Raw genomic sequence first — 261,905 nt, 5'->3', positions numbered from 1 at the left:
TGCCCTCCCCCGATGCCTGGGATTCTGGTGAGTTAATTTCCTTCTTCTTTTTACATAGAGAGAATATCCTCTTCCTTCCTGGTCCAGCTCCTTCTTGAGATTTCCCTGATGCCTTTTCTCCTCATCCAAGACATTAGTGGCATTCAGGACTCTTCCTTAACCTCAGCTCTCTCACCCTCCACCCACCCCTGACATGGTCCCTTAAATTCTATCATATTTCCTCTGTAATATTTTTCCTCCTTAATTCTCCCCTTTGAACTATGCAGGGTCTGGGCTTTTTCTGAAACTGTCATGACGCACTCCTAAGCGGGCCGGCTTCTCCTCACGCCAAACCTGCCTGGGCATTACCATTGGATTCATCTTCAAGAAGACAGCTTCTGACCATATAAGTCTCCCGCTCAGAAGCCTTCCGTGGCTCCCCCATTGTCCATAGCATCGTAAGTCCAAATTCCTCCACGAGTGGGTCCAAAGCCATCTTTGCACACTTCATCAACCACAACCCTCAAATGATCCCTGAAACTATAGTCTAGGTTCCCTTATCTTCTCACACTTTCTCAGTGCTCTGACTTCACCCCTGCTGGATCTTTACCTCAGCTACCTTTACCCATCATCTCCTACCCTTCTGCCACGTGTCTTCTCAAACAGCAAGTCCATCATGGATCCTTGGCTGATGGCCCCATCTGGAAGGTCCCTCCGTGTTGTCTTTGAACCTTGTAAATACATACCAGCCCTTTTCATTTTTGCCTCGTACTATATTTTTCTAGGGGAATGGGGTATATTCCCCTAGAAATTCCTTTAGGGTAAATTCTGTGTCTGATTCTTCTCTAAATCACCCACATCAACATAGAATCTTTCATAAGAAATATAATCTGATGGAGTGAATCTGTGAGTGAGCTAACTAAAAATAGTTTACTATTTCATAATACTTTCGGGTATATTTTCTCATTTCATCTTTAAAAGAATCTTGCGAGATAAATATTATCCTGAAGGGAATCCTGACAGTCAGAGACACAGTGATTAAGAGGGAAGATGGAAACAAGGTGTATAGAGTACCAAGCCCTGTGCCTGCCACTTTACATGTTGTTTTTAAATCTTTTTCAATCTATTTAATTTTCACACTGATCTTGCAAGGCCAGTAGTCATAGTGCTATTTTGAAGATGAGGATATCGAGTTTCAGAGTGGTTAAGTGTTTTGCCTGCAGTCACACAGCTGGTGAGTCTCAGAGTCATGGATTGATAATGTGTCCAACTTCAAAACCTGAGACCATTTTTGGTCTGGCCACACATATACCAAAGCATATCAAGACAGGGCCTGGGTCTTCTGGCTCTGGGTCCAGTTCTCTGTCCATTATGCCTTAGCTGAGAGAATGAGTATCATTTCCCAGGAACAAAGAAAGCAAAATAGAGTGAATGGAGAGGTAATCACAGAATAGAAGCAAGAGACAAGCTACGTCATATGGGATCATGTCGTGCCCCTGTGACTGTGTGTGTGTGTGTGTGTGTGTGTGTGTGTGTGTTAGACAGGGCCCTCGCCTGCTTTCAGCCAAAATGTCCTAAGGTGAATGGGAAACAGCAAAATATTGTTATATTTGTCTATGTGGATTTCACCTTAATTGTGGCATTCTATTATCAAAGATGGATAGTTATAAAATACCATGCAGCAGAGAAAGCAAGATGGCGATTCATTCTGAAGACACATTGCTTATCTCAGGGAAACACTTTCCACTATCTAAATCAGCCTGTGAGTTACGGCCTCAGAGTGGAACATGTCCTGTTCCCACTGGTTGGCCCAGACTGCCACCACAGGGCAACACCCAGGTCAGTGCTCTCTGAAAAGCTTTAGAAGCTCAGTGCCACATTGCCCCTGTGCTGGGCCTGCGGCTTGCCCAGTGCAGATAGCAGCTCAAAATTCTGTGAATCTCATGCAATTGGAGGCAATTTGCTAGCACAGGAAGAACACAGTTGTAGGTCACAAAGTGCCACTGATTGGTTACTGTCTCCTAGCCTCAGTTTCTTCATCTGTGAAATGGATAAATTAATACTGATCAGGATAGGGTTGGAGAACTGAAGACTAAACCAGGAAATCTAGCCTCGCCTGGGAATTTTGAACAGCTCTGGCTCATGTATTTCAACAGTGCTTCTGCTTCTATTTCTCCTTCGGAGCATCTGTTGGTCTCCTCTCAAAAACATGGAAGGGGAAAGTGGAAGAAAGGAGGGGCCTAGCAAGGAGAATAATGGAGGAGGGTAGAAGGTGGGAGACTCCCATTCAAGTGCCCTGGGCTGATTTTGAGGCCTTCTGGAAGGAGAGCCCAGGTGACAAGGTGGTAGAAAGACCCGCTTTCCCATCTCTGCCCAGGTTCCTATGCCATTCCAGCAGCTCAAAGGCTGAAAACTTGGGGAGCAACTCAGAGTAGCAAGTTTAACTTGGATATGCCCAATCTTGAGATGGCCAGAAGCAAAGGAAGCTTCTCCCAGCATCTTACTGTTTGACAGTCCATATGGATGGCACAGCAGATAGTTTTGTGAGTTTGTGGTGTCTCTTCAGAAGCAAGCGTCTGTGTGTGTGTGTGTGTGTGTGTGCGCGCGCATGTGTCTTTGTATGTGATGATCTTCCCCCTACAAAATGTTCCTACGCCATATGCAGCACAACACAAGGCACAAAGTCCACAGACAGTAAATGAGCCTCCCCAGTCCAGTGCATTGCCCTCCCCTACTTCCTCTCTCAACCTTTTGTCTGTGATGTTGATTTTTCCTACTGATAGCTTCATCAGGCCGGGGCTGCAGCCAGCAGACATTAGTGGTGGGTTTTCAGCTGGAAATGAAGTGGGGCTGGTTTAAGTAATTGATCTCAATCAGAGGCTTTACAACGGATGGGTTAATGCACGCCTACAGCTCCCCGCTTCACGTTGAAGCTCTGCATTTGCATTTAAGGGGTAGGATGGGAGGGAGCCAGCTTCGGGCTCATTAGCATAGAAATGTAAGACCTTTTCTCAAAGAAGGCATCCTGCATTAGAAGCACCTCAGGCCAAATCTGGGTGGTCCTTTGGGAAATTCCTATTAGAATTTGGACCAGGGACCAATAAAGACCAGAGTCCCTGTTACCCCTGAGCAACTTCCCCAGGCTTCTTTGATTGATCCACTGTCCTCTCTCTGATGCCTTCACTCACAGAGTCCCACAGTACCCTGGCCACCTCTCTCTCTCTCTGAAAGACCACCAACTTGGTGGTTGGGGATTTATCCCACTTGTGATTCCTGTGAACTCTGGAAGACAAGGCTGTGTTGGTCCAGAGTCTCTGTGCACCAGATGTAAGAGTCAGTGAGTGGAACTAGCTTTCCACAGCCAGGCCAAGTTCATGTGCCCCATGAGCAGGCAATAAGGGACCGCCCTGTGTGCACACATATTAAAAACGATGCTATTCTCCATTCCCCGACTGCATCACACTGAGATATCTGGATACTGTCTATTCCCCCACTACACTGGGAGCTTCCACGGGGGCAGGGGCCAGTTTTAAGTGACTTGTACTCCAGTGCTGGCACATAGTAGGTGCTTCATACTTGTTTTATCAAGCCCAGTAGGAAAACTGCAGCTTTATATCTATCATACCTAACATACGTATACACATATCATACCTAACAAAGATTTGTTGAATTGGCCTGAATTAACAGGTATTTGCAGGCAGAATCATCATGTGCACTGTTTCTCTTTGTAATCCCCTCACTCCCTGCCCTCTCATGGCCTGTGCTCCACAAACACTCTCCCGTGGCCACTCAGGAGCTTGCTCTCAGCAGGTGGGCATGACCTCATTGAGGAATCAGGAGTGGAGGGAGAGCTTGGAGACTGACTCCCGTGGACTGGAACTCCACGCACCTGACACTCAGGGGAAGTGACTGAGGACAAAAGGGAGCAGTGAGAATTCAGAAGCTCCGGAGTCAGGCCTCTGATTTGTGTGCTGGCCTCTACAGGATCACACCGCACGACCTTGGGACAGTCCCGTGACTTCCCGGGACCTCCGTGTCCAACGCCCGAGGGCCGGCTCATCTCTACTGCCTCCTGCAGGCTGAAATCTTACGCAGGTGTAGTCCTCATCTAAGACACTCCCCCTACAACTGCAGGACTAGGAAACGAATACATATCTGTTTCCAAACCAGTCAAGTCTCTCTTAATACTTGTATTCAGGACTTGTCTTCCCATGAGACACTCCGGGCTGTCAGTCTGTAATTAGACTTTCTCCTGCTCATAAAGCCAGCCTGTGTGGAATGAGAGACAGAGCTGGATTAGCCCACTGTAAACAAATGTGGTCAGTCCCCTTCTCTCCAGTCTCGGTTCCGCTTGAGTGGATTTCAGCAGCTCCTGGGCGAATGTTAATGCCTCCTACGTACACAGTTGCAAGAAAACAATCACGTGTGCCTCCCTTTCTTGAGAACGCTTCTCGAGCATCTCGGTGACATAGCATGGGGCAAAGAAACCAGAAAGAGCCTAAGGCAGGAGATGGGCACCTGGGTTTCAAGGGAAGCTCAGCCACTAATTTTCTTTGTAACCTTGCAAAAGTCACTTCAGCTCTCTGAGCCTCAGGTATCTCAACTGGAAAATGAGGCTGAGAACACCTGCCTCGCAGGCCTGCTGGAAAGAGTAATTGAGATAATGTACATGAGAGCTTTCGGTAAAGCTCTGCAGGCGAGGGGCCAGCGTCAAGGATGACTCTCTCAGCTTTCCGGCGCAAAGGGTCAGGGAATCAGGGTAGGTACAGAACATGCAGGAGAGCCAGGTTCCAAATTCTCATCAGCATCAGAGTCCTAGAGGACAGGGGGGTGGGGGGTGGGGGGTAGACCCAATACCTCCTGAACTGCCCTTTGTTTAAAATTGCCCTGAAATTGGATGTAGGTTTTCACTTTATGTGGGATAGAAGAAAGAGTGCTAATGTTTATGAGCATTTATGCTCTCTTATAATCTTTCCGGTAGCTCATAAACTTGGGGCTGACACCAGAAAAAAGGGATGGGAGGGAGAGAGGACTTGAGGACAAGTTGCTCTGACAGGAAGTCTGCCTAGGCTCCCTGTTTCTAAAACTATAAGCAGCTTAGAGTCAGCTTAAAATGGGGACGGGGGCACCTGGGTGGTTCAGTCGGTTGAGCGTTCAACTTCAGCTCAGGTCACGATCTCACGGTTCATGAGTTCGAGCCCCACATCAGGCTCGCTGCTGTCAGCACGGAACCTGTTTCAGATTCCGTGTCCCCCTATCTCTGCTCCTCCCCTGCTTGTGCTCTCTCAAAAATAAATAAACTTTTTTTTTAAAAAAAATAAGTACATAGAATAAGTAAACATTGTTTAAAAAATAAGGACAGATATGTAGCAGGTTATTAAAAACACAAATGATATATTTGGGGGAGAACCACAAATATTTGGGGGAGTATTTTCACAGGGCATAAAGGAGGATCGGTCCATGTCATGTACCGTAAGCATCATGAAGGCAGAGGCCATACTCACTACAACATCCCAGCACCTGGAATGCTGCCTGGGATGGAACAAGCCCTCTGCAAATACCTATCAAAGGAATGAACCACCCGCATGAGGCTTACTGTCACCCCTTGGCTTTTCTGGCTGATCACAAACAGTAAGAAAGGGAAAGCAAATCCTTCACGGAAATCGTCCAAGGAATTTGCTCACGTTTGTTGTACCGATTGTTTCCAGTTTTCTTTTTCTTTTGCAATTGTTTCCACTTTTATTGCTGTGTATCAAACCACCCCAGAGCTCAGCGGCTGGAAACAACATTGATTTATTATTTTTCAGGATCCTGTGGGAGGTCACTTTTGGGGCTGGAACATGCATGATGGTCTCTGATCTTTCCGGATTTTTCTCTTCATGGCCTCTCATCAGGCAGTAGTCTAGCCTAGGCTTCTTTCCAGCCTATCAGCTAACTTCCCAGAGAGAATGCTTCTGCTTCTGTCACGCTTGCTAACGTCCCATTGGCAAACAAGTCACATGGCCAAGTCCAGATCAGTGCAGGAGGGGACCACACAAGGCTGTGAATACCAGGAAGTGAGGTTCATTGGTCACACCAATCTTCCTGAGCAGCACTTGATAATGAACTTATATATGTAAAGCAGCACTTAGTTTGTACTACTTAAGTATTAGTGATAGCTAATAATTATTAATCTTAATTATAGCATATTGCCATAATTATTATTAAATTCCTTGCTGCCACTACCTTTATTTTTTGGAGAATGAAAAAAGAACCCGGTGCTAGGGACGCTTTGGTATATCCTTCAAACTCCGAGCATATTAACCCTCTGTATTGCTGAAGCTGCACAATCATGTGTGAGTAGTTGAGGCAGAAACAAAACATGAGGATGAAGCCCTCTTTCTCCCCTTCCCCTACTCCTTTCTTTTTTCCATGGTGTCCCTGAACCCAAGTATACTTTGCACTTATTCCTAAAAGCGATGTTGGAATGGAAAGGGGAATAACTCGTCTCTGTAAGAATCCGTTCGCTCAATAAGCATTTTCCTAAGCCCATCACAGCACTCTCCTTCCCTTTCCCAGGGACTCATTTGGAGGTGGACGTGGGACCCAGTTGGGGCAGATGAGATGCCAACGAGCAGCAAATGAGTTGGGTGCCTTCTGAGGAAGACTCTGTACGCTTGATCACAAGAAAAAGGTATGGGGGCGCCTGGGTGGCAGTCGGTTAAGCGTCCGACTTCAGCCAGGTCACGATCTCGCGGTCCGGGAGTTCAAGCCCCGCGTCGGGCTCTGGGCTGATGGCTCAGAGCCTGGAGCCTGTTTCCGATTCTGTGTCTCCCTCTCTCTCTGCTCCTCCCCCGTTCATGCTCTGTCTCTCTCTGTCCCAAAAATAAATAAACGTTGAAAAAAAAAATTAAAAAAAAAAAAAGAAAAAGGTATGCCAGGTTAATCCTTGTTTTCCTTCCTACTTTGGGACGTAGTTGTATGAAGGCATGATACCTGGAGATGCCTTTTACACCTGTGTTGCCATGGCATGACAAGAATATCCGATCAGTAGCCCTCTAGTCCCAGAGGAAAAGAGGCCCATCGACTGAAAAACTCAAGCAGCCTATGGACCTTCAACTTGAAACCGAGTCGTTCGGTCAGATTCAGACTCCCTTTAGCTGCTACAGCTTGAAGCAGAGCTTCTTAGCTGACCTCAGGTCCATGAGAAAACCACTGAGTTTGGGGAATACCTGTTACTCAGCGTCACTTGGCGACAGCTAACCAGTAAGGCATCGTATTCCCCAGTCTGCCGTCACCTGAGCTGCAGAATCTAAAGTCTCAGTCCAGGACCACCCTGATATGGAAGAGAACATAATAAGGAAATTTTTGCCCCTGGTGTTTGGGAACCAGAGTAACCCACATAAGCAAGGTTAAGTAGGGGCCGTGGAGCAGTATGGTTAGGACAAAAAAGTTAAAATTCTGGATCGAGTCTATCCTAATTGCTGAAATGGACCAAAAAGCTATAGACTTACCGATCAATCAGATGCGAGAAACTGTATCTAAGCAGCACTTGGCTGAAGGCAGGGATGGGAAAATAGGTGAAAGTATACCAGGTTTATACCTCAAGTTCCGATTGTTCAATAATTCTGCTCCACTCAATATTTTTCTCCCTTGGGGCGCCTGGGTGGCGCAGTCGGTTAAGCGTCCGGCTTCAGCCAGGTCACGATCTCGCGGTCCGTGAGTTCGAGCCCCGCGTCGGGCTCTGGGCTGATGGCTCGGAGCCTGGAGCCTGTTTCCGATTCTGTGTCTCCCTCTCTCTCTGCCCCTCCCCCGTTCATGCTCTGTCTCTCTCTGTCCCAAAAATAAATAAAAATGTTGAAAAAAAAAATTAAAAAAAAAAAATATTTTTCTCCCTTAAGAAATCAATGTCACCGTCAAAGTGGCAATTTTGTGCCACGCCCTTTCATCTAAACCATATATAAAACTGTAGACAGTGGTCTCACCATGGCTCCCTTTTTGTTTATATTTTATTGTCTTATTTTGTGTCCGTCTATTGTGTATATAGCTGGCTTTCGTGCGAGTAATCTTCCAAAGGATGTCTCAATATATACATAATGTAAACCTGGTCTCCAGGCTTATAGAAACTTTCAAGGAATACTAGGAATTTATTCAAGGGCGATCAACACCGTTATTGCTAACATAGAAATTATTGATGGCTGTGGTAGCACTACCATTTCCTGAGCCCTTTTGCAAGCCTAGCTGTGTGGAGATGTTCTGCACGCACGTTCTCCAATCCTCCTACCAGTTGATTAGGTGGGTACGGTTATCCCGTGTTCTTCCAGTAATGATAAAGCAACATGGTGGGTGCTGCTTCGGGCGTGGAAGTGAGCTCTTCACATGCGTTGCCTCAGTGCCTTCTCACAGCCCTGACAGCGGGAAGGGTTATTTTCCCATGTGTTAGATGAGCAAGCCGAGGATCCAGTGGCTGAAGGGACTTTCTCACATCACACAGTCGAGAAGAAATAGCGTCAGGCCTTGAACCTGGCCTGCCTGGTTGTAAACCCCTGTTTGCTCTGCTTCACGATTGTCTCCCAGAAACAGAAACCATGTTGCCTTTCTACTACTCTGACCCGTCGTCCCCAACCCAGATGGGTTTGCTCATCTACTCCAGAAATCTTTTCCAGCACCAAAATCGGCAATGCCAAGATTTGAGTGGAGTCCCGTGTAGATGGAATCTGGTGACACCAGGGCAAAGGCCAGCACAAAAGGCGAGGAAAAGTCTAACAACTTTTAGCTGCTGTCCGTCCCTCTCCTCGCTTCTGCCTCAGAGACCAAACTGCCACCAGCCTCGAGGCAGAGGGGACCCACCCTGCTGATGGGAGACCTTTGACTGGGAAGCAGCCAATGGGTGCCAACCAAAGAAACAAACACACATTATTCTTTCCTTCACAAAACTTGAGAGTTTACAAGTGCCTTTTATACATTTTGAGTCTTGCATCCACTGTGTGAAATAAATATCATTCTGCCCAAAGTATTTGTCATCTCAGATGTTATATTCTGCTCTCCTTTAGTGGAGACCTAGAATATGCCAGGGACCTTTCTGGGCAGTTTCTCGTACAAGACCTCATTTAAATCCCACAAAGTGCCTCTGAAGTAGAGATCGTTATTTCCACCTTGAAGAAAAGGAAGTTGAGGATCTGGGTGATGGTGTGACACATTCATCCCCACCCAGAAAGTCAGTGTGTTTGAGCCCAGATCATCCTTCATCACACCTGTGCTCAGTCCGCGGCCCGAGGCCACTGTAGGACGTTGCCCACAGGCTCTGACCCAGCAGCCTGGCCTCTGCTGAGCAGTGCCGTGCTGATGGCTTCAGTCTGTCTGTCTCACTCTTGTGCATAGAAGTAGACGACTTGTCTCGTGCAGTTGACACGACTTCTGATCGAGAGGGCGCCGCATCTGAGGAACTGAACCCAAGGAGCTTCACTGACATCTTGGCGGATTAGATGTTAAGGCCCTGAACGTTGAGCCCAAACCTAATGCCACCATGGTGTAAGACATCAGGGGGGTGTCAGGACGTGCTGGGTGAAATTAGTAAATAATTTGTTGCCAGCGGGCAGAGTGTGGCGTGGCTGTTTTTAAACCTAATCCCAATGCTTGTTGAGATTCTTCCCTTAGGAGTGGGTAGAGTCTCTGTCCCCTCCCTTGAATCTGGACTCTGGGACAGCTTGGCCAATAGCCTATAACAGAAGTGGTGCTGTGTTAGTTTCAGGCCCGGGACTTAATGAATGGATGGTTTTCCGTTGCTGTCTCTTGGGTCACCTACCCTTCAAACCTAGCCACCACACTGTGAGGAAACCCAAGCCACACTGCGGGGAGACCCACACGGGGAGGAGCTGATGAGAAGCTTTCTTAGCCATGGGAGCGAGCTGTCTGGGAAGAGGGTCCCCCAGGTGAGCTGGCCCAGGCAGTGCAGCATGGAGCAGGGGGTGAGATGTCTCTGCTGAGCCCTGAGCAAACCACAGATTCATAAGCAAAATAAATGACTGTTGTAGTTTTATACCACTGTGTTTTGGGGTGCTTAGATACACAGCAATGGATAACTGGAAGAGAGGAACCTGGCCTTTCCACCGACAGTCACTTTGAATCGTTACAGCAATCCACTTAAACAGATGGAGAAACCGAGGCTCAGAAGGGATACATAACTCGCTTGAGATCCCATATCTAGTAAGTGGATCAGCATGGATTTGAAGTCATTCTAGATAAATCCTCCAGTCCCCTAAACCATGGGGCGGTGAGATAGAGACAACCAGTCTCCAGATCCTAACCACCTGTTTATCCTAACCTTTTTCTAGCAAGATCCTGCGGGGACTCTGAGTGTAAGACAAGCATACCAGCAAACTCTGCCTTCAGGTTATGCGATGCCTTCTTGGGAATAACAAATGCATCCAGGTTTGAATTCCAGGCACAATTCCAAGGAGCGCCTCCTGGGGTAGCGGATCAGCTGAGCAACTTTCTGCCTGTGTGACCTCAGGGTCGTCACCTAACTTCCGTGATCCTCAGTTTCCTCATCCATAAGAGAAGGACAAAAAATATCAGCCTCACCGAGTTGTTTTAAGGATCAAATGAGTACATATTGGTAAATAACAGTACCCGGCCCAAAATCAGTACTCGATACATCGAGTGTCCCTAACTTTGAGGACTTAGAGAGAAGAATTTTCTTTGCTTATTCCTCCCTGACCCTAAAGAGAGAGCTCCCTGGGGTCACGATGAAACAGATGCATCCCACCCCTGAGCCTCATTTATTTTAACCTCCTCAAAGATTCAGCCCTTGTGCCTCCACTCGGGCATCCCCTGCGGACAAGAATGAAGCTCAAGCCACGGCCAGTAAGCTTTGCTCACAAATTCCTCCTTCACGACTGACTGAGCCCCGAAACTGGAAACAAACATTCTGTTGAATCATGTAAATCCCCGCTCATCTCCAAATTGGGTGCTGGAGTGCCTCGGGGAAGTGATTTTACAACCTCACTGACTTCAACCAAGGTAGACACCAATTGCTTCTGCAAGATAATTCAGCCTGCGCCTGGCAACAAGAGCGCGCAGGGGCTCCCTCCCTTCTCCCCTGGACTGAAGGGGAGCAGTCTCTTCCTTAGGGAGGGAGAGGAGAGAGATCTTAAGCCTCCCACCCCAGGAAGCCTTCCCCCAGACCGCGCAGGTGGAATTCAGAGACTCATCACTTACTCACATTCTCACTTGAAAAAGGATCTCAGATAAGGGGCAGGGTGGGGGAGGGCCATCTTGAGAGATGGCCTCTGCAACATGAGGTCCAGGTCACCTGCGCTTTGCCTCACAACCTCCTGGATTTCAGAGGCAGGGTAATGCTGTAATGGAGCTACCCTTACATCTCCACGCAAGAAAATGCTTTCTAGCCTGTGGGCCCCTGGGGAGAACTGTTATCTTTTCTTGTACCACTGCCTTTTTAAAAAAAAGTTTATTTTCAAATCTAGGCCTCGCAATAGATCATTCAGCCCACAGCCAACAGCCCTGTCTATCCTGAGATGCTGTGGCTGTGTTGTCACAGACGACAATTCCCCATGTTGGTTTGAAAGATTACTTTCCTCCCAGTGGCTCGGGTCCCATCGCAAATGTTAGAAAACAGGTCAGCAGCCCCACCAGTAATCATAATCATAAAAATTACTATCTGTTTTTGAGAGCTTAGTCTCCAAGGACTTAATAACCGCTATATTGTGTATTTGTTGCTTTGGCTCCAAAAGGCAGATCTTATTGTCTGTATGTATTTCGTATATGCAGAAACACGTTCAATAGCCGAGTAAGTTGTCTAAGGCCACGCAGCTAATATGTGGCAGAGTTAGAATTTTTTTTCTGAAGAATAACTTACCTACAACACTGTATTAGTTCCAGGTATACAACATAGCAATTCGATGTTTATATAGCTTGTGAAATGACCACCGCAGGAAGTCTAGTTACCATCTGTCACCTTACAAAGTTGTTACAGTGTTATTGACTGTATTTTCCATGATGTACAGTATATCCCCGTGACTTATTTATTTCATAACTGGAAGCTTGGACCTCTTAATCTCGTTCACCTCTTTCACTCATCCTCTCATCGCCCTGCCCTCCAGCAACCGCCAATCTGTTCTCTGTATCTAGGAGTCTGTTTCTGGGGGTTGGGGGTTTGTTTTATTTTTAGATGCCAGATACAAGTGAAATCATATAATTTTGTCTTTCTCTCTCTGACTTATGTCACTAAGCAGAATACCCTCTATGTCCACATTGTTTCGAATATCAAGCTTTCATTCTTTTTTATGGTTGAGTAATATTCCTGTGTGTGTGTGTGTGTGTGTGTGTGTGTGTGTGTGTGTGTATACCCCTCATCTTCCTTATCCATTCATCTATCAATGGACACTTGGACTGCTTCCTTACCTTGGCTAATGTAAACAATGGTGCCGTGAACAGAGGGGTGCATATGGCTTTTTGAGTTAATGTTTTCATGTTCTTTGGATAAACATCTAGAAGCAGAACTTCTGGCTCCTACGGTAACTCTGTTTTTGATTGTTTGAGGAACCTCCATACTGTTTTCCACACTGGCCTCTCCGGTTTGCCTTCCCACCAACAGTGCACAAAGGTTCCTTTTCCTCCACATCCTCGCCCACACTTGTTTCTCGTGTTGTTGAACAGGTGTGAGGTGGTATTTCATTGTGGCCTTGATTTGCATTTCCCTGATGATGAATGTGGTTGAGCATCTTTTCATGTGTCTGTTGGCCATCTGGATGTCTTCTCTTGGAAAAAGCAGAGTCAGAATTTCAGTCCTGCCATCACTGACCATTGTTCAACTCTTTGGGGAAGGTTCTCAGATGTCTTTCCACACTCTAGAGGAAGATGCTATCCAGACTGGTTAAGCCTTCCCCAGCCATGCTCAGCTGAAGGACCTCCATCCAAGGCTCACTTTCTGCCATGTGCTGAGTCAGTTCAGAGCAGGCCAGAATCCTGCTCTGTCCTCACCAGCAGATGGCGTCCATTATTTTGCAGCCTCCAACTCACTTTCTGGTGTGCTTGGAGACCAACGACCTCACCAAACTCAAATGCCCACTGTTTTGTCCCAGGCTATGTTCCCTCCGCTGTCTGGGTCCTGCACGGAGGCTATAGTAGGTCAGCAGAATTCCTGACAGAGGATTGAGCCATGATAGAGACTCCCAGGGACCTCAAGGGACCGAAATACACAGATGTTCACAAATCATCCACAAGGTCTTTATGAAGAGCAAACACGATTTACAGGATTTTCCTTGTTCACTGTCCTCTTCTAAAGGCAATTGCCCTGCCCACACACACCACAGCCCCTGAGCTAGCATGTGACTCCCTGGGAGCCCCAGATTGTGCTAGGTGTGGACACCTGATCCAAGGCCAGCTATAATGTGGTCCACCATGAATACCTCTGTCCAGAGAAGGGTGAACTGGACAGATTTCCACTCAGGGAACTTGAATTAAAAGATGTAGGAGGGGCACCTGGGTGGCTCCGTCGGTTCAGCATTCAACTCTTGATTTCGGCCCAGGTCATGATCTCACAGTTCATGGGTGAGTTCAAGCCCCACGTTGGGCTCTCTGCTGACAGCACAGAGCCTGCTTTGGATTCTCTCTCTCCCTTTCTGTCTGCCCCTCCCCTGCAAGCTCTCTCTCTCTGTCTCAAAATAAATAAGCCTTAAAAAAGAGATGGAAGGAAAATCCGGTTATTTGTAGCAGAAACTGAAGCTGGTTGGGTGCCCAAAGAAAGGCTTTAAAATAGACTAGAGAGCCTGAATAAATTAATGTGATGTGCAGACAGAAATAATGACCGTATGAAAACCCAAGCAAGCAGAAGTTGCTTCTTAGGGTGACCACATGAAAACCCAAGCAAGGAGGAAGATCAAGGTCATGTGAGGAAACCAGTTGTTGGTGGCAAGAGAGGCAGAAAGAAGGCAGAGCTTGTGTAGAGCTCAGCTGTGCCAGTTCCCGACGCTGGGAAGGAAATCCAGCAAGCCCTTCGGCCCTGGACCCAGCTGCCTTGACTGGGAGGCCCGGCCACGCTCTGGTTCCTGTTCTTGGACTCCTGGGATAGCTCCTTCTTGCTCACTGCCAAGGCCATCCTTATGGTGACACCCTGCCCTCCTCCTTCTTTCCAGTGCTGTTTGCATAAGTCTCCTTTCACCGCAACTAAGTGACTCTCACCACGACTTCATCTGCACCCATTTGTGGTTGTGGGAGGGGGGATGGGCTTATTTGTATTTTATAAACTCTGACCTTCACGGATGCCCTACTGCGTCTGCAGGCATTTGGAAAACAAGGGGCTTACGTGTGTGGCCTGTCAGTCATCAGTTGCAGAGGTTGTGATGCTGTGGAGTTTTCTTAGTTCTATCTTTGATGCCACTGCATATATTTTTGTTCCCGTTTTTGTTTTTGTTTTTCTTAACGTTTATTTATTATTGAGAGACAGAGAGAGATAGAACATGAGCATGGGAGGGGCAGAGAGAGGAGGAGACACAGAATCTGAAGCAGGCTCCAGGCTCTGAGCTGTCAGCACAGAGCCCGGTGCGGTGCTCGAACTCGCAAACCGCGAGATCATGACCGGAGCCGAAGTCGGACGCTCAACCGACTGAGCCGCCCAGGAGCCCCTGTTCCCGTTTTTTAATTCCACTTTTACCTTTGGTGATTTCACATTTGATATATCATGATAAGCTCCTTTCTAAAGAGGATAACGTATACATAAATTTTCACACAGCGATCAGTCAGGGCCCCTTGGGAAACAGAATCCCCCTCAGGTGGATGAAAAGGAGAGAGTTGAGCACAGGACCTCTCATGGAGCTATGGGCGAGGTTGAAGGGACTGACCAGGGATGGTGAGAGGCCCAGAAATGAGCAAGAGCTCATTATCATCCAGATGGTTGGAGGAACAGGGAAGGCAAGATGAAGACTAGAGCCCAGTGGGTATTGGGCCACGAGGGTGACGGGAGCCCGGCGATGGAAGGATACAGGTGCTGCCAGACACGTCACTCCAAAGCAGGGAGAGGGTCAGGGGAGAAGTTCCCCGATCCCTTTTTCACCTCCCCTTGGGACTTCCTGCTGGTGCTTTGCAACCTGAGCCAGGCAGCAAGGAAGTCCCCTGGTACAGCCTGGATTGGTGGTGGAGGGGTTAGGATAGCTGCCTTCCAGGCGGTGAGTGTGTGCGGGGGGCTGCTTCCCAGGGCGCAGAGAAAGGCTGCGAGAGGCGGGGCATGGTGTGTGCAGGCCGGGGACTGAGAAAAGGCAGCAGCGATGAGCACAAGGTTCCGGGCTTGAGCCTGGTCGCTGACAGGGATCAGACCAGCAGTGGCGAGAGGAGACCGTTCAGGCCCAACTTCATAGATGGAGGGCTGACGCTGAGCTCCCCATGTGGCTCAGTGGCAGTCCTGGAGGCAAGAGGCCCGCAGTCCACCCTCCTTGCAAGCCTTCTGCGCTTCCAGTTCCCCAGGTACCGGCCGAGGCCCTCCACTTGATCAGCTTCCGTTGGTGGGCTTTTCACACTCTCAGGGAAGGGTGTGTAAGTGGTCATCGCCGCTGATGGAGAGCTCGGGGGTTTGCGGGTTCTCCTTCCCGCTGCCCCCGGCGTTGTCCCCTGTCGTTGAGAAAACACTTAGCCCGGTGAGGTGCCCAGCTTCTCTGGAGACCACGCACCTCCACAAACAGCCTGCCTGTTTCAGGGCTAAGGGATGCAGTGAGAGAACTCCCGCACCCATGTAGGCTCGCCATCACCCACTCCTCATTCCTGCCGTGGGTGCAGAGTACCTCCTCCTGAATCCAGCCTCGTGGATTCAGAATTTCTGAACGTGTAGACCCAGGCTCAGTTCCAACGCATGTGTGTTGCCATCTTCGGCAAAAGGAGAACTTAACCAAAGAACGAGGCTAGCATTTATTGGCTAGCCGTGATCTGCTAGGTGCTCGTGTATACCATTTCATTTCATCTTGATGTTCCTTCTGTGAGTTGAGGATCGTAGACACCGAATAGCAGAGAGGTTAATCGGCCCACACTCTCACATTTAATGCTTCACAGAGGCAAGATTCGGGCTCTGACTCTCTGGAACCAGGCGCCACGCTTGTCCCATGATACCGTGCTGCTGCTTGGCAAAGAAAGTGCCGCTTGGTGGACCGGTTGGGGAGGGCTGAAGGGCTCTTTTTAAAACCACAGCAACCCCGGCGATGGCAGCCAGGATCTTCTGAGCCCCAATATACTGTATGTCTGTAGAGCTGAAAATAACAAAACTATACTTCCTAAAATAATTTTATAGTGTTCATTATTCAGTTGTTTGTGCCAGATCATTCTGACTGACCGCCCTCGGGCTGGGGAAAGGCACGCACAGGCACACAAGCCCCCTTCTCCAGACACCTCGCAGGAGCCCATTGCATTCCACGGCCTCAGGGCAAGTATCCCATGCCCACCAGAGCCAGAATTCACATCCTCTGATTTGGGTTTTAAAGACAGAGATTTACACAGGATTACAATTTTTTTTTTTTTTTTTTTTTTTTTGGTTGTGGTTGCTTCCAGTTTCCATTGTCTGAATCATAGCCATGGAATAAATTGAATCTTTTTCTAACGTAGAATATATTACTCTTGAAATAGTAGGAAATGTTGATAATTGCCTTTTATTGGACTCACAAATAATTTATAAGTTGGTCCGGTTTGAAAAAAATATATATATCATGGTCTTTTATTTCTTTGGCTCCTTCCTTGAGGCTAGAAGCAGCCTCTAAAAATAGCTGCCTGCGCGGCGATAGGCCTAGCGCTCCCCCTGGTGGCCATGGCGCAGGATTGCGGGCTCAGTAAATGGACCTGAAGCCGCAGACGCGGCATTGGAATAATTCTTTCTCCCCTAAGTACACAGAGAAATTTGATTTATTCTTCACAGTCATGTCTGAATTACAGAGCACTTCTCCTTATAAAGTCCATCTGCTTTGAGGATAAGTGAATGATCAATCCCTCATATACATTATCATGCCGTGAACACGTCTGTGAGTTTGTAAGAGCTTCTGTGGTTCTACCAAATGTCAGGGAGGATGGAGGTTTCTCCCCTCCTTAAGAAGATACTGGGCAAAAAATACAAATTGATCTTTACATAAGCACGGTAGCTACTTACCAAGGGTATTAAAGAAACATGAATGTGTGGAGGGGGAGGGGGAGGGAGAAAGGGGGTGCGGAGCAGGAGAAATAGAAGACCATGGGAATGCAATGCTTAGCTTAGAATCCTGGCTCCGCTTACACGCTGTGTAGGCAGCATCCTCACACGGCCCTCCACAAGGGTGACAGACAGACACTCTCCGTCTTCCCCTGGGTACCAAGGAAGACTGTATTTCCCAGCCGCCCTTGCAGCGGGAAGCCATGTGACCGAGTTCTGCGGGATGGGATGTGGGCCAATGGGATGTGGGCAGAAGTCATGCAGCGCTTCCAGGCCTTGCCCCAGAAGCATCTCTAGTAATTTTTCACACACTCTCTGTTTCTGTATCCGCACCATTGGAAGCAAAGCAATCCAGGACGCCAGAGGCACACCGGGGAAGCGAGCCAAACCCATGCATCATCACTTAAAGGACACTTGCCCAAGAGAGCCACCTGCTTCTCTTCAAACTGTGATGTGAGCAGGAAATAAACTTATACATGCTAAGCCACTGAGATTTGAGGGTTATTTGTTACAGCAACCAGCATTAATTACCCTGACTATTCAAGCAAGTGTTAGTCACAGTTTCCTCAACTCAAAATAGGGATGGTGTGCGAGCTTCAATGCCACAATGTACGTGGAAAACATTTGGCAGCCTCGGGGGTCAATAAATGCTGGATAAAGGCAGTCGTGTCTCTCACAAGCAATATTTTCATTCCAGAAGAATATTTTTGTTGATATCCCACAGGTTCTCAGTGCAAGAAAAAGAAGACCCAACTCCAACTGGCAAGCCAAGTGGAGATTACATTGGCTCCCAGAGCCGGAAACTTCAAGTGCAGATTAAGCCTTTGGGTTGGTTTAAGCCATCCAGTTAGAGGACCCAGGTCCTTTCTGTGGCTCTGTTCTTTCTTCTGCCTGGCAAGCTTCAATCTAAACCTGACTCTTCCAATGGTCAAAGATGGCTGTCAACAGCCCCTCCTACTACACGTTCCTAGCTTACTTTGGGTTTGGGAGCAAGAAGAGATTCATGCCACTATTCTAAGAAAGAATCTTCTGATTCCTCTGCTTGGGCTGGCTTGGATCACATGCTCACCCTGGAACCAATCACTTGATTGAGGTGGCAAACATGTGCGGATGACCTGCCAGTCAGGACCCATACCTAGAGCTCTAGAGCTAGGGGTGGGATCAGCCTTCCTTAAAGCACGTAAGCTGGCGGGGAAAGAATGAAAGCACGTGTATTTTTTTTCTTTTCTTTTCTTTTTTTTTTTAATGTTTATTTATTTTTGAGAGAGGGAGACAGAGCATGAGTGGGGGAGGGGCAGAGGGAGAGAGGGAGACACAGGCTCCAGGCTCTGAGCTGTCCGCACAGAGCCCAACAGGGGTCTCGAACTCACGAACTGGGAGATGGTGACCTGAGCTGAAGTCTGTCGCTTAACCGACTGAGCCACCCAGACGCCCCAAAAAGACCGCCTGTATTTTAAAAGGATTGTTTTTTCAGCAGAGGAAAGAAAGAGAAGGGGGAAATGAATGCTAGACAGGCTTACCAAACGTGTGTGCTACAGTTGGTATGTTTATTACCCTAGAAGCAAAAACCAAGGTGTACTGGTAGGTGCTAAGTGTTATTGTGTGATCACCTTGAGTGATCCAACCTTTCAGAAATCTGTAAGTTAACTGGATATTATGGTTTTCAATTTCCTAACCTCTGACAATGAGTTCCCTAAAATATCCTCAGATATTGACTTCTTGAAATATACTCGGATATTGACTTCCTGTCTTTCTTGACAATGCAGTGTAAAAAAAAAAAAAAAAAGTCTCTTAAGAATAATTTACTTTCTTCCTCTTCTGCTTTCTTTCCCCTTCTTTGTTTCTCTGTATCATCCTTTCACTGTGTGCAAGTGTTTTAGAAAGCCTAAGATGCTATAGAATTGGGAGGAATTGTTCTTTTCATGGACTCTTCATATTAAAGTAAATCATATGATACATGATCATAAAATAATGAAACTGACTTTTCAACTCTGCAGCTACCTGAATGTGTGCTGTTTCTCTCAGCAGTCGCGCATAAAGAGGTGCCGTTCATGTTTCGGTGATGTAGCCACAGTTCAAATTGTATTGATTACACCTCAATTTTAACCAAAAAAGCGCAGCAGCTTGATCGACCATCCTACATATCTGATTTGATTCCCAACCCCTTGTAAGGTCTTCAACAAAATGAATCTATCTGCCGAAGCAAAGATTTGTCTTTTCAAATAGCAGAGCTCGGGATCGGAAGATCATTGCCACTGGAGCATTCCAAAATGGCCTGAATGGGCATTAAAGAGTGAATACTGAGGAGGGCACATGCGATTTACATGTGCTCCAGGGAAGAGAAGGTCACCGGCTAGTCTCCTTTTCCTTCACAAGGAGGATGATCTCTTCATCACCCTTTCAGTCACCCTATGGCAGCATTTTCCCAGACTGCAGGCTAAATCTGAACTCCTCAGCTTGTCATTCTGGCCTTGAGCTGCCCCCTCCGTTCTCCCGTTGCCTCTCTTTGGCTGCTCTCCTGCACACGCGCCCTGCACTCCTGCCAGGCCAGAGCTCTCTCCGCTCGCTGGGGCTGCCGGGCTCTCTCCAGAAGCTGTGGTTCTGCTCAGGCCATTGTTTGTGTCCCCTGACATGCCCTTCTCCCTGCTTTCGTGTCAGACTCTTGCACCTCCCTCAAGACCCAGCTACTCTGTCATCTCCCAAATTTTTTCTAATCTTTTCCCACCACAAAAAAAAAAAAAAAAGAGGACTTTGTTGCTTTCTTTTTTTTATCTTGTAGCTTAAAAAAAATAATCTGTTACAGCACTTACTTTTTCTCTTGTACCATTTTCATTTATTATGTGCTTGGCGGAGGACAGATTGCCCACAGATCTGTTGTTTACCCCAGGCCGGCTCTCTTCTGTGTGGCAGAGCGTCTGACCCCTGCACGCCTCGAGCCTTAGACTCCTCTGTCAGCTGGCTGTGCCTGGGTTTGGCCAATGGGAGGAAATGACAGGAGGCTGAAGGACAGGAGGAAAGGGAGAAGCCTGAATATCTTGTCCCCTCTTTGGAAGCCTCGGGAGCTGTATATGCCAGTGGCCGTTGATCTCCCCCACTGGTTCCAGTCTCCTCTGGGTGATCCCAGCCTGTGGGCTCTGAGGGCTAACACCACCTCTGCTTTGTCCCTAGTGGCTTTCAGTTGCTGCTAATCTCTGCATTTCCTCACAATCCAACTTCCGTCTCATACTCTCCATCCCTGCTGTCACCAAGCCTCTGTACTAAATCCCGTTTCAAATGTTTAAAACTTTTTTTTTAATGTTTTTATTTATTTTTGAGACAGCGAGAGACAGAGCATGAGCGGGGGTGGGGGGGTGGTGGGGGCAAAGAGAGAGGGAGACACAGAATCCGAAGCAGGCTCCAGGCTCTGAGCTGCCAGCATAGAGCCTGACACGGGGCTCGACCTCACGGACTGTGAGATCATGACCTGAGCTGAAGTCGGGCGCTTAACGAACTGAGCCACCCAGGTGCCCCTCAAATGTTTAGAGAGACATCGGTGGTCCTAACTGGACCCTGACTGATGCATCAGCTCATCTCCCCATCTAGCAGTGGAAAATGGTCGGTTTAATGAATGATGTCCATGAATGAGTAGACAACCATGTTTTTTTTGTTCTGCACAGTTTTTGTATGTCCACGTGTAAGATATTTTCTTGGCTCTTCCTGTCAATCTCGTTTTCCTTCGATGGCCAAAACTATCTTTTTTCAAGCTCTAGCCACTTTTCCTAGCTGGCTTTCCCAGTCCCAAACCCCTTGTCCACGTTCACCCGTACTCAGGTCCTGCATGGCATCTACATTGCTGACAGATGGTGAAGATATTGGGTACAGAGTAAGATCATCAAGATTAGAACAGTTGCAGAATCCATAAACCAAGGCTGTTGGCTGCAACGGATAGGACAATGGTGAAGGATTCATTATCTTTCCACTCTTCAGGTCTGATATATGACTCAAGCCAGAGCCAGGCCAATTTACAGTTGCTCCCAGAGCCCAGTGCAATTTGCAAATAAAAGGAAGATGCACATTTGTGGCCAAAGTGGAAGATTTGGGTATTGGGCCGGCTGCTAAAAGTGCTCTCTTGTGCCTGAGGCCAGTCCATGGCTGGCTGCTGGCCTCAGTGCTGCCCAGAGCATTACTTTATTTCCACAACGTGGAAGCCAAGTGAATACAAACCAGGCATTTGGAAGGGATCTGGGAATGGCTGGGGGTTAAAGTTTCTGCTACAGTGAAGAGGGTGGTGCAGCCCACCTTTCTGCCGACTCCTGGCCCATGTCTCTCTCAAATCACCTTGACCCCACTTGGTGGCTTGGCCATGAATGAGGTTGACCAGCTGTTGAGATGTCTAGCACCAAAATGAGAAAAGGAAAATAACACAACTGAATGAAATCTCACCTGAGAGTAACATGTGTAGTGAGGACCTATTTATTGTGGGATTTACACTGAGTTGGATACAGAGGATTGGGATAAGTAAGAGCCAATTCCTGTCGCCAAAGCCCTACTGTCTATAGGGGAGAGACTAACACGGACAGACGGACAAAGGCAGGTTGATGGGCTGAGCCAAAGCCCACAATGCTCTGCGTGTGGCCCACATAAGAATTATGTTCTGAGGGAGGCTAATCCCAACTTGCCCACTTTGCAGCCTGGTGAGCTGGAAAAGTGAGGTATTTAATGGTGGAGAACATGGTCAGATTCGTCTTGGGGAAGATCACTCAGGTAACACTGAGAAGGCTGATTTGGTGTGAGGTGAGAGATTGGAGGCAAGGGCACCACAATCCTAAACTTACAACCCCCCATAGAGGTGATGGAGAGGAGCCAACTGATCAGAGAGAGGGTTCTGAATAGTCTAGTCCTTTCCTGAGGTGAAACTAGACTATAAGCCCCCTTGATGGCGAGGGCTGTACCTCTTCCGGGCCCGAGAAGATCAAGTGCCTAACGAGAATGGGCACAGAGCAAATATTCCCTGAGGGTCATTGACTGAAAGCACAACCAACTGCATTTCGGAGGCGAAGGATCGATGGGAGTCAGGAATGTCCAAGGTTTCTGTTTGGGAAAGTGGATGAGCTTGATGACCCTCGAGTGGGTTTAGGGGATCAAGTCATTGGTTCGGTTATGGCTTTGGTTAAGTTTGAAGTCTCTGTGGAGCACCCTGGTGAGCAGTCCAGCCGGTGGTGTATATGCAAACACCCTCCGAGTCCTCACCACTGAGAACAATCCCCAGCTTGAAGCCCCGGGTAGGGACTCAGTAAATATTTGTTGGTCGAGCGAACGAGTGAATTGGTCTGAAATCCAGGGATGACCTCGACTCCTTGACCACCTTCTGCAAAGCAGGCCCCCTTGTTATTTTACTCCCCCTTATTTTCCTTCATAGCACTTACAGGTATGAGTCATCATATAGTGATGCACCTGTTTAATGCCTGACTCCCTGACTAGAGTACAGTTAGCTATGTCCTGGCCTAACCTAGCCCATGGTAGAGATTAGGTAACTATTTGCGGAATGAATGAAGGGCTAGGGAAGTAGACGTGGACGTGGACAGGATGTAGGTGGAAGCCAAGAGAAACTATGGGTCGTGGCAAGCTGGCGACTAGATCCAGCATGGAGCTTCCACGTCCCAGGTTCTTGTTTGTAACACTGGTCTTCGCACTTTCCACTTCCCTCCACCCCCTCCATGGGCAGCAGCCCCAGAATCCAGCCTCGATGCAATTCTCTCCAGTCCCTCTCCGAGCTGCCGTTCTTCTATCTGCAAAATAGGGGTTTATGATGTGCCCTGCCCGCCCTTCTAGGTGGCCGGGAGCATTCATGAGCTCACTCAGTTCATGTTGTTTATGTAGGTGGTTAAATGCTACAGTGGGAAGTACCTTCGAGTGAAGACACTGACCTCCACGCTCAGTTCCGCGTGGCTTGGAACAGCATTGTCTGCTTGGGGGGGCGGTGGGAAATAAGATCCCTTTGGAGCACACCGCCTCCCTGCACAGGAGGCCCTTCGTTCAATACAAAAGTCTTTTATCTGGCAGCCTGAACAAGGGCCAAATGGCCTATCCAGTCCAACACCCACATTCAGAGCTGACTGAGATGTGGCACACAGAGACCATGCTACATCCTGCCTCCCTGCAAGCTGTCGCCTCAGCTCGTGGCCGCTTGGAGGCTGAGCTGCCGGCCAGTCTGGTAACGGAGGTAGTGAGCAGGGGAAAATAGACATTAAAAGCAGAAAAGGATGCACAGTCCCTACGGCAGCTTTCACGATGACGAAGGATCGGGAACAGACTCCTGCAAACAGAGATTATGGTTTTTACAAATTTTATCTCCCTGAAGGGCCCACTTGGACTTTATTGTTGAAGGCAGGTCTTTGCACAAGATGTTCTCTCCCTCTGGACTACCCAATCCCTGAGGACTTTAGGCCTGAGGACAAGCCTTGTTCCCATGGTGAAGCGTCTCTTCACCCTGTGGGCAGACATAACCTCCTCCTCTGCGGGCAAGAAAGAGGGGAGAGATCCAGCCTTTACTGAGCGCTGGTTAGGTGTTGACTACTCTGTGTGATTCTTCATACACTTTCTACCGTTTCCTACTCAGAACCAGCTGAGGGATTGAGTTTGTTAGCCCCATTTTACAGAGCAGAAAGCCGAGGGCCAAAGACACAAGTCACTGGGTCAGAACTCCAGCTGGTAAATGGCTGAAGCAGGATTGGCCAAAAATCACACACACAGCGTTTACACAGCTCTTTCTCCATATTTCTAATAGGTGCTAATGGTGTGGCTTAGCGAGTATCTCCAGGGCAGAGATCCCCTCTAACTCCCCTCCCAGCCATACACGGAGCAGGTCTAGAGGCCCAGATCTGCTCAGACCCTGAGCACTTCCTAAGCAAGTAGGAGGGATAGTAGGGGGGGCAGACACCCCCTCAGGAACAGGCTAGTGTTGATCTTGCTACCCGGGTCTGGGTTCCACCGCTCTCTGGGGCGCAAGTTCTATTTAGTTAGTTAGTTAGTTTATTTATTTTTGAGAAAGATAGAGGCAATGCAAGTGGGGGAGGGTCAGAGAGAGGGCAAGAGAGAGGATCCCAGCCAGGCTCTGTGCTGCCAGCAAACCCCAACCTGGGGCTTGATCTCACGAAACTGTGAGATCATGAACCTGACCCCAAACCAAAAATTGGACACGTGACCGACTGAGCCTCCCGGTCGCCCCTGGGATGAAGTTTTTATCAGCGCCACTGTGCCTCACCTGTCCACCAGCCCTGGCTGTGTGTGCCCGGCTCCAGTGGCCAACCTCTTCTTTCCCTGTGTGGCCTTCAATCCTAGTCCGTTTGAGTAATGCCCTTATGCTTGGACTAGGCATTGCAGGTCCTTCCTTGGGTGTTGAAATCCATCCTGCAGGTGCTGCCGATAATCCTTCTCTAGCTGACACCATCCATCTCCTAAAATGGCGCCCCTACGACCTTCAGCCTGGCTGCCACCTGTACCACTGCGGTTACCAGCACTTGACTGCGCCTCAAGTCAGACAGACCTGAGATTGAACTGTGTTCTGCCTCGTACGGGCTGTGTGTCTGAGGAAGAAACCCTTCATCTCTTTTCGCCTCAGTTTCTTCATCTATAACATGGGAGTGATGGTGCACACCTCCTAAGATTACTGAGAAGATTGAATGGCATATATATTTGACATATGTAATGACCGTCATGCCTGATACAAAGTAAGCACTCAGTAAATAAAGGATGCCTGTTACTATGCCCAGCAGCACTCAGGCACAGCAATCTGGCCTTCAAGTCAGGCCCTAAGAAGTTCAAGATTAGTTTCCTTGTCTCCAAGCCCATCCCTTCCTATTTCCTCTCCTTTTCCTATGAACCCACTGCTAATGGTTTACTAGAGCCCATAGGTGCATTGTAAGAAAACTGTATTAGTTAGAGCAAAATAGGCCACGCTGCAGTAACAAATAGCCCCAAGATGTGAATAGCTTGACAGAGCAAGAAATGTATTCGTAGCACAATCTGATGACTGTTGGACAGACCCTCGCTCTCTTAGAAGTACGGACTCGGAGCCAGGCCCCCTCTGCTGTGTGATTCTGCTGTCTTAGTCATGTGGCTTCTGAGACTGCTGCCGAAGGAGAAGAGGGCAAGTGGACAGTCGAGCCTGGGAGTAGCATTCATTCCTTCTTCCACAGCCCATTGGCCAGAACCTGGTCACACAGCCAAATCTAGTCACGAGGGAGGTTGGAAAGTACAGTCTGATCATGTACCCAAGAACTGGGACTTGGTGAACACGAAGCATTGTCTCTGCCCATCCCTTGATAAAGTAGCCTCCATAAGCCCCAACGGGTGAGGAGAGGTAGCTGTATCTCAGCCACATGGCTTGCTCATCAGCTCTCATCTATCTCACCAGCCCTGTGGAGTCTCTCAGGAACCAGTGCCATGGACAGGCTGACCTCAGAGGACCCTGCTGTCCCTATCCCTCTATGTAACATTCCACCCCAAATGCGGACCACGCTGCTTCCTTTTCCACTATGCTAGAGCTGAGGTTAAATATCCAACTATCCTAGATTTTACCAAAGATTGGGGAAACGATACATGAGGAATAAACAGAGAGTAAGCGAGAGTTGATAGTTCGCTTATTTTTTTTTTTTAACTGGGTTTATGCGCCCTCAGCCTCGGTCTTCCCTGAGACCACCTGTCTGCCACACTCCTGTCCTTCAGCCACAGGTCAGAGGCCTCTGATCTCTACTATCCGAGAATGCCCACACATGTCTTAAGTCCACAGAACATAGGCACGGTGTTTAAGAGGGAGCGGTTAGAGAACGGGATGCGTACACGGGTGCAGGAGAGAAGCTCTGCCTCCCTACGTCCTTGCAAGGAAAGCAGTTCTCATTCTTAAATAAAGCTTTCAAACACTTGTGAAAACCAGCTCCCCAAATTATGATTCACAGTTCATGTGCCAGTCGGCTTCTTGGGGAGACCTACCTCTCCTCTTTCCTAGTACTCTGAGCCCTCAAGCATTGCAGTCATGTAGTATTTCTGTGCCCTCAAGTCCAGACCAAGAAAACAAGACCCAGGGGGGGGGGGGGGTTCCCTGCCTGAGTTTTCCATCTGAGGACCCACTTTTCTGAATGATGCGACGTGAAAGCCGTTGGTATTGGGAATGATTCCATACTTCCAGGCAAGCCCTGTGTCCTTCCCAGAGGCGAGTGGCCTCCCTTCTATCTCAACAAAGTAAGCATGTCTGAAAACATGTTAATAATTCATCTGAGTGATGCATACATAACGTAACGGCATTAGTGGAGGAAGCCGGTTTCCTTTCAAGAATCTAAAAGGTCGCTACATCCCCAGCTCCAAACACAGCACCTGGCAACAGAGTAGGGGTTCAAATGCTTGGTTACAAGGATAATAAAAGGAAAGCAGTTTGCCTTGGTCATGCTAAGCAATGACCAGGTCAGGCTAAGCAATTAGCCTCCTTTAAGGAAGTTCTTACTAAATCACGATATATTTTTAAGATGAGTATTTAGACGAGCACAGAATTGAGGTGTGAGCTTCCTTCAAGGAAAAAGAGCAACCAGCTGGGCTATGGCTCTCACACTGGTGAAAAGGAAGCAGACCCTTTCGTGAGCCCACCTACCTCCCAAGCTAACTTTAGGCATTTTATCCTGAAATAACGTACCTTCCGATCATTATGTACTTTGCAGTTATCATCCCCCATTTCTGCACCGTTTACCCATCCCTTCGTACCTTTCCATCCCTTCTGTCCTCTGCACGGCTACCATCTTCCCTCATAAACATCCTGTTTTACTGGGCTCTGTGTTGCTCACTCCCTCATGGCCTTCTGGGGGCGGGCAGCATGGAGTGGGGGACAGAGCCATAGGGCTGGGTGGATCCAGAGAAGCAGACCTGTACTCCACATAGCCAGGGCATTTGCCTTCACCCGCCTAAGCTTCGTTTTCTTTACTCATCAACTCAGATAACACCAATGATCTCACCACATTGTCATGAGGAATGGCAGAAAATATATGCGGACTCTGTAGCTTGTGGCACGACAGACTCTCAATAAATTTAAGTTCCTTTCTTCCTCTTTCTCTCCCTTTTGAAAATAGTCGGGATATAAATTATACATAAATAAATTACACTTACACTGGAAATCCTCAGGAATGATTCATGGAACCAATAATAATTTTAATATTAATAATAGGTTGCTTCGGCGGTATCATCCTAATTCTGACAATCAATCTACGTGCTCTGGCTTTGTCATCGTAATAACATAGAGTGCTCAAAGATCACCCTAGAAAGAGCTGGATGTACACGATGTCCCATTTTCAGATATTTTTTAAATCCTCCTTTTTTTTTTTTTACATCAGAGTACTCGGCTACAAAGCATTACTTATGGCACAAAGTATAGGCAGTGTGTTTGCGGAGAAATGAAAGACAGACGTGAATGGAAACGCTGCAAAGCTACAGGCAGTATGTGAGACCGAAAGCAAGCATCAGGAATGTGATGGAGCCTGGGTGGCTCAGGGGGTCTGACTCTTGATTTCGGCTCAGGTCATGATGTCAGGATCAAGGCTTGGAGCCTGCTTGGAATTCTCTGTCTCTCCCTCTCTCTCTGCTCCTCCCCCCACTTTCTCTCTCTCTCCAAAATAAATAAAACTTTTTTCCAAAAAGGAATGTGATGTAAGTACAGATTTCTACTGCTCAGTGTACTAAAAAATGGACCTCGTTGGAGACTTTGGCACATCATCCCCAGTTATCAAGAGGAGCAAACTGAAACTAGAGCCTTGAGAGACAGAAGTGTCTAGAAATATCTGCCAAGAATTTGCCCAAGTATCTGCTAAGCTTTCTGCTGACTTCTTTCAGACTTGGGTTTGGAAACAATCGCTCTGAAGAAACCTTCAAGCTTTCAGATTCTGTGTTTATTTCAGATTCTGTGTTTCTCTAAAATTTAAATGGTAAAAAACCAGAGTGGTGGTGAGTGTGGACTGCCTGGGTTGGAATATCTGTCCTTCCACTTGCCAACTGCATTTCCCCAGATTGGTGTTTAACTCCCACGTGCCTCAGTTTCCTCAGCTGGAAAAACCAGGGTCATGATAAGGACTAAATGAAGTGACGTTTTTAAGGGCTGGGGCACTGTTCCCAGCGGGCAGTAGACCAGGCTGTCAGTTATTTCCTTGTCCATGATGAAGTGGAGATCATGGGGAGAGTCCTGGTCTGAAGCTGGAGGCAGGCCACCCAAGCACCTTGTATGTGTAAGAGGATCTCATTCTTCTTTTTCGATTGAGTTATTCATTCCTAAGTGTAACGAGATCTGGCTAAACTTCGATCAACCCCCTGATTTCACAGCCAGAACCCTCCCCACCACGTCTGTACCTTGTATCTCCCTTTTCTGTCTCTACCCTCCCCCCCCCTCGCCCCCCAGCGTAAGCACATATGAGTTCTGAAGGATCTGCCGCCATGGGATGGGGGCCTATAAGCAAAATGGGATCATTACAGGGAAATCAAACAACGTCACATCATTTGTACACCCACGTATAGCATATGCATGTCGACACTGACACGGCCACCATGAATTGAGGCGGAGAGAGGGTGGTAAAAGGGGAAGGATATCTTTGGTGCTTATGTAATGCTCAGCACGGTAGAGACGTTCACATGGCACGTAAACCCTTGGGCCAGCACTGCCAGTCCTCTTACCTAGTTTTATAGAAAAGGAACACACATCTCAGAGAGGCTGCGTCGTGGACATTCCCGAGGCCAACAGCTAGGGGTAAACTGGGTCTAGGGCCTAGAGGATCATAAGGTAATAACAAGAGATCCTATGGGGTTCCGCAGGTCCTTAGGCCTACTTGCAAAACACTCCTAACAGCTACCAATGATTGATGCCGACTATGTCCTATGGCCTTCCATTGAAACTTGTCCTGAACCAGACTGAAAACCACAGAGCTCCAAGTCCTTCCAAGGGCGGGGAGGGGAGACCCTCGCGACCCACTCCCCGCCCCTTCAACCCCGCCCCCTTCAGCCCCGCCCCCTTCGACCCCCTCCCCCGCTGCCTCCACCATTGCAAGCCAGTCTGAAGCTCCCCCCCCCCTCCCCGGGGGAGTGCTTGCGTTAACAGCAAAGGGAATTTGACAACCCCACTGCCAGCTGTTGTTGGAAGGAGGGCTCCTCATTCTCCAAAGAGCTCCTTCCGTCTTATCATTTACAAATGTATACAAGACTTCATCGCCTTGATCAGAAGGGAGGACAGGGTGAGAGGGAAAGTTACGGTTTTTGGCCTGCGCCCTGTTTCGTTGGAGGAACGGACCTCCAAGCTGGTTGTGAGCAGAGCTGCAGCGTGGATCAAAGTGAGTTAAGAAATCAATGCAGTGAGGTGTGCTGACCACTGATTTTTTAAATTGAACGGCACATCATGGCTCAGAGAAGAATAGAAAGTAACAGCATGATCACGCCCATATAAGAGTGAGTGATTATCATCTTGAGAAGTGTTTATGTTAGTACGTGGGTATGCGTGTGGAGGCTCATGATGTAGAGGACACATCTTATGGCAAATCATTAGTTATTAAAACCCACCTAAAAAGCTTACCTAAAACCCATATTCCCAGAGCCTAGATTAGAGACGATTCGTGTCCGCCTTGGGAACTTGGACCCTGTATTTTTAATAGGTGCCCTGGCGGCTGTGACGATCAGCCAGGTATGAGAACCACGCAGGTGGGCGTTCCTCACCTGCCCTCTCCCTCCTCTTCGCTCTCTCCCCCTCCCCCCCCTCCTCTCTCCTGGACAGCTTCATGCTGCAGCTGAGCCCTAACAAAAGAGAAATCACAGAGACCTGCTTCAAGCAGCAACCCCCCCCCCCCCCCCCCCCCCCCCCCCCCGGGCAGCCCTGAGCTCTTGAGAACTGGGAAATGAGGGTTGGGTTTCCAGCACCAGTAGTCAAAACAACAAAAGCAAAAACCCCTTCCTCCACCCTCCTACTCCACCCCTGACACACACACCAGAAAAACAAAACCACTTTAGCGACAGCCAGGCCCAGGTTCAAACCCTGATCCTTCAACTTACTGCCTATGTGACCACGGTTACAGGGCAGGTTATGGGATTTCTCTAAGCCTCAGTTTCCTGGCCATTTAGGTGAGAATAATTGCCCTTCCCAAGGGTGTGGTAGGATTTAATGTAAGAATGTATCCATATGCGATAATGTCAGCCCCCCAACAGGTGCTCCAGGATAGCAGCTTCCTTTCTGGCCTCCACCACCCCTCCCTGCAAGCTTTGGTACTCTCTGTCCTCTTTGGGAGCCTTAGGTGAAGTTAAGTAGCCATCTCAGGGGCGGGGCTGGGCCAAGGCTGTTAGTAACTTACTAAGGGAGATTACCTCGTCCAGCCCAGCCGGAGCCTTAGGTACTCACAGGCGCCCTGCCACCACCTCCCCTCCCTCCCCCTCCCTGTTCCTCAGCCGCTCCCCCGTGCCTCCTGCCTGGGGCACAAAGTGACCTCCTCTGTAGAGTGATTGTTGGGCCAGCCTGGGGGAGAGCCACTAGCTATGAAGGGCCAGTTGGTGGGTCTTTGGACAGGGAGGACCCCTTCCCTGCGGCAGATGCGGGGTGCCCTGCAAAGCTCGGCGGCGGGTGGAGGCGGGTCTGCGCCCAGCCTGGGGCCGGGAAGCTCCAACCCCTGGAGAGGGAGGAGCTGCTGCCCTGGTGGGGCAGGTGGGGGGAGCCTGGGCCCAGGTGTGTCCGGGGCTCTGGGAAGTGATTGCTCCCTGGCGGACGCAGGCAAATTAAAGCAGTCTTGGCCCCAGGATACCGCTCTGGGAAGCCGCGTTCGTCTCCCAAAGGATCCGTCGGTTCTTCGGGGGAAGGCCATGGAAGGGGTAAGGCTTGCCGGCTTTCTCTGTGTTCTTTCTAGTGCCCGCCAACAGACAGCGGTGGGAAAGGGCTGTTTCTGCCTCCCGGGGAGAACTAAACGTGTGGTGCTAGTGCGGTTCCAGAAGACTCACAGGGGCCCTGCCCCCCGGGCAGGGGGGACAAAAGGAGGGCGTGTACTGGGTGCTCTGCATCGCCTCCCCGACTCTCCGAGGGTGAGGGGACCAGAGGCTCTCCGATGGTGGCACAAGGGTTCCTAGCTCACACCCCGCCAGCTGGGTTTCTCACCTCTTCCCCCAGCCTGGGTGTACCTGCCTGTTGGCCTTTCTCTGTTTGTTTGCCCTTGTGGACCCGGCCGGTCCCCTGATGATTAGTGGGCTTCCTGGTCAGAGAGCAGGACTGCCCGGTGCGCTGCTGTGGCTTGTGGCTTCATTGTGGGCTCTGCTCCTTATTAGCTCTGTGGTCAGGGGCAAGTGAGTTCATCCTCCTGAGCCCCGCGGGTTCCTCGCTCATAAAATAGGATTACTAGGAGAATCACTGGATTGTGAGATGGTTGGAGGTATTTATTAAACTAGAGACGACCTGTGGGCGAGTGCCGAGCCCACAGCCCAGGTGGACTTCCTCTCCTCGCAGGTGCTGTTTGCAGGCCTGCAGAATGGCTCAGCTCACTGACCTGTCTTTCCTTCTCCCATTCTCGACTCCCTTCTTTCCCCTCTTCAAAGTCAGCTTCCTTCCAAGGGGGACAGGGAGCTGTTTTGCTATAGATGTTCCTTAATATACATTTGGAGTCAAGTCGTTTTCTCCTGTGAATCCTGTGGCTTCCTTCCCACGGGTTTGGTTTTAAATGGGGAGAGAGGACCCTTTTCAAAGCTGTCGCCTGTCAGAAAAAGCTCCCTTTTGTCCCGCCCCGGCATGAGGCATGAGACTGTCTCTCTGGCTGAGCACTCCAGCTAGCTGAGTTTGGAACAGAGTGAGCAAGGGCACGCTGGTACTCCATCTCCCTTCTGAATTCTCTCTCCCTCTAACCTGTGGCCCAGCAACTTTCCAGAAGCTCTTCCCTGATGGAAGAAAGTCAGGCTGAATACATGTACTGTGGTCGTAAGAAAAAGAAACGCTCGTCTCTTTTGCCCTCCCTCATCTACCAAGACGTTGCATGGCACCCACTGTTTGAATTTATCTACATGGACAACACCGTGAGGTCGATGCCTTTTACCCCTTTGTTTATACATATACATGTTTATATCCATACATGTATATATATGGACAGAGGGAGAGGGGGGATGAAACTGATGGTCAGAATGTCATTTGCTCAGTATCCTACATCTGGTCAGTAGCAGAGCTGGAGCACGGATACAAATACTAAGTGCCAGCTGTAAGCCAGGTATCGCTAGCAAGGATAACAAGAAAACAAGCAGAACGTTAGGCAATTTAGAAAAAAAAAGCAAACACAAAGGGCACTTTAGCTAATGTGGTTATGCAACTTTTTCTGTTCATGTAAGGGGGAAAAATCAGAGAAATATGGGTCCCTTCTCCTCTTAGAAAGAGGATTTTGGGGGCGCCTGGGTGGCTCAGTCGGTTAGGCCTCCGACTTAAGCTCAGGTCATTGGCTCAAGTCACGATCTCGCGGTCCCTGAGTTCAGGCCCCGCGTTGGGCTCTGTGCTGCCGTCTGAGAGCCTGGAGCCTGTTTCCGATTCTGTGTCTCCCTCTCTCTCTGACCCTCCCCTGTTCATACTCTGTCTCTCTCTGTCTCAAAAATAAATAAACATTTAAAAAAAAAAAGGATTTTGTTTTATTTTTAACAAGTCAACACAATATTCGTCACTTCAGTCTGTTTGTCCTGGGCACCTGTGCTGTGTTTCGAGGGCCCATTTAAGCTGTTGCAGGTGCAGCAATGAGCCAGCCAAAAATGCTGCCTTTATAAAACCTACTCTAGTGGAGAAAACATATACTGTACATTTATGACATTATACAATATATATTATATATAATACTATACCTTATATAGAATGTATAATAAATACTATGTAATAACATCTATAATATACATAGATACGTTAAACGCATATGTTAGGTTGGATCACAGTGGTTCCAATGTAGAAACACAAAGCGGGGAAGAGTGTAGGGATGTCGAGGCAGCAGGTGAGCCTATTTTAAATGGGATAGTTTCAAGAGCAGCTTGCACAGGTGATACTTGAACAGAAACTTGAAGGAAGTGAGGAAGTTGGCCCTGTGGATATCTTAGGGGAAAATATTCCAGAGAGAGAGAATAGTGAATGCAAAGGCCCTGCGGCAGAAGCTTTTCTGGTGTGTTCAGGAGTAGCAAACCGTCCAGAATGGCTGGTGTCGAGAAAGCCGAGCGTGGTCAGATCATTGCAGGGCCCTGGAACTTCAGATTTTCCTCTCAGAGGGAGGGAGATCTGAGTGGCATAATAGAATGATCCAGCTTAAGTTTTGTTTTGTTTTTTTAAATGTTTGTTTATGTTGAGAGAGAGAGAATCCCACGCAGGCTCCAACACGGGGTTCAGTCCTACGGCCCTGGGATTATAACTGAGCCTTGAACAAGAGTAGGAGGCTCAACCGACTGAGCCACCCAGGTGCCCCCAGCCTACATTTTAAAAGGATCACCTGCCTACTGTTTTGAAAATAGATGATGGATCGAGAGTGCAAGCATAGACTCTGGCTCACCAAGCAAGAGGGCATGGTGCCTCAGGCCAGGGTGTTAGTAATGGTGGCTAGAAATGGTCAGATTCTGGATACATCATGAGAGTCAAGTCAGAAGGATTTGTGGAGGGTGAGGGGTGGGAATGAATCATCTGTGACTCCAAGGTGTGAAGCCTGAGCACCTGGGAGAACTTGAATGAGGTGATTTAAGATTAAACAGGTTTTCAAGGAGATCAGGCATCAGTTTTAATCTTTCAGAAGATTGTAGGATGCAGAGAAATAATTTATTGTTTTAGGGCACTCAGTTTTGGAGTGGTTTCTTCTGCATCAATAGATACCTGAACAAGTGGAGGTGCCTGAGTGGCTCAGTTGGTTAAGCGTCTGACTCTGGATCTCAGGTTATCCCACAGTTTGTGGGATTGAGCCCGCAATGGACATCATGCTGACAGCAGGGAACCTGCTTGGGATTCTCTCTCTCCCCCTCTCTCTGCCCCTCCCCCTGCTTCTGTACTGTCTCTCAAAATAAGTAAATAAACATTTTTAAAAAATAGATACCTGAACAATTAGATATCCTTCGCTGTTTTGGCTGTACTAAATGTATCCGCCCCCCCCCCCCCCCCCCAAAGAAGGCTCAAGGGAATTCTATAAGAATATATTTTGTTACATAGTTTAGGCACCCAGACAGAAAGGTTGAGGAGTCTTTTTCCAAACCTATAGTGAGGTTATACCTCCGTGTACTCCCTCAACCAGGTAAGTTTGCATTTAGTCACACAGTTTTGGCAAAAGAGAATCCCAGCATTTTTGAGCTGGGAATGCTTTTCAGTCGGGATGCTTACAAAATAGTATTTGAGCTTTGATGAATGAGCATTGGAGTTGTAATTGACAGACCAGTATTGATGTTTACTTCTGCTTAATAGTCAAGTGATTTGAGCAAGTTCTTGAAACAAAATGTAGGAGTTGGGAGATTGCTCAAAGACCAAGAGGTCAAACAACTCCCATTTTAAAGATGGGGAAACTTGGGGCCCACTGGGGAAAAGTGGCAAGACATTTTTAATTCTCAAGTTAGCTAACATACAGTGTAGTCTTGGCTTCAGGAGTAGATTCCTGTGATTCACCACTAACCAATAACATCCAGTGCTCATCCCAACAAGTGCCTTCTTCAGTGTCCATCACCCATTCTCTGTGTTTAAGAGTTTCTTATGGTTTGCCTCCCTCTCTGTTTTTATCTTATTTTTCCTTCCCTTCCCCTATGATCATCCGTTAAGTTTCTCAAACTGTACATATGAGTGAAGTCATATGGGATTTGCCTTTCTCTGACTGATATATCTTGTTTAACATAATCCCTTCCAGTTCTATCCACGTTGTTGCAAATGGCAAGATTTCATTCTTTTTCATCGCGGGGTAGTATTCATGTGTGTGTGTGTGTGTGTGTGTGTGTGTGTGTACACACACATCTTCTTTATCCATTCATTGGTTGACATTTGGGCTTTTTCCATAATTTGGCTAACAATTTCAAAGGGTTTTTACTTATAGTGCTATAAGCATTGGGGTGCATGTGCCCCTTGGAATCAGCATTTTTGTATCCTTTGAATAAATTGCTAGTAGTGTTATTGCTGGATCATAGGGCAGTTCTATTTTTAATTTTTTTGAGGAACCTCCATACTGTTTTCCAGAGTGGCTGCACCAGTTTGCATTCTTACCAACAGTGCAAAAGGGTTCCCCTTTCTCCGCATCCTTGCCGACATCTGTTGTTTGCTGAGTTGTTAATTTTAGCCACTCTGATAGGTGTGATGTGGTATCTCATCGTGGTTTTGATTTGTATTTCCCTGACGATGAGTGATGTTGAGCATCCTTTCATGGGTCTGTTTGGCAACACGTTTTGTAGCGACTTCCTTACGGTGCCACACATACAGTGGATGCTCCGTGACTGTTCTTGTTAATTTTGATAGTAAACCTGGAGACAGCAGATCACTAGGCCCTACTCTTTGATTATCTGATAGGTAGTTCCCAAACCTCTTCTGTGAGCCAGGTCCTCTCATAGAATTTCTCGCCTGTCTATTCTAGATGCCATCTAGTTACTCGGTCTTGCAGGGGAGAATGTCAAGGAAACAATTTGGGTATTAAATGAAAAACAGAGGGATGAAGAAAGCTCTAAGTTTTGATGGGAAGCACTGAGAATGGGTGCCTAACCCAGGTTGGGGTTCATCCCTGGCTCCTTAGAAGAACTAGTGGGAGAGGGGTGGGGTGGAGAAGGGGAGGGAGGAAGAGACAGGGAGACAGAGAAAGAACATGGCCAGAATCAAATTCCAAGAGGGTCAGATATTGAAGGACTGACTAGCATATGCACTTGATCCTGTTAAGCCAAGAGCACTGCATAGGACTTCACCTCCAAAATGGGGAAAGTGAACTGAATGTCCCCAAAGTCTTGTCATGCTTTGATACTCTTAGACTGCAGGACTTTCCCAAAGTCACAGGTGGCTTATTTTTTTTTTTAATTTTTTAATGTTTATTGATTTTTGAGAGCCATAGAGAGATAGAGAAACTGCGTGCACGAGTGGGAGAGGGTGAGAGAGAGAAGGACACAGAATCCAAAGCAGGCTCCGGGCTCTGAGCTGCCAGTGCAGAGCCTGATGTGGGGCTCTAACTCGTGAATCCTGAGATCATGATCTGAGCTGAAGTTGGATGCTTCAGCAACTGAGCCACCCAGGTGCCCCTACCAGTGGCTTATTTTTGACTGAACTGAGTCTAGAACCCAGGTTCTGAATGCCTTTAAAACCACTTAGCAAGCCCTCAAGGACAATTCCAAAGGGTTTTTATTTTTTTGATGTTTTTTTCCCGAACGATATGATTTTTTAATGAGTAGTAACTCAACAAGACAGGGTACACGTTTAAAAAAAAAAAAAAGTGGACCAGCCAATGGAGGAGGGTGGTATTGGAAAGGACCGGCTGTTGAGAGCTTGTTCCTGGGAGAGCAGTGTGAGCTGAGGATTAAGATCTGATTGCTGGGGTGAGGTTTCTTACGAGTCCCAGAAGAATTTCTGAGGAGGGGGAAAGGGAAGATGACTCAGGTATTGACAGTTCTGAAAGACTGGCCACATCTCTCCTGTCTTTGCAAAGAACTAGTTGTCTTGAACTGTGTTGTCGAGTCCTCGATGGTAAGGAGCTGAGTGACCGGCTCACCTGCAGGGCTGACCTTGTGCTGGCCGGTGTGATCCCATGTCCCAGACCCCAGGAGTTCGTGACCCTCACATCGAGTCCAGTCCTCCCTGCTCCAGAGTGTGTACCCTCAGTTCTCCGCTGGAGATGGTTCTAACAGGCGAATCCGATCACATCCCTCCCCTGCCGAGTCCTCCTCCGGGCTTCCCCACTCTCTGTGAAGTAGAGCCCGAGACCTTGAGCCTGGCTGACAAAGCCGGGGTGTTCCGGTACCTGCCCTGTGAGCTCCATTCCAGCCTCCTGGGGCTCCAGTCTGGTGTTTTCCACGTGCACACTCTTCCTTCCAGAATGCTCATGGCCACATCCTCTTAGACTCAGCTCAGGGGTGCCTGGGTGGCTTGGTCTGTTGAGCGTCCGACTCTTGATTTTGGTTCAGGTCATGATTTCTTTCACGTTGGGCTCTGTGCTGACAGCATGGCGTCTGCTCGTGCTTTTCTCTCTCTCCCTTTCTCTCTGCCCCTCCCCCTCCCTCAAAAGAAATAAAATTAAAAACAAAGCAAACCAAAAGACTCAGCTCAGCTGCCACCTCCCCGAGAAGACTTCCTAGCCTCTTAGTCACAAGTGGTCTCTCCTCACCTTGCAAGACCTCAGCCCTTTGAACAGACCCAGGCCCGGACTGGGAGATCCCGGAGAGACTAGGTGCTGCTCACAGAGGTGACACAGCCTGGTGCCTGAAAGCAGGGACTCTGAGGCAGCCTGACTGGTTCCACTCCACGCTCTATCATTTCCTAACTGTTCAGCCTTGAACCAGTGACTTAATCTCTTTGTGCCCCAGTTACCTCATTTGTAAAGGGACATCATGGTCCCACTGACTTCTTGGCCTCCAGGCGGGGTTTAAATAAGTGAATACACATAAAGAGCTTGAACAGCTCAAAAGGCAGGTAATTCTACACACGAAAGTAGCAACAAGCTGTAATAATACACGAACTGCTCTGCCTTGAATTGTGTGCGATCCTCTCAAAGCCGTATGTGGAAGCCCTAACCCCTACTACCTCGGAAGGTGACCTTATTTTGGAGGTAGGGTCTTTACAGAGGTCAGGTTGTTAGGGCGAGGCCTCATCCAATACAGCCGGTGTCCTGATACATAGGAGGAGTGGAGACAGAGACCCAGAGTGAAGGGAAGCCACGGAGAGAGGCCTGGGACGGGCCCTTCCCTCAGCCCTTACAAGGAACCCTTACAAGGACCCCTGGATCTCAGCCTTCAGTCTCCCAACACAGTGAAGCAATCAGTTTCTGTTGTTCCAGCTGCGTGGTCTGGTGTGCCTTGTATGGCAGCCCCACCAAGCTCCTCCATGGACCTTATCAATAAATTAAGAGAATTAATGTGGATACTGGGTGACCTGCCCCCATCGGTCTGGGCGGTGTCTTTCACCGTGTTGTTATTCTGACCCCTCTAAACACAGCTGTGCCTAGCTCTTCTGAGAAGCGTTCTGAGAAGCCCTTTTTACCACCGGGCATGGGAAATGGACGGAAGTGACCCGGGGACCACGGTCCCTGTTCCTCCCTGACCACTGACTTTGTGGATTTGGTTTTTCTCACCTGTAGAAATCTCAAAGAGCAGTCTCTTGGGGTGATTTATAAAGATAGATCCTAACATTCTTTTGGCACATACCAAATACAAAGAAGTGACAAAGTAAGGTGCTTCAGAAACGATAATTAAGCAATTTTGGACCCTGATACCGGAAAAAGTCAGTTTTATTGCCTGTGCTTCACTATCACTATTTTCATCTTCTCTGTGTCACAGAAAAGGCAGAATCAGAAATCAAACCCCTATTTGACCATTCTTACCCTGGTTCCAGTTTGTCGTGATCACCGTGAGTGGTGTATCAGAGGTTTTTTAAAGATTTTTTAATGAGAAGACTTGAATTGAAGTCTGGTCCTTCCGTCCCCGTGTTAGGTGTCCTTGAACAAGTCCCTGATCTTCTCTAGGGTTCAGCGTTCCTGTTTCTAAATGTGTCCAGTAATATTTATTTGAAATTTTGTCCATGAGAATGACATAGAATAAAATATTTGCTAGTACCATTGAAAATAAAATCCTGTACAGATATTCATAGCTGTTGATTCCAGCAAAATTTCCCAACCCAAAATTCGAGCAGAGAGGACCTGAGAATTCAGACCACTTTTGGAGTCCTGCCTCCCCCACCTTTTGTGAACCAGCCATTACCTCGTCTCAAAGGTCAGCATGTGATCTTAAGAAAATCATAGTTGAGGGGTTTTTGGGGTTTTTTTTTTTAACAATCCGAAGTCCATATGTAAAAACAGAGCAGCATTACTTAAACGTTTAAAGGATCAACACAGAAGTGCCGTCTTCCACGCCCCCAAAAAGGTGCCCATGGGTCTCCTGTCTTTCTCACCGTGCTGTTTCCGAACACACGCACAGGAGCCTTGTCTCCAGGTTATGCTACGCAGGAGAGAGCACTGCATCGGGAGTCTGCAGACCTCCGCCTACATTTAGTCCCTGCCACTCATGCCTGTGTGCCCTTCGGCAAATATTCCATCTCTGAGACTGGGCCTCTATCTCACTTGGCAATTAGGAAGTAATGAATGAGGTGACCTATCGGGAAAAACACCTAGCATCAAACGTGTCCATGCAACCTTGGTCTCGTGTGCCAGGTAGTCCCTTGTGAGCTCAGCAGTGGAGACCTTGAAAGCATTTGGGATGTTTCTGCCTCGTTCTGACTCTGTGTCATGAGCAAAGGACTTTAATCCCTGGCTCTGTAATTCTCCAAAACAAAGAGAGCACACAGGGTTGCTGGAGGGGTGTTGGGTTGGGTGGGGGTGGGGAGAGGGTAGATGGGCTAAATGGGTAATAGGCACGAAGGAGGGCACTTGGTGGCATGAGCACTGGGGGTTATATGGAAATGATGAATCACTGGGTTCTCCTGAAACCATTATTACGCTCTATGTTAACTAACTTGGATTTCATTAAAATGAAACAAACAAAAAACAAAAATAAATTGCTTGTAGACATGTTCACCAACTCTGTGCTCTTAATTCCCCTTGATGCCCACCGCAGTGTCATGCTGAGTGACTGCTTTGTTGAACTAAGGTCCCTAAAAGGAAGAAAGTATCCGTGAAGGACCCACTCTGCCAGTCCCTGCACCTAGATGTGTTGTTTCATTTAAACCTCACAAGTGACCTGCAAGAGAAATTATCCCCGTTTTAGACAAAGAAAGAAGTTCGTTAAGGTTGCATGATCTCCTCATTGTTGTTAACAGCAGCTAACACTGAGCACCTATGTATGTTAGGCATGATTCTAAGTTTTTTATATGTATCAACTTCACAGCTGCTCTAGAGAAAGCACTGCCTTTGAGAGAGAGAGGTTGTGTAACTTGCTGAAGGACACACAGCCAGTTGGTGGTGATGTTAGGAGTCAAACCCAGAGCCGGAGTGTTCAAGGGCACTCTCTGCAAGAGTTTGTCTTCCCCTAGAAACTCCTGGATAGTGGTATCCTCCTACAGAAAGTACAGAGTTAGCATAAAAAGGAGATGCCTTCTTACACACCAAAGCCATGAAATGCAAGGACACCATTTCCCTGAGTTTCTACTTGGAAAACTATGAAAGCACACACAGGTGGAGTGACATAGAACATTTGTACTGTCCCTCAAGCCTCTCCTTCAGAAAAGACCTCCCTTCAAGGTGTGCATTCACAATGAAAACCAGTGATAACTCTCCCAGCAGAAAAGCAGAGCCTGGTAACATCCTTCATCTAAAAGGTCGTTCCAGAGTATAGCTACAACTGTTAGAATACTTCCCAGTTAACTCCTACAGGTCAAGGTGTTTCTCCTTACCTCAGGCGGGGTATAAACCTCCCATAGCTTTAGTAGTGCTGAAGACCTATCTGTTGACTTCTAACTTTGCAAGACTGGCGTGGGAAAGCATATTCAAATTCTAGACTCCCTGTTGGGAAGGTTTACCGGTAAAACCCTGTGATCCACTGCAACCCAGGAATGCAGTGTGGACCTGGGGGCTGTGAGGGCTGAGAAGGAATCTCAGTTACTGCCTTTCTTGGCCACCAGCATGGGGTGAGAGAGAGCCATATCCACACAGGAAACTGCATAGTATAGGTTAGGTGCGTGGATGAGGCTTCCAGAAATTCAAGTTCAAACTCCACCCCCTTCAGGGCATTAACTCTAAACATCAAGTCTCTGGTCTGAAATCTTAGAGTAATAGCATGTGGGGATAACTTATCAAGGTCGTCCAAAGATTTACATGAAATGCCTTTTTCTCATTCACTTCTTCCTCTGAGGCAGGTGGAAGAAGTTCTGTTTCGAGAACCAGTCTTGGCCTTGGCAGTATGTCTATGTGACTTGGGGCAAGTCTTCAGAATCTTCACCTATAAGACGGTGTGTTGAGTCAAAGGTTATCCGTTAATTACCACTCTGAGTGCGTGCACTGAAAAACTTTATCCCTGACAGCAAAGGAGATGTCTGGCTCACAGGGAAGTCAATAAGATGAGTGATGTTTGTTTTATTTATTGGTAAACCCACGGCTTTACTCCAAGTGGAATTTGAAACCACTCCTGGCTTGTCTCCATGTTTCTTGATGCTTCTCTGGCTCAAACTGTGGTAGGATAGTACTGCGTGACTAACACCCTCAAGTCAAACATTTGGTTCACATTCTGACTCCATGACTTGCGGGTTACGTGTTGAGTCACTGGGTGCAGAGCTCCTCCCACTCCTGTTGGGCATGTAGCGTGTGTGTATGCACATGAGAGACTGTTACGTGAAATCACTGAGATTCTGGTATATCTAGCCACTATATACCCCAGAATGTTTTTTTGCAGAGCACGTATGTTCATTTCCTATTGTTGCTGTAGGAAATTACCACAAACTTGGCAGCCCAAAGCACCGCAGTATCATTCTCCCACGGGTCTGGAGGTCAGGAGTCTCACGTCAGTCTGCAGGGTTGCGTTCTTCTAGAGGCTGTAGGGAAGAATGGGTTTCCTCACCTTTTTCACTTCAGAAGCCATCCATAGTCATCGGGCTATGGTCCCTTCCTCCAGCGTCAAAGCCAACAGCGTAGCACCTTCCTTTCTCTCTGACTTCTGCTTCTGTCCTTATTTCTTCTAAGACTCTGACTTTCCTCCCTTCCTCCTATAAGGACCCTTAGAGTTATACTGCACCCACCTACACGCTCCAGGAGAATCTCTTCATGTCAAGAGCTTTAACTCCATCACATTCCTAGATCCCCTTTGACCACGTAAGGTAACCTGTCCCCAGGTTCTGAGGATTGGGACAGGGACAACTTTGGAAGGGGGCATTGTTTAGCCTCCCACAGTCCTAGACTACCATGACCATTATTCACCCCAGTGCTGTCTTGTTTTTCAGAGCATGTGTCCTAGTTGTTTAAAAAAGAAAAGGAAAAGTGTGTAAGTAGCTATTTAATTTCTCCCACTCTGGATCATAAATTCCACAGAAGAGAAAGTGCCTATTTCTTACTCACTGTTCTCTCTCCTGATGGCTTAAATGGTTAAACACAATGATGACAATAGATGATGTTTTTGGGGCTAGGCAATATGCTTAGCCCTTCCTGTGAATAATATACTTTAATCTGTACAACAGCCTGGCAAGAATATGTAACATTACTGTTCCTGTTTTCAGGCAGAGAGACTAAACCTAGTTGGGTGGGTGGGGCCACCCAACTAAGTGATGGGTCCAGTAGCTCTACCCAAGCCTATCTGACCCCAGAGATCTCTTAGTTAACAGACATTGTACCAAGAGCCTATGAAATAAAACCTAATTTAGACCTCCCTCAAACTGCTCAGAGTTTAATAGGAAAGATGTACAAAAGTACTATAATAAATGCCATGTGACAATTATTATGTAATATGGACAGTACCGTATGTTCAACTGACTGAGGGAGCAGACAGGAAGAATGTTTTAAGAATGTCTTCACCTGGGACACCCGGGTGGCTCAGTCGGTTGAGCGTCCGACTTCGGCTTAGGTCATGATCTTGCAGTTTGTGAGTTTGAGCCCCCGCGTCAGACTCTGTGCTGACAGCTCGGAGCCTGGAGTCTGCTTCAGATTCTGTGTGTGTGTGTGTGTGTGTGTGTGTGTGTGTGTCTCACTCTCTTTGTCTCTCTGTCCCTCCCCCACTCACACTCTCTCTCTCTCCTTCAAAAATAAATATTAAATTTTTTTAAGAATGTCTTCACTCAAGTTGGGTGAATCAGAGAAGGCTGTCCCAAGGGAGATAATTTTTTATTCTAGTTTTAAAAGATGAAAAGTGTTCACCAGACAACAAGGGGTAGAGTGGGAAAGGCATTCCAGGCATACAGAACAGTGTATGCAAAGGAACTGAGGCAGGAAACAACATGGCATGTCTGCGGATAAAGGGACAGTGGCAGAAGAGGAACGTGGAGACCCTCGTGTCCCTGCTGAGGACTGTGTCCTCCACACAGCACTGGAGAAGTACAAGGGTCAAGAGTGCATGGTGGCTGGTAGGAAAGATTCCCTGGGGGCTGAGTTAACTAAGCCCTTCTCCTCATGTTGCTTATGAGCCAGAGGGTATGTAGTTAGAGAATTGCTTCATTTCAACGTTTGAGATAGAGGGTCATAGAATCATTACAAAGTCTTGCTTTAAGCCATCCCCCTCCATCCCCCACACACTCCCCATGAGGTTTATTCATCCACTCATTAATTTAGTGTATGTTTTTTGAGTACTCTCCATGTGGTAGGTGCTGTGTGAGACACTGAAATCCTAACTCCTTCTCTTTGGTAAGCCAGTTCCAAGGGTTAACTGAGCTTTTCCATCTGGAAAATTCTTCCCTGTCAGCTCCACAGCATTTATACATACTCAAAGATAATATCTTGAGTCTTTGTTGGATTCCGGTGCGGTTTTTTTTTTTCATTTTTTCTAAAAATTAGACTTAATGTTGAATATTCCAACTGCCTCAAACAGTGTCTTATCCCAAGACACTATTCTTTTTAAAATTTATTTATTTAAATTCAAGTTAGTTACCATACGGTGTAGACTTGGTCTCAGGAGTAGAATCCAGTAATTCATCACTTCCATATAACAGCCAGTGCTCATCCCAAGAAGTGTCCTCCTTAATGCCCATCACCCATTTAGCCCATCCCCCCACCAAACACCCTCCAGCAGCCCTCAGTTTGTTCTCTGTATTTAAGAGCCTCTGTTTTTTTTATTTGTATTCAGAGTATTGTCATATTTCATTTTATTTGATACTCATAAGAAGAACCTCATGAAGTAGACAGGACAAATACAATTATTAGTATTTCAAGTATTACCAAAAATGGGATTTTATATCTTCAGTTGGTCAAGAATTTTAGTTTTCTCGGGTCATGATAAGTTCTGCAAGAAATAATTTCTATACGGTTGTATAAGATTGTGGTTAACAAATTTCATGTATGCATGTTAATTTGGTCAACGTGATTTTGTTGACTGTTTGCTCTGACCAGTACCAAGCCAGACTCGGGGATTTCTAATCCTTACCACAAACTTGCAAAACCATAAGGGATCCTATTTTATAGATGAGCAAATTGAGAGGCTCTACGAAGCTGAGTGACTTCTTCAAGATCAGAGTGACATAACAAGTACTCCAACCCTGGATTGGTTCCAGTATTATTTCTATTTTCATTTTAGCCTCAATGAGTCAGAAGCTTATTCTTCTTGAGTACCCAAGGTGATACATCGTAAAAATCAGAAGGCAAGAGTACCTCCTCCTTTTCATCTTTCTGTTCTCAAACCTAAGTAATTGCCTATGATTGTTTTCTTTCTCCCAGCATCATCTGATATTAAAGCCTTATTATTTCTTCTTGTCAGTTTGCACACACAAAAAATCTCATTTAATGTTCCATGCAGCCATGCATTCTAGTCAGCAGAGCCTGACTGAATCTGCCCTTCAACTATTTTGGCTGTTTACCACAAGCTGGTATCTTTGAGCTGAGTAAAAAAAAGTCTGACCCGGCACCCATAAGATCAATTCAAGACCATATCCATGTAGTTGCTGTCTCAGTTTTTTTTTTTTTCCTTGCTAGGTACCCCAATGTGTTTTCCATATTTAGCTGACCGCAAGCTAAGAGAAACCTCAGCCTCCAGGAGTGAGTAAAAGTGGGCTCATGGATGGAGTTCAAGGAAACCAACGCTAAATGCTTGAAGGGAAGGGCCTGTGTTGCTGTCCATTGTTCTGAACTAGTATTGTTGGCTTGGCTGGGTACAAGGTGGGAGAATGGAGAGAGCAATGAGGGAGAGAGGGCAATTTCATAGGGTCATTTCACAAAGTGAGTAGGACCAAGCAGTAGACTAGAATGAAAGCTCCAAGAAAACCCGTAGATACTGCACCTCAGAAGAAGAGGGAGGCCAACATGGAAGCATTTCTATTATTGGCAACTCAAATGGCCACCTGTCAGAACAGGTGGAATTTTTTCTATCTGAGACCATCAGGCCAATTCTGTGCATGTTTCCTAAGTGTGTACTCATTGTCACGGATAATCATTTCATCATATTCAAAATCACCGTGATCCTCATCAACATCATTATCCCTCTCCTCCTTCTCATCTGTCTCATTATCAATATGCCAACTGTCCTTATCAAAATATCATTGCTGGGGGCCTCCTTTGTGCTAGGCACCGGCCGGCGTTGACGTCTATGGCAGTTCTATGATAGGAATAGTTGTATGCCCATTTTATTTATCAGGAAATAGGGGACAGTGAACTGAAATAGCTTTGTAGAGACAGAGCCTGAATTCATAGAGCTAGGATTCTAATCTAAAATCTTTCAACCCCAAAGCCTACATTCTTTATTGCTGCGGGTGAAGTAGCTCTTAGCATAGGGAAGAAGGGGAAAAATGTGAAAGACAGTAACATTGTTACAAACACTCCAGTTGAGAGAGCACCCGGGTTCCTGGAACACATGGAAATCACCACCTCTTGCTGCATACCTGATGGAAGGCTTCCACAGGGACTTGCAACGGAGCTGAGTGAAGCAAGACAAATATTTTTTGGTCCATAAAAAGGAAGAAGAGCATTTGAGGCAGAGAGTGAAATGTGTGCAAAGGCATGGAGGCATGCAGTCCTCCAACAAATACTTAGTGTCTTCCCTGATCCAGGCACTATGTTAGGAAACCCAAAGGTGAATAGGAGACAGAAGAGTGCATTCGGTGCAGTAGATGAACCTAGGGGAGATAAGAAGGAAAGCTTCTAGAACCATTAGTATTTAGAGGGGAAGGTGAGAGGAAAATAAACTGTTAGTAATATACCTGTATTGTACTTTACAATGTATCTTCACATGCCTGGATCGTGACCTAGTACCTAATAGGCGCTCGATTAATGAATGACTGACTGAACAATCTGTTGACCTTTAAAACAACCCATTTGCTGGTAAGCTCCATGAGGGCAGAGAATACTTGGTCACCACTCTCCCTGCCTGTATCTGCAGTGGGGCCCCTGAGTCACACAAATCCTGGGGGAGCAGTTCACGTGGCAATCTGTGAGAGTGATCTGTGTGATCACACAATGTGTGACTCGTGTCCCTCCAGATGTGCAACATGGTGGGGTGGGTTCGTGTCTGATTTAGGGGATTAACATTTGTTGACCGAATAAGGTAATGAATGAAGAAGAAAGGGAGGAAGGCTAGACAGAGATGACGGTTACTCCTGCAGGAAGCATCCGTTAAGTCTGGGATCCATTATCCCTTCCACAGGGAAGATATCTATAGTGCCTGCCTGCCTCAACACCCATCTAGTGAGTGGAAGAGCCGAAAGTGGATCCCGGGACCCTCCTGGTCAATGCTTTTCTACCACAGCAGACAGTTTCTCTGTAATTTCCATCAGTTCAAGGTTCCCCCCTGCCGAGAGGCCAAGGGTGCTTCTTTCCTAGGAGACAGTCGGGCTGCCAAATGCGGCACTAGCCCCGCACGGCTGCTGCCCTCCCAAGGTAAGGAAACTGGGAGCTGGTGCGATGCCTTTCCCAGGGATGGCTTGCAAGTAATTGCTGCTGTAAGTGTCCCTCACGAGTGGCTCTGGCTTCTCTAGCTCTTTGAGTGAAGAAGATTCCGAGCTTTGGTGAGGGGATTAGCAGAATGCACATGTAGAAAGCACAGACTGTCAGGCATCAATTTTGGCTGAAGAAGTTTTGCCTCAGATAAAAGGACTTGGGAAGGTTCTTCCTTTGCATTCTTGGACTGTTTGCAGGCACCAGTTGAGGCTGTGGTGGTGTGTTGGAGCTGGGGGAGGGAGGGCAGAAGGCCTCGTTGGAAGTTTATCAGCTCTCCAGTTGTGGACCAGTGACTTGGCCCCTGCAGCTGTAGTGTCTTCATCCGTAAGACAAAGCCCATCACTTCTCCGCTGCCCATAGTGAAAGAGGAAGCCAGACGATGTATGAAAAGGGATGAACCCAACGTGGGAGAATGGGAAGAGCTTGAGTTTTGCAGTCAGACCTCATTTTTTATTTTTTTTTAAAGTTTATTTTTATTTATTAGAGTGCGCCAGCCGGGGAGGGACAGAGAGAGAGAGAATCCCAAGCAGATTCTGCACTATCCATGCAGAGCCCCGTGGGGAGCCCAAACTTACGAACTGCGAGATCATGACCTGAGCCGAAACCGAGAGTTGGATGATGAACCGACTGAGACACCTCGGCGCCCCAGGCTTCATTTTTAAATCCAGATTTACCACTTCATATAATGAGGCAACTTCGACTAGCAACTAATGATAATAGTTATCTAGCATTTGTATAAAATCTGTGTAGCAGGCGCTGTGGTTTGCCCAAATTAACGGGCAACAACAGTGTAAACGTGTTAGTGTTTGTTAGTGTTGCCATGTTATTGACAAGAGCCAGGGAATGGAAGTAAGGTTCAGCCCCCCTGGCTGACAGTGAAAAGGCCAGGATCGGAACGCTGACTCTGAAGTCTACGGCATGGTTTTTAATCTCTAAGCTAAACTGCTTGCTCTCCAAGCCTGTTTTCTTAGCTATACAATGAGGATAATAACACCTGCCCTGCCGGGTTGTCAGGACAATCTGCGCTTCGATGTGCAAAGCACCCGTTGCAGTGGTACAAGCTCAGTGAATGGGGTGGCAGGTGGGGGGGTGGGGGAGGATGGCACCACGTGACAAGAGTGACAGTGGCACGCCAGGTCTTAGAGATGATGCCCGTTTCCGTGACTGGTGAAGGAAGGTACTGACCAGACAGAAGACCAGATGGAAGTTGTTTTCTCTTATTTAAAAAACAAAGTGAAACAAAAACATCTATCGCCTGTAAAATCTGTCCCAGTTGCCTTTGGAGTCGTGTCTTTGAGTTCTTTGATGGTTTCTTCCTGCAACTGGGACTCAAACGTGAAGAGCGAACCTAAGAAATGAACATGGCCGTGCTGGCCCAGGAGTTTACATCATAAGCTGGAGGGTGAAGGCAGTGAGGTGCTGAAAGGAGTTATTCAGCCCTTTGCTTTTCAAATTTCAGTAAATCACACTTGAAATAAAACTGTCATAAACCCAAAGGACACTGAGCAACTGTTCTGTTTAGGGCTCAAGAGGGCAGCGGGAGGGCAGGAAGCCTCTTCAAATAAGGACGCCCTGATGTTTCCAACTTGCTGGTAACAAGTTTCTAGGGAAGCCTCCCTGTTCCTGCCCCAAATTGCAGTGCTGAACGAGCAGGGGGAGTGTAATGGGGAGGCTGGATGGGGGGGTAGTTTGGAGACTTTCCTGTGCATACAGATCGTTGGTGCTGACTCTGGGACCTTCTCCTCAGGCTGCTGTGTCCACCTGGTGCCCCTTTGAATTTAGCATCTGAGAATGTGTAACCTAATTTGTCCTCTGAGACCCTCACCTGCACCACATTTCAGTATCTTGGAGCAATATCTGGAACCCAAGTGTTCTTTTGTTTTTGAGGGAGGTTTTGTTTTGTGACCTAAAAGGCATTATGAACCTTGTTGATTTCAAACGAGTAATTATCCACCACCCCCCACCCTCCCGTGCCTGAGGGTTTCATGTCTTGATTGAGGGGATTTCGAGACTGCAAAATACCAATTTCTAATTCACCCTGTGCCTGTATGGTCTGCGAAAGTATTTTGAACCATAAAAGGCAAATGTGTGTTAAGTTTGTTTTTAATGGCTTGCAGGGCCTTTCAGCACACTCAGGCTGGTTTTTCTCCTTCCCCATCTCACATTTCAACCAACTGTGGACCCCACACTTGGCAGGCTCTCTCAGGCCTCCGGTCCCACAAATGTCTCCTCTGTCCCAAGTGCCCCCCAGCCTGTTCTCCACCTGTGACTTTCTCCAGGAAGGTCTTTGTGCTCCCCAAACCCAGTTAGGTGTCCCTCTTCCCACACCTGGTGCTGCCTTGTCACAGCCGTGGCTGTGGGGACCCGTTGTCTGTTTCCTTGTCCGTCTTTTCCGTGAGACTGTGGGCTCCATGACGGCAAGACCTGTGTCTGTCTTCTTCACTTATGTGACCCATCGTAGGCATGCAACAGAGAATTGTTGGATAAATTTGGGAGGAGACCAATGAAAACCTGTCACTGCAGAAAAGGTGTGCTAGAGCAGAGTTAATTTTAACATCACTGACCCCCGTCCTCGGAGCCACACCGAGCAGCTTGTGCATCATGCTAGCTACCAGGATGAGGCCGTGCACGCTCCTCTCTGCCACTTTTCTATAAATGTAAATTCACTCCAAAGTAAAAAGTCTATTCTCTCTGTCTGTCTGTCTCTCTGTCTCTGTCTCTCTCTCTCTCTCTCTCTCTGTCTCTCTCTGTGTCTCTCTCTCTGTCTCTGTCTCTCTTTCTCTGTGTCTCTCTCTCTCTCTCTCTCTCTCTCTCTCTCACACACACACACACACACACACACACACACACACACACACACACCACAAGCTTTGGCATCAGGGCTGAGTTCCTTATGCTTGGCTCACACACTCATTAGCCACATGAAATGTGGATGCAAAATGAACAGATCTTTTTCAAGATGTAACAAGAGGGGCACCTGGGTGGCTCAGTCAGTTAAGCGTCCAACTTTGGCTTAGGTCCTGATCTCGCGGTTTGTGGGTTCGAGCCCCGTGTCGGGCTCTGTGCTGACAGCTCAGAGCCTGGAGCCTGCTTCAGATTCTGTGTCTCCCTCTCGCTCTGCCCCTCTCCTGCTTGTGCTAGCGCCCTCTCAAAAATAAACATCTAAAAATTTTTTTTAAAAATGTTAAAGGTAAAAAAGTTTGAGCCCAAATTAAGATAGCCTGGGATACACAATCCTCACACACAAGAGAGTGCTCAGAAAAAGGAACATTTGGTGCAGGGTTATATATATGTGTTTCTTTTTACATAAAGAGTTACAAATCATCCTGAACAAAGACATTCCAGAAAGTTATGGACTTTATCTTATGCTTTTAGCTTGTGCAAGGCTGTATGACTTTAATCTTATGGGTTTTTTCTTATGTTTATGTTTGGAATGCTCCTTTTTGGTTATCTTTTTTTTTAACAGAGTAGATGTACAATGTGTGTTCAGGGCAGAAATAGAGTCCATGCTTTGAGGTTTTGCTGTGTCATTTTGACCTAGGTAAACGTATAGCTTCCCTAGGAGCCCTTGGAGCAGGGCCCAAACATGAAAAGTTAAAAATTTCCTTTACTTTATCAGACCTAACTAAGGTTCAGAAACCCTGATCCTTGGTTTTTCCTCCTCTGGGGCACAGCTTGGAAGCCCGTTGTAAGGATTACAGTAATTGAGACAAAATGCACATATTGCTATGCTCGGTGCTTAGAACCATACTAACAGAATAAGATGTAACATACACAGAATTCAATGCACTTTTCACATTCTTTTATCTAGAATTCCTCCTAATTTTTCCACAGTCCCTCTGTCCATAAATGCTTTCTAATCAGTTCAGTTAAAAAATATTGTCATCGACACTCTGTGGACCTAGGTGTAGTGACAAATGAGTGGAAGAGAGTACAGTCTGGTCCCATGCCCCGAGGACATCAGTATGAGTGGGGTTCAGGTAAATCAGATACATAGATGAATGCTTTTTAATAAAATTAAATAAATGGAAAGACAGAGGTAAACAGAGAGCGCTATAAAGCAGGGAGCAGGTATTAGCCCAGCCTAAGCGCTGGAAAAGGCTTCTGGGATGGGTTGATTGCTCATCTGAATCTCAGGAGATGAATAGTTTACCTGGGCACTTAAGTACGGAAATGCCATTCCAGGCAGAGGGAACAGCATGAGCAAATGCACGGGAGGCAAGTCCAGTTTTACTGACGGGGTGAGTTAGAGGCAGGAAGTTGTGGAAAATGAAGCTGGGGTTGGAGACAGGAGAAGATCAGGGGGCCTGTGTGTATGGATGGAATGTGTAATTTATCATCAGGAAAATGGGGGCCATTGAAAGATTTTAACAGAGGAGGATGTGATTCAAGCTGCAGTGAAGATGCATTGTTAGCATGGATTTAATTTGTAGGTCTCTAAGAGAGCCCTTTTAAAGAACATTTCCTCTAGGTCATTACCCCAGAAATCCATTCATTTTTTTTTTTTTTTATTCAATACTAGTTTGGCAAATCCTGTGGACTTATTAAGAGTAAAGCATCATACTCAAGCCTGTCACCTCTACCAAGATAAGTTTGTTTTTCTGTCTTCTTTCAGAGAGTTCACAGACTCTTCGGGAAGGTGGGGTATCTACTTGGGTAATTGCAGTAGGACATGGAAAGTAGTGAGAGGCATGAGACTGTAAGAGATATGCAGATGAGATGCTATAAGACATGTTTCCCGGGGCGCCTGGGTGGCGCAGTCGGTTAAGCGTCCGACTTCAGCCAGGTCACCATCTCGCGGTCCGTGAGTTCGAGCCCCGCGTCGGGCTCTGGGCTGATGGCTCGGAGCCTGGAGCCTGTTTCCGATTCTGTGTCTCCCTCTCTATCTGCCCCTCCCCCGTTCATGCTCTGTCTCTCTCTGTCCCAAAAATAAATAAAAAACGTTGAAAAAAATTTTTTTAATAAAAATTAAAAAAAAGACATGTTTCCCAATCTATTCCTTGGCCCAGATGCTGAGCTGACTATACAGTAAACACTCCAAGTGATTCATAAAATATGGGCACCCCCCCCCCCCATAGAGTCTGTGTCAGTGGGGCAGGTTCAGAAGTCCTCAGGACCTTCCCATGCATGGCCAGATCTAAAAACATTGCCAACGAAGGTCTGAGGAAGGAGACATTTTGGGCTACAGGGGAGAGTAGACAGGGAAGAAGTACTGGGGCCCAGGGACTCATATGGTGGAACCAGCAATCTGCTAGAGCTGGGGTACCAGAACAGACAAATGGGTGAGAGGAGAGATGGTGATCTAAGAGGAAGATCCTTGAAACTAATGTGCTGGAGATAGTCCAGCTATTGGTAAAGACGAAGTCTAGAGTGTATCCATCCATGGAGAGTGGTGGCTGAGATAGGGTGGAAGAGATCATCGGGAATGATGTTGGAAGGGCTATCGATAGGGATTCTAAATTTTTTTTTATTATGAAATTTATTGTCAAATTGGTTTCCATACAACACCCAGTGCTCATCCCAACAGGTGCCCTCCTCAATGCCCATCACCCACCCTCCCCTCCCTCCAACCCCCCATCAACCCTCAGTTTATTCTCAGTTTTAAGAGTCTCTTATGGTTTGGCTCCCTCCCTCTCTTTCTTTTTTTTCCCTTCCCCTCCCCCATGGTCTTCTGTTAAGTTTCTCAGGCTCCACACAAGAGTGAAAACATATGGTATCTATCTTTCTCTGTATGACTTATTTCACTTAGCATAACACTCTCCAGTTCCATCCACATTGCTACAAAAGGCCATATTTCATTCTTTCTCATTGCCACATAGTACTCCATTGTGTATATAAACCACAATTTCTTTATCCATTCGTCAGTTGATAGACATTTAGGCTCTTTCCATAATTTGGCTATTGTTGAAAGTGCTGCTATAAACATCCGGGTGCAAGTGCCCCTATGCCTCAGCACTCCTGTATCCCTTGGGTCAATTCCTAGCAGTGCTATTGCTGGGTCATAGGGTAGGTCTATTTTTAATTTTTTGAGGAACCTTCACACTGTTTTCCAGAGTGGCTGCACCAGTTTGCATTCCCACCAACAGTGCAAGAGGGTTCCCATTTCTCCACATCCTCTCCAGCATCTGTAGTCTCCTGATTTGTTCATTTTAAGCACTCTGGCATGAGGTGATATCTCAGTGTGGTTTTGATTTGTATTTCCGTGATGAGGAGTGACATTGAGCATCGTTTCATGTGCCTGTTGGCCATCCGGATGTCTTCTTTTTTTTTTTTTTAAATTTTTTTTTTCAACGTTTTTATTTATTTTTGGGACAGAGAGAGACAGAGCATGAACGGGGGAGGGGCAGAGAGAGAGGGAGACACAGAATCGGAAACAGGCTCCAGGCTCCGAGCCATCAGCCCAGAGCCTGATGCGGGGCTCGAACTCACGGAGTGCGAGATCGTGACCTGGCTGAAGTCGGACACTCAACCGACTGCGCCACCCAGGCGCCCCCGGATGTCTTCTTTAGAGAAGTGTCTATTCATGTCTTCTGCCCATTTCTTCACTGGGTTTTGTTTTTCAGGTATGGAGTTTGGTGAGTTCTTTATAGATTTTGGATACTAGCCCTTTGTCTGATACATCGTTTGCAAATATCTTTTCCCATTTCGTTGGTTGCCTTTTAGTTTTGTTGACTGTTTCCTTTGCTGTGCAGAAGCTTTTTATCTTCATGAGATCCCAATAGTTCATTTTTGCTTTTAATGCCCTTGCCTTTGGGGATGTGTCAAGAAATTGCTGCGGCTGAGGTCAGAGAGGTCTTTTCCTGCTTTCTCCTCTAGTGTTTTGATGGTTTCCTGTCTCACATGCAGGTCCTTTATCCATTTTGAGGTAATTTTTGTGAATGGTGTAAGAAAGTGGTCTAGTTTCATTCTTCTGCATGTTGCTGTCCAGTTCTCCCAGCACCATTTGTTAAAGAGACTGTCTTTTTTCCATTGGAATTAATCACTGGTACCAGAACATAGGGCGCTTTGCCATCGCTACAGTTCTTGTAGTAGTGAAGGTTGGATCGAAGCTCTTTGATTCATGAAGGATGACTCAGATGCTATTTTTAATTGACTTTTCTTTCTTTCCATCTTTGGAAGGGTTTGACAGCTATCACTGCCTCTTTTTCTGGGCTCATAATTTCTTAGCTTCTGCTGCCTTCCTCTGTGCATTGGATTTTGAGTTTGCATTTTCCTTAAGGCTCTCACATTTGCTTATCGGGGAAGAATGTGAAATGTGTGATAAACCCTTGCCATTGTCCCTCCCTCCCGGAAGGCAGTAGTCAGCAATTTGTAGAGATTCAGAAATGCGTTACCTTTTTTCCCTTAAATCAAGAAAATAGGCATCAACACCGTGTCTTCTCCTTGTGGAATTTATTTTATGTCTATTTTTATGATGGCTTTCACTTCTGAGTCACTACTAATTTATGATCCCTGGCAGGGATCCTCGTTCACTGCAGCTTACCATGTGGTGTGAACCATGCCGTCATAGGTGGGAGCCCAGGCAGCTGTGACCTGGGAGAGGGTTCCCGAGCAGACCGGGAGACAGGGAGAACTCCGGCAAGGGTGCAGCAGCTCTCTATATCATATTTTATAAACCAGGAATCCGTGCATGTGATTTGACACAGGACTGATTCTCACTTGCAGAAGGGGTACACTGAATTGTATTTTGTGGTCTGGTTCTGCATTTTCATATCACCTTTAAATTACATCAAGTCAGAGATCAGAACTACCTTGAAAATCCAAGAGACACAGTTACAAAAGCCATGTAATTTATTAAGGCATTTTTAAAAACCCAATTACATTAGATCCAATAGTTTGCTCATCTGTCTAAATAACAGAAAGTCTGAGAGAGTGTTTTAAAGGCAAATGCAAATTGGTTCCTGGAATTATTATTTATTTGTTAAGAAATATGATTAGAGACAGATTTGTCACATAATTTCTAAAGTAAGTGTGACATATGCAAAACTGATGATGAAATGTCTAAGAGATAACAGAAGAATTGTAAATTAGAGCTAAATTTATAAGGAAGGCATTTTAGCAGAATAGGTAAAACCAATCCTAAAGTTAAACAGACTTGGATTCAAATTCCTAATTTCTAACTGTGGAAACTGGGGAAAGTTACTCAGTATCTGTGTATTCACCTACCTATAAAATGTTACACCTACCTGTAACAATACAAAAACATAGTTATCAATTCTCTGAAACTAGCAAAGTATACAAAGACTCCCCAGGAAGCTAATAGTACAGTATTCATGTTGTTTTGGTCAAGTATTAGCTTGTTTCTTTTTTTTTTTTTTAATGTCTATTTTTTTAGAGACAGAGCATGAGCAGGGGAGGGGCAGAGAGAGAGGGAGACACAGGATCCAAAGCAGGCTCCAGGCTCTGAGCTGTCAGCACAGAGCCTGACATGGGGCTCGTACCCACAAACCATGGTATCATAACCTGAGTTGAAGTCCGACACTTTATCGACTAAGCCACCCAGGTGCCCCAAATGTTAACTCGTTCCTAAAAAAATTTTAGCAAAACTAAAAAATTCTAAACCCACCAGTAAATTCTTGGGTTTAAGGAGGGCAGGATAGAGAGCTCCAAATTGTGTGAGTTTGAATCCTGGTTTTGACCATTCCTTGCTGTGACCTTGAATTAGGCTACTTAGACTCTCAATGCCTCAATATTCTGGTCTATATCTTGGGAAAACACCGGGTTAGGCACAAGGCTTAAATGAGTTAAGTGCTTAGAATAGAGCCTGGCACATAGTCATGTCATGTAAAGGTGTGTGTGTGTGTGTGTGCATGTGTGTGCGCACGCGCGCGTGCGCGCGCAAATAAGCATGTAATGCCTACTTTTCTTGTCATTATCATTTTTAGATTCCTATAAAATTTTGAATGAGAGATGTGTATCTGATGGAGTCTTGTCCCCTAGTTGGGCTGAATATATTCATGTAAATATAATAATACTGCATTTATAGAACTGACATTGGGGCTTATCACTGAGTCACTCACGCTGGTCTCCCTGAGCTCTAAAACAGCAAAGTCTTTGTTTCTCTTCGCTGGTTGCTGCCCCCTTGGTCAATTTCCATATCAAAGAGATACACCGTTAGTGTTTAGAGGACACCACTTTCTTTTATCTTAGGTTGTTCCCACAACATCTCTGAAATTGTTTTGGCCTTTGCTTCCCAGCTGAAGCATCTGAAGGGCCCGAGTCCACATCAGAAGTGCCAAGGTCCTCTCCTCGGGCTATTTTCAGGGTTAGCTTCTGACACTACAGCAATTAGATAATTTGTTTCTGTGTGCATTCTAAGCTGCCCTTAGGAAAAAACAAAAAAACAAAATTCTGTACAGTTACAGTTCGTGAATTATGTGAACCTGCTAATTTTTCTAAATGTTCCTTCACCAAGTCATCCTCCAAACACTTTGGAAGCCCCAGCTGTTAATGAGGGTACCAAGATAAATAAGACACTGTCCCTATCTTTTTCTTTTTTTTAAATTTTTTAAGTTCATTTATTGTGAGAGAGACTGAGACGGCTTGAGTGGGGCAGGGGCAGAGAGAGAGAGAGAGAGAGAGAGAGAGAGAGAGAGAGAATCCCAAGCAGGCTCCAACATGCTCCAGCACAGGGCTCAAACACACAAAGCTGTGAGATCATGACCTGAGCTGAAACCAACAGTCAGACGCTTAACCGACTGAGCCCCCGAGGCGTCCCTGTGCTGTCCCTATCTTGAAGGGATGCTGAAAGACTTATAAGTCAAGGGTTCATTCACCCTCCAAATTTTTATTGAGCATCTACTCTGGGACGAATATGCTTCCAGGTACTGAGGTTAAGGCAGTCACCAATCCTGACAGAGCACCTGTCCTCAGGGAGTTTATATCCTGATGGAGGGAGAGAGGTACTGGGGGGGGGAGGGGTGCTCATGGGTGAGAGGAAGAAAAGGAAACTAGAATGTATTGTGTCTGTGTCTGTGGTTGTGGACAACCAGATCTCTTGTTGCCAGTTTGAGCAGGAAGGGACTTACAACATTATCTGAGGAATTTCCAGAGGGGCTGGAGTTGAGCTTGTATGCTACAGATTAGGGAGAAATCCTGCATCCACACGGGATTGTTGCAGTGGGAAGGCATTCATGCTGCTGGCCTCTGCACAGCGCGGGAGCATCTACTACGGCTGCTCCCCGGAGCTCTGTTCCCCACTGAGCAGTGACACCCTCCTGTGCTCATTCCCCATGCCTCCCTGGTTGCCTCTGCTTGGCAGATTTCGAGCTGAAAGAGTTCCTGGGAAGTGTAGTTCTGAGCTTTCCAGGATCTGGGGTAAGGGAAGATTCACTAGACAGAAAAAATAATTAAAGTCTTCTGTTGCCCCTAAATCCCATTCTAATTGCCCTTCCTCCTTCCTTTGTCATGGCCAGCTTCCTCAAACAAACAAAACAAACAGAAACAAAAAGCGAGTCCTTTCTTTCTCTCTCCCCCCGCATTCACTCTGGGGCCCACCACAGTTTTGCTTCTTTGATGACATTTTTTGCCCTCTGCTCTTGTCCCATGGGCTCTGATGCCAACACACGCTCTCCTAAGTGATCCCATCCAGCCCTATGGTCTCGACAACCAACCAGTAATCGCGAGAGCTCCAATTTAGTGGGCATCTCTCATTGCCTTCTAAATGCTTTACATGTACTTACTGATTGAATCCTCACAACAACTGTTCATTTTCGTGTTCTGTTGCACCAGATGACCGCAATTTGAGGAGCTTAAAACAGCACACAGTTACTATCTTACAGTCGAGGAGGTTAGATGTCTAAAACCAAGCTGTTGATAGGACAGCATTCCTTCTGGAGGCTCTAGGGAAGAATCCATTTCCCTGCCTCTTCCAGCTTCTGGAGGCTACCTTCCTGCCTTGGCTCTGGACCCTTTTTCCATCTTCAAAACCAGCATGTAGCATCTTGAGCCCCCATATCCGTCATCTTTGTTACATGATTGCCTCCCCTTTTCTCTTGCATCCCACTTATAAGGACCCTTGTGATTACATTGGGCCCACCAAGCTAATCCAGGATGATCTCCCCATCTGAAGATCCTTAACTTGATTACACCACAGAGTCCCTTTTGGCATGCAAGCTGCTATGAACAGATTTCAGGGATGAAGATGGAGACATTTTGAGGAGCCATTATTCTACCCACCACAACAACCCTATGAGGTACAGTACAATTATTACCCAGACCAGGCGACAAATACAGAGAAGTTAAGTAATTTGCTCAGGGTCATAAAGCCAAGAATGGAGGGGCTGGAATTTGAATGTAGGCAGCTACACTCCAGGGTTCATATTCTTAAGCTCTGTGCTCACCAAGAAACTAATAACTCCCTAATTAAATGTATAACCCCCCAAAGGTTCCCATACCTAACGGCCTATTTGATGGCTCCCCTAAGAAGGTAAAGCATCACATCCAAAACCGGGCCCATGATCTTTCCTCAGTACTTTTATTTCCTGTCCTCAGTCTTAGTTGCAAGGACCAATGTCCGTCCTCTTGCCCAATTTAGAAACCCAGATGTCATCCTGGAGCCCTCCCTCCGCTCTCTAGATCTGGTCCATACCACCCCTGCACTGTCCTCTCTTCCATTCCCATAACACTGCCCGATCCTGCCTTTCGTCCTTTTTACTTGGCCAATTCTAGTAGCCTCCTAATTGGTTCCTGGTCTCTACCCTGCATGAGGTGGAGATCTCAGCCTGTTCTAGCCGTGTATAAAACTCATCAGTAGCTCCCCATTTACTCTGAAGATTAAGCCCAATTACTTTAAGGAGACTTGCCCTCCACTCTCTTCTGCAGACTCCCATACTGACACACTGGGGCTTCAGTAACATGGAATCGCTTATTCCTGTCTACACCATGCAGCTCCCCCCTGCCATGCCTTCTTTGTTCCTGCTCTTGTCGGAGCCACCTGTCCTGCACCTTCATGTGCCTGCCTCTCCCAGCTGAGTCATCTTTAGGGAGCCCTCTTTGCACCCCGGCTGTCATCATGACCCTTTCTCTATGTTCTGATAGACATCATGCCATGTATCTAGAAATTGTCTCTCTTACACTAAAATGATCAGTTTGTGTGTGTTCCCTCATTCCACCAGCTCTGAAAGGTCAGGAATTTTTTTTTTTTTTTAACTAACATCCAAGTTAGTTAGCATATGGTGCAATAATGATTTCAGGAGTAGACTCCTTAATGCCCATTACCCATTTAAGCCATCCCCCCACCCAAAACCCTTCCAGCAACTCTCAGTTCTCTGTATTTAAGAGTCTCTTAGATTTTGTCCCCCTCTCTGTTTTTATATTATTTGAAAGGTCAGGAATTTTTTTTAACTTACATCCAAGTTAGTTAGCATATGGTGCAATAATGATTTCAGGATAGACTCCTTAATACCCATTACCCATTTAAGCCATCCCCCCACCCAAAACCCTTCCAGCAACCCTCAGTTAGTTCTCTGTATTTAAGAGTCTCTTAGATTTTGTCCCTCTCTCTGTTTTTATATTATTTTTATTTTCCTTCCCTTACGTTCATCTGTTTTGTTTCTTAAATTCCACCTGTGAGGGAAGTCATACGATACTTGTCTTTCTCTGACTAATTTTGCTTCGCATAATACACTCTAACTCCATTCATGTTGTTACAAATGGCAGGATTTTATTCTTTTTGATTGCCAAGCAATACTCCATTGTGTATATACATATGAAAGGTCAGGAATTCTCATTCGTCATTGCAACCCTCATGCCTAGCACATGGCAAGAAACCAATGACTATTTTGAGGTGACGTGAGTTGAATTGTGAGCAAACAGGAATTTGCTAGTTCAGGAAATTGGGAGAAACGTGGGTGTTGCAGGCAGAGGAAAAAGCATACTCAAAGGCGCAGAAGCATGATAAAGCAAAACAAGTTTGGGAAGACGTCAGTAATTTAGTGAGGCCAGAGGGAAGAAGGCATGTTGGGCGAAGGGCCCGCTATCAGGTCGAAATATGAACAGAGTTGGAATTGGGGAGGGCCTTTTTGCTACGCAGAAGAGTTCGAGCTTATTTGCAAGCTTTGGGGAAGCCACGCTGAAGAATTCCAAACAGGGGACATACGTGATCACATGTGTGTTTGTCATCAGATTGGTCGAACAGCCAGGTAAGTGGTGGATTAGAGGGGCCTGGAGTAGAAGCAGACAGAGGAAGTCATGGCCACACGCGAGGAGGACTCAGAGGCAGTGGCCGTGCACAAAGAAGGGACAGGCTTGTGGGCTTCTTAAGACTTGACATTGACAGGATGTGGACACTGACCTGCTGTGGGCCCAGGAAAATGAGGCATGGCGTGGCCCCTTGGGCACCTCCCCTCCCATCTTCATGCACCTTGCCTCATGCCCTCTGCCCTGACACCCCCTCTATGGGTGATGAATAATCAGCAACGGAATGTGTCACGTCTCTTTCCCATAACAAGGGAAGTGAAGTCCAAATGTTAGTGCTGGAAGGGACCTTGGAGATCACTAGGGTCAACTGCTACATGTGATAGATGACTAAGCCCAGAGAAGGGAATGACTTCCCTATGGTGGCTCAGGAAGTCGCTGGTGGGAACCGAGCCACTCTTCACTAAACCAGCTATTTAATTCTCCACATGGCATCGGTCTCTAATATTTTCATGTGTATCCACTTATTTTCTGCCCCTCCCTGACATTAGAATGTAATATTTAAGAGCTGAGCCGTGTCTAACACAGTGTTTTGCCCACATCATGGACCTTGAATGAGCATTTGTTTACGAAGGAGTGAACCAGGTTTAAGAAGGCTTGCTTCCTCCTGAACCAACGATCTTTACACAGGACTCTGGTCTGGAGGTTATCGGTCCATAATTTTATTTCCTGCTAGGGTTTATCCTAATCGTTCCTGAGGAAACTAAAATCTACCAACCAATATACTGTAGTTCATGTGGCTTCAGATAGTAAAGAGCCAAAAATAGTCATCATGACATTCGGTTGAAAATATCAACCACTGACTGCCTCACACCTATTGTGATAGCTACTATAAAAATAATATGCATTACAAGAATGTGGAGAAACTGGAATCCTACATACTGTTAGGAGGAATATAAAATGGTATTGCTGTGATGGAAAACAGCATGGTGGTTGCTCAAAAAATCAAAAACCGAGGGCACCCGGGTGGCTCAGTCGGTTAAATGTCCGACTTCGGCTCAGGTCATAATCTCACAGTCGTGAGTTCGAGCCCCACATCAGGCTCTGGGCTGACAGCACAGAGCCTGCTTGGGATTCTCTCCCTCCCTCTCTGTCTCTGCTCCTTCCCCACTTACACACACACACTCTCTCTCTCTCAAAATAAAGAAATAAACTTAAAATTTTTTTTAATATAAAAAAATGAAAAATAGAATTACTCTCTGATTCAGCAATTCCACTTGGGGTCAAACACCCAAAAGAATTGGAAGCACAGTTTCAGATATTTGCATATCCATCTTCTTAGGAGAGTTATTTAAAATATCTAAAAGGTGGAAGGAACCCAGGTGTCCACCCAATAGATGAATGGATAGACAATAAGTGGTACATAAATACAATGATATATTATTCAGCCTTAAAAAGGAGAACGTTTTGTCACATGCTACAGCACGAATGAACTTGGAGGACAGTGTGCTAAGTGCAATGAGCTGGTCACAAAAAGATAAATACTATGGTTCCACTTACGTGAGGTACGTGGAGTTGTCAAAACCAGAGACCAAGTAGCGTGGTGGTTGCCGGGGGCCCGGGGTAGGGAGAGTGGAGAATTATTGTGTAATGGCTACGGATTTCCACTTCTGCACGATTCAAGGGGTTCTGGACATTCACAGCAATGCGAGGGCCCTCAATACCACTAAATTGTACACTTGAAAATGTTTAAGATGGTAAATTTTAAGTTATGTGTATTTTACTATAATTAAAAAAAAGTATTAACCACTGAGGGGCGCCTGGGTGGCTCAGTCGGTTAAGCGTCTGACTTCGGCTCAGGTCACGATCTTGTGGTTGGTGGGTTCAAGCCCTGCATCGGGCTCTGTGCTGACAGCTCAGAGCCTGGAGCCTGTTTCAGATTCTGTGTCTCCCTCTCTCTGCCCCTTGCCTGCTCATACTCTGTCTCTGTCTCTCTCTCTCTCTCTCTCAAAAATAAACATAAAATTTTTTTTTTAAGTTTCTTTAAACATTAACCACTGAGGTATGTGAAGCTATCTCCTTTGATCCTTACAATAACCTTGAACTGTTAGTAGAACCGTCCCATTTTATAGTGAGGAAAATAGGGCTCAAGGAAGTGGAGTGAATTGCCCAAGGCACAGAACTAGAAAATGATGAAGCGGAGCCTCATACTCAGATCTCCTGGTTCCATGCCCAGTGCTGGCTGCTCCTACATCAGGGAGAGGAAGTGTAGTCGAATTAATTTCAGTGCTGGTTGAAATAGAGATAGGAAATCAACAGTTAGCAGTTTGTGGAGAAAGCTTTGTGTGTGTGTGTGCGCGTGCGCGCGCATGCACACACACACACACACACACACACACACAAGGGGTGGGGGGGAAGGAGGGAGATGGAGGGACGGAGAGGTGGGGGAGGGGAGAGAATAGGAGGGAGGGAAGGCTCAAGGGGAGAGCATGCAAGCAAGCTCCCAGACACCTGCTTTACACTTCTTCAACTTCCTTCCCTCCCTGAATCTTTGGAAAGCAGGTGTGAGTCAACTGTAAACACAGAGAAAAAGGTCAGCCGGCATTCCCTCAGATGGCAAAATCAAAAGTGGCTGGCGATGGGATTGTCTGTGTCCGTGCGGCTCCGCCCTTTAAAATGATCAGGAGAAGACAGTGGCTCTTTTTGAAATGGCTCCGTTAGCTGTCCTGGAACTCCATCTCCCACCCCTTACTACCTCCTGGGAAGACGAAGGATGACAATACGCCCTTACAAAAGTAAATTAGATCCAGTGAGAGGAAGGGGGACCGCTGGGAACAGCACTGAGCAGGAGTCCAGCCCAATCCTACCTGCCTAGACCAGCTCCCTGTGTAATGCTGGGCACAGCCTTCCTCAGCCCCAAGGGTCGGGCTGCTATTAATACCATCATTTTCATATACTGAATTTAAACTGAATTGAAAAGGTAGAGCACACTGTCCCAGGGGGAGTCAAAAATACAAAAGGATCAGCTAGCCTCTTCGAAGTAGCTTTTATTTGTCACGGACTTACAAGAATTGTGGGGGACGCTTTACACACAGCAGCCCTAACCCTTCTCGCACTTGACAACTTGTTTTTCTGATGAGACTACACCAATAGGTAATATCCCACTTCCCAGAGTATTTGCCTAGATGATAAAGAACAGAGAATTTGTGTGTTTTTTGTCTGATCTCGTTTCCAATATGATTTTTATTTTATTATATTATTATTTTTTTAATATATGAAATTTATTGTCAAATGGGTTTCCATACAACACTCAGTGCTCATCCCAAAAGGTGCCCTCCTCAATACCCATCACCCACCCTCCTCTCCCTCCCACCCCCCATCAACCCTCAGTTTGTTCTCAGGTTTTAAGAGTCTCTTATGCTTTGGCTCTCTCCCACTCTAACCTCTTTTTTTTTTTTTCTTCCCCTCCCCCATGGGTTTCTGTTAAGTTTCTCAGGATCCACATAAGAGTGAAAACATATGGTATCTTTCTTAAGAGCAGAGAATTTGAACATAACCTGTGTAGTTCCAAAGTTAAGTTCAACAGCCAAGTTGTACAGAGTCTGCAAACACTAGGAGACAGGGAAGAAGTTAGCTCTTGCTATCAGCCCCAGGGAGAATTGTAATGGAGAAAGGTAGGCATTGGAGTTGCAAAAAAAAAAAAACAAAAAACAAAAAATTGGACAGATAGAGGGTGCATTTTGTGAAGCAAGAACACACAAGCAGAGTCAGGGGTGATGGACATTACAGATTCTAGAAAATTATAAATATCCCTGTTTGGTTTAAGGGTGGTTGTGTTGGGTTGTGGCTGGAGACCATAATTCCACCACATCATAAAGGACTTTGAATGCTGTACTAAAGGGTTTAGAACTTAACTTGTATAGGCGGCAAGGAGCCCCCCCAAAATTTGTATCAAGGGACTTATCAGCAACTGTTAGTATTCTCCTTTATAAGTATGCTTTACGTGTTGTGAAGAAATTAAACATATCTGGAGTGTTTCAAAGAGGAGACATTTGTTTTCATTGCGTCTTACGTAGACAATCACATTACCAGCCGACATGGCCCCCTAGGTAAGGAGTGGTGTTGTATCAGCACTGAGAACGCTTTGCATGCACAGTGAAATCAGCTAATCACACTGTTTTTTTCCTGGAATGATAAGACATTGTTTTCTTTTGTGCTTTAGGAAGGGTTAAGAAACTTCAAGGAACTTCGAGCCAAATTTCAAAAGTTTGATGTGCCCTCTCTTCCAAGACCTATATTCCCAGCAAGAATTTGTCAAAAGAGCAATATTGGAAACACACAGTCAACAGGTGTTTTGGCCAATGAGAAACCCCTCTCCTCCAACCACAGTCAGCTCCCACTGTATTGTTCTAGCGGTGAACCCCAGCCTCTTCAACCCCAGGAAACGAAGTCCTCCCAGAGGAGCAAGATTCAGAGATGTTCTGATTCCTCAGAACCTCCAGAAGGGTCTACTGATTCTGCAGTAAAGTCACAGAAGACGTCTCTGCTGTTAGACGTGAATCAGTCAAATGCTGACATAACCCATGAGAGGAATGTCATGGTGACTGACAGCTTCAAAGACAAGCTCTGGAATTGGGAGAAGGTTTCATCTCAGAAAAGTGGGATGTCTTCAGCCTTTGTCCTTGCCAGTCGTGGAAGAAGGGCCTTCCATCTGGAGGAGGAGAAAAGCATAGGGCTTGCTCCACAGGAGCCCAGGGGGAAGCTAGAAACAGGAGGAGCCCAGACCCTTCCTTCCCAGAAGCACTTGATGGCCCCCCAAAATTCACTTGCCTCCTTTCAAGATCCTACTTCTCTACTTTTTCAATGTGGCAGGAAGAGCCTAGAAAGCCCCTATCCTGAGAGGAGCCCCGTGGGGAACACCTGCCAGCCTGTCTATGAGAGTGAACTTGCCATCCAGGTCCCCGGTGAGAAAGTAATGCCTGAGGGAGGGGCCACTGTGTCTTTCTAATTTAGAGCCTCCTAGTGGTCATATGTGACCTGGGTGAGGTTTGCTCCGAACTCTAGAGCAGGTATGCGAGGCCCATCTGCTCACTTGTAATTTCAGGTTTGGGTAAAGTGCCTAATCTCCAGGAATCCTACTTAGCGATGATTTGGTCAAGTTTGGATTTGCCCTCCTAGCTCTACTTCTCACAAGATGCATGAACTTGGACAGTCGACTCAACCTCTTAGAGCCCGGTCTGCTCTCCCGTAAATCAGATCCATCACCAGTCTGCCCCAGCTTGGGAAACAGCACAAACATCCTCCTAGTTGCTCGGGCCAAAAACCTAGGAACTGTGCTCTAGTCCTCTCTCTCTCTCATTCTCTGCATCCACTCCATCAGCAAACTCTTGGTTCCACCATGAAAATATGTTCTGAATCCCTCCACTTCTATCCATTTCTGCCTTCTTATTCACGCCATCATCATCTCTCACCTGGACCACCGCAGTGTTCCAGCTGGGTTCCCTGCTTCCATACTCTCGCCTCCTTTTATCCTATTCTCCTAGTGGGCACGGTGAACTTCTAACACATCAATTAGATCACATCACTCCCCTGCTCAAATTCAGTTCCAGCAGTCTTAAAGTGGCTGATGTGATTTGGCCCTTCCTACCTCTCTTACCCTCTCCTTTTACCACATTGGCCTTCTTGCTTTTCCTTAGATATACTAAGCTAGCTCCACCCCAGGGCCTTTGCACTTGCTGAGCACTCTGCCTGGAACATGCTTCCCCCAGGTCTTTGATGTCTCACTCCCTCCCCTCCACCATGGTCTCTGCTCAGGGTCACCTGTTGTGAGTAGAATTTGTGAATCACCATCTAAAATAACTACCCTACCCCTATAAGTCTCTGTCTTCTTACCTTGATTTGGTTTTCCTCCTGTCCCATCCTTACATGGGATACCTGTTGTATACCTGTTTGCTTACCTCAATAAAATATGAGTTACATGAGGGTAAAAACTGTCTTCTTTACCACCATATCCCCAGCACCTAAAAGAGCAAGGCCAGGTTTGGTAGGTCCTTAAAAAGTATTTATTGGATGCTTGGATGGGTGGATGGGTAGACGGGTGGGTGGAGGGATCTCCTGCATACGACTCTATATGGTGGATACAGACTGTCCAAGTTCATGCATCTTTTAAGAAGTAGAGCTACGAGGGCAAATCCAAGCTTGCCCAAATCATCTCTCAATCGTGGTCTCTGATTTCATGGCTCTGCACCTTCTGGGTCCTGCTGATGAATCTGACGTACTCCTGTTTCTCTCCCCCTGGCTCATAATAGACACTCGATTTCTTGCTGTTCCTCGAAGAGACTTTATTATGCTCAGGACATTGACATTAGCTCTTCCTCTTCCTTCTTGTTTGAGCCTTCCATAGCTGCATTTAGGTCTGAGTTCACATGACACTTTCACAGCTAATCCTTCTCTTTATCTGAAGAAGTTAGTTCAGTTCCCACTCTTGCCTATCAGCCTGGTGGATCTCTTTCATAGAACCCGCAGGTCTCTGTGATTACCTTTATTTGTTTGCGTGTTTATCATCCGTCTCCTCCTGTTAGAATGAAAATTCCTGAGGGCAAGGCTTGATCTGTTCTTGTTCTTAACTCCATACCCAGCTGTTAGAACAGTGCCTGGAATATAGTAGATAATTAGTTATTGGTGAAGGGATGGGGCAGGAGGATGGTTCGTCTACCAGACTGAGCTGTTGAGGACATTAAATGAGAGAACCCATGCCCTTGGCTTAGCACAGCACCTGGTAAAACTTAGGAACCCAGTTGGTAAGTGATCATTCATTTTCACCACATCTCCTTAATTTGATAAAGACTGAAATTTCTGATGTTGCAACTTATCATTACAATTTAATTATAATTATAATCCATAGTGCCTACGAAGGGGTATCTGGGTGGCTCAGTCCGTTGAGTGTCCGACTTCACCTCAGGTCATGATCTCGCGGTTCATGAGTTCAGGCCCCATATCGGGCTCGTTACTGTCAGCCTGTCAGTGCAGAGCCCGCTTTGGATCCTCTGTCCCCCCTGTCTCTGCCCCTCCCCCATTCGCACTCTCCCAAAATAAATAATTTTTTTTTTTTTTTTTAAAAACCTAGGAAGGGAGGAGCTTGGTCCTAACTGATATAACCCCTCCTGGTGGGGCACGAGGGGACCGTCCTCCCCTCCCCTCCCAGATCCCAGAGTGGGCAGCAGGGCTCTGAGGCAGTTGCAATGAGGGATTTGTACACTGGCCCCCATATTTAGTTTTAGCATGGCTAGTCCATGTACTCAACCACTGTATTATGTGAAGCAAAAACAAGGCTCTTGGATCATACAAGATGTTGTGCTGTGAAGCGTTAGAGGCAGATAAGCTTTTCACATATAATATTGGGATTTCTGTTGGAGTTTGGCTTCTGAGTACAGAAGGACAAAATGTAGGCATTCGACACTGTCTCAGAAAATTCCAGGACGCAAAACCATAAAATCCACAGGTGCCCACATACCATAAACTTAGCCTTGAAGCTTGTCCCAGACTGTGAGCCCTGGAAATCAGAGATCAATTCTTACTCCTCTTTATAGCCCCCGTGTTATTTGCATGTCATAAGTGCTTGATGGAACCTTTCAGGGAGTGGTCACCATGCATTTTCTTGCAAGTAGGTTCTCTGCCTGATGCTGGCAGGAGAGCAATATGGCCTTGTCCCTGTGCATGAGGAGCCGACCCTCAATAGTAAGATAGACTGGCGGCCCCTCTAATATGCCACCACACTGGCGGAGAGGTGTTAATGATACGTTGTGGAGATACAAAACAGAGTGGTTAATTCTCACCTCGATTTTGAAATCGATGAAACCTTCCCAGAGGAGGTGTCATTGGAGCAGGGCCTTAAACGAGTCAGAGCTTGCCAAGAAGGAAGTGAGGGAACAGCATTCCAGAACCAGAAATGGCATGAACAAAGTCTTGGGTACAGGATGACTTTGTAAATCAAATTCAGACAACTGAGAAGCCATTGGTATGAGTGAAAGATATTTGGGCTGAGGTCAGAAAAGGATGCTAAAGTGTAATAAGAAAAGAATCTGGAAATGTGGATGGGGGGCCATGTCGTAGGAACATGCCAGAGGATGGACTACATAAATGGATGTCATGCTGATGAAGCCAGGCTTCGTCCTCTGGGCAGCAGGCTAGTGACATGATCAGGTTTGCATTTTGATCAGGGCACCCTGGCCAGTAGGACAGATCTAGACAAGAAGGGAGAGAGACTGTCCAGTTTCACCCAAGAAGCCATGAAATGGAAAATAGTAATAAAATAACTCACTTTTTTTTTTAATCTCTGCTCAGAGAAACAGCCAGATGACAAGCATCACCAACTTCTCAAAACAAAGCCACTGCCTTCCATCAAGTCCCTGGGTCCTCCTCCCCCAAAGCCTCCGAAGCCCCCAGCCGTGAACCTCCAGGCCTTCCAGAGGCAGGCAGCTGTAATTGCTAAGACCCACACGGAAGGTAAGAAAACGCACAGGTCCCCTGCAGGCAGCCAGCCAGGGGCCAGCGGGAGTCATGGCTCCAATGCCCGCATCCCTCCCCACCCCCAGCCCCCCACCGGCCTCCATTGCCTCCCTCTTCCTGTCAGCTCCCAGGTGATAATGCCGAACTGCTTTTCCATGGGGCCGGACGTCCGTCACTGCTTATTTTCACGTGGAGGCCGTGGCAGCTTGCCCGTGAGATACGACAGATCTGCAGGAATTGGCCCCTTATCGCTCCTGGGCCAGCCCGCTTCCCCTGAGAGCATTGCGTTTGATCACCGGGAAGCTGTCCAAGAGGAAGAAAACGAAAAGTAGTCAAGCAGGGAGCAGGGAGCTTTTGTGATTCCTACAAAGCCTGTGTTGTCAACACAATCAGGGCGGTAGGAGGGAGGAGGGAATGAAAAGGGAAGAAAATCAGCGTGAACTTGACGGGTGATCCTAATGTGGGTCCCTCAGGCCTGTGTGATCGGCCTTCTGTAACTAGTCCAAGGGCCCCACCCCTGCCCCCCACCGCTGGCCCTTTGCAGGAACTGAGGAGTCCTCGGAAGCCATTTTTCTGTACTGTTCTGAGTCTTCCTCCTCTGCTTAGAGGAATACCTTCTCATCCCCTCGCGGCCGCCCCGTGGTCTGACCCTGTTGACACTTTAAAGGCCTTTGTTTATGTTTGCTCTAATGAAATACGAGATGTACGCCCTCTTTGGGGTGACACCTAGTGCTGTGCTAACTTTGGTTTTACCGTGGCCGCAAGTGCCAGCAGACCTTGCGCCTTGTTCACATGACGGCTCGGAACACCCTCGGTTAAATTTCTTGAACGCATTGGTTCTCAAACTTCAGCCTCTGCCGGAATCAGCTAGGGAACTTGTCAAAACACCGATCACAGGGCCCCACTCCCAGAGCGTCTGATTTATTTGGTGTGCATTGGGTACCCGAGAATTGGCCTTTGTGACGAGGTCCCCAGGAGATGCTGATGCTTCGGGTCCAGTGACCACATTTTGACAATCCATGCTGCAATCCTCTTCTGTCTGATCCTCAGAGGAAACTCTCTATGAGGATGTAGAGCCCTGGTGCGTGGACCTGATCTCAGCTGGTCGGCCCGAGACACCCCCACCCCTCCCTGCCTCACCGAGCGCGGACCCCAGCCCCCCAGTCCCCGGTCCCATTTCTGCTCCACCAAGATGAAAGAAACCATCACAAACCAGGAGGAACTCGCACTGGCAAGCACAGGTGCACATTGGTGGGAAAGGAACTGCTCCTCGAAAGAAGATGGTTCATAGAACAGCTACAGGAGATGATAAAAAAATGTCAGTTCTCCTTAAAGAAGTGAAGGGTAAACAGTAGCTCTGGTGAGTCGAAGAAGTGACTGTGTTCGCAAACCGAGGAAGGGTGATCCGCTTTTGCGACCCTAGAGTTCGGGCGCCTGGGGCATCGAGCACTTTCACCATCAAGGGCCAAGTGGAGGTAAAGCAGCTGACAGAAAGCCTACCCAGAGGTTTAAACCAGCTTTGTGCAGCAGCTCCTGCCCACGGTCTACCACCCACTACTGGAGAGGAGGAGGAAGAGGAGGAGGAGGAGGAAGTTGCAGGTCGCGTGGAGCGTTTTGATGAAGCTTCCAAGAAGGAAGCAAACTGAATGGAGTCAACTTCTGAAGGAGATAGGACTTGAAGAAGTTACCAGGAGCTGCTCTTTTTTAGATTACGAGTGCTTTTTAAAATTTTGTTCATGGGGGCGCCTGGGTGGCTCAGTCGGTTAAGCGTCCGACTTGGGCTCGGGTCGCGATCTCACGGGTCCGTGAGTTCGAGCCCCATGTTGGGCTCCGTGCTGACAGCTCAGAGCCTGGAGCCTGCTTCGGACTCTGTGTCTCCCTCTCTCTCTGCCCCTCCCCCACTTTCTCTGTCTCTCAAAAAAAATGAATAAACATTAAAAAAATTAACATTCTGTTCATGGATCTGATAAAATCTGGATCTCTAATGTTTTTAAGCCCCAGCCCCTTGGACAATGCAACTCTGTTCAGTATTTGCTTAGACACAATATATTCTTGGCAACTAATGAAGCTGAAGAAGCCCGGGAATGAAGTTTGAAACAAAGTTAATAAAGACCTTTGCCTAGTGAAAAAAAAAAAAAAAAAGAAGAAGAAGAAGAAAGAAACAGAGCTTTTATAAGTAGACGTTAATAACAATTTGGCCACCTCCATAACAGAGAAAGCTAAGTATGATTTTTTAAAGCACAGAATCATTCAGACCTCAAACACTCCCAAAGCGAAGAAGTCTGTCAGAGAACATAGAACAAAGCACCAAGTGTTTTGTAATAAAATGGGCTTTGTGAACCCCAGCTCCCCCAGTCGCTAGCTATTTAGGCCTGGGCATGTTATTCACTGAGCCTCATTGTCCTTATCTATAAAATGGGGATGACAGTAACACTCCTCGCCTGATGTCTGTGAGGATAAGTGAGATGAGTCATGGAAAGAGTGGAAACAATGTTTGGCACACCAGTATGTGCTCAATAAATGCAATGTTATCATTGTTTCAAGTTTGTGTTGAGCAGCTACACTCTCCTTGCCCTGGGCCCTGTGATAGCCGCCAAGAGATAGAGAACCCCACACACAAGTTCTGGTACTCCAGAAGGTCAAAGTCTAATACAGAAGATCAAGAGAAGACTCCTAAAGAAGCACCATAGGTGTGCCCGGGGGGCTCAGTTAAGCATCCAATTCAGCTCAGGTCATGATCTCGCGGTTCCTGAGTTCCAGCCCCTTGTCAGGCTCTGTGCTGACAGCTTGGAGCCTGGAGCCTGCTTTGGATTCTGTGTCTCCCTTCCTTTCTGCCCCTCCCCTGCTCATATCTCTCTATCTCTGTCTCTCTCTGTGTCTCTCTCTCTCTGTGTCTCTCTCTCTCTGTCTCTCTCTCTCTCTCTCTCACACACACACACACACACACACACACACACACACACACACACACACTACCATGAAGTGTAGGTGGATGATGGACTGCAGGACCCAGGGTGCTGGGGAGGGGAGGGGGGAGGCGGTTTGGGGCACCCGTGAGTTGCGGCTCCTCACTTTGTCTCTGGGGTGAGGGCCTTGCACAAAGTTCGCTTTAATCAGGCTGCCACCTATGCGCCTTCTCACTCTACCTCTTGCTCTTACAGCCGCTGTGGAAGAGGGCTGCCTGCCTCCAGAGAGGTGAGTACCTGCTTCTTAATTGGGCAGGAGCACAGCGCATGTCGCCATTGACAAGGCTGCTTAACCTGCCTGAGAGCAGGCAGTAGGTCCACGCCAGGTGTCTCTATTTCTCCGAAGGGTTGCAGGAAGAACAGATTTATAAGCAACAAGCTGCAGCTTTTGTTTTAGAGGAGAGATTAAATAAACTGCATTTAACTGCTGTGCTGACAAGAAGTTGCAAAGATGGTCCTCTGAGGGACTTTTATTTGTGATACAGTTGGGTTCAGTAAATTGAAACATCGGCTTCCATAGTAATAAATTGAATTAGAGGCTCCAGAATGCTGTGGGCAGCTGGCGTGATGTTAGGAATCGGTAATGGGACAGAGGACCTTCTGTTTTTGTTGTACTTGTTCTGAGAACTTTGCCATGGAAGTGTCAGTTCATTAATTCACTCGACCAAATACTATCTGTGCAGCCCTTTGAGGGGTCGTGCGTTGAGCTGGCTACTTTATGCAGATTTTCTCACTTCCTTTTCTCAACGCTGCAAAATGGCTGCTGCTGTCCTCATTGTCTAGCCGAAGACACCTGGGCTCAGAAAGTTTGGCCATTTGCAGAACCATGATTCCAACCCGTAGATGCCCAAACTATTTTTCCTATCGAATATAATGGAAATAGAAGAGGGTGTAAGTCTGAGGTGTGCAAGATGTTAGCATGACACATTTGTAAATTGCAGTATGACTGCTTCAGTAGTTAGCTGGTGCCTTTTTCACCTCGCGTAATTCTCGTTTCTCTTTTGTGTTGAAAACAGTTACGATCTCATCTCTTGGCAACTTTAAAATTTACAATAAAACACTCTTTGCTGTAGTCACTATTTGCACATTAGATCTCTGGAACTTCCTTATCTACTAGTTATAAGTTTGTGCCTTAAATAGCATCTCCCCACCTCACCCACCCCTCAGCCTCTGGTAACCACTCTTTACTCTGTTTTTACAAGTTTCGTTTTTGTTGTTGTTGTTTTTTAGATTTCCCATCTAAGTGATACCATACGATAATTGTTTTTTCTCTGTCTGATTTATCTCACTTTTCCTAATGCCATCAAGGTCCGTCACTGATGGCAGGATTGTCTCCTTTCTTGTGGCTGAATAACATCCTGCCGTACATAGAGGGCACATCTTTATCCATTCATCTTTTGATGGACGCTTAGGTTGTTTCCACATCTTGCCTATTGCGATATTAACAGGAGTGTAGAGGCATCTCTTCAAGATGCTAATGTCATTTCCTTCAGATACATACCCAGGAGTGGGAGTGCTGGATCATATGACAGGTCAATTCTTTTTAAAATTTTTTTTTCAACGTTTTTATTTATTTTTGGGACAGAGAGAGACAGAGCATGAACGGGGGAGGGGCAGAGAGAGAGGGAGACACAGAATCGGAAACAGGCTCCAGGCTCCGAGCCATCAGCCCAGAGCCCGACGTGGGGCTCGAACTCACGGACCGCGAGATCGTGAACAGGTCAATTCTTAATTGAACCCCTATACTCTTTTCCATAATGGCTGTACGAACAGGTGTGCCCAAACTCTTTTGATTGTATCAACCTCACCTCCCTCACAAATAGGTTCCTTTTCTCAAGAAGGTCAGCCTTGGAAGAAGCAGCAAACATAAAAACCAATCCCCACATTATTTACCAAACGTTTATAAGACTAGAATGTGTTAATTTTCCTAATAGAGGAATGTACAAGATTTAGAGGTTGCACAAATATGGGAGTGCTCACTTGTCCTTGGGAGGGGTCAGTGAAGCCTTTATAGAAAACATATCAGTGATCTATTGCTACAGTCATACTCCATAATACACAACAAAGTATCAACAGCATACAGCAAAAGTGTGGGTGAAGCTGATCTGGGCTGGGCTCAGCTGGTGGTGTTAGTATGTTGCAGATTCCCTAGGCAGTTTGCCTGATATTGACTGGGGTTGCTACCCTTGTCTGGGGGTCAGCCTGCAGTTGGCGGATGTAGGATTGCCTTGGCTGGCATGAGTGGGGCAACCTGACTTCACACCATCTGCTTCACCCTCCAGCAAACTGGCTGAGGAACAACCTACAGTCACAGCAGACAAGCAAGACCATCCCAGTTGCACACACACTTTTCAGACTGCTGTATCACATTTGCTCACATCCTATTGGTCAAAGCAAGTCACGTGGCCCAGCTTCAGCATGGGAGGACACCAGAACTTTACCTAAAAAAAAAGGGGGGGGGGCAGGGATCCAAGAAGGAGTGAAGAATAGGGGTGTACATCCAATCAGCCTGTCACTGAAGAGGAAACATTTGCCCTGAGTACTGAGGGTCGACATTGGCTGGATGATGTGGGGAAGGGCACTATAGGCAGAGGCAGGAGCTGTGAGGAAATGGGTATTATCTGTGAAAACTAGAAATAGGTTAGTAGAATTGGTGTGGGAGGGGTAGTTTGGAATGAAAAGAAATGGTATTGTGGAGGTAAACAGGAGCCAAATCTTGGTAAGATGAGACTGTCTTGTTCACCAAGGAATTGACCATCTGGTGTTTGGCATATGGTCCACCTGCTCCAGGAACTCCTAGTTTAGCTGCCCAGTTGAAAGAGTTAAATGACAGCACAGGGAAGGTGAGTGGAGCCACGTTCTATGTGCGTTTTTGTGAAAGAGAAAAAGCAATTTAGACAGCGGAGACAATGAGTTGTACTGTTTATTCAATGAACATGGGCCCCAGGGTGGCCGTGTGAGGGGACAATGTAACTCTGCTGTGCACTGAGTCAGTCTTGGTTCCCTCGTGACTCACCTTCCCTGAGCATCTCAATGTGATGATACGTGTGCTGTGATTGAGGTATGTAACCAGATACGCATTCTTCCTACGGTCTGCCTCCGACCTCAGCTGAGTTCTTCTCTGGCACTTTCATCAAAGGCAGCGGTCTGTTTCAATATGGAGGCTAAACTCGCTTGCTGGCCACGTATTGGGAAGCAGTGGGGAGTCTCTAATGTGACACCTCCTTCCTGAGGGACTCGGAAGGGCAGTTGGACCGTGGGGTCCTTTCACACTGACTTTAGAACCCGACCATCATCAGAAACGAGGTTCACTGTACTGCAGTTACAGTAGGGGCCATGGTGATGCACGAGTACCAAGCAAAAGGGGCAAAGAGGAACCAGCATACTTAGGGGCGGCTTCATGGAGGATGGAAGCTCTTGAGATGGCTACTGCGTGATGGGTCAGGATTAAATAGGTACGTGTATTCCCTCTTGTGAGACTGTACAGTGAGTGAGGGCAGGGTACTGTTCCCAGAAATCACCACATTCCTGACTGGATGCATAGATGGACCCAGGGATGCTCAGGAAAGAGACAGAATGTGACTGAAAACAAGGCAGTAGTACAAAAGTGGGGGATAAACAGACACAGAGTATTCTGACGTGGAAGAATAAGAGCTGAGATCGGATCCTAAAGTTAATTACGTGCCGGGCTGAGAAGTTGGGACTTTAGCTGGTCGGTGATGTGTTTATTTTACAAAAATGTTTAATGTTTATTTTTGAGAGAGAGACAGAGTGCAAGCAGGGGAGGGGCAGAGAGAGAGGGAGACACAGAATCGGAAGCGGGCTCCAGGCTCTGAGCTGTCAGTGCAGTGCCCGACACGGGGCATGAACAGTGAACCGTGAGATCATGACCTGAGCCAAAGTCAGACGCTTAGCCGACTGAGCCACGTAGGCGCCCCAGTGATGTGTTAGCTCAAACATGTAAATGCAATGATGCTGAACAGCGTTAGATCCAACTTCCATGGAAACTGGCACTTGTTTGGAAAGAACGTCTTCCACGTTCATGGTATTGATCTTCAGTACAAATAATAGATTCGAAGCAATACATTGGGTCTCATTACTGGGAGTGGACCTGGCAATTGTTGGATGTAACAGGCCACGTAGCGTAATATTAACAAGTCTGGGGGTTTTAGTCCGAGGCCTACCACTTAACACCTGCATAACCTTGGACAAATGCCTTGACCTCTGCAGACCTTAGTTTCTACTCACATAAAGTGGGAGGCTGATAGGATCTAACTCATACAGGTATGGCAAATGTTAAATAACGATTGTAGGGTGTTGAGTGCAATGCCAAGCATCTAGAGAGTGTTCAATAAAGCTTGCTTGGCTATTGTTGAACCCCCCTCCAAAGGCAAGAATCCATGCTCAGAAACTTAGTCTCTTAAAAAATCCTTTGATGGTGAGCTCATTACCAGAAGAGTCCCGTATTTTTCTTGTTGAGGCACATTTTATTCATTCATCCTATGTTTATTGATTTATATGCCAAGCCCTCTTACATACATTGAGAATATGGAATTGTATAGACAAAGGTTTCCTGCATGCAGGTACATATACATACACACATGTGACACATTTGTCTAATGTATTCAAAAGTCCGAGTTGGGCTGGGGCCACAAATGACCTCCCTATCCCTAGCCATCTGTCCAAGATCTACTCATTGGTACTGTAAACAGGGTCTTGACCCCTTCCTTACATGACTGCTCTTAAGACCTCTAAGGGATACATTGCGTTAAATAAAACTTTCATCGTTTTCAACCATTACTCACAAAACAGGAGTCCGTAGCTGTACTTTTATGGATATATGTTTTAATCGTCTTGTTAGAAACTCAGCGCATTTATAGTAGCCACTGATTTTTGAACCTCTTTATGTTGTGTGTTAAAGATGAGAAGCAGCATTGTGTAATGCAACGTGGTCAAGTCTGGAGTCACATTCCCATAGAGTCAAATGCTTCCTCTCCACCTGTGACAGCTCAGAGCTTTGCTATATGCGTCTGTAAGGTGGACACAATACTTCTTCACTGACTATCACGGAGACTAAATGAAATAACATGTATGAAGCGTGGAGTACACAGAGGATGCTTAGTGAGTCTAGCTTTTTCAACCTTGGCCTTTCCATTCCTTGTTATCTCTGGAATAACTATCTCGTTAGTTCCCAACAGTGGAATGACTCATTGGAGGTTGTTCTTTGTCATCACTCTTTCAGGAGAGCCAAGCTGGCTGGCATCCCTCTTGACTAAGCAGCCCCTATTTGTGTGAGCAAAGCAGGTTAGTCCCAGGGCAGCAATTAGCACTGGGTCTCTGTCAGTACTTAGCAGAGTTGGCTAATATTTTATTCATTAGCTATAAATATGGCTTTGCTCCCATTAAGAAGTGTCAGGGGGTAGTCCTGACTCAGGAAATCTCTGACTCAAACACTAAAAAAGAGAGAGCCTGCTTATTTCAGGAGAGAAGATTCATACAGTATGGTGTTTCGCAGGTGAGGGTCTGTGGGTGGGTCCCAGGAGTCCACCATTTTCTCTCCTGAACTTTTTGATTTTGTGTCTTCATTTTAAGGATAGTCTTTAAAAGATAACATAAGCTTGTTTTGAATATTCCTGATGATCTCTTTCATCCTAATATTTTGGAACATGCTTTTGTATTTGCGTTCTGGTATTTCTACCCCATGTAGACTGAGAAACACAGATGTCTTATAGGGCTGAGCGGATTATGTTGCTACATCTAGGACATGCGTTACATGACGGGGAGGGATAGATCCTGTGGAAATGGGAATAAATGCCTTACCTAAGGCGTTCACGTAAAATACTGATAATAACAGAACAAGCCCACAGTGGTCAAGCAAAATGCGTCTGTAGTCTTTATTTGAATAGTGGTAAGTGCCATAAAGCAAATTAACGAGAGCATTTGAATAGTAACTAGGATATAGGAAGTGTAGGATGATCAGGAGAGGCCAGACATGGTGACATTCAGGATGAGACCTGCATGATGAGGGACGCAGTCATGAAAGGTCTAGGAGATGGACGTGCCAGGAGAGGGAATGGGGTCTCAAGGGAGAACTCCATCTGCACATTGAGAGAACCAGCAAGGAGGGAGCACAGTGGGCTGGTGCAGTGATGGTCTTGAGAGCCATGTAGTGAATTTGGATTTTGCTCTAAATATGCTGGGAAGCCACGGGAGTTTTATGCCAGGGAGTGACATGTGCTGACATTTATTTTGTAAAGATCCCTTGGGATGCTGTATAAATAATAAACTTAGTATGGAGACCGATAGAAACAGAACGACAGCTTCAGAAGCCATTGCAACAACAAAAGAGTGACGATAACAACAAATGCAAGCAATCAGCATTCATATTTTACGTGTTCTAAGTTCTTCACACATATGGTTCCATTTATGACAGTCTGAAGAGGTAGATGATATCCAGTTTTATAGATGAGGAAACTGAGAAGGAGATTAAATGGCTTGATATGGACAAGGTGGTAGAAATGGAGATTTAACAAAATGAAGGGACTCCAGATGTGTTGTGGAGGAAATGCAGTGATTGCAGGATCAGCTGTAGAGAAGGAGATAAGAGGGCAAAAGAGGGATATGAGAGAGTTTCTAGGTGCTTTGCTGTTTCCATCATTGTTGGCATTAACACGTGTGGAGTGCTTGGCACATCCTCAGTGTTCAGTACAAGACTGACCCTTCCTGAAAGCTATTTGGGATTGTTTTTTTACTTAAACAAAACAACATGTCCTTGTGCCTTTGTGCATGTAAGACCAGAACTTCTTAGGACTAGTTTTTATGTTGTTTGCAACTACAGTGCTCTTTCTCGAATGGCTGCATTTCAGGTAGTCCAGACTGGTATAGACCTGCTCTGATTGACCAACAGCAAAACGGGCTCCTCCTGATGGTATCTGGGAGGTGAAGGTGGGCCCTGACATCCCAGTGTGCTTAATTCAATCACCATGGGGCAAGAATGAGGAGAGGGAATTTGTTGAAGCCTGTGCCTTATAAAGTCATAGACCTAGAATGTTCAGGTGGCTTCAGCTCAAGCCACTTCAGGAACTTCTTCTTATCCCTTTTTAATTAGATTTCAGGGACACAGCAAGGCCACTGTTTTGGCCTGTCTTTCCAAGGGCATTGGTGGCAAGAACACATGTTTGGGGGTTTTCTCTATCATAGTTTCAAGTGTTCCTCCTTTAAAGAGAAGTTCACCTGTAGGTTCTGTTTATTGAGCACTTGTCACGGACGGAGGTTTGTGCCCTGTACTTAATGTCTACTCTCTCATTTTAAAGCTTCCAACCATAACTACCCCGTGAAATTGGTGGTTAGTGGGCTCCCTGACCATAGAATCAGGTTAAGGATTTCTAAGATGATACAGCTGGATCATCAGTACCAGGATTTGACCTTGTCTGCATGTTTCAGAGTACCACCTATGAACCAGCCCTCCAGGCTGCCTTACAGAGGATTCACACTAGACCTTCACCTATGACCAAAGAGGGAAACTTTTAAGACTCGTGGTCTGCTCTACACATTAAGCCTTGACATTGTCCACACAGGTATTCTCGAATACCTTTCCTGCCTTAAGATTTCTTTTTCTGTCTGTAGAAAGATCCGTGTGAGGGAGGCTGGCCAGGGTAGAGCTAAAGTATTGAAGTGTTAACAAGTCTCATCTCTCTTGAGTGGCATTCAAATGATAAGCTGGAGGGGCGCCTGGGTGGCACAGTCGGTTAAGCGTCCGACTTCAGCCAGGTCACGATCTCGCGGTCCGTGAGTTCGAGCCCCGCATTGGGCTCTGGGCTGATGGCTCAGAGCCTGGAGCCTGTTTCCGATTCTGTGTCTCCCTCTCTCTCTGCCCCTCCCCCGTTCATGCTCTGTCTCTCTCTGTCCCAAAAATAAATAAACGTTGAAAAAAAAAAATTTAAAAAAAAAAAACAAATGATAAGCTGGAAAAATTCATGATTTAGGAAGAAATTAGACACTAAAGTTGCAGACTTAGAGCCTATTTTTGTACATAGGTTTATTTGAAAAGGTTGAATGGAAACGAATCTTGGACTATGGCCACGTGCTGGGCATTCCTTAGCCCTTTGTATCTTTTAGACTCATTTTAGTTCCATGATCATCTTAGGAGGGCAAAATTCATAATTCTCATTTTGTAGATGAGAAACCAAGGGCTCAGAGACATTTCATGACTTGCTCTAAAGTGTAAGATAATACAGGGGCACCTGGGTGGCTTAGCCGGTTAAGCAGCCGACTTCAGCTCCGGTCATGATCTTGCAGCTTGTGAGTTCGAGCCCCGCATTGGGCTCTGTGCTGACAGCTCGGAGCCTGGAGCCTGCTTTGGATTCTGTGACTCCGTCTCTGTCTTCCCCTACCCAGCTTGTGCTCGCTCTGTCTCTCTCTCTCCCTCTCTCTCAAAAATAAATGAACATTTAAAAAAAAAAAACTTTAAGTATAAGATAATACAGAGCTTATCTGGGATGCAAACTGAGGACTGGGTATTTATAAGGATTTTCAACTACACCACCCTGTCTCAGAATTTTTGTAACATGAGAGATTTTTGGAGATATCTGTTAGATTCTAAATTCCATGATTGTCTCTCTTTCTCGCTTTTGTTTCCCCAGGAAGTAGACATGCAAGTAATAATTACTTAATAACTGAGTAAGTGATGGGCTAATTGAATGACAGGTTGATAAGGAGAAGGATAGACAGATAAACTTTCACCGTCCGTGAACTTTTATATAAACAAAGCATTCTCAGGTTCTGTCATCTGTATATTTTGCATTGATCTGCATGTCCAATATCCTGTCCTGCTAATATTAAAGCTAAATAATTTAAGACAATCTGGGCTCTTTGTTTGTCCTTGTATATCATGGGCGGGCTCCTGCCATGTGAAGATACGGACTCACATGTAATAATCTCTGTCCTCTGCTCCTTCTTACTCTAGCCATCAGCTTCAAGTGACACTACCAAGAAGCTTGTCGTTATTTTTAGCCCTCCCGGGAGGCAGTCCTTTCTTCTTTACCTTCTGTGGGCCTGTTACACTTTGCATTCCATAGTTATTTAACCAAACTAATCACTGAGCACTTTCCCTCCAGTTGACAATTTGGATGAAATTCAAACTCCTTACCAAGGCCAAGAAAGTCCTACGTGTTCTAGCTGCTCTGTACTCTGGAGACTCCCCTCCTAACTCCCTCTCTCCCTTGTTCACTGTCTTCAGCCCACTGACTGGCCTTCTGGCCTCTCCCCAAACACAGCAAGCATGTTCTCACTGAGCACTCATGTTTGCTTCTTCCTGTGTTAAGGAGTGATCTCCAAGATCTTTAGATGGCTCCTTTTCATCGTCCAGGATTCTTTCTGTCCATCAGTCAGTCAGTGAACGTTTTTTGAGCCCCAAGTATGTGCCAGACATGGTTCTAGATGCTGATAATGTCACAGAAAACAAAACAAAGTCTCTGCTCTCAGACGTATACGTTTTACTTGGGAAGAAAGTCAGATAAGCAAATGATGACGAAATGTAAGACAAAATGATAAATACGCGCCCACTTCCCGGACCAGACCTTGTGTCTCCTCTCCCAGTGTGCCATCTGTTCCATACAGAGGCCTGCTAAATTATTCTGTTATTATTTATTAATGCCTCAAATAATAATTATTCTGGTTTATTTTCTTTGTTATTCTAGACGATGAGAGTCTTGAGTTCAAGGACCTTGTCTGTCGTTGGCTTTTGTATTATAGAACAGTGCTTGGCATGGAGGGGGAGCTAAGTGAACATATTCATGATGTGACATCATCTGTCTGTCTTTGTAGGAGTTTTCAGTATTTCTGTGAGCATCGGAGGAGGATCCAGATCATTGGGAGCCTATAACATGCCAGGCATTGTGGGGCACCCGGGCGGCTCAGTCGGTTACGTTGGCCAACTCTTGATGTAGGCTCAGGTCATGAAGTCATGGTCGTGAGATCGTGCCCCATATTCGGCTCCGTTTCACAGTCCTGGGATTGAGACCCGAGTCAGTCTCCATGGTGAGCACGGAGTCTGCTTGGGATTCTCTGTGTCCCTCTCTCTCTTCCCCTCCCCTGCTCATACTCTCTCTTTCTATAAACAAACACTTTTCCAAAAAAATGTGCCAGGCATTGTTTTCGTAACTAGGGACCCAGCAGTGAGTGATACATACAATCACAGAGCAAAAGAGAAAAAAATTAAACTTACAAAAGTAATGAAATGACTTAAAGATTAGGATGACTACTGAGAATTGTATACAGCCGAAGGTTGTGTAGACAGAAATGGGGGGAAGAGGGTTATTTGGAAAAGGAAGGAGAAGGACTTTGTTGAAGGCAATGTGTAAGGGGAGACCTGACACTTGAGAAAGAGCTGGCCATACAGAGGCATTCCAGGTGGCAGGAACGGCATTTGCAAAGCCCTTGAGTTGGGGGAGAGCATGACGTCCTTGGACAACAAAAAGGAGGCCAGCGCGCTTAGAGTGTCATGGGAGAGCAGGAGAATGGTTGAACAGGAGGTTGGAGAAGTTGCTGGAAGTGAGATCATAAAGGGGAGGCGGCTGATGGTTTGTCGTTGTCGCTGTTTTTCATTAAGAGTCACAGGAAGCCTCAGAAGTCTTAAGCAGGTCTGTGACAAGGTTCCAATCCTCTTTTTAGAAGATCATACCGACCACTTTGTGGAGAATAGATGCAGAAGGAACAGAGACCATGACGATTCATATTTTAATCATTTTTTTTTTAACATTTATTTATTTTTGAGACAGAGACAGAGCATGAACGGGGGAGGGTCAGAGAGAGAGGGAGACACAGAATCCGCAACAGGCTCCAGGCTCTGAACGGTCAGCACAGAGCCCGACGCGGGGCTCGAACTCACGGACCGCGAGATCGTGACCTGAGCCGAAGTCGGACACTCAACCGACTGAGCCACCCAGGCGCCCCGACAATTCGTATTTTATTTAAATTTTTTTTTCAACGTTTTTATTTATTTTTGGGACAGAGAGAGACAGAGCATGAACGGGGGAGGGGCAGAGAGAGAGGGAGACACAGAATCGGAAACAGGCTCCAGGCTCTGAGCCATCAGCCCAGAGCCCGACGCGGGGCTCGAACTCCCGGACCACGAGATCGTGACCTGGCTGAAGTCGGATGCTTAACCGACTGCGCCACCGAGGCGCCCCGACAATTCATATTTTAAAGAATAAGTCAGAGTTTGTGAAGCGGCCATTGGGGGTAAGGATATGGCAAGCAGAAGGACCACATATGCAGAAACACTGAGGCAGGAAGTGTCCTTGTGCGTGCAGGAACCACAGGTAATCCGACATTTTAGAACGTATGGTGGCTGGGTGTGTGTGGCACAGTGCGGCACGCAATAGTTGGGCAGATGTTGGCTCAATCGTAGAATGGACTTAGAGGGTGTTCGTTTTGAGACTCATCATATACAGTCTACTTTTGTTGTTTTCCAGACCCTTGGGCGTTTTTCACCTTCCTGTCTAAATTATAAATTATTTGAAAGCAGGAAGAAGATCTGCTACTTCTCATCAGCCGCGTAATTGACGTCTGTTTAAATTGAGTGCTTTTGCAGTACTTGAAAATCAGAAGATCCAGGGAGTATGTTGTGAAGGGTTAAGAGCACAGACTTTGGGTCGGATAACCTCAGATTCCTATTTTGGGTCCCACGCACAAGCTGTGTGATCTTGGAAAAGTAATTTAATATCTCTGGGCCTCCCATTTCCTCACATGGGGGACGGTGAAATCAATAAATCCTCCCTCTTAGGGTGGCTGCGAGGATTGAGATGAATATCTGTAATTCTGCAGAGTGCCCGGCAATGTTGTAAACACTTGATAAATCGCAGCTACTTGTTGTTTGTTGGTAGGAGGGGGCTGTGTAACAGGGTCTAGTGCCGCCGACGGGCTGGAGTCGGGAAACAGGGTTGCTACCGAAAACCCGCCTCTAGCTCTGGGGATGACCCACTCTTGCTTTTTGTAAAACAGCTGGGGTTGGAAGTTCCCGCCACCTGAAAGGGACACCCTGAAATTTGAAATGCAGATACCTTCAAAGTTGCCCTTGCTGATGAAGATGAGGGCTTCAGGTCGTTTTGTTTCACGCAACAGAAGTTGCTGCTGGTTACGGAAGAACCTGCTTTAGCGGTGGCATTGGAAGGCAACGTGCTTTCAGAAAGCCATGCCCAAGTTCACAATGGTTTCATCGATTGCACCGTCACCTCAAAACATAGGTTAAGTAATAGAATACTGTTCTTATTTTTTTTATTATTTTTTTTATTTTTTATTTATTTTTGAGACAGAGACAGAGCATGAACAGGGGAGGGGCAGAGAGAGAGGGAGACACAGAATCGGAAGCAGGCTCCAGGCTCTGAGCCATCAGCCCAGAGCCTGACGGCGGGACTTGAACTCACGGACCGCGAGATCGTGACCTGAGCCGAAGTCGGATGCTCAACCGACTGAGCCACCCAGGCACCCAATACTGTTCTTATTTTATGGGTGATAATGTCAGGCACGGAAAAGTACAGTGATACTCCCAACATATTTTCCCCCATAGAAATGACGCAGAGAAGAATTAATCTGTGAAACTGTTGGATCGGCCTACAAAGTTTTGAAAAATATTCTCCAAAACCCACTCGTAAGCTCCTTGACCTTCACCATCGTGCTATGCTTCATTATTCTCATTTCTCAATTTCTCCTTGATTCTAGAGTGACCTGTAGTCCAGAGGAAAAGAGCAATGAACTAGGGACTATGCCTGGCTCCCGTGGCATATTGTATGAGGTTACACAGCACTTCAATAGCATTTACTTGGTCATTGTATCAGGGTTCTCCGAAGAAACAGGACCAGCGGGAGTTACAGAATATTTGTGTATTCTATATTAGAATTATGCACATTGGGGCACCTGGGTGGCTCAGTCAGTTAAATGTCTGACTCTTGATTTTGGCTTAGATCATGATCTCACGGTTCATGTGTTCAAGCCCCACGTCAGGTTCTGCGCTGACAGCACGGAACCTGCTTGGGAGCCTCTCTCTCCCTCTCTCTGCCCCTTTCCCTCTCGTGCTGTCTCTGCCTCTCTCAAATAAATAAACTTAAAAGAATGAAGCACATAATATCTGGTACATAGATACATTATGTGCATAAATATCAATGTGTACATAATATTTAGTGATTGATAATGAGCAACTTGTTCGCACGCTGGTAATGGAAGCTGAGAAGTCCCGTGATGTGCCATCTGTGGGCTAGAGACCCAGGACTCCTAGCCAGTGTTGTGGTTGCGACTACAGTATTGTGGTTGAGAGCCAGGAGAGCTGGTAGTAAAAATCCCAGTCCAAGGGCAGGAAAAGATGAAATGAGATGTCCCAGCTCAATCAACACAGCTGGAGAAAAAAAGGTGGTGAATTCCTCCTTGCTCCACCTTTTGTCCTATTCAGACCCTCAGTGCATTAAATGATGTCTCCTCACAGGAGGGAGGGTGATCTGTGGTACCGACTCCATGGATTCAAATGCTGATCTCATCCAGAAATAGCCTCATGGACGCTCCCAGAGAGAACGCTTCATTTGCCCAACTGGTGGCCAATCCAGTTAATGCAGAGAATTAACCATCAGTCATCATAGTTTGGTGGCCCTTTATAGGAAGAATTGGGTTATACACCCATTGATGGAAAACACAGAAATATCTAGTGCCCAGCGCTGAGTGATGTTGGGGACGTTGTATTTGCTAGAGTTGTTGTTGAGATCAAAGGCGAATTAGTAAGGTTATGAAATGTGCTGGTAAGGTTGGGCTTACACACCTCCCCACGTGTGTGTGTGTGTGTGTGTGTGTGTGCATGTGTGTATGAACATGTGTATATAAACACACATACCTATGCAGACGTTTAAACCATATGTATCACATCTAGAGATACATATGCACAAACCTGTGTGTGTGGGTTCTGTTAAAATGGAAGAAGTGGAAGAACTAATGGTCGAGGTGGTAGAAGTTGAAGTGCGGGTGGCGGGAACGTGGGCTCGTGGAAGAAGTAGAAGGGGCAGGAAAAGTGGAGGTGGCGGTAGCAGGGGTAGCAAACCCTCTGTGCCGAGCGCCACCCCAGACAGCGGAATTTACATCCTCTCGTTCTCATGAAAAACAGGACTACAGGAAGAAGACACTCAGGCCCAAATACCCGCTCAGGGTCACGGCCAGGGAAAGCTCGCGTTTCAACCCATATCTGTCTTTCCAAAGCCTGTGTCGTCTTCAAACCATGATGCTCAGCGGCTTGGTTGGTGGTTCCTCTTCAGCAGTGATAGGTAGAAGACAGAATTTTAATAGCTTGTGGAAGAAATCCTCCTTGAAAATGTATCGTGTATTTTTGTGAACCTGGCATAAATGCTTTTTGAGATCCATGGTAAATAGCATTTAAGTCCTAGTCTTTTTTTAATGTCTCCTCACCAATCCCTTCACTCAAGAGGATTGATTGATTGATTGATTGATTGATTGATTTCTATTTTAGAGAGAGAGAGAAAGAGCAGGACAGGAACAGAGAGAGAATCTTAAGCAGGCTCCACACTCAGCGTGGAGCCCGTTGCAGAGCTCAATCTCACAAGCATGAGATCTTGACCTGAGCTGAAATCAAGAGTCAGATGCTTAACTGACTGCGCCACCCAGGTGCCCCTCAAGAGGGGGATTTCTTTTTTTTTTTTTTTTATTTATATATGAAATTTATTGTCAAATTGGTTTCCATACAACACCCAGTGCTCATCCCAAAAGGTGCCCTCCTCAATACCCATCACCCACCCTCTCCTCCCTCCCACCCCCCAAGAGGGGGATTTCTTAAGGTGAAGCCCTATGGGGAGAGTAGTCTTACAAAAAGTATTTGTTGGAAATGGAATTTGCCCAGTTTGGGACTATGGATAATTGAGAAATCAGATGACCTGGGCTCCCTTGTCACCAGGAACCTGTGCAATGTCACACAGAGTGACTCCTGGCTAAGCTACTCCTGTTCTTCTTCTCTCCAAAACGGGTGGCCCACTGAAATAAGTGAAAGAAGCTTGGCTTTCAACTTAGACCTACCTCCCTAATTAAATACCGAAGTAGAGCTAACAGGTTTTGCTGTTCAAGTCTCAGTCTTTGTACCTAATGGAAGCTCTGCTTTAGATTTTCCAAAGCCACCTTACCGTAAAAATTTTCAACTTCCCCTCGTGTAGCCTTCCTCAGTGAGCCTCTGAAGGAATTAAAGCTCTGAGTTCGTATGTGACTGCTCGCATCCACACAGTCAGCGAGAGATGGATATGACGAACCTAAGCACAGTGCCTATCACATGGCAAACCTCAACTGTAGCTAATACCATGGACAGTGTCACTGTTGGACCAAGTGAGCAGGTCGAATGAACTCTGTGAGCCAATTCTCTAGAAGTACAGCCTCGTGCAGAGGTTGACTACATTATTGTCCAAAAGGGAGGTATCATCTAGGGGTAGACACGGCAAGTAGAAACAACCATGACAGGAGGTCCCAAGTCCGTGACTCAAAGTATTCAAAAGTTGATTTTGAAGACAGAATTCCAAGGGTCCAAAGACAGTTAGCAAATTTCTTTTTGGGGCACCTGGCTGGCTCAGTTGGTTGAGCATCTGACTTCGGCTCAGGTCATGATCTTGCGGTTTGTGAGTTTGAGCTCCACTATGGGCTCACTGCTGTCAGCACAGAGCCCGCTTCAGATCCTCTGTCCCCCTCTCTCTATGCCCCTCCCCTGCTCACACTCTCTCAAATATAAAAAGAAAGCACTAAAAGAAAAAAAAAAAGAAAAGAAAGAAACATTTCCTTTGTAAATCGTCTGTAACACTAGCCCTGCATTTACAGGAGTTGTTTCTTCTTGAACTTACATAATGTTGAAGATCTCATTTAGAAACAATGTTTTATTATATATTTAAATTACTAGAGGTTTTCTGTAAAAAAGAAAAGATAGAAAGTTGATGCTATGCCAGCAATAAAAAGAACTTTCAATAAAAAGAAAATGCAAACCTCAAGAAAACTTTTTTAGTTGGGTATAATTGACATATAACATTCTATCAGTTTCAGGTGTACATCTTAAGGATTTGATATTTGTATATGTTGTAAAGTGATCACAGTAAGTCTCGTTAACATCTGTCACCACACATAGTTAACATAATGAGGACTTCTGTGGAACCTCCGTTTTTCAACCCTTCAATCTGTGTGTCCTTAAATCTGAAGATGAGTCTCTTGTAGGTAGCATATAGGTGGGTCTTGTTTTTTTATTTTCATTCATTTACTGTGTGCCTTTTAATTCGAAAAATTAGCTGATTTACATTTAAGTAATTTTTTATAAGTATGTATTTATTGCCATTTTGTTAATTGTTTTCTGAGTGTTTTATAGTCTCTCTTTGTCCCTTTATTCTCCTATTTGTCTCTCCCTTTGTGGTTTGATGACTTTCTTTAGTAGCACACTTAGATTTCTTCCTCATTATCTTTTGTGTATATACTATAGGTTTTTGCTTTGTGGTTACCATGAAGCTTACAAATAACAATTTATACTTATAACAGTCTATCTGAAGTTGATAACTTAAATTCAAACACAAATCTATCCCTATGTTTTATATCTTTGATGTCACATTTTACATCTTTTTATGTGGTATATTTCTTAACTGATTATTGTAGTTATAGTTATTATTACTACTGTTGTTTTTTAACATTCATACTAGTTTTACAAATGATATAAATATAAATATAAATATAAATCCACTACCTCATTATATATTTACCTTTACCATATACTTAACCTTTGCTGATATTTTCATACATTTTCTTTTTACTAATTAGTGCCCTTTGTTCTCAGTGTAATGAAATTCCTTTAACATTTTTGTAAGGTTGGTTAGGTAGTGATGAACTCCTTAACTTTTGCTTGTTTGGAAAACTCTCTCTGTCCTTCAGTTCTAAACATTAGTTTGGCCAGGTGGAATATTCTTGTTGAAGTTGTTTTTCTTCCAGCACTTTGAATAAATCATGCCATTCCCTTCTGGCCTGCAAAGTTTCTACTGAAAAAATCTGTTAGTTTTATGTGTCTTCTCTTGTATGTAACAGGTTTTTTTTCTTGCGCTTTCAACATTCTCTTTATCTTTAATTTTGATATATTGATTATAATGTGTTTTGGTGTGAGTCTTTTTCAGTTTACTTCATTTGGAACTCTCTGGTATTCCTAGGTCTACATGTGTTACTGTTTTTTTGTTTGTTTGTTTTCTTCCAGGTTAGGGAAATTTTCAGTAATTATTTCTTTCTGATCCTTTCTCTCTCTTCTCCTTCTGGGAACCCTATAATGTGAATGTTACTCTGCTTGATGTTGTCCTAGAAGTCCTTTGAACTATCTTCATTTTTTTTTTTTTCATTCTTTTTTCTTCTCACTGCTCTCATTGGGTAAGTTTCACTGCCCATTCTTGGAATTCACTGATCCTTTCCCCTGCTTCGTCTGTTCTGCTGTTGAATAACTTTACTGTATTTTTCAGCTCAGTTACTGTATTCTTCAGCTTTGTAACTTCGATTTAGTACTTCTTATATTTTCTCTTCATTGAAATTCTTGCTGTGTTCATGAATTCTTCTACCAAGTTCGGTAAGCATCTTTATGACCATTAGTTTGAATTCTTTATCAGGTCAATTGCTTATCTCCATTTCATTAATATGTGTGTGTGTGTGTGTGTGTGTGTGTGTGTGTGTGTGTGTGTGTGGTTTTATCTTGTGGGGCTTTTTGTTTGTTTGTTTGTAACATATTCCTCTGTTTCTTCATTTTGCTTGTCTCTCTTTTTTGGTTTCTGTACAATAGATGAAATAGCCACCTGTCCCAGTCTTGAAGGAGTGGCCTCATGTAGGAGGTAAACCTTATCATTCAATCTTGCCCTAGTTCTTGGTGTTATCTCAAACCTTTTTGATCATCTAAGCCTATTATGTTTGTAATAGCTCCCAGGAGTTGAGGGTATGCTAAGACCTGCCAGTGTCCCAAAGAGAGGACTTCAGTCAGCACCCAGCTTCACAATGATGAGGAGCCAGACCCTCTGGCAGCAGCAGTCCTCAAATATATACTGTCTTGTGTGTCTACAAACATAAGCCTCACTGGCTACCAGAGCTGGGCAATCTGAAAGTATCCCTTGGGTAATAGAACAATCAGGCTTGCAGACAAATGTATAAGCTCCTTTCCGGGAGATGCCTGGGAGTTGTAGTGAGGCAGAAGTAGACTTGTATAAAGATGGTGGCCACTGGTTTATGTTCCCTGAGAGCCCCTCCATAGGCCTCTAGATGTGTACCACGCCTGAAGCCTGGCCCTCAGGCCAAAACTCCAGGATAAGCAAATGGGCCTCTTTCACAGAATGACTGCTCTTGTGTTTCAGCCTGATATTTATGCATTGACCTAGGGGTGGCAGCCTGCCAAGGACTGTCTCTTTATTATTATAGACCTATGGAACACAGGAACACAAGGCCCCCTGGCCATCAGAATCAGGTGGTCGAGGGGCATCTTCTGCATAACAGCCACAAAAACCATGGCAGTTGACTAAAAACCAGGGCACCAGATATGTGTAAGAGCTCCCCTCTGAGAGCTGGAGCACAGCAGAGGGAGAGTGTGAAGATAGCACCCACTCCCCCAAGGTCTCTGGAAGGGATCACAGTCGCCCCTTAGATGTATGTCAAACATTTTTTTTTAATATTATAACTTCTGTCCTCCAATACAATAATATTACTAGCACACTTGAGTGGAATGCTTATGTACAGAGAGCAAATATTTCATTCAATATCCACAATACACCTTTAAATTAGATTTTGTTATTACTATTTTAAGGAGTAGGAAACTGAGACTAAGGTATTTATTCAGTACTTTATAATTAGAAAGTAGAAGAGCTAGGATTCGAGTTTATATCTGTCTGACCCCAAGCTCCAAGTTTGTCTATAAATCTGTGTTTGTCTCCCAATGATGTCTACAGTCCTGGAGACAGACTATAGACAGTTATTTTAATAAATGTGGAAACAAAAGCTTGACGCATAGATTTATTTAAATCATACACTTATTTCTTCCCTGCTATCCAAGTTCTTTATATTGACCCACACTATATTAAATCAAGGCAGATTTCAGATCTCGTTTTAATGGACCAGGAAAAGGATGAAAAGATATTCTCAGGTAGCAAAAAAAAGAGGTTTAAATACATCTACAATATCTTTTTTCATTTTTAACATTAATACTGAGACTGCCTCTCTGTAAAGACAATTTATCTGAAAGACACTTTTTTAAAAATGTTCAGTTGAAATTCTTTTTGATCATCTAAAGTCAGATATTTATTCATTTCTGACAAAAGTAGTCCAAGAAATTGATTAGAACTCTTCTTTCAATTTTTCCACAAATTGTTTCTTATTAATAAAGTTAATTTACCATAGACCTGATGAGATTGTTAGGTCATTGGAGCATGAGATACATGGCATAGTCTATAATTTAAGAAAGTTTCTCTCAATTACTTTATGATAGGGGAGGGGAACAAAATAGGGGAGAAATTACTGATGCATTAGAGTTCATAATTTTTCCTTTTCAGCAAAGTGAACTGTTCATACATCTTTAGAAAATATGACTTAAAAAAAAAAAAAAAACCCTGAAAATACTCAAGCTGGTCAAATGAGGGAAAACAATTGGGTGGAGTGTGCTTGCAATACAAATAATCAATAGGGAAGGAGGAACAAGAAAAGAGAGAATTCCAACCTCTTCATTGTCTGTAGCAACAGGTATACTAATACACCTATAAATGGAAAAAATTAGGAAGAATACCAAAATACTAAGACCTCACTTGTGTAAAGGTGGGAATATCATGGGTGATTCTTTCTCCTCCCTGTCCTATCCACATTTAGTGAAATAATGGTTTTCCATTTGTTACAGATACAGCACAAGTCCCCTTGATTTCACTCCTCTGTCTGCTTTTTCTCCCTCCCAGAGGCAGGGATACTGTGGATACAGGAGTGTGTCCATTTAGTGTATGTCTTTTTTTTCTTTTTTAACTTTGACTCAGGGTAAGGAATATTGCACTTTTTAAATTGTTTTTGAGAGAGACAGAGCATGAGTGGCGGAGGGACAGAGAGAGATTGGGTGACACAGAATCTGAAACAGGCTCCAGGCTCTGAGCTGTCAGCACAGAGCCCAATGTAGGTCTCAAACTCACTAACCGCAAGATCGTGACCTGAGCCGAAGTCAGGGCTTAACCGACTGAGCCACTGAGATGCCCCATTTAGTGTATGTCTTACACTTGAACAAGTTCGTATTTGTTGAAGATACAGTATTTTACATTTTTGTACGGATGGCATCTTACTATTCTGCAACATGATTTTTTTTGAAGCTGTATTTTCCTATTCTACCTATATTGATGCATGAGTCTAGTTTATTCAGTATCATTTGCATATTATAGGTACTCCATCATATGAACATATCACAGTTTGTTCATGTGTTCCCTTATGGAGGGACATTCCAATTGTTTCGAATGTTCACCCTTTCAAATGATGCTGCAGTAATCATGTCATATATTTCCAGGTGAATATAACCAGGTTTCCCTAAGTTACCTACTTAGAAATAAAATTTCTAAACAAAAGTAAACAACTTCAGTTTTATATTCCAAAATGGTCGTGCCACTTTATACTCTCAGACTAATATAAAATTCCAGTTTCTCCATATTCTTGCCAAATGAGATATTATTCTCAAACTTTGGGATTCTTGCTTAAAATGGTGGGTGTTAACTAATCTTCATTGCCTTCCTTCCATTTCCCTGTTTACTATGTGGCTGTGCATTTATTGTTATAAGCTATTCAGTATTTCTCTTCTGTGATGTCTGCAATGTCCTTTTGTCTAGTTTTCTATGAGTTTCTCTTTTTTTCTATTGCAGGAGTTTCCAGTAGAATTGATCTCAACTGTTACACTTCACCATTTAGTATATTTGTTGGAGATTAATCTAGTTAAGAGAGTTTGTGTGGATTTTTTTTCTTCCACCTATTAAAATACTCTGGTTTCTCTTATTCCTTCAAGGTAATTAATTGCAGTGGTAGATTTTCTCATGTTTACCCATCTTTGACATCTTGGTATAAATTTTAGTTGTTCTTGAGTTAATTTTAATACTGATTAACTCATTTTTCCTGGTATTTTATTTAGTGAGTTTGGGCCAAAATCTTTTAAGTGAGATTGGGGCTATATTTGTTATTTTGATCACAGTCTGGTTTTCATAGCAAAATCATAGTGCCCTCTTCAAATGAGTAGGGTAACTTTTCTCTTTCTCTTAAAAAAAAAATTGTAACGTTTATTTATTATTGAGAGACAGACACAGAGTGCGAGCAGGGGACGGGTAGAGTGAGGGGGAGACACAGCATCGGAAGCAGGCTCCAGGCTCTGAACTGTCAGCACAGAGCCCAACGTGGGAACCAAACCCACAAACTGCCGGATCATGACCTGAGCCGAAGCCAGTCGCCTAATCAACTGAGCCACCCAGGCGCCCCCGCTTTTCTCTTTTTCTATTCTCTGAAAACTATTCATTCAAACTTGCCCATGAAACTATTTGGTGGAGGAAAAAGAGGGGAGTGGATTGAGTGTGAAGGTAAAGAAGAGAGAGAGTGAGTGTGTATACTTTTGGTTCAAGCTCATTGATGTTTTATTGGCCTGTCAGCCTTTGTACTTCTTCAGTTGCTGTGGTAATTTTATATTTAAAAGTCTGCCGATTTTCTGTGAATTTCCAGATTTATTAACGAGCTTATGATAACATTTTCTTAGATTTCTGAAAACCTAAAATGATCTCTAGATTTGTTGTCTGTCTTATCCAGGGTGTGTGTGTGTGTGTGTGCGCGCACATGTGTGTACCTTCTCTTGTTTTCTTGATCAGTCATGCTAAAGTATGGCCTAATATTAATAAACCTACCTAAGCTTTCTTTTGGTTGGTATTTGGTTTGCATCTCTTTATTCCATTTGTTTCTATAGGAACTTTGGTTTGCCTGGGGCTTTTGGCAACATTAGCTAGATTTTTATAACATCTAGATACTTTTTTATTTAAGTAAATTAATTTATCTCTATTGTGATTCTTGATCTATTTGGACTTTTCCTCATGTTTTACGTTTTAAATACAGTATGACATTTTTTACATGTATGTTTTTTCCTTTTCTGCCTTCTTCTTTAATATTTAAGTTTTCTCCTTGCATAGTCTCCTTCTAGCAGATAAGAAGTCATTAAATCTTGATATCTGATTAAGTCTAACATTAATCAAAACCTCTCTTTTGCTCCTAAAGGGTACAATGATGTGAGGATGATTCTCATAGCCCTCACCCACTCTCTTTCATATTATTATTTAATATTTTTTAATTCCATATTACCTTAAATTTCTACAGACTAATTACTTTTACATTCTATTTGTATTTAGATTTACCAATAGCTTTATTAATTTATTTGATCACCATTTCTTTTTAAAATTGAAATATAATTAACATACAGTGTCTTACTAGTTTCAGATACACAACATAGTGATTCAACAATTCTATACATTACTCAGTACTCATCACAGTAAGTGTAGTCACCATCTGTCACCATACAGTGTTGTTACAATATTACTATTTTCCCAGTGCTGTACTTGTCATCTCTGTGACTTATTTATTTATAACTGGAAGTTTGTACCTCTTAATCCCCTTTACCTATTTACCCATTCCCCCCCCCCCCCCCACCAACCTCCCCTCTGGAGAACAAGTTGGTTCTTTATATTTAAGAGTCTATTTTCTGTTTGTACATTTATTTGTAGATTTGTTTTTTAGATTCCACATGTAAGTGATATTATATGGATTTTATCTTTGTCTTAGACTTACTTCGTTCAGCAGTATACCTTCTGGGTCCATCCATGTTGTCACAAATGGCAAGATTGCATTCCTTTTTATGGATAAGTAATATTCCATTGTGTATATATATATATCACATCTTCTTTATCCATTCATCTATTGATGGACACTTGGGTTACTTCCATACCTTGGTTATTGTTAATTGTGCTGCAATAAATATAAGGGTGCATATACCTTTTCAAATTAGTGTTTTCATTTTCCTTGAGTAAGTACCTAGTAGAAGAATTATTTGATTGAATGGCAATTCTTTTTTTAATTTTTTGAGGGACTTCTATACTGTTTCCCACAGTCGTACCAATTTACATTTCCACCAATAGTGCATAAGGGCTCCTTTTACTCTACATCCTTGCAAACCCTCATTTCTTCTTGCAATTTTGGCTCTAGCCATTCTGACATGTGTAAAGTAATACCTCATTGTGGTTTTAACTTGCATTTCCCTGAAGGTTAGTGATGTTGAGCATCTTTTCATGTGTCTGTTGGCCATATGTATGTCTTCTTTGGAAAAATACCTTTTCAGGTCCTCTGCTCATTTTTAATTAGATTATTTGCTTTTTCAGTGTTGAGGCGTGTAAGCTTTCTACATACTTTGGGTATTAGCTCTTTATCAGATACATCATCTGCAAATATCTTTTCCCAGTCAGTAGATTGCCTTTTGTTTTGTTGATGGTTTCCTTTGTTGTGTGAAAGCATTTTATTCTGATGTAGTACCAATGGTTTATTTTTGCTTTTGTTTCTCTTGCCCAAGGATACATACCCATAAATATGTTGCTAAGGCCAATGTCAAAGGTATTACTGCCCATGTTTTCTTCTAAGAGTTTTATGGTTTCAGGTCTCATATGTAGGTCTTTAATCCATTTGAGTTTATTTTTGTGTATGTCTTGAGACCGTTGTCCAGTTTCATTATTTTGTATGTAACTGTCCAGTTTTCCTAGCACCATTTGCTAAATAGATTGTCTCTTCCCCATTTTATAGTCTTGCCTCCTTTGTCATAAATTAACTTACCATATAAGCATGGGTTTGTTTATGGGCTTTCTATCCTGTTCTATTGATCTGTGTGTCTATTTTTGTGCCAGTTCCATATTGTTTTGCTTATAAAGTTGGTAGTATATCTTGAAATTGGGGATTGTGATCCCTCCAACTTGGATCTTTTTTTCTCAAGATTGCTTTCGCTATTCGAGGTCTTTTGTTATTCCATGCAAATTTTATAATTTGTATATGTTTTACATACAATAAATATTTGACATGCATACACTAATATACATACTATTATTTGTTCTAGTTCCATGAAAAATGCTGTTGGTATTTTGTTAGGGATTGCATGGAATCTGTAGATTGCCTTGGGTATTACAGACATTTTAACAATATTAATTCTGCCAGTTCATGAACATGGTATATCTATTTATGTAGCTTTCAGTCTCTTTCACCAGTGTTTTAATAGTTTTCAGAGTACAAGTTCACCTCCTTGTTTGAGTTTATTCCTAGGTATTTTATTCTTTTGGGTGCAGTTGTAAATGGAATTGTTAATTTTCTTTCTGCTACTTCACTGTTAGTGTATAGAAATGCAACAGATATCTGTATACTAATTTTGTATCTTGCAGCTTTCTTGAATCATTTGTCAGTTTGAATAGTTTTTTGGTGGAATATTTAGGGATTTCTGTCTGTGGTATCTTGTCATCTGAAAATAGCCACATTTTTACTTCTTACCAATTTGGATTGCCTTTTATTTCTTTTACCTGTCTGCTTTTACAGCTTTTCACCTTTGAGTATAATGTTAACTGTGAATTTGTCTTATGTGACTTTTATATGTTCAGGTGTATTTCCTCTAAACCCACTTTGTTGAACTCTTGTATCATAAATAGATTGATAGATTTTTTTCAAGTGTCTTTTTTTTTTTTGCATCTATTGAAATGATCATAAGGTTTTTATCCTTTCTCTTATTAAGGTGATCTATCACACTGATTGATTTGCAAATCTTGAACCACACTTTCATCCCTGGAACCAATCCTATATGATTTTTATTTTTTTTAATGTTTGTTTATTTTTTGAGAGAGAGAGGGAGACAGAGCGTGAGCTTGGGGGAGGGGCAGAGAGAGAGGGAGACGTAGAATCTGAAGCAGGCTCCAGGCTCCAAGTTGTCAGCACAGACCCCAAAGCAGGGCTCAAACTCAGACTGTGAGATCATGACCTCAGCCAAAGTTGGACGCCCCACCGACCAAACCACCCAGGAGCCCCTGATCTTGACTTTTTAAATGTATTGTTGAATTTGGTTTGCTAGTATTTTGTTGGAGATTTTGGCATCTGTGTTTATCAAGAATATTGGCCTGTAGTTTCCTTTTTTTTATAGTGTCTTTGTTTTTTTTGGTATCAGGGTCATGCTGACCTCATAGAAATAATTTGGAAGTTTCCCTTCCTCTTCTATTTTTTGGAACAATTTGAGAAGAAAAGATATTAATTCTTAATTTTTATTTATTTTTGAGAGACAGCGTGTGAGCAGGGGAGGAGCAGAGAGAGAGGGAGACACAGAATCGGAAGCAGGCTCCAGGCTCTGAGCTGTCAGCACAGAGCCCATCGTGGGGCTCGAACTCACAAACTGTGAGATCGTGACCCGAGCTGAAGTCGGACACTCAGCCCCTGAGCCACCCAGGCACCCCCAAAGAAGAATAGATATTAATTCTAAGTGTTTGGTAGAATTCACCCTGAAACTATTTGATCTTGGAGTTTTGCTTGTTGGGAGGTTTTTTTTTTTTTTTTTTTACTGATTTAATTTAGATTACTGATTACTAGCAATCAATCTATACAAATTTTGTATTTCTTCCTGATTTAGTATTGGAAGATGGTATATCTATAGGAATTTGTCCATTTCTTCTGGGTTGTCCAATTTTTTGGCATATAATTGTTCATAATATTATAATCCTTTGTATTTCATTACTTTCAGTTCTTTCTCCTCCACTTCTGCTTGTATTTATTTAAGTCCTCGCTCTTGTTTTTTTGATGAATTTGGCTCATGGTTTATCAATTTTGTTCATCATTTTGAAGAACTGACTCCTGGTTTCATTGATCTTTTCTAATTTTTTCATCTCAATTTTGTTCATTTCTGCTCTCATCTTTATTATTTCCTTCCTTCTACTAGCTTTGTGCTTTGTTTTTTTTTCCTAGCTCTTTTGGGTATAAAGTTAGGTTGTTTATTTGAGATTTTTCTTGTTTCTTGAGGTAGGTCTGTACTGCTGCGTCCCAAAGATTTTGTACTATTGTGTCTTATTTTTATTTGTCTCCGTGTATTTACTTTGTCCTTGGTGTCTTGTTTGACTCATTCATTGTTTAGTAGCATGTTGTATAGCCTCCAGGTAGTTGTGTTCCTCCCACATTTTTTCTTGTAACTGATTTCTAGTTTCATATTGTTGTGGTTGGAAAAGATCCTTGGTATAATTTCAGCTTTCTTAAATTTACTGAGACTTCTTTTGTGGCCTTAACTGATCTATCCTGGGGAATTTTGCACATGCACTTGAAGAAAATGTGTATTCTGCTGTTTCGGAAGGAATGGTCTTGTATGCATCTTTTAGGTACATCTGGTCGAATGTGTGCTTCAAACCTACTGTTTCCTCATTTGTCTTCTGTCTGGATGATCTGTCCATTGATGCGAGTGGGTAATAAAGTCCCCTATATTACTGTATTACTGTCAATTCCTACCTTTAAGTCTGTTAATATTTGCTTTATTTAGTTGCTCCAATGTTGGGTGCATAGATACTTAGAACTTTTATATCTTCTTGTTGGGTTGATCAATCCCTTTACCATTATGTGGTGCCCTTCTTTGTCTTTTGCTACAGTCTTGGTTTTAAGGTCTGTTTTGTCTGATAAAAGTGATAGCTGCCCTGAATTTTGTTTTGTTTACTTTCATTTAAGTAGTATATGTTTTTCCCAACTTTCACTTTCAGTCTGTGTGTATCTTTAGGTCTGAAGTGGGTCTCTTATAGGCAGCATGTACATGAATTGTTGTGGATTTGTATGTGGATGTGGGTGTATGTGGATTTGTTTCTATATCCATTCAGTCAGCCTGTGTCTTTTGGTTGGAGCTTTTAGTCTATTTAAAGTCGATAGGTATTTACTTACTGTCATTTTGTTAATTACTTTTTGTTTGATTTTGTGTAATTCTTTGTTCCTTTTTTCTTCTCTTGCTCTTTTCCCTTGTGGTTTGATGTCTCCTTTAGTATTACACTTGTCTTCCTTTCTTTTTTTTTTTTTGTCTTTATTAGAGGTTTTTTATTTGTGGTTCCCAGTAGGTTCATATGTAACATCTTATGTGTATAGCAGTCTTTTTAATTTGATGGTCACTTAAGTTTGAACACATTCTAAAAGCAGTAAATTTTTACTTCCCTCTACATGTTTTTTGATATCTTACTTTACAGCTTTTTATTTAGTGTATTTCTCAACTGATATTTGTAGATATAAGTGATTTTACTACTTTTGTGTTTTAACCTCCATATTAGCTTCATCAGTGATTAATCTATCTTTACTAAATGTTGGCTTTTACCTGTGAAATTTTTTCTTTAATGATTTTCTTCTAGTTTTGGCCTTTTCTTTGCACTCAAAATAATCCCTTTAGCACTGGTTTAGTGGTGATGGACTCCCTTTAACTTTTGTTTGAGAAATATTTTCTTTTCTATTCTGAATAGTAGCCTTTCTAGGTAGACTGTTCTTGGTGGCAGGTTGTTTTCTCCTCAATACTTTGATATATCATGCCATTCCCTTTGACCTGCAAAATTTCTGCTAGAAAATCAGCGGATAGCCATTTGGGGTTTTTCTTGTATGTAACTCTTTTCTCTTGCTGCCCTTAAAATTCTTTCTTTTTATCAGTATGTTTTGCCACTTTAATTATGTATCTTGGTGTGAACCTCCTTGGGTTAATTTCACTAGAGGTTCTCTTTGCCTTCTGGATCTGGATTTCTGTTTCCTTCTCCAGATTCAGGAAGTTTTCAGCTATAATTTCTTCAAATAAGTGTTCTGCCTCCTTTTCTCTCTCTTCTCCTAGGATCCCTATAATGTGAATGTTACTGTGTTAGATTATGTCCCTGAATTCCCTTACCTTTATTTAACTATTTGTTTACTTTTTGCTGTTCAGCTTGGGTACTTTCTATCGCTCTGCCTTCCAGGTGGCTGATCTCTTCTTCTGCATTTTCTAATCTGTTGATTCCTTCTTTTGTATTTTTTTTTAGTTATTGAATTCTTCATCTCTGACTGATTATTTTTTAATATTTATTCTCTCTTTGTTGAACTTCTCATTGAGATTATCCTCTCTTAAGTCTACTGAGTGTCTTTATGACCATCACTTTGAATTCTTTATCAGACATATTGTTTATTTCAGTTTCATTTAGCTCTTTTGCTGTAATTTTGTTCTATTCTTTTATTTGGGACATAGTCCTCTGTCTCTTCATTTTGTCTAACTCTCTGTGTTTGTTTCTCTGCATTAGGGAGGTCAGCTACCTTTCCTGGTCTTAAAAGTAACGGCCTTGTATAGAAGAGGTCCTATTGTGTCCTATAGCACAATTCCTCCTAATTACCAGAATCAGGCACTCCAGGGATGTCTCCTTTGTGGGCTTACTATGTGCACCTTACTGCTGTGTCTGCGTTTTGATTGCCTTCAGACCAGCTGGCTTCAATGACCTGTTTTCTCTGTTGTGAGCACACTGGGCAGTGTTGGTCCTGAGCTATTGTGAGGCATGTCTGAGGCTGGGGTGGGGGGGGCTCCTAGGTGGGCAGGGTCAGCCTTCAGACTATATGTCTGCAATTAGCCTCTCTGCCACAGTTGTAGGCTCACCCAAAAGCAGGGCCCACTTCCTCAACAGCCAGTGCTTGAACTATGGGTGTGCTAGTGTTTAAGATTATCTGCCCTTCTCCCTAGAGCAGGAGTCACTTTGGAGTGATACTGGGTTCTGCTGGGGCCACATGCAGGGTATGGCCAGGCAGGAGCTGTTTTGAAGGGACACCTGCTGAAGTGGGTGGGCTGGGGGCGGGGGGGTGTCTGCAGGTGAACACGGAGGTGGGGCATGTGTTGCTAGCAAGTTGGAGAGTTTTAGAGCTGGTTCCCGCCAAGTATCTGGCCATCTGGAGTGTTTGGGGGAAGAGAAGTGGTGCCCACCACTGCCTTTGTTCCTGGAGAAATCTCCTGAAGATTCCTGCCCTGACAGCACATGTTCTGAAATTAGTAAATAAAACTTAATGTACACCCCAGACGCCTTTCATACTGCTGCTTTTGTGTTGTGTCTCAGCCAAGTTATTTAGAGTGCTGGCTCTTTGAGAGGACTCAGTTTCCTTGTACTGCCTTGTTTTCCCACAGTTAAGTCTGCTGGTTTTAAAAGCTCCTGTGGGTAACTAAGCCCCATTGGTTTTCAAAGCCAGATGTTTAGGAGAACTTTTCTTCCAGTGCAGACCCCTAGTGCCTGGGGTGCCTGGGGTCAGGTCTGATCCTACTTCTCTGTGCTTGTGGTGTCTCTCTCATTTTTGGTTAGTTTTGCTTGGAATTTTCTTCCCAACTATGTCTCTACCCCCTTATCGTTTTCCATGTGGTTTCTGTACAATTAACCACGGAAGGTGTGTGCTTCCAGTCTTGAGATCATTTTCAGAGTTAGTTCCATAGATGTAGTTGTTATATCACTGTGTCTGTGGGACAAGGTGAGCTAAGGATAATCCTACTCTGCCATCTTTTCTAAATACTCCCCCACCATTGTTTCCTGTATCCTACTTCATTACTAGTTCAGTTTCTTTGAATGTGTTGATGTATTTCAGCAAGGATCTACGAGCAGTAAACGTGTGTACTGGTATTCTGAAAAGATCTTTGTTACTCCCTCACTTTTAATGACAATTTAGCTAGAAGATAATTTGATACTGATATCTTTCCTCAGTATACTTATTATCCACAGTCTCCACCACTTAATGTTGCTAGAAAGAAGTCCATCGTAAGTCTGCTGCTCCTTGGTAATCTATATTTTCTCTCCCCCAGATTTTACATTTTTCTTTTTTTCTTTGACTTACGCTAACTTATTACAAACTGTGTAAGTGTGGATTTATCATTATTTCTTACTGTTGAAGCTGTTTCAATAGAAGGATTTGTGTCCATTATTAATTTTAGAAGTCTTAGCTATTATCATGGGAATAGTGATTCCTTTTCTTCATCCTTTTTCTTTTTCCTTTTTAGAATTCCTCGTCTTTATATTTTGAACCTTCTCATTCTGTCTTCCCCACTGTTAACTTCTCTTAATATTTTCCATCTCTTCATTCTCTCAGTGCTATATTCTGAATGACTTCCTTAGATCTAACTCATTCTCCAGTTCTCTCTTCTGCTGTGTCTGGTCTACTTTTCAACATCTACATTATTTATTTCAACAACTGTATTTATGATTTATATAACTCCTGTCTCCTGTCCCTAAATCTATGTGGTTTTTTTCCCACACTCTTGTTTTTTGTTTTTATCTTTGTTTTTTTGTTCTCTTTTGTTTTGTTTTTGCCTAATGGCTTTTATTCCTTTATTTCTTTGAACATTTAAAACACTTATTTTTATTTATTTTTTATTTTTTATTTATTTTTTTAAATTTTTTTTAACGTTTATTTATTTTTGAGACAGAGAGAGACAGAACATGAATGGGGGAGGGTCAGAGAGGGAGGGAGACGCAGAATCTGAAACAGGCTCCAGGCTCTGAGCTGTCAGCACAGAGCCCGACGCGGGGCTCGAACTCATGGACCGCAAGATCGTGACCTGAGCTGAAGTCGGTCGCTTAACCGACTGAGCCACCCAGGCGCCCCTAAAACACTTAGTTTTAAATCACTTGCATGTCATTCTGTTATTTCTGTCGTTCTGTTATATCTGACTATCTGTGGTACCTCATCTCTTTGTGTGGTTTGCATTTTTTTTTTTTTTATACTATAAGCTTGTTTTATGTGGGAATTATTTCCTTTGGAGACCATAGGTGCCTTGGGTTGTGGAAACATCTTTACAGAACGATTTCAGATTGGCCTTACAAGAGAGGGTTGGATTTCGAGCACTATTTTGTCTCTGTGTCTCTCTGAAATACACACCATGCATTCAGAACCCCACTTGTACTTAGTGCTAGGTTTTCAAGTTTTCGGTTTCTCATGGGTGACTCTTTTAGCTCCTGTGATGAGCGCCAGATACCAAGCTTCCCTGCTGTTCCCTGGGAACCAGCACACATATTTTTTACAATTTGTTTTACCGATGAAATGGCATCTTGTGACTCTGAACTTTATGCTGATAGCTTGGATCTAACATCCCGTTCAGTGGAAGCCTGTGTCTGAGACTTAACTTCTGACTCAGAAAGTAAATCCTCGGCCACCCAGTCATTAAGATCTTTCCTTATCTGTCTCAGTTTCCCTTTGCATATAATTCTCTTTGCATATAATACATCTTTAGTTGTGACTTCCTTTCTCTATATCTGGCCCCTGGAGACTTTATTGATGTCTAGATGAGTTATGTGTTCTTCATATAATTCTCTGTATTGTTACGTTTTTTCAGAATTCCTGTAGGTTGAGAGTAGGGGTGGTGCGCCTTCCATATCTGTTTAAATCACCGTATTTGTCAGGCATATTACTTCTCTAATGAAGAAAAAAATAGAAAAAGTTTTAAAATGTTTAAAGCAATGTTTTATTTTAAGTAACCTTTTTGTTTCCTCCATGCTTCTCAGTGCTGAATTTGAAGAACCACATAATTATGAGGCGACAATTTCATATCTGAAACACTCTGGCAACTCCATTAACCTGTGCACCGCAAAAGAAATTGCTGATTGTAAGTCTGCTAAGCCAATTAATACTGTAACCCTGTGTGGAATGAAAATGCAGCAAAAGTGGTATTTTCCCTCTAGCTAACTATGAGTTTAAAAATTCACAGCCATGCTGGTCCACCATCTCATTTCTTCCCCCCCCCCGCCCCGGTCTGGTCTGTTAAAAATAAAAATAAATCCATTTGGGCATCACTGCTATCTCACAACTCCTAGTGCTGCCTTCTCTCTACCCTTTCTATTCTCTCCTTCACCAATCTACTTAGATGCCTTGCCTTCTATAGATATGTGGGAGGGAAAATCAAGATAGGGCAATTCATTTTTCTTCCTTCCCCCTCCTGTAGAAACTTCCTCTCTCTTCTTCTGGTGTCTTTCTTGAACTCCCCTGGTAACTCTGTGTGTGGAGAGGGAGATAACAGACTATGAGAATTAGGTCCCTGTGTTTAGTCTGAATAGCAGCAGAGAATTCATTTAATGGATCTGACCGCTGGTTCAGAGCTAAGTCTTCCAGCCTCTGGTGTTGCCGACAAAGCTCAGACCTCTCTAGGAAGAAAGAGACCCTGTCAGGTAAGAAAATGAACAAGCAGGAACTCGTAACATTTCTACAAGTTTCTGTGTCTTTGTTCTGCCTATAGGATCAGCCGATTCTCTATAAAAGGCACAAATATTTGTGTCAGAATGAACACTAATATTACTGAACCTGTACTGTGGGCCACAGTTCTGTGGTTCTGTGTGTTCTCTGGGCTCTCTGTGTACATCCTTGCTGCTACAGCAGTTTTATTCGCCCACTTTTTGAGACCGGAAACTGAGTACTGGAGAGATTGAGTTGTACAGGGTCACACAAGGAATATATGGTAAGCTCTACTGTGAAACAGGCTCAGGCTGCCTCTAAGATGCCTGCTCTTTGCAGTGTTTTTATGCTTCTCACTCAAGAATGTTTTTGCTTCCCTGGAGAGAGGGTTAAAGAGAGATCATCTGATTCAGCTTCTTTATTGTATGGAGAAAAGACCCAAGGCTCTGGGAGAAGTCATTTGCCTGAGGATACAGACAGAAGAGGTTTGTGGCGTAGGAGTTGGGATCCCATTGAAATTTCGCTTCCCTCCCCCAGGAAATAAAGGGTTGAAGAACCTCTTTCTGACTCTTCGACTGGGCAACGTTTCGACTCTTCCCTATGGCTTGTAAAATACTAGCCTCAAGAAAAGCAACTCCTTTGCCCTCTCACCTCCATAAGGCAGGATTGTTCCATTCTTGCGGTGTCTGGGCACCAACATCAGAATATGGCTTCTCAAATTCTAACATTTAAAATGTGAATCACCTGAGGATCTTGCTTAACATATTCTGGTTTGGTACCTCTGGGGTTGGACCTGAAAGTCTTCATTTCTAACAAGTTCCCTGGTGGTGCTGATGCTGCTGGTCTACAAACCATGCTTTGAATAGAAAGGCCGTGGGCTCCATTTGGACTAAATTCCAACTGCACGCCTTTCTACAAGGGCTCACAGGGCCATTTAGATGCGGCAGTCAGAGCCTATACGTTCTGTCTCTGGATACATAAGACCTTCAGAATGTCCCCCTCCCAAGTGGTTGTCTGAGGTTCTGCTTGGGTCTCGTCCCTAAGTCCCAGGACAGACTGGGCTACAGAGAGAGCAGCTCATGGGGGGTGGTATAGGTGTGGTTTGGACACCTTGTCATGAAGGGTGAAGGTGCATATTGAAAATGAGAAGCTGGAGGCCTACATTTGATCTCCTCAGGCCACACATGTTCAAGGTGAACCTGCCAGGGGACATCACCTGAGGTACCCACAGAAGGAATCACTAACTCAAGCCTCTATACAGTCTTTCCCTGAGGGTTCTTTGTGTACTTCCCAAAGAGGCGGGTGTTTATGACTGAGAGAGAAAGGGCTCAGAAAATAAGTCACTGATTCAATGGAGAGTAACAGAGCATAGGATAGCCCAAAAGGAGGAAGGTGGGAGACAGGTGAGGGTGGTGAGGGTGTCCCTTGCCAGAGAGAATATCCTGCTGGGAGGTAGGGTTGACATACCAGGGCTGAAGAAGCTGAGGAACTATAGCCCGGGGTCAAAAGGATCTTGTTACATGTCCCCACCCCTTTCCTTGTTCCTCTTTAAAGAGCCAACCAAGGTGAAGTTACCCTATGGGGGGGGGGGGCAGGGAAGGAGGAGGGGAGGGGAGGAGATGAGCTCTTTTACTTCCACTTGTACTTACTCCTTTGACTCTTGCCCCATTTATTTTCCGTTATCTTTATACCACTTAATGAATGATATTTGAACCTCAGTGTCTTCATCTGTAAAATGGGCATAATATTTCCTTTGTGGAGTTGTTCTGAGACTTGGGTAAAACAAGACATTTGAGGTCAAGTGGAATTGTGCTTCTGGAAAGATGGAGCATATATACTTTTCCCTATTCCCCCTGCTAAGTACAGCTAGAACAGTCAGACAGTATATGTAAAACAACCATAAGAAAACTGGAAGACTCTGAAGGTAGAAACAAGAAGGTGGACCCGCTAGAGACCTGAAGACCCAAGGACGAGTAGGTGGTGAGTTCCTTGTGTTTTCTTCTTGCCTCATTTATCTCAGAGTTGGAGGTGAAGAAGTTGGCAGTCCGGAAACACCAGTGAGCACAAACAGAAAGAGGTCCAGCAAGAGCCTGTTCTGTCTAGCCAAAGGACCAGAAAAGGGGCAGCCTAGAAAATACAGAACGCCTCAAGACAATAACTGTTCCTCTCCCGCCAAACGTCACAGAAAAAACTGTGGCTCCGTCCTACCAGCCAATGCTGAATGGGGAGCCTAAGACACCCTCATGAGGCTGCAGTACACATCCCAACAGCTCTGCTGAGGTGGTATCAGAGGAAGTCAGGTCAGAAGCTGGGACTTCCATCCCTGCCAGGAGTAAAAGACACTTCACCTACAGTGGACGTCCGTGAAGACCGCGTGGGGAGCTTGTATTCCAGTCTCCCGCCCATCAAGCAATAACAAGGTGCCCTTTCTTTTCCCGCTTGGGATGGTGTTAGAGAAAACCTAGCGGAGAGTCAGGACTTGGACAACTACCCAGCAGTAAGGATGCCAAATGGGGAATAATAGCAAGCACTCCTACCACTCCCAGCCTTATCAGCAGAAGCTGAGTGCGGAACTGGAGTGCCCAGTCCTGCCCAGCAGTCGTGAAGAACCTCTCCCTCATCTGCGTTATCAGGAGGCCAGGAAGTGGGGAACCTGGATGTGTTCCCTCACCCGACAGAAAAGAGTCACCCCCATTTCTGCCACCGGGAAAAACCAAATAAAATAGAAGCTTCCAATGATATCCAGAGTCTCCTAACATAATACTTAAAATGCCCATGGTGTCAATAGAAAAGTATTCATCATACCAAGAGCCAGGAGAGTGTAAACTTGAATGAAAAGAGGTGATCAGTAGATGCCAACATTGAGATGACTGAAGTAGTAGAATATTCTGACAGAGACTTTAAAGCAGTTAACAAAAATAGTTCAGTGTTGGGGCGCCTGGCTGGCTCAGTCTGTTGAGTGACTCAGTCCTGATTTTGGTTTGTGGGATCAAGCCCCACTCCAGGCTCTCTGCTGACACCGTGGAGCCTGCTTGGGATTCTCTCTCTCTCCCTCTTCCTCTGCCCCCCCCTTCTCTCTCTCTCAAGGTAAAAAACATTTAAAAAATGCTTGAGTAATTATGAACATGACTGAAACACACAAAATAGAGTTTTATTTTATTTTTGGAAGAAATGGAATGTCTCTGCAAAGAAATGGAAGATGTAAAAAAAAAAAAAGAAACAGAAACGTTAGAAGTGAAGAATACAATAAAAAGTAAAAAGCTTACTGGATGGGCTCAGCAGCAGAATGAGGAGAAGAGAAGAATCCATGAACTTGAAAGAAATGATAGAAAGTATCCGATCTGAACAGCATGGAGAAAAGCGATTGGGGGAGGGGTGATGAGCAGAGATTCAAGGACCTGTGGGACTGTGACTTAAATTGTAGTACTGGAAAGATTGGGGAAAGGATGCTACTGAAGAAGTACTTGAAGAAATGATAACTGAAAACTTCCCAAATTTGGTAAAAGGCATAAAAGATTGAAGAAGCCAAGAAAACCCCAAAGAAGATAAACCTGATCGACACAAAAACATAATCAAACTTCTAAAAATAAAAAGTAAACCTCTTGAAAGTAGCAAAGAAATGATATATTACCTATAGGTGGAAAACAATTTTGAATGACTGAATTTCTCCTCAGAAACCTTGAAAGCTAGAAGGAAGTGGCACAACATTTTTCAAGTGCAAGAAGAAAAGAACTATCAATCCAGAATCCTATTACCAGTGAAAATATCCTTGAAGATTGAAGGGGAAATCAAGACATTCTCAAATGAAGGAAAACTAAGAAAATTTGTTAGAGCAGACCTATCCCGAAAGAATGGCTAAAGGAAGCTTTCTAAACAGAAAAGAAATGATAAAAGGAAGGATCTTGGACCATCAGTTCAGGAGAAAAAACAATGGAAAAGAATACAAATGTGAGTAAATGTGACACACTTTTCTTCTTTTGAATTTTCTAAATTATGTTTGCTGGTTGAAGCAAAAACTGTTAACATTGTCTGATGTAGTTCTAAATGTATATAAAAGAAATATGTAAGACCATTATAAGGAAAGGGTTAAGGGATGTAAAAGGAAGTAAGGTTTCTATACTTCACATTAACTGATAAAATGTCCACACCAGTAGACTGTGATAAGTTATGTGTACATATAGTGTAATCCATAGAACAACCACTAAAACAGGTATATAGTGAGATATAATTTAAAAAACACTACAGATAAAAAATAATTCAAAAAAAATGCTCAAGTAACCCATAAGAAAACAGGAAATCTCAGAAGAGCAAAAAACAGAATAAACAAAAAATAAAAAAGGCTGACTTAAGCCCTAACATATCAATGATTGCATTAATTACATTAAATGTAAATTGTCTAAATATGCCAATGAAAAGAAAGGGATTGGCAGATGTAAATTTAATCCAAAGAATGTAGGTATGGCTATATTAATAACAGATAAAGTAAACTTCAGAGCACAGAAAATTATGAGAGATTCAGAAGGACATTATGTAATAAGAAAAGGGTCGATCCATCAAGAAGACAGAACAATCCTAAATGTGTGTTCACCGAGCTGCAGAGCTGTAATATATGTGAAGCAGAAACCGAAAGAAGAAATAGACAAATAGGCTCATAGTTTGAGACTTTAACACCCCTCTCTCCACATTGACAGAACACCTACTCAGAAAATCATTAAGGATACAGAAGAATTCAGCCACACCATCAAGCAACAAGATCTAACTGATATCTATAGAATGCACAACAGGAGCAGAATACATATACTTTCAAGCACCCATAAACATATACAAAGATAGACTATATTCTGGCCATAAAACAAATCGCAACACATTTTGAAAACTTGAAATCATAGTGTATTTTCACAATGTAATCAAACTGGAAATCAGTAACCAAAAGATAACAGAAAACTCTCTAAACACTTAGAACCAAAATCACACCTTTCTAAGTAATCCATGGGTCAGAAAGTCTCAAGGGTGACCAAAATATATATTGAACTTAATGAAAATGAAAATACATAAAAATCTGTGGGACATAGCCTGAGGAATGCAGAGGAGAAATTAATAGCACTAAATGTTTACACTAAAAAATAGGAAAATCTTTAAATCTAAGATCTTACCTCAACACAGAAAAAGAGAAAAATAAATCTAAAACAAGGGGAATGAACAAAAGAAAGATCAAGAACAGAAATAAATGAAATTGAAAACAGAAAAGCAATAGAGAAAATCAATGAAAGCAAAAGCTTGTTCCTTGAAAAGATCAATAAAATTGACAAATGTCTAGCAAGAGTAACAAAGAAAGAGAGAAAGAAGACACAAATGAACGATATCAAGAATGAAACAGAGATACCATTACAAACCCTGCAGACATCAAAAGGGCAGTAAGGATATTATGAACAATTTTACACGTCTAAAGTTGACAACTTGAAGAAGGAACAGTTCTACAAAAAGCTCACAGTACCTCAAGTAACCTAGTATAAATCATTTGAATAGCCCTGTGACTGCTAAGGACTTTGAATCCATTATTTTAAAACTCCCCCCAAAAAGCTATAACACTGTGTCAACAATACTTGAATTAAAATTTTTAAATAAATAAATTGGTAAATAAAAAACTAAATTCCCAAAAAAGGCTATCTCAAATTCTAGGGACTTTTCACTGGAAAATTCTGTCAAATGTTTAAAAATGAATTAACACCAATTCTACACAGTGTTTTCAAGAAAAATGGAAGAGGAGGAAACACTTGCTGATTCATTTTAAGAAGCTGATGTTACCGATACCAGACCTAGACAGAGACCACAAGAATAATACTGCAGATTAACATGTTTTGTGAGTATAGTCAGAAAAATCCTTAGCAAAATATTAGAAAATAGAATTCAGCAAAATATAAAGTAGAATTATACCATAATCAAATGTTGTTTATTTCAGGGATAAAGCTGGTTCAATATTCAAAAATTAATCCATGAAATCCTTATTGACAGCCTAAAGAAGAAAAATCACAATCATCTCAATCTGTGCAAAAAAAGCATTTGACTTGGCACAAAAACAGACACATAGACCAATGGAATAGAATAGAAACCCCAGAACTAGACCCACAAACGTATGGCCAACTCATCTTTGACAAAGCAGGAAAGAACATCCAATGGAAAAAAGACAGTCTCTTTAACAAATGGTGCTGGGAGAACTGGACAGCAACATGCAGAAGGTTGAAACTAGACCACTTTCTCACACCATTCACAAAAATAAACTCAAAATGGATAAAGGACCTGAATGTGAGACAGGAAACCATCAAAACCTTAGAGGAGAAAGCAGGAAAAGACCTCTCTGACCTCAGCCGTAGCAATCTCTTACTCGATACATCCCCAAAGGCAAGGGAATTAAAAGCAAAAGTGAATTCCTGGGACCTTATGAAGATAAAAAGCTTCTGCACAGCAAAGGAAACAACCAACAAAACTAAAAGGCAACCAACGGAATGGGAAAAGATATTTGCAAATGACATATCGGACAAAGGGCTAGTATCCAAAATCTATAAAGAGCTCACCAAACTCCACACCCGAAAAGCAAATAACCCAGTGAAGAAATGGGCAGAAAACATGAATAGACACTTCTCTAAAGAAGACATCCGGATGGCCAACAGGCACATGAAAAGATGTTCAGCGTCGCTCCTTATCAGGGAAATACAAATCAAAACCACACTCAGGTATCACCTCACGCCAGTCAGAGTGGCCAAAATGAACAAATCAGGAGACTATAGATGCTGGAGAGGATGTGGAGAAACGGGAACCCTCTTGCACTGTTGGTGGGAATGCAAATTGGTGCAGCCACTCTGGAAAGCAGTGTGGAGGTTCCTCAGAAAATTAAAAATAGACCTACCCTATGACCAGCAATAGCACTGCTAGGAATTTATCCAAGGGACACAGGAGTACTGATGCATAGGGGCACTTGTACCCCAATGTTCATAGCAGCACTCTCAACAATAGCCAAATTATGGAAAGAGCCTAAATGTCCATCAACTGATGAATGGATAAAGAAATTGTGGTTTATATACACTATGGAATACTACGTGGCAATGAGAAAAAATGAAATATGGCCTTTTGTAGCAACGTGGATGGAACTGGAGAGTGTGATGCTAAGTGAAATAAGCCATACAGAGAAAGACAGATACCATATGGTTTCACTCTTATGTGGATCCTGAGAAACTTAACAGGAACCCATGGGGGAGGGGAAGGAAAAAAAAAAAAAAAAGAGGTTAGAGTGGGAGAGAGCCAAAGCATAAGAAACTGTTGAGAACTGAGAACAAACTAAGGGTTGATGGGGGGTGGGAGGGAGGAGAGGGTGGGTGATGGGTATTGAGGAGGGCACCTTTTGGGATGAGCACTGGGTGTTGTATGGAAACCAATTTGACAATAAATTTCATATATAAATAAAAAAAAATAAAAAAAATAAAATTAAAGCAAAAAAAAAAAAGTAAAAGCAACGTGATCTCGATAGCAACTCCAAAAAAAAAAAAAAAAGCATTTGACTGATTCAACACCCATGATAACTTTTTCCTCAGAAAAACAGGAATAGAGAGGAACTTCCTCAACTTGAAAAAAAGCATTTGCAAAAAAGCCTACAGCTAACATGATGCTTAATGGAGAGGTACTGAATACTTTCCCCCTGAGATTGGCAACAAGGCAAGGATGTCCACTCTTAACTGCACCTATTCAACATTTGCTAGAAGTTCTAGCCAATGCAATAAGTCAAGAAAAGGAAATGAATGGTATACAAATCAAAGAATTAAACTGTCCTTATTTGCAGATCACAGGATTGTCTAGGTAGAAAATCCCAAGGAATTTCCCCCCCGCAAAAACAAAAATTCTTAGAACTGGTAAATGAATTCAATAAGGTTACGGGATACAAAATGGACATTAAAAAAATCCTATTTCTATATCCTAGCAATGGACACAATAAAATCAGAAAATTTCATAACATTTACAATTTCTCAAGGAAGATAAATACTTAGACTAACAAGATGTTACAAGACCATCCCCTCTGGGTTGCATAGCTCAACACATAGCTCCAAGCCTTTCTGAGGCTTTGCCCTTTTGTATAGAACTGGGGTAAGCAGGGTTTAAGCTTTTCTAGAAGCTCTGCAGAATTGTCCTCAGAGGTCATTTAGACCAGCCATTCAGACTGTGCTTCCTGAGGAGTACTAGAAACCCTTGAGGATAACATTAATAAGAGTTCTACCCATCATTGTGGGTGCTATTCGATTTAAATGAATGAATCATGGCTGGAAGGAAGTTTGAAGGCCATTTGCTAACTGAATGACCTTGGGAAAGTAATGTCACTCTCTGGGCATCTGCTTCCTCATTAGTGAAATGTATCACTGGTGATCACTGTACGAATTAAGTGAAATCACGCATTTACACAGTTAGCTTAGTGCCTGCTATCTGTAAGTGTAAAAACTATTAGCCACTGCTGCTTCTTGTTTCTGTATACTGGTAATAGTGCTCTCACCTCCTGGTTTTCCAAGGCCACACAGAGAGCACGTGGAGAAAAAGCCAAAGGCTGTGGTCATTTTATGGTACGGGCCGTTGGAGGGTGCCAAAGACCATCTTCTGATAGGTTCTTTTCCCCCAGCTGGGATAAAGATCTTCAGTGGAGAGAGAGGGCTCCAGTGCTGTGGGCTGCATCTTCCTGTTATGTCCTAGTCCCTTCCTAACCCCTCGGGGTACAGTCCTTTGTCCTTTATATTCCTACCTTAGGAGCAAGTTGTGATGGCAAAACTTATCATTGGGGCACCTCCACTTTGTTAAAGAGCATCGTCAGGTTATGAACGCATCATTTACTCCGTGTGTACTTTTGTGTCCTAGCCTTGGCAAGTAAGATTCCTCTGAGCCTCGGTTTCCCCATCTCTAAGACAGGATACTAATATCTCCCCTCTCCCCAGGTGGCAACGAGAAGCAAGAAGATTGTGATTTATTAATTCTTTGAAAAGCAAAAACTAGTAAATAAGTTAGGGGAGGGAAATTATCATTTTTAAAATTGGAAAAGCCATACTTGGAATGGGCATGGAGTAAATTGCATCATAAGCAAATATGATTGTAATGTATTAATGGCTAAACAAAGGTTTTAAAGCAAGCAATAGCAAGGTGTAATACCTTTTGATTCAAAAATCAGTAAAAAGTAAAAGTGTACAGGTACTCACGTTGAAGCACATAGTATTAATCATACATAGAGAATCTTAGGTCTTTGTTCAGTAGTCACTTGTAGGCAATCCCTAAAGAAAGCCTAGGATTTCATTTCTTTTATCAATGGACTACCTGTGTAGAATGATGGTGGCTGAGAAATGCAACATATTGTTTGGTCAGTTTTTTAAACAAAACCTTTAGGACCCTAGCAGCAAGAAAGAAAAGAAACACAGGGAGAGCCCTACCTATTATGCCCATATATTCATTAGCAGGAAGGAAAAAACTTTTATAGATGACATTTCAAGAAAGAAAATTCAAATAAGCAAATTTATCAAAAAACCCATCACTTTCTATACAATGTCTGGTGCTCTGCTAAGTATGTTCCATTTCTTACATCATCTCCTTTAACCTCCCCATTAACTGTGTAAGGAGGTTTCCCATTGACTACCTTTCTCAAATGAGCACACCGAGACTCGAGAAAATGAAGGAATTTGTCTGCAATCCCATAGATGGCAAGTGGCGGGACTGGGCTGTGAACCCACATTCTTGCCACTCCTTGGCGTTTGCTAATCATTAAGGTTGGGATCACATCACTCAATACGTTCCACAGAACTCTCGGAAACAATCGAAAGGAATTCCAACCTTAGCTGGTGGCCAGTCTCCTCTTTTCAAGAGGTGCTAAGGAGGGGGTGCCTGGGTGGCGCAATCAGTTAAGTGTCCTACTTCAGCTCAGGTCGTGATCTCATCGTTAGTGAGATGGAGCCCTGCATGGGGCTCTGCTCTGACTGGAGCCTGCTTCAGATTCTGTGTCTCCCTCTCTCTCTCTGCCCCTACCCTGCCTGTGTCCGTCCATTCTCCCTCCCCTCCCTCTCTCTCTCTCTCAAAAATAATAAAAAAAAAAGATACTAAGGAAACAAAACTGTCATAGAGTAAAACATTTATAACTGTGCTATGGAGTTCATTTTGTTGAAGTTAGATTTAGGCTTTTTTTTTTTTTTTTTTTTGGAGGGGGCGTCCTTTTTTCCCTTCCCTCCCAAGTTCCTCTTCTTACGGCTACCACGAAATTTCCGTGCTCTCTCCTAAGCTTTGGGTGCACATCTGTTAACCAAAACAGGACACTGAAAGTTGTTTCAAGTGTTTTCACTGACTCTCTATTCCATCCTGGAAATCCCCACAGGGATTAAAGCCCTGATCAGTGACCCGAGAGTTTCCCAGACCGTGTAGACAAAGCCTCACACAGATCCGAGTTCTGAAGGCTGAGAAAACTGAGCTCTGCAGTCTTGCGCAATCGCTTGAATCCTGGGTGCTGTACGGAATGGGTGAATACACTGCCTTTGATAGAATGTTTTTCGTATTTATTTTAGCAACTTACGAAGTCGAAATTGAAGAACTGCGAAAGGTATTGTTTGCTCTTTTTACCAACTTTATAACTACAACAGGTATACAGAATTGATTGTATTTTGTTTTTATGAGCAAGGAGAAAAGCCTTTGCTTTTGGTTTTCCCCTGATTCCTGAGGGTTTTCCAAGACTCCAGCTGTTAAGATTCTGTAGCCTAAGGCCTGTAATAACAAAGATAGAAAATGTGGAAGGGGGAGAGAATCTGGTCCCAATCCATTCTAAGCCCCTTATCTATGGCGGCCAGCATCAACCGGCCTTTAATAACTGTCCCTTCAGAGAGAGGACTGCTGTGGCACAAGCCAAATGCGCATATCTGTGTTTTCACGAGAATGACCAGCCCTTTGAAGGCACATTTTCTGGCTCCTCGTGGGCACAGTGTAGGTGCCACCTTGGAACAGCTTGATTAGGGTTCAGGCAGAATCACTGCTGGCCTCAATCCCAGCCCCTGGCTGTGTGATCTTGAACCTCCATTTCCTCACCTGTAAAATAGAGATAATAGAAGTACCCATGGGTGCCTGGGTGGCTCAGTGGGTGAAGCATCCGACTTTGGCTCAGGTCATGATCTCACAGTCTGTGAGTTCTAGTCCTGCATCAGGCTCTGTGCTGACAGGTCAGAGCCTGGAGCCTCTTCAGATTCTGTGTCTTTCTCTCTCTCTCTCTCTCTCTCTCTCTCTCTCTCTCTCTGCCCCTCCCCCGCTCACACTCTGTTTCTGTCTCTCAAAAATAAATAAACATTAAAAAAAATTTAAATAATCATATTAAAAAAATTTTTTTAAATAAAAAAGAAGTACCAGCATCTGGGGTCATTATAGGAATGAGAATAAGGTAAATTCAGGTGAACAGTTTAATAGTAAGTGCTGGCTTCTGTTGCAGTCATGAGCCCCAGTTATGTCTGTGTAAAATGTGTATTCTCTGTAAGGACAGGAAGCATATGCCTTGTGGTTACCATATCTTCTGTAGTAGATGCTCAGTAAATAAGGGGGTTCATCATCGCTGGGAGAACTCAGAGTAGGTAAGTGCCTGGCACACAGTAGGTGCTAACTTCATGTTGTGGGTCAGTTAAAGTTTACTCTTTTCTTATTGGTTTCATTTAGTCAAATCTTACATCTTTCTGCTTGCTTTCTTACACTTGCTGCAAAGGACTGTTCGTTAGTGGGTACGCTTTATAGCTAGAAAAGTATAAATGATTGTTGTTCTTATTAACAAGGGTAGAACCATTCTGATTTTAAAAAGCTTCCAGAAACAAACCAAAAAAAAAACTGGCTTCAGTTATCTGGCAGCATCACCAAATGATAAACTTTTCTGCACAGGTGAAATCCATAAATAGCTAAATCGATTCAAAATTTTAAAAGCTTGAAAGTATTTTTAACTTTTAAGTCTTAGAGACATGAATTGTGTTCACTCAGTATTCGTTTTTATTTATTTTGAGAGGGGGGGGAGGGAGGGAGGGCGGGAGAGGGAGAGAAAGCACAAGCAGGAGAGGCCCAGAGAGAAGGAGAGACAGAATCTCAGGCAGGCTCCACACCATCAGTGCAGAGCCCGATGTGGGGCTCGAACTCATGAACCGTGAGATCGTGCCGTGAGCCAAGACCAAGAGTCGGATGCTTAACCCACTGCGCCACCCAGGCGCCCCTGTTGATCTCAGTATTCTTAACTGGGTGGGTGGAATCTGACTTCACCTTTTCTTGATGACGTGGAATCCTCTGGAACATAATGGACTGAGGGGGCATAGTTCACGCTCTTCTTGGTGAAATGCTTTTGGGCCCTTGTTAGGTGTTCGGAGCTAGATCCCTTCACATCCGACCACCACAAGGGTGTTTGCTGTCTCCTGTCGGACAGTTAGGATTTCTTTGTCAATACCTTTCTGTCTGGAAGAGAGTCTTTCACGTGGAAAAGCACGTGCCGAGTCCTTACTGTGTGTCAGGCACCGGTGCAAATGTGGGAGCACTTAATCCTCAGTGTTCCCCGCCGAGGTAGTATCTCTGCTTCATTTCCCAGGTGAGAACTTAAGGCTCAGAGAGAGAAAACAGCCTGTGAGTAACGCAGCGGAGGTCCGTCTGACGTGTTATTTTACCTGTGCTGCCATCCAGTTTGTTAGAATTCTATGGAAAATTGGGGCGCCTGAGTGGCGCAGTCGGTTAAGCGTCCGACTTCAGCCAGGTCACGATCTCACGGTCTGTGGGTTCGAGCCCCGCGTCGGGCTCTGGGCTGATGGCTCAGAGCCTGGAGCCTGTTTCCGATTCTGTGTCTCCCTGTCTCTCTGCCCCTCCCCCATTCATGCTCTGTCTCTCTCTGTCCCAAAAATAAATAAAAAACGTTGGAAAAAAAAATTAAAAAAAAAAAAGAAAAGAAAAACCAGTAGTCCCCGAATGAAGGCTTGTGGGGTTACCCTCAAAGGAGGGTAAATGAGCTATGAGGCTGGTTTTGGTGGCAGCATTTTCGAGGCTTAGATATTTTCTGTTTTCTTCAGTATTCTTGTCTAGGTTCAGAATAATGAATGAATCAGATCTGTGTGACGACTGAATAAACGAGGAGCTCTGTTGTGGTCACTGGGACGTAATTTTAACAGAGCCAAATCTAGATCATATGAGAGCTGACTTTGGATCAAGGTGGGGCACGACCAGCAAGGGAGAGTCCCCAGCATGGCTTACATATTCATTTACCACTTCTGCCCACTGAAACATTGCCCCAATATCCCAAGCACATATTTCCTCAAGTGACCAGAAAGTCGTTCCTCTACAGAGGCCTTCCTGGAAAAGCATGCAGAGGACAATGAGTTCTTCTAAGCAAATTACACATTTCTTCTGGCGTGTGCCGTAGCTTTGGGGGTGCTTGTTTTCCTCTCATGGTTCCTGGAAATTTCTGTTGTCTGTGTCTGCCTTTGCTCTGTCCTCGGGCCTCACCTCATCTTTTGCTCAAGTCTCTAATGGGCTGTAGCCAAACAACAAAGGCATGGTTTGGACTGATTTATGAAAATGACCAGTTTCCTCTTTACTTTCAGCCTTGGAAGAGTGGTCTCCGTGGAGAATTTAGGTGAGTTTTACCTTCAAATGGAAAAACATTTATCCAACCACTGACCCTCTGATGACTGAACTAGTTTTCCTCAATGACCAGCTGGGCAAACTGGCCTGGTTCAGCCTCCCTCGTGCCCTGCAAGGTGCCTGGTACAGAGAAGGTGCTCAGGGCTCCTGCCCGGCCTTTGCCTCCTGCCTTGTTCTAGCCCACGCCAAACTCATCAGCAAACACTTACTGAGAACCCCACGTCACTAGCCAGTCACTTTGTAACTGCGGGGACTGCAGCAGTGGTGCGATATGACCACTACCCTCAGGGGCTCCTGGATTGTGGGAGTCACACAAATAGGCATAAAACGATCACGTGACTCCCCAAGACCTTAGTTTCCAAAATCCAGCGTGCTGTTTTGAGTCTCTGTGCCTTTACTCCCCAACTTGATGATCTGGCAAACATCGACCACCAGACACCCTTCCTGTAAGAAGCCTTCCCAATTCCCCTCCTTCAGAGAGAAGTACCCAGCCCCTTCCCTGTAAGGTCACAAGTTGGCGCTGACATCGCTGTATGTCATTTATTTGCTAACATGCCAGTTCATCCTCACTCTCCTCTACCTCCTTCCCGTCAGAGCTCCTTGTGAGGAGGGCCCATGTTGTCTTGGTCTTGGTATTGCTAAAATCTCTTTTACTGGTAGGTTCAGAGCACGGTCTTGGCAAAGGCATTACCGGCCTCTTACCCGCCTCTTCAGAGTCTGTCACTCTTCCCCTGGAGTTATTTTTAATACATTAGGGTAAACATGGTCAGTGAACTCTGAAGAAGTATCAAAATTTTCTGACCGAGGATACGAACGCAAGCAATGGATCATAGGGGAAGCCCGTTTCATGTTTCTCCTTGAGTTCTGGCCTGCCTGCCTCAATTCATGGTCCCCATAATTACCCTCTAGCAGGGTGCTGGGCACTTGGTAAGCACATGTCGAGTGATTCGTTCACTGTTTATTGAGCTTTACCTCTGTTCAGATGCTGCTAGATTCTGAAGTACAAAAATGAATAGAATATATTCTCTGCCTTTGGTTCAAGATGGGCGTGGAGGCCAGAATGGCTGGGGGTCAGGAGCTGTTTGGAGGCAGATGACCACATAAGTAGGACTTTGCAATATAATATAATCACTGCTAAGAGGTTATAGAAGCCCAGAGATGAGGCTCTGGGCCCCCCTTCTTGAAGAGTTGACAGTTGAGTTTATTCTTGAAAGACCTGTAGGAATTGGCCAGGTGAAAATGTCGGAATGTATGTTCTAGGCCCAAGGAAAAGTAGGAGCAAAGACATACTGTTCAACAGTGAGGCTGGTCCAGGAAGCCACAAACAAAGATCAGGCCCGAGCATAAGGTGCAGTGTGGGAGCAGCAGGAACGAAGCCAGGGGCACGTACAGAGCGGGATCCAGGAGGGCCCACGCTGTCTATTTGCCATTTAGACCAGCCCCATCCGATGGAACTATAAGGCAAACCACAGATGTCATTTAAGAGTTTTCTAGAAGCCGTATGTTAAAAAGTAAAAAGAAACAGGTGAAACTAATGTATTTCATTGATCCCAGTATACCAAAATATTCTTTCAACATGTAACCAATACTGAGGTATTTTATAGTATTGTATTCATGCCAAGTCTTCAAGATCCAGATATGTTTTATACTTCCAGCTCATTTTGAACCTGATACATTTCAAGTGCTCAAGAGCCACACCTGGATAGTAGTCACTATTGGATGGCACAGATTTAGACTTTATACTATAGATCGGGGGGAATTACAAGTTTCAAAGCAGGGATAACATACCCCATTTCCTTATAGTCTCCCTAGAAGTCACAATATCGAATTGGATTTGATAACCATTTACGGAGGTCCAGTTGTGTAGAAAGTACCAGACAAGGGCCTGAGGGACAGGAAGATAGGTTACAAAGAACATAATGTCAACAAGGCAGGTAATGCTTTAGGAGAAATACCAGCAGTGTGCGGTGAGAACATGAGAATCGGGTACTTCTGACATAGCAAATGCTTCCATGAAGAAAAGTACACCGACAATTATTGAGGGCCCATTATGTGCTCTGAACAGTGCTAGGCTTTCAACATTTTTATCACATTTCATTCTCATGGTAACCGTGGAGATTGGCACTGTGACCATTCATTTATAAATGATACAATTTGATTTTTTAGACAGGTAAGTCTTAGACTTGCAGAAAGGGGGATGGTGGGGATTAGAACCCAGCCCTCCTTCACAGCCCCTGATCATCACAGAACTAGCACATGGCCTCAAAGGTGGGCGTGTGTGCTCAGTTATGAGATGCATGAAGGAAATTCCTTAAAACTCTTGCCGTTGTCGTTCAGAACAGCGCTCTCTCTGGTGCTTTTCCTCCCGTGGTGGCCCCTCTCTGATTTTCTTTGAGGGCTCCTCTCCTTCTGCCTTCCATATAATTGTGGCTGTAAATCTGTTTCACTAAGCCAGAAGCAGAAGTTCTCATATGGGTGTTGATGTTCTCCAGCATTCTGTCCCTTGGTCCTCTGTCCCGGTTCTTCGTGACACCGTCCACCCTGCCTCTCTTACACTCCCTCCGGTGCAGCTGCCATCTGTATTCTCGTGCACGGCGGTCATTCGTTTCCTTCGGGAATACTAAGTACCACTCTGTGCCAGGACTGTGCTATTGCTGCCATGGATTACACGGCACTAGTGCTGGGATACAGAAATCACAGAGCTCTGCCTCCTTGTAACTTGTTAGTTTACAAGGCAAAGTGAACGAACTAAAGGCAGATCCATAGACAATGGGTTAAGGTACAAGATGGAAGGACAAGTTATTGGGGCAGCAGATAAGAAGGTAGGACTGGGAGAATCGGGAAAGGATTCTCGGAGGTACGATTCGGAGAAATGCAGACACATTGAGAACAAATTGCCGCCATGTTTTCCAGCAATAGAAGATGTGGAAGGCATGTCTGATAAGGGAAATAGTAAATAAAAAGGGAGATTTGCAGGGCACCTGGGTGACTGTCGGTTAAGCATCGGACTCTAGACTTCAGTTCGGGTCATGATCTCATGGTCGTGAGATCGAGCCCCGCGTCAGGGTCTGCGTTGACTTCACGGAGCCTGCTTGGGATCCTGTCTCTACTCCCCCCCGCCCCCGCCAAAAAAAGGAAAAAAACTTAAAAAGATAAAAGGAAGAACTGTTTGAACTAGGCTGGTAGGTTTGGGGAATGTGAGAGTCTAGAGCAAAAGTGGAGGGAAGGAGCAAAGGGAGACGAGGTTGGAAAGAAAGGTTGCGGTAAGATCACAATGGGCTTATATTTTATCCTATAGTCAATGGCGAGTTCCTAGGGAGATTTGAAGCAGGGATTCGTTCTGGCATTGACTGGAGCAGATAGAAACTCAACGAGATGATCTAATGGGTGACCTGATCCTCATCTTAGAAGAAGGTGGGGAGAGAAGAGGGATTATTGATGTCTGTTTAAATTCATTTTTTCCATTCATTTCATTAAAGTGGGCAGGGGGGCACACTGTGATCTAAACACTCTAAACCTGACTTTTTCCCTGCTATCTCTTCACCTCTAAGCCCTACACATGAAGATGAAGGTAAAAAAGAGAAGGAAAAGGAGCTGTGTGAATTGGAACCTCGAAAACCAGAAAGGGATCTACATTCAAGCCGTCTTTTCGAGGTATCCGTGTTCTAGGGTTCCGGGCCAACAGAACAGTCCAACCATGTTATAGGAGCAGTTCATGGAGGGACCTTTCCGAGGCTGTGACGGCAGCTGCCCAGAGTCGGAAGACGCAGCGGGTGTTGGGTGTTTTACCAAAGAAATGAACGTGACCGTAACACAGAGCTCTAGCCTTGGATTTCCCATTCAGTAGTCCTGAAGCAGGCCTTAGGAGACAGGCTGGGACTAGTGTGGATTCAGCCAAGTGCCCTGGGGGCAAGACAAAGGGACAGCCATTGGGGTGCTCTGCCCTGCAAAAGAAGGAGCCTGGAGGAGGGGCCTCCTTCAGGCGTGTACTCCGGCTTAAAACAACTTCCTTTCTCAGCTAGGCCATCTCATGTGGAAAAGAAAAAGAAATAATCTGTACCCAGTTATCTTCAGCCCCATCCTGATTCTGTCTCGTTAGTGATGATAAAAAGAAGTAATGTGCGTAAAAGTACTTGGTAAACCCTAAGCTACCATAAAAATGAAAGGTGTTGTTAGTTATTACCTGTCCGCAAATATCACCTATATGCATATCTCTGTATCCATTTGACACTGTCCCCTTCAGAACAGCTGGAGTGGTCAGAGGCCTCGACAATTGCTACCACCTCGGCAGTTGTACCGCTCAGAACATTCTAAGAACCTATTTGAGATGTGCCTACCTTATGACCTCAGATCGTTTCAGTTCCATCTGCAGGGCTTGGGTGAATCCAACAGGTTGTCGGTGTCGTGGGCCTGGAGACCCAGGCTAGCCGGGGTTGTGTGTTTATAGGGTGTCACAAAGCAGCGTAATTCAAGGAAGAAATAAGTCACGAATTATGAAAGGCAGGGACCAGAGTTAGGGGGGCGGCGTTGCACGTGAGGCCGGAGAGAGGGCAAGCCCGTAAGTTGGCGAGGAGGCCGAGGTCAGGAAGGGGTTAATCGGGAGCGTGCAAAAGGCAATAGGGGAGCAAGGTTAGGGATACCGACCAGGTATGGGGTCAGGCCACCACTAAAGGGACATATTCCTGCTTTCCGAGAGTGGATTTGAGGTTGGGAATAAAAAGTATTTGGATTCCGTTACATAAACATGGTGGGTGGAGTCAGATTTGGGGTCAGATGTAAATGGTAAGTCAGTAAAAACATAATCTGTGGCTCAAACCGAGCCTCCGCGGAAGCATTCCGAAGGACAGCCCGAGGGGAGCCCTGCCCCACTTTATTAGGGGCCACAGCGAAGGAAGGCAGTTCCACGAAGTTCCACGAAGGAAGGCACGTGTGTGAAACTGACTTTCTTCCCTGTCATTTTCCCCCATTAAAAACTTCATTCTTGGCTGTGTGACTTAAAAGAATGCCCCTCCTTGTACTGGCCTTTGAGTTTGCCCACGTCCCACCAAGACCTGGGGAGACCCCATCCTTTATATCTGTTAAATACGTCAGCTTTTTCCCAGTTACTCTCAGAGGTTATTGTCCTGGTCAAGCCTCCCGCCCACTTGGAGCCGGAAGGACTGTAATCTCCTCTCCCACTGTCGTCTGACAGATGGCCAGAAATGCTGTAATTCCCCTTGGTCCTTCCAGGGCCTCTTCCTGGTAATCCATCCAGATCTTTCTGAAATGCACATCCGCTCGGGTTGCTGCCCGAGGCTCAGTGGAGCCCACAGGCGGCCTCACCCACAAGACCCTGCATCACTCAGCCTCATTCTGTCCCCATCTTTCACATCTCTTTTTTCCCCCTCTTTCTTCCACTCCGCCCTCAGCGTCAGCCTCCATACTCTGGTCTGAGGACACTAACCCTTGACCAGACCCCCGTGGCTTTGCTCATGCTGATTTGTGCATCGGGTCTTCTTTTATCCCCTCAGTCGATCTCTTACTTACATTTTAAAATACCCTTTAATAAGACCTGCTTTGGAAGTCTTCCCCCACCCTGTCTCCCAGCCGAGAGAACTGACCTCCCCTCCTCTGCTTCCGTCTCAGTGAACAATACAACTGTAAATAGTGCTGGCCCCGTGGTACCTTAATTGTTCCTGTGCATCGTCTCCGTGATCGCTGTAGAGGCCACCCTGCCCGTTGTATCAATCACCAGAACTCAGCGTTGGTGTCTGACAAACCCTGGAGGGAGGGGGGGTGAAAGGAAGTGAGGAGGAACAGAAAAATGGCAGGTGGGAAGATGAAATGTGAGGCCGAAGGAACACAGCATCCCTCGGTGGTCAAGAGAACGGGGCTGTGAGCTCAAGCCCTGCCCTGGTCAAGTACTAGCTGTGAGACCAGAGGCCAGTTATTTAACCCTTCTAAACTCTTTATCGCATGGACTAGTATTTTCCTAATGGGGTGTCATGGGGATGAGGTGAGATTAAACATAGGAAGAGCCTGCTTTGTCAGTGCTGTGTTTCATGCTGGTTGCCTCCAGGCGGGGGTGGGGGCTGCCTCCGTGCCGGGCCTTCGGTGACCATTCAGAGGCGAGCCAAAGACATCGTATGCATCCTTGTGAAACTTAGTCTAGGGAGACTGCGTTCAGTACCATAAGAGATCATTGCCATCCGTGAGAAGTGAATGAATGAACAGCACAAGTCAGTGAAACACAGAGCAGGTAAATCCGAATTCAGCAGCACTCTCCCTGTTGCGTGCATTTAGGGGGCTGCCTCTGGAGGGATGCTGGGAAGAAACAAGGTGATGAAGGTCCACGGAGGCAGCAGGAGCCCGCTGCCCGGGAAACAGGACACTGGGAGCATCATGGCTGTCCAGACAAAGCCCCGCCCCCATGACCCAAAGCTGGCCAGACACTCCTTAAGCTACGGTAAGTTGTGTTCTTCCTGGTTCTCTTCACCGTCACCACATGATTCTAAAGTTGTGCGTGCCCACGATTGTAGATTAGTTTATAAATACTGAACATCTGTTATGTACCGGGTAACTCGCCCTAGTGACACGGGTATGCAGATCATGGAAAGAGCACTGGATGTAGAAGGAGACCAGAGTTCAAATCTTACTGGCTATGTAAGAAATAACTTCATATTCCTGCAGTGTTGCTTCGTGCATAAAAAGGGCTCATACTGTGGACCTCACAGGGGTTTTGTCAGGGCCAGATCTGACCGTATGTCACATGATAGGTGCTCAGCAAATACTTTCTTTGTGTGTCTGCCAGCTCCTGTTGTTTTTTGTGGGCCAAAATAATTGACACAGTATGATATCATTAGCTGACTTTATTTAGGTTGTGTTTTACTTCATGTTAGTCAAGACTCTTGATTATAGGTAACAATGATCACATCATATTGTGTTAAGCAAAAAAAAAAAAAAAGGCTCACTTTGAGGAAAGTCTGGCCATGGCGGGATCCGCGTCCGCAGATAGAATACAAAGACTCAATATTACTTCTTCTCCTCTTGGCTTTTCGCCCTCTGGCATAGCTCCATTTTCAGACAAATCCTACCCTTCCGGAGGCGAGATGGCTTCTAGCATTAACGGGCTTATACCCTATCCTCTTGGGAACCCCAGGGGAACACTAGAAATTGTAACCTTCTCAGCCATTAGGAGAAAAGGCCCAGATCTGGGTTTACTGGCTCCGATTGGGTCACATGTCATCACTGATCCAGCCATCACGAATGGGAGCTATGATGCTGTGGTTGGCCCAGCCTGTGCCATAAACTCACCCCTGGAGCTGGGGGCAGAGTCACTTCTACCAAAACTGAGTAACTCAGATTGAAGGATTTCCCAAACAAAAGGAAAGGGCTGTTACTGGGGAGAAAAAGAAGATAGCAGGTAGACAAAACAGATGTCCGCTCCAGCCCAATAAACCATGGCAAACCACTGACATTTCACGTGTTACAAATCAGTTATGAGAAGAATAAAAACACAGTGATCACGAGATGGACTCAGGGCCCCTTAAAATCTGCCTTTGGACTAGTTGGCCACATCCCTGCATACTCTGCTCTATTCTGTATTTCCCAAGTCACGTGTTTAAATGCCCCTGTAATTTTGCCCAATCTCTGTCCGGAATTCTCTACCTAATTCGCTACCTCTGATGTCCTAGGCATCCTTCAAGATCTGTCTTAAAAGTCACTTCTTGGGACGCCTGGGTGGCTCGGTCAGTTAGGCGGCTGACTTCAGCTCAGGTCGTGATCTCGCGGTCTGTGGGTTCGAGCCCCGGGTCGGGCTCTGTGCTGACAGCTCAGAGCCTGGTGCCTGCTTCCGATTCTGTGTCTCCCTCTCTCTCTGCCCCTCCGCTGCATGCTGTCTCTTTCTCAAATAATAAACATTAAAGAAAAAAAATTTTTTTTAAAAGTCACTTCTTCTGAGGTCTCCCTTACTTCAGTCCATCCTCCTCTTCCCTGCTCTCCAGGGACATAATTCCTCACTCCTTTCTGATTCCATCACATGAAAACAGCAACCGAATGACCATATTTCCACATTAGGCTTTAGAGTGAAGCAGTTCTAGGACCCAGGACCACTGTATGCTAATCCCATAACCTTGGGAAGTTTATGGACTTTCATATGCAAATGGAATAATACGCCTTATTTTCCAAGGCCCATTTGTCAATGCACATAAAGTATCTAGTTAGCGTGCTCAATTAGTGTTAGTTCTCTTCGTTTATTTCCTCATCTAAAAAAAGCAGAGCATCCCTTACGTCACAATTCATGGGCTATGTGTCTGTCTCCCATGGTACACGGTGGGCACCATGCGATCAGAGACCATGTGGTATTTTTCTCTGTATTTCTGCAACCTGGAACAGTGTCTTGCACACTGGAGAACCCCCGACAAAACGTTGTGAAAGGAAGGAATAAAGAAATCCAACTTCAGTGCGACTGTGGTAGATTGGACAACCTGAATAATTGTCTCGACTAAGACAAGTAAAGGTTACATTTTTGGAAGATGTATTAAAGTATCACAGAACTGATATAAAAAGAAAGCATCCGCATATTTGCAGGAACCGGGAGCCCTGGAAGGTGACTGCCAGAGCTACACTTGGCCTGAGGGTTTTTATTGAGCTCCGAATCCCTTGAGCCCCTGTTTTGACGGAGTGTTACGCAGAGGACAGGAGCTATATCCCGGGGCCTGCCGGGAGTGAGCTTATAATAGGAGACTTATAATAGGAGTGAGCTTATAATAGGAGACTCCTGTATAACGTCAGGACCTCAAAGGATTATGTCCACATAGAATGAATGAGACTCTGCCCATAGTTTAAAATGCTGTATTGTGTTCTTATAAATGTGTTATAAAAGGCTAGATCTCAAATGTTACGAACATGATAAATTTTTTTTTTCAAAAATAAATGTGACAACGGGGGGGGGGGGGAAGACATTTCTGGTGATATTAATGACACATGAGAAAGCACAGAGTTGGCATAAAATCAAAACCATGCCTTGAGAAGTGAGTAGACTGAATTTGGAGTCTAGCAAAAAAAAAAAAAAAAAAAAAAAAAAAAAGAGAGGAAGACAAGTTGAAGTTAATAAAAGAGTTAAAGGAGAGCCCTGCATAGGGGGCTGAAAGCTGTTTTCACGCAATTATGGACTGCCCACGAGGAGTCACTATAGATTTGAGGATTATGCCGTGAAGAAAACAGTGCAAAGAAGATTATTCTCAGTAATCTGTACATAACGCGCAGGCCGCGAAAGCACAAAGGGAGTCGCTGGGTCCATTAATGGCTCTTTGCAGTACTTGTTTCAATAGCATAAAATGCTTAGTCAAGGAAAGTGGGCAGGAAAACAGAAAATTTTGAGAAGAAAAAGACAATGGCGTGTCTTTCTATACTCCCATGCAAATAGGCCTCTTGTAAAAAAACGAACAAACTAAAAAAAAGTATTGCTTCTTGGGGATGAAAACAAAATTAACAAAGCCTAAACCCCAGGGAGCCAAAACGTGTCCGTTTTGACCCTGGTGCTGGCTGAAGGGAAAAAGAAAAAAAAAGAAAAGATTCCCATGAGCTGATCGTCTTGCCCACCTGCAGTTCAAATCCCCACTACTATGTGTGTGGTCCAGAGGAAACCCAATTTAGTCTAATGTGTATCAACTTGTGAGCCCTCCCAGATCACTGCTGGAAGCACACAAAATCCTCTTTGATGCAGCCTCCTTCCATCCTAGGTTTCAAGTAATTCCCCGATGTATCCTTTTAAAAATTAACAGTTCATAGGCCACAATTCCTAAACACACAAGCAAACAAGTCACGGTGATTGGAGACCAGCAGAACAGCAGACAACAGGAACCAACCTGAAAGATAGTTACAGATATGAGAGTTGTTAAATACATAACATCATAGTAGGGGGCGCCTGGGTGGCGCAGTCGGTTAAGCGTCCGACTTCAGCCAGGTCACGATCTCACGGTCCGTGAGTTCGAGCCCCGCGTCAGGCTCTGGGCTGATGGCTCGGAGCCTGGAGACTGTTTCCGATTCTGTGTCTCCCTCTCTCTCTGCCCCTCCCCCGTTCATGCTCTGTCTCTGTCTGTCCCATAAATAAAATAAAAACGTTAAAAAAAAAAATTTAAAAACATCATAGTAGGGGCGCCTGGGTGGCGCAGTCGGTTAAGCATCCGACTTCAGCCAGGTCACGATCTCGCGGTCCGTGAGTTCGAGCCCCGCGTCAGGCTCTGGGCTGATGGCTCGGAGCCTGGAGCCTGTTTCCGATTCTGTGTCTCCCTCTCTCTCTGCTCCTCCCCCGTTCATGCTCTGTCTCTCTCTGTCCCAAAAATAAATAAACGTTGAAAAAAAAAATAAAAACATCATAGTAGATTTTAAAAAGTAAAAAGAATAGGAACAGGGAACAAACAGAACTGATAGAGATAAACAGTAATTTGATAAAGTGATATAGAAAGGGAGTGATATCAGATTAGACACCGGTGAAAAGGAAATTAAAGAACTAGGAGATACATTCAGAGAAATTATCCCAACATAGTCCGTAGGGAATGATAGGAAAGAATGAGACAGAGGATAAGAATCCTCAAGGATAAAAGAAAAAATCTTAAAAGTAACATCAAGTCAGAGTTCTACAAAGGGGCCTTAGAAAGAGTTGAAAGTGGAAAAAGTAAAAAGATAATGTCTCATCATTTTCTAGAATTGTGGAAAGATAATCAGTTTGTAGATGAAGAAGCCCCAAAGTTCTCAAGCAGGATAAATGAAAGAACACACCTAGTTAGATCTTAAAGAAACTGAAGAATAAGAAAATATCTTCAAATATCTTCAAAGCAAACAAAGAAAAAGGTCAGTCACCCAGAAAGAAACCAGCAGACTGACTGCTGAGTTCTCAACAAGAGTGTGTAACTTGAATACAGTGCAGCCGAAGGATCCTGAGTGTCTGTCTAGAATTGTGCAGCCCGTGCAAATGCAGGTCAACAGTGAAAGAAAAATTAAGGTATTTTCAGACAAAAAGAGACTTTTATCACCAAATGAAATCTCTAAAGGAGATTCTAAAGCATATACTTCAGGCAGAAGGAAGATAATCCTGGATAGAGAATTTTGGATGCAAGAAAAAAGCTGACCAAAAATATCAACTGAAAAAAAAAAAAAACCACCAAGAATATAAAACTGGGGAGAGGGGAAAAAATACTGAACATTAATAGCACATACTTTGAGAAGGTAACTCACAATTAAAGCAGTCTAAGGTTTTTAATTGTAGTATTAATTTACATTAGCCTTAGAAGAGCATAGCTAGGATATATTCATCAAAAGATACCAGAGTGAAAAGGCAAGACGCAGAGTGGAAGAGGTTATTTGATATACAGATATCTAGAGAGAGAGAGATCTGTACATATAGATATATGACAAAGGACTCAGATGGAATATATAAAGCTTCTGTGGACGTCACTGTATCCAGAAAAAAAAAAAAATCAGGGGCACCTGGGTGACTCAGTCGGTTAAGCATCCAACTCTTGATTTTGGCTCAGGTCGTGATTTCACAGTTCGTGAGTTTCAGCCCCATGCTGACAGCGCACAGCCCGCTTGGGATTCTTTCTTTCCCTCTTTCTCTGCCCCTTCCCCCATTTGCACATGCGTTCATGGCCCCCCCTCTCTCAAAATAAATAAACTTAAGAATAGAAATCAGAAAAATGAAATTAGGAAAATGCTTGAACAGGTACTTCACTCGAAGATATTCAAAAAGTAAATACATAATAAAGAGCTCTTTATTAAGTCGTGGGGAAATGGAAATGAAACCTACAATGAGGTATCGCTACCTGCCCACCCAAAATGGCTAAAGTAAAAAAGACTAAAAATACCAAGTGTTAGTGAAGCTGTGGAGCAGCTAGAACTCTCCTACACTTGCTGGGACTGTGAACTGGGGTACGCACCTTGGAAAACCGTCTGGCAGTCAGTGTCTATTAAAGTCCGGCGTATGCCTATGACTGGCAACGCCATGCCTGTTCCTGTACCAATAGAAATGCATCCTTCAGTCTACCAAGACAGATACAAGACGTTCATAGCAGAACTTTTTATAACAGCCTCACATTGGGAACTGTCCACGTGTCCATCTAAAGTACAATGAATAAATGTAGTGTATTCACACAATGGAATAGTTACGGGAAGGAACAAATTACAACTATATGCAACAACACAGATGAATGTCATGGAGTATTGAAGTAGGCGACACCAAAGAAAACATTCTGAATGATTCCATTAATAAAAGTTCAGAAACAAGCAGAATTTACTTCATGTGTTAGGCGTTAACGATGGTGGCTACCCTTGTGAGAAGGAATGACGACCAGAACAGAGCGTGGGAGGGGCTCGGAGGGGCACTGGCAGTGTTAGGTTTTTGAAATACGTGCTCCATGCATGAATATGTTCAACTTGGGAAAAACCATTGAGCTGCACTCTTAGGATGTGTGCTTTTTCCTGTGTGTTAGAAGTAAAATTGAGGGGCGCCTGGGTGGCGCAGTCGGTTAAGCGTCCAACTTCAGCCAGGTCACGATCTCGCGGTCCGTGAGTTCGAGCCCCGCGTCGGGCTCTGGGCTGATGGCTTGGAGCCTGGAGCCTGTTTCCGATTCTGTGTCTCCCTCTCTCTCTGCCCCTCCCCCATTCATGCTCTGTCTCTCTCTGTCCCAAAAATAAATAAACCTTGAAAAAAAAAAATTAAAAAAAAAAAAAAAAAGAAGTAAAATTGAAAACATACTCGGGTAACTTCTAAGCAAATGGAAACTTCCAAACAAATAGAAAAGAAAAAAGAATAAAGAGAAGAAATCTCAGTCAAGAAAGAGGAGGATGAAGGGGAAGAAACAAGAACAAATAACAAGTATGTAATGAGATACTAGATAGAAAATTTAAAATATCAGTACACTATAACTAAAAATTCAGTACAGAAAACACTTCTGTTAGAAGACCTATCTATTCAAATCATTTAATATTAAAAAATATTGGAGTGCCTTTTATGTGCCCGGCACTGGTCCAGGGTCTGGAGGTATAGTAGTAGGCAAAACTGATAAAAATTCCTATCCTCACAGAGGTTGCATTCTAATCAGAGGAGACAGATCATAAATATATAAACAATAAAATATCCACTATATGGAATGGCAGTAAATGTTACAGGGAAAAAGATAAGGCAAGGAAAGAGAATCAGGAAAGCCAAGGAGAGGTAGAAGTGGCATTTTTCAAGTGTTCATAGGTGACTTCAAAGCTGTAACGTAGATGAGGAGAGCCATGTGTATCTAGGATAAGAATGTTCCGGGGGAGAGGGGAGAAGGAGTGCCAATATCCTGGGGCAGGAGCCTACCGGGTGTGGGGGCAGAGCAGCCAGGAGGTGTGTGGCTGGAGCAGGGTATAGTAGGAGATGAGGTCAGAGACATGACAAGGGGCTGGATAGCGTGGGGGCTTCTGTAGACCATTGCAAGAACTTTGACATTTACGTTGACAGGTTTTTAAGAACAAATGACAGGCTGTGAGCACAAGAACAGAGTGATCTGATTGCATTTAAAGAATTATCCTGGCTGCTGTCGTGAAAGAAGAAATGCGAAGGGATCACTCAGGGGCCTGTTAGGAGCATGTGGTACTAACGTGAGAGAGAAAGGACGGGAGCTTGGAGGAGCGTGCGGGGTAGACTTGTTGAGCCGTGCTTGGATTCAGGATAGAATTTGCAAGTAGAGAAGAGAATCAAGGACGTCTTCCTGTTTGGGACCCGAACGACAGAAAGAACGAGCTGCCACTGTTTACTTAGCTGGGACCGACCTCAGGAAATGCAGATTTGCAGAGAAGAAACCTTGAGTTTGGTTTGGAACATAATGTATTTAGACGACCAAATGGGAGTGACGTGAAGGGTGAGGGAGAATCTAGAATTTGTGAAAGATGTCTAAGTGAGAGATGTAAATTTGGGAGCTGTCTGTGTTTTTAAGAGGAAGCCATAAACTTTAACATTTGCCGCAGCCAAAAGGAAGGATTAAAAAAGAAAAAAAGCAGTCTTGAACTAGGAATTAAGCACCTGTGTGTGCAGCATCTTTGTTTTGTGCTGGGAGAAACTTGCTGATAACCTCTTATGGAAAAGCAGCACATAACGGCTCAAGGAGCTGACGTGCCTGAGACAGTTTGGGGTTCGAACATGCTGACTTCTTACCAGGGGTTAAAATTTTGTTACTTGGTTCGTTTAATTGACACAAGACTGTTTGCTTCTTGCTTATTTCTCAGATGTATCACTTCTTCTTTCTGATTAACAGTTCATGTGTGAAAATGGTTCTGAATCACCCGTACTCGAAATATCAAACTATGCCAACTGATAAAAATACGACAGTTTTATGGTTATGACAAGTGTATAGCTCTGTGAAATAAACCAGCACCTGCAGTTAACAGGGCTCGCTACTTGCGCCCACAATCCCTGTACATTTTTCAACCTGGCACCCCATCTTCTGGCTAATTCCATCACTAAGGAGTAAGGAAATGCTAATGTGCTCGCTCAGTCAACTGGTCTAAGAAATTTGAAGAGAAAAGTGCCACACAACTGGATAAGATCATCTAAATTTCAAGAGAGAGTGGGGCACCTGGGTGGCTTAGTCGGTTAAACATCCCACTTCAGCTCAGGTCATGATCTCAAAGTTGGTGAGTTTGAGACCCGCATCAGGCTCAGTGCTGACAGCTCAGAGCTTGGAGCCTGCTTCGGATTCTATGTCTGTCTGTCACTCTCTCTCTCTCCCTCTCTCCCTCTCTCCCTCTCCCTCTCTCCCTCTCTCCCTCTCTCCCTCTCTCCCTCTCTCCCTCTCCCTCTCTCTCTCTCCCTCTCTCTCTCCCTCTCTCTCTCCCTCTCCCTCTCTCTCTCCCTCTCCCTCTCTCTCTCTCCCTCTCCCTCTCTCTCTCTCCCTCTCTCTCTGCCCTTCCCCCACTCGCTCTCATGCTCTGCCTCTCAAAAATAAACATTAAAGGGGTGCCTGGGTGGCTCAGTTGGTTAAGCCTCCAACTTCGGCTCAGGTCAGGATCTCTCGGTTTGTGAGTTCGAGCCCCGCGTCGGGCTCTGTGCCGACAGTTCAGAGCCTGGAGCCTGCTTCGGATTCTGTGTCTCCCTCTGCCCCTCCCCTGCTCACGCTCTGACTCTCTCTGTCTTTCAATAATAAATAAATGTTTAAAAAAATTTTTAAAAAATAAAATTAAAAAAAATAAACATTAAAAAAAAAATTTATGAAGAGAGAGAAGCCCCAGGGCTGTACCCTGGAGGATATCACCATCTGAGGTCTGAGATTAGAGAAGAGCCATCAGAGAAGAGGGAGGAGTTACTGGTCACTAGGTAACGAGCACTTTTCATGAATACCTATTCATCCTTGCCACACTCACTTAAGAGTCCGTGTTTTTATTATCCCAACTTCAGAGAACCATAACTGAGTCTCTGCAAGGCAAAATGGTTTGCCAAAGAAGCGCACACATCAAGATTATAATCCGGTTTTAGTTGATGAAATCTGCCTTTCCTGTTCTTGCCTCCACTGCCACGACATGTGCGAATGCATTTATGCTAGTAGCACTTGATGAGCTATTCTTCCAGGACTTTCTCTGTTTTCTTTATAGGTGGGTATGTGGAGGCCTTGGAGGTCACTAAAGAAATGCCAGGCCAGGGGGCCTGGAAGCCTCGCTCCATCTCAGAGGAGACATACGACGATGTTGAGTGCCCCAGCAGAGGGAGGTAAGTGCATCTCAGCCCTTCAGCAGTGTGGTAAGACTTTAAAGGTACAACACAACAGGTTAATGGTCTCTGCGTTACTTCTCCCCACAGAACAAGGTCGGATTTCTCTAGCTCATTTGCTTCAGATGATGGTCAGTATAAGAAGACGTTTGCAAATGTGGGTAGGGGGGCGCCTGGGTGGCTCAGTCGGTTGAGAGCCCGACTTCAGCTCAGGTCATGATCTCACGGTGTGTGGGTTCAAGCCCTGCATGGGGCTCTGTGCTGACAGCTCAGAGCCTGGAGCCTGCCTTGGATTCTCTGTCTCCCTCTTCCTCTGCCCCTCCCCCACTCACACACTGTCTCTCTGTCTCTCTCAGAAATACCCATTAAAAAAAATTAAACCTGAAAATCCTCCCATACGGGGTAGCCTTCAATTGTATCTGTGTATCTTAAGCTGATGTATTAGGCTAGGTTAAAGCCATGCTAAGAAGGGGAAGATTATTCAGGATGCTTTGGTTCCCGTTTATTGCCCCAACATCCAACACAACATGTGATGTTTATAGACTCTGAATGTTATATACAAAATATGCAAAGGAAGAGGGTAGAAGGATGGAATCTGTTGATAAACCTGCTTTCTTTGACTATATCAGATCAGACTTAGGATCAGGGGAGAAGCAAATACGAATTTTCATTTTGTACCTACTTTTATAGGGGTTTAATTATTTTTACCGTATGCCTGAGGGACCTGGGCGGCTCAGTTGATTAAGCGTCTGACACATGGTTTTGGCTCAGGTCATGGTCTCACGGTTCATGAGATCAAGCCCTGTGTTGGGCTCTGTGCTCACAGCACGGAGTCTGCTTGGGGTTCTCTGTCCCTTTCTCTCCAAATAAATAAATAAACTTTAAAAGAAAATGTGGCTCAGTCTGTTGAGCATCCAACATAAGCTCAGGTCATGATCTCCCTTCAAGCCCCCCATCAGGCTCTGGGCTGACAACTCAGAGCCTAGAGCCTGCTTAGATTTCTGTCTCCCTCTCTGCCCCTCTCCTGCTTGCACTCTCTCTCTCTCTCTCAAATATAAATAAACGTTAAAAAATATTTTTAAAAATGTGCCTGACATGAAAGTGTACCTAGCACATGATAGGTATCCAATAATTTCTGGTGAAATATGAATTTGAGCTATTGTCATTGTACTACATGAAAACAGTTCTTTTAATTCCAGAAGAAAATAGTGAAGAAGTGTATGAAGAGGTCTACAAAACAAAAGGCAACTACCCAAAAATAGAGTGAGTTCCTCTCTTTCTTAGCATTGTAGCTAATAGTATTGATGCTGTAGGAAAATCAGACTTTAAGAAGTAGTCGTCTTCCTTTGACTGTGTCATCCTTAGGATTTGCGTCATGAGTAGAGAGAAGCTACTTTAATCTAGAATTGTGATGAATAAGAGACTTGGGATTGTGTACAGTCATATGCTAGAATCTTTAATCATATTGCTTTTCTCTCTTAAGAAAATGCCCATCTCTCCAAGTAGGGAACTTTAATATCGTGTTAGGAATTAAGTCAAAAGGGAGAAGTAAAGAGTAATAAAACTCGCTTCGGCCCTATCATAGCATTTGCGGAAAGAAATCACTGGTCATGACTTAATTTGTGTCTTTGCAAGTTAAGAAGACTGTCTCTGGGATTTAGACTTAATTTAATATCTAAGAATTCAGTGTTATCGGGAATATTTGTTCAAATGGGCCTTATTTGTCAACTTTAGTTACTGAGGGCACATTGTGGAAGTGAAAACAGCAACGGTCAAAAGCAAGAAGTTCAAGGGTTGGAGGGAGGAGTAGTGTTCCATGCTGGGTGGGATGGTGTGGATGTATCATTCCCTCTCCAGCTCCCCTAAAAAACCCCAAGAGCATATTTGGAAGAATTTTAATCATTAACTGGGCAATAAATGTACCACCGTTGTTGTAATATCAGTCAGTCAATTAAAAGTTGGTGACATGGATTTCAGGAGCCAGAATTGCTGTATTTCCAGTATAGTTTGTAAACTATTCTTTCCCTAAGTCATCTTCTCTGAAAGGAAGCTCTTGCTTCACATGTACGAAATAGAGACCATTCGCGGTGGATGAAGCTTGTACTGAAGTATAATTCCCTTCGTAGCTGACTGGTGTGTGTTACTTCATATTGGCATCTAAACAAAGACTAGCACAGAGGTTGATGAGGCATTTGCTCTCGCTTCCTGGAGTGGGACGTGTTCTGGAATGAGCCTCTTCCTTCTCTAGTACTCTCTCAAATGCCGTGTTGTTTATATCCTCTGATTCCTCTTAGCTTAGACGGAAAAGAAGCACTTAAAAGACTGCAGAAATTCTTGAAGAAAGAAAAGAACAGATTTAAAATGAAGAAAAACAAGTTGAAAGAAAATGTAAGGTAAAAAGTCTTTGGCGGTTGTTTTTGTTCCCCCCCCCCCCCCCCCCGATGGGGGAACTCGCAGTGTCAGCCCTGTGGCTCTGCGTCCTAGTCTCAGAAACGGTGCAGGGGGTATCAGAAACCAAAGCCAAATGGGGCGCCTGGGTGGCGCAGTCGGTTAAGCGTCCGACTTCAGCCAGGTCACGATCTCGCGGTCCGGGAGTTCGAGCCCCGCGTCAGGCTCTGGGCTGATGGCTCAGAGCCTGGAGCCTGTTTCCGATTCTGTGTCTCCCTCTCTCTCTGCCCCTCCCCCGTTCATGCTCTGTCTCTCTCTGTCCCAAAAATAAATACAAAACGTTGAAAAAAAAAATTAAAAAAAAAAAAAAAAAAGAAACCAAAGCCAAAGGCCTGCTTAACACCTGCCTCTTCTTTCCAATTTGTGAATGAACCACACCCACAGCTAGTAATAAGGTGACAACATCCGTTTGGGAAAAAAAAAAAAAAAAAAATTGATGAAACAGGGTTGTAAACAGTGGTAGAGAGGAAAGCCTAAGCAAAGTCCAGAAAGTAATTTTGTTACCATATATCCCTGTTATCACCGGCCATTGTGTCATATATCCCTGTTATCACCGGCCATTGTGTTATTAATTACGTCCTTGTGTGTTTTCTTGGCCCTGCGAGTTTCAGTGTTTTACCTGTCTACACTTCTGTATTCTAATTTGCATCTCTAGAGAGAAGTAATGTGTAGACAGGGGAGATGAACTTTGCAGCTGACTGGTTCATATATCTCAAGGTGTTAGACCTGGAAAGGGCCCTCCAGGATCTCCGCGCTAATTACCAGTGGTTGAGAAGGTTACACGTTCGCCAGCAGTATGGGAGGCCTGGATTCTGGATGCTAGTTACAGCTTTGTCGTTTACTCAGTGTGCAGTTGTGGGCAAATCATGCCCCAGCCCATGTTTCCTCTTGCCTACAAGAGAGGCTGGGCAGTTTCTGCAGGCACTTCTCTAATATGTAGAAATGGATATAGACAGAGATCTGTGTTTTATAAGAGCAGGGGACAATAAGATAATTTCCTTAAGGTCACCAGATACATTGGCATGGAATTACTACTCTACCTTGATGTTCTCGTCCTTCGTAGAAGCTGAAAGTTACATGATTTTTAGTCCAGTTGTCTGCTGGATCTAGATCTACCAAGAGATCCAACAGAGACTGTCTTGTTCACAGATTGTACTCCTGACCATGGAAGTAGAGTTCCAGTGGTCAGTTAGACCTACGCTTGAAGGCATACTCGGGCCCTGGCAGGTTAGATGCTTCTGACAAAAAACGATTAGCATGATGCCTGTGGTCCCTTAAAAAATTGATCCAGGCGGGGCACCTGGGTGGCTCAGTCGGTTAAGCGTCCGACTTCGGCTCGGGTCATGATCTCACGGTTCATGAGTTCAAGCCCCGCATCAGGCTCTGTGCTGACAGCTCAGAGCCTGGAGCCTGCTTCACATTCTGTGTCTCCATCTCTCTCTGCCCCTTCCCTGCTCATGCTCTGTCTCTCTCTGTCTCAAAAATAAATAAACATTAACAAAAAAATTGATCCAGGTGAAAATGCTATTTTTTAATGCAAATCTCATTTCCTTTTTCTTAGAACTATTCAGTGACTCCTTAATGACTTTTAGAATACCCAGGCTTTTTCTATGGCAAGTGAATATTTTATGGAAGCTCCCTTTTTGTCCAGTTCCATCTCTCACTCAGATTTCCTTTACCATCCCACATAAATACCCGACAGATGTAATTCTGCCATGGTATTGGTGCCTCCTTGCTTTAACCATGACATTCCCTTGGTCTGGAATGCACCTGCCCTCCTCCAACCTCCTTTGATTATCAGAGTTCTGGTCTTCCCTTAAAATTTGGTCAAACAGTATCCCTTCTGGGACACCTTTCCTGAACCTCTCTACCCAGACCTGGATTACCTGTGTCTCCTCTGTGTCTCCCTAACATCCTGTGCATGTCTTCTAACATCTATTAATACTTCTGAGAAACCTTTTTTCTTAAAGTTAGAGAATCACAGGGTTATAAGAGAAATCCATATTATCTAGTCTAATGCAGTACAAAAGCTTTTCTGGAAACTTCCTAACAAGCCAAATATCTGTGCTTGCACACCTCTATAAAAGAGAAATTTACTACCTGCAGAGAAAGATGTTTCATCTTTAGGAAGCTCTAATAAGATTTTTTCCTTGGGCACCTGCATGGCTCAGTCATTTGAGTTGACTGGCCCTGGGTTTCAGCTCAGATCATGATCCCAGGGTCATGGGATGGAACCCTGCATCCGGCTTCCCACTGTATGGAGCCTGCTTGGGATTCTCTCTCTCTCGCTCTCGCTCTCCCTCTCTCTCTCTCTCTCTCGCTCTCTCTCTCTCCCCCTCTCCCTCCCTCCCTCCCTCCCTCTGCCCCTCTTCCCAACTCACTCTCTATCTCTCTCAAATAAAAATAAGATATATTTTTCTCATAAATTTTGGCAAAATCTGCCCCTCAGCCTTAATTTTTCAATTAATAACGTGTAGGTGTAACAGGACAAGATAGAATTTATTACTGTTTTTGTTGAGCTTTTTGATTGAACACCAACTCCTACTTGAGTACCTTACCGTCAGAGAGAGGTTTTGCAACACTGGGAATGTGACATGGAAAAAGAGTAAGGCTCTCCACCCTCTCTTTCTCTCGGATACACACACTGTCTATTAGGACAGTCATTAAATGGTCTGATTTAGGTAGAAATAAGCCAAGAATTAAATGCCAACTGGTCTCAGCTCTGCTATGAGTTTTACATGGGAACTAGATGTTAAACCTGTTCTCACACCCTCTGTTCCAGATGCACCGACTTCCTTGTTTTTCTTTAAAGAGACCTAGCACACCTCTGCCTGTCAGTCTCTGCATTGGCCGTTCCCTTTCCCAGAACGCTTTCATTCAGATAACAGTGTGGCTCACCGCCTCCCTTCCTTCAGATTCTACTCAAGTTGCCTTACCAACGAACCCTTCCCTGACCATCTTCCGAAAAACGGCAGACCAGCCCTCACCTGCAGCCCTCCTGGCCCCTCATCTTGCTCTCTTTTGTTCAGTTGCACTTCTCTCCTTAGTTGACAGAACATAAAAATCCTTGTTGCATCTGCTTCACCCTGCTAGAATCCATGAGGGCACTCATGGTTTTGTCCCCTGCTGTATCTCCAGTATAAAGAACAGTGCGTGAGACATGATAGGTACTCCGTAAATAGCTGATGAATGAGTTAAATGACCTAGAGGAAGGCAATATCACTCTAGACTTTTTGTAGCCTCCGTTTCTATGTTTAAATAGGAGCTACCATCACCCTGACCCAAAAAAATAGAGGAACGGAGTTGGCACTAAGAAAGGCTTTGCTGAGCTAGGAACCCTTGAGTGGAGAAGCCAAGGAAGTACGCTAACTAGGCATCGAGGACAGGGAGGGTGAAGGGCTTCACGTGTGTTCTCTCTCCAGTTCTCATAATACTCACGATGAGATAGAAACTCTTTTCTCCATTTCACGGATGAAAAATTAGGGCTTTGAAAAGTTATGTGACTTGCACAGGTAAGTGGACAAGTGGCAGAACTCAGAGTCAGATGCAGCTCCCTCTGACCCCAGGGACCGCTGCTCCTCGTTCTGAGGGCACCAGGTCTGGTTGTACAGTCACTGACAGCAAGGACCATTGAACGTCCTCAGCTCTTTCCCAGGCACATCTGCTTAGGTACGCCCATGCAGCTCTAATACTCCCCCGTGTGATAGAGCTGGTGTTCACTCTAGAAATGAAGAACCTGAGGCTTGCATAAAGCTTGGCTGATTTTCCCAGAAGTGCTATTTCTTTGGACATTCCTTAGGCTCTTATCACATAGTGTTGTACTTTGGGTCTCCCTCATTAAACGCCCAGCTACTTCAGGGTAGAAACTGTGTCTGATCATTTTATATACCCAGCACAGGGGTCTGGCCCGTGGTGAGTGTCCCCGTCGGACTGCACTGAAACCCGTTGCTTAAAATACGTGGATGTTTTTTTCTACCACACCCTGCTTCCTTCCATCTCCTTAACTGTGTAACCGAACAATCTACTCGGGCCAAATGTCCCTCTCCCACTTAGCAATTTGCTATCTCCCATCCCCCCTGGCCTGGAATTCTGCCCTCAAGATATCCTTTTGGCTTAACCATACATGTAGGCGGGGTCCCATGTCTGCAGAGGGTGGTTCTGTTTCACCACAGTGGATGTCCACGTGCAGCTCAGAGATATTGTGTGTTGGGTTCCAGACCATAGCAACAAAGCAAATGTTAGCAATAAAGTGAGTCCAGTTTTTTGGTTTCCCAGTTCATATAAAAAGTTGTGTTTATACTGTGGTCTACTAAGCGTGAAACATGTCTAAAAAAATGTACGTACCTTAATTTAAAAATCTGTTGCTAAAAACGCTAACCGTCTTCTGAGCTTTAGTGAGTCCTAATCACTGATCACGGATCACCATAATGAATAATAATGAAAAAACTTGAAATGCTTCGAGAATTACCAAAATATCCAGAGACATTAAGAAAATGTTCTTGGAAAAACAGTGTTGATAGGCTTGCTGATGGCAAGTTGTCATAAACCTGTTTGTCAAAAACGCAGTGTCTGTGAATTGCAATGAAACAAGGTAGGCCTGTATTTGATGGGCATCTTGGAAGGTTTGAAGGTGGAAACAGGATCTTGTGAATGGACAGGGCAGAGCCTGAAGTTGCCTAGTTAGGGGAGGGAACTACGGGTGGTCCCAGGGGTACATCAGCTCATTTTTAAATGGTGGTGTGGAAGCAGGGGGACGGTTGATCAGAACAAAGCTACAGGAGAGGTTTGCTTCACATCTGTGCCTAGATGTACTTGCAGCAAGAAACCTAGTCATCAATATGTTATTTGAGATGGATCAGCTAATCTTTCTGAACCTGGCTTTTTTCCTTAACCCTTTTGTGTCTCCTGTCAATCAACAGTGCATTTTCCATTTCACTGCCTGATTTAGGTAAGTGACATTCACTTACTACTGGCACAAAACTACTCAGTACTGGCATATTCAGAGGCAGGGAAAGAGAAGTAGTAATCCTTCCTTCATTCCATAGTTAATGAAAGTTTGAGACATAAAGATCAAAGACAACATTTTATCCAACAGTATAACTTACGTTGGGGAAGATGGATAACGTTTCTCAAGTGCCTACTATATACCAGGCCTCTTAAAATTCCAGAAAAATAGTATCTTTTTAGGAAGCTCTAGGATCCATATCCATGCCTTAGTGATCTGGGATTTGTACTCAAGTTTCTCTGATTACAAAGCTCGTGCATTTTACATTATACCACACAGCTCTTGTAGGATTTGACAGCCAAATCACCCTAATTAAGACCTAATGAGTTGGACATGATCAAGTTGCAGTACACTGACTAGCTGAATCAAGGATGGGTCACTGGAATATTCTTTGCTATAAAAACAATAATGCACAGATTAGTACATTGTCTGATCCATAGTATGATCTCAATACATGTACAGTGAGTTGAATCTGCCAGTAAGAAGGCCATGTGTTGTTTGCTGGTTTTTGTTTGTAAGCCTTAGCCATGGTGGTACTTTGATTTCACTCTGATTAGGCAATTCAAATATATATTATATTTCAGAAATATGAGTTTGCTGTACTAAATAACAAGTGAAGGTTATATAAATAAGCCTGGTAAAATCATAGGTCCCCCCCAAGTTTCCTTGGTCCACGTAAAAATCCAAAAAGCCAACACAGAATAGACATGCATTGTACTCGCAGCCAAATTTATGAATAATCAAATATGAATTATGAAATTATTATACTAGAAAGTCTCAAACTCATTCAAATGGTGAATCACTTAAACATGGGATTCTATGTAAAGCACCAAGGAATGTGAATATCCCAAACTGAAAATATCCAATTATGCACTAAGCTTCAATTTTATGCAAGATTATTATAGAAGAGCAGTTACCAATGGTTTGAAATCAAAATTAAGGAGGAAAAAAACATGAATATTTTACTTAAACTGTCTTTTTCCAGGATTTTGGAAAAGCCCTCTTACTGTTCTAGAAGTAAAACATCTTTGCCTAGTTCCAGGATGATGGGGAGCTATTCTGAAGATGACCCTTTCAGCAACTCATATTTTCTGAAAACATGCATGAAATTAAATAGACCTAAATATGTATGTGTGTATTTGAGATACTAGGGCATGCCACTATTTTTTTAATCTCTTAATTGAATTTCTCCCCAAATGGAGATTCTTTTTGCTCTTTGATCCTTCCAGCCTGTGTTCTATGATCAGATTTTGATAAAACGGACATGGGGAGACACCTGGATAATTGGGTATTAAGGATAATGGTGGACATTGTGGATAATTCGGAAAGCCCAGAAATTTGTATGAGCCATACCTAATAGTGGACTATTTTGTTCGTGTCTTGACCCTAGAACTTAGGTCTCAGGAAGTTATTATCTATGATAACGTCGATATAAGTGAAAAAGAATCCAGGTAAGTCATTTTACCTCATTGGTCATCCCTACTGATACCTAATCCATTTCCTGATGGTTTGTTAAATATGGTCAGAGGGCCACCTCTTCAGAGCCTTAGAAACTGGATAAAAAGTCAGATTCTGATGTCCCTCCCCTCACTAAGAAGGGAAAACAGTGAATAATGTAGGTGATCTAATGGTAGTAGGTGATTCAGAAGTCACTGGAGCTTTGGAATCTGTTTCTTGCCTTTGAATCTAGAGACTTGAAACTCATTTTAATGCAACATACCCTGATTTAATAACCTCCTATGTACAAGGCAACACGGAGGATAGCGAGCAGTGTTTGACGGAGCCTCTATCCTCAAAGACAGAATAACCATCTAACCAGAAAGAAACCATCCTGAAACTCGATGCCCCCCTCTCTAGCTACTTGTTTTCTGTCCTCTCCCCCTCAACTAAATGACTGAAAAGAAAGGTCTCCTCTGCTTATCCTTGATTCATTTAGGGTTCTAATTTTTTTTTTTTGTACTTAAAAACACTATTGCTATAAATAGTCTTATGTCTTCTGTGAATATGTCCTAGAATTTTCCTAGCAGATAGTCAGAAGGGAAGAGAAATGCCGAAGGGAATGCAAATTTATAAGAAAATGCCAACTTATTTTCCAAAGTGGTTGTACCAATTTACATTCTTCCCAGCTGTTTGTAAGGGGAATGTTGATCCACATTCTCACCAACACTTAGCACAGAGAGAATTCTTAACTTTGCCAATTTTGTGGGTATAAAATACTAAGTGTTGAACCCCTTTTAATATTCACCATTCATCTCTTCTATCGAAGGCCAGTTCATACCTTTTTCTTCTGTTTTCTTATTGCATTGATGGCCTTTTTCTTATTTATTTATAGATTTTTTAATGCATTCTAGATATCGTCCCTTTGTCAGTTATATATGTTGCAGAGACCTTCTCCCCCATTGTAGCTTGACTTTGCAACATTCTTCCTAATCTTCTAATGAACAGAAATTTTTCATTTTAGTGTACTTGAATTTAGCAATTGAGTGTTGCTTTGGCATCTTTAGAAGAAATCTTTATCCCAAGATCATATGATATCCTCCTATATTTTCTTCTAAAACTGCTGAATTTTTTGCCTTTTACATTTAAACCTTAGACGTATCTGGAACTGAGTTTTGTGTGTTGGTACTATAATGAAGTATCAATCTAATTAAATTTTCTTACGTGTGGATAAATGTCCTGCATGATTAATTGAATAGTTACACCTTTCCCCATGGATATACAATGCCATCTTTCTCAAACCAAGCTTCCATGTCTGAAGGTCTGTGCCCATGCTCTCTATTCCAGTGTCCTTTCCATCTTAATAGCCTGGTGCTCTGAAAGAGTAGTTAGTAAGATATTAGTACGCAGAGGGGCACCTGTGTGGCTCAGTCAGTTAAGCATCCAACTTTGGCTCAGGTCATGATCTCATGGTTCATGAGTTCCAGCCCTGCAGCAGGCTCTGTGCTGACAGCTTGGAGCCTGCTTGGGAATCTCTGTCTTTGTCTACCCTTCCCCCACTTGTGTTCTCTCTCCTCTCTCTCTCTCTCTCTTCTCTCTCTCTCTCTCTCTTCTCTCTCTCTCTCTCTCTCTCTCTCTCTCTCTCCCTCCCCCCCTCCCCCTCCCTCCCCCTCTCAAAAGTAAACATTAAAAAAAGATATTAGTACCCTGAGAAAGTAATTGCTATCAGTGCCTTGACATGTTTTAAGACATGATTCATGCCTAATGTACAGTTAAGTTCTATAAATGTCCCATGTGCACTTAAGAAAAATATGCCTTCTCTAATTGTTTGGTACAACAATCCACTTAGGTTCTTCAAATCATTCTCTTGTTAAAATCTGTAGATTTACGAATTTTTAGATGTTGGAGCCATCAATATTTGAAAGAAACAGCTTCAAATCTCACACAAACATGGCAGACTTGTCAATCTCTTCCTAAAGTTCTGTCATGTTTTGTTTGATGTATCCTGAGGCTCTTTTGTTAGTTGCTTACAAAATTAAAAATATAGTGAACCTAATGTTTCTTCCTCATATGGTAGATGTCTCTATCCCTAATACTATTAATAACAAAAATAATACGTAGTTCTTACTGGGGTCCGTAACTGTTATATACACTTAATATGTATTAGTTCATTCAGTCTTCACCACCATCCCATGAGGTAGATACTATTATTATACAAACATTTCAGAAGAGAGACTCAGGCATAGAGGTTGTTACTTGCCCAAGTTCACAGAGGTAGTAAAGTGTAGAAACAGGATTCAAACCCAATCCAGTAGTGAAGAGTTACTACTACACAATGTTGTATCTCCTAGTGATGCTCTGTCTTAACGTCTAATTTGCCTGATATATATCTACTGGAACTTTCTTTTAGTTAGGATTGCCCTACTATATTTTTAATCCTTTAATTTTCTGTTTTCCATATTCTCATTCGTTGGGTCTTGAATAAATAGCCGTAGAGCTGCATTTGGCTTTTTATTTATTTTTTTTATTTTTATTTTTTTTTAACGTTTATTTATTTTTTTATTTTTTGGGGACAGAGAGAGACAGAGCATGAACGGGGGAGGGGCAGAGAGAGAGGGAGACACAGAATCAGAAACAGGCTCCAGGCTCTGAGCCATCAGCCCAGAGCCCGACGCGGGGCTCGAACTCACGGACCGCGAGATCGTGACCTGGCTGAAGTCGGACGCTTAACCGACTGCGCCACCCAGGCGCCCCTGCATTTGGCTTTTTAAAATGCCAATATAACAATCTGTCTTAACTCCTACCTTGACCTTGGCCTAAGGTTCAACCTCCTGAAATACTGTGGTGCTGATGCTAGCATTTTCCACAGGACAAACTGGCCATTTGTGCTTGCATACTGCTTGCTGCTGTCTGGTTTCAGCTTAGTTGGTGGGGGCTACTAAGGTACTGTGCACAGTACTTACTCTAAGGGTAAAGTGTAGCAATTTTCTAAGACACTTGAGTCTAGTAGTTTTGTACTGGGAGCGCCCTTTCAGGATACTCTTCTGCCCTACAGCCAAATGAGGAAGTCCAAACTCTGAGCAAAAGGACAATGTAATCAGAGCTACACTTCAGGAAGAGTAAAGGGATCCTTCTCCAGAATGCTTTGGAGAGAAAGTATGAAGTAATACATATGTTAGAATGTCATTGTGATCGCTCAGGTGAAAGATGATCAAATGTTCTCGGGTGGTGAAAGAAATGAAAGAGAGAAGAGATTTCAGGGGAGAACTTACGTGGATTTTGTTAAACTGTGAAATCCTCTGGTAGAAACCACATCCTCCTCATCTCTATTATCCAGGTCCTAATATAGCACTTAGATGATGGTAGGTACCCAAGGAATATTTTGTGCATGAACGATGTTTACCACATCAGCCCTGTCAAATTCTGAACTAGACCTTCTTCATGTGATAGAGTAAATCTGTAGTTTGGCTTCACATAAAGTAATTATTAAAGGCATTTGTAGCAGATAGAACACTGGTGGAAAGAAAGTAGCAGAAGGGAGAGGGAAGATGATACCTCAATTCCTTTTTTCTTTTCTTTTTTAATGTTTATTTTTGAGAGAGAAAGAGAGAGCATGAGCTGGGGAGGGGCATAGAGAGGGAGACACAGAATCTGAAGCAGGCTCCAGGCTCTGAGAGCGGTCAGCACAGAGCCCGACGCGGGGCTCGAACCACAAACCGGAAGATCATGACCTGAGCCGAAGTCGGACACTTAACTGACTGAGCCACGCAGTGCCTCGATACCTGAATTCTTATAAACTTGGCTAGTTTGCTTGTCATACCTTGGTAGGTAGGTATTAGATTGAGGAGAAGCCTAAACAGCTCTAGATTAAGTTGTCACTAGGTATTCCAGACCTCTGCTTTTTATTTCCTTTTGTTCAGTAGAAGGTCTCTTAGGGGATTAGCAAGGGAAAGAAGAAGAGGGGGATCTTGAAAAGGACACTGGTACTGGAACATGGCACCAGTGAGACCTGCGGCATATCCTCTTACTTCTGTGAGCCTCTGTTTCTTACCCATGATATGGTAATAAAAAATCCTCATCGTGCCAGATTCTTTAAGCTCTCTAACTAGATCCCTAGGAAAGCTAAAATAAGTTGACAAAGGGGCAGAGTGGACCATAATATTCACATGGCTAGCATGGATAGAAATTGGTATGACCTCTCTGAAAGAATAATTTGGCCGGATGTATCCAAAATGCCCACACCCTTTACTTTACCCAGTAATTTGACTTCAAGCAATAAGCTCTGGTGAAAAAGGAAACAAAAAAATTTAATGCATAAAAATGTGTATCTCAGAGTATTTATAAAAAGATGTTTAAAACCACCCACCCAAATACTGAAATATATAGTAATCTGCCAAGTATATGACAGTTACATATATGCTAAATATATACTAAAGAATTTCTAATGACATGGAGAAGTGTTACTCTATAATAACAATTAAAAAATAGAATGCAAAACTGTATGTATAGTATGATCTCAATTCAATTTTTAAAAGTGCTAGGAAGGATGTTTTAAAGGAAACTTAGAGGTCTTTGAGAGGTCAGATTATGCTTATTTTGTCTCTTTTCTACATCTTCCAATTTTTTAAATACTCAGAATTGTCACTGTGAAAACTAAATTGGTTAACAGCATAAAACTTGACACACAGGTGCTCAGAAAGTTTTTTTTGATTTTTTTTAACATTTATTTATTTTTGAGAGACAGAGACAGCATGAACAGGGGAGGGGCAGAGAGACAGGGAGACACAGAATCTGAAGCAGGCTCCAGGCTCCGAGCTGTCGCACAGAGTCCAACGTGGGGCCCGAACCCACAAACCACGAGACCATGACCTGAGCCAAAGTCGGACCCTTAACCGACTGAGCCACCCAGGCACACCAGTGCTCAGAAAGTTTTAGTTCCTTCTATGATACCCTCCCCTCCCTGCATCCTTTTATTTTTTCTTTGAATGGTCTTCGTTAAAAAGAATTTCTTACTGAAAATTCCAAATGTAGAAAAATAGAATGTTATGATGAACCCTCATGTACCCATTACCCAGCTTTAAAAGTTACCAATTTATGGGCAACCTTGTTTACACTGTCACCTACCTCCCAATCTCCAGTATTTTTTTAATTAACATAGAGTATTATATCATTTTCATGTGTGTAATATAGGGATTCAACCATTCTATACATTACTCAGTGCTTATCATGATAAGTCTACTCTTAACCTCTTTCACCCACCGCACCACCCACCCACCTCTCCTCTGGTAACCATCAGTTCTCTATAGTTGAGTCTGTTTTTTGCTTTGTCCTTTTTTGTTCATTTATTTTGTTTCTTAAATTCCACATCTGAGTAAAATCATAGGGTGTTTTGTCTTCCTCTGGCTTATTTCACTTAGCATTATATTCTCTAAATCCATCCATGCTGTTGCAAATGGAAAAATTTTATTCTTTTTTATGGCTGAGAAATATACCTGTGTGTGTGTGTGTGTGCGTGCATGGATACATGTTTTTTATACTACTTTTTGTTGTGGTTGTTACATACTACTTCTTGATCCATTCATCTATTGACGGACACTTGGGCTGCTTCTATATCTTGGCTGTTGTAAATAATGCTGCAATAAACATAGGGGTGATCTGTGTTTTTTCAATCAGTGTTTTTAATTTCTTTGGGTAAATACCCAGTAGTGGAATTGCTGGATCATGTGGTAATTATATTTTCAATTTTTTGAGGAATCTCTATAACGTTTGCCACAGTGGCTACACCAGTTTGCATTCCCGACAACAGTGCATGAGGGTTCCTTTTTTCCACATCCTCACAAACACTTGTTGTTTCTTGTGTTTTTTATGTTAGCTATTCCAACAGGTGTGAGGTGGTATTTCATTGTGGTTTTGGTTTGCATTTCCCGTATGGTGAGTAAGGTTGAACATCTTTTCATGTGTCGGTATGTCTTCTTTGGAAAAATGTTCTTCTCATTTTTATTTGGATTGTTTGGGTTCTTTTGTTTGTTTTTTGGTGTTGGGATGTAGGAGTTCTTTATATATTTTGGATACTAACCCATTATCAGATATGTCATTTGCAAATAGCTTCTCCCGTTCAGTAGGTTGCCTTTTAGTTTTGTTGTTTCCTTGGCTGTGCATAAAGAAGCTTTTTATTTTGATGTAGTCCCAATAGTTTACTTTTGCTTTTATTTCCTCTGCCTCAGGAGACAGATGCAGAAAACTGTTGATACAGCTTATGTCTGAGAAATTACTGCCTGTGCTTTCTTCTAGAATTTCTATAGTTTCAGGTCTCATACTTAGGTCTTTAATCCACTTTGAGTTTATTTTTGTGTGCAGTATAAGAAAGTGGTCCAGGTTCATTGTTTTGTATATAGCTGTCTAGTTTTCCCATCACTATTTGTTGAAGACACTTTTTCCGATTGAATATTCTTCCTTCTGTATCAAAGATTAATTGACCATATAATTGTGATTTTACTTCTGGTTTTTCTCTTCCATTGATGTATGTGTCTGTTTTGTGTCTCCACCGTATTGTTTTGATTCCTATACCTTTGTAGTATATTTTGGAATGTGAGATTGTGATACCTCTAGTTTTATTAATCTTTTCAAGATTGCTCTGGCTATTTGGGGTCCTTTGTGGTTCCATACAAATTTTAGGATTGTTCTAGTTCTTTGAAAAATTGCTGTTAGTATTTTGATAGGGATTGCATTAAATTTCTAAACCAACAATATTGGTTACGTCAATCATCGAACATGGAATAGCTTTCCATTTGTGTCAAAGATTACAGGTCTTTCATCTCCTTGGTTAAATTTATTCCTATTTTATTTTTTCTGCAGTTATACATGGGATTGCTCAATCTCTCTGCTGCTTCATTGTTAGTGCATAGAAATGTAACAGACTTCTGTATATTGATTTTGCATTCTGTGATCTTAATTCATTTATCAGTTCTAGCCGTTTTTTGGTGGAGTCTTTTGGGTTTTCTATATATAGCATCATGTCATCTACAAATAGTGAAAGTTTTACCTTTTCCTTACCAATCTGAGTACTTTTTATTCCTTTTTCTTCTCTGATTGCTGTGGCTCAGATTTCCAGTACTCTGTTAAATAAAAGTAGTGAGGGTAGATATGTTTGTCTTGGTCCTAATCTTAGGGGTAAAGTTCTCAGTTTTTTACCATTGAGGATGATGTCAGTTGTGGGTTTTTCATTTATGGCCTTAATTACGTTGAGGTATGTTCTTTCTAAACCTACTTTGTTAATGCATGCATCGATGTTGTACTTTGTCAGATTTTTTTTCTGCATCTATTGGAATGATCATGTGGTTTTTATCCTTTCTTTTGTTGATATGACATATCATGTTGATTGATTTGTGAATACTGAATCACCCTTGCATCCCAGAAGTAAATCTCACTTGATTGTGATGGATTTTAATGTATTGTTGGATTCAGTTTGCTAATATTTCATTGAGAATTTTTACATCTATATTCATCGAAGATACTGACCTGTAGTTCTCTTTTTTTATAGTGTCTTTATTTGGTTTTGGAATAAGGGTAATGCTGGCCTCATAGAATGAATTTGGAAGCTTTCCTTACTCTTCTGTTATTGTTTTTTTTTTTTTTAATAATTTCCTAAGAATGGATATTAACTCTTCTTTGAAAGTTTGGTAGAATTCACCTGTGAAGCTCTCTGGTCCTGGGCTTCTGTTTTTTGATTATGGATTCAGTTTCTTTGCTGGTAATCAATTTGTTCAAATTTTCTATTTCTTCTTGATTCAGTTTTGGTAGGTTATATGTTTCTGGGAATTTTTCCATTTCTTCTAGGTTTTCCAATTTGTTGGCATATAATTTTTCATAATATTCTCTTACAATTCTTGTATTTCTGCAGTGTCTGTTGTTTCTGCTCTTTCATTTCTGATTTTGAGTCTTCTCCTTTTTTAGGAGTCTAAAGATTTTTATCAATTTCATTTATCTTTTCAAAGAAGCAGCTCCTGGTTTCATCGATCCTTTCTATTATTTTTATTTTCTATGTTATTTATGGTCTAATGTTTTTATTGCCTTCCTTCTACTGGTTTGGGGGTTTTGTTCTTTTCCTAACTCCTTTGGGTGTAAAATGAGGTTATTTTTTGATATTTTTCTTGCTGCTTGGGTAGGCCTGTGTTGCTATAAGCTTCCCTCTTAGAACAGCTTTTGCTGCATCCCAAAGATTTTGGACCATTATGTTTTCATGTTCATTTCTCTCCATGTATTTTTCTTTCAACGTTTATTTATTTTTTTGGGACAGAGAGAGACAGAGCATGAACGGGGGAGGGGCAGAGAGAGAGGGAGACACAGAATCGGAAACAGGCTCCAGGCTCCGAGCCATCAGCCCAGAGCCCGACGCGGGGCTCGAACTCACGGACCGCGAGATCGTGACCTGGCTGAAGTCGGACGCTTAACCGACTGTGCCGCGCCACCCAGGCGCCCCTCTCCATGTATTTTTCATTTCCTCTTTGATTTCTTGTTTGACCCATTCATTGTTTACTAGCATGTTATTTAACCTCCCTGTATTTGAATTCTTTCCAGATGTTTTCTTATGGTTGATTTCTAGTTTCATAATGTCTTGATCAGAAAAGGTGCATTGTATGACTTTGATCTTGAATTTGTTGAGACTTGTTTTGTGCCTAATATGTGATATGTGCTGGAGAATGTTCCATGTGCACTTGAAAAGAATGTGTATTCTGTTCTAGGATGGAATGTTCTGAATGTATCTGTTAGATATATCTGACCCAATGTGTCATTCAAAGCCACTGTGTCTTTGTTGATCTTCTGTTAAGATGATCTGTCCATTGATATAAATGGGGTGTTAAAATCCCCTACTGTTGTATTACTGTCAATTGTTATTATCTGCTCTATGTATTTGGGTGCTTCCATGTTGGGTGCATAAATATTTACAATTATTATATCTTCTTGTTGGATTGTTCCCTTTATGATTATACAGCATCCTTTGTCTCTTGTTACAGTCTTTATTTTAAAGTCTATTTTGTCTGATATAAGCATTGCTACCCTGGCTTTCTTTTCACTTCCATTTGCATGATAAATGCTTTTCTATCACTTCACTATCAATCTGCAGGGGTCTTTAGGTCTAACATGAGTCTCTTGCTGGCAGCATATAAATGGGTCTTGCCTTTTTTTTTTTTTTTTTTTTAAATCCATTCTGTCACCCTGTGTCTTTTGATTGAAATGCTTAGTCCATTTACATTCAAAGTAATTTTTGGTAAGTATGTATTCATTGCCATTTTATTTGTTCTGTGGTTGTTTTACTCTGTTCCTTTCTTCTCTTGCTCTCTTCTCCCACAGTTTGCTGGCTTTATTTAGAGATATAGTTGGATTCCTTTCCTTTATTCTTTGCATATCTATTACTGGTTTTTTACTTGTGGCTACCATTAGATTTATATATAATATCTTTTGCATATGGCAATCTATACTTCATTTATGGTTGCTTAAGTTTGAACCCATTCTTTACTCCCCTCCTCCCATTTTATGTAGATGTGTCATATTTTACATCCTTTTATTTTGTGAATCTCTTGACTGATTTGTTTTTTAATTTTTTTTAATGTTTATTTATTTTTGAGACAGAGACAGAGCATGAATGGGGGATGGGCAGAGAGAGAGGGAGACACAGAATCAGAAGCAGGCTCCAGGCTCTGAGCCATCAGCCCAGAACCCAACGCGGGGCTCGAACTCACAGACCGTGAGATCGTGACCTGAGCTGAAGTCGGATACTTAACCGACTGAGCCACCCAGGCGCCCCTTGACTGATTTTTATAGATATACTTATTTTTACTACTTTTGTGCTTCCTACTTTACTCCTACTTATGGTCTTTCCTTTCCATTCAAAGAGTCCCCTTTAATATTTCTTACAGGGTTGGTTTAGTGATCATGAATTCCCTTTACCTTTTATTTGGGAAATCCCTTATTTCTTCTTCTGTTTTGAATGATAGCCTTGCTGGATATAGTAGTATTCTTGGCTGCAGGGGTTTTTTTCTTTCAGCACTTTGAATGTATCATCTCACTCCTTTCTGGCCTGCAGTTTCTGCTAAAAAAAAAAATCAGCTGATAGCTTAATGGAGTTTCCCTTGCATGTAACTGTTTTCTTTTGCTGCTTTTAAAATTCTCTCCTTGTCACTCTCTTTTTGCCATTTTAATCACTATGTGTCTTGGTGTGGACCTCCTTGGTTTGATTTGGTTGGGAACTTTCTGTGCTTCCTGGATCTGAATGTGTTTCTTTCCCTACCTTCTGGAAACTTTCAGCTATTATTTCATCAAATAAATTTCTGCCCCCTCATCTTTGTCCTCTCCTTCTGGGATCCTGATAAAATGAATGTTAATGCACTTCATGCTGTTGCTAAGTTCCCTAAGTCTCTTCGTTCTCCCCCCACCCCCCACCATTCATCTTGCTTCACATTACTTTGTCCTCCAGGTCTCTGGTCAGTTATTCTGCTTCCTCTAACCTATACTTTATTCCATCTAATATATTTTTAATTTCAGTTATTGAGTTCTTCATCTCTGACTGGTTCATTTTTATGTTTTGTCTCTTTGTTGAGGGTCTCACTGGGGTTCTCCACTCTTTTCTCAAGTCTGTATCCTTATGACCATTACTTTAAATTCTCTATCAAGCATATTACTTATTTCCATTTTGCTTATATCTGCTACTGGTTTTGTCGTGTTTTTTTCATTTGGGACACATTCTTGTCTCCTCATTTTGTCTAACTCTTCATGTCTGTTTCTGTGTGTTAAAAAGTCACGTACACCTCCTGCTTTTGAAAGTAGTGGGTTTATTAAGAAAAGGTCCTACAGTGCCCTGCAAGGTATTGTCCCCTGTTCACCAGAACCTGGTGCAGCTGGGGTCCTTCCTTTGTGTGTTGCATGAGCCTTGCTGCTATGGCTGAGGTGCCTTTGGCTCAAGTCCAGTCATCTGCAATGGCTCTCTACCTGTTGTAGGCAAGATTTGGTCCCTGTGTTTTTAGGCTAGACTCGGGCTTCCTTGTGTTTGAGTTGACTCAGACCAGGCATTTGCTAGAGATGCAATAGCACTGAACTGCAGGACAGCTCCCCTGTGTTGTCCTGAGAAGCTTGTTGGTGGGCAGGGCCTGTAATCATACCAGATGTCTGCCCCCAGCCTGCTGCTGGGGCCACAGTCTGACTGGTATGTATGATTATCTTCCCCTCTCCTGGAGCAGTTTGCAGTGTGCTGGCCCCTGTTGGGTCTGCTTGCACACTGCCAGGCTTGTGGCATTGCTTTGGACAAGCTCCAGTCAAGTGCTGAAGAAGTCAACAGGAGGAGGCAGGGGTGGGTGTGGTGCCAACAAGGTCCACCCTCCGAGAGGGGACCTGCAACTTCGCAGGCTGGGTTGGAAGGGGCAGATCCACAGAAGTGCATGGGGGCGAGGCGACTGGTGTTAGCAAGCTAGGTGGAGAGTGTTCACTGCATTGGTTCCCATAGGTGTCAAGCTTGGGGGTAGGAGAGGAAATGGTGCCCACCTACTCCTTTATTCCTGGAGAAGATCCCTGTCCTTCCAGCACATGTTCTGAGATTAGTAAACAACTATCCTTCCCTTATGCCCCAGGTGTTTTTTTAAACTGTTGCTTCTATGGTGTATCCCTTGGAACTATTTGTTGTGCTGTCTCTTTAAAGAAAAGGACACTGCTTTTTCTCCCTCTTTGCTCTCCCAGAGTTGATGGCACTTTTTTTTTTTTTTTTTTTTGATCGCACTGATTTTTAAACTTACAGGTGTTAAGCCCAACTGAATGTAAGAACTCATGAAATTTGGCCCCTCTAGTTTTCAAAGCTAAATGTCATTGGGGGGTGGGGTTCATCTTCCCCATGCCTGGGGTGTCTGTTTCTTTCCTTTCTCCTTGCCCACAGCATCCCTCCCTCCTTCCTCTGTACAGTCTTGAGGGTGGGTCTGTTTAGCTTCCTACAGTGACTCTGCCCTTCTGAGCCTCTTCCATATGGCCTCTTCTCTACATTTAGCTGTACAGAATCTGTTCTGCCAGTCTCCAGATTATTTTCTGGATTTTTTACACTGATGTGGGTGTTACCTAGTTGTATCCATGGGACCAGGTAAGCTTAGGGTCTTCCAACTCCACCATCTTCCCCGGCTCTTCCTCGCATCCTTTGCTACTAATGTTAAACACTAGTTAGATTTGTCTCATCTCACGGTAATGATTAATATTATTCACGTTTTAGAGGCAAGGAAACTGAGGCTCAGGAAGGGAAATGTGATTATAAGCAGGTTGATCTCTTGCTTCTGGTTTCAAATTTGGATCACCACACATCAGAGGTCAGCAAACTATGGCCTGTGGGCCAAAATAGCTGGCCACTTGTTTTTGTAAATACAGTTACAACAGCAGAGTTTAGTAGTTACCATAGAGATGATATGGCTTTCAAAGCTTAAGATATTCACAATCTGGCCTTGACACAGATTATCCAAATATACTTCTAGATGATATTTTAATTTTTTTGTAAAACATAATTGTCCAGAAAATGCTGACATTTCCATAAATGTTTTAGTTCAATCTTTATCTACTTGCTCAAAATATTTTTCTCCTCAGAAATGAAGATAAACTAAAAACTTGGAAGCCCAAGTTTTTGATGGCAAAGGAAAAGAAAGAGAAAAAAGGTGTTGAAGAATCTGAAAGGTAGGTACACAGGTGCATTTACATTATAGCTTATCTGTTGAAATTTGCACCTCTTACTAGTTGTGTGACCTTAGGCAAGTCATTAAATTTGATTTTCACATTCCACATCGGTCATGTGAGAATAATAGCACCTACATCATAGTATAGTTGAGAGGATTACAAGAGACAAAGAATATAAAAACGTAAAGTGCCACACACATTTATCTTCATCATCGTTGTCCATACTTTTGGTGGATAGGGAGTAAGGAAAACTTTCAAGCTAGCCTTTATCAAATGAGGAAAAACCTTCATCTTCTTTTAGGCTGTAAGAACTTTTCCTCTATAGATGGAACTTAAATTAATAATACACCAATTAGAACTTAAACTTTGAGAAACTGTGATCACATAACCAGATTAATTTCCCTGGAACACAATTCTAGCTATGACTACATTAGTGTTATAATTTAAAAAGTATATTGCAACTCAAGATCTAACCTTCATTCATGTGATTCGAGTTCCCAGAGTTGGCTATGGAGGAGGTGATGTTTTTACTGTCCCAGATGGTTACTATATGATCTGTGCTCTGGTCTTCTCAATTGTTAGGATAGGGCACTTTCCCCAAGACATCTATTAAACAGTCATTGAGCTGGGAACACTGTGTGATTTGTCTGCTCTAGGAAACCTGTCTAGAAAAGTACTATAAGGGAACCCCAAAAGGAAGCAGACATCTGTCTATATCAAATTTAAACTCAGAGGATGGCATAAAATGGCCATCTCTGGGTTTAGGCTGATGTAACTTTTCCCAAGTTCAAAAGATGTATTCAGAGACTAGAAAAGCATCTCTCCACCTAAACTTCATACTTTTACTTAGCATAGTAAAATAGAATTCCACGAGAGAAAGTTTCAGTGAAATTGTTGACATCTCCCGCCCCCTCCCCCTCCTCCCGCAAAAGTTTAGTATTTTAATGTACACATAAGTCTTTTCGGGAAACAATTTTCTAGTGCCTATTAAGTTCTTACAACAAGCTGATATTATAGTTTACTTTTATTTTCAACGGAGTAAATTTTACATTGCAGTTATTAGGGCTACCATATTCCTATTGATTGATGTATCAATTTCTATGTCCTTTTTGTTCCTTTTAAAGTGATTTCTGTCGTAACTTACTCTACCAACAAGAAATGTTTTCTATATTAGTTCAACCCTTTTATTATTCTCTATTTTATGATCTCTTTCTCAATCGATGATGACAAGTTTTCAGAGAAGTTGGGGAAGGATATAAAGCCATGCTATAAAGGCATAGAAATAGCCCACCTTCTAAGATGTTCCAAGATGTAGAGTTTGTGTATGGGTGTGTGTGTGTGTGTGTGTGTATGGAAAAGGTAGATTGGGGCCAAATTAGAAAATGCCCTGTGTACCACCCTAAGGAATTTGCCTTTATCTTATGGGCAGTAGAGACAGATGAAAGATTTTAAGCAAAAGATGACATGATCAATTACATTTTAGAAAGATGACTCAAGAGATCAGTATGCAGATGGATTTGAGAAAGGAAAGGCAAAAAGAAGATGGTATCTCAGGCAAGAAATGAAATGTGTCAGTGGCTGTAGTCTTGGGACAGAATGAAACAGATGCAGGAGACACTCCTGAATAAAACTAATATGACCTGCCTTTTTTCCTTCTGTCAATATATTAAACTGCTAAAAAAGCACCAATCCCCACATGAAGAACAGGAAGGAGGAAATGGGAGGAGTTAAGAGGGTATTCAGTCTGCTGTATCTATCCCCTTTTATGTGCTGACAATTTTGCACCTATTTTGTGGCAACTTGCTTTATTTTCTTAATTCAGTTCTTCTCCAGAACCATTCTGCAAACAGGACAGTTCTCTGATTGAAACACATAGATTTATGATTTTTGTAAACAAGTTAATTATACTTTGAAGTCTGCTTTAGAAAAGTTTCTTGTTTAACCAATTTTATTTTATTCCAAATTATCTTGGTATCCAAAAAGAAACCACAACTTTTTAATTACAGGAAAAAGCAACTGGTATTACTCACCCTGCTCAGTTGTTCTGACACCCTGCTCTAAGTGGAAACATATATATATATATATATATATATATATATATATATATATTTCTATACACACCTAGATCTATAGGATTATATGATTTTATATAAAAGTATACATATACACACAAAATTATACCTGAATTTATCCTGAAGTAGAATGAGTTTATAGATTTGGAAACTTAAGCGTTTTATTGTGGTACATTCAACCCTATCTGCGTATTTCTTGCCCCTTAATCTCCTAGAAATTTCTTTAGAAGCAAGAAGCAAAACTTAGAAAAGATCAGAATGGAAAAAGAAGAAAAACGTTTTAGAGAACAATTTGAGGTATGTTCTCCTCTGAAGGTAATTATTAATTTAAAGTAGAAATTCCTAGCCTTTAATATTGTTAAAGATTCTACAAGAGTTTTGCACCTCTGCCTCTGGGGTAGATACGATCCACTACTGATAACTGCTATTTCCTGATGCATTTCTATATGATCATGCCTTTGTACATGCTAGCCTCCCAGAAAAATTCCTGAGTTATTCTTTAAGGCTCTGTTCACATGTTACCCACTCTGCCTAACAGCCTGTGTATGTGTGTGTATTCTGAACTAAACTCGAGTCCTCACTGAAGGAGAGATCTTGTCTCATTCCTTGCTTCCCAGGTCCTCACATACCTGGATACAGCGTTCACTGAATGACTGAATGATTAGATAAACAAATGAATAGCTGAATGAGTGAATGAAGGAAGCAGTATCTAAGGCTCCTTGACTTTTTCTGTCATTAAGAATCCATGGAGGATTTCCTGAATTCCAAGGTTCAAACGGTTCTCCCTTCTGATTTCATATACTGTCACCAGGAGATTGTTTTAATTTAAGAAATATGAATAGCCTCCCAGGTCCCAGATCCTGGATTGAGAATGTGTGCATCCTGCTCATAAAACTTGGCCAAGTCACTACTAATCCCCATTACCAAATGGATAAAGGTGAGGCTTCCTATCATGGCATAGAAAGCTCTTCATGTCATACCTTTGCTTGTCTTTCTGGTTTTATTTCCTGCCATTCTTTATTTACCTTGTACTTCATGCTTTGGCAACAAACTATGCATAGTTCTGTCCTCAATCACCTGTCCTACTGTTCCCTTCCTCTAAGCATTTGCTTGTTCCATTCCAACTGTCTGGTACATTCTTGTTACTTTTCGCCATCTGACTAGCTCTTACTCATTTATCAGCCTCCAGTTAACTCATCTTCTCTCCTCCAGGAAGACCGACCCACACTTGCTCATTAAGGAAATTACTCTTCCTCTATATACCTCTGTATTTGAGCTTATTACATTATTGCAATTATGTGTTCACCAATTAACCGATGAGCTCTTAGAGGACAGAGTTATCTTTATATCCATGTGTGGAACAGAATAAGATTACCTTTATAAATGTCCAAAAGTGTTTTTGGACTGGATAAAAAAGGGAATATACATGACTCCCTCGTAATCATTCATAACTCCTGCTTTTTTAATAGAGTGTGCGCACGTGGGAAAGAGGGGCAGAGTGGGGAAGAGAGAGTCTTGAGCAGACTTCACCCTCAGTGTGGAGCCTGACCCAGGGCTCAATCCCATGAGGTGAAGCAAAATCAAGAGTTGGGATGCTCAACTGACTGAGCCACCCAGGTGCCCCAGTAACTCCTGCTGTGTACCAAAGCTGATTAGAGTTATTCTATCTAGAAACTGCTATGAAATTATTTACTGCAACTGTGATGTTAGTAGTTTAGGTGAAAAACGATTGTTTCTAGCAAGTAACAATTTTTGGAAAGACCCTACATTCTGTCTAGTACTTTTCTAACTATATTTGTGACTGTCTCATATGGGACAGAAATTCCCATTGTCCCGTGTGTATGATTCTATTCCTTATTACCTGTGGTGGGTTTTCTTATATCATTAGAAAAACTATGCCATTTCAGTAATTTGTATTCAGCTAAAATCATGTAAGATTAGTGCCTCATTGGTACTATAGACTGAGGGTACAAAGGATGAATAAAACTGTCTTCCATTTTATAAGACAATATGTTTATTAAGTACATACAAAGTGGTGCAATTAAACAAAATTACACATGGCAGTCGTGAAAGTCTCCATGTTAAGAGAAAAAGATACTGCAGTATGAAAACCCCATGAGCAACGGCCTGGAAATATAAAAGGTACATGGTATATTCAGGATCATCCTATAGCTTGATGTGGCTTCATTAACAGGGCAGAAATGGAAGCATGAGAAATGACAGTCTGCAAAGGACCCTGAATATCAAGCTGAGAAATGTGGATCTTAGTGTGCAAGTAATGAAGAATCTTTAGCACTTGACAGAAAGGAAAGTGACCTGATCAGATTTTCATGTTAAGAAATCACTGTATTCATAGTGAACAATGGCCTAGAAACCAGGGAGGAAACTATTACTTTGTTGGACAAAAGCAAGATCTATCTTGTGAATCAGATCCCATCATTTATCATCCAAATTTACATTTCTGAGAGTGGGAGGTAAGTATGTGTAGAGATATTAGGTATAAACAGACTGTCCTGAGCAGAGGGAGCTGTCCAGCCACTCTAATTTGGTGAAGCAGATGTCTGAGTCACCAGATTTCAATACATTAGAAGGTGATGCACCTATAAATGTATAGGCTGGCTAGTTTATCACACACCTTAAGGTCAGACATTGAATTCCTCCTCAGTTTGTTTCACAAACGCCTGTCTTTTGACCACAGAAGGAGAGTGGGAATTAGCCCCCATTCCTACTACTTTATACATAAGCCCAGAGAGGAAGGGTAGGAAGAGTGCCACCTAGCAAAGCTAGGTATGTAAGAACATTATAAACTGTAAAGCGCTACACAGATTTTTCTCTTCCCCTCTTATTTTTTAAACTTCTCCATTCCTGAGTTTGGGGGTAACTTTATTACTGGAATGGTTAACATACCTATTTCTTTAGAGATCTCTAAAGAGATGTTAGAGATCTCTCATCCACCAAAATTTATTCTAGTACAATTAGATAACAGGGATGAAAATACTTTGAAAATATGATTATACCAAATTAAATGTGAGATTGTGGCATTTTACTATTATGTCCTCCATCAATTTTGTTAGAATAAAAACTATGCACACATAGTCTGACTAGTAATTTCTTGTTTCAGTATGATAAAGAGATTACTGTCATCAACACAGCAGTGGCATGTTCCAGGAATTCAAGAAATGGAATGTTTGATTTGCCAATAACCCCTGGAGAAGAACTGCAAGTCATTGACACCACTGAAGAAAATCTAGTGATTTGTCGCAATTCTAAAGGCAAATGTAAGTTACTGGCTTATCACCCATAAAATTTCAGTCACTGTTTAAGAAAAATCTGAAAGCATTCTATACCTCTGAGACTAGTAATAGTGATTTTTGTTTCTATAGATGGATATGTACTACTTGAACATCTAGATTTCAAGTAAGTGGTTTGATTTTATACTACAAATCATGAATCCTAAATATAAGACAGTGTTGTGTATGTCAGTCTCAAGGAAAGACTACCCAATTTATTTAAATTCCAGAGAAGTTGTAAGGATTACTTTGGTATTTTTATGCTCTGTATAGAAGTCTGATAACAGGAAACGCAATAATAGTCTCTTGCAAACTGGGTAAGAAATCTACCACTCACTACTCCACGGGCCTCTACCTTTCTGTTTTCTCAGGCATCAAGGTTGGTCGCCTTAGGAAGATGAAGCTCCAGGGGCAGGGGCTCCACTAGGAAGGACTAATCTGAGACCTTAGTTCTGCCTCACCTGTTTCAGTTCACAGGTCAATTGGGATGGTGGGATCTGTGGAACTGGAGAAGAGAAAAACAAATCCTCCATATTTAGATGTTGGTTTTACTCCTAAATGGTTATCTTTCAATGTCTATTTCAGTATCTATTTCACTGCTGGCTCCAGAGAATGTGAAACTGTGTGCGTTAGCATTTGAGCACTTATTTAATGAGCCATAGCCAAAGTTAGAAATCATGCCTTATGGCACCTAGGCAGTTGTGCAGATGGTTAGTTTGCTTCTAATATTAGTATACGAGTGTTTATAATTTCTAGAAGATGTTGTGCATTTAAATTGCATGTAATTTAATTCTGAAAAATAAATAATGTAACCAAGGTCTTTTAAATACTCAGATTTAAGGTATAATCTTGAATGTAATTATGGCTCAGTCTTCAGAAAAAAAAAAAAATCAAGGTAAAAGTAAGTGTCCTTCTGCTTTATCAGAAAGCCACAATCAGACAAATGCTATTCAATATTGGCTTCCTTTGGGAACAGAATGCTAAAAAGCAATTTATTCCTAAAGAAAGAGCCTAAATTAACACAATTTTATATATATATGCTGTCAGTTTAAAACATCCTGTCATCCAAGTAAGAAAAATAATTCTATGCCTAAATACCTATTCAAATAGAATTAATGTTATTTACAGTTCCACTTTCTTTGTTTTTACATGATGTGCACTGCCTGTCCATGAGATCAATTGTACATAGGCATACAGCTGTTTTAAGCGGCTTCTTCAGCCCTGAACAACCGAACAATTCTGCTCGATTGTTGAGACAGGCTGAGTCTAGTCTTCAAGGGTGTAATGGAATTTGTCTCATGACCTAATTCTTTATACTGTGAAACTATTTTTTTAAGCTTCTAGGTTCTTTTATCTTCTTTCTCATGTTCCAAATGGCACTCACCAACAAGGGCCAAGCATAAAAAGTATCCATTAGAGGAAAGGGGAATGTGGCGGCAGGGTAGGAATACTCTAGGCTTACCTCCTCCCATGAATGCAACTGGGTAACTATCAAATCATCCTAAATACCCCAGAAATCAATCTGAAGACTGGCAGAACAAACTCCCCAACTAAAGGTGGAGAAGAGGCCACGTCAAAGAAGGTGGGAAGGGCCAGAGACAAATGGATTGCAGTCGCTACAGTGGGTAGGGCCACCTGCAGGAATTAGCACAGTGCCACACTCACTACCTCACTTGCTGACAACACCGAGCCCCACCTCCCCATGTTCTAGAAGAACTACTTTCCCAGTCAGCTTGCTTCAGGCCATGCGGCCGGCTCCCTCCCCCAGGAGCCGGGCCCAAACCCCTGGCGACACCACATCTCCAGCCCATTCCAACCTGGGAGTTTTGTGTGGCCTCGGTTCCAGTGGCAGAAGACTTAGTTTAAACGCACCACCTTCTGGCCTGGGACACTGCCCGCAACAGGCAAAGAGCCTCTGCAGACCACTGGCCTGAAGGATAAAGCAGCCCGGGCACACACAGTACACAGCAGTGACCCTCCTGGAAGGGCACGAGAGGCCCCCTTCTTCACATAGCTATTAGGCTGAAGACCAGGAGACGTCGCAAGAATTTTTCCCAAATGAAAGAACCAAGACGAGCCACAGCTGGAAACCTAACCGAAATAGATACAAGTCACATGCCTGATGAAGCAATGATCATAAGCATACTCACGGGACTTGAGAGAAGACTGGAAGGTATCAGTGAGACCCTTAACACAGAGATAAGGAATAACACAGCAGAAATAAAGGGCTCAATCCATAGACTGGGAATACATTGCTGCTTGGACCCCCCCTGAATTACAGCTACTCCATGAGAGGCCAGCACAGCCCTCTCACACACTCCAGGGAAAAGACCTATTGCCGTGGGCATTGTAGAAGATGAGGCTACGTATGGCCTGTGGACAAGGAGGTGAGTGAGTGAGAGAGAGGCTGAGCAGAGACCTCTCCTCCAACAATCCTGTGCAGAAGAGTCAGAAATCATGTACCCATCTTGCCACCTCATCACACAGTCACTTGTTCTGATTCAGTAGCTCAGCTCTGAGCCTCACTTTGCTCAGTAAAACAGGGCTACTCTGTCTCCCTCTCTGCCCCTCCCTGGCTCACACGCTCTCAGAAATAAATTTTAAAAAGGCTGCTAACACTCAACCTGTCTACTTCACAGTGTTATCAGGCTGTCGTATTAATACAGTAATATAAATGTGTCCTAAAATCCTTAATGTGCAATACTGTGTACATATTATTTTGATACCTGGTGTTTTCTGTAGGTGGAAGATGTTAGAAACAAAAATATGGTTTTGACATTCAAATCTTAAGACTTGAAAGAATGGCTGGGATGTTCTAGGTAAATTGAATATTTTCTGTTTTTAAAATATAAACTACTACCTAATTACTATTTATTGATATGGAATATGTTTTTAGGAAGAATAACTGCTTCTATCCATAATTAATGTTATGTATCTATTTCACTAATTTCAGCCACATTTCTCCCATTCTTTAAATCACAGCATTCAAACCAAGTATCTCATTATTTATCTATGAGGTTAAGGTCAACACTGTAACTAATACTTCAGTGCTATCAAAGCAGATGCCATCTGTCTCCTACAAACCCTAACCTAGCATAAAACTTCAATAGAAAGATGGACTTTTTAATTTTATATAAACAGATAAAGACAACAGCATCCAAAGGTACTTGACCTTAAAGGAGGCTAACATTGGCACACTCAACTTCACGTAGGGGCCAGGCCTCCAGCAACCTGTATGCCTGCCCCAACAAGACCTTCCCTTCCTCCTTTTGAGAACCTCTGAAACGCTTGCTCTTCCAAGAGGACAGAGCTTTCTCTTGACCAGGCCCTCTCCTGTACATCTCCAAAACTTTTGAAAGAATAGGAAGAGAAAAAAATGAATATATAATAACAAATTCCTAAGAAGTGCTTCTTTGGGGACAAAAGAGTAGGGATTATTTTTTTTTTCACCTTCTTCAAACTTCCTGTACTTTACAAATTTCCTACAATAAGTATCCATACCCATGCAATTGAAGAAACAAAAACATTTTCACTAATAAAAGCAAATCTCTTTAAAGTCTGTAGAAGGCAAATTGAAATCTTACATGTTTTTCAAGCAGATTACCATACAGTATTTTTCAGATAGTTGCATTTAGAGAAGTATGAGTGGCGACCATTTTAAGTACATAGGCTCACATCTACATTGTTCGTTTTCTACCCTACAAAGCCTTTAGTGTAAAATTCTGTTGTTTTTACACTGAGGTCCTTTCCCTTCCTATCCTATGGTTGGGGTTAGCAGATTTTTTTCCTCTGTGATTTGTATGCACTGGTGTTATTCCTGTAAAATTAAGGTCCCTAGCCAGTTGACTTTTCATCACAGGGGCCCTTAAAATAAGAAGAGGAAAGCAGAAGAGCCAGCCAGTCAGTCAGAGAAAGGTAGTGACAGAAGAGGCAGGAGAGATTCAAGCATGAACCGCCACCCCCCACCCCGCCGTGGCAGGCCTTGAAGCTAAAGGGAGCCACAGGCTAGGGAATGATGGTGGCCTCTAGAAGCTGCGAATGATCCCTAGCCAATAGCCACACAAGAAATGGGATTTCAATCCCATAGCAGCATGCACCGAAATTCTGCCAACAATCTGAAGCAGCCTTGAAACAGACGAGTCCCCAGAGCCCAACCCTACCAGTGCTTTTGTGACCTTGTGTCACAGCCTGTGTGACCTGAAGAAGCAACACCAAACTTCTGACGTACAGAACTGTAAGATATTAAACTGGTGTAAAGTCACTGGTTTATAATAATTTGTTATGGCATCAATAGAAAATACAGTGGCTAAAGTTAGAAACTACAATGTACAACAAAAAGTAGTACGAAATCTTCAAGGAATCACAGGCAATCTTTTCCTTCAACAGCTTTCTAACTATTAACTGATGTGTAGAATATTAGCTTAATGACTGAGCAGAAACAAAAACAGCTTTCACATTAACCAGAGACTTTAATTTGATCTTGTGAAAAAAGCTTATAAGCAATCAGGCTGCTTTTCTCTTTTGTGTTTGTTACCTGTGAATACGCACAGTGCAAATATGAATCAGGGAGAACCTAGAAGTATGAAGTGCCATGTAGTTCAAGATGACAGCTTCACCACGTGGTTACTGGAAGACAGAGCCTTCTCACTGATCATTCGACACCCACAAAAAATACCTTACAAACAAAACTGAAATTTGAATCTCTGGTTATTAAAACACAAAAGCACTCAAAGTCAGGGCTTTTTTCTTTTTCTTCCCGAAATCGTAAAAAATGATCCCAATTTCAACAGTTTTAAAAAGATTTTTTAATAGGTTACCAAGTGCTTCAACAGGTCAATGTGTCAGCCAATGGGATTTTTTTTTTTTTTTGTCTTTTTCAAAGATAGGCTAGGCAAGAATGAACACAGGATACTCTTAAAATTTTTTGGAATAATAGCCAATCTTGTATTTTCTTGATTGTCATGGTCATAACCTAATGGCTATCAACTTTCAGTTTTATTTGTTGCACTTAAAACCCACTGTATGATATTTCAGCATATATGACAAAGAACACAGGAGTTCGTCTTAAAACATTTTTTAGATTACTATGCTTAGAGGTCACAGTTCTCTAACAATTTTACATTAAACACACAAAACATTATACAGCCATACATACTTGTGAACAGTCTTGAAAGAAAGCTGTGTTTTGGTACATTAAGGCAGATTCAGCCAACATTTTAAGAAGTTCTGAATACATGTTGCTACAAAAGACAAATTCGACATTTGAGTATTTGATATTTTCAGGAAATTTTAAGTCACTTAAAATACCATAATTTGGTATGTTGGTGTAACTGTGGTCTTAAACATTTTTTCTTACCACATAAGACTTAGCTAAAATCAAGATACTCATCCCATCAGTATCAAAGATACCTATTTAAAAAAAAAAAAAAAAAAAAAGGAAGGGATCCTACCTTAAATAGGATGATAAACCCTGTATTTAAGTGAGGGCCTTCAGTTTCTCACACATCTGTGAGGTAGGTTATTGTCCACGTTTTGTAGATGAGAAAACACAACCAAACCGAGAATCAGATTCCAAATTAGATTTTTGTTCTTTGCTCTGCACTATTTCTTGCCTTCACAAACATGTTAAAGGGCTGAAATATAAAGATTGCTATTAATTTTAAAAACATGAGAAAGCAGCCAACGTTTTGCCAAAGTGACTTAAAAAGTAAAGCAATGTAAAAGGAATAGAAAAATACATCCAGTGAACAGCTTCTGACAGGGGAAGGCCTGGCCACAGGAGCCTGAAAACAAACAGGCAAAAAAGCAAAGTAACCATCTGTGAAGGGCAGATGGAAGGAAAAAGGAGAGGAATTAGAAAAAAGATAGTTCAAATTTTTGACTCATTATGACTATTCCTCTAATTTGAGAAGGCACAATTAAGGTGTATTTGTTTACAACAATGGATCTAGTTCTTTTTCCATCCCGGAAAATGTCATTGATCTTGAAGAATGGCCTTTCTTTTTAACAAAACTAACTGAAAAGGCATTTTTGGCCGTGAAAAATAAATGCTTACGTTAGCAGCAAAAAATTAACTATGCAGTTCTCCTTGAAGAGAACATTCCTATTCCTTCTTGAAATTTTAAATCAACACACAGTAGTTAACCTTCAAAAAAGTCACATGTATGAACCTCCTCAAAATTCTATCTACGTTCAGAAAAATTTCCATGCTAGGATATTCTACAAATACTGAAGTTTTTGTCCTGGAAAAAAGACACTACTCTAGGGTTTCCTTAATTGCACTTTAAATGTAATTTACCTACCTTGCTTGTCCGAATCATCGTAAGCTACTTCCCTAAGAGCTAAACTGCTTTAGATATAAACGGTAATTACTGAAAGTCACATCACAGTCACGGCCACAAGCTGGCACTGCTGTACGAGGCTGGCGGTAAACACGGACACTGGCTCCCACGGATACTAAAAGCCCAGTCTGCTTGCTAACTTTGAGACCTAGCCTGATTCTTATCAGGTCGTGGCTGAAAAAGTTCAATTCAAATGCAAGCCAGTCTAGACTGTGAGTGCTATTATTCGTGCTATTTCTGTTCAGTGGCATCAAATGTATCACGATTATATGTGGAAGAGCTAGTAAGGATGCCAGCAACTTGTTTAAGGAACATATCTTTTTGAAAGCTCACCAAACAAATTACATTTTAAAGTTTTGTAAGATCTGGGAGACTATCAAGCCCATAATTAGGTAGTCTGTGAAGAGAAATATACTCTATGAAAATAGTGTTAATCATCTAAATACACATACAAAATGAAAAATTATCAATCTGTATATGAAATTTAGGGAAGCCCAATTCAGATATCAGTCAAAAACTATGATAAGTTAAGTTAGGGGCTGGGGCCAGTCTTCCTTTTTATTAAAGATTGTGCTACTTAGAATTATCTAAGTAAAATGATTCATGCCTAAAAGTTTTTCTAGTATTTTGTAAGCACCTCAATAACTCAGAAGTACTTTTAAATATCAATATGCTAATCATAAATACTTCAGATAATTTAGTTAGTACAATCAACCAGTTCAAATAATTAAACTAAGAAATATTCAATTAAGACTATTTTATGTCACTCTAAGACTCAAAAGCAATCTATCTGATTTATCTTTATTACTCAGCTACTCAGATGTTTCAGTGAGTCACCGGGTCTCCCCTGGAGGCAGGTGGCATACACAGAGCCATGATCATCGCTGAATACATGTATGGCATTAAAGCTTTCTGAAGGGCTCTGTGGTCCTGCTTCCTCATCTGGAAAATGGTTACCTCGCAAGGTTACTGTAATGTACTAAATAAGTTAATAGATATGGTCTGGGGATCTAAAAGTCACTATAAGAATGTTTGGAACACTTCCAACACTTCAAATTAGTCATATTTTGCTTATGCTAAGTGTATATGATGTTTGGTTTTCTGTATGATTTTTGCCATTTGTATTCCAGAGGGCAATTATATTAATTTTTTTTTTCAAGTATTTACCTTTAAAATGATTCACGGAACAAATACAGAACATTCACACTATAAAACCCCTAAATATATACAAAGGGAACACTAACACAAATCACATAAAAAAAGGGCAAAGACAGAACTTTAAAGCTCAAAGGTACCTCAGAGGCCTTTTAGTCTTTTCCTCCCACTTTAGAGGTTACAAACTGAGGTCAACATAGGTGTGACTTACTAACATTGCACATATCCCTCATCCAGAGTTTCTAATAGAGCCTCTGAGAATTATTAAAATAAATTACATTCCCCATTTAAAAAGCCACAGAGTGACAGGATGACCAGGTAAAGAAATGCCAGAATGAAAAGGTGGAGGTCTTTAAACACGAAAAAGGACAAAACTGTGAAGATGTTTAGCATTTAGATATTGAGATTTCACAGCCATTACCAGGATTTAAATTCTTAACCAGTGAATAGACAAAGATACAGTGTCCATGGTAGGCACATTCTAAGCTTTTCTACTTTATAAATGGAAGATACAGTGCTTACATTAACTGAGCATACTGCACATTAGAAGCAACAAATTCAAACAGTCAAAAAACCTGTAACTTTTTTTTATGATTATTTTCTCAATTATGTCTCATCTACTATAAAAAACCAGTTTATGTTCCCTGAGTACAAACTGGCTAGAGAAGAAAAAGCAAGCCCACAATTATGTGACTATTACGGGAACCCTATTTGCAGAAAATGGAGAATTGTCTGTACTACATACAGCCAATTCCCTGACACAGAAATACCATTACTTCTGATTAATTTAGGCTCCTATATTCTTCTTATATTTGGCTAATATCAAGGAACGCAAACACTTGAGGTTACAAAAGTGTCTCAAAAGTCTGTTGTTCAAAACAAAAACCCAACTTCAAATAGTTTGCCTACCTCCCTATTCAATCCAAGATGTTATATAGTTCCTACCTTAAAAGATAACAGCAATCAGATCCAAATATGATGTCCTATATAAAAGTATTTACAAAATGTTCACTGACTACACATTTGGAAATTGAGAATCAATGTCTTGAACTCACCGCCCACAGAGCCATAAGCTCTAGTCTCTTAGGCCTTTAGTCACTAGTCTCTTAGGCCTTTTCTTTTACAAGTAATCTTGTTTAAGGTTTTTTAGCTATCAGCTCAACACAACACAGAATAAATTCTGTTCCCAAACAGTTACCACAACCTGATTTAAGAAGATCAAGGTGCTATGAAACACATCCCACACACACACACACACACAATTCTGTTTAGTCCAGCATTTATCCACAGGTTAAAATGAAATTTTTCTGATTTTGAACCATATTCTCTCCAACAACTGATGAGAAAAGAGATCTTAATTCTATTCTTAACTACTCTAATTATAGCAACCTGGGACAAAGTATTTTCCCAAGTTGCCTTTTCCCAAAGGATATTAAGTTTAAAATATAGTTAATTTGGGCAAAGCAGGGTTAAAGTTAAATGGTTTTCCTTTTTTTCACTGAAGGACGTTTCAGAGTCTTTAATGTTCATAATCTCTTGTCATCCTCAAGCAGGAGAGGAACATGTAACATTTTCCAAATTTGCTCAACGGACTCGTTTTTCAGCAGACCACCTCAAGGGAATCAGTTTGGGAGTGCTATTGTAGAACTTATGGAGTCCATTTCCATGATGTGACTAAGTCTTTGTGACCTAATAATAGGAAGCTCTCCTCCAGAATCTTTTTTTTTTTTTAATGTTTATTTTTGAGAGAGAGAGAGAGAGCGAGCACTTGGGGGAGGGGCAGAGAGAGAGGGAGACACAGAATCCAAAGCAGGCTCCAGGCTCTGAGCTGTCAGCATAGAGCCTGACGAGGGCTTGAACCCATGAACTGTGAGATCATGACCTGCGCTGAAGTCAGATGCTTAACTGACTGAGCCACCCAGGCGTCCCTCTCCTCCAGAATCTTAACTGGAAATTCCTCCTATCCCAGATCTAACTACCACATACCACAGCTACAGTTAACCAGCTTACAAGACTGAAATGTGGGAATTTAGCAACTGATTCTTTCCCTCTTCTAATTAGCAACAAAAGCTTCCTAGGACAATGTTCTAGCCCCTTTTATAGAAGCTGGACTGAGCCCCCTGCAATCTTCTCTATACAAAGCAATTTACTACACCTTCTAGATTCACAGAGTAGCTGTACTTTAAAATTTAAGCATACAACAACCCAAACTGCAACCCTGGTTCTCCTAAAATTCAACAGGTAACCATCAGAGTGTGAAAATAGTAAATATTTTAAATTCTCAATAAACATGATAAACATCCATATAAAATAATTTTGATGTAAGTTTTTAATATCTGACTTACAGAGCTAAAATGCCACTGTAGTCCTTGCTGCTGCTTTTCCACCTTCAAAATTATTAGAGATTTTGTCCCTGGGGATAGGACTCCTCAGATTAACTCCTTATTTCTAAGGTCACCCATTCATAGTCAAGCAAATATTATGAGGCGGTCCTGTTTTTCCCAAAAGAGATATTTACACATTTAGAGAGGCCAAAATTATGCCCTAAGCAAAATACACAGCCAGACTGCTTTCCCTGTAAAAACAACTACAGAAAGTACCCTTTGACGCCACTAGATGGCAGTCTTTCAAAGGCTTAAACTTAAAACAGTTTAATGTAAACCCACCCCTCTTTCCTACACTGGTGAACAGATTCCTTTCAATATTAAGTCAGATTTAAAAGTTCTTAACACCATTTTTAAAAAGTCCTATAAACCAATATGATGTGACACACTGCAAACTCCTGACTCAAAACTACTTAAAGACAGACATGCTGATCTTCCATAAACACAAGAGGAACTTATCCTAACATTTTCATTTGCTTCTTGGTAGAAAACATCATTTTTGGCAAAGAGAAACTTGGTTTTCAAGAGCTTAATCTGTTCTGGGGTAAGTCAGGTGAATGAGAGTGTTAATTACAACACATTAAACAAATGAATAGATAAATACAAATTAGATAAATTACACATAATTTAAAAATTAAATACTTTCACTAAAACAATATAAGCAATGAGCTATTATTATCTACTGTGCTGTATATAGATAGGTTTCTTTTCAAACTTTAAAAAATAAAACCTGCACAAGGCAAAACAAAGAAACTGTTTGGTTTTCCTTTAAAAGCACTGGTGTGTGAATACATATTTGTATATATGTAAACAACACACATTTATTCGAGAGTTTTTTTGTTTTCGTTTTTGTTTTTTAAATGTTTAAGGCCTCCCTACCCAAACAGCCTCAACAGTCAAGGTCAGAGACTATTAAGCTTTGGAAGTACACAAAAGCCCTTAGGGCCAGAACAGTGTTTTCAAACTGGATGGCTAGAACCAAGATAGAGAACACAGAAAGGGAACCAGAAAAAAGCTAAGTCAATCAGCCACTAAGGATCAAACAACGAAGACAATGGTGGTGGGAAGGTTAGGGAGGGGAACAGCTGCTATGACAAATTTGAACTTCAAATGAAGAATGAGCATTGTGGGATACAACAGGACAGACACAAAACTCTCCACCACATACATTCAATCAAAGATAAGAGTTCTCTTTTAAGGGACTGTTGATATTTTGCTTTGTTTCATTTAACTGTCTACTTTATCATGCCTAGTGAAATACAAAAATAAATAGAGCCAAAAATAATTTGAGAAAGGTACTTTTGAAGGCATGTTTTAAAATGATGTTAAGGTTTTTCTAAAAATGATATAACATTTATGAAAAACACAAAAGTTGCTGCCATTCTGGATGTTCCAACACTGAGTAGAACACTGAAGGCTCTTAAGATAATTATTCAAGGATATCTCCCAGCCAGTAGCTGATTATAGCTGTTTTTAAGGAACCTGGAAAAACCAGTTACCTGTTTCAGGACCACAGCCCTTCTGTTAAACAATAGGCAGTATCTGCAAACGCTAAAGCTACTAGAAGAACTTGGCTTCTGAAATTTGGGGGACAAGCCTTTAAGATTTCAACATTTAAATACTAATTTACTAATGGCCGTATTATTTTTTTTAATCTTCTTGTGCAAGAGAATGGGATGCATCAACCCAACTTAAAGCCTGCTTCACTTTTTAGGAAGCAAACTGGATTTACCTACATTAAATAGTAGAGCAAAGAGGTGTTGCCAAACTATCCTTTGATGAGACGGTTCACCGGTGAAGGTGCATTAATCATCTGTAGTGAACTCACAATTTCAAATTAACAATCTTCACCGACATTCACCTACTAAAGATACTGCCTATGAATTCATCATAGGCAAAACAGAATTACAGATGTCTACAGGTAAATAAAATGTCAGACGTTTTTTGTTTTCAGTAATGTCAATGGCATTGAGTGTCCCCTGGAAATATTCATGACGCTCGATCAGTATTCCAGAGGATGTGATACCCATAAGTAAAATAATGATTTTAAGAATATATCTGATTTTCACAGTGCAATAACAAAGACAAACTAGAGAAACATCATCAACGGGCCAAAGTAGTGATCAGACTAGCACACATTTCAAAAAAATCCATGGTGTGACTGCCTAGGCGAGGTGAAACAGAAGACAGTGTGCTTCCTGTCAAGGAGCCAGTAAGAGAGCCAGAGAGTGAATGACTCTCTGCTGTTACAGAATCAAAACTTGATCTGGGTCTGTGTAAGCCAGCAGCGGAACAGGAACGCTGAGGTGTTGACGAACCAGACCTCTGCTCCACCACCTCATCTGAAATGAACCAAAGAAGAGCAAATTACATGAAAGGTGTACTTGTCTGAGACCTTCCCCTGAAGATGCTACATTCAGAACATTGAGGAAACACATCTGAACAAGCACAACTTAATGGATGTCATGTTTCAGAGTTCGGGGAGCAGGGGTGGCAATACCCCTTTCCTCCCACTGTCACAAGACATCACTAACCAATCACAACACTGACACGGTCAAAATGTCACCCCTAAATCCTTCTCAGTATAGTATTTGGCATCAGCCTTGAAATCAAATTGATAACCAATAGGAAGGAAGCACATCCTTGGAGGATTATTTTCTTGCAACATACCAACAAAAGGTATCACTAAAAAAAAAAAAAAAAAGTTGCCATTCTGCACATTCAGTGCACACTGCAATTGATTGCCTGGAGGAGGGGCAAGGAAAATCTTGTTAAAAGTGAAGACTTCCAATTTCCCAGGACTCACCTCTAGAGATTCTGATTTGGTAGATACGGGGGTAGTTCCCAAGTATTTGCATTGTAGTAAGAATGCTGGGTAATTCTGATGATGGTGGTCAGGGACGAAATAAATACTGCTATCGTTGGTGGTAGTTCAAGAACGAAATTTAACTATTCTGTTGAAAACAACCTCCCCAACTCTGAACTCAGTTCTACTCTTGTCCATTCGGCACCTAACCCATGGCTTACTGTTTTTATCCCACTTGGCCCTCTGAACTCAACAACCCCATTCGGTTCGTGAAGGTTTGACTTCTGTCACATTAAGTACTTAGACACAACCCAGACCACCTCCCAATTCCTTCGTCTCCTGGACATCTGGGGCAGACCAAATGGGCTGACTCCAAGCAAAGGCCCATTTGGCCAACCAGGATGAGGGAAGTTGATAAATAGGCAAGTTTAGCTATTACAACCCTAATGGTAGTAACATATGAATGGAGAAATGTGACAAAGAACCTGACAACATCAGCCAAGTTTAGGTAAAAATTACTTCCCTGTAATTCCTTACTTTGCTCCCACAGCCAGCACTTTAAGTGACTTTTTTATGCTAAGGAGGCACTTCTTTTGAAGAGGTGCTGGAATAGAGATATTCCACATGTCTTCAATCCTTTTCATTTCACTTACATTTTTAGTTAACTCTAGATTACTAAAATACCAGTACAGAAGACCTACCCACCATGTCTTTGAGATGATTTTAACATCTTGTCAACTAGCGCCAAGTTTTATCTTCTCAGAGCTCATGCCTGCATAGCTTCCTTACCATCAATGCTTTTAAAGTCCAAAAGATAGCTTCTGTTGTCAACCAGGTAAAGTTGTAAGCTCATTTTCACATAATTGCCAGTCACTGGATTTTTCCTTCTTACACGAAGATGGTATGCATTCACTACCTAAAATGGGAAATCTTTTTTTAAGGAAAAATGTTAAAAATAACAAACTACAAAATATCTTCCTATTCTTATTGCAAATAGCCACGACTGATAGAGGTGGGGTAGAAAAGGAATTCCTGAATGACCTTTTTTTTAAAATATATATTACATAACAGCTTCATATTGACTTAATCTCTACTGATAGTACTGTGTGTGCAGAGCAACTGAAACCTAAAGGGAACACAGGGATTATAGAGTGTCTTAGCCCTCATTCTAGATATGCCTCCACTCTAACACATCAACAGTAATTCTGGTTACCCAGCCTCAATTTGAATACTTCTCCCTATTAATATGGAGTAGAAGGAATAAAAAAGAACCAATATGTTAATGGTTTGCATTCAGCAGTATAAATAGGTACTGTCACAGAATTTAAGTATTGCAATAATCCTGTGAAGAAGTATTATTTGCCTTGGGAAGATAAGACAACTGCAGCTCAGAAAAAAGATGATCCTGGGTTTTCAAAACATCTGTCAAGTTAGTTCAAACTTTTTTTCAGTATGGAATTTTAAAGACATTAATGTCTCTCTTTTCACTGAATTGCTTCAGAAATGTTTTTAAATGATTTTAATGAAATATTATTTTGTTTATTCATTTCATGTACCAATAAAATGAAAAGGACTGGTTTTTCAAACATGTCAAATGAATATATGCATGGTGTATTTGAATGTTTTTCTTCTTCCTTTAAAAATACATTCACAGCTTTCAAGAAAGGAACAAGAGTGAAAAAGGATATCTGAGATGGGGGAAAAAATGCCTTTCCTTCCACCTATACTCAAATAGACTTATAATGAATTTGAGCACTAATTTGAAAAAAGGAAAACTGGGGGCTGAGAGTAAGAAAAACATACCATAACTAAGGATTAAAAGCACTATACAAATAAAAGAGATCTTCTCAACCTAGAGAAAAGTATTTGTTGACTGAAGAAATTTATCCTGATGGTATCATCTGTATTGACCACTAGCTGCTATAGTTAGTGGGAAAAAGAAGAAATGAGAACAAAAAGTTAAACATAGCATCGTTGAAGACACATGACTTTTTATTGCTATGATGCAGGCGAAAACAGATGGACAATTTTCTCAGGCGATTTCAGGTTGATGATGTTCTCTTTCTTGGCCAAGAATGCTAGTCGCTAATTCAAAAATATCAGAGGTCCCCAGCATCGACAACTCTTCATCCTTAAACTTTAGTTTTGAATGTACATGGTACATTAATGAGGAAAATGGGGTTTATCATCCAGAAGCAAGATGACCACAAAATTTGTATCTAAATCAAAATTTCTATTGACCCTAAGAACTCAGTAGTTCAGAACAGCTTACTATACAAAAACACAAACATAAAAAGCAAACAAAAACCAAAAAAACAAACCTTTTACAAATGATCTTAATATACTGCCATCTCCTACCTTCCATTCAAAATCCAGCTGCTTCATAGCTCGGTAGACTTCGGCCATAATGTCATATGGTTTGCTTTGACTTCTGATTCCAAGATGCCACTTGGCTTTTTTCACAGCTAAAGATTTGGGCTTAGTTGTATTCAGCGCATCCAATGGACATCTTGCTTTAGGGCTGTCTGCTATAAGAGGTGGCATCCTTTCTGGATGAGGCTTCAGGCCTGGGGGAATATGCATGGTACTATCATCCATAAAAGAACCAGTTGGGGGACTAGAGGCGAGGTAGAACTCACTGGCTTGGTTCATTATTCTCCGATTGTCAATGATAAGATGATAAGCCACTGCAAGCTGGTCTTGAGGGTCACCACTATATAAACTGTTCATTACTTCTGATTCTGTACACTCAAATTTTTCACACACTTCTTTCACAGCCTCATCATCAATGACGTTAGCATCATAGGAGGGGTCTTCAGGAAATAAGTAACTGGGCAAATCTTGTTTAAACCATTCATGCTCTCTAGGAAAAATACCACAATACACTATTGTAAGAACATGCTTTGGCAAGTCCCAAGTAATTTATACACGGGGCAATACAATATAACAGAATCAGGAAGACCTGTTCTCTGTGTGACCCTGGCTAAGTTAATTAACCCCCACCCTTGAATAGCTATGGCTATTCAGGCTTAGGTATTTGGCTGAAATTTTCTCAGAGCCTGTCACTTCAAAGGAAACTGGCAGTGTTTGTTGCCAATGATAAAGTTCAAGCTTTAAAGCAAAGTTTTAGAATTTTATACAATTTGTATCTGCCTCTACTGGTTTGACAGCTTCCTACGAAAGACTTTGCTGGTAACTTTATAGTGGTAACAATGAAAATGATTTCTAATATTGTATAATGAACATGTCACCATTTGGAAAATCTTTCTAACTCAATAACCCAGTATTTTCAAAATGACCAACACATGAGGTTACAAAATCATACAAGGATAAAACATCCACAGAACACAAAAGCAACCTGTTAATTTTAATGTAATATAGGACAAAAGTAGGCTGACACCTTTTCTCATTTGATATTGTAACTAACACGTTAAGCTTTGGCTTAATACCAAGAAGAATATCACAACCGTCTAAAAGACTATTAAAAATGTGCTTCCCTTCCAACCACTTACTTGATGTCAGATTTTCTTCATAGACTGCAACTAACATACAACACATTGCAACAGACTGAATGAAGACAGAGACAGAAGAACCTAGCCACTGTTTCTGATTAAGCCCAACACTTAAGAGAATCTGAAAATGTAAAATAATGCCACTCTTGTTACCATTTTCTTTTTGGTTATTTTTCAGAAAAGATATTTATTTAGATTAACATGTAGTAGCTTTAGTGTTATTTTTAAGTCAATTAAATGTTTTTTTAAGTTTCTCAGATATTGACATAACCTGCATTAAAAACACAACTTTTTAGAATTCTCAATTTTAAGACTGTAAAGGAATACTAAAACCAAAAAATTTGATAATCACTCTCCTAAATTTTATTTTCTCACACTTCTGGGCCTTTGTACATAATGTTACTGTAACCATCCTAGAATATCCCATCCCTTTTCATCCAACTAACATGTACTATTCCTTTGAGACTGCACAAGCATTACTATTGGTAGAACTGGGCACCCCCTAAGCTAAATTCAGATCAATATATATTTTACTTGAATGCCTTGTATTGACTGATTGTTTCATTTATGAATATTAACTAAGGGTATACAATGATGGGGCACCTGGGTGGCTCAGTTGGTCAAGCATCTGACTCTTGATTTCGGCTTAGGTCACGGTCTCACAGTTTGTGGGTTTGAGCTCCAGGCTAACCGAACAGAGCTTACTGGGGATTCTCTGTCCTCCTCTCTCTCTTTCTCTGCCCCTCCCCTGCTAACACACTCTCTCTCTCTCTCTCTAAATAAGTAAACATTTAAAAAAAATTTTAGGGGTGCTTGGGTGGCTTAGTTGGTTGGGCGTCCGACTTCAGCTTAGACCACAATCTCACGGCTTGTGAGCTTGAGCCCGGTGTCGGGCTCTGGGCTGACAGCTCAGAGCCTGGAGCCTGCTTCGGTTTCTGTGTCTCCCTCTCTCTCTGCCCCTCCCCGACTTGTTCTCATTCTAAGATAAACATTAAAATTTTTTTAATAAATAAATAAAAATAAGTTTTAAGGTTATCCTATGGCAAAAGGACTCTCATCCTCACAGAGATTATATTCTAGCTGAATACAGATAAAATATTCACAAAAATATACAGTTACAAATACACAAACATGAAAATCCTGTAATAAAGATTCTAGGTGGAAAGCACAGTGTAAAATAAGAATGTAAAAATCACAACGGGATGCGTGTAATTAGGGAAGCTACTCTGAGTGGTATTTAAGCAGATAACAGAATGATTAGAAATCAGCTAAGCAAAGAGGTACGAACAGGTATTCCCAGGAAAAGAAACAATATATGTAAAGACCGAGATAAGAAACAGCTGTGCCATGTTCAAGGAGCAGGAGGACTGAGGCCACTGCCATGAAAACATGAGTTGCAGGTTAGAGGGTCAAAACATACCAGATATTTCTGACAGCTGTAGGCTGTAAGAAAGATTTTGGGCCGAGAACGTATGCCTGATGAAAATCACTGAAAGAATTGAGAGACAGGGATGACAGTGACATGACCTAATTTGCATTCTATAAAGATCATTCTGCTTGTGATATAGAAATTGAATTGAAAAGACAAAAATAATGATGATGTTGATGATGGTGTGCCAGGCCCCGAGGGTGATCCAAAGATGAATCTTCTATAGCCTCTAGTAGATCTTTGTATTTAACACTCACACTTTCTTATAGGTGTTGATTTTTTTTTTCTGAATCTTACCCACTAAACTCAGAGCTCCTTGAAACAGGGATCATGCCTTATTTAGCTATATTCCATTACCCAATACAGTGTAAACAAATGCTCAGTAAATGCAAAATAAATAAATGATGAATACATTAAGTATGAAAACCGAAATGAATTCATTAAATGTGTTTGTTTCCTGTATCAGACTAAGTACCCAAGGCTTAATAATAAAAATGTGAGATGTTAATTTTTTTCAAAAGAAAGAGAACATAAGAAATTATATGTCTAACATTTTTAAAACATCAATGACAAATAGGGAAGATGAGCACTTTTGAATGAACTCCAAAAATTCACTCTTCCATACAGGCATTAAGATTACTAGCAAAAATTATCCAAGTCGACTTTTCCAGTACTCTGGAAATTAACCAAAAGCCTGCAAAAACCTTAGAAGTATTTACTCAGGAAAACAGCTGAGTAAAAACAATGAGATGTGGGACATTTTAAACTGCCCTATATCCATCTTCCTTTCCCCCATTTTCCATGGTAGCCTTGAAAACCAACAGCGTCACAATCATGGTAGCCCAGAAAACTGGCAGCCTAGCAACCACTAAGGGGAAAAAGGTTTGGAATTAGAGCAGAATAGGTTTAGAATTCTCCAAAGTCCTAGCCCCACAGAACTGTCACTATTTGACATGTCTTGCCGTTCCCTGAAAATCTCCACTTTGCAAGCCTGGTCTTGATCCGACCTGATTCAGAGCTCCCTCACTGCAAACAGCCTTCTCCCCAGGACACTTGTCAAAAACAACCAATGGCAACTGTCTCACATCCCTGCTGCCTAAAGAGGCAATAAGAGTTGGAGCAAGTAAGAAGCTAACCAAAAACCTTAAAATGAAAACTTCAGGAATAAGGGTTCCACTGGGATCTTTGAAATACTGTAATACGTTCCTGGGACTAAAGAAGGCCATGTACATATGCAGGGCTGTACGCATGCCCAAGAAAGACCCTAATTTCTAATTAGTGGCTCACTTGGAGCCTCGATGCTGACAGAGAGTAAAGCCTAAAGCCGGGTTAACGAGCTTCTCGTTGGAGCAATGAAGACATGCACACGGAGTCTCTCAGCAAAGGCTGGGAGACTTATTAGATCAAGACATTCAACGGAAGCTCTAATAATTAGCTGACCATTAAGCTAACCAAGGAGAGATTTCAGGGGTCAACCATGACAAAGAATAAAAAATTTATGGAATTAGTTCAATAAAATCACTCAACAAGAAGAGCAGCAACAACATACAAGAATTACAAACTCTAGGCATACACCCACAAGAAATGGAAACGTGTGACCATAAAACACTTGTACACAGATGTGCATGGCAACGTTATTCTTAAGAGCCAAAAAGTGGAAACAATTCAAGTATCCACTAACTGATGGATGGATAAACAAAATGTAGTATATCTATACAATGGAGTATTGTTCAAGGAAAAAAAGGAATGAAGAACTGATAGATGCTACATCATGAATGAACCTTGAGAACATTATGCTAATGTGAATGTAGCAAGACTCAAAAGGCTACATGCTCTATGATTCTGTGTATATGAAACTTCCAAAATAGGCAAATAGGTAAAGGCAGAAAGTAGATTACTGGCTTCCAAGGGATAAAAGGAGGGGAAAACATGTAATGACTGTTAAAGGGTATAGAGTTTCTTTTAGGGAATTAGAAAATGGTGATGACTCTACAACTTGGCGAAAACACTGAGAACCACTGAATTACAGAATTTAAAGGAGCAAACTTATGCTATATGAATTACACTAATAAAATAAATAAATGCTTAAAAATAATAACTAGAGAAATAATGTACATTTTTAATTTTTTTTTTTTTTGATACTTATTTCTTTTTGAGAGACAGATCATGGGTCAGGGAGGGGCAGAGAGAGGGAGGGAGACACAGAATCCAAAGCAGGCTCTAGGCTCTGAGTGGTCAGCACAGAGCCCGACATGGGGCTCAAACCCACGGACCACAACATCATGACCTGAGCTAAAGTCCGACGCTTAACTGACTGAGCCACTCAGATGTCCCCACATTTTTTTTTAATTCATTCATTTAGACAAAGGACCATAATTCTTTACCATAAGAAAACTGCCAGTTAAAAAGTCATACTCCCAGTTTTTGATTTTCAGGAGTCAATTCCTGAATTAACTCTATCAATGGAACCAATAACCAGAATGTTTATGAGGGTTCGCCCGAGACAAAATCAGTTCATTTCCCATGGGTTACTACTGCACAGCCATCAGAAATTAAGTCTTTCTATCACTATTATCTGATACCCAATTTTGATACATGACTTAACACTAAATGAGTTATGGAGACACATGGAAATGAAAACACAACCATCTAAAATCTCTGAGATGCAGTGAAAGCAATTCTAAGAGGGAAATATATAGCAACACAGGCCTACCTCAGTAACTAAGAAAATAAATAAATACACACTCAGATAAACAATCTAACGTTCCTCCTAAAGGAACCAGAAAAAGAAGAACAAAGTCTAAGGTGAGTTAGAGCATATAATAAAGATAAGATTAGAAATAAATGACATAAGGACTACAAAACAATAGAAAAAAAATAAATGAAATCAAGAGCTGGTTCTTTGAAATGATAAATAAAATTGATAAACCCTTAGCCAGACTCATAAGGAAAAAAAAAAGGCCCAAATAAAATCAGAAACAAAAGAGAAGGACTACCAACTGACACCACAGAAATATAAGGAATTATAAGAGAATATTACACCAACTTATATGCCAACAAATTGGATAACCTAGAAAAAATGGATAAATTCATAGAAAGATACAATCTTCCAAAACTAAATCAGGATGAAATAGAAAACCTAAACAAACCAAACAAATATATAAGACTGAATTCATAATCAAAAACTACCAAAAAATAAAAGTCCAGTATCAGATGGATTCTATAAAACATTTAAAGAAGAGTTAATACCTATTCTCCTCAAACTATTCCAAAAAATAGAAGAGGAAGGAAAGCTTCCAAATACATTCTACAAGGCCAGCATTACCCTGATACCAAAACCACACAGACATTACAAAAACAGAAAACTAACAGCCAATATCCCTGATGAACACAGACATATAAATCTTAATAAACAGCAAACCACATTTAACAACACATTAAAAGGATCACTCACCACAATCAAGTGGGATTTATTCTGGGGGATGCAAGGATGTTTCATTATTTGTAAATCAATCACCCAAATACATGACATCAACAAAACAAAGAATAAAAATCAAATGATCATCTCATTTGACAAAATTCAGTATCTGTTCATGATTAAAAAAAAAAAAAACCAACAAAGTGGGTTCAAAAGGAATAGATCCCAACATGATAAAAAGCCATATATGAAAAACCCACTGCTAACATCATACTCAATGGTGAAAAACCAAGAGCTTCCCCCCTAAGATCAGGAACAAGACAAGGATATCTACTCTTACCACTTTTATTCAACATAGTACTGGACATCCTAACTATAGCAATCAGACAAGAAATGGAAATAAAAGGGATCCATAATGGTAAAGATATCAAACTGTCACTATTTGCAGATGACATGGGAGTAACATTAAAAAATCCTAAAGACTCCAACAAAAAACTACTAGAATAAATCAGTGAAACTGCAGATACCTAGAAATCAGTCACATTTCTACACACTAATAATAAAGTACTAGAAAGAGAAATTAAGAAAACAATTCCATTTACAACTGCACCAGAAATAATAAAATACCTATGAATAAATTTAACCAAGGAAGTGAAAGACCATGCTCATAGACTGGAAGAATGAAAAAAAAAAAATTTTTTTTATTTAGTTGCTTTGAGAGAGAGAGAACGTGTGCACACACCCATGAGCAGGAAAGGGCAGAAAGAGAGGGAGAGAGAGAGAATCCCAAGCAGGCTCTGCACTGTCAGCAGATCTCATGATCCATGAGATCATGACCTGAATCAAGATCAAGAGTCAGATGCTTAACTGAGTCACCCAGATGCCCCAGAATGAATATTGTTAAAATGTCCATACTACCCAAAGCAATCTACAGATTAAAATGCCAACAGCATTTCTCACAGAAGTAGAACAATCTTAAAATTTGTGTGCAACTATAAAAGACCTCAAATAGCCAAAGCAACGTTGAGAAAGAAAAATAAAGCTGGAAGTATCACAATCCCAGATTTCAAGATATACTATAAAGCAAGAGTGATCAGAACAGTATGGTACTGGCACAAAAAGAGGCACACATATCAATGAACAGAATAGAGAGCCCAGAAACAAACCTATGCTTACATGGTGTATTACTCTACAACAAAGGAGGCAAGAATATATAACGAGGAAAAGACATTCTCTTCAATAAATGGTGCTGGAAAAACTGGACACCTACATGTAAAAGAATGGAACTGGACCACTTTCTAACACCATATACAAAAATAAACTCAAAATGGATTAAAAACCTAAATGTGAGATCTGAAACCATGAAATTCCTAGAGGCAAACACAGGCAATAATGTCTCTGGCACTGGCCAAAACAACATTTTTCTAGATATGTTTCCTAAGGCAAGGGAAACAAAAGCAAAAATAAACTATTGGGACTACATCAAATAAAAAGCTTTTGCACAGTGAAAGAAACCATCAACAAAACACGAAGGCAACCTACCAAATGGGAGAAGATACTTGCAAATTATATATCCAATAAAGGGTTAATATTCAAACTTTATAAAGAACTTATACAACACAACACCAAAAAACGAAAAACAAAACAAAAAAAACAAAAACAAAACAAACCAAAACAAAAACCAATCAATTAAAAAATAGGCAGAGGACCTGAATAGACATTTTACCAAAGAAGACATAGAGATGGCCAATAGACACATGAAAAGATGCTCAACCTCTGTAATCAGGGAAACCACAATCAAAACCACAACGAGATATCACCTTACAACAGAGTAGCAAAAATCAAAAGATAAGAAACAGTAAATGTTGGCAAGGCTTCAGAGAAAAAAGAACCCTTATACACTGCTGCTGGGAATATAAACTGGTATAGCCACTGTGAAAAACAGAACAGAGGTTCTTCAAAAAATTTAAAATACAGGGGCACCTGGGAGGCTCAGTCGGTTAAGTGTCCAACTCTTGGTTTTGGCTCAAGTCATGATCTCATGGTTCATGGGTTTGAGCCCCACATTGGGCTCTGCACTGTCAGTGTGTAGCCTGTTTGGGATTTTTCTGTCCCTCTCTTTCCCCGCATGCATGTGAGGTTATTATCTCAAAGGAACTTTAAAAGAAAGTTAAAACAGAAATACCATAAGATCCAATAATTTCAGTACTGGGTATTTACCTAGAGAAAACAAAACCACTAATTCAAAAAATATATAAGCACTCCTATGTTTACTGCAGCATTATTTACAATAGCCAAGATATGGAACCATCTAAGTATCAACAGACAAATGGATAAAGAACATGGGGTATACGTGTACAATGGAGTATTACACCGCCTTAAAAAAGGATGATATTGTGCCATTTGCAACAAAATGAATGGACTAAGTGAAGTAAATCTGAGAAAAATAAATACATGATTTCACTCATAAGTGGAATCTAAAAAAGGAAATGAATAAACAAATTTTAAAAAGCAGAATCAGACCAATAAATAGAGAAGAGACAGCTGCCAGGGAAGGGGGGGTGGTGGTAGGGGGTATGGGCAAAGTGAAAAGGCAAGAGGGGGACGCAGGCTTCCAGTTAAGGAATGAACACATCACAGCAATAAAAGGCATAGCACAGGGAATATAGTCAATGATGCTGTAATAGCATTCTATGATAACATACGGCAGCTATGCTTGTGGTGAGCATAGCATAACATATAGAGAAGCTGAGTCACTATGTTGTTTACCTAAGACTAATGTAACAGTGTGTGTCAACCATACTCAAAAATATTTTTTATTTTTATTTTTTTTAATTTTTTTAACGTTTATTTATTTTTGAGACAGAGAGAGACAGAGCATGAGCAGGGGAAGGGCAGAGCAAGAGGGAGACACAGAATCTGAAACAAGCTCCAGGCTCCGAGCTGTCAGCACAGAGCCCGACGCGGGGCTCGAACTCACGGACCGCGAGATCATGACCTGAGCCGAAGGCGGATGCCCAACCAACTGAGCCACCCAGGCGCCTCTCAAAAATATTTTTTAAAAGGAGACCAAATGAGTTATAAAGAATATCAAATTTTAGAAATTTCACAATGTGTCCAAATTTCTTCAACTGCAGCTAAAAGGTTCCTACATATTAACACCGTGTGCTGGACATCGTTCTAAAAGCTTTAATTATATTGGGTTGAATGTCTGCAGTTTCTCATATTCAGCTGTTTTTAGACCTACGGAAAAAATTCACATGGCTCAACCTAAGACTTTCCTCCCACCAAATCCACTATATATGATGTAACAAAAGCACAGAAAGAATAAGTAGTATGCTGGTAGTTAGTAAACAGAATAATTAGGATTAATACTAAAACAGCTGAACTTCAGACCCTTCACTTTTAATCACGTTGTATTAACTGTTATTATTAATTATTAGTAATAAGAGTAATACTAAGCTTAAGGCACTTGGGAGAATACAAAAATGTTATTTCATGAAGATAATGTCTGTCTTGTCTATCACTATATTCCCAGAACTTAGCCTAGAGCCTTGAACAGAATAAATACTAAATAAATAGTTACTGAATGAATAAAAGCAAAAATGATTAAATGAATGAATAAATACTGAGATATTTTCTAACCTCCAATCACTTACCACCTTATAAGAAAAATAAGACCTATATGGAATAACTATAAGAATGTAGTAGCATAACAACTCGGGGTGCAGGGACACAGGCACCCCAACCCCAAGGCCCACACCACCAGGACCACAGCAGGAGGGAAGTTCTGCTCTAAGTGCTCAATAAGCTGGTGGGCTAAGTCATCCACGTGTGGGTGTTTCTGGTCCCCCACCACCCATCAGCCTGGGAGACGCATCTGTGTCGCAGGGACGAAGGTGCGCTGTGGAGGGGAGACCCTGTGGGACACCTCCTCTTTGCAGCCAGCCCAACTCCACACTGAATGCCACAGAGGGGCACAACCTGGCTCTTGGAGGTTGGCAGGTAACTCCTGTGTGCAGTCAGATTTGAACCCTGGTGGGTCAATCCACACCCCATACCTTCCACAGTATCAGATAAAGCACCTCTGAGCTTGTATTAAGTTCAGCTGGGCCACAAAACCACTAGTAAGTGTGAGAATAAAGGGAAACATAGCTAAAAGAGAGCAGGGACACTAGAAGGGGGAGCCCTACCACTCAGTATCATTTACAGAGCCCATCGGGGTACTGATCACAACTGTGATGCAGCCAGTGAGAAACTGTCATCACTCTGATCTCTTGCTGTTCTCCAGTGGATTTTGGTTCAGAAAAATCCCTCCCAGATTTTTTTTTCCATGAAATAAAGTTCCTTTCCTTAGAAAAAAAAAAGAATGCAGTAGCATAACAGGGGCGCCTCAGTCGGTTAAGCATACGACTTCGGCTAAGTCACGATTTCATGGTTTGTGAGTTCGAGCCCCGCATCAGGCTCTGTGCTGACAGCTCAGAGCCTGGAGCCTGCTTCAGATTCATTCATTCATTCATTCATTCATTCATTCTCTCTCTCTCTCTCTCTCTCTCTCCCCCTTTCCCTCTCCCTCCTTCTCTCTGCCTCTACCGCATTCACGCTCTCTGTCAAAAATAAACGTAAAAAAAAAACCAAAAGCAAAGAAAAGAATTCCCATACATTAAAAAACTGAATTTGGATAAATAAAAAATGATAGAAACTATAAGTTCAAGTTATTAGTTTGAGAACAGAAATGAATGCCATTATTTTTTTATAACTGGGAGTTTGTACTTGTACTGAATACTATTTTATGTCAACTACATATGCATAAATTACTTCATCCTAATAGACTTTTATTTACATTTTTCGTCTAAAGCTTGTAAATATACAAGTATCGGTTTTAACACAAGTGGAATCAATACTTTTCCTATTCTAAATGTATGTGCTGACAGAAACAGGTGCAAATATATGTATCAGCGTCTCTAATTTTCTTTCTAAGGAAAAGACAATTAAGTGACCAAGGTGCTTGGCTGGCTCAGTCCACACAGCATGTTGACTCTTGATCTCAGGGTTGTGAGTTTAAGCCCCAAGCTGGGCATAGAGCTTAATGTTAAAAAAAAAAAAAAAAAAGGCCAAAAACAAACAAAACAAAAACCGTAAACACAAAAGCTTTCCCCCCCCCCCCCCCCCCCCCCCCCCCCCCCCCCCCGCTAACTTCATTTCCATAACTAAAGTTGGTGTTAATTTACAATCACACGTTTATTTTATGTATGAGGCCTGGAACACTTGAAGAAAAGCTAGGGGAGAAAAACAGTATACAAATGGAAAAGCAATCAGTCCCTGCTTTCAGAAGAGATCAGCAGCTACCACGTAAAAAACTACTCTACTTAAACATTCCAAGAGTCACAGGTCTCTACACAGCCATTCTGGCTTGTAAGAGGAGAGATTCTGGAGAGACAGTAACAGAATGTGTTTGTAAATAAATAACCGATGAAATGTTAGGTAAAAACAAAAAAAAACCCTAGGAAACGTAACACAGTAAGTAAAAAGTAGAAGGTCAAGAATTACCATGGCTTGTGTATGCTAGATAAAGGTCCTATTCACAGTAACACTGCAAGTTCCGAAGTTTCTCATGTAACAAGAAATCCTTCACAGCCCTAGCTTATTTTTTTATTCAAAATCTTAGCAAAACTTTTAATGCTTTATTTCATCAACCATATATAAAATACATAAATCTCACCCTGTATTCCATTTGAAATTTATTCACTTTTTTTTTAAGTTTATTTATTTTCAGAAAGAGAGAGAGAACATATGCATGTGTATGCAGGGGAGGGGCAAAGAGAGAGGGAGAGAGAGAGAGAATCTCAAGCAGGCTCCACAATGTCAGCACAGAGCCTTTGAAGCAGGGCTCAAATCCCACAACTGTGAGTGAGATCATGACCTGAGCCTAAATCAAGCGCTGGACACTTAACCGACTGAGCCACCCAGGCACTCCTGAAATTTATTCAAATAGTTTCTCAACATATACTACATTCGTGGGCCTTCTAGCATTGTGTGTACTAAGATGAGTAAGACACTACCTCTACCCTTATGGAGTTATAATTTAGGACTGGAGGAAGATGCACTGAGTAATAGCTAGATACGAAGCGATAATGAAAAAATAAAACCATGAACAAAATGTGGAAATCACGGAAGTGGAAGCAACTAACACTGCCTGGAGGAATCAGAGGTAATTTCACAAGGGAGATGATAAGTAAGAATTATAAAGGATGGATGGAAATCTACAGGGTCAAAAAAGGCAGAAGACAAATCAGAGACAATAATATAAATTAAAACATGAAGGCATAAAATATGTTTTTTGAAGAACAAGGAAAAGCTGAATGTAGCTGAGGCACTGGTACCAGTGTGTGGTGGTAAGTGCAGGAGTGAGGCTTCAGGAGAAGGAAATGGAGCCTTATTAGGAAGGGCCTTTGAGGATTTGCTGCTTAAGCTAAAAAGTTTAGAAAACAATCTGAAATATTTAAAAAGATCAGTGACCTGATCAGGTTTGTGTAAAAAGGAAAGCAAAATTCCTATGCTATTAAGTGTTACAGAAACTAACATAAAGCAGGCACTCAATTAGTGTTATTATTATTAATACTACAAAATACACGTAACAGTCACAAAAAGAATAATCACCTTATATCTTTGATAGTTGCCCGTTTCAGGGGGTCAACCTGCAGCATATGCATCAACAGAGTGCAAACAGAACGATTGAGATATTCTGGGATATAAAAAACACCCCCTCGGATCTTCTTAAATAACGTAGGTACATGCTCATCATCAAATGGAAGGGTGCCACAAAGGAGAGCATACAAGATAACACCACAGCTCCAGATATCAACTTCAGGACCTGCATACAATCTAAGAAAAAGGATAACAAAAACCTGAAATACAAGTACCACTTTTTCTCATCCTCGTGTATACCCTGTTTCTTCATATACATATTACAGACTCAGTCTATATTGATTTGCAGGCCTTCAATGAGGACCATGGCCACACTCCCAACAGTCAATACTTGTTCCCGTAGAGAATTGGTCTATGCAATTACTATTCAAGTTTTCCAAAAGAAAGCAGTATTTTTCTTTGTCACAAACTCACTTAACTTACTAATTGACTAATAAAAAAAAATAAAACAGGGGCGCCTGGGTGGCTCAGTTGAGCGACCGACTTCAGCTCAGGTCATGATCTCACGGTTTGTGAGTTCGAGCCCCACGTCGGGCTTTGTGCTGACAGCTCAGAGCCTGGAGCCTGCTTCTGATTCTGTGTCTCCCTCTTTCTCTGCCCCTCCTCCACTCATGCTCTGTCTCTCTCTGTCTCAGAAATAAATAAACATTAAAAAAAATTTTTTTTAATAAAACATACTATGGTTGAATTTTTATGGAAACATCAAAGTAGATAACCATAAACTTGAAAAAAACAATACTATAATGTATACGTTAAATCCTTTTATCATAAAACTACAATAAAGAAAATGCATATATAACAATTTTTATCCCTGAATGCGTATTTTACAGAATATTTGAAACATTACAATGCCTAACTAGTCCTACAGCCATCTCTTTGACAGTACTTGTCCTGTATAACATTGTCCTGAGTATGACTTTCATTCCAATCACTTGTTAGGTTAGCTCACAGGACTAAGGTTAGCTTTGTTACACATAACCTATGGCTGGAATATTAGTCCTTTCTTCTCTCACCTACATAAAAAATATTAAAATGCTCCTGATAGCACACTGACAAACTCAAAGCTAGGTCTGAGGCAACAAAGTAAATCTATGTTATTCCAATTAAAAGAATATAATCCACTTCAAAATGGTGCTGCCCATCATTTAAATCATTTGCTGTACTGTCCAAAACTCCTATATCTGTTCCTTGCAATAATAACGTTTCTGTATTTTCTCTCAGAGAATTCTGTTAAGTTTTTAAACAGACACTGGTCACTGTAGAAAGTCTTCAGTTTATCACTGCAATCTGTATGAACATTTTTTCTATATACCAATGGGTAAGCTCCAATCTCTACTTGTACAGTTTAATTTCATGAAGTGACAATACTGTCCCCCCAAAACCTCACTGTTCTAAAAACAAAACATAAAATAATGGTCTATATAGTACCTTATTAAAAATATGTTAATTATTATTTAAGGACTGTCTGATAGGAATGCTTGAATATAGCAAATGCTCTTATCTGTACTTTATCAAAATAAAATCAATATTTCAGTCATTTTTTTAATGGAAAAACTCCCTTAAATTTTTTTTCAATAATTTAGCATCATCACAGACTCATGGAACTTTGAGAACAGACAGAACAAAAGCTCACCTACGGGTTTTATGATCATCGATATACTTCTTATCTGTTCCTTCAACACTTTACTCTTTGCTTACATCTTTATTTTATACTCTCTTCTTTTCCTTGCAATGTCTCAGTGACTTACTTTACACCTCTGCACTCTGCACCCGGGAACCTAGGTGTTTTACATATTGCCAGCATATATAGGACCAGGGACACTAATATTGTCCTATCAAGAACTTAATGCTTGAATTCTTTTGTAAATGTTTCCAACAAACACAACACTTATTCTCTGTTATTACTATATCAGTAATACTATCAAAAATAACTAGGAATAAAAATAATTACACCTGGAAAAAAGAAAAAATCATTAAATATACTCATAACAAAATCGAAACTGTTTAAAAAATTGTTTAATAAAACTATTCTCTTAAAGAATGGAAAAAAAGGACAATTTGTTCCTACTGTGTTAATCTTATCCTCTGAACAGAATATATCATAATTAAATGTTATTAAGATGAACAAAAGATTATGAAAAGTTTACTCTCCACCCATCTATTATTACCTGCCTGAGATGACTTCAGGTGCTGCATAATTGGGAGATCCACAACTAGTTCGCAGAAACTCACCATCCGACATCATATTAGACAATCCTGAAAATAAGAGTAACGTTTACTTCATGCTAGATATTTTTAAAAGTAGATATAAGTACGAGGGAAAATATCAAGTCTTTAATGTCCTATACATATTTTTTTAATTATTAGAAAAAAAGTAGTGGAAAGCATTTGTTAGACTAGTAAAAAACATTCCAGCATACTTTAGCTCTAAAAGATAAAGCACATCATGCATGATTCGAATTCCTTTTTCTAATTAAAATCTTGATTCACCTGACAAATATGAGGTTGTTCTAAATTATATGAACTCTTCTAAACATAAAAGCAACAAAATATTATTTGCCCATTTCTACAGTTGAAAGAATGAAATGGAGCCTATTACTTTTTGTCCTATGCTTTCAAAGCCTTTAAAAATAAAATCTCTAAGTAGAAATCAGACAGGTTCTTATTTATAAAGATTATGTTCCAAGAGCTTTTAATTTGGAAAGCTTATATTCAACATAGAAAAAATAATCTACTGAACCAAAAATCTAACTGGACTATAATATTAAAGAGTTTTTTTTTTGATTTACAAAAGAGAAGGGGCACCTTTTAAAGTTTTTTTGGGGGGGGAAGGAGTCAACATAGCAGAGCTATAAGTAGGGGGACCCAAAGTTCCCTCGTCCTTCAAACACAGCAATACTGAGGCCAGAAGACGGAATTCCAAGAACCCAGGCTACAGAGTGACAGAAATAGCTCTAGGGGCCCCCAGGGACAACTTGGTGGTCCATAGGTGTGTGACTGTCAATTGGGAGAGAGAAAATGGGTGGCACAGGCACAGAGGAGAGGGATCCCTTTCTCTGGAGAGACAAAAGGAAGAGAAAGAGAGGCTGTGGAAGTGTAGGGCTGTATTTGGACAAGAGAAAAACCACAGACCGGGGAATAGAAAAAACAGAGAAAGAACCAGTATCTAACACGATCCAGGGTTGCAGGTCTTTGTCCAGACTGGAGCCTGCCGCCCTGTATGCACGCCTGGGGAGGAGGGGAGCCAGACCCAGGCTTGGTAGCGAGCTCAGGGGTGCAGTCGGAGAGAGTAGCCCCCTCCCTTGAGTGCTGTGGGAAGAAGGTATATATCCACTCTAAAGACAAAAGACCCTGCGGACACCTGCCACCCAGGCCCGGAGCGGCACTACCCCAGAACTGGGGCTCACGGAGCAGGATCCTTTATGACATCAGGGACTGAATTTAGCCAAGTGCCTGGGAGGTGCAGGAGATGGTGGAGTGGGACAAACTGGCCCTCTGTGTCTGCACGGCACTGTGTGGACAGCCTGAACAGACCAGTGGGAGACATCTGGTCTGGGGAGGAGAGACAGGGGTGTCCCCATTTTTCTCCCCATCGCCAACAAGGTTGGGCTTCAGGGAAGGGACAACGGACCCACAGTGCAGGCAGGACCTGCCTACACCAAACCATGCCCCTTCGTGCCTGGTAAATGCATATCTACAGAAGCGAGACTGACACTGAAGCAGTGTTCCAGACCAGCACCGCAGTCACAGGTTCCAAGGCACCATCAGGTATCAGCACAGTGGTTTTGCATTTTCTGATTTGACTCTTGGTCAGTTCTTATTTTATATAAATTATTTTTTCTTCATTCCTTTGATTACTTCTAATTCTGATTGGTTTATTTAAGCAGATAATTTTTAATCCATTCTTTTTACATCTCTTCTGTATCTCCTTTTTCTTTTTTTTTAATGTTTGTTTGTTTGTTTATTTATTTATTTATTTTGAGAGACAGAAAAAGAGCAGGGGAGGGGCAGAGAGAGAGAGAGGGAGACAGAGAATCCCAAGTAGGCTCCACAGCTGTCAGCACAGAGCCCAATGCGGGGCTCAAACCCATGAACTGTGAGATCATGACCTGAGCCTAAGGCAGACGCTTAACCAATTGAGCCACCCAGGCGCCGCTGTATCACCTTCTCTATTTCTCTCTCCCTCTCTCCCTCTCCCTCTCTCTCTCTCTCTCTCTCTCTCTCTGGATTAAGCAGTATAGTTTCTCTGATTCTCTGCCTGGTCAATTTTTTGGTTGCTGTTCTTTTCTTTTTAACCACCCGTCATTTCTCTCTTTGTATGGGATAAGGCTTCTTCCACCACCACACCCATTTTTAAATTTTTTTCAGAGTTACTTCAATGAACAAATCAAAGCATGCCTAGTAGAAGGTCCAAACTACCATTACAGGTAGCGAGGTAAAGCAACCAGAGTCACAACAACAGAGAGCATGCAACACACTCCAAAAACACCTCCTGAAGGGCCAGGTTCTGGACAGTGTACGACCACTTTTTAATATAATTGTGCTTGCAGGTGCAGGTCATATAACAAGCTATTAAAACACATAAAGGACAGAAAACTAGCCAAAATGATGAAACGGAAGAATTCTCCTCAAAAGAAATTCCAGGAAGAAATGACAGCTAGAGAATTGATCAAAACAGATATAAACAATATATCTGATCAAGCATTTTGAATAACAGTCATCAGATTAATAGCTAGACTTGAAAAGAGCATAGAAGACAGCAGAGAATCTACTGCTACAGAGATCAAAGAACTAAGAAATAGTCATGACGAATTGAGAAATGCTGCAGATGAGGTGCAAAATAAACGAGATGCAGTGACAGCAATAGAAGATAAAATTAGGGAAAACGATGAAGCCAAGAAAAAGATAAGAAAATGCTAGATCATGAGGGGAGAATTAGAGAACTATGCCATTCAATGAAACATAATATCTGTATCCTAGGAGTTCCAGCAGAAGAAGAGAGAAAGGGGCAGAAGGTTTACTTGAACAAATTATAGCGGAGAACTTCCCTAATCTGGAAAAGGAAGTGGACATCCAAATCCAGGAGGCAAAGAGAACTCCCTTCTGACTCAACAAGAATAGGTCTTCACCATGGCATATCATAATGAAACTGGCAAAAAAGAAAGATAAAGAGGGAATTCTGAAAGCAGCTAGGGACAAATGGGCCTTAACCTGTAAGAGGAGACACATAACAGTAGAGGCAGACCTGTTCCCTGAAACTTGGCAGGCCAGAAGAGAATGGCAGGAAATAATCAATGTGCTGAACAGGAAAAATATGCAGCCAAGAATCCTTTATCCAGCAAGGCTGTCATTCAGAATGGAAGGAGAGATAAAGGTTTTCCCAGACAGACAAAAGCTGAAGGAGTTCATAACCACTAAACTAGCCCTGCAAGAGATCCTAAGGAGGACCCTGTGAGTGGAAAGCAGAGAGATATCACCACAAGCATAAAACCTACAGATAACACAATGACACTAAATTCATATCTTTCAGTAAGAACTCTGAATGTAAATGGACTACATGCCCTAGTCAAAAGACAGGATATCAGAATGGATTAAAAACAAGATCCATCTATACGCTGTCTAAAAGAGACTCATTTTAGACCTAAGGACACCTTCAGATTGAAAGTGAGGGAATGGAGAACCTCTATCATGCTACTGGAAGTCAAAATAAAGCTGCAGTAGTCATACTTATATCAAACAAACTAGATTTTAAACTAAAAGCTGTAACAAGATGAAGAAGGAAACTGTATTGTAATTATGGGGTCTATCCATCAAGAAGAGCTAACAATTATAAATGTTTATGTCCCCAACACACAGGTTCCCAAATATAGCAATCAATCACAAACGTAAGCAACCTTATTGGTAAGAATATGGTAATTGCAGGAGACTTTAATAATTCATTTATAGCAATGGACAGATCATCTAGGCAGAAAATCAATAAATGAACAATGGCCTTGAATGATACACTGGACCAGATGGACTTGACAGATATATTCAGAATTTTTCATCCAAAAGCAGCAGAATACACATTCTTCTCAAGTGCACATGGAACATTCTCTAAGACAGAACAGTTACTGGGTCACAAAACAGCCCTCAATAAACATAAAAGAACTGAGATCATACCATGCATATTTTCAGATCACAACACTATGAAACTTGAAATCAACAACAAGAAAAAGTTTGGAAAGCCTCCAAAGGCATGGAGGTTAAAGAACATCCTACTGAAGAATAAATGGGTCTGGGAATGCAAGCTGGTGCAGCCACTCTGGAAAACAGTTTGGAGGCCCCTCAAAAAATTAAAAATAGAACTACCCTATGACCTAGCAATTGCACTACTAGGTAATTATCCAAAGGATACAGGTGTGCTGTTTCAAAGGGACACATGCACCCCAATGTTTACAGCAACACTATCAATAATAGCCAAAGTATGGAAAGAGCCCAAATGTCCACTGATGGATGAATGGATAAAGAAGATGCAGTGTGTGTGTGTGTGTGTGTGTGTGTGTGTGTGTGTGTGTGTGTGTGTATAATGGAGTATTGATCGGTAATAAAAAAGAATGAAATCTTGCCATTTGCAACTACGTGGATGGAACTGGAGGGTATTATGCTAAGTGAAATTAGTCAGAGAAAGACAAATATAATATGACTCACTCAAATGAGGACTTTAAGACACAGATGAACATAAGGGAAGGGAAGGAAAAATAATATAAAAACAAGGAGGGGGACAAAACATGAGACTCTTAAATATGGAGAACAAACAGAGGGTTACTGGAGGGGTTGTGGGAGGGGGGATGAGCTAAATAGGTAAGGGGCATTAAGGAATCTACTCCTGAAATCATTGCTGCACTATATGCTAACTAATTTGGATGTAAATTTTAAAAAATAAAATTTAAGTAAATAAATAGGAAAAAAAAAGAATGGGTCAACCAGACAATTAAAGAAGAAATTAAAAAATACATGGAAGCAAATGAAAATGAAAACACAACAGTCCAAACCTTCTGAGATGCAGCAAAGGCAGTCATTAAGAGGAAAATACACTGCAATTTGGCCTATCTCAAGAAACAAGAAAATTCCAAATACAAACACCTAATCGCTCACCTAAAGGAACTAGAAGCAGAAGAGCAAAGAAACCCCAAAGCCAGTAGAAGAAGAGAAATAATAAAGATTAGAGCAGAAATAAACAATACAGAATCCAAAAAAAAAGAGAACAGATAAATGAATCTAAGAGTTGGTTTTTTGAAAAAATAAACCAAATTGATAAACCCCTAGCCAGACTTCTTAAAAAGAGAGAAGACCCAAATAGATAAAATCATGAATGAAAAAGGACAGATCACAACCAACACCACAGAAATACATACAACTATTAGAGAATACTATTAAAAATTATATGCCAACAAATTGGACAACCTGGAAAAAATGGACAAATTTCTAGACACCCCCACACTACCAAAATTCAAACATGAAGAAACAGAAAATTTGAACAGACCCAAATCAGCAAAGAAATTGAATCAGTTATCAAAAATCTCCCAACAGGGGTGCCTGGGTGGCTCAGTTGGTTAAGCATCTGACTTCAGACTAGGTCATGATCTCGTTGTTCCCAAGTTTGAGCCCCACGTTGGGCTCTGTGCTGACAGCTCAGAGCCTAGAGCCTGTTTCAGATTCTGTGTGTGTGTGTGTGTGTGTGTGTGTGTGTGTGTGTGTGTCTCTCTTTCTGCCCCTCTCCCACTTGTGCGCGCTTCCCTCTCTCAAAACCAAATAAAGCATTTAAAAAAAAAAAAAATCTCCCAACAAATAAGAGTCCTGGACCAGATGGCTTTCCTGGGGAATGCTACCAGACATTTAAAGCAGAGTTAATGCCTATCCTTCTCAAGCTGTTCCAAAAAATAGAAATGAAAGGAAAACTTCTGGACTCATTCTACGAAGCCAGCATTACTTTGATTCCCGAACCAGAGAGAGACCCCACAGAAAAGGAGAATTACAGGCCAATATCCCTGATGAACATGGATGTAAAAATTCTCAACAAGACACTAGCAAATCGAATTCAATAGTCTAGTAAAAGAATTATTTGCCATGATCAAGTGGAATTCATTTCTGGGCTGCAGGGCTAGTTCAATATTTGCAAATCAGCATGATACATCACATTAATAGAAGAAAGGATAAGAACCACATGATCTCAATAGATGCAGAAAAAACATTTGACAAAATACAGCATCCTTTCATAACAAAAACTCGCAAGAAAGTCGGGATAAAAGTAACATACATTAACATCATAAAAGCCATATATGAAAAGTCCACAGCTAGTATCATCCTCAAGGGGGAAAAACTGAGAGCTTTCCCCCTGAGATCAGGAACATGACAGGGATGTCCACTCTCACCGCTGTTATTAACATAGTGTTGGAAGTCCTAGCCTTAGCAATCAGACAACAAAATGAAATAAAAGGCATCTGAATTGGCAAAGAAGTCAAACTTTCACTTTTCACAGATGACATGATACTCTACATGGAAAATCCAAAAGACTCCATCAAAAAGCTGCTAGAATTGATACATGAATTCAGCAAAGTCACAGGATACAGAATCAATGTACAGAAATCAGTTGCATTTCTATACACCAATAATGAAGTAACAGAAAGAGAAATCAAGAAGTTGATCCCATTTACAATTGCACCAAGAACCATAAAACACTTGGGAATAAATCTAACCAAAGATGTAAAAGATCTGTATGTTAAAAACTATATAAAACTTACGAACGAAATTCGAGAAGACACAAAGAAATGGAAAAACATTCCATGCTCACGAATTAGAAGAACAAATACTGTTAAAATGTCAATACTACCCAAAGCAATCTACACATTCAATGCAATCCTAATCAAAATTACACTGGTACTTCTTCTCAGAACTAGAACAAATAATCCTAAAATTTGTATGGAACCACAAAAGACCCTGAATGGCCAAAGTAACGTGGAAAAAGAAAACCAAAGCAGGAAGCATCACAATCCCAGACTTTAGCCTCTAGCACACAAAGCTGTAATCATCAAGACAGTATGGGTTTGGCACAAAAAGAGATACATAGACCAATGGAATAGAGAACCCAGAAGTGGACCCACAAATGTATGGCCAACTAATCTTTGACAAAGCAGGGAAGAGTATCCAATGGAAAAAAGACCGTCTCCAGCAAACAGTGGTGGAAGAACCAGAGAGCAACATGCAGAAGAATGAAACTGCACCATGTTCTTACACTATGCACAAAAATAAACTCAAAATGAATGAAAGACCTAAATGTGAGACAGGAAACCATCAAACCCTACAGGAGAAAACAGGCAACAACCTCTTTGACCTCAGCCGCAGCAAATTCTTACTCGACATGTCTCTGAAGGCAAGGGAAATAAAAGCAAAAATGAACTACTGGGACCTCATCAAGATAAAAATCTTCTGCACTGCAAAGGAAATAATCAACAAAACTAAAAGGCAACTGACGGAATGGGAAAAGTTATTTGCAAATGACTTATCAGATATCAGATAAAGGGTTAGTATCCAAAACCTATAAAGAACTTACAAAACTTAACACCCAAAAAACAAATAATCCAGTGAAGAAACAGGCAGAAGTCATGAATGGGTATTTTCCAAAGAAGACACTCAGATGGACAACAGACACATGAAAAGATGCTCAATGTCACTCATCATCAGGGAAATACATATCAAAACCACACTGAGATACCGCCTCACACTGGTCAGAGTGACTAAAATTAACAACTCCATCAACAACAGATGTTGGCAAGGATGTGGAGAAATGGGAACCCTCTTGCACTGTTGGTGGGAATGCAAAGTGGTACAGCCACTCTGGAAAACAGTGTGGAGGTTCCTCAAAAAATTAAAAATAGATCTACCCTATGACCCAGCAATACCACTGCTAGGAATTTAGCCAAGGGATACAGGAGTGCTGATTCATAGGGGCACATATACCCAAATGTTTATAGCAGCGTTTTGAACAATAGCCAAATTACAGAAAGAACCCACATGTCCATTAACTGATGAATGGATAAAGAAGATGGACTACTACTTGGCAATGAGAAAGAATTAAATCTTTCCATTTGCAACAACATGAATGGAACTAGAGGGTATTATGCTAAGTGAAATAAGTCAGTCAAAGAAAGACAGGTATCATATATTTTCACTCTTATGTAGAATTTGAGAAACTTAACGGAGGACTGTGGGGAAGGGGAAAAAATAAGTTTCAAACAGAGAGGAAGGCAAACTATAAGAGACCCTTAAATACAGAGAACAAACTGGGGGTTGCTGGGGGGAGGGGGGGAGAGGGAAAAATAAGTGAAGAAAACTGAGGAGGGCACTTGTTGGGATGAGCACCGGGTGTTGTATGTAAGAAATGAATCATGGGAATCTACTCCTGAAGCCAAGAGTATACTGTATACACCGTATGTTAGCTAACTTGACAATAAATTATGAAGAAATAAATTTTTTTGATTTTAAAAAGAAAAGAAAGTGAAACAGGGAAACTAGTTTCCTTGTTTAAAAATTTTTTTTAATGTTTATTTATTTCTGGGGGGGAGGGGCAGAGAGAAGGGCGGGGGACAGAGGATCTGAAATGAGTTCTATGCCAACAGCACAGAGCCTGATGTGGGGTTCGAACTCATGAACTGTGAGATCATGACCTGAACTGAAGTAGGACACTTAACCAATTGAGCCACTCGGGTGCCCCAAAAGGGGCCTGCCCAAGTTTCCTAGTTTTTAAAGATTATACAAGATTATACAATATTGTTATTATTATATATTAATACATAATTATATGTTAATACATAATTATAATAATATTATAATTATTATATTATATATTATTATATAACAATTATCACTATTAAATATATACAAAATTATTACAAAAATTATAAATAAGCACTGCTGAACTCTGGTACCTTTCTATCTTTCTATAATCTCTCACCTACTAATATTTTTGCCAAACTCTCTACTATGGTACTCTTTCCAGGTTTGTTTACCCCAGAAAGTGTTCGGTGCCTTAAATTTACATTTCACCTTTTTGTTTACTCTTGACCAAAACTCCTATTCTTTTAGTAAGTTGTTAGATTTTACCCTTGATCAATTCAGAAAGACTTTAAGTCTCCAAAGCTGCATGTAAATTTTCACTACCCCTCTTGAAGTACATTCATCAAAGGAAGTTTCCACATTTTCATTAGATTTTCAAAGGAGTTTGTGACCCCCACAAAAATAACAGTTAAGAATTCCTTTAGAAGGAAATGCAGATTAAATGGATTTACCTTGAAGCTAGCCCTAACTTCTCTGGAAGTATTTGCATTTTAAAAAACTGTTTAGATGAATACAATAAGGTAGCCTGGAGACTGCGCAACTAATCCCTTTTCATGGTATAGGATTTGCAAAGTTGAACCTGCAAATTCGTACCTTTAACACTTGCTACTGACACATTTTTAAAAGGCAACCAGTACATTTCTGAACAACCTTGGAGTTACATACCAAAATCCGCTATCTTGGCATTCATGTCAGCATCCAACAGCACATTCTCTGGTTTCAGGTCTCGATGAACTACCATATGCCTATGACAGTAATCCACAGCTGACAGAATCTGCTGAAAGAGGCGCCTTGCTTCCACCTCTTCAACCTAGCAAGTATAACAGAAGCTGCACTAAGAATATTTAGGACATCTTCATAGCAAGAGTTTCAGTTTTATAACCAACCCAAACGGAACTGTGTAAGCTAATTAGAACCGGGTCAGAATTTTCAACAAATCAGATAAACAAACCAAAAACTTGCATTAAAGGTCAACATGTTAATCAACAAGGTTCTTCTGTGCTGCTAGGAAGATTTGATTTTCAATTAATATCACTAAATGTGCACAATGTTTTAGGCAATCAACAAACATAATGTAAAACAGAACTTCTATGAAAGTGCTCCGAAAAGAAAATAATTGAAGCTTCAACATGTTATACAACAGATTTTTCATTCTGAAAACACAAATATCATGTTGGCAACTAAGTGGAACATGTTCCCTAAAATCAGTAATTCAAAAGGTGTTTTTTAAGATTTTATTTTTAAGTAATCTCTACATCCAATGTGGAGCTTGAACGTACAACCCCAAGATCAAAAGTCACATGCTGCACTCACTGAGCCAGGAAGGAGCCCCTTGAAATGTATATTTTTAAGAAAGAAAATATGTCTACTATTCTGTATCTTTAGCTGGGCTTTATTACAGAAGCAACCCTGACTTTGTAGGTATCTTTGTAGTTTACTATTTCCTACTATCCTCTTTCTTAGCTTAGGGGTTTATCGTACTAGATAATAAGTTACTCACCCGTCCATGTTTACAGATGTAGTCAAATAATTCACCGCCAGACACATATTCCATTACCATAAAAAAATCTGTTGGAGTGCTGATCACCTGGTATCTTTTTTGTAAATAAAAAGAATCATAAAAAAATGTTAGTTTAATTTAAAAAATCAAGCTAGTATATTATTGCTACAATTTTATATTCCAGTGCTTTACAATATTTTAAGATGGCAACAAATTATCAAAACAATCACAGAGCTATAAACATAGCTTTACAAAAGTCTCTCCTTTCTGAGGCTTAAGGACTTTTCTTCAGATCCTTCCTTTCGTGTTTACAAATTCTTTGAAATCCGTCATTCTTGAAAAAGTAAGCATTAATTTCTCCATTTAAACAAATTTTTTTATAGTCTGGAGATCAAGTATCATATTGAAACATAAATTAAAAATACTCTTGTTAAGGTTAAATGATACAAGAGATTTAATCAGCAAAATGCAGAAAGTGGACAAATAACCATTTCTTCAACAAATAAAATGTGAGAAAAGAAAAAGGGAGGGGGGAGCTATAGGTTAAAAGTAAATCAAGGGGCGCCTGAGCGGCTCAGTCAGTTAAGCATCTGACTCCTGATTTCGGCTCAGGTCATGATCTATCATGGTTCATGAGATTGAGCCCCACACTGGGCTCCGCACTTAGAGAGCGGAGGCTGTTTGGAATTCTCTTTCTCTCTTTCTGCCCACCCTGCCCTGATCTCTCTCCCTCCGTCTCTCTCTCTCTCTCAAAATAAAATAAACTTTAAAAAAAAATTTATGAAACAAAGTCTGAATACTGACTGGGTGGTTGATAATATTGTTAATCACTTTAATTTTTTAGGTGTTATAATGATTTATGCTTGTGTTTTTTAAAAAGTCTATATTCCAGAGCAGATAGTGAAAAGTTTAGAGATTAAAAACATAATATTTTGGGATTTACTTCAAAATAATTTGGGGTGGGAGAAGTGGAAAGAAGCAGATAAAACAGTACACTGGCAATCACTGAAGCCAAATGATGGATACATGAGGCTTTATCACTTTACTTTTGTATACATCAAAAACGTTCCATAGTAAAAAATTAAACAGACACATATATGAATGCGTGTTTATATATATATTTCTTAAATTGACTTCTCGGCAAAGCTGGGAACATTAAAAAAATAAGAATCTTAGCTCTACTTGAAAAAAATTTCATAAAAGACTTCTCCCCATATACACAATTTTAACAAAGTTTTGAAAACAAGTTAAATACAATTATTAAAGTTTTAACTTTGTTTATAAAGGATTATCTATAATCTGATTGTGAGCAATATGTAATTTCTACTGAGTTACTATTTAGGGCCACTAAGTATAGCTGTGTAGTTTTTGCATGGCTTCCAGGCACCCAAAGAAGACACAAGTAGGAGTTGAAAAGTAGCCCAGATGCTACCCTGTTCAATGTGTCAGAAGCAGGAGACCCCTTCGGTAAATTCGTCCACCCAGATAGAGTACTTTTTACTAATGTGCATGAAAGCAAGTATGTGCTACATGGTGGTTCTGGTTATTATTCCCCATTAAAAAGGAAAGGAAAGGGGCGCCTGGGTGGCGCAGTCTTAAGATTAAGCATCCGACTTCAGCCAGGTCACGATCTCGCGGTCCGTGAGTTCGAGCCCCGCGTCGGGCTCTGGGCTGACGGCTCAGAGCCTGGAGCCTGTTTCCGATTCTGTGTCTCCCTCTCTCTCTGTCCCTCCCCCGTTCATGCTCTGTCTCTCTCTGTCCCAAAAATAAATAAACGTTGAAAAAAAAAAATTAAAAAAAAAAAAAAAAAGGAAAGGAAAATGGCCCGGTAGTTGGTCATGTAACCACATACTATGTATTTTAAGAAAAGATACATCATGTGTAAATTAAACATTTGAAAAAAGTAAAATATTAAAGCTACAGTATAAAAATGATTATAGATCTTCAAAAAAATATTCCTAATAGCAATCTTTAGTCTTTTGGATGAAAAATGACACAGTAACCACTTTATATAAAATAAACTAACACCACTGAAGAATAAAGTTAAGATTACTTCAAATGAACTATGAAAAGAGAATTTTACCTGAGAACTCCAGAAGAAATGGTTCTGTAAGAGCAATCTTACCAGGCACCAAACTCTAATTGAATAAAATGAATAGTGTGAAGCAGAGCACCTAGTCAACTCACTGCCGGCTAATCTGGTTTATTAACAGAATTCTCTATCACTTTTCTGCTCTGTTACATCCTTGGGGCATAACAGAAAAAAAAGTGATGAAATTCTAATAAACTTAGCTGCTGATTCTTCCACGTATATCACAGGTCTTCAGTGGATACTGTTGGATTGAACTATTTCATGAAACCTCTAACTCCAAAGTAGCCACGGTGCACATTAAAGGCCAATCTAGAGCGATGAAAACCACAGCCAACATTACTAATAAGCACTTATACCGTGTGCCAGACACTGAGCTATTCAATTGTGACATTTACTATTTGCTGCAAATCTACATGTATTGCACTTGGTGAGATCAACGGCTCCTGTCTCTAGTTGTGGAGCCTACACTCACTGAGGAAGACAGACATCAGACAAGTACTCTTTTCAAAACATGAATCTGTTCTTCAGTAGCCTCCTAATTAAAATCCTCAGGGAGTTCCCAGTGCTCTTAGGTGCTGAGTGAATCAGGCCCCCGCCTGTGTCTACACTGTCTCATCTTTGATTCCTACCACTAGAGGGCACTATTTCTTCCATACGTTCATTCGTGCTGCACTTGCTCCTGCCTCAGCATCTGTCTAAGCAGTGCCTACTAACGTGAGTCCTGTACCATGACCTGTACCCGGACCTGTAACTGGCCACCAGTCAGCCTTTATATCTCCGCTTAAGCAGAGAAGGTCACTCCGTAAGCCCAGGTCACCCTTTCTGCTCTCACAGAGCACTCCCTTCCCTTCAGGGCTTGTACCTCAGCTAGTGATCTATACAGTGATTGAGTGTGCACCTAGTGAAGTATCTGTAACAAAGCAGTCATTTAAATAAGTAAATAAATAAATTAGCACTTTTATAATAATAATTGTGACCAGCTTGGAGCCAAAACCAGAATAATTAGGGCAACATTACAACAAAAATTCAATGAATAAAATTTCAGTTAACTAGAATGAAGTCAAGACAAGAAGAAACATGATTTTTAAAAGAGAAATCCTAAGAAAACAGTTTCTTTTTTTTCCTTAATTTTTTTTAACGTTTATTTATTTTTGAGACAGAGACAGAGCATGAACAGGGGAGGGGTAGAGAGAGAGGGAGACACAGAATCTGAAAGGGGCTCCAGGCTCTGAGCTGTCAGCACAGAGCCTGACGCGGGGCTTGAACTCACGGACCGTGAGATCATGACCTGAGCCGAAGTCGGACGCTTGACTGAGCCACCCAGGTGCCCCTAAGCAAACAGTTTCATAGTGGGACTTAGGGAAAAAGGCAAATTCCAGGATTATGTTCGTAAACCTAGCCAGAGTAAGCTAAATTTTTGTGCCTTCCAAAATAATACCACATTGAAGCATTATAAGAAATTCAATCATGAAACTCATTCATATCATCATTTTCTTAATACAACAGAAAAGTAAACTAACATGCTTTAGAAACATTTTTCAGAAAAAGTATAATTAGGCAAAAAAATTCCAGTATCCCCCAAAACCTCAAGCATTCTCCAGCTGACCAAGTTATATGCATTTTTAAGCACTATCCATTTAAATAGCATACAGAACTCAGGAAAAATCTGTCTAAAGTTAGACAAAAATCAATATTCATGAGTAAACCTCCTTGATGGTTACATCCATAGAGATTTAAAATTATTTATATAGCTGCATATATAGCATATTTTTCTTTATTTAGAAGTGAGTTATTGGGGCGCCTGGGTGGCGCAGTCAGTTAAGCGTCCGACTTCAGCCAGGTCACGATCTCGCGGTCCATGAGTTCGAGCCCCGCGTCAGGCTCTGGGCTGATGGCTCAGAGCCTGGAGCCTGTTTCCGATTCTGTGTCTCCCTCTCTCTCTGCCCCTCCCCTGTTCATGCTCTGTCTCTCTCTGTCGCAAAAATAAATAAACGTTGAAAAAAAAAATTTTTTTAAAAAGAAGTGAGTTATTAAAGAAATTAGTAATCATTATTCTTAGTTCATTTATTGGTCCATGAATGGCCTACTTTTAATTACTATTTTTTTTTAATTTTTTTTTCAACGTTTATTTATTTTTGGGACAGAGAGAGACAGAGCATGAACGGGGGAGGGGCAGAGAGAGAGGGAGACACAGAATCGGAAACAGGCTCCAGGCTCTGAGCCATCAGCCCAGAGCCTGACGCGGGGCTCGAACTCACGGACCGCGAGATCGTGACCTGGCTGAAGTTGGACGCTTAACCGACTGCGCCACCCAGGCGCCCCTAATTACTATTTTTAATATAAGCACCTACAAACCCATCACCCAAACAAAAACCTAGGACCTGGACAATACCTTCCAGCTAACTATACAATGCAGTCCTCTCTCTTCCCCCTCCTACTGCTTCTCCCCAAACAAGTTAGCCATCATCCTGAATCCCATTCCTGCTTCCCTTGCTTTCTCTTTTATGCATTTATGTGTGTGTGTGTGTGTGTGTGTCCCTTTATCTTCATATATATGTAAAATTCATACTGTTACGTATATTTTTATTTTAATTGCTCTCAGCTTTAAAAAAAGGGTATCAGGCTATATGTAGTATTTTGGGACCTGTTTTATTGATCCATCCACAATGCTGTGTTTGCTATACTTATTTGATGTGACCATTATATAATATTTCATTGTATTTATTGATCTACTCTCCTGTTAATGGAGAAGCTATTTATTCATCCAATCTACCACTGGAGAGTAAATTTTTTCCACAATTTTGCTACCATCAATTGCGCTGCTGTGAACATTCTTGTACATGGCAAGATTTTCTCTTTCATATACACCTATGAATGAAACTGCTGAGTCATAGTTTATGTGAATGTCCAATTATAGGAAATAATGCCAACTGTTTTCCAAAAACATCTTGGCAATACTAAAATGTTTAGAAAATCTGTGGATTTAGATATTCTCCAACCTTGGAAAACACCATACACATTTCTTATGAAATGCTCACTCCTGTCCTGTGCCCATTTTTATTAGGTTGATCATACTTTCTTTATTTATACATGGATATACAGAAAAAAATCAGTATCTTCTCTAACATTCTAAAAGATTATTAATGTCTTGGTTATTAACTTGATAAAAGTATACATTTTTAATCAATTCCCACTGGATTTGGCTCTCATTTTTCTCTGTAAATAGACCTATATGTATTTCTAAAAACTAACAGCCGTAAAAAATGTACGTGTATATACCCATGCAATACTGTTACCAATGCATAATTTAACAAATCACAAATGTCATTAAATATCCAAATAGGTTTCCTGATTAGCATATAATATCTTTTTGCTTTTTGTTTTAATATTTTAACTAAGGATCCAAATATAATCAATACATTGCAAATGATTAATAATGTCTCTCATGTTTCTTTTAATTTATATATGCTCCTCTACCTCTGTTTTCTTTTGCATTCTTTTGTTGAAGAAACCAGTGGCTTGTCCTGTAGAGGATTCCATGGTCTTATTTGGCTGATCCATCCTTTATGGCAACATAATGAACAATTTATAGCACCCTGTTAGATCTAGAGATTGCATCAGATTGCATTTTTTTAAAATTTTTTAATGTTTAACTTTGAGACACAGAGACAGACAGAGTGTGAGCAGGGAGGGGCAGAGACACAGGGAGACACAGAATCCAAAGAAGGCTCCAGCCTCTGAGCTGTCAGCAGAGAGCCAGACACGGGGCTCAAACTCATGAACGGTAAGATCATGACCTGAACCAAAATCGGACGCTTAACTGCTTGACTGAACCACCCAGGCGCCCCTAGATCAGATTTCATTTTGATTTTTATTTTCCTTTGAAGGACTAGATGGTGCTGTGTACCTCCAGGCAAAGGCATACAATGTATGTCTTTCTTTTTTGAGAAATTAGCAGCCATTGCTGATCAGATCCTAGATTAATTCACACGGAAATTTTAAAAGCTAGCCAATTTGCATAATCTAATAATATATTATGATCTAAAGGGAACCCTCACTCAGGGCACCTGGGTGGCTCAGTTGGTTAAGTGTCCAGCTTTGGCTCAGGTCATGATCTTGGGGTTTGTGAGTTCAAGCTCCGCATCAGGCTCTGTGCTGGCTGCTTCAAATAACAGTGTCTCCCTCTCTCTCTCCTCCCCTGCTCACGTTCTCTCTCTCAAAAATAAATAAACCTTAAAAACAATTTTTTTAATAAAAAAAATTAAGGAAACCCTCACTCAAAACCTTCTTACTCAAAAATCCCATTGTCTCTGAAGTACAGGCCATCATCAGATTACATACCCAATACTTTTTCTTGTTATAGTCATCAACCTATCTCCTTGCCCACTCCCTTTCATTCTGCCTTAATGTCTTTTTCCCCACTGCTACTGTTGTCATCATTTAGGGTGTACATGGAAGATCTGTCCAATCAATACATGGCCTCTAATTTCCTGGACCCCCTCATCCTCCACCACACACGGCCATGCTCTCCATGGTCATTTACTATCAAAGACTAACTCTTCCAATTACTCACTGGATTCCTTCCTCCCACCTACTAAAGGGCTTGCTTTCTGCAACTAGCTCTTCTTTCTCCTGTATCACTCTCTCCACCTGAACTGAACCATCCCCTTTGGTATACAAGCATTAATATCTTCCATCTTAAAAGTAGACCCCACATTCCCCTCTAGTTACCACTATTTATCTCCTTACCTTTCAATAAAATTCCTGAATTGTATATTGTTAATAACTCCTCCTTCATCTCAAATGCTCTCCTAAGCCCCTCCTAACAGGATTTATGTTATGCCCTCATTACAATTAATAGGTCCTTTTTGAAAACACCAGCAATCTCCACCTTGCCAAATCTAATGATCAATTCTCAGCACCATCTTACTCAATATTTAGCAGTGAAAGGAATAGTTAATAATCTCTCTCACAAATACGTTCTTCACTAGGCTTCAAGATACCAGATTCTCCTGGTTTTCCTCCAACCTCGTAACTGTTCATTTTCATTCTCTTCTGCTGGTTCCTCCTCATCTTGGACATCTTAACATCATAGTGCCCTAGAGATGAATTCATGAACTTCTCGTTTATCTGTACTCACATCCTTGGTGATCTCATCAAGTCTTAGGGCTTTAAATATCTTAACTACTAGTTATATGGTGAGGACTTCCAAGTTTCTATCTTACACGGTTCCTTAACTCCAGAATCACATATTCAGTAGCCTACTTTTATCTCTACTTACATGCTTAATAAGCATCACAATATCATAAAACGAGGGGTGGCTGGGTGGCTCAGTCAATTAAGGGTCCAACTCTTGGTTTAGACTCAGGTCATGAGCTCATGGTTTGTGGGTTTGAGCCCTGCATCAGGCTCAGCACTGACAGTGCAGAGATTCTCTCTCCTCCTCTCTCTGACCCTTCCCCACTCGTGCTCACTCGCACTCTCAAAATAAAAAACTTAAAAAAAAAACAAACGTAAAACCAAAATCAAATTCTTGATTCCACCCTCCACCTCTAACTTGTTCCTCCTACAATCTTCTCCATTTCACTTAATGGCAACTATTTCACTCTTTTATTTGCCAAAGCCAAATAACCTTGGAGTCAATCACTGACTTCTCTCCTCTCACAATCCACGTCTAATCTCTCTCAGCAGATGCTCTTTACCCTACCTTGAAAGCATATACAGAAGATGCTTACTTTTCAACACCCCCCAACTATGCTCTATTCCAAGCCACCAAGAATACCGCAATGGACTCCTAACTAGCTTCCCTGCTTCAACGTAAGTCAGGTCATACCATACCTCTGATGAAAACTTTCTAATGGCTTCCCATCCCACTCAGAGTAAAAGCCAAAGTCCTTACAATGGCCTACACAGTTTGGCTCCCCTTTAGGTCTCTGTCCTCACTTCTTACTCCAATTCCCCCTGAATCACACTACGTAGAGGACTGAATGACTCTGCTCCCTTGATCTCTGGACTGTATTTCCACCTCAGAGCCTTTGTATTTACTGTTCCCTCCATCAGTTATCTTCCTCCCCAGATAATCTGCATGGTATATTCCCTCACCTCTCCACTATCTTACAATATAGTTTACTAATATAAAGTTTACTATCTTCCCACCAACCCCCACTACACACGTACACACACAAATAGAAGCCCCATATGAGCAGAGATGCTATTATCAACTTCTTGTTTGCTGACGCATTCCAAGTGGCCTAAATGGTGCCATTTGCAGAATGAATGGATGAACAAACTAACTTTCTGGCCCTGTTTTCCTCCATTTCCCTACACATACTCTGTGCACCAGACGAGCAAGACTGTTGTTCCCAGTATACCATGTTCTTTACACTTTCATTCTTTGACTCTTGTTGTCCTCCCAGAACCATCAGGACCTTATTCAAAATATCACCTGCTACTGTGCGAGGTGCTAGGGAGATAAACATGGTATCTAACATCTCCATTTAGATGTCCAATGGGATTCTCAACTTAACATGGCCAAAACAACTATCCTTAATGCCCACCTGTACCCCAACATGATTCTCCTCCATTCTTCCTATCTTGAAAAACAGCATCATTACCACCACTTAGCTGCTCAAACCGAAATCCAAAATCTCAGTTGCTCAGGCACACACGCGCGTGCGCACACACACACACACACACACACAATATTTCTTATTCACTCTCGTGTCCTCAGTAATTCGTTTTACCTCCAAACTACATACTGAATCCATCAATTCTCCCTACCTAGACCAGTATTGTCAAATAGAACTTTCTGCATTGACAGAAATGTTTTATGCAGTCCCTGTCCAATACAATAGCCACTAACCACATGTTGCTATTAAACACCTGAAAAACAGCTTCTGTGACCAGAGAACTAAATATTTTAATTAATTTAAATTTATGCTACATGTGGCTAGTGGCTACTATACCAGACAGCACAAATCTAGACTATCACTTTGGGTAAAGTCACCATAATCACAATGTCTCAGCTGGACTATAGCAACAGCTTCCTACCTGGTCTGCTTCCACTTCTGTCCCCACACCCATTCTACACTATAGTCATATCATGTCACTAGATGGCTAGATCTTAATCTTTTATTTATTTTTTTTAATGTTTCCTTATTTTTGAGAGAGAGAGCAAACAGGGGAGAGGCAGAGAGAGAGGATGACAGAGGATCCGAAGCAGGCTCTGTGACGACAGCAGAGAGCCCAATACAGGGCTCGAACTCACGAACCGTGAGATCATGACCTGAGCCAAAGTCAGAGGCTCAAACAACTGAGCCACCCAGGTGCCCCAATAATCTTTCAGGTCTTAGTTCAAACTTTACCTCTTCAGGGAGGTCTTCCCCACAACCTAATCTGAATTAACACTTCTGCCTCACTAATCACACCCTGGAACAGAACCATATGGTTTCATTCTCCTCAAAGCACGTAGCACTGCCTAAACTAATCTTGTTAATTTGATTACTCCCTATCTAGAACTGCTAGATACCTCTAGAACATAAACTCCACAAGGGCAGAAACCATGTCTTTCACCACTGTATCCCCAATGATAGAACAGTTCCTATTATATAGCAGGTGCTCAATAAAAATTTGTTAAATTAAAGAAAAAAACATAATTTCTGCTTCTAAAGAACTCGGTCTTGTGGGGGGAAACTAAAAAAAAAAAAAAAAAAAAAAAAAAAAAAAAAAAAAAAGAGTGAGTACAATGCAATGCCCAGGACTTTAGAAAAGCTGACTGCTATGGTACAGAGAGGATGATACCTAACTCAGTCTTAGGGAGTAAAGCAGGCTTTCTAGAGGTAATCACATGTAAAGCCTCATATCTAAATGGCAAGTTGGAATTGGAAGCCTAGGGGAAGGGAGGTGTGGGAAAACTTTTCTAAGCAGAAGCAACAGCCAAAAGACAAGTAAAAGACCTAGTGACAATAAAAACAAACAAAAAAAAATGGACAGACTCAGGAGATACTTAGGAAAAAGTAGCTTCAGAACTCAACAATTACATGTGATGGAAAGGAATTAAAGATTATGTCCAAGTTTTAGGCTCAGAAAATTGCATGAATGGTACTTTTACTAAACAAAAAACAGAGAAGTGTGGAAAAGAAAGAAAAGTTCAACTTAGTTTCAGATGATTCTAGGACTTCAGAATGGAATCATCCAATAAAGAGTACATGTGTTCAGAATTCAGGAGAAATACCTGCCCAGAAATACAGGTCTAGAAGTCTTGAGCACAAAGATGACAAATGACAACCAACATAATAGATGGGGGCACCCAAAGGCGGTTCACTAAGATTACAGTAGCTCACACTGCTGAAATGCATCATTATTTAATGGCCATGCAGAGAAAGAGGCCCATAAAGAAAAGTCTTAAGAAGTGGCAAAAAAGAAAGAAAATCAGAAGACTATGATGTCACAGAAACCTAGGGACTGCAACATTTCAAGGTGATGAACAATGTTAAAGAGCTGTCTACAGGCTGAATAAGATTTAAAAAATTAAAAAATAGGCGAAACCAGCTCTACCAAATTAGGAAGTATTCATCTTTTGATTAGTAAAATGAAGTTCCCCAAGAACTATGGTGGGGGCAGGGGGAGACAAAAATCAAATCAACAAATTCTAGTTCATGGGTAAGTCTGGAGTTTCCTTTGAATCCTGTTTACTCCTTTCAGTTTTCTCCCAGTGATATTTTTTCAATTTGAGTTAATAGAGGTATCATCCAATAAATACCCTCCATTCTTGGTTTTTGGTTTTCAAGCTTTCTTGCTAGAGAAACTAGAGGCCCATTCTGTAACAAGGGAACTATTCTTGGCAGCTAGTCCAAGACTACACAAAACAAACAAAACCACTGAAAGGATCAGGTCTCTCTCTCTATTTAAATCACTAACACTGTTAGAGGCTATGTCAATAAGCTTGTTCTAAACCAAGGATACATGAGTGCTTTTTCTTTTTTTATTTCAGTCCACAATTAAAGAGGCAATCAAGCTGAATGGATTAAGCCCAAGGCTAGAAAGCAGAGCTTTAAACATTAAATTTACCTCCACTAATTACTTTCTGATCAACCCTAAGAACATTCTATATCTCCTACACAAAACAAATAATTAAATAATTATAATTATAAGCAAATAATTAAATAATCCTAAACCAGAATGAGATAATTAGCCAAAGTAAATTTAAAATTACAAATAATTATAGAAATGAAGGCAAGAAACACTGGTACATAGGACAACAAAAATAAACATTTAAGGGAGGCTGGGTGGCTGAGTCAACTGAGCATCCGTCCTCGGCTCAGGTCATGATTTCACGGTTCCTGAATTCGATTCCCACATCAAGCTCGCTGCTATCAGCGTAGGGCCCACTTCGGATCCTCTGTCCCCGTCTTTCTCTGCCCCTCCCTTGCTCACACTGTCTCTCTCAAAAATAAATAAACAGTAAAAAAATAACAATAATAAGCTTTTAAATCCTCATGACAGTTGCAACTGCTTACTGACAAAATCCGATCTGTGTTTGTAGGAACAGAACAGGACCTAGGACTCATACTTTAAATGGGCAAAGTTTCCTTGGGGTCTTTCAGGGTTGGCATTCTAAAAGGGATGAGGTTAAGGAACAAGGCAAATACAGAGGTATCTCCCTTCACTCTCATTCTGGCATGTGATACTTTTAGTCTGACTTCTCAGCTTTCTCCTCTCACAGAAGGTGGCCACTCAGTAAGGAAGAGCAAAGAGATTTAGCTTAGAAGTCACTCAGTAACTAGAATAAAGTCATTATTAACATGGAGTTGAAGTCAGCTATGAACTGTTTCAAAAACAGTTAATCATGAAAGTGGACTGGAATCAGCATGTGGGTTGCCAATTCCTAATTTAGACCAATGTTTATCAAATACTAGGCATTATACCAGTGCAAACACATCCTCATTTTAAAGTTAAGGAAACAAAGAATAGGAGAGGTGAGTCACCAAGCTAGTAGGTAGTATTTTAATTCTTAAGATAATCTTAAAAAATCAGTATAAATGTACTCTGGATCTTCTAGAATATAGGTCTTAGATGATAACCTTATAATCAATCATGTACTGCTGTGCAAATTCAGTGACCTTATTTGTTGTTTATGTGTATGATCAACTGAACTTCAAGTCAAGATCAAATGACACTGAAGCTTACTGTTATGAAGGAAGTTTTCATGGTAGTGGTTTGAGAGAGAACTGAGTCATCACAGTCACCAAATAGCACACCAAGCCCCTCCAAAAAAAGCCTTCTCTAAACAGTTGCATATTCATGTTGTTAGTAAGATGAACGGAACATACCAATTTGCAACAGTTCACCAACAATCAATGTACGCATGTTCCAAATCCTAGCAATAAGTGGATTAGCCACTCATTTAAGGATTTCAAGAATGCTACTGTATTAGTTTCCTATTGCTGCCATACTTCAAATTTGGTGGCTTACAACAACAAAAATGTATTATCTTGTAGTTTTATATAAGTCTAATACACCTCACTGGGCTAAAATCAAGGTTGTCAGCAAGGCTGTATTGCCTTCTGAAGGCTCTAGGGGGAAACTTCTATTTTCTAACTTTCAGAGCCTGCCTACATTCCTTGGTTCATGGCCCTCTTCCTCCATCTTCAAAGTCAGCAACAGCCAATTAAGTCCTTCTCACATTTAACACTCTGACCTTGCTTCATCCTCAAACCTCTTTCTCTTAGTCTTCTGATTCCCTCTTTCACTTTTATTTATTTTTTTTAAATTTTTTTTAACGTTTATTTATTTTTGAGACCGAGAGAGACAGAGCATGAACGGGGGAGGGTCAGAGAGAGGGAGACACAGAATCTGAAACAGGCTCCAGGCTCTGAGCTGTCAGCACTGAGCCCAACGCGGGCTCGAACTCACGGACCACGAGATCATGACCTGAGCCGAAGTTGGCCGCTTAACCGACTGAGCCACCCAGGCGCCCCCCTCTTTCACTTTTAAAGGCCATTGTGATTACTATGGGCACACCCAGAAAATAAAGGAAAACCTCCCTATAGTCAGCTGATCAGCAACCTTAAATCTATCTCTAACTTTAATTCCCGTTTGCCATGTAATGTAACATAGTCAAAGAATCTAGGAAATAGGATATCTGGGGCAGGGGGATTATTCAGCCTACCACAGCTACTATGCTAGCTTTGTCATAGGCAAATAATATATCTCTATAGGTTATTGAGATGTTTCTCATTAACACTGACACCCAAAGATGACTCACTAACAAAGTTTAGGCTAAATATAATGCCTGATTGTAATGAACTAGCAAATAAAATCTCAAAGATATTAAAAATGATTTTTTACGGTATAGTCATATCAACAGGCATTCTCTGCAATATTATTTGAAGGAAAAAATATATATGGCCTTGGACCTCATTCTATTAATTCTACAATTAAACTAACAATGATTTGTTTTTTGAAAACCACCATTATTTGTCACGTTATACTATAGATACTATGAATTTCAATGACTTCATTCATGGTCTTATATTTAAATTGTGAATTTATTTTAGTTTCATAGTTGTGTTGAAGCTATAAGCATATGGAGTTTATTACACCTAATTCTTTGTTTCTATATACTTAAAAAACAATACACTAAAAATAATTAAGTCAAGACCAGGGATCCACAAATTTATTTTTCCCTTAAAAGGGATTTATATCATTCTGTTTTGAGAAAAACTGGAGTAAAGTATTAACAGCATGGCATCAACTACCAGCTCTGCAATTTACTGGCTATTTGACCTTGGACACACTGATAATACTCTTTAGATATGTAATTTTCCTATTTATAAACTGAAGACAAGAATACCTATCCTATAGGCTCATCAAGAGGATACAGTGAATTATATATGTAAAATTCTCAATATAGTTCCTAGCCATTATCAGGTACTCAACAAGATTAATATTTATTTTATAAAACTCTATCCAAACTTTAAGATAAAAAATAAAGAGGGGTGCCTAGGTGGTCAGTTAAGCACCTGACTCTTGGATTCAGCTCAGGGCATGATTTCACAGTTCATGGGATCAAGCCCCATGTCAGGCTCTGCACTGGCAGTGCTTACTTAGTCTGCTTGAGATTCTGTCTCCCTCTCTCTCTGCCCCTCCCCCACTCCCTCTGTGCCTCTCTCTCTCAAAATAAACTTTAAAACAATTTTTTAAGATAAAAAATAGAGACAATTATCAGTGTTTATATTACATTTTCTCAGTTAATATAAAACTGCAACTTTAAATGATTTAAAAGAATACTGTTCCATACTCAGTATCTACATTTACTATGAGTATAATCAATTTTAAATTATTTATCTTTTAATATAATTAATCAGGTTTATCAATCTCTTCATATTTACTTATCTTTTAAATTTGTAACTTATCCTATCAAAAAAAATCCTTTTGCCTCCCTAAGAGCTTTGGTATCAGTAATCACAGTAATAACTGCAGTTTTGCAAATAATATACTAGGGTGGATAATCTCTACCAGTTACTTTCTACCTTTTCCAAAAAGAAACTACTGTTATGTTAACAAAAATAGATTAGAAAAAAAATTATGAAATGACTCTAGGAATACCAAAGTCCTAAATGCCCTTTAAAGTGAATACTAGGGAAGAGTCAACTTCTAAGGCTGCATTCACCACCCGAAAACAGTAGCAATTTTGAAAAGTGACTCTTAATTATAAACTAAAAGTATACAAAAAAAGATTAATAGAGGTTAAATGAATTAATATTTGCTGAATACAAATAAAAAAAAGAATTATACTTTTATAAAAAGTTAACTAAAGATAAACAATTATTTATAAATTCATAGGAATTATTTCAGGACAGTTTCTTTTGCATTATCAGGTACAAAAATACTTACAGTTTGATAATATGAGGATGGCGAAAGAGTTTTAGATTTTGAATTTCTCGTTTTATTTTTCCAACAACATCTAAACTGCGAATCTTCTGTCTATTTAAGATTTTAACTGCCACTTTATGGCCTGTCAATTGATGTTCTCCAACTAAAGAAAAGAAAAAGGGAAAAACTTGCTGTCATAGCAACATAATCATTTATTCATGTTTCCTTCCACTGTAACCCCAAATTTCTTTACTCATATATACCACTTTTACATCTTTTATTGCATAGATCTTCAGTTTCCTTTACTTCTATTTCTTCTACTAGAGTATGCACTCCTTGAAGAAAGAAACTGTATCTTAGTCTTCTTTGTATCCTCAGTACCTAACATGGAGATGTCCTTTAAATATTTGTGGAATGGATTACTGAATTCTACATTCCTACCAAAAAAAAAAAAAAAAAAAAAAAAAAGCCAAATTTGGAACATCTTTTGGATAAAGCAGAATTATGTTTTGTTAATCTCTTTATTTCTTCATTTCTGGTTAGTGCCAGTCATTGTATTATAGAAGAATAAATAATTGCTGTAATAGATGAAAAAATTACAACTGATTTCATTATTATTTCATCAGAAAATACACATGTAGCCCTTATTTTATATATTTTTTTGTCTTTTCCATAAAACCTTCCTATTTCCCCATATTTAGTGGGATCTCTTCTTCTTTCAAACTCTCACAGTATGTTTATAAAATTCATGTATCATCATTTTAGGCTATTATAAACATTTGTGGTTCTGACATATCATATGACATGAGCTATTATAGTTCATATCCACCCCCATCTTGAGTAAGGCGGTCAGTATTCATCCAAGTCTCCCAGAAGAAATAACACAGTATTTTGTACAAAATACATGCTAAATAAATATATCTTCCATTAAATCAAACAATAATCCTTCCCCTTTCACATAACACATTCATAGTACCCAAATACTGCTCAGATTAAAAATCCCTTCATTGGAGAACAAATCTGCCTGCCCTCTTTTTCTTTCAATCACTATTCTAAATACTGACCATTCTCCTCCAAACACTTAGTCAACCCTTGACTCCTTCCAACAAATTCCCCTTTCTTTTCTTTGGGGAAAATGAAGTCTTTAGGAGAATTTCCTCTATCTTCAAGGCTTGATTATATCCACATCTCTCTTTGTTCCAGTCTCAGATGTTTTCACCTCCCTCCTGTTTAAGACTAGTATCATCAACTTGTGGTCTTGAACCCATCTTTTCTCCATTCTCCTTATACTCAACCTTTTTCTTTTCTTTTCTTTTTTTTAATATTTTTTTAATGCTTATTTATTCATTTTTGAGAGAGAGAGAGAGATAGTGAGGGGAGGGGCAGAGAGGGAGGGAGACAGAGAATTCCAAGCAGGCTTCCCATTGTCAGCGCAGAACCCGATGTGGGGCTCAAACTCACAAACCATGAGATCATCATGACCTGAGCTGAAATCAAGAGTCGGATCCTTAACCGACTGAGTCACCCAGGTGCCACTCAACCTTTTTCTTTTCTAATAGCCCTTCTCTTTAGCCCATCAATATTCCATCCTGCCCCCAAATCTTCCATTTACCCTGTATCTTCCTTTAGTTTTTAACATCTGCCTCATCAAAATTTCTCAAAACAGTAGTCTACATTTACTGTCTGTTCTTCCTCCCTTTTAACCCTTCAGAAGTCACTGCTATCTGGCTTCTACCTCTATTCCTCTACTGATACAAGAGGGTCACAAAAGACCTGTTAACTATCAAGCCATGTATACTTTCCAGTTCACAGGTTACTGTACTCTCTGTTGCATTAGACAACATTGATACCTTTCCCTTTTTTGGTGTCACTTCTCTCTCCTGGTTCTCAGACCATCTCTAACTCTCAGACTGTCTCCTTTATGGCCTCACCTATTCTTTAAGGTTTAGGGTCCCCAGGTTTCTCATCTATAACCAAAGTAGATCCTTAAGTTATTTCACCCATCTCTCATAATTTTAATTACCAGCCATATGCCAAGGACTTTGCCCTCTTCTTCAAATTTCCGTATCTCAACACTAGTATTCCACAAACATCTCAAATTCAGCATGTTCAGAAGTAAACTCAGCATTCTCCTCCACTTCCTCTACCAAACCTATGTCCTCTATTTCACTTGATGGCACACAGACTATATGCTAGAAATCAAAGAGTCAGGTGACAATATCTCCCAAGAATTTCTTGGGAGTCAAGTCAAATCATTAAAACAAATACGTTAATACTGATGGTAAAAGTAACCATGACATTTATTGCTTATTATGTACTAAGCATTATTCTAAGTGCTAACTAACCTGCTCACTCAACCCTACAACTCTATGAAGTATCATTATCCTCCAGAGTAGAGATGAGAAACCTGAGGCACAGAGAAGTTAAACAACTCGTCCAAAGTGATGCAGTGTGAGGTGGCACATGTCATCTCAGGTCATCATCTCCCTTCAGTTCACAGGAAGCATGTTTAACTACACAGTTTCCCCAGTCAGAAGAATCCAAACATGAAATGGGCTGACCTACGAAGAACTGAGTTTCCTGTCACTGGAGATTATTTTTACCTTTATAACTTTCTCAGGTAGTAAATTATCATCTCAAATGCTGTGCCGGCATATAAAACAAACTGGGAGACAGCAAATCAAGTTCAAGCAATCTAACCTAATATAACATTCTAAAATTTGCTTCCAGGACCCCAGAAAAATATTATCAATTTCAGGGACTTTCTTTTATTAATTTTTTAAATTCCAGTATAATTAACATATAATGTTACATTAATTTCAGGTGTACAATACAGTGATTCAACAATTCTATAGATTCCTCAGTGCTCTTAATCCCCTTCACCTATTTCACTCATTCCCCCGGGGTCTCTCCTCTGGTAACCACCAGTTTCTTCTCTGTATTTAAGAGTTTTTTGTCTTTTTTTTCTTTGTTCATTTTTATCTTGTTTTCTTTATTTTGTTTCTTAAATTCCACATACGAGTGAAATCATACGGTATTTCTCTTTCTCTGACTGACTTCACTTAGCATTATGTGCTCTAGAGCCATCCATATTGTTGCAAAGGGCAAGATTTCATTCTTCTTTATGGTGAAGTCAATTTCAGGGAGCTTCTTCTACTCAATTAAAATAACTTAAATGGTTTCTTAATGCCTCGGTAGGGTAGTATTATTCACTTTTGAGAATTTCATGATACCCAAATATCTGCTTGCATGGCCTAAAAAATATGTTTCTCCCCTCACATCCCAGATAGTCTCAGTAAGAGTAACCAATGCTGCATCCCTTGCCAATACAATTGAAAAAAAGAGTTCAATTACTGCTTCCCCATTTGATAATTGAAACTACTGACTACCGAGAACATATGGGCTCTTACCAGATCAGAGAAGTAAGACCAAAGACTCTAACAGCCAAACAGATGGGTGTTTTGTTTTTTAATACCATATGCTTAAACTGAAAAACAAGGAAACCAGAAAGTGAGTGAAATCACTCAAAAAACAATTTAATGATGAAGTATTACTTCGCCAACAAATTCAATAAAGCTGCAGTATACAAAATCAATATACAAAAATCCCTTGTGTTTGTATACACTAACAATGAATTATCAGAAAGAGAAAAGAAGAAAACAAGCCCACGTACAACTGCATCAAAAGAATAAAATACCTAGGAATAAATTTGACAAGGAGGTGGAAAGATCTATACACTGAAAATTTTAAGACACTGATTAAAAGAAATGGAAGAAGACACAATAGATATACCACACTCACAGATTAGAAGAACTGATAATGTTAATAAGTCTATACTACTCAAAGCAACCTACAGATTCAATGCAATCCCTATCAAAACTCTAATGGCATTTTTCACAGAAATAGAAAAAACAATCCTAAAGTTTATATGGAACCACAAAAGACCCCAAAAAGCCAAAGCAATCTTGAGAAAGAACAAAGCTTAAAAAATCACACTTCCCAATTCCAACTATATTACAAAGCTACAGTAATCAAAACAGTCTAATATTGGCATAAAAACACATAGATCAACAGAATAGGATATAGAACCCAGAAATAAACCTTTGCATATATGGTCAATTAGTTTACAACACAGGAGTCAAGAATATACAATGGAGAAAGGATAGCGTCTTCAATAAATGGTGCTAGGAAAACTGGATAGCCACATATAAAAGAATGAAACTAGAACCCTATCTTACGCATTATGTACAAATCAACTCAAAATAGATTAAAGACTTAAATTTAACACCTGAAACCATAAAACTTCTAGAAGAAAACATAGGTGGTAAGCTCCTCAAGATAAGTCTTGATAATGATTTTTTGGATTTGACAAAAAAAGCAAAGACAACAAAAACAAAAATGAACAAGTGGGACTACATCAAACTAAAAAGGTTTTCAACAGAAAAGGAAACAAAATGAAATGACAACCTACAGAATGGGAGAAAATATCCACAAATCATACATCTGACAAGGGATTGATATTCAAAATATATAAAGAACTCAATTCAATGGCAAAAACAAAAAACACTTGATTAAAAAGTAGACAGAAGAACTGAATAAACATTTTCCCAAAGACGACATACAAATGGCCAACAAATCCATGAAAAAGTGCTCAACATCAATAATCATCAGGGAAATGCAAATCAAAAACACCATGTGTATCACCTCACACCTGCTTGAACTGCTGTCACCACAAACACAAGAGATAAATGTTGCCAAGGATGTGGGAAAAGAGGGAACCCTGTGCACTGTTGGTGGGAATATAAATTGGTGCAGCTATTATAAAAAACAGTATGTAGCTTCCTTAAAAAATTCATAGAACTACCATATCATCCAGCAATACCATTTCTGAGTATATACTAAAATGTGTGTGTGTGTGTGTGTGTGTATATATATATATATATATAGACGTATATATATTTATTTATAGATGTATATATATATTTATTTATATATATAGTAAAATATTTATTTATTTATTTATTTATTTATTTACAGACGTATCTGCACTTCCACATTCACTGCAGCATTATTCACAACAGCCAAGACATGGAAACCACCTAGGTATCTGTCAACAAATGAATAAAGATGATACATACACACATAGATGTGTCATTCAGCCATAAGAAAGAAGGAAATCCTGTTTGTGACATAGATGGACTTTGAGGCATTATGCTAAGTAAATTAGGCCAGTTAAAGACAAATACTGCACTGTATCACTTATCTGTAGAATCTAAAAAAAAAAGGTCAAACTTGTAGAAAAGTGGTTGCCAAGGGCTGGGAGATAGAGCTTAGTAAAAGTGTACAAACTTTCACCTACGAGATGAATACAAAGGTGCCTGCGTGGTTCACTCAGTTGAGTGTCCGACTCTTGATTTTTGGCTCAGGTCATGATCTCCTGGTTCATGAGTTCGAGCCCCACATCCAGCTCTGCACTGATAGTGCCAGTCTGCTTGGGATTCTCTCTCTGCCCCTCCCCCCACTTGTGCCCATGCTCTCTCTCTCTCACTCTCAAAATAAATAAACTTTAAAGAAAAAAGAGTCTGAGATTGGGGGGGAGGAAGATGGCAGCGAAGGAGGACGATGGGCTCACCGCGTCCTGCTGATCGCTTACATTCCACCCACATCTGCCTAATTTGCCCCGATAACCACCAGAAGACTAGCAGAACAGATTCTGGAGCCAAGTGTAGACGAGAGGCCCACAGAACAGGATAGGAAGGGCAGAGAGGTGGTGCATGCTACACGGACTGGCAGGAGGGAGCCGGGGCGGTGGAGGGGCAGCCAGCCCACCAGGCAAGGCAGAGTCCCCGAGTCTGGCTTGCAAAAGCGGAAGGGCCAGACAGAGCATGTTCTGACAACCAGTGGGACTTAACATCTGGAATGTTACAAGTCAACAGCTCTACTCGGAGAGCGGGAGGGAGAGTTGTTGAGCCCCAGAGGACAGAGCTCAGCTTGGTGGGGAACAAAGGCGCTGGGAAGCGCCATCTCCCTCGCCCATCCCCCAGCCAAAATCCCAAAGGGAGCCAGTTCCCCTCATGGAACTTGTTTGCACCCCACAAACACCCAACACTGTGCTTCTGTGGATCCATCCCTCCAACGGGTCTGCCTCCCTCCCGGTGCCACAGGGCTCCTACCAAAGTGGACCACCGAAGGCAAAGCCAGCTGAGCCTGCCCCTCCCACCCCTGTGCACTTTGCGGATCCACCCTGGATAATCCGCCAGATCCCATCGAAGCAGCACCACAAGCCTGGCAGTGTGCAAGTAGCCCAGGTAGAGGCCACACCACTCCACAGTGAGTCCTGCCCCTGGGAGAGGGGAAGATAAGGTACACACCAGTCTGACTGTGGTCCCTGGGTGGGCTGGGGACAGACATTAGGTCTGACTGCGGCCCCGCCCACCAACGCAAGTTACTCCAGACAGCACAGAGGAAGAGCCCTGCAGTTCCCCACCACTCCAGGGACTATACAAAATGACAAAAAGGAGGAATTCTCCTCAAAGGAAACTCCAGGAATTAGCGACAGCTAACGATCTGATCAAAAACAATTTAAACAACATAACAGAAAATGAATTTAGAATAATAGTCATAAAATTAACTGCTGGGCTTGAAAAAAACTATAGAGGACAACAGAGAATCTATTGCTACAGAGATCAAGGGACAAAGAAACAGTCAGGAGGAGCTAAAAAATTTTATAAATGAGCTGCAAAATAAAAGGGAGGTGAACACAACTCAGATTGAAGAGGCAGAGGAGAGAATAGGTGAACTAGAAGATAAAATTATGGAAAAAGAGGAAGCTGAGTAAAAGAGAAAAAAATCCAGGAGTATGAGGGGAGAATTAGAGAACTAAGTGATGCGATAAAACACAATAACATATGCCTAATTGGGATTCCAGAGGAGAAAGAGAGAGGGAAAGGTGCTGAGGGTGTACTTGAAGAAATCATAGCTGAGAACTTCTCTGAACTGGGGAAGGAAAAGGGCATTGAAATCCAAGAGGCACAGAGAACTCCCTTCAGACGTAACTTGAATCGATCTTCTGCACAACATATCGTGCCAGTGAAACTGGCAAAATACAAGGATAAAGAGAATTCTGAAAGCAGCTAGGGATAAACATGCTCTAACATATAAAGGGAGACCGATAAGACTTGTGACGGATCTCTCTACCGAAACTTGGCAGGCCAGAAAGGAATGGCAGGAAATCTTCAATGTGATGAACAGAAAAAAATATGCAGCCAAAAATCCTTTATCCAGCAAGTCTGTCATTTAGAATAGGAGGAGAGATAAAGGTCTTCCCAAACATACAAAAACTGAAGGAATTCATCACCACTAAACCAGCCCTACAAGAGATCCTAAGGGAGATCCTGTGAGACAAAGTACCAGAGACATCACTGCAAGCATGAAACCTACAGATATCACAATGACTCTAAACCCATATCTTTCAATAATAACACTGAATGTAAATGGACTAAAAGCCCCAACCAAAAGACACAGGGTATCAGAATGGGTAAAAAAAACAAGACCCATCTATTTGCTGTCTACAAGAGCCTCATTTTAGACCTGAGGACACCTTCAGATTGAAAGGGAGGGAATGGAGAACTATCTATCATGCTACTGGAAGTCAAAAGACAGCTGGAGTAGCCATACTTTTATCAGGCAAACTAGACTTCAAATTAAAGGCTGTAACAAGAGATGAAGAAGGGCATTATATAATCATTACAGGGTCTATCCATCAGGAGGAGCTAACAATTATAAATGTCTATGCACTGAATACAGGAGCCCCCAAATATATAAAACAATTAATCATAAACATAAGCAACCTTGTTGATAAGAATGTGGTAATTGCAGGGGACTTTAATACTCCACTTACAACATTGGATAGATCATCTAGACACAGGATCAATAAAGAAACAAGGGCCCTGAATGATACATTGGATCAGATGGACTTGATAGATATATTTAGAACTGTGCATCCCAAAGCAACAGAATATACTTTCTTCTCAAGTGCACATGGAACATTCTCCAAGACAGATCACATACTGGGCCACAAAAGAGCCCTTCATAAGTATACAAGAATTGAGATCATACCATGCATACTTTCAGACCACAATGTGATGAAGCTTCAAATCAACCACAAGAAAAAGTCTGGAAAACCTCCAAAAGCATGGAGGTTAAAGAACACCCTACTAAAGAATGAATGGGTCAACCAGGCAATTAGAGAAGAAATTAAAAAAATATGGAAACAAATGAAAATGAAAATACAATAATCCAAATGCTTTGGGATGCAGCGAAGGCAGTCCTGAGAGGAAAATACATTGCAATCCAGGCCTATCTCAAGAAACAAGAAAAATCCCAAATACAAAATCTAACAGCACACCTAAAGGAAATAGAAGCAGAAGAGCAAAGACACCCCAAATCCAGCAGAAGAAGAGAAATAATAAAGATCAGAGCAGAAATAAACAATATAGAATCTAAAAAACTGTAGAGCAGATCAATGAAACCAAGAGTTGGTTTTTTGAAAAAATAAACAAAATTGAAAAACCTCTAGCAAGGTTTCTCAAAAAGAAAAGGGAGATGACCCAAATAGATAAAATCATGAATGAAAATGGAATTATTACAACCAGTCCCTCAGAAATACAAGCAATTATCAGGGAATACTATGAAAAATTATATGCCAACAAACTGGACAACCCGGAAGAAATGGACAAATTCCTAAACACCCACACACTTCCAAAACTCAAACAGGAAGAAATAGAAAGCTTGAACAGACCCATAACCAGTGAAGAAATTGAATCAGTTATCAAAAATCTCCCAACAAATAAGAGTCCAGGACCAGATGGCTTCCCAGGGGTATTCTACCAGACATTTAAAGCAGAGATAATACCTATCCTTCTCAAGCTATTCCAAAAAATAGGGAAGGAAAACTTCCAGACTCATTCTATGAAGCCAGCATTACTTTGATTCCTAAACCAGACAGAGACCCAGTAAAAAAAGAGAACTACAGGCCAATATCCCTGATGAATACAGATGCAAAAATTCTCAATGAGATACTAGCAAATCGAATTCAAAAGCATATAAAAAGAATTATTCACCATGATCAAGTGGGATTCATTCCTGGAAAGCAGGGCTGGTTCAACATTCACAAATCAATCAATGTGATACGTCACATTAATAAAAGATAAGAACCATATGATCCTGTCAATTGATGCAGAAAAAGCATTTGACAAAATTCAGCATCCTTTCTTAATAAAAACCCTTGAGAAAGTTGGGATAGAAGCAACATACTTACACATCATAAAAGCCATTTATGAAAAGCCCAAGCTAATATTATCCTCAATGGGGAAAAACTGAGAGCTTTCTCCCTGAGATCAGGAACACGACAGGGATGTCCACTCTCACGCTATTGTTTAACATAGCGTTGGAGGTTCTAGCATCAGCAATCAGACAACAAAAGGAAATCAAAGGCATCCAAATTGGCAAAGACGAAGTTAAGCTTTCACTTTTTGCAGATGACATGATATTATACATGGAAAACCCGATAGACTCCACCATGAATTCTGCAAAGTCGCAGGATACAAAATCAATGTACAGAAATCAGTTGCATTCTTATACACTAAAAATGAACAGAAAGACAACTAAAGAAACTGATCCCATTCACAATTGCACCAAGAAGCATAAAATAACCTAGGAATAAACCTGACCAAAGATGTAAAAAATCTGTATGCTGAAAACTATAGAAAGCTTATGAAGGAAATTGAAGAAGATATAAAGAAATGGAAAAACATTCCATGCTCATGGACTGGAAGAATAAATATTGTTAAAATGTAAATACTACCCAAAGCTACCTACACATTCAATGCAATCCCAATCAAAATTGCACCAGCATTCTTCTCGAAGCTATAACAAGCAATCCTAAAATTGTACGGAACCACAAAAGGCCCCGAATAGCCAAAGTAATTTTGAAGAAGACCAAAGCAGGAGGCATCACAATCCCAGACTTTAGCCTCTACTACAAAGCTGTAATCATCAAGACAGCATGGTAGTGGCACAAAAACAGACACATAGACCAATGGAATAGAACAGAAACCCCAGAACTAGACCCACAAAAGTATGACCAACTAATCTTTGACAAAGCAGAAAAGAATATCCAATGGAAAAAAGACAGTCTCTTTAACAAATGGTGCTGGGAGAAGTGGACAAAAACATGCAGAAGGATGAAACTAGACCACCTTGTTACACCATTCACAAAAACAAACTCAAAGTGGATAAAGGACCTGAATATGAGACAGGAAACCATCAAAACCATAGAGGAGAAAGCAGGGAAAAACCTCTCTGACCTCAGCCACAGCAATTTCTTACTTGACACATCCCCAAAGGCAAAGGAATTAAAAGCAAAAATGAACTATTGGGACCTCATGAAGATAAAAACCTTCTGCACAGCAAAGGAAACAATCAACAAAACTAAAAGGCAACCAAAGCAATGGGAAAAGACATCTGCAAATGACATATCGGACAAAGGGCTAGTATCCAAAATCTATAAAGAGCTCACCAAACTCCACACCCGAGAAACAAATAATCCAGTGAAGAAATGGGCAGAAAACATGAATAGACACTTCTCTAAAGGAGACATCCAGATGGCCAACAGGCACATGAAAAGATGCTCAACGTCGCTCCTCATGAGGGAAACACAAATCAAAACCACTCTCAGGTATCACCTCACGCCAGTCAGAGTGGCTAAAATGAACAAAACAGGAGACTATAGATGCTGGAGAGGATGTGGAGAAATGGAAACCCTCTTGCACTGTTGGTGAGAATGCAAACTGGTGCAGCCGCTCTGGAAAAGAGTGTGGAGGTTTTTCAAAAAATTAAAAATAGACCTACCCTATGACCCAGCAGTAGCACTGCTAGGAATTTACCCAAGGGATACAGGAGTATTGGTGCATAGGGGCACTTGTACCCCAATGTTTATAGCAGCACTCTCAACAATAGCCAAATTATGGAAAGAGCCTAAATGTCCATCAATGATGAATGGATAAAGAAATTGTGGTTTATATACACAATGGAGTACTACGTGGCAATGAGAAAGAATGAAAGATGGCCTTTTGTAGCAACATGGATGGAACTGGAGAGTGCTATGCTAAGTGAAATAAGTCATACAGAGAAGGACAGATTCCATATGTTTTCACCCCGTGTGGATCCTGAGAAACTTAACAGAAGACCATGGGGGAGGGGAAGAAAAAAAATGGTTAGAGAGGGAGGAAGCCAAACCATAAGAGACTCCTAAAAACTGAGAACTGAGGGTTTATGGGGGGTGAGAGGGGGATGATGGGTATTGAGGGCACCTGTTGGGATGAGCACTGGGTGTTGTATAGAAACCAATTTGACAATAAATTTCATAATAAAAAAAAGAGAGAAAAGAAAAAAGAGTCAAGTTCATCGAGGGTGCCTGGCAGGCTCAGTCAGTGGAGCATGAGACTCTTGATTTTGGGGTTATGAGCTCAAGCCCCACTTTGGGTGTGGAGATTGCTAAAAATAAAATCTAATAAAAAAAAAAAAAAAAAGGCAAATGCATTGAGATTGTCTCTTCTTTTTCCTGAACTAAATCAGCCCCTATTGCCTAATAACTTAAGTGAATTAGTACTTAGTAATAACTAATTAAATCCAAGTTATCTCATAATCATATTCCATCTGAAAGCCAAATGAATATTCCTAAAAATCTTTTAAGAAAAACAGATGTAAGACCAAGAATTTCTTCTGTATTAGGACTATAGAGTAATTGAAAGGAAAGGATTGGGTTCATCAGTTTTATTTCCATGCATTTATTCAATCTAAAAACATGTACTGACTACTTCCCACATGTGAGGACTATGTTGATCAAAGGAGACATGAAAAGAGAGGAGTAACAGGACTTCCAATTTTAGCAGAGGGGAAAAAACAGCAATAAAGGAGCTAAAATAAATTCTTTATGGTATTAAACCTGTCTGCAGACTGTTAGGGATACCTTCTTTGTAAATGGAGAGCACAGATAAGAAAAACCATCAAAAAACACCAGGGATGGATGAATTTGCCACAATGTATCATGTATACAAAGTAAATATCAAGATCAATACAAGCAAGGGATGTCTATCCATGGAATGAATCCCTACTATGGTAAGCACTAAACACTTGAGACGTAAGCGGTGAACAAACTAGTTCTGTCATACCGCTCGCTATCTGTCCCAGTATTTATTCCACCCTTCCATCCCAGACAGAAAGACTCCCAAATTACACTTGAGCACATGGCTACCCAGAGTACAGACCACATCCTAGCCTCTTTTGTTACTAGATGTGGTCATATCACTACGTTCTGATCAACAACACATTAGAAGAAATCTCCCGAACAAGCTTCTTCATCCCTTCCTCCGTCATAAAGCCTGGAATTCCAAAGTCACCATCTTGTACCTTGAAGACAGGGTTAGTTAGGCAGGTGGGAGCAACAGAAAAGAGAAGCTCATGCTTTTGATGCTACTGGGCACAACAACAGTCTGAACCACCTGCTCAGACTGTTACAAGAGAGCAAAATACTATCTTAAGTCACTGTTGTTTTGAAGATGTCTGCCATTCACAGGTGAATCTACTTAATTCACTATTATTTCACTATTACTTCAAATTTCCAATTCCGCCAAACTACCACCAATGAACTAATGGAAATAAATTATTTTATAGCCCATAAAATTTCTCGGATTAAAGAGTTCAACAAACTTACCACTCGTTAGTGTTCTATTTTGCTTTTTCTACATTATCGCCAAACTACACAAAATATTTTGTAAAGCTATGGAATTTTATGAGAAAAAAAACCATACTTACACTATCTATGCTTTCTAGGATTTTATATTTCATAAGGTGAAGAGCTGTTATACAGAAGAATGAAACTGATTTATATCATTTGAGAAGCAGAACTGGGAATAACTGATAGAAATTCTTTCAATGAACAGTCACCTGCTGTAGGAATCCTCTCCACACCTCCCTTTTTCACCACTCCAGTCTATACTGAAAATTTCCCATTTAATATAACTATACCCTAAGTATACCTTTATCTCCTTTTTAAAGTCATTTTATTGAAGTTTAAAATTTACTCCTCTTAAATATAGATAGTACTATGAATTTTAAATACATTATAGTACTACGAGTTACACATACATGGTCATATAACTATCACTAAAATCAAATGTAGCTCATTTCTATCATCTTGTAAAAATTCCACTACAACCTTTTGCAGTCAGTCCCTCTCTCCACCCCGATCTCTCCCAACTATTGATCTGTTTTCTGTTACAACAGTACTTTTCACACTATTCTATAAATAAAACCATACAGTATGTAATCTTTCGACTCTGGCTTCTTATGCTCTAATGCTTTTGAGATTCATCCATTTTTTTAAATTTTTTCTTTTGCATATACCAGTAGTTTATTCCATTTTATTGTTGAGTGATATTCCACTGTATGTATATTGTACAATTTGTTTATCCATTCACCAGGTGATGGCCATATGGGTAGTTTCCAGTTTTGGGAGATTATGAAATAAGTCAGCTATTTGTGTGTTTGTAGTGAGGATGGGTGGGTGGGGCCAATGTGTCTTCATTTCTTTGGGGTAGATTTCTAGGTACTGGATTGCTGGGCTGTATGGTAAGATTTTATTTAAACTGTTTCCCAGCATTATATGCCATTTTGTGTTCTCACCAGTAGTATATAAGGTGCCTCACTCAGCTGGATGAGCACTGACTCTTGATTTTGGCTCAGGTCACGATCCCAGGATCGTGGTATTAAGCCCTTTATCAGGCTCTGCACTGAGCGTTGAACCTACTTAAGATCTTCTCTCTCGGGGTGGCTGGGTGGCTCAGTTGGTTAAGCATCCAATTTCAGCTCAGGTCATGATCTCTTGGCTCCTGAGTTCGAGCCCCACAATGGGTTCTTTGCTAACAGCTCAGAACCTAGAGCCTGCTTCTGATTCTCTCTCTCTCTCTTTCTCTCTCTCTCTCTCTGCCACTCCTGTGCGTGTTCACGTGCTCTGTCAAAAATAACAACCTTAAAAAAATTTTTTTTAAGATTTTTTTTTCTCTCTCTCCATCACCCCCCTGCTCACACTCTCTCTTTCACTAAAAAAGAGTTCTAGTTCATTCTTTACAGCATTTGGCTTGTCAGCATTTTCTTTTTTAATTTCACCCATTTCACTAGATGTGTAGTGACATCTCCTAATTTGCATTTCCCTAATGATTAGTGATGTTGAGCATCTTTTCATGTGTTTATCAGACATCTGTATCTTATTTAATGATTTGCCTGTTGAAATCTTTTGTCAATTTTTTATTTTTTACATTTTATTTTTGTCAATTTTTCATTCTACAAGGTCAGCATTACCTTCATTCCAAAACCAAAGACCCCACTAAAATGGAAAACTATAGACCAATTTCCCTGATGAACACGGATGCAAAAATTCTCAACAAAATACCAGCAAACCAGATCCAACTACGTTAAAAGAATTATTCACCACAATCAAGTGGAATTTATTCTTGGGATACAGGGCTGGTTCAATATCTGCAAATCAATCAATGTTACATCACATTAATAAAAGAAAGGATAAGAACCATATGGTCCTCTCAATAGATGCAGAGAGAGCATTTGACAAAATACGACATCCTTTTTTATAAAGATCCTCAAGAAAGTGGGGACAAAAGGACCATACCTCAAGATCATAAAAGCCATATACGAAAGACCCACCGCTAAAATCACCCTCAATGGGGAAAACTGAGAGCTTGCCCCCTAAGGTCAGGAACACAACAGGGATGTCCACTCTCACCACTGTTATTCAGCATAGTGTTAGACGTCCTACCCTCAGCAATCAGGCACAAAGAAACAAAGGCATCCAAATCAGCAAGGAGAAAGTCAAAATTTCACTCTTCGCAGATGACATGACACTCTATGTGTAAAACCCAAAGGACTCCACCAAAAAGCTGCTAGAACGAATACATGAATTCAACAAAGTCACAGGATATAAAATCAATGTACAGAATCTGGTTGCATTTCTGTACACCAATAATGGAGCAGCAGAAAGAAAAATCAAGGAATCAATCCCATTTACGATTACACCAAAAACCTATGAATAAACCTAACCAAAGAGGTGAAAAGTCTATTCAATGAAAACTATAGAAAGCTTATTAAAGAAATTGAAGACGACACAAAAAAATGGAAAACGTCCCATGCTCATGGGTCAGAAGAACAACTATTATTCAAGGTGAGACCTTGAAATCGGACCTACGTTTAAGGAGCAAGGGTGGAAAGTTGGGAATACATTATTAAATACTTCCGTAGCAAGGAAGATTAGTTATGAACACTCTCCAGTTGCAGACAAAGCAAGATGACTTAAATAAAAAGCAAAGGGGAAGATTCAAGAACTTTTAACAGTGGTGTTGGACAGAAGTTCTGGGAGACAGATCAAATTACGGTACCACACAAAATGAACGTTCCACTGATACTAGGAAGCTAGAACCTATCCTAGTATGCTCTGTACTTAGTTGGAAAACTGGAATGAGGAGATAATCTGAATGACTTATATAATGGCAGAGGCTTCACTTCGTTTCATAGATACCCATATAGTATTTATGTAATACATATTTTGGCATATACCTACCTTTCCAGTATCATCTTTCACCATTCCCTCACCTCAAATGTTATAAATTAGTCATTTAGAGCTATTTTCAATTCCCCATCAAGCTGTGCTTTCTCTCATTTCCAGGGCTAACATATGTTTAGCTCATGATAAGCATTTAGTAAATTTCAGTGGAATTTTATTGAGTATAATAAATGAATGCAGTGAAACAGGTGAACCCTTTGTGTCCCCAGTCACCAATCTCCAATGTTTCACCTGTCCAAGTTTCATTTGTCTTTAAGGTTCACTTCAAGCACTATTCCAGCAAACATTCCCTAAACACCATCCTTATTCATAACCCCACTCATTCCAGCAACTCAAATGTCTGGATTAAATGACCCTCCAATGTACAACCATAGCTCCTCTCCATGATGGCACTGACCATCGAGTGCTATAATTACCTATTTTGTTGCTGTTATTGATCTTCTTTAAACCAATCAGATCCTTCAAAGCAGGGACTGTGTCTCATTTATCTTTGTATCCTCAGAATCTGGCACAGTGCCTGACATATAACTGGCCTTCAGTAACTATTTTCTGTATGGACTGAATGCCTGACTGACATTAATATTTGGTTGTTTGAACATATAATTTAGGTTTCATATACTCCTACTATTGCAGCTTTAGAATTTGAGAGGGGAATTCAAATTGGGTGTGCTAATCTCTCATATATGAGAAAAAACAACAACTATCTGTCAGAGAAAAAATATTATCTATACATTCTACATCCCAAGGAATCTCTTGTGGTATTACATTCCAGGAGCTCCTAAATATGGAAAAGTATTGATAGAAGAAAGAATAACCATCAACTACAAGACTGCAATTTACTTAAAGTCTAGGCATTCCAGAAGAAATCAAATGTCTTCCAGGAAACTAAATTTGGAAAAGAGAAGGTGTAGATAATAAATACATGAAAAGGTGCTCAATATTTTTACTCACCAGGGAAAGGTAAATTAAAACCACAATATAAGGGGCCCCTGGGTAGCTTAGTTGGTCAAGTATCTGACTTTTGATTTTGGTCAGGTGATGATCTCCCAGTTTGAGAGACTGAGCCCCACTCCCCAGGTAGATCTCTACACAGTCAGCAACAAGCTTGTTTGGGGTTTCTCCCCTCCCCTCACCTGCATGGGCAAGCATGCACACCCTCTCTCTCAAAAAAAAAACAAAAAACAAAAAACAAAAAAAGTTCTCTATTCTGCTGGTCCATGGATTTACATTTTCAGTAGCAAAGATCTAAGAAATAAATGAAAAAGTACAGAGTGCTGTAGAAAAGGAACCAGAGTGGGTCTCCAAAAGCAGGGTGAAAGGAGCAGACAATTCTGGGGCTCAGGAAGGAAAGCAATTTGGAGATAGGTGGCTATGGTATCAATAGGAAGAAAGGTATTTCTCAAAGGCATGTAATAATAATAATAATAATAATAATAATAAGTGCTTGCAACATACTGGGCACTTTGTACTTATGTGTGTGTGTGTGTATGTATATTAAGTACTTTATACACATGTTCCTATTTAAATGCTACAAGGATTTTTGTGCAGAAAACTGAGGCTCATAGAACTTAAGACACTCAAAATTCACGTAAGAAATTAATGCTAGAACTGTGATTCCAGTATCTTGCTGTCTCCAAAGATATTATCGGGGGGAGGGGGAGGGCAGAGTTTGCTCCTTTCTCATATTTTGAGCCCTACAGAGTTCTGTGGCCACTGGCAAAATGACTGGAAACAGCACTTGGACTAAAAACTAAACTAAACAACAACAACAAAATCCTTTTCTCAAAGATATACCATATATTCCAAATATAATCTGATTTTTTTAACCAAAAGTTATACTCCAGAAAAGAGTCTTTTCAAATTCAAGGTCTCATAAACCTTTCATATTTACAAAGGTTATTTCTAAATTATCTTGAATGAAGGACTCTGTACAAAAGACACATCTGCCTAAATATGTATCAACCACTAGCTGAGAAAAAACATTTGACCAAATCAGTACACAACAACAAAAAAGACATCTGTCAGGATTTGGTAATATGACATTATTCCTGCACAATGATTTCATACTTACAAATGTAGAATATCATCCTAAATAAAATCAGCCTTCTAAAGATCAAAGATTTTTTAAAAAGCAGTATGCTGTGTGGTTACAACATTGTGAAGTTTCTAAGCATAACTCTACAAGACAAATGAAAAAACCCAAAGCTCTCCTGTTTTATTAGTGGCCACTTGTTATACTATTGTTCACAAATTCAAAATAACTTAAACAAAAGTGAATAGTTACTCTAGAAAACTACGGCAGATGATTCAAAAAGTAGCCCCAGGAATGACAAAACTCTGAAATGTAAAGTAGGAAAAAAATGGCATTTCTAAAACATTTATATGATGATTTTAAATATGCATATGTATATAGTAATATATTATAAATAGAAAAAAAAGACTTAGAAGAATGTTTAAAGCAGCATTATTCATAATAACCAAAATGTAAAAACCAGCCACATACATGCCCATCAGTATCAGAACGGATAAATAATGGTGTAGTCTTAACGTAATAGCATACAGCAATGAGAATTAACAAATTACAACTACATGCAGCAACATGGAGAATCTCACGGACATAATCTCAAGTGAAAGAAGCCAGGCGCAAATGGAACTGTTTCTACAAAGTTTAAAAATAGGTGAAACTAATCCCTGGATAGTGGTTACCCTTGGTGGGGGTGGACGATGGAAACAGTAACCAAAATGGGACACAAAGTGGGGGCTTGTGGGATACTGGTCATTTTGTGTGTGTTTAAGTAGCCGTGATATGGATACGTTTAGTTTGTGAATATTCACTGAGGATTTAGTTAAAAAATACTTACAATGCATGTACCTCTTTGTACATGCGGTGCAGCCTAATAAAAAGCTAAGAAGGAATGTTTGGATGACACTCTATCCGTACTTAGGCTATGACAGGTCTGAGAGACACTGTATGTGTTCGCAAGCGGGGCCCTGACAGGCATCAGCCACCCTTACTCATCTGTATCAAGAGCTTTCGCTCCAGGAGTCAGGAAAGTCATCTGAGGCACATGTGTTCTGACCCCTACCATCACCAGACTTTTGCCAAAATAACACAAGGCTCCTTTCTTCCTCACCCCTGGTGAAACAAAACACAGACTCACTCACTGCTTTTCTCTACATTTCCTTTCCCTGAAAGCCCTTTACAGTTCTCTCAAGGATAGTTCTGAGCAGGAAGCAAAAAACTTTATTCCTCTTTATCTACCACTGATTAAGCAAGAATTATTAAACACTTTATATACAAGTCTTATTTAATCCCCAGAATTCCATAAAGTAAATATGACTACACCCAGCTTACAGACGAAGCAATTAGGAATGAGACAACAGTGAGCGGCAAGATGGTACATCTGTCCAAGCCCCAAATTCACACTATTTTACCTCCCAGTAACCAGGGTCTCTTGATTGTAACATAACAAGGGCACTTACTACATGTTAATCCTTTTATCTCTAGCCCTTGAGTTGAGAAACTAGGGTGATGAAGGGATGGAGCCTCACTGTAGGTGATAAGCTAAGAAAGGAGAGACAAAGGACGAGAAAAATCAAGTAAGAAAAATTGCTGTTAAAATGCAGGCTGGGGTAGGGCTGTAGCCTTTGCTGTGGATCAAACTAAAGGTATTCATCAAGAGCTCCAAATGTCAAGAAAATACAACACAGTCCCATAATACAATATGTAACATGCACTCCATTTTATTTCAGAGAACAAACTCCTATATCCTTGAAGACCTTTTTCTCCTAGTTGTTTTTACCCTCCGTTGGTCTGAGCATCCATTTATTCATTCATTTGACAAATATTTTCTGAGTGTCTAATGTGTACTAGGCATTGCTCCAAATGCTGAGAATACAGGTACAAATGGAACTTGCATTCAGGTAGAGAACATAAACAATAAACATGCAATGGTACTATAATGAAGTACAATGAAAATAAAGCAGAGTATGAGTGACAGGGTAGAGGTGGGAAAACGTGCTATTTTAAACAGATCAGGAAAGCCTGGAGATGAGAACATTTGGCAGACTTGTTCTTCAGCTAATTTCTTTGAAAGTGATTACGTGATATGCTGCATTCAGCTTCATTTCTAAAACTTATGTTTATACTGGCTTTACACTCTAAATGCCTTAACGTATTTCATTAAAACTTAAGTCAATCAAGAATTCCACACAAGAGTCAAATTACTTTTTACATAATCATGTAAGATGAATCATTTACAGAGTCAGAAAAAAACATTTCTCCAGTATATATTTAAAACTGCTGGAGAGAGTATTAACATTCGGGTCAGAGAAAAGATAAAAACATGCACAGATGTCCTCATGCCATGTGAACAGTAGAATCTTCCAGAAACACTCCCAAAGCTTCTTAAACCATGCCCTCTCTTCTGTCTTTCCGACTCTGGTCTTTTTTTCTTTTTTTTTTTTTTTTAATGTTTACTTATTTTTGAGAGAGAGAGAAAGAGAGAGAGCGAATGGAAGAGGGGGAGAGACAGAGAGACACAGAATCCAAAGCAGGCTGCAGGCTCCAGGCTCTGAGCTGTCAGCACAGAGCCGGATATGGGGCTGGAACCCACGGACCATGATATCATGACCTGAGCCAAAGCTGGACACTCAACTGACTGAGCCACCCAGGTGCCCCCCCCCCAACTCTGGTCTTTAATGTGTCTATTTTCTCTCTGTGTTTCTCTTATTCTACATGCTTTTTCTTCTCCTTATTCATCCTCCTTTCTTTTCCTATCTTCAAACACTTCCCTTTCTATGCCCATCAACTGGCCCTAACTGAATAGTTTTTTGTTTAACATATTTACTGAACATAACTTTCTGTTCCATAAAATTTCTCTTTAAAGTAAAACTGTGGGGGTGGCCTGGCTGGCTCAGTCAGTAAAGCAGGTGACTCTTATCTCGGGATCTGGAGTTCAAGCCCCACGCTGAGAGTTGAGCTTACTTAAAAAATAAAGTAAAACTGTGGAATGACTTAGCATTCTCTCCAAAACAAAATGAGAACCAAACTACTTTTTACCCCTAAGGCCTTTAGGTTTTCATTTCAGTGGCTACCCAGAGATTATAACATGCATCCCTGACTTACCAGAGTCTAATATAAATTAGTATTAGTATCTTTACCATTTCCTAGACAATCAAGAATTTCAGAACACATTAGCTCTATGCTTCCTCTCCCACTTTTGCTGTTGGTGTATTTAATTCCTGCATATATTTTAAATCTCAAAAGATGTTATTATTTTGTATCATCAGTATCTGTTTAGTTACCCACATATTTACCCTTTGCAATGCTCTTCATTTCCTCCTGCTTCCATTTGGGAAAGTATCATTTTCTTTCTGCCTCAAAGAATTCCCTTTGGTATTCCCTTTACTATGGGTCTGCAGGTGAATTCCCTCAAACTATGCTCATCTGAAAAGTATTTTGCCTTTATTTTTGAAGGATATTTTTGTCGGGTACAAAATTATAGGCTGAACAGATGTTACAAAATTACATCACAAAATTTTACAATTTTGAAAAATATTATAAAATATTACAAAGTATTACAAAATTATAGGTTGAACAGGGGGCGCCTGGGTGGCTCAGTCAGTTAAGCGTCCGACTTCAGCTCAGGTCATGATCTCACAGCTCATGGGTTGGAGCCCCGCGTCGGGCTGTGTGCTGACAGCTCAGAGCCTACAGCCTGGAGCCTGCTTCAGATTCTGTGTCTGCCTCTCTCTCTGTCCCTCCCCTGTTCATGCTGTCTCTCTCAAAAATAAACATTAAAAAAATTTTTTTTAATTATAGGTGGAACAGAATATTATTCTACTGTGTCCTTGCTTTGTTCAGAAAATTAGCTTATTGTTCCTTTGAAGACAGTATCTCCTGACTACTTTTAAGATTTTTTCTCAACACTTTCTCTCATTTCTGTACAAACAGATGCAGTCCACTCCATTACAGGAAAGCCTGAAGCAAAGGGAACCAGTTTTAAGCAGTTTTTCAATGATGTACCTAGGAATGATTTTCCTACATTTATTCTGCTTGAGGTTCATAAGCTTTGAATCTGTGGTCTGATGTGTTTATCAGACTTGGAAAACTGTCTGCCATTGTCTCTTCAAATACTGCTACTTCCCCAATTTCCTGACTCCTTCCTTCTAGACCTGCACAGTGCCCCAGTCTTACGATCATCAGTGGTCTTATGTTCAAAATAACATCCATGCTCACAGGACGCAATTGGTAGTAATCTAATACCAGTTTTAGTTTTTTAGAAAGAATTAGGACTAGAAACAGCCTATCAGTATGGTAGAAACAAACACATCTTCATCAGGAGTTAAAATATCTAATCCCTGCTTCCCAGAGCCCATATCACACAGACAGAAGAGGTTGTGGGGGATGACACTCACATGAATGGATAAAATCTACTCCAGAATTTGTAAACCTCAAACAGTAACCACATCAAATAACTGTCCCCTCATGCAGCTTCTAAGCCTCCCAACAGGGGATGCATTGAATTAGGAGAGACATCATAAAGGGAAGCTGGGGTATCGTTTTCTGCACAAGTTTAATGCTGGTGAAACAGTGAGGTAGTAATATAGTTCCTTGGAGTATTACACGTCCCTTCAGAGACCTCCCAGTCCACATGTAATTCAACAATCACAGGTCATTTTCAAAGTAAATACTGGTGTGTGGTAACAGAACTGAGAAATCACATCTTGGTATCTTCGTATATGTTAAAAGAAACTACATTGAAAGAAGGTAGGAGCACTTGGGTGGCTCAACTGGTTCAGTGTCCAACTCTTGATTTCAGCTCAGGTCATGATCACACAGTTTGTGAGTTTGAGCCCCACATCGGGTTCTGTGCTGACAGCTGGGAGCCTGGAGCCTGTTTTGGTTTCTTTGTCTCCCTCTCTCTCTGCCCCCCCCCCCCACCTCACATTCTGTCTCTCTCCCCATCAAAAATAAATAAACATTTAAAAAAATAAATTAAAAAAAAGAAGAAGAAAGTACATCTGAGGTCACCTTTCTACAAGGGGGAAAAAAAACTTAAGCCTACAATGACTTTTTTCTCTACAGGTTCCATTAACACATGTTAGACTTTTCACTGTTATTTCTATAGGTCTCTTTCACTTTCTATCACTTTGTCTCCCTATGGTTCAGCAGTCTGGATGTTTCTTCTGACTTTTCTTCCAGTTCACAATTCTCTCTGCAACACAATCTAATTTGCTTTAAAGCATCCATGGAGTCCTAACTCAATTATTGTATTTTCCAGTTACAGAATTCCCTATTTTTATAGATTCTAGATCTCTAAAATTCTCCATCTTTAACATATAAGTTATTTTAAAGTCCATGTCTGATAACTTTAATATCTGAATCACCCATGAGTCTGTTCCTGTTATCTTGGCCTTGTCTCCTAGAATGCTGAACACCGTACATGAAAAAACTGTACAAGCTCCAGATGATTTTATCTCCGCCAAAGAATAAAGATAGGAAGGAGATCATCTTAATAAGTGTGAAATTAAGCTGATTCTAAAAAGGATTTCGGTCCTCAGAGGGCTGCAACCAGAAACCCAACTGTTTACGAGGGGCTCTCCTTCTTGATAAGTTGTCAACTGCCTTCTCACCAAGACTCAAGTTCTGCTCATCTTTTCTGCCTTTTAGCCACTGCTATCTGTTTGGCTTTTCACATGTACCATAATTACAAATTAGCAAATGACCAAGAGAAAAGCCAAAGTATCAGACTCACTCCAATACATTTTTCTTCTCACTGGGACACTGACCACCCAAGTCTTGGCTGACTTCAAACAGATTTTTTTCATTTCCTCCAAATTTTCTAATTGTTCTTGACTAGAAGGTTGATTTGATACAAGTTTAAAGTCACAGCAGGTGTGGAAGTTAATCACATTAGAAAAAATGTTCATGCACTAATAGAATATTGAAGTTAAAAAGAACTTTATAAATTATTTATGCCAACCTTCCATTCAAAATAGGAATTTTATGGCAACAATTTTGATAGCTAACCATACAGGATCTAAGTAAATGTGTCAATGACAGAAATCTAACTGATCTGGGGACGTGTGGGTGGCTCAGTCGGTTGAGTGCCTGACTTCAGCTCAGGTCATGAACTGGCACTTTGTGGGTTCAAGTCCCACATCAGGCTCTGTGCTGACAACTCAGAGCCTGGAGCCTGCCTCGGATTCTGTGTCTCCCTCTTTCTCTACCTATCCCCCGCTTGTGCTTTCTCTCTCAAAAATAAACATTAAGAAAAAAATTTAAAAAAAAAAGAAACCTAACTGATTTAGAGTATAAGTTGTACCATTCCTAAACAAGCTCCTTGATAGAAAGATCCTCATTATTCTGGATTATAATTTGCCTCTTAAAATATTCACCCAATAGTACTAGCTATATCCTTCAAAACATCACTGAACATGGTGACTCCTTTTGCTAGATGATGGTACTTCAGCTATTCAAAAACATCTATCACACTGAAAATACATTTTATATAGTATAAAAAATGTTTCCTTTACTGTATTTCACATGGCATTCTTTTGGGGCTTCCTAATTATAAGGGACATTCCCTGAAATATGATTGGCTAAGTTTTGCAAATTGTAGTGCCAAAAAATGAATTCAATATTCAAAATTTAGATTAAGCCCAAGTACAGAACTACACTCCCTCTAAAACTACCAGCTAATATGGTCTCTATACATCTATTTTCCATGTGGTAACAATTTTTACATTTAAAGCATTCAAAACATACACTTCCTCAGCTTATAGTCAGCTAAAACTCCAACATTTCAAGAACGAGTGTCAAACTGTTCTAGTCTTTTATGCACCTCTTGTTTTTAACTTAAGTGCTAGATTTTACACTTGCCCCTATTCAATTTCACCTTCTTGGTTTTTGCACAGCAGTCTAAGTGTTAATGTAAATTTAAATTCTGCTTTTGTAATTTGTCTATTAATCGCCTCATCTAGCTTTGTACCATCCCAAATAGGAAATATTACTAATTAAATAGAGTCAAGGTCCAAGATTTCCCCTTAGGATGACACCTGGTTTCTTTGGGAATAGTTATTCAGCAGCAATAAACCACACACAGCACATTTCTTCATCTTATCCACAAAGTTACTGTAAGACACAAAGTCAAATTCTTGCTGAAATCAAGTTTACAACATATAGTATAACTATTACACTGTCTAACGGTGAATTAGTAGAGCACTAGGTAGAAGCTGGTATCAATCTGAGTAAAAGGTGGATTCATCATATATTTGACTTAGAATTCAAATGTGAGACAAGACTCATTTAGGTAAATTCCCAATGAATATTTCCCACTTTGTTTTAAATTAGTAAATCAGCTGTAGCAGCATCATTGCCACATTTTTAATACTGGTAAAAATATTCTGCGTAAAATCCAAAATGACTAAGCACAGTAAATGCTAAATACATATCAGTTTTATTATCTCATTAACTAAGCCTGGGAGAAGTGAAGTATGGAATACCATATAGTGCCAATCTATATTCAAACACCTTTAAAAAGAAAATGAAATTAACTGATATTTATAGTATTTATCAAGTAAAATGAGAATTTGGAAAAAAATTATGGTATATTCAAATTTTTTAATTCCATGATTTTCAATTATGACAGCTAGATAAACTACCTTATAACTAATTCATAATTTAGGAGTTAAGAGCCGTTAAATGTGAACATCTATTTAATACTACTGATCATGTATTTAATACTATATAAGACTGTATAAATAATATGAAGAAAATTTTCTGAAAAGAAGTATCTTAGTAAGTTAATACATGGGCATTCAGACTGAGACATGTTTATTGCAAGATTTGACCATTTTCCTTAACCATATAAAAAGTTGTTTAAAAAAAAAAAAACCTAATGGCAGGTTTAAAAAGATTACCACTTTAAAAACAAAGGCACCACCTAAAAAAATATGGTAAAATTTATCAGAGGCAAACATGGTTAAACCTAAGACAGCACTTAAGCAAGAATACTGTTCCCTTGAAGGGTGAAAAAGGTTTCTATTATTAGCAGAGATAAGAGCTGCCTGAAATTCTTTCCTTAATACACTATACTAAAAATAAAATGGCTCACTACATTTCAAAATAAACACATTGCTTTGTATATGCATTTCAGCCATTTAACAGATAAAAATCCATTCAACCTGATTCAAGGTGCTCTTATGTTTTTATCTGATACACATACTAGGTAGATTTGCTCTACTTATAACACATTGAGTATTTTAGGAATCTTGTGCTACCCACTTACTCGTTATCTCTTAAAGGATTTGAGATTAGATCTTCTGCTAGGTCAAATTAAATTATCAGCCTGACTCAAAACAATTACTTTCTCTATAAAATATTTTCCCTATCATCAAGGAAAGTACAAGAATCCCAGAAGAATAAATGGGTGTCACCATTACAAATACTACCAAATGTTTTAAGGAAAACTAACATGGATGACAAGATAAATTAATATTTTGGCATGTTTTTACCAAAACAAACAAACAAAGAAACACTATAAGCAGTGCTGTGTCAGCATGGGAAAGGGATAAAGTCCACAGAACTGAAGTAATTACTTCAGTCTATGATCAAACTTCCAAAATCCTCTCTAAATTTACACACATATACTAAGAGAAAGCTTGGTACAAAGACATTTTGAACACAAAGTGCATTTTCTGTAGTTTAAAAAAATGACCTGTATTAATTTTGGTTCTACTCTAAGTAGAGCCTTAAAAATGACCCTTTATAAATAAAAAAATGCCAGCTGCTGCTCACATTCTTTTCCTTCTCCTAACTTCTGCCTCCTTTTCTCAAGAGATCTGTGATTGCAGCCACAGGATCTGGAATATAAGTCAGTTACACGTTCACACCTATGCACCGGGAGTAGTGTATAGGAGAGGGTGATAGTGAGCAGTATCTAGAGACTCAGAGTTTTCTGAACACATCAGAAAAAAATATCAGAAGAGAGCTGGGAAACACTAAACAGAAGAACGTAAAGTCTTCCTCCCCCTCATTAAATAAACTTCTGGTCTCAGAACCAGATCACAGGTTATTCTCAGAATTCAACTAATTATGGGGTTTATATACATAAGACCTACTTACATAAAATTACATGAGAGTTAAGGACTTATGAGGGTCTCTTCACCTACATTTTTTCATGTTCTTCTCACAACAATGTAAGAGAACATGTGGTATTATTCCCTTTTTTTACAGATCAAGTGACTTTAAGGCCACTCGGCGGGCTTACAACATAGCAAACGTTCCACCCCAGGTCTTCCAAATCCAATGGTCTTTGTACTATATACCATGTTGCCTTTGTGTACTTACTTTGAACCTATCCACCATTTTTAACATTGTTTCTTAAGGGAAAAAAACATCTTCTGAGAGTCCCGTGAACTGATTACACAAAAGGAACAAAATCCATTCAGAAATTAAGGACCAAATTATCAATGCTGAAATCATCTACGCGATACAGAAGTCAGGGGGAAAAAAAAGTCTAAACACCACATCCTTTATCCAATTTTTGAGAGATACCACTGAATTGATTTTGATTCAAACACTAACCTTCTAAAAAAATTTTTTTAACATTTATTTATTTTTGAGAGAGAGAAAGAGAGAGCAGGGGAGGGGCAGAGAGAGAGGGAGACACAGAATCCCAACCAGGCTCCACGCTGTCAACACAGAGTCAGACGTGGGGCTCGAACTCACAAACCATGAGATCATGACCTGAGCCAAGGTTGGACGTTTTAACTGACTTGAGCTACCCAGGAGCCCCTAAACACTAACCTTCTAGTACTTGAGTAGAAATATATCTTTATTATTTGGAACTACTGTTTAACACTTGCTTAGAATCTGAATAATTTTAAAAGTAAAATCAGTTCAGCTAGTAAGTTATATGAACATCCACTATTACTTGCCTTTTTCTTATTTTAGTCATTTTTCATGTTTGTGGGGAAAAAAATTACATGACTTACCCAAAAACAACTGCATTTCAATAAAAAAAATTAGTAATTATCACATAACACAAGCAAGTTAGTCATTTAGAACTTCCTTCAATGTAGGCATCCAAAAAACAGGGGCAAATTGTTACAGCTCTGTCTCCATGTCTCTATCAGAACTGAAGGCATATTTGAACACAGCAAACACTAACACTTCACAGAGAGTGCAGAATTGATTCACAACACCCATGCACCCAGGCATCTTCACAACACTGCCACTTTATCATTCTTAAAGCCATTTTATGTACCTCATTTAATCCTCATAAAAATTCTAGAAGGCAGTAGGCCGAATGCTGTTATTGCCATTTTACAAAGGAGGAAACAGGCTCAAAGAAGGTTACTAGTTTTCCCAAAGCCACATAACTAGTGGTAAAATGGAATTAAAATCCAGGGCTAAAGACTTCTTAGACCTATGTTCCTTCTAGGACATCAAATCGTTTTTGTAAATTCTCTTTACTTTGGCTACTAAAGGTTACTGGTAATCTTTAGTCAGGGTTACTTTCATAATAAGAAAAAACTGAAATACCTGGTATTTATAAGAAATTTGGTTTAAAACTGTCAGAACTCAGCATGTTCATCCATATAAGGAATGGATTAAGGCATTAAAGTTAGGAATATGAAAAAATAAATTTTAATCATGCATATGATGGATTTTCAAAGAACAATTTTATTCTAAATGCGAACTAAAATGAAACATCAATCTTTTTTAATACTTGATGAATACCTACAGATATGTGAAATTACATTCTTGTAGATTTAAAACTCAAAACAACACACTATGCATCTTGACTTTACACTGCATGGAACACAGACTCTGGAGTCAGAAAATCTGGCTTATGATTGCCAATTCTGCCACTTACCTAGCACTCTGACCTTGAGCAAGTCACTTAAGGTATAGGATTCTCAATTTCATCATTTGTAAAATGGAGATAATAACAAACTCAAGATTATTCTGGGGAATAAATAAAATCAAATGCATTTTATAGTACTTAAAATGTTAAAAAACTGAGTCTAGTTGTAGCTTTTTTTTTTTTTAATGTTTATATTTGAGAGAGAGAAAGAGAGAGAGAGAGGGAGAGAGACTGACAGACAAGAGCTTGAGCAGGAGAGGGACAGAGAGAGGGAGACAAAATCTGAAGCAGGCTCCCGGCTTCGAGCTTCAAGCTGTCAGCACAGAGCCCAGGATGGGGCTCAAACTCATGAGCAGAGAGATCATGACCTGAGTTGAAGTCAGAGGCTTACCCAACTGAACCACCCAGGTGCCCCTTGAGTTGTAGCTTTTGTCCCTAAATTGTTACAGATGTGTTTCCCTTTTCTTTTGCTCTCCATTACATCTACATTTCAGCTCTGGTCTTCAGTAACTCAAATTTCCATTAATCGAGAAGGAACAATTAAAAATACCCATTTGGAGGAATTAAATCTTTTTAAAAATCAGTTTAAAGTTGGAAAGGATCCAATAGATTACATGTTCTAGCACTCTCCTTTAGGAGAAAAAGAAAACAAGGCCCAGGAAGTCAAAAACCATCCCAGCAGGGGCCAGTATGCCACAGGTACAACATTCTGGTCCACCAACTGACCAGGTAGTTGTCCAATATTCAACTTATCATTTAGAACTCGTTACATTTCAAAAAATGTAACACTGCTTGTTTTTAAAAATGTAATAAAAAGGAGCACCTGGAGAGCTCACTTAAGCCTCGGACTCTTGATCTCAGCTCAGGTCTCGATCTCAGGGTCGTGAGTTCAAGCCCCACATTCAGCTCCACACTGGGCATGAAGCCTACTTAAAAAATGTAATAAAAATTCCATCTGCTTATCTTTCCTGTTAAGTGAGGAAACAGTAAATAAATAAGTGGGGAATTAGTACAATTTTTTGAAAGCCAAGTCTGTGGGCCATTCACAGAACTATCTGAAAAACAGAGAAGGTAATTCCTTGATGAAACTACTACCTAGAAAAAGGCTAATGTGATTGCAAAGTATCCAGTGGTGTCTTCTGACAAAGAGTAAATATTTCATAAACCAAATCTATCAGTACTCACCTTGAAAACGCAGGCTGCTTTTCAAATAAATAATTAGCATTGTATTACATATATTCTTGAATCAGTCTTTGTATAACACAAACAACAAATCTATTCTTGTATTTCTATCATCTTTACTATTGAGATAAGAGCTGAACAAGTCCAATTACAAGAGCTCTTCAACAGTTCTCAAGCAGTTCTACCCTACCCTGGAAAGAATATGAACTAAATCAATGTGGAGAAAAAATTTAAGTAGATAAAAAGCATGACTTTTAAATTCTGTCAGCCTACATCACTTGTTTCCATAGCACTTCTCTGGTAATCTAACAAAACAATGGAGAAAATCAGTTTAGAACTTTTTAAATAAACCTTCCATTATTTAACAGCAAAAAGAAAAGTTCTTTATACTTTTAAAAAATGACTTGAAACAAGTGCTATCAAATGAAAATTATGCCACTTTCAACTTTTGCTTATCGTACCTAACGGCCTATAAGTTGATACACCAAGTTAAATCTTAAAAATCTGTAATTAGCCTAACAGTTAAAGAGAAAAGGCACACACAAAAATAATGCTACTTACTCTTCCATTTCCATGTTTTTAAAACCATATAAAACCAAATCACCGGGGCGCCTGAATGGCTCAGTCAGTTAAGCATCCAGCTCTGAATTTGGGCTCAGGTCATGATTTCACAGTTACTGAGGTGAACCCCACGTCGGGCTCTGTGCTGATGGCATGGAGCCTGCTTGAGATTCTCTACCTCTCTCTAATAAAAAACTTAAAAAAAAAACTAAATCATCTATCATTAAGTTATTTAGTAGGAATGAACTTTACAAGGTCTAAATCTATATAACAATTAAAAATATGTTTTCAATACATTTCAATTGTACTGGAACAACTGGGTATTCATTCAAAAAGCTGATCTTAGAACCTCCTCTTATACTCAAAAATTAACTCAAAATGGGTCATACACTTAAATGTGAGAGCTAAAACAAAATATTTAGAAGACAACGTAACAGAAAATCCTTGAGATCTAAAGCAAAGATTTCTTGGATATAGCATCAAAAGCAAGGTCCATAAAAACAAGAATCAATAAATTGGACCTCATGAAAATTCAAAACTTTTAAACTTCAAAAGACACCGTTAAGAAAATGAAAAGTCAAACAGATTAGGAGAAAATATTTACAAACTGCATCCAATAAGGAACTTGGACCCAAAATTTGTAAAGAATTCTTATAATTCAGCTCATGAGATGAGCAAAAGATATGAAGAGATATCTCACCCAAGACAATAAATATATGGCTAATAAGTATCTGAAGATAGTTAGTATCATTAATCATTAACAAATGCAAATTAAAGTCACAATGGACACCATTTCCACCCATCAAAATGCCTTTAAAACACACAACAACAAATGTTGGTAAGGATGTAGAGAAAGGAGAACCTTCATACATTGTGGGTAGGATAGTAAAATGGTACAACCACTTTTGAAAAGTTTGCAGTTTTTCAAAAAGCTAAACATACAAACTATGATATGTCCCAACAATTCTTCTCCTAGGTACCTGACCAAGATATATGAAAACATGTGCCCAAAGATTTGCATCCAATTATTTGTGGTAGCATTATTCGTAAATTTTTTTTAACATTTTTATCTTTGAGAGAGAGAGAGCGCAAACAGGGGAGGGGCAGAGAGAGAGAGAGGGAGACACAGAATCCAAAGCAGGCTCCAGGCTCTGAGCTGTCAGCACAGAGCCCAACGTGGGGCTCGAACTCACAGACCGTGAGATCATGACCTGAGCTGAAGTCGGACGCTTAACTGACTGAGTCACCGAGGCATCCCTGTGGTAGCATTATTTGTAATAGCCCCAAACTGAAAACAGTGTCCATCAACTGGTCAATGTACAGGCAGAAAGTGGCATGTCCACACAATGGAACATTATTTAGCAATAAAAAGGAATAAACTATTGACACGTTACCTCATGCATAAGCCTAAACACATCGTTAAAGGAAATATGAAAGACTCCATATTGAATGATCCTATTTATCAGAAATGTCCAGAGAAATAAAGTTTATTCAGACAGAAAACAGATTAGGGGTTTCCTGAGGCTGCTGGTGGGAACAAAGATGAACTGTAAATGAACATAAGGGATCTTACTGTGGTGATAAAAATGTTTTAAAGTTGATGTTGGTTCCATCTATGATGATGGCTGCATCATCAATAAAGTTACTAAAAATTAATGAATCATATATTTGAAATGGGTGAATTTTATGATACGTCAACATGCTTCAATAAAGGTATATTTTTCTTTTTAAAAAATACATTTTTTAAATGTTTGTTTTTGAGAGAGAGAGTGGGGGAGGGGGAGAGGGAGACAGAGGATCCCAAGCAGGCTCCACAATGACAGCAGAGAGCCTCATGTGGGCTTTGAACTCATCAACTGTGAGATCATGACCTGAGCTGGACACTGAACCGACTGAGCCACCCAGACGCTCCCAAAATACAAGTTTTTAAAAATACGTGTACTTTTGTTTGTTATCCCCTGAAGAATTAAATAAGACTGACTACAGCAATTTCTATCATTTTTATTGAGCAACTGTACTACTTCTAATCCGGGATGGGAAATCACAGTCTAACTTTAGAGAGGCTCCAACATGGTGTTAAAAACACTCCTCCGATTGTTCATTAGACTGGGCCCTCCAGGAAAAGGATTTCTCATAAATCAGCATACCTTCCACTGGTTTATATTTTAAGAAGCCAGTGCCTGGAAGCTGCTCAAGAGTATATACAAAAGAGATTTAAGTCGTCCTTTGACAATGGGCCAGTTGATCTGATGGGTGTTTTCGTCTACATTCAAATTATGTAAGAATTCAAAACGACAAACATTTTAACACAGTTTGAAAGGATGCAGGGTAAGTTATATAACTTTGAGGGTATACATGCCCAGATGGCAGAGGCACAGCTTGCTTGAGTAAATGGATCATGTCATGACACGGTAGCCCTCAGTAATGACACTGAATGGCAAGTAACCTTACAGGCATGAATCTAAGGCTTGGATCTTCCTATATTCATCCTAAATATATCCTCTTGGCTAGCCGCTCTAGGAAGCCTTTTATAATACCCCAGGACTTTATGGCACACATAGTACTGCAAAGATTTTTACAAACTTTTCAGGTCTTTACACAAATACCACCTTGTCTGTGAGACTTGGCCTGACCACCTTATTGAAAACTGCTAACCTCACAAAACTCACTCTCCTCCCTGATTCATTTTTCTCAGTAGCACTAAACTGACTACATATTTTACACATATATTCTGATCTTTTGTCTCCTCCTAGTAGAACATAAGCTCCACAAAAGAAGAGATTTTATTTAATTTTTTTTAACGTTTATTTATCATCCAGAGACAGAGAGACACAGAGCGTGAGCAGGGGAGGGGTAGAGAGAGGGGGAGACATAGAATCCAAAGTAGGCTCCAGGGTCTGAGCTGTCAGCACAGAGCCCGACGCGGAGCTCGAACTCACAGACCGCGAGATCATGACCTGAGCCGAAGTCGGTGGCTTAACCAACTGAGCCACCCAGGCGCCCCAAAGGAGAGATTTTAATGTGGCTGTGTTCCTTATTGTATCCCCACCGCCTAGAATGATGTCTAGCACACAGCAGGTGCTCGGCAAGTGCCTTCCGAATAAAACAGCATCAGACACGTACAACTAAATAAGATGATCTATGCCACGGGAATGAACGAGTTCCTTCTACCTATTTAACACCTTTGACTTGAGGCTTAAAATATGAAGTTTACAGGGAACTAAAGGCCTGAGAGTAAAATCTCAGACTGCCTACAGCAAAAGAAAAAAGCTGACGTTTGACTTGTAATTCTGGATTTACAACAATCCAACGGAAAGTATTTCTAATAAGCTGGCTCTAATTCTGAAGACAGGACAGATTAATAAAACCCCATGTGACTCCTATTAACATCAAAAAAAAAAAAAGGTTCAATACTTAACTAGTAACAAGTAAAAAAAATAAAATAAAATGACATCCAAAAGCAGCCTGTTTTTCTACACCCAAAATGGGATCCCATCACCAAGAAAACAGACCTCAGCTGGACAGGTCTTAGCAGTTCTGGCCTCCTGAGCCCGGCACGCTCCGAGGGCCAACACCAAGGAACCTTTAATCTGTCCCCATTCCAGAAGCCTTCCTAGACTTCTTTCCACACGCCAAGCACCCTTGAGACCCCCAGATCTAACCGAGCCCAGACCCGCTGCAGCGGCCTCCCTGCGTTCACGCCCCCACTTGCAGGCCCTGGGAACCTGCCCGAAAGCGTCCGCCCCACCAACCCGAGTCCCGGAGCACGAGCGTCGGACGGCAGGCACCTCCCGGCCTGGCCAGTACTGGAAGACATTTTGCACCTCATCCTGCTTCTGCCAATTTCGGTGTGACCTTGGGCTCGTTCCCAAACCTCTAGGGGTCCCCGTTTTCCCACCTTCAAGGTGAGGACAACACCTGCGCCGAGTCGCCGCAAGGATGAAATGAGCTCACACGCGAAGCACCCAGCAAGGCACCTGAGGCGCTGGAAACTCGCTCACCGGCACCGGGTCTTACTCCCCGGCGCCGCCCACACCGACTCCGCTGCAAGGCACCCTGCCCCCCAGCCAGACCTCCGGCGTCACCCACCCGGGCACGGACCGCCGGTCACACCCCGGGCCCGCCGTCGTCCCCGCCGCCGCCCCCACGCCCGCCCTCGCGGGGCTCCCGGGCCCGCTCCACCTGCCGCCAGGCCCGCGCCCGCCCGCGGCCCTGGGCGCGCCGGGCTCCCGCCGCCCGGCCCGGCCTCCTGCGAGCGGACAGCCCCGCACGGCGGCCTCCGGCGCGTACTCAACTCTTCACTTTGCCGAAGGTGCCGACGCCCAGCGTGTCACCCAGCACGTAGTGTCCAATCTTCACCCGCCCGTCGTGCTTCTGCTTCTCAGCCATCTTCGGCGCGCGCAGCCTCGCTCCGCCGCCGGCTCCTCAGTGCGAGTGCGGCCGCCGCCGCGGGCTCCTCAGTGTGGCCGCCGCCTACCCACAGTGCAGCGGGCCCGCGGCGGGGGGGGTGGGGGGAGGCCCGAGTCGCCGAGGGGCGCGGGGCGGGCGCGGCGCGCGGGAGGCGGTGGCGGCGGCGGCGGCGGCGGCGGCGTGGGAGCGTCCGGGCGCTAGCGGCGGCGGCGGCGGAGGCAGCGGCGGCGGCTGGGGGCTGGGCGGGGCGCCGGAGGGGGGCGGGGCGGGCCTGGGGGCAGCCAGGTGTGCGGGGGAGGGAGCGGGGCTGGGAGCGGGGCTGGGAGCGGGGCTGGGAGCGGGGCTGGGAGCGGGGCTGGGAGGGGGGTGGCCCCCTCCACCTGTGGGGGGCGCCTAGCGCGGGAGCCGGCTTCGGAACCCGCCGTGGGAGAAACCGAGCGGAGCTAACGTGTGAGCCGAGAGGGGCCGAGCGTCGGCGTGCGGCGACGTGGGAATCGAATTTGAAGAGAGGCAGGCCTGAGGTGTGGGGAGAGAGGGACGTGAAGTCTAAAGTGCGGGTGTAAGGGACGTCAGGGGGAGGCGGCGGTGGGGAAGGGCCTCGATCGAAGGTCAGTCTGCGGAGCGCTAGCGGGAAGTTTTTCGAGTCATGGGCGGGGTGTTTCTGATGCAGGTCTTGGCACACAGAGGACGCAATACTTGTGCTCTCTTCAGTTGTTCTCCACTGTGCATTTTGTAATTCTCCGTTCTCTTGCCCTGTGGTGCAAGAGCTCTCTCCCCAAGAGCTCTCAGTTCTGATTTGCATTTAGTTCTCCAGTAACGCACAGTCACGATTTTTGCTCGATTGTAATTTAGCGCATGCTTATATAAAGTGTAGATTTAGCTGGTCGTAGAGTTGCCCAAAGGGGGCAATAGTGAAATGAAAAGGGAAACAATGTAATGAGCAAAGCAAGTAAAATACATAAAGGACCTAGAGAATTGTGAAGAGCAAGGGCGATATAAGGACATAAATTAAAGAAAAATAAGAGATCGAAGTAGGGGAGAAGGGTGAGAGGAAACTGGAAGCGTGACACGCAGGCACAGTATTAAAGACTGACGAGAATTTCGTTACGAATTGATCTCTCCCATCCTCCCTCCCTTTCTTCCTTCCATGTGGTCCGAGTCTTCAGGGTTGCCTTTTAGTGCTTAAAAATGATTTGATGATTGGAACGGAATGTTTACGGAGTAGTTGAACATACTTAACTTGTGCGTAACACTAGAGTTTCAAGGTCATGCTCCTCAAACAGGAAGCCTCTTATCACACTGTTTATGTGTAAAGAGAGAAATGTATTGATCAGAAGGAATAAAATGTAATAAAAGTTTATTTTCTGAGAAGTGATAGATACACGAATGGCAAACATACATCCTTTCTTGTTCAGACACCAAGGCAATCTGATGAGAGATGATCACAGCTTATAAATTATAAATATCACAGCTGTTGAACAGAGGCTATTTTCGTTCATTCTTGGGATCATCTTTCTTGCTGACAAGAAGTATCATTTAAGAATCACTCTACCTAGCTGGCAATTGGGAGAAAACAGCCAGTTATTTTTAATGCTGAACCTTCATTTGGGTATTCGTTCAAATAAGTAAGAAAAGAGAATACTTAATTTTGCTTTTGGGACAGATGATGTATGTCTCTTCTTCTGATACACCAGTAAAAGACATTGAAAAGTCTGTTAGATTGTTTTCTTGATTCGCCATGAAGGCAGATTATAAATGGAGATTTTAAAGCATTTTACACACCATCTTTACTCCTCAATAATTACAACTTGTTATTATATACTTCATAACTATGATCCTTACCCAGCAACTGTGAACGACCTTGTAGCTTTATTATTATGCCAACAAGTATATACTTCGCTGATTAAAACGTTCATTTGAACACAATGATCTCATTTGACTGCCATAAAAGAAACTTATTATTACCCCCATTTTGTAGATGGTAAAACTTAAATCGGCTAAGTGGCAGACTCATCAGAACCCCTATGCACTTCTGACTTGTCCTTTGGTCTCTCTACCATACCACAGCTGCCAAAGAAAACCAAATGTGCTGTTCTAAGAACATTTAAAATGTTCACGATTGGAGTCCCATTCTCATAGTTATGTCTAGGGCAGGCCAACAATGTATACTTCAAGCTTATACGTTTAGCTGTCTTCCTGACCTCAGTTTGGCAGCAAGATTGAACCCTAAGGGCTGAGAAGGCTGGGAAAGCACCACTCTCTCATTGGCAGGGAGCAGCCTCCTGTTGCCCTGGGGCATTTCGGATGTGGTTCCCAACTGCCTCACCCTCCGCAGGAATACAAACCTGACTGTTCATCAGAACAAATCTCCTTAAGTGCCGTGCCCCTTGGAGGTCTCACCACCACCAACAGAGATGTTCTGGTAAATAACAATATTCCCCATTTGATTATTTTCCAGTGATGCTATAGCGTCCCTATGTTCTTTAGTACCTATCTCTAGATTGGTGCCCCAGACAGCCATTTAGTTCTCAACCCTGCTCCAGCTATTAACTGCTTTACCCACTGATACTGGGTCTTTGGGGTTATTTTACTTCAAATACTCAGAGCTTGAATAAGAGAATAATGGACTACCACTAGCCAAATATACTACACTAGATTCCACTGGTATTCTCAACAACCAGTTCCTTCAAGTCTTTGCTCAGTCACCTTCCCCATGAGACTTACCTGCTTTGACCATCTTATTTTAACATGGGAAGTACCAGCCCACCCATACTCTCTGCCCTGCGCGCTCTCCTTCCCCCTACCCTTCTCAACTGTTTCTTTTTCCCCCATGGCACTTACTTTCTGACATACTATTTCATTTCCTCGTTTGTTATGTTTTCGTTTTGCTTCTCACTCCTAACTAGAATGTAAGCTTCAAAGAGAGAGGGTTTTTTTTTTTTTCTCTATTTTGTTCACTGATGGATCCTTGGCTCCCAGAATAGTGCCTAGCAAATTACAAGCACTCAAGTGGATTCACGTTGTGTGGCACCTGAAGTTTATATAATGTGCAGGACCTCTTTAAGGAAAAAAAATACAAACTTGTGTATGAAAGTGAGTATTTATTTGAAAGAGAGAACACAACTATGTACACATCCTTTGAAGCTGACAACACAAACATTCCTAAATCCAGAAAAATAACATTTTTATGAATTAATTGTCCCACACACCTCTATAATACTTGTGTACATTTTTGGAAGCATATTCTTTGATTGTCTCTTCATGTTTTATAATTTTTTATTTTCTTTTAGGGAGAGAAGGGGGGGCATGTGAGCAAGGTAGAGGAGCGAGGAAGAGGGAGAGAGAATCCCAAGCAGACAACATGCTCAGCACTGAGCCCAGCACAGGGCTCAATCCCACAATCCTGGGATCATGACCTGAGCCAAAATCAAGAGTCAGACCCTCAACCAACTAAGCCACCCAGATGCCCCTAATATTCTTTATAGAGCACATAGAAAGATAATTCTGTCCTTCCTGTGACATTATTCATCAAGTTTTTGATCACACATTTCTCTTTGGGGTCCCCATAGGACTTTCTTCATACAGCTAATAGAGCATCTATCAATTCTATTATATATTAATATCTCATGTATTTTTCATATATACTTATATATAAGTGAATATTTCATAGATAGATACATAGAAAAATTACATACCCCATCTGCTGTTCCTAGGGCCTAACAGAAAGTGGTACATCATTCCAGAAATATTTGCTGAATTGAAATAAGCAAAATAGTTACTAAACCATAGAATCAAGGAACAAGAGGGGCACCTGGGTGGCGCAGTCGGTTAGGCGTCCGACTTCAGCCAGGTCACGATCTCGCGGTCCGGGAGTTCGAGCCCCGCGTCGGGCTCTGGGCTGATGGCTCGGAGCCTGGAGCCTGTTTCCGATTCTGTGTCTCTCTCTCTCTTTCTGCCCCTCCCCCGTTCATGCTCTGTCTCTCTCTGTCCCAAAAATAAATAAAAAAAAAAAACATTGAAAAAAAAAGAAAAAAAAAAAGAATCAAGGAACAAGAATATAGGGAAGAGCACTTTAAAAAAAGAAGTTGGGTGCCTAGCGGGCTCAGTTCAAAAAGCATATGACTCCTGATCTTGGGGTCGTGAGTTTGAACCCCATGTAGAGTGTGGAGATTACTTAAATGAAAACGTTTAATAAAAAAATCATAAAATTAAAAAGTCAAAATTAATAGTTTTATTTTATGCAAATGCATATTAACTACAAAGCATAATTTTCTATCTTTAGTGCAGTAGTCATTAGTGAGATTGGAAATAGGCATAAGGGAGAACATGTAGGACCTTATAGATTCATCCTAAGGCATTTCTGTTATTGCTCTGAAGTTTAAAATAAGAAGAGTTGATGGGCCCCCTGGGTGGCTCACTTGGTTAAGCGTCCAACTCTTGATTTTGGCTTGGGTCATGATCTCATGGTTCTCACGGTTCATGAGATTGAGCCCTGGATCAGGTTCTGCGCTGATAGCCTGGAGCCTGCTTGGGATTCTCTCTCTCCATTACTTTCTGACCCCTTTTCTGCACACACTCGCATGTGCTCTCTCTCTCTCTCTCTAAATAAATAAACTTAAAACATATATAAAATAAGAAGAGTTGGACATTCAGTGATTAATGAACTGCGTTGATGGTATGTTTTATGTATTACAAGACCAATAATTATCTAATTTTTATTATGAAAAATTCCAAACATAAACCAAATTAGGTAGTAGAAATAACCCCTACCCTTGATGATTATCAACAGTGTCAACATTTACCAGTCTATCTTGGCACTTTTTAATTTGTTTCCTAAGGTATTTGAAAGCAAATAACCAGATAAAATATTTCACTGATAAAAAAAAAAAAGTACTTTAGGGGCACCTGGCTGGCTCAGTCAGTTGAATGCCCAACTCTTTATTTCAGCTCAGGTCATGATCTCACAGTTGATGGGATCAAGTCCCATGTGAAGCTCTGTGCTGATAGCATGGAGCTTGCTGGAATTAGGTCTCTCTCCCTCTCTCTCTGTCCCTTCCCTGCTCATGAGCTCTCTCACTCAAAATAAATCCACTTAAAAAAAAAAAAAAAAAAACAACAGATCATTTGATATCTCATTGGTAAAACTAGTAGAGTTGAAATAGATTATACTGAAGGTTCTTTTCAATTGTTAGGAAATTCAACTCCCAGTCCCCACTCCCCATTTTAAAATGAAACTATCAAAGGAAAAAGATAGGATTACAAGAAAGTACTGTAGGCTATAGCCCAAGGTATCAACAAACTGCTCTTGGTACATTATTTTCCCTATACCCATCTACCTCTTGACATTTGTTATTACTGGTTTGTAAGGTTGAGAGAATAATATTTCTGGGCCCAACCTTCTCCAAAAGGATAAGTAGATGCAATATGTGTGACAATACTTGAAACCCTTTCAAGGAAATATAATATGTAACTTTGAGATGTAATTTTTAGCAGGTACCCTAGTCACAGATATTCAACTTAATGTAATCCATTTCCATTTTGTGGCTGAGTACATTTCTAAATTGCTTCAATGTGAGTCAACATTGTAATTTTCAGTGTAGCTGAGAAAAATAAAACATTTTGGATCAAATTTCTTCCAAGAGCAGATGCATTAATTGGAATAACAAAGGTTGTTTGCTTTGCTGTATAAACATTATGGATCTGATGGCATTTTTAGAATCTTGCTTTCATGTGTGTGTTGACAGCTTGCCTGAAAAAAGCTCAAACACATTTTTAGATCAGCTAAATCAATTGTTTCCCTCCTGGCATGAATTCAGTGCCTATCTATACTAAATACTTTTAAATTGGTGAGGTTGAATGAGATATCAATGTCACCTTGAATTGATTATCAACTTTGTTATGGCCGTGCTTTGGAATTAAAACAACCCTTGACAAAACAATATAGTATATATATATTATTTGAAGTCTTTTGTAATCCACTTTTAATGACCTCAAGTGGGTGTTAATGCTTTGGCTTGTTGGCTCAATCCTGTTAGCATTAACTACAAAGCTTTGACATGATTAGTTAGTGCAAACTTAAGATCAATTATGTAATTTCAAAATTTCCAAATGGTCTGTAAATGACAAAATAATTCACCCTCTAAGAATAAAGACCTTTAAAAAATAACCAAAGAATTCAGTTTCTTTTCTTTCTTTCTTTTTTTTTTTTTAATTAGAATGTGGGGCAGTAGGTGCCCTTGAAGCGTTCTTAACTCTGAAGTTGTGATTCTATGAAATTAAACGTATTAATACTTTTTAAAGTATTTATTAATAAACCTTTCACCCTTTGTTCTTAAAATATTGAAATGTTTTAGAAGTGGTATAAAATTAGCTTTATCTATTAAAGATTCCCAACTTCTCTGAGTATATAGTTCCTTGTTCTAAATATATTCATTTATTGAACAAAGATGTTTTGAATGCCTACTGAGAGCCACACACTCTTCTAGGATATAATTTTAAGGAAGGTAAGGTATATTTTATTATTTATGTTATTATAATATTATTTATATTATTGATATATTTGTGTGTGTGTCTGTGTCTCCATCCCTATAGGATAAGGGCTATTGCATTGGGGTTTTACAGTAGGAGAGAGATTTGGCTCAATTCCAAATACAATAATGAAAAGTAGGGATTTATAGACAAGGAGCAAGATGGGAGGGTCAGTGGGTAGGAAATTACTAAAAGGCTAGAGCATGTGACTCTTGATCATGGGTTCGTGAATGTGAACCCCATGCTGAGCATACAGATTACTTTTAAAAAATAGTAAAAAAAAAAAAAAAAAAAAAAAAAGTAATTCTTTGCTAAAGTGACCTAACAGGACAAGGTGATGGTAAAGATGAAGAACTTTGTTGAGTAGTGAGGGTTATTAGTCTGGCTGAACTAACTCAGTAGTATTCTTTTTTATTTTTTTATTTTTGAGACAGAGAGAGACAGAGCATGAACAGGAGAGGGGCAGAGAGAGAGGGAGACACAGAATCTGAAGCAGGCTCCAAGCTCTGAGCTGTCAGCACAGAGCCCGACGCGGGGCTCGAACTCACAGACCATGAGATCATGACCTGAGCCGAAGTCGGACGCCTAACAGACTGGGCCACCCAGGCGCCCCTAACTTAGTAGTATTCTTGCCCAAGGGTGGGTGCCCAAGGGGAGAGCCTAAGTGTGCCCAAGGGTGGGGCCTAATTGGGCTCAGAGGAGTCTGACAACAATCCTGTCAAGGAGAGGGTCTTTGTCGCATTCTAGGGGGAAAGCCAGACAATAAACAAGCAATCAAATATATAATCTAATGTAATATTAGTGACAAGTGCAGTAAAGAAAAACGAGCAGAGTAAATGGATGCACAGATGAAAGTGAGGAAGGGGGAAGGGTTGAACAGGCATTTTATACGGGTTGTCAGAGAAAGTCTCTCTGAGAATGTAGCATTTGAGCAGACAGCTGAGAATTATATGAAGGAAGGAACCATTGAAATGTCTGAGATCAGAGCATTGCACACAGAGGCAAGAGCAAAGACCCTGAGATAGTACAAATAGCATACAGAAGATACAGCAAGAAAACCAATGTGCCCAGAGTGGTGAGTACAAGAATGAGAATAGATGGCGTTGCAATTAGAATGCTTAGAGCCAGGGACACCTGGGTGGCTCAGTTGGTTAAGCGTCCATATGTGGCTCACGTCATGATCTCATGGTTCAAGGGTTTTGAGCCCCACATTGGGCTCACTGCTGTCACTGCAGAGCCAGCTTCAGATCCTCTGTCCCCCTCTCTCTCTGCCCTTCCCCCACTGGTTCTCTCTCTCAAAATAAATAAACTTAAAAAAAAAGAAAAGAAAAGAATGCTTACAGCCAGATCATATTGGTTAGGCTATAGTAAAAACTCCGGACTTTTTTTTTTTTTTTAATTTTTTTTTTCAACGTTTATTTATTTTTGGGACAGAGAGAGACAGAGCATGAACGGGGGAGGGGCAGAGAGAGAGGGAGACACAGAATCGGAAACAGGCTCCAGGCTCTGAGCCATCAGCCCAGAGCCTGACGCGGGGCTCGAACTCCCGGACCGCGAGATCGTGACCTGGCTGAAGTCGGATGCTTAACCGACTGTGCCACCCGGGTGCCCCATAAAACTCCGGACTTTTTAAACAGTGTGATCATAGTTTTTGGAGGATTTTGGAACGGGAGACTGGCATGATATGAATCATAAACTTAAAGACCTCTCTGGATGGCCGTGTGGAAAAGAGTCGAAAGGGACAAGAGTCGAAGCAGAGAAACTGAGAGGCCATTGTGTAGTAGAAACAGCTGAGGGCCAATAGGCGCTTACACTAGGGTGATAGCAGTGAGGATGGGGACAACCATCCAAATTCGGCATATATTTTGATACATTCTTTATCCAAGAGGATTTGCCAGTGGTCGGATGAGTGATGTGAGAAGAATCACAGAAACGAATGAAACACTTTGATTTCTTTTGGCCCATACAACCAGATGGACGGGGGTGCCACGGACTGACTTCTCATGCAAAAGACTTCATGAGAAATCAGTTGGGACGAAGGGAAGGACGAGGGACACAATTCTGTCTTGACCATGGTGAGTGTGAGAAGTTTAACCAAATTCAAAAGGATCCGTCCAGTAAGTAGTCAACCAGAAGAATGGGAACCTCAGGGGACGGGTCCAGACAGTAAATCCAAGTTTCAAAACCATCAGTTTATATACCCTGGGACTGGCGATCCCTTGGGAAATCAACATAAAGAGCAAAAGGAAGAGATTCTCGCACTGAGGTAGGTCAGACTTAGAGAACTATAAAAGGAAGAGGAGTTAGGGGAAAAAAAAAAAGATACTAAGAAGGAATATCCATTAAGGTAGGAAGAAGTTTAAGAAAGTATTATCGGGGCGCCTGGGTGGCGCAGTCGGTTAAGCGTCCGACTTCAGCCAGGTCACGATCTCGCGGTCTGTGAGTTCGAGCCCTGCGTCAGGCTCTGGGCTGATGGCTCAGAGCCTGGAGCCTGTTTCCGATTCTGTGTCTCCCTCTCTCTCTGCCCCTCCCCCGTTCATGCTCTGTCTCTCTCTGTCCCAAAAATAAATAAACGTTGAAAAAAAAATTAAAAAAAAAAAAGAAAGTATTATCAACTGTTTCAAGACCCTATTGGCAGCCTTGCCTAATGCTACCAAGAGGTTAAGCGAGTTGGAGTTGAAGAGTAGACTATTGGATTTGATCACGGACTTGATAGTGGTATGATGATGGTGGTGTGAATGGAGTGAGTTGAGGAGAAAATTGAAGCGAAGACCTAGGAGAAGATGATTCCCTCCAATTCTCGGCTACGAAAGGGAGCAGAGACATTTATGAAGTTTGCTTTGCAGGGGGTAGTAGCAATTGGGGAATGTGGAGACAAGAGGGAATGGTTTAGGATGAGGAAAAATGCCACATGCTTGCGTGCTGATTGGTATGAACCCGTAGAAGCAGGGGGGGAAATGATGGTGTAAGACAGAATGAATACCCGTGGAACGTTTAGCAGTGAATCCTGATTCGACAGTCCTGCAGGACCTCTCATACCTGGACTTATACTCTAATGGAAATCATATACACTTTAATAGATTGCAAAAATGGTGCAAGAAGGGGTGGGACAAAATCATGGATAGAAGTGCCTGAAGAGTAAGGAACCGTAGGTTAGAAGGCTCTTGTATTTGACCAGGGGAAAAAAGGTTAAGGACTTGAACCACTGGCAGTTCCCACAGGGAAGGAGAGGAAAGGGTGGATTCGAGTCATATTGAAGAGGAAGAATGAATAGGATTTAGTGACTGCTTATTTATGAATTAGGAGAGAAATGGAACAATTTTGGATGACCTCTAAGTGGATGAATCTTTCTTAAACAATTCTTAGCCTATCGCTTTCTTCCTTAAAAATGTTCCAAGACGGCTCCCTCTCTCTCTGCCCTTTCCTCACGCTCTGTCTCTGTCTCTCTCTCTCTCTCTCAAAAATAAATAAACATAAAAAAATATTTAAAAAGGTGTGCCTGGGTGGCTCAGTCGGTTAAGCGTCTGACTTCGGCTCAGGTCATGATCTCGCGGTTTGTGAGTTCGAGCCCCACGCCGGGCTCTGTGCTGACAGCTCAGGGCCTGGAGCCTGCTTTGGACTCTGTGTCTCCCTCTCTCTCTGCCCCTCCCCTGCTCTCACTCTGTCTCTCTGTCTCTGTCTCTGTCTCTCAACAATAAACATAAAAAAATATTTTTAAAAAATGTTCAAAGACAGGGCACCTGCGGGGTTCAGTCGACTAAGCATCCAACTCTTGATTTCAGCTCTGGTCATGATCTAATGGCTGTGGGATTGAGCCCTGCGTTGGGTTCCATGCTGAGCTATGGAGCCTGCTTAATATTCTCTCTCTCTCTCTCTCTCTCTCTCTCTCTCTCTCTCTCTCTTTCTCTTTCCTGCTCGTGCACTCTCTGTCTCAAATTTTTAAAAAAATTAAAATTGAATAAATACATAAAATAAAAACGTGCAAAGACTTTACATTGCCTAATGATTAATGTTTAAAGCTCCATAGTCTGGAATTCATGGACCCCTGAAATCTGCTTTTTTGGCATGCCCAGTACCTTTCTTAGAGATTTCGTTGGAACTCAAGGACTTAGTGAATTCTACTTTGAAAAGTACTCGTCTAAAGAGTAAAATTCAAACTCTTTCAGTCTGCATTCAAGGCCCTCTCTAATCTCCTTACTAATCGCATTTCTTTTCTCATCTTTCTTACCTGTAGGTCTTTTCCATTCTGTGTACACATGAAGCTATAGCAGACAAGTTCCTTGTTCTCATTGTCTGGAACTCCTTTAGCCGTTGGTACTCCTGATCACGGTCTGCCTAACAAATACCTCCATGGGTTTCAAAATTCGCCTCCTCGGTCCCGCCGTTCTGCAACGTCCCAGATACAGTTGACCACGCTGTCTTTAATAATGTCATGTGCTTTATACAATTAAATCCCTCATTGTACTTACCTATTTATAGGTCTGGTTCACCGTTTGACTATTAATTCCTTGAGGGCAAGCTGTGTACGCAGTACGTGGTAATGGTACTTAATATATGTTGATACATGTACTTAATACATGTCAGTGGAGTGAATGAGTAACAGATGAAATCTCACTTCAGGCATAATGTTATCTGGATTCACCTCTCCCCTCCCAGGCAGCCCTAAAGGGTTCTTCCTGTTTACTCCTGTAAGGTCCTGTATCACTTCTGTTCTAGCACCATACTGTGCTCTAATGTCGTATTTTGCTCTATAGCATTGTTTCTTCTGCCTCTTTTGCTGCTTATATCCCTTCCCTGCAGTGTTCAAGTGCAAGGATTTTATCCTGTTAATCTCTGTATCCCAATCACCTAGGTTCTTAATATATGCTTTAAAAATGTATTGTTTAATGGGGCGCCTGGGTGGCGCAGTCAGTTGAGCGTCCCACTTCAGCTCAGGTCATGATCTCACAGTTTGTGAGTTCGAGCCCCACGTCAGGCTCTGTGCGGACAGCTCGGAGCCTGGAGCCTACTTCGGATTCTGTGTCTCCCTCTCTCTCTACCCCTCCCCTGCTCATACTCTTGTCTCTCTCTCTCAAAAATGAATAAACTTAAAAAAATTTTTTTTAAATAAAATAAAAATGTATTGTTTAATAATTAAAGAGCTATCTTGCCTTTTAAAGTCTTATATCACATAATCATGCCCATGTTCTGGGCTAGAACTCCCCCAGAATCTTTTGCTCAGTTTCTATTGACCTGTACCTGTATCTCTTGTGTAATTACCACTTTCTAGGACAGTAATTGGTACAGAGTGACTACAAAAGCCTAAGAACAAGAAAAATCTTAGTCTTCATTATATTCCCATACAGCTGTATTTCTCTTCTTTTTTTATACTTGAATAGCACACTAGTTCCTAGAGCCCTTGTCATAATTCTACCCTTCCCATGGGAGAGAGCTGTAAAAACAATGCTTCTGAATCTGATATGATTTATTTTGTTAAAATAAGCAATCATAAACTACTGCATTTATACTATTACTGATAACTAGTTATGCCAATCTCTTGTCTCCCCGGAAGGCTTTCTTTGAATGTTTGATGAATGAATAAAAG

The 261,905-nt window shown here is 41.7% G+C and overlaps 2 protein-coding genes and 3 long non-coding RNA genes across 17 annotated transcripts; 3 read left to right on the top strand and 2 right to left on the bottom strand.

Moving 5' to 3' along the window:
• Positions 1-30,562: 30,562 nt before the first annotated feature.
• Positions 30,563-160,798, top strand: FYB2 (FYN binding protein 2). 5 transcript variants are annotated; one of them, XM_086717094.1, is made up of 20 exons: positions 30,563-30,988; positions 64,175-64,916; positions 68,296-68,457; positions 71,622-71,655; positions 102,998-103,098; positions 114,233-114,267; positions 117,269-117,300; positions 120,860-120,962; positions 123,591-123,753; positions 132,909-133,023; positions 133,114-133,154; positions 134,208-134,286; positions 135,318-135,416; positions 140,391-140,419; positions 141,867-141,927; positions 154,523-154,609; positions 156,897-156,978; positions 159,803-159,959; positions 160,065-160,098; positions 160,343-160,798. In XM_086717094.1, the coding sequence occupies exons 1-20, from the start codon at positions 30,659-30,661 to the stop codon at positions 160,362-160,364; spliced, it is 2,508 nt and encodes an 835-aa protein (XP_086573220.1). In that variant the 5' UTR covers positions 30,563-30,658; the 3' UTR covers positions 160,365-160,798. The 5 variants fall into 5 exon arrangements, 4 of the variants coding, with proteins under 4 accessions (XP_086573220.1, XP_086573223.1, XP_086573222.1 ...); XM_086717095.1 differs by having other exon boundaries at positions 30,565-30,988; positions 134,223-134,286; XR_015254733.1 differs by lacking the exon at positions 156,897-156,978.
• LOC147578047 (uncharacterized) lies at positions 118,252-121,629 on the bottom strand. Its single transcript, XR_015254734.1, has 2 exons — positions 121,492-121,629; positions 118,252-118,762 (listed from the first exon to the last, which is right to left on the bottom strand). It is a non-coding gene; the product is annotated as an uncharacterized LOC147578047 (long non-coding RNA).
• Positions 160,799-164,752: 3,954 nt separating the features above from the next.
• Positions 164,753-249,878, bottom strand: PRKAA2 (protein kinase AMP-activated catalytic subunit alpha 2). 9 transcript variants are annotated; one of them, XM_086717084.1, is made up of 12 exons: positions 220,209-220,324; positions 218,479-218,549; positions 215,090-215,231; positions 207,196-207,291; positions 205,670-205,754; positions 200,101-200,194; positions 199,266-199,410; positions 189,893-189,980; positions 187,677-187,901; positions 175,016-175,520; positions 173,447-173,573; positions 164,753-172,193 (listed from the first exon to the last, which is right to left on the bottom strand). In XM_086717084.1, exons 4-12 carry the CDS (start codon positions 207,272-207,274, stop codon positions 171,955-171,957), a joined length of 1,587 nt encoding a protein of 528 aa, XP_086573210.1. In that variant the 5' UTR covers positions 207,275-207,291; positions 215,090-215,231; positions 218,479-218,549; positions 220,209-220,324; the 3' UTR covers positions 164,753-171,954. The 9 variants fall into 9 exon arrangements, with proteins under 9 accessions (XP_086573210.1, XP_086573211.1, XP_086573214.1 ...); XM_086717085.1 differs by lacking the exons at positions 218,479-218,549; positions 220,209-220,324 and adding an exon at positions 249,282-249,424; XM_086717088.1 differs by lacking the exon at positions 220,209-220,324 and having other exon boundaries at positions 207,166-207,291; positions 218,479-218,688.
• LOC147578046 (uncharacterized) lies at positions 190,383-229,718 on the top strand. Its single transcript, XR_015254732.1, has 2 exons — positions 190,383-191,492; positions 229,479-229,718. It is a non-coding gene; the product is annotated as an uncharacterized LOC147578046 (long non-coding RNA).
• A 282-nt stretch (positions 249,879-250,160) lies between the features above and the next one.
• On the top strand, positions 250,161-260,795 carry LOC147578045 (uncharacterized). The gene is made up of 3 exons (XR_015254181.1): positions 250,161-250,314; positions 258,295-258,396; positions 260,556-260,795. It is a non-coding gene; the product is annotated as an uncharacterized LOC147578045 (long non-coding RNA).
• The last annotated feature ends 1,110 nt before the right edge of the window (positions 260,796-261,905 follow it).

This window comes from Puma concolor, chromosome C1 (genome assembly GCF_028749965.1).
Source record: "Puma concolor isolate L17-30 chromosome C1, mPumCon1.1.hap2, whole genome shotgun sequence".
Taxonomy (NCBI): Eukaryota; Metazoa; Chordata; class Mammalia; order Carnivora; family Felidae; genus Puma; species Puma concolor.
Note: the sequence above shows the minus strand (reverse complement) of the source record. Positions and strands in the feature narration are given on the sequence as shown.

What these genes read in the sequence shown, in the direction of transcription:
- FYB2 (XM_086717094.1), top strand. Translation starts at nt 30,659, where the DNA reads ATGAAGGGCCAGTTGGTGGGTCTTTGGACAGGGAGGACCCCTTCCCTG. An exon ending in ACTTGCCATCCAGGTCCCCG is followed by an intron (nt 64,917 to 68,295) that starts GTGAGAAAGTAA and finishes ATCTCTGCTCAG; the next exon opens with AGAAACAGCCAGATGACAAG. An exon ending in GGCTGCCTGCCTCCAGAGAG is followed by an intron (nt 71,656 to 102,997) that starts GTGAGTACCTGC and finishes CATGCTTCTCAG; the next exon opens with TGCTGAATTTGAAGAACCAC.
- PRKAA2 (XM_086717083.1), bottom strand. Translation starts at nt 249,772, where the DNA reads ATGGCTGAGAAGCAGAAGCACGACGGGCGGGTGAAGATTGGACACTAC. An exon ending in ACATCTGTAAACATGGACGG is followed by an intron (nt 199,411 to 200,100) that starts GTGAGTAACTTA and finishes TATACTTGCTAG; the next exon opens with GTTGAAGAGGTGGAAGCAAG. An exon ending in TGCCAAGATAGCGGATTTTG is followed by an intron (nt 189,981 to 199,265) that starts GTATGTAACTCC and finishes TCTTATTTTCAG; the next exon opens with GATTGTCTAATATGATGTCG.